The sequence below is a fragment of the Callithrix jacchus genome, chromosome 11 (assembly GCF_049354715.1).
Source record: "Callithrix jacchus isolate 240 chromosome 11, calJac240_pri, whole genome shotgun sequence".
In the NCBI taxonomy this organism is placed as follows: Eukaryota; Metazoa; Chordata; class Mammalia; order Primates; family Cebidae; genus Callithrix; species Callithrix jacchus.
In genome coordinates, this window is record NC_133512.1 from 87141453 (window position 1) to 87429810 (window position 288358).

Sequence of the window (288358 nt, forward strand, 5' to 3'; positions counted from 1 at the left end):
AGATAGATAGACAGATAGATAGGATAGAGATAAAGAGAGAGATGAAGATAGAGATAGAGATGGCCATGGAAATAGAGAGATGGAGCTAGAGATAGATAGATAGATAGATAGATAGATAGATAGATAGATAGATAGATAGATAGATATGAAGATAGAAATATAGGGATAAATAGAGCAGAGATAGAAATAGATAGATGGAGATAGAGATATATAGGGATAGATAGAAATAGATGTATATATAAAGAGATGAGAGAGAGATGGAGATGATGAGAAAGAGAGATAGATGGAGATGATAAAGATATAAATGGAGATGATAGAGATAGATGGAGATAGAGACAGATGGAGATAATAGAGAGAAAGAGAGAGAGAGAGATAGATGGAGACGATAGAGATAGAGAGCAAGAGCTTTATTATTGGGAAGTGGCTCACATGATTATGGAGGGCAACAAGTTCCCCAAATCTGCAGGGTGAGTAAGCAAGCTGGGAACCCAGGAAAGCTGATGATGTAGGTCAGTCCAACATTAGTAGGCTCAAGAACCAGGAAAAGTTGCTATTTTACACCAAGTTCAAAGGCAGGAAAAAGAAAAATCCAATGTTCCAGTTTGAAGGCAGTCAAGCATAAGGAATTCTCTCTTACTTGGTGGTCTGGGTCACAGTCAGCTTATTCTATGCAAACCTTCAACTACTTAGATGAAGCCCACCCACATTAGGGAGGGCAATCTGCCTTACTCTGTCTATCAATTTAAATGTTAATCTTATCCAAAAGCACCCTCAAAGAAACACTCGGAAAAACATGTGACCAAACATATGGACACCCCATGACCCAGTCAAGTTGATACAAAAAGTTAATTATCGCAGCTTCTGATCCAGTTCCATTGTACTCTCCAGATATACAAATCACTACATGGCTTTGGACAACTTTTACTAAATATTGATAATAAATAGCTTTATACATCATACGTTTAGCCTGTAATTCTAGGACTTTGGAAGGCTGAGGCTGAGACTGGAGGATCAAATGAGGCCAAGAGTTCAGACCAGCCTTGACAACAAGAGAGACCATCTTGTAAGGGAATGAAGAGAGGAAAGGGGAGGGGAGGGGAGGGGAGGGGAGGGGACGGGAGGGGAGGGGAAGGGAGGGGAGAGGAAGGAAGAGAGGGAGGGAGGGAGGGAAGGAGGGAGGGAGGGAGGATAAAAACATCTAGTAAATTTAGTTCCTTAAGAATATACATCATCTCGGTGGAGTGGGGCTCAGTTTGACTAGCTGACTCATATCCTCCCTGATGTGGGTGTTAATAGTCAAGTGTTCTGGGTTTTAAATTATAATCCATTTTTTAAATATTGGGCAGAGGGAAGAAGTGAAGAAAGACACCCTTAACATAACACAAAAGGCTGAAATCATAAAATAAAAGATCACGGCAATAAACACATAAAATATCAAACTTCTATATATCAAAAACAGTAGAAACAAATACAACTGATAACAGAAAGCATTTGAGTGCATAGCATTATAATACACTTGAAAATACAGAGAGCTTTCATAAATTAAAAAAAGGTGAAAAGGAGGTAAAGGACCTCTTCCAAGAGAACTACCAACCACTGCTCAAAGAAATAAGAGAAGACAAAGAGATGGAAAAACATTCTATGCTCATGGTTAGGAAGAATCAATATTGTGAAAATGGCCATACTACCCAAAGTAACTTATAGATATAATGCTATCCCCATCAAACTACCAATGATCTTCTTCACAGAACTGGAAAAAACCACTTTAAACTTCATATGGAACCAAAAAAGAGCCTGCATAGCCAAGACAATCCTAAGCAAAAAGAACAAAGCTGGCGGCATCATGCTGCCAGACTTCAAGCTATACTACAAGGCAACAGTAATCAAAACAGCATGGAACTGGTATCAAAACAGAGACATAGACCAATGGAACAGAACAGAGGCCTCTGGAGCAACACCACACATCTACAACCATCTGATCTTTGACAAACCTGACAAAAACAAGTAATGGGGAAAAGATCCCCTGTTTAATAAATGGTGTCAGTAAAATTGGCTAGCAATGTGCAGAAAGCAGAAACTGGACCCCTTCCTGACACCTTCCACTAAAATTAACTCCAGATGGATTAAGGACTTAATTGTAAGACCTAATATGATAAAAACCCTGGAAGAAAACCTAAGCAAAACCATTCAGGACATAGGCATAGGCAAGGACTTCATGACTAAAACACTAAAAGTAATGACAACAAAAGCCAAAATAGACAAATGGGATCTAATTAAACTCCAGAGCTTCTGTACAGCAAAAGAAACAATCATTAGAGTGAACTAACAATCAACAGAATGGGAAAAAATTTTTGCAATCTACCCATCTGACAAAGGGCTAATATCCAGAATCTACAAAGAATGAAACAGATTTACAAGAAAAAAACAAACAAACCTATCCAAAAGTGGGCAAAGGATACGAACAGATACTTTTCAAAAGAAGATATATATGAAGCCAACAAACATGAAAAAATGCTCATCATCACTGATCATTAGAGAAATGCAAATCAAAAACACATTAAGATACCATCTCATGCCAGTTAGAATGGCAATCATTAAAAAATCTGGAGACAACAGATGCTGGAGAGGATGTGGAGAAGTGGGATCACTTTTACACTGTTGATGTGAGAGCAAATTAGTTCAACCATTGTGGAAGACAGTGTAGCACTTCCTCAAGGATCTAGAAATAGAAATTCCATTTGACCAAGCAATCCCACTGCTGGGTATATACCCAAAGGACTATAAATCATACTATTATAAAGACATATGCACACGCATGTTCATCGTGGCACTGTTTACAATAGCAAAGACCTGGACCCAACCCAAATGCCCATCAATGATAAACTGGACAAAGAAAATGTGGCACGTATACACCATGTAATACTATGCAGTCATAAAAAGCTATGAGTTTGTGTCCTTTGTAGGGACATGGATGAACCTGGAAACCATCATTCTCAGCAAACTGACACAGGAACAGAAAATCAAACACCACATGTTTTCACTCATAGCTGGGTATCGAACAATAAGAACACTTGGACACAGAGAGGGGAGCATCACACACTGGGGTCTGTTGGAGGAGGCTATGGGAGGGATAGTGGGAGGAAGGGTGGGAGAGGAATAACGTGGTGAGAAATGTCAGGTATAGGTGATGGGAGATGGTGAGAATGGGCCACCTTGCCATGAATGTACCTATGTGACAATCTTACATGATCTGCACATGTACCCCAGAATCTAAAGTATGATAAATTTAAAAAAAGAAAAAGATGAATATGCTAATAGAGAAATAAGCAAAGAAGATAGTTCACAAAAAGAAGTACACAATGATTATACAAAAAAAAATTATACTCATTAGTAATTAAGTAGTAATAGTTAATGCAATGAGACATCATTTTCACCTAAGTTTGCAGAGATGGAAAACAAAGGTAATGTCCATGCTGGTGAAGATGCAAGTGAATGGGCACATTCATTCATTGCATCTGAGAAGGTAACAGATATAAGCCATTCGGAAGACAATTAAGTGTACCCATGATATATCCCACAATTCCTTTTACTAAACAAAAATAATAGGGGCATATCAATGTTCATCATCATAGATGCTCATTATTTTATTGTCAATAGCATAATACATTGGAAACAACATATATATTAAAAACAACCCAATCGTTTACATAAATTATGGTATATGCATTTAACAGACTTCTATTAGCTTTTAAATATTGTATGAAATAGAATATTTAATGACATGGAAATATGTTCATAGCATGATATTATCTTAAATAGTAAAACTTAAAATTGTGTGTAGGATATGCAGCTACTTTTTGTTTAACATTTTGTTTAAAATTTGGGGGTGAGTATATTTAAAGAATTGTGTCATTTCTGAGCTCCTGTCAGATACTTTACAGACATTATTACAAATTTATATGAGAGTTCAAAATAGCTATTGATGTCCTTACAAATAAGATTTAAAGAATTTTAGAGAGTCACTCATTCACATCACTAAGTATTGGAGCTATTGTCTAATCCAGGAGTTCCAGGTGTGTCTGTCCTCAAAGCTCTGTTCCTTCCACTCATCTATTCCCCTGCTCTGTGCACTTTCTGAGCCCCCCTAAGCCTTTCTCCTCGTTATGAAGCTTGCTGTTGCCACTGGCTAGCAGAATTATTTAATCCATTCTGAAATGTATGCTAAGAAAGTAATGTGAGCAGAACTGGAGTAAATATTAGCAGAAGTTAAGTAATAGTTAAAACTTGTAATCCAACTTCGTATGTTAACTATATCCTTTTAAATGTAGTTTACTTAATCTTTGCAATAACCCCATATGGTATGTATTATTATTATCATCCCAATTTTACAGAGTAAAAAATCAAGGCACAGAAGAGTCAAGTAACTCTCTCCGAGTCACACAGCCAGTAGCTAACAAAGTCAGGATTATGAACCCATGGAGTCTGGCTCCAGAAGCTGGAAGCTAAACTATGGCACCAAATCATATAGCTAGTGGGAATGCCACAAAACAGAAAGCAAGCTGTGTCTCTACTGAGAACAAGTAATGGTAAACAATATGGTTGCCAATTTAAATACAAATTAAAACATTTTGAGTCTAAAATACGAAATTAAAACTGCTCTCACAAAGTTAGCAAAATCTTTGATTTAAGCATTTACATAAAAGTTTTCAAAACATAAAAAATGTTTCATAATAGGGTATGTTCAGTCATATTATAGTTTAGTGACTTCAAGACCGTAAGATGACTAAGTGATAAGTTGATGTACAGACTCCAAGACAGAGATTTTAATGATGAAAAGAAACACACTTTTTGAAATAAAACCTAATATTTATATTATTTGACAAAAATTAAATAATTTCCATGGAATCAGATTGAGTTCTATCAAATAACCAATAGAACCATTTTACCACTAAGATTTAAGCCTATTTTTTCTCTAAAAATCTCCATTCATTTGACTTTCATATTCACTCTCAAATCTGCCAGTTGCTTTAGTAATAATGAGTGTCTCAAGATGTTATTCATTACCCAACTTACCATCAATGCAAACTCTCTCAACTTCCCCCAATGCACACCAATCCTATTGATACTTGCTCTCCTCTTATTTTTCCTTTCTGCTAAAATGGATGATTCCCTAATCTGAGCAAAAGCCATTCCCTTCACATGCACTCTGAATCTCATCCTTTCTTATTTTCACAAGATCTTTCCTCTGATGGTCATCTCGTTTAACTCTTACTATCTATCTCTCCCTGTGTTCTGGATTGTTCTCCTTAGTCTCCAAACATCACATATAACTTTTATCATTAAAAAAAAAAACAAACCACATTCCCTTCCTTAACCTTATAACCTCCTCTAACCATCAATATTTTTTCTGCTTTTACTGTCAAAATTAACAAAAGAATTATCTATATACGTTGTCTGAACACTATTAAATTACCCTACCTATGATTATACTTTTAAGCCCAACAGGTTTCTGGGGTTTGGGGTTCTTGTTTGTTTGTTTTGGGGTTTGGGGTTTTTTTGTGATTTTTTTTGTTTTTTGGGTTTTTTTTTCCTGAAATGAGGGCTTGATAAGTTGCTTAGGCTGGTCTTGAACACGGAGGCTCAAGCAATTTGCTCACCTCAGTCTCCTGAGAAGCTGGGGCTATTGGCACATGCAACAGTGCCCAGCTGAACAGGTTTTTAAAATAATTTTTTATTTCTGGTCAATGCTCAATGGTCAATGTCATCATTGGTTCATCTGGGGCTCTCTTTTAGTTGATTTTATTTATTTTATTATTTAATGATCATTAATCAACATCTATGAATTCATCACCAAATCAAATAACTAGAACTCACAACTACACATTTATTCCTTCTCTTTCCTATCCACCTGTCCCCCTGCATCCAGATGAGGTAACCATTCTCCTAAATTTTGTATTTATTATCTTCTTGCCTATTAAAAAGTTTTAAATACAATCTCCCAGGGAAAGAATATCTATTTAGTTTTAGTTCTTTTTAAAGTCTTTTTAAGGAATGTCATGAAGAATGGACCATTCTGGCATTTGATTTCTTTTTTCACTTAAGATTCATTCATATTGTTGAATATTGCTCTAGGTCAATCCTTTTCAGTGCTATAGATTTGTCTGTTGTGCAAACATACCCAATTTTATCCAGCTGCCTCTTGAGGAGAACATGGTATGCCAAGGGTGCTGCTATAATTATCCCTGTATATGTCCACTGGGAGGGCTTATGAGCATAAATTCCTCTAGGGATCATCATTAGGACTGAATTGTTCAGTTCTGACAAATGATATATTCCCCAGCCTTTCTAGATATGGCCAATTGCTTTTCAAAGTAATAATAGCAATTTACACTGCCACCAGCATTTGGAACTGTTACACTTCTTCAATTTTGCTAATCAAGTGGGTGTGAAATAGTATTTTATTTTAGTCTTGATTTGTATCTTTTTGATTACCAATGAGGTAAAGCATCTCTTCACTGGTTTTTGGTCATGTGGGCATCTTCTGTTAAATGATGTGTCATTCAGAAAGGGTTCTTAAATAATGGCTTTTCTTTCATTATCGAGTCAGGAATTTTTGTAGATTCTTAATATTTATCATTTTATTTTTACATGTGCTTCAAATATTTTTCTCAATTTGTATCATTATTTTCACTTTCACTAAAATGTCTAGTAATGAACACAAGTAATTTGACTTTAGTGTTCAAATTTATCCATTTATTCATGTTGAGTGTTTTTCTATGCCAAGATAAATAAGATATTTATTGTATTTTAACTAGAATTACTGCAGTCTAAGAGATTAAATATCATAGGTTTTTCTGACATAAAGTATTTTGCAATATGTTCAATTACATTAAAGATTTGGTTTTAACTTTTAAGTCCTTAATCCAATTGTGTGGAGTTGATTTGTTTGTATGGCATGATGTAGGAATCCAGTTTCACTTTTTTTATGAACAAGATAACCATTTTTGCTAGTTTAATTAATTGAAAATGTCCTCCTTTCTCCTTTAAACTATACTGCCACCTCTGTTACTTATTGAAGTTCCATTCATACTTGGATTGATTTCTGTACTCTCTAGCCCACTGGTCAATTTGTTTTTTCTGTACTCAAATAACATTTTAAAGTAAGTCTCCAAATCTTGTAAGACAAGTTTTAATTTCCTGTTTTCTTTACTTCTTACTTTCAAGTGCCTTGGTTATTTTTGGCCATTTAATTTTCCATAAAAACTTAAAACTGTCTCATCTATTTCTAATAAAAACTCAGTTGGAATATCAATTGGAATTGAATTGAATCTTTAAATCAAGTTGGAAAATTGACATGTGTATATACCAAGGCTAGCTATAAGCATGGAAGTAAAGTTTCATTTATTTTTTTATAAGCATTTTCAATAAAGTTTCAGAATTTTTCCATGTAGAGTTCTTCACGTTTTATGATTTATTTATTCTAAGTATGGTAATTATTATACCTAGTGACTATTTTAGTACATATTTGCTAATTGTTGACTGTTTGTCTTTAGAAATGCAATTGACTTTTGAATATTGAGGCATAATTAACATTAAAGAGAAATATATCCTAACCATAGTTCAATGACTTTTAACAAATATTATGTTTTTAATTGCCAAATATATAAAATTTCTTAAATTAGTTTTTATTTTAATTTCTAGCTCTATTATGGGAAAAAATATGATGTAAATATACTTGTTCTTGAAATGTATTAAGACATTTTATGGTCAGGTCCATGATAAATTTTTATAAATATTTAACGCATGCTTGAGAAGAATATGCATCCTCTAATTTTTAGATGCAGAATTCAGTATATGTCTATATCAGCCTTATATTTTGTTGTTCATATTTTCTATATTTTAATGACTTTTTTGTCTAGTCCATTTCTTAAATAAGTCTAGAGAATCAGTCCCTTCTAAAGGATTTATAATTGTTTGCTTTATATACATTTCAAGCTATTCATAGTGAATACCTTTATAGAAATATTTTACTGATAAGTTGCTTCTACATATATTTTATGGTCAAGTAGTGAGTCTATAATTATTGTTTTGTCATAAAGTTTATTTTGCTTAAAACTTACATAGTTATACCTGCTTACTTAAGCATTTTCTTGGCTGGGCGCAGTGGCTCACGCCTGTAATCTCAGCACTTTGGGAGACAGAGAGTGGCGGATCATCTGAGGTCAGGAGTTCGAGACCAGCCCAGCCAACATGATGAAACCCCTTCTATACTAAAAATACAAAAATTAGCTGGGCATAGTGGCAGGTGCCTGTAATTGCAGCTACTGGGGAGGCTGAAGCAAGAGAATCCCTTGAACCCAGGAGGCAGAGGTTGCAGTGAGCCGAGATCCCACCAGCCTGGGCGACAGAGCAAAACTACATCTCAAAAAAATTTTTTAAAGATAAGCAATGCCATTTAGAGAGACTGTCATGTGAATGGCATCTTCTAGACTGTGTGTCTGTAAGGTTCCCATGTTCTTATGCTTTATGTGAGTCTTCTATAAACAGGACAGAGTTGGAGTTGGATTTGGTTTTTCATCCAATCTAATAATCTTTTTTTTTTTTTTTTTTTTTTTGATGGAGCCTCGCTCTATCACCAGGCTGGAGTGCAGTGGTGCAAACTCAGCTCACTATGACCTCTGCCTCCCAGGTTCAAGTGATTCTCCTGCCTCAGTCTCCCGAGTGGCTGGGACTATAGTTGTGTGCCACCACGCCTGGATAATATTTTTGTATTTTTAGTAGAGACGGGGTTTCACCATGTTGGTCACGATGGTCTCGATCTCCTGACCTCCCGACTCAGCCTCCCAATGTGCTGGGATTACAGGCACAAGCCAATGTGGCCAGCCAATAGTCTATTCTTTAACTGGCAGATTTGGTCTATTTGTATTCATTGTGATTATTAATACATTTTTTTCTATTATCTTACTTTTTATGGCAAGTATTCTATTTTTTGTTTCTTTTTAATACTTTCTTAAAGTAATGTATATATACAGTCTATTATATATATATGTGTGTGTGTGTGTGTGTGTATATATATCCTTTAACTAGACAAGAATTTTAATGACTTTTGGCCTTCCCCAGCAGGATTGCCAATCATATTGACATAATATAGAGCTTTAATTCTGTAATATTTTGGATATAGTTCTGTTTTGATATATTTTTTAATATTTCCTTCCCTTTTTTGATATATTTTTAAATATTTTCTTCTTTTTTGAGCATTTATGTTAAAATATCTTTTCAATATGAGTTTTTTTATGATAAAGCCTTGTATGCCTGAGAATATTTTTATTGCCATCACGTTTGAATGACAAATGAATTGTAAAATTCTATCTTCAAATTTCTTATTTTAAAAAGTTACTCCATAAATGGCATTCTGCATTTATTGAAAACTCTGATGTCTTTTGTGTCATTTATTATTTTCTCTTTGCATATGATATTCTTAAGTCTCAATATAATGGACCTGTGTGTTGACTTTAAAATATATATTTATTTACTATTTTTAATACATATAAATATTTTAATATATATTTCCCAAGAAATGGTCCTCTAAAGACCATTTCAATCTGTAGCTGTTCTTTCTTTTGAAAATGTCTCTATATTTCTTTAAATATTTTCCTCTCTTCATTTTTATAATTTTTCCTTCAGGCATTCTACGTATCTAAAAACTAGTACCTCTATTATCCCTGGCTATGAACTTCCACATTTTCTACCATTCTAGAAGCAATCTTCCATCTGGTCTTTCAACTACTTCATTCTTTAGCTGTATCACATCACTATCCCACTGATTAGGTTACTTCAGAACTGATATTTTACATGGCTTTTGAGGCGGGTGATTTTTTTTCATATTATATATATATGTATGGTTTTCATGAATAAACCATATACAGCTGCTTTTATTATTTATGCTGAGTTTACACATACACTAATTTTCATTATTGTTAAGTGTTATTTGACATTGAAGTTAACAAGAGAGACTTTTTCATTTTTCTTTTTTTGTTTGTTTGTTTTGTTTGTTGGTTTTTTTATTGCATTTTAGGTTTGGGGGTACATGTGAAGAACATGCAAGATTGTTGCATAGGTACACACATGGCAGTGTGATTTGCTGCCTTCCTTCCCTTCACCTATATCTGGCATTTCTCCCCATGCTTTCTCTCCCCAACTCCTCACCCCCCATTGTCCCTCCCCATTTCCCCCCAACAGATCCCAGTGTGTGATGCTCCCCTCCCTGTGTCCATGTGCTCTCATTGTTCAACACTCGCCTATGAGTGAGAATATGCAATGTTTGATTTTCTGTTCTTGTGTCAGTTTGCTGAGGATGATGGTTTCCAGGTTCATCCATGTCCCTACAAAGGTCACGAACTCATCATTTTTGATGGCTGCATAATATTCCATGGTGTATATGTGCCACATTTCCCCTGTCCAGTTTATCATCAATGGGCATTTGGGTTGGCTCCAGGTCTTTGCTATTGTAAACTGTGCTGCAATGAACATTCGTGTGCATGTGTCCTTATAGTAGAATGATTTATAATCGTTTGGATATATAACCAGCAATGGGGGTTATTTCTTTTCTTGTTTCATGTTGCTAATATATTTCTTTTTCTCAGTTAGGATGTTAAATTAAGAAGTTACAAATTATTGGCCCTTTCACTGTGATATATCTTCTCCCAGGAGTGTCTGTCAACCAGGTTGTTATTCTGCTTTTGAGATGGTTTATTCTTCAGATGTCCTCTACCCAACCCATACATGAAAAACTAGCCCAAGGCTCCACCCTAAGCCTTCTTCTTGTCTCTCTGTTTTTTATTATTTCTCTCCAGACTATCTCATCTGCCCCTGTCTGTCTCATAGATATCTCTATCGTATGCTATTCCAAACTGTATTACTCATGCTTCCTCCACCCTGCCAAATATTCTACATCATTTTTAACTGGTCAGTCATCCACACAGTTACCCAAGTTTGAAACCTAGGAATCCCCATAGACCTTTCATTTTCTCAAGCCCCATAGCCAATTCATTACCAGATTGCATCAGTTCCATCTTCAAAATATATCTTGCTTTTGCACCCCTGCCTCATTTCCGCTGCCACAACCTCAGTGTGAGCAGCCATTGTTTAAAATTATTTAAATCCTGGTCTACTTTAGGCAGTCTATCTGTTTCTACCCTTAACCCCATGCAACTCATATGGCCACTTTGCTTTGTAGCAACAAATATTTTCACAGAGGAACACACACATATACACACACAGAACTTAAAACCCTCTAGTAACTTTTCTCTGCATTCAGTAAAATGTGTTCATAAAATCACATCTCTTTACCAAGGCCTACAAAGTCACATGACTCAGATCCTGCCTATCTCTCTAACCTAATTTATACTACCATCTCTTCATGATCTGTGCTCCAAACACATTGATCTTCTTTTAGTCCCAAGAGCATGCTACAGCCCCTCTCAAAATCAGAGGACTTTGCACAGATGCTCCTTCTGACCAGGTTGCTCTTATATCCTCCTCTCTTCTTTGCTACCTCCTTCTCATTCTTTAGGTCTCAGCCTCAATGTCACCCCTCAGAGAGGTGTCCCACATCTTCCCTAACTGAATTCCTTTTATCTTAGTCTCTACCTTAGGCTGTTGCCTATTTCCTTCACAGCACATATCATATTGAGTAATTATTTTATATGACTGTTCACAACATTTAATTTTTCTCCCCTTTTAGGATTTAAACTCCATGAAGCAGAGATTTTACCCTGATAAGCAATTAGTATTTGTTGGATGAACTGTCAGGTCATCCTGGAGACTAAGAAGGCATGAGGTACCAAATTTCTACAGTGCCACTAATAATGCCATGAAGAAAATCACCTAACCCACTGTGAAATAAATTACAGCATTATTAACAACATGTTTGTCATTTGTCTTTCTTTTCAGACTTTATTTCTCCACAATTTTGTTCTCCCACAAAACATCCTCTAAGGTACTAATGTGAACATTTTATTACATCAAAACATGAGTTTCTCTGATGAAAATTTTAGCAAGGACTACCATGGATGTTTGATATACATACTTGAATAATAGCAACCACATGTTGACACAGCTATTAAGGAAAAAGAGGTTTTTCCAGCAGCTGTTGACTTCATCAATTCCTCTCTGCAATGAGTCACTCAAACTTCCACAGAGCTAGAAAAGTAAAAAAAAAAAAAAAAAAAAAACGTTGCCACTACCAAAGTAGGGATTTTTTTATTGTGATGAGAGAGGAATGGGGAGAGTTAGACATGGAGAAAGTGAATAAAATCAACTAGAAAGAGAGATGTGATGCTATAGAAAGTTGAATAATTTATGTGTCAAAAAGATAAAACTGTACACATGCCTAGTACTTTAACAATACAAGTGAAAAACATGTGAAAACTGGCATAAAGGGTGGGGTATTTGCAACGGAAAAAAGGCAGTTGTTTAAAAAAAAAAAAAAGCAACAGCTGCCAGTCTGAGCCACCCTATGAATGGCCAAGAAAGGAACCTACTCCTCTCCTTCAGTTGTATTAACATAATGTCAACCATTAATGAGACAATAACTATCCCAGGCACCAGTCAATGTCCTTTTGAGAGGATACTTCTTAAATTCCACCATCACATTGCATAACCTCTTGGAAAAGGTGAGATTTAATTACCTGCCAACTCTGAGACAGAAAGTTCTGTTGACTGTACCACACAAGTAAGCAGTCAGTAAAGTACATAGCACAATATGCACATTGATTAATATAAATTGGTTTCAGAGTGACTTTGCATTTTTACAATGATTGTGTTTTTTTACCTCGTTGCCTTTCATATTGCCTGCTAAACAATAGCCTCCATTTATTGAACACATACCACATACCAGGCAATGTGCTAAGCATTTTGCAAATACTACTGACAACAGCCCTAAGTGCTATGTATTATAATCTAGGTCAAGTTGATCCTATTGCTCTGTTTTAGAGATCAAGAAATAGAAGCTTAGAATGGTTAAATAACCAATTCCAGGTCACACAATGAGTTTAATACTTATCACTATTAGCTTCGAAGCTCTTCTTTATAGGGAAACTCACTATGTGCTTGGGAGAAAGTGCCTAAGTGTGACACTATTTGACAGTATTACAATAGCACTGCGTGTCATCAGTGGGAAAAAAAGAAGAGCAAATGATTAAAAGCCATGCAAATAATGTATTCTCTAGTCTAAGTTTCTGTTAACATCCTGTTTACATTATTCCTTCAACAGGCATTTATGGGGCACCTATTTGGTATTGCAGGGATTGAAATGATAAGCAAGACAAAGGTCTTTGTCTTCACAGGAGCTCCATGAAGCACCTATAAAGTCAACTTTAAAAAATTAATATTTTGCCTTTTTCTGTTGAGAAAATAACTTTCTGTAAAATAAAAATTATTGACAATCAATTATACAGTTTAATAAAGTGGCTTTAAAACTGTGCTTTACACTGTTTACAATAGCAAAGACATAGAACAAACCCAAATGCCCATTGGTGATAGACCAGAAAAGGAAAATGTGGCACATATACACCATGGAATACTATGCAGCCATAAAAAAACGATGAGGTCGTGTCCTTTGTAGGAACATGGATGAATCTGGAAACATCATTCTCAGCAGACTGACACAAAAACAGAAAATCAAATACTGCATGTTCTCACTCATAGGTGGGTGTTGAACAATGAGAACACATGGACACAGGGAGGGGAGCATCACACACTGTGGGGAGTTAGGGGACAGACAGCAGGGGGTGAGGATGTTGGGGAGGCATAACATATGGAGAAATGCCAGATATAGGTGACAGGGGAATGGAGGCAGCAAACCACCTTGCCATATATGTACCTGTGCAACAATCCTGCATGATCTGTACATGTAACCCAGAACCTAAAGTACAATTTTTAAAAACTGTGCCTTATAGAATTCAGAGGTATTGACCAGCTCCCCCAAGATTACAGCGGTGGATTAGGGAAAGGGATCAGTGGAATAGTGTCTACCGCTTTCCCTCAAACACACAAGTTCTATTGTAATTTATTTTCATATTAATTTTCAGAATAATATTTTGTTGGACTAAGCAGTTCCATCACAAAGAAAATTTGAAAACCTTTGATTGACTTTGTGGATTGAATACATACTTTATACTGACTTAGATCTTAATTGAAATGTTGGTGTTTGCTTTTATAATTGTCACTAAAATGTGTTCTAATAATAATTTTTGAAAATGCAGGCTTCACAGAGTGGATGACCAAACACAGAAAATACCTATCAGAACCATGAGTAAATACCAATTAAAATATATGACAGCCTTGTAAAATTTCACACTCTTGTTCCAGCAGAAATGAAAAATCACTTGAATGGGATGAGAAAAAAGTAGTAGTATCATTCAAATTCCAGAGGAAGAGATGAATTTAATGGTGAGGTTACTGGCATTGGGATAAATATCAGGGATAATGTCAAATATTACTTAGTCACATTACAAGTAAAATACCAGCCTTCAGTATCTACATTGGATTAGAGCAGTTTCTTTAGATCTTCTTATTTCTCTTTCAAGCTTCAACCTTAAACAATAGGCCATTGAATAGCAGAAAAAAACTTTGAACTTAGAAGTAGAAATCTATAATCAAATCCTCAGCCAACTTAAAAACCAGCTGTGTGACCTTGGATAAGTCCCATAGCTGACTGCATTCTCTAAATCAGCACCTGTAACATTTCCAACCTCATTAGAGTGTGGTGTGAATGAAAATGTAAAGAATGCTTAAAACAGAGCCAGACCTTGTGTGAATTAGAAAGTCTCAGGCAGCCACTCATTCCATCACCCTGTCTTACTCTTTCTCATGCCCCAGGGTTACTTATTTGCTTTTCTTAATACACCTGAGCCTTTCTATTGCATCTCTCTGTAGACCAGAATTATTCTTGTGTTTGGGTCAATATGGATTGAGTCAAAAATTTTCAAGATCTACCTGACCTTTTACTTCAAGGATCCATCATCCTCTGGCTTCCATTTTTTGTATTTCTATATGCATAGATTCAAGGGAGACATCTGACTGACTCAGGCTAGATCCAGATTAACTCCTCCTACATTTGCTGTCTATCCTGGTCCAATCAGTGGCAGCTAAGGGAGCTCAGTCACCTTGTTTGAAGTTTGCCCAGTCAAGGGGCTATGGAAGGAAGAGGAAGTTAATCAGACAGGATTGTGACAGGCAGACCAACAAACATGTCTATTTAGAATCTAAATATTTATAAAACTCCAATCCCCCAAATTCCCCACATATATATGCTCTTGTATTTCCCAGAGATAGGAAGGGAGGTATGCTCATAACCCCATTTTACAGATGGAAAGAATAAAGCGCCAGGGATACTAGTCCCTCCATTCGGATTATTTAATGAGCCTAGGGTCACTTAATAGACACTGGTGGAATAAGAAATAAATCCAGATTGAGAGCTTAGACTTCCTGGTCTCCTTTTAACAATTAAGACTGCAAAAATTTCAAACCATATCACATGAACAATAAATGCCATATCTGAATCAATTGCAGAGACAAAGACAGAGACACAGGGAAAAGATAGATCTATCCAAGGTCACTAAAGTGAGGAAATAAACCAGCTGCTTAAAATAGACTTCTGTCTCAGCAGCATTGTGCTTTCACTCCTGGGCAACTTCCTGCCTGTACAGTAGCATTAATGCCAGCAAGGAAGGAACCTGAGGGTTAAATCCTTGGCCCCAGCCCCAGATAGCAATAGAGAACCCCACCCCCTTAGTTCAGTCAATAAATAGATGTCCTTTTCATCCAAGTTTCGGAAAACACAGTTAATATACAGCCACTGCTCACAAATTAAATGAGTTATCTTACTGTAAAGGGCATAACTATTTCATTATCTTTGCAATTTACGTGAAATATGCTAAATGTAGAAGAGATACAAAACAGCTGCTGCCAGAAGTTTCAATAAAAGACCACTGCTGGGCACCCATATAACTGTGGGGTCATTAGGAGACTTAAATGTCTCCTTCACTTTACCCATGGTGGGGGGGAGGCTGCACTGAGAAACATCACTGGCATGAGGCTGATTGCCTACCCTGTGATTAATGTTGCCAGGTAAATTCAGAAGTTGTCACAGTTCTCACCCTACAGTCCAGGTTCATTTATAAAATAGAGCAAAGGGAGTCCAGTGCATTGAGAATGCCAATGCAAAATTATAATAATTACTTATTACATGATACAGTTATTAAAGTCTTTCCTGTGTTATTCAGATGAGATTAGGCACGTTCAGGGTGGTACGACCATAGACTTTTCTGTGTTATTCAAAAAGCAAGGCATGTACATTGGTAGAGAAGACAGAAGAAATATGTGTAACTGTGTTTTTCTCTTGTAACTTTCCCAGGAAAAATTACTCTGGTCCCTAAGGCCTTAAGGCACTTTTTTCTTGTTTCCCTTGAACTGTAACTACTGGGTTTCAGAGACCAATTTTTAGCTTTCATTGTATCCATAGGATTTAGCATAGTGACTGGCATAAGAAAAATCTGCTAAACTAAAACTAATACCCTATTATAGAATGTACCATGATAGATTCTAAGTTCTATAATAGGCATGCAATAATTGTAAGTTCTCAAAATGGACAGACCAAATCTAGTCCCTTTGTATCCTTGTAACTCTGCAGCTCTGCTATCCAACAGAGCTTTCTGCAATAAGGGAAATACTTTATTTCTGTTCTAAGAAAAGGAAAGTTTTTTTTTGTTTTTTTTGTTTTTTTTGTTTTTTTGAGACGGAGTTTCGCTCTTGTTACCCAGACTGGAGTGCAATGGCGTCATCTCGGCTCACCGCAACCTCCGCCTCCTGGGTTCAGGCAATTCTCCTGCCTCAGCCTCCTGAGTAGCTGGGATTGCAGGCACGCATCACCATGCCCAGCTAATTTTTTGTATTTTAGTAGAGACGGGGTTTCACCATGTTGACCAGGATGGTCTCGATCTGTTGACCTCGTGATCCACCTGCCTCGGCCTCCCAAAGTGCTGGGATTACAGGCTTGAGCCACCATGCCCGGCTGGAAAGTTCTTAAAGAAATGTTCTTCCTTTAAAAATCTATAAGATTTTTATAAATCTTATAAAATGGCCCAATAAAATTAAATGGCCAATGGCCCAATAAGAGCCATTGGCTACTTGTAGCAATTGAATGCCTGAAATATGACTGGTGAGAGTGAAAAAATGCATTTCTTATTCAATTTCAATTAATTTCAATTTAAATCATCCATTGTAGCTCACAGCTACTGTGTTAGACAGAGCAGCACTGGAGGCCAAGTGTGGTCGCTCATGCTCATAATCCCAACATTTGGGAGGCCAAGGCAGGAAGATCACTTGAGCCCAAGATTTCAAGACCAGCCTGGGCAATGTAGAAATATCCAGTTGCTACAAAAAATAAAGATAAATTATCCAAGCATAGTGGCACAAACCTCTGTAGGATCACCTGAGCCTGGGAGGTTGAGACTACAGTGAGCCATGATCACACCACTGCACTCTTGTGTGGGAAAGAGTGACACTCCATCTCAAAAAAAAAAAAAGGAGGGGGGGTAGCACTGGACCCTAGGATGATGCTTGGCATTCAGTAGCTGCTATTTGAATGTTTTTTAATGAATCAATGACTACATATACCCAATCCCACCACAAACCTACGTCCTACCAAACTGCTCTCAGCTCTGCAGCTGAGAGCATGTAATATGTACTTGGCCAAGTCAAGGTTAAACATATAGTCTACAGGAAAAGAGAATTTGGCCATTCATTGGATACTGTGAGGAAAGTCTTTCATGGCTAATTTGAAAGATGTACTTCAAAGTAACCACTTAAGATTAAGTCATCCATGAGCCATATTTTTGCTCCACATCTACTGCTTAGGGCAGAGTGGTCAAGTGGAAAAGTAATGAACTTGGGTACTATTTATACTCAACTGTCTACTAACTGATTAGCTTTGAGGCTCAATTAACATGAGAAGTGCTTGACTTTTCTTAGTGGCAAAAAGGAGAGAGCCTATGTATCATGCCTCCTTCCCAGAATGTTGTCAAGAGCAAATGAGATCACTTGCATGAAAACATCCAATGCTGAGCAAATACCAATTATTATTAAAATATGTTACTCACTTCGAATTACTTTAAATAACTATTATCATAGTAATGGTGCTTGTGTCATTAACAAATAATTGAATATATGTTTCCTTGCACAGTTAAAGACATACATGTGCCCAAGAAAAGGCAAATGATTTTCTTCCACTATAAGAAGATTTCCATTTCTTTTCTCTGTACTTCATATCTCAGAAGGTTACATCTCGCTTACTTGGTAGTTTCAGATGACAGTTCTACAATGATTCCTCTCACCCATCTCATTGAATAATGAGGCTGTCAGCATAAGTAGATTACATTGTAGGGAGTGTGTTTATAGCTAGTATTGGCATGCTATTTTTTCAGCCACCACCCCAAGGAGAAGAGTTCACACTGTGTTTCTAAATTACTTCTTGAAGAGTAACATGGGATTCTTTCAGAAATGGAAGGAAGGAAAAAAGTAAGACCACAGAGTAATTTGGAAAGCACCCAAGATCGGTAAGACACCAAAAGTAGGGGTGCTCTATAGCACTAGGAGCCTGTGTTCTGATCCCTTGCAGCACCCCAAGATATGACAGGACCTCAGCAGGAAACAGCCAGCTCGAGTTCCTAAAGAGGCTGGACCACAAGCGCTGGGCTCCTAAACTTGGCAATGACGCTAGGGCCCCACAATGGCAGCTCCAGCAGAGCCTTCATCCTTAAGGAATAGTACAGCTTTGAACACTGAGCATGTCAGCTATGATCTTAGAGGACCAAATAACAGGGCATTCACTTGGCACCAAGAAGGACATCGTCAAGACAATGCTTGACCTTTCCACCAGTGAGGCTGATTGGAGGCTTGGAGCATATTAAATTTATTTAGAGAAAGGAAAGAAATGTAACATTACTCACATCCTGTGTTTGAAAGAAAAATCATCCTGTCCACTCAATAGCTGTGCAGGGCTGCCTTCCACGCCACATTTTTTACACAGACCATAGGGAGGTCTGTGTGACTTTGTGACTCACCCTTTGTCACAGCCCTCAACCCCATAGAACTGTTAGAGCTGAGTAGGAGACAAGTCTAGTAACACTTACAGGGCTGTCTTCAAAAACCAGCGTTTCTCCTTAACCAACTCTCGGCAATTATCTCAGACCAAGTGAATGCACCTGACTTAAGCAAATTTGGCTGTTCATGAGTTTTAGGTTACTCCGGCAGATATTGATCACCACCAGCAGCTAGGAACATGTGAGAACTGTAATCCTCCTCCCCAACAATCTCATTACTGGGTGATGAGTTATATTGAAAGCACATTTGAAACCAAAAATGCCACATGTTCAAATACTCAAATCAACTAGCTAACCTGACACAATAAGCGTATTGAAATCCCAGGCAACAACATCCACGAAAGGACCACTCAAGGCAGACGTGTCGGTATTCTAGTGAAAGAGCCACTCAAGGCAGATGTGTCAGTATTCCAGTGAAAGGACCACTCAAGGCAGATGTGTCAGTATTCTAGTGAAAGGGCCACTCAAGGCAAACATGTCAGTATTCTAGTGAAAGGGTCACTCAAGGCAAACATGACAGTATTCTAGTGAAAGGGTCACTCAAGGTAGACGTGTCAGTATTCTAGTGAAAGGGCCACTCAAGGCAGATGTATCAGCATTCTGGTGAAAGATTCAGCTAAACTTCTGATCAGAAGTCAAGCCACAGGATTCTCTGTTGAGCTATTGAATGAAGCCCTGGCCAAGAACCGCCCTGTGAAGAGGGTAGGCTGTGGAGCTCTCTCTAGATTCTTACTCCTGTTGTTCATAGAAGGAAGGAATTGCCTCCATAATATTTCCAGCATATTCACATGTCTTAATCACCACTCATCTCACCCATGAAAACTTATTTTAGCATCCCCTATGCTAACCTTTTTGTGTTAAAGCTATAATAGGACTGATGATTAGAGTCATTCAAATGCCACCTGAAGATCTCTGAGTGTGAATTTCCTAGCTGACTTTCAAACATGAACACTCTACCACTAAGGTGTCCTCTAAAACACAAACGCACATTTCTCTCTTAGTGCTAAAGGATATAAAAGAATTTACTTGAAAATATTATAGTACAGTTTTCTCTTCAGAGGAGTTCTCCCTCTAAATGGCTGGCAGGTTTCAGCTCCTGCCTTTGGTCAGATACAGGGCTTAACCTTAGAGTTCAGTGTATGCCTTCACTGTCTTTCATCTAAGTGTGCAAACAAGCCTCTGGTGAACCCACAGAGCCAGCTGCAGATAACTGCACATGTGTGAAATTGTAGTGCACACACCGCTTTTGCATAGCCTGCTTCTGGTCTTCCCAGCCAGCCAAAATACACAGGAGCCATTCTTAAAAGCAAGTGCAAAGCCAGGAGTGCTGTTTCAAACCTTCAAGATTCTCCCATCTTCTAGTTACTTGTTGCCCCATTTGACCCCACAGTGTTTCTACTCCCTGGAATGGGGGCACCTGGAGAAATACACACATGGGGCCTAAACACCCTAGTTCCTGCAATATATTGATTTTTTTCTTTCTTCCAGAAGCAGAGGATGGATATAAATTGTGTTTCTAACAGCAAAAATCACTGCATAGCTATCAGCCCTATGCAGTGATAGCTCTGAAGGACAAATCTCTTCTTTGAACATTCTTTCCTTAAGAATCCTGTTTTGCAGGCCTGTTGCATCTCCTTCATCTACTGTTGCTAAGACTGTGAGTGCTGACCTAGTGTCTTAGTCTGTTTGAACTGCTATAACAAAAATATGATTGGCTTATAAACAGCAGACATTCATTTCTCACAGCTCTGGAGGCTGGGAAGTCCAAGATCAAGGCAGCAGCAGATTCAGTGTCTGGTGATGGGCCTCTTCATAGAGGGTAGTCTCTGCTGTGTCCACATGTGGTGGAAAGGGACACAAGAGAGTTCTCACAGGCCATTAAGGACACTAATCCCATTCAGGAGAGCTCTACCCTCATGACCTAATCTCCTCCCAAAGTCCCCACCTCTTAATATCATCACCTTGGGGGTTAAGAGTTCAACATATGAATCTAAGGAAGATACAAACATTTAGAACATAGCACCTATTCTAGAATTGTAAAATTGGCTTTCTTGTATTAACCAAGATATAACTGAAGAGAATGAAAAAGAAGAAAAGAGAGGAGAGGAGAAATAAACATATAGATCACAGAGAGCAAGAGTAATCAGATGAGTTTAATAAGACATTTCACTAAAGAGTGTGTATAGTGAGTTTCAATGTAAAGTGTGTTTCTTAGTAAAACATAATATTTAAAAATGTATAAATCACTACCACAATTGATTTAAAGATAAATTTTCTTTGGGTCTCAAATAAAGTAAAAGAAAGTTCTAATACAAAATGTCTTTCTTTTTTTTTTTTTTTTTTTTACTTTTAAGTTCAGGGTTACAAGTGCAGGTTTGTTACACTGGTAAACTTCTGTCACGAGGGTGTGTTTTACAGGTTATTTCATGCCCCAGGCATTAAGCCTAGTACCCACTGGTGATTTTTCTGGATCCTCTCCCTCCTCACTCCCCCTGCCCTCCAAAATGCCCCAGTGTGTGTTGTTCTCCTCTATGTGTCCATGTGTTCTCATCATTTAGCTTCTCCTTAAAAGTGAGAAAATGAAGTATTTGGTTTTCTGAAAATTTCCACGTGTCTATCAAGATTAGCTTGGGAGGAAGGTTGAAAGTAAATGTTATCATGATCCCAAAACATCTGCCTGGGGAAACATTATTTTTAAAGTATCAAAATTACTCCCTCATGCAGCCCAGGCTATTTTCTGGGAACGTGGCATCCTAGTTAGTATTGTCGCAGAAACAGACTCTAAGGCAAGCATTTGCACACAAGTAGTTAATTTGAGAAGAAAAGGGAGTATCGTCAGCTGGGAATTAGGAAAGCAATACAGGGAAGGGAAGGGAAGGGAGCCATAAGGTAACTATTAAGTCTGCTACCATGGTCAGCTATGTATGTGGGAAGACTTGGGGAAACAGCACCTACTGCAGAATTATCCCACCCAAGGAGCAAGAGAACAAGTATTTATATCCAAGTGGCAAGTTGGTTGAAGGCTGCCAGGGCAGCAGGTGGAGATGCTGAGTGTTAATACCTGCTCCTGGGCAGAGCAAGGCAGAGAAATTTTCACTGTTCTGGGCAGTGAAGGGAAAGACCTTGGGACCCACCATGCAAATACTGAAAAGAACAAGAGTGATAATCAGAGCACGCAAGGCATCTGCTCAGGTGACCTGATCCTACAGAGACTCCTCCCCTACATCCTCGTCCACTCACACTTACCTTGGAGGGAATTCTTTCCTGGACTAAAGACCCAGGTGTATCTTAGGGTGAAAAGCAGGATAAGTAACGTTGGTACAGTTTCAGTACTAGTATTTGTTGCAAGTGAAGAGTGGATAAAACTTTCTTGGTTGTTCTAAAACTTCCACCACTTGGCAATAAGAACAAAGTCTGCACAGTTCTAAAATGAAAATTCTAATTTTTAGCAGATTTGAAACCCCTCATGCTAGTTTTCCCACCTCTAGGCTACTAGCCACATAATCCAGCTTTGCCTGCTTCTTGTCCCTCCCAGATTTAGCAGTGAGCCTGAAATTCCGCAGGGCCATGAGCACCTGCAGCTTCCCTCTTCTGGCCTCACCTTCCCTAAAGGGAAGGGGACAGCCAACTGCCATTCCCACAGGTTTAGGCCCTTCCTCTCACTCCCGCCCCAGGAAGGGAAACTGAGTTGTATCAGTCCTACTCACTGGGTCCCTGACACCATGATAGGGAAGAAAATTTGCTAATGATCTCTGATTACTTGGATTGACTGAGCTGAAACGGTCAAATCCAGTGCATCTTCACATCCTGTGCTGGGAAATGGCCTACCTAAGGGAGATGTTACTAATAGATGTGGAGAAATTCCAGGGATCTCCTGGGGGACTGGTAGAGCCACACTTCCTTATCAATCATAGAATTACAGATTCACGGCCAGGCACAGTGGCTCACACCTGTAATCCCAGCATTTTGGGAGGCCGAGGTGAGTGGATCACCTGAGGTTGGGAGTTCGAGACCAGCCTGACCAACATGGAGAACCCCGTCTCTACTAAAAACACAAAATTAGCCAGGCATGCTGGTGCATGACTGTAATCCCAGCTCCCCAGGAGGCTGAGGCAGGAGAATCACTTGAACCCAGAAGGTGGAAGTTGTGGTGAGCCAAGGTTGTTTCATTGCACTCCAGCCTGGACAATGAGAGCAAAACTCCATCTCAAAAAACAGATTCACCTGGGGATCACAACTCACAGGTTTCCAAGTTACCTCACCAAGCAAATGTGATAGAGTTACCAAGACCGGTTTAGATGTGTGGTGGAACAGGCCACAAAGTTCCTGAGATCTCTCCAGCTTCTGGCTTAGGCAATCAATCACTATGTCTACTACATTCATGGAAAAAGAAAACGGGTGTGTGTGACTCTGCATTCCTCAACCCCAAATAGATGAAGAAAGTGAAGCCTCAGCTCCAGGTTAGTTCCACCAAGTCTGGCAGAGCACAGAGATTCCTCTCTATCAGGTGGTATGACCTAGAATGTGACTGTACACATCACATCCAGAACATTTGTCCTTGAGCACTTATCCAGAGCCCAGGCTACAGCTTCTCTCTCAGTTGATTGATTAGCTGAGGAATCATGACTGAGTGTCTGCCTTGGAGTTGCTGAGATCTCTCTGGCTTCTCCCTGGTTAGGAACCTGTTTTGGCCCAGATCATTTGACTGTGACCTTCCTATCCTGAAACACTCCTTGGTTCTTCCAAGTAATCCCCAGAAGATTGAACCCTATTCTCCATGTCTTTGCCATTGGCCTCTTCAGACTAAAGGGACTCTTTTAGAAGCAGGTACAGTTCATCATCTGACTTCAAGGCTCCCAATTCCTGGAAGACCAGTGCCTGTGCTTCACCTACCAGGGTCTTGGCATTAATTCCAGCCAAGCTGAGAAGTGGACTTTGGCCACTGAGGCAGAGACTGGCCAGTTTATGCATGAAAATCTTTTACCTTTCCTCCTGGACACACAGCTAGACTACATGTCCCAGCCTTTCTTGCAGTGACCATGTGTCTAAGATCTGATACTAGAATCTGAGCAGAAATTGTGTGCTCTATTTTTAGACTAGGAGCATAAAATTCTCGTGTGTGATTCTACACTCTTGCTCTATATGTTGGCTGGATATCTAGACTAAGGGCATCCATGAAAACCCCATGTTGAAAGGATATCTCTCAGCTTGAGTCCTCAAAAGGCTATACAGAGGCTGAGTGTGGTGGTTCATTCCTATAATCCCAGTTACTCAGTAGGCTGAGGAATGAGAGTCACTTAAACCCAGGAATTGGAGGCTGCTGTGAGCAGAGATCATGCCACTACACTTCAGCCTGGACAGCAGAGCAAGACTGTCTCAAAAAAAAATAATAATAAGACTACACAGAGAAAAGTACCATCCCCCACAGCCTACCCTGCCCTCCAGCACTAATGGGCTTTTGCAAGAGTAAGAAATTTCCACGGTGTGAGCCACTAATATTCAGGGTTTATCTGTTACAGCAGCTGTACTTACATTATTCAACACAGTCACCCATGACCAAGGCTAGGCTCCCAGCCAGGTGAGTGACCCAGCAGCCTGTAGCTTGCTCCCCTGCCTCTCATGGTTGTAGAGGTCCCAGCTCTCCCTACTGCCCAACGAGAGAGTTTGAGATATGTGGGTGAGTAGAAGGGTGGGAGACACGGGAGATGTTTCTCAAGGGAAAAGCTGTGACTCTTCCATGTTTAGTAATCAGGAATTTTCCACGGTCACACAGTGAGTCAGAGGAAAAGCCAGGATTTTCATTTTCCCGCTGCTGGGGCAGCTGTCTTCCTGCATGATGGGGTCTAAGCTCCATTCCTAGGAAGTGGGGGTCAGTAAAGAGAAGGGTCATCAACTCAGGATTCTACCTTCTCATGGAGGCCACTGAGAAGACTAAGCATGCCAGCCGCATGCAAGTGAGGAGATTTTAAATCAGCTGGACAATCCCCTTTTGGTTTAAATATAGTATTGTTTCATTCCCTCTCCCAAGTGATTTTATCCCATCAGTACTTTTAACATCATTAGAACTGCTCATTCCCATTATTTAATCTGTAAACTACATTGCCCAACTTACTGGTACCAAGAAGCAAACTGAAAAGTTCCGCCCTGTCGTGTCACAGGGCTAAGGGCTACCACCCAAATGCATAGCCAATTCCTTAAAGACAGGAAAGAAAAGGAGCTCTAACTAGGCGTCTTGAGGCTCCCAATGCTGTTTTGGTCACCACAACCAGTGAGTTTCCTCCAGAAAAGGGTTCATACAGCTCCCAAGTCTAGCATGTCTTCAGGGAATTTAGGAATGTTTCATCAGCCCTACCCTGAAGGGAAAGATTCCTCAGAGCAATGTAAAAAGCACAGGGCAGAGAAAGAGGAGGAGGCTCCTGACAGGCAGCAAGCCTCCTCTACTGTGAGTGGATGGGCCTGGGAGTGAGTGCCTTGTTGGGACTATATTTAGTTCATCCAGTGACATCTTTGCGCCTCAGCTCCATCTCTCACGTTAGCAAGGGACTGTGAGACTGAACGTTTTTCTCATTGTAGCAGGGTCTGACTCACTAGTTTAAAAAAATCTGAGAACAATGAGGCCCAAGGGGACTACAGAGTTCCAAAAAAAAAAAAACGAAAGAAAGAAAGAAAGAGAGTCAAGCATTCCTGTAGGCAGAAAAAAAAGACAACATTTTGGTCCTGGAAACATTTTCTAGGAGATCTCCAATAAGCAATGTTTTGCTAGCACACAATTTTAAATTGTACCAAATACTGGTTCATAATTTCCATCCAGTTATGAAAAACATAAGCCTATTTTTACAAAGAATGATTGAAAACTGATAACCTCTAAGTGCTAACTGGAGACCAGCATGTGTCTCACTGCTGTTAGCCTTTGAGGAACTGACTCCAAATTGCAGGGGTGCCACATTCAAGCCAACAGCTGGCCTGCTTGAGTTAGGTCTTAACCCCCAAAAAATGTTAGAGACATGTCGCATATTTTTCAACCAATTCTCTTTTGATTCTGTGAATAGCTTACTACAGAGTTTGACAAACTTTTTCTGGGCCAGATAGCAAATATCTTTTAGGCTTTGCAGGTCATATGGTCTTTGTCACAATGAGTGAACATTGCCATTTTGTCATGAAAGCAACCAGAGATAATAGGTGAATGAATGGGCATGGCCATGTTCCAGTAAAACTGTTTTATTGGGGGAAAATAGGCAGTGGGCTGAATTTAGCCTGTGACTGTAATTTACTAACATTTGACTTACTGCTGGCCAGAACCAGTGTTGCTGATATGGGGCTCACAAATACCACCCAGGGCTTCACCCTGTCCTGTGACCAGAGCCCTTCACCCCCATCCCAGCAAGCTGGCTTCTCCTGGCCAACAAAGACCAAGAAAGAAAAAATGAATCTATCCCTGTATTTCTATCAAGAATTATCAAAACAAACTCTAACTTTTTAGGAAACAAAGTGACTGGAAATCCGAAATTGATTGCATCTTCAAACTTCTTTTAAGTTTGACCCCAAAAGAAGAATGAAGTTTCTCTGAAACTCCTGCATCCACTGACAGGAATTGGAGTCTTAGTCAATTTGCCTGAAGTTAGATCTTTGTGACACCTGATTTTCTTAATTATAGATAGGCCATGTTCTGGGAGCACTATACAATATTTGGTTTGCAGGTCCAGAGTTGTGAGAAGAGGTTGTGGCACTAGGGGCCTGGTGGATTCCATTGTTTTGCCTAAAAATCAATGTTAATGGATGGTTGCGTGAACCACGCAAAGTGTGGAGGTTTCTACTTTCTTAGTAGAAGAAAGAGGTTTGTAGAGGTTCTCTGGAGAAATAACAAGAGGAATTACCTACATAAGAATGGTAAACAGGCTTATACATAACTCATGTAGGCATGTATAACTAATACATTTTCCCCAAGGACATGGTAAACTTTTCCCATCTCAAGTAAAACCTCTAAATCTAGGTTCTGGGTCTGGCTCTTTTCGCAGGGTAAAGGCATGGAGTTGGATGAAAAAGGTCTTTTTCTTAAGGCAGGGTAACTTTTATAAGACAAGAATTCCAGAAGGGGCCAGGGCTCAATGTTGATCTAGCCCAGATGCAAAGGACAGGTACAAAGTCGGGCACACCCAGCCTCATGTGCGCAGAGGACATGACAGCTGGAACCGATGTCAAGAGGTAACAGACTGTCCAGGGGCATTCGTCCTGACCATGTATATCTAAACCTCTCTGATTTATTCATGGTCAGTAGCAAAAAGAAGGAAGCAACAGCACACAGTCGTACTCACAGCAACCACCCGGGAACCTTTTCTCACTGCTGCCCACCTTACTTTTAGTTCCTGACTTCCCCAGCTCTGCCTGCCTTCTGAACTTTCACCTTCATGAAAGGTAGAATTCAGGAGCTATTAGAAAGCCAGGTTCATAAACTATGGTGGTTCCAAAACCCCAGGTACACATTAAAATCACCTGGGGATTTTATAAGAATCCCATTGCCCAGGCCATATCCTAAGCCAATTACATTAGGGTTTCTAGGCATAGGACCAGGTATCAGTCTGTTTTCAAGCTCCGAGGGCCACTGAGTTACTATCAGATGGTTTGAGCTCGAAGTCCAGTATAAACAATTACCTCTTCTCTCTCTCTCTATCTCAGTATTCTCATCTGTAAAATGGTGATCATTATAGTGTCTAATTTATACGATTGCAAGGATTGAGTTCATTCACATAAAAATATCAGCACAGTTCTTAAATGCTGGTTCTTAGCACCCAGTTTCCTCTTCTTGACTTTCCAGTTTTGAATTTCAATGCCTTCCAAATTCTTAGCTTTTTCTCGTCCTCCCCGTCCTCCCCTATCAGTTGTTGTAGGTATGCTCTGGGGATAGGCTATAGAGTTGGCACCCTGACCAGGATCGCCCCTGCCACTGAGGGCCACTGGACAGGACTTGAAGGGTTAAACACAAAGGAAACACTGACAGAGGGTGGTAACAGAGAGGGTGCAAACTGTCCTAAACTGCCCCAGGACTGAGGTATTTCCCAGGATACAGGACTTTGAGAGCTGAAACCAGGACAGCCCTGGTAATCCAGAACAGTTGTTAGCTCTAACTGGAACAGACAGTCCAGGAAATCAATGCAGGCAGGAGTTATCTTTAGGAACATCAATGAGCAGGAAGTCAGGGTCTCAAGGTTAGACTCCACCCCAGAGAAGGATAAAGTGAAAGAAGACAAGAAACTGCAAGAGCAAGGCAGGACCCCAGCCCCCACAGCCCCCAGACCCTGCCTCATTCTTTTGTATGGCTGCCTAGTATCCTAGTATTCCATGGTGTGTGGGTATATATATATATACACCATATTTATTCAGTCTGTCATTAATGGGCATTTGGGTTGGTTCCAAGTCTTTGCTATTCTAAATAGTGCTGCAATAAACATAACAAACAATAGTGTGCATGTATACCTATGTTACAAACCTGCACATGTATCCCAGAACTTAAAGTAAACTAAAAAAAGAAAAGGCATTAGAACAACAACAACAATAACAAAAGAAGTTTAATAGGCTTACAGTTCCACATGGCTAAGGAGGCTTCACAATCATGGCGGAAGGTGAAAGGTGCTTACTTCCTACATGACTGCAGCAAGAGTGAGCTCGTGCAGGGAAACTCTCCCTTATAGAACCATTGGATCTCATGAGATTTATTCATTCTCATGAAAACAGCACAGAAAATACCTGCCCCTATGATTCAATTACCTCCCACTGGGCCCCTCCCAACACATGTGGAAATTGTGGGAGTTACAATTCAAGATGAGATTTGGGTAGGGACACAGCCAGACCACATCAACATATATTCTGATACATGCTATGACATAGGTGAACCTTGAGGATCTTGTGCTAAGTGAAATACCTCAGTTCTGGGGCAGTTTAGGACAGTCATTTCATCAGGAGCAGGCTCTCCCCCACCCCCGAACCAGTGGCCTCACTACCTCCTGCAGCCGCGCACTTGCTTATTTCTGGCCTGACAAAAAGCCCAGTGGATGCTCTGAGTGCATCAACTCTTGGAAACAATGATTCTTCCTCTCTGCTCCCCAGTGGAGTAGGATGGGTTATCTTGCCTAAGTTTTTTGAGGCACACAAGAACAACCACAAAGGCAGAGGTTCCCTGGGAACTTCCTCTCCTTTAGGGAAAAACAAAATCAATTCTCTCTCTCTCTTCCTTCCTCCCGAAGCCTCCCCACTGCCCTCCACATTTTTCACGTTGACAAATCAGATTGGAAGCCTGTATGACAGCCACTTTTCAGTATTTAACAAGAACTCTCCCTACAGCATCTACAAGTTACGTCTTCAACACACAAGCACGGTTTCTAGGAGGACAAGCATCGTCTAGGATGTTGCTGCTCATATTAGAAAGGGCAGCATCTGTCCTCAAATCACACCCTCCAGTCTGCCTCTCTCTCACAAATCAAGAAAACCTACAGAAAATTGGCTTATTGCATTTATCATTCCACCGTTTGAGGAAGTTTTAAGTTAATAATTTCCTTTAATTGTGCCAAAATCTTCTTCAAACACAATGAATAAAATAGGCAGATATAGGTTTTATTTCCATTGGTTCTCTGAGGCTAAAAATGAAGAAGCCAGTAACTTAATGCTAACTTTTAATCTCATTGTGTGAGACCTTATCAATGTTTCCAAAATGCATGTTTAAAAAATAGCTGCCCTTAGGGTTTCAGAAGTTGTTCTGTGAATTCTAGTGCATGCACTGCCATCTACTGGACATTTACAATGCAAAGCTAACTAAGATCTGTAGAAATAAGTGCTTTTAATCACTGAAGGCTCTGTAGAATAATTCTCAGCAAACTGACACAAGAACAGAAAATCAAACACCGCATGTTCTCACTCATAGGGGGGTGATGAACAATGAGAACACATGGACATATGGAGGGGAGCATCACACACTGGGGGCTGTTGGGGGGGCCAAGGGAGGGACAGCGGGGTGGCAGGGTCAGGGAGGGATAACATGGGGAGAAATGCCAGATGTAGGTGACAGGGGAATGGAGGAAGCAAACCACATTGCCATGTATGTACCTATGCAACAATCCTGCATGATCTGCACATGTACCCCAAAATCTAAAGTACAATAAAAAGAAAAAGAAGAAAAGAAAGGCACAGTACAAATGACATTAATTTTTAGAAGAAATATAAGTATCTGGATAGATTAGTGGAGTAAATAAGTATAATATGCAGGCACACCAATATTCCTGTCTGGGATTTCTCGTTACTAGAGAGTTTGTATTTCCACCTGCAGAGTAATGTTTATCCCTCTAGTGAATGTAGAATCATGGCATTCATGCTGATAATATCATTTTCAAATTGTAGTTTTTTAATATAATCAGGGAGAAAAGATAACTCATATTGTCCTTCATATGGTGGAATTGAAGTAGGTATATGAGACTCCCCTTAGGAAATTCTGTCTAATCACATATTCTGAAAACAAAAATTATGAGCATACTATTATGTATAGTTACAGAACTTTACCAGTTTTTAAGAAATTTAACTCAATCACATCCACAATGCTGAACTTCTCATAAATAAAATTTAATATTCATTTCAGAAGGCAGTGTGGGATTTTGTAGTGCATTGTGGCCATTTTTTAAAATATCATTTTTTTGTATAATACTATTAAACACCTACTTAGGTAACATTTCTACCTGTTTCTCTTCTGGATACATAAGGGTTATCCCTTAATTGGATGGTAGAAAACCATATGGATTTTGCATTTTAAAATGTACAAAGTAACTAGTTCTGAATATTTGATGTGCATATGGGAGTGATATTCTTTTTCTTGCACAGTAATTTGATAATAAGGCAGAAGTTTGGGGGCAGAGTGGGCTTAGGTGTAAAAAAGATAAAATTATAGATATTACACCCAACCTTTATAAATCACATGTCATTTTACTTATTTTGGGCCAGACCTTCCTTCTACGCATATGCATCTTGCTCAGAGAGATGCTTTCAGCAACAATGTAATAGATTGTTCCCATCACCTTAAGCCTTAAGCCTTAGAGGGGTGTGTGTGTGTGTGTGTGTGTGTGTGTGTGCCCGCGCGCGCGTCAGAGAAGTTGTTTATTAGATACAAGAGATTAAAGTCTCTTCAATGAAGCCAGTAGAAGAAATCACAACAGATTATAAGCTGATGAAAGAGTTAAATGACTGGATTTTACTTTAGCTGCAAGAGCACAAAAGGAAACATAGTGAATGATAAATAATTTGGAATTAGCCAAAGTGGGATGAAGTTTCTATTCAAAATCCTTGAATGGGACAATTATCTTTTTAACAAAGAAAAAAAAGAAACTTTGGATTTTAAAAAAGCTAAATTTTTTATTGATACCTAATGATTGTACATATTTCTGGGATACATGTGAAATTTTGATAAATGCATAAGATGTGTAATGATCAAATCAGGGTTATTGGGATATAGATCACTCAAACATTTATCATTTCTTTGTGCTTGGAATATTCAAAATCTTCCAGCTATTTTGAAATATGCAATAAATTATTGTTAAGTATAGTCACCCTACTCCACTATTGAACACTAGAACTCATCCTTCCTATCTAACTGTATTTTGGTACCCATTAACAAGAAAGCTAAATTATAAGTTAAATAAATTTTTTAAAAGTTGTCTAGTATTTTATCTTTTTTAGACACCATAACAAATAGAAAATATCATATTTTTATATCTCATGACACTCCTAGCTTTTGTTTAAACCTGAACTTTCAAATGCAGAGAATTAGCTTAGAGAAATAACTACAGGGGTTAGGCTTTGAAATTTATCTTGCTAAGCATGACAGCATGTTCTCAATGTTTTTGCATGTTTCAATCTTTGTTTGTGAACTAGAAAAAGCATCCTCACTTAAATTTAATTAAACCAGACCTACAGAGCTGAAACCCTGAGAGAAAACACAATTATGGAATAAATCCCAAAGCACTTGTATGGTGAATTCAGGCAAAAATGGAACTGGTCAGTGTGAAATAACAAGATTAATATAAAGCCAATCAGCAAAAAAAGTAAATTAAGTCTATTGGTGAATACAACACCAAATTCAACAAGAAATTCTCGTTTCCATACACTATAAATCTGTATTATCTAAGCCTGCAGCCACTAGCCACATGTGGTTATTTACATTTAAATAAACCTTTCATTAGAGAAAATTAAAATTTAACTCCTCAATCTTACTAGCTACCTTTCAAGTGCTGAGTAGCCACATGTGGCTCGTGGTTAAGAAGTGGACAGCACAGAACTAGAATATTTTTATCATAACCAAACCTCCATTAGATGATGTAACTATAAATCATCAAAATCTGATCTCAATTCTTTGTTATAAGTTTTGAAGGAATTTCATGTAATGAAAGAATAGCCATACACCTCAAAGTAACAACTGTTTCATTTTCTGGTTTATTGGGTGAACATATTCCCAGCTTCAAAATAGAGCTGGCATACATAACTATTGCTTTAAAAAGATAACTCACAGGGTGCTAGAATTGGAAAAGACCTACAGATAAATCATATATTCCATATGTTCCATCATTCTCATCTTACCACTGAGGGCAGGCCGACTAAAAGAGGAAAGTAACTTATACAAGGTCATAGGAAGAGTTGGCCCACAGCAAGAGGACCCAGCTTCCAGCCTTCAAGTCGCATCAGTAACTAAGCTACATCTATCCTGAGACTATACAGTAACCTGAATACATCTCACAAGTTACATAAAGAAGCTAAAAGCAATAAAAAATGGAGACTTGATATATTATATACTTTATGTGAAATATTTAGCAGTACTCAAAATTAACACTAGGTGTCAGATCATCAGATTTGCAAAGTTCAACCTGATGAACCTGGAGATTTTCTGTTGGATTGGAAATAATCATATCCGTTGCAAATAATCAAATCCATTATTTGATTAGAAATAACCAAATCCATTGAAAATGACATGGCATGATAAAGTAATTTTGCTACACTTGGTCATCCTTGAGAATTTAAGCTATGTAATCAGTTAAGTCCCTGCTTCTGACCTCTTTTGATTTTCTTATAAGAAGAGAATATTTATTGTTCATAAATCTAAATTAATTTTTGTTAATTATTTGGGGACATTTTAAATTGTTCTCTGCATTTGAGAAGAAGCCAAAATGTTCAATTCTTCTTAGCCGTAAAGAGACTTAGAGTGGCATTACACTTAATCTTGGGATTGTGCTTAACATCGCTACCATGACACAGCTCCGGTACAAAGATAAAGAAGTCTTTGTCTTAGATAATTTAAGGTAAAGATGCAAATGGAAGGCAAGAAATAAATATTTAACCCCTGCGTTGTCAAACAACGTAGCAGGTTGAAAAAGAGGGAGACAAGGGGAAGGGCTTAGGTGGAGGAAAGAGTGAATCTGGGGCAGTGCTGATCAGGAGATGGGACTGACTTGAGGGACACATGGCAGAACAGGCTCTGAGCCCAAAGCCAGATCTGTGGCTAAGGGCAGAGTAAAGAGGGAAGCTTGGCAAGAGAAGGGAACAGGAAGGAGTGTGGGCAGAGATAAGAACCACAATCTAGCCAGCCATGACTCTGTCCCTCCCTCTGAAGAAGAGAACTTTATAGAAGGGAAATCAGGGGACAAAGTCAAGGAAAGAGGTGACAGATTTAGAAGACCTTGAAAGAAAAACAATTCCATTGTCATTCTGGGGAAAATGGGAAGGGTAAGATTAAAAAGAAAAGAAATCAGAATTCAGAATACAAGAAAGTATTCTCATGAAAATATTAAACCGAAATATGTGCCCATGAAATCACTTGAAGTTTTTAAAAGAAAAGGAATTCCACAAGCAGTGATAAATGTCGATTTTGCTTGATAAGTTTTGCAGCGATCATGGCATTCATGCTCCTGTTCTCCAGCTTAGGAACACTGGGGGCCCCTGGAAGCATCAGGGTTACCTCAAGCTTTTCACACAAGCTGCCTGGACTTATGTTCAGGCTGTCATCCTCCTATAGCCATTTTCAGGCCCTTGAGCAAACAGGCCATGCAGTGCACAAAAGCAATGGATGAAGCGTCCTCTCTGGTGGCCACTTTTTAATCTCCCCACACACCTTTTTTTAGGAACCTATCCAAAAGTCTGCGGGCCACGTAAACCTTCCTTTTCATACCTACTATCTCTGAACACATTACAGCATTCCACCAAATCTTATTCCCTCAGATCATCACATTTCTAGTCTAACAAAGAAAAAAAAAAGGTAACATGCTAATGGAAAGGTTTGGGTTCCTTATAACACACAAACTTCTGGCTCCACTTAGGGCTGGCCCTGCATCTCAATAAGAGAAAACACAATTGCATCAAGAGCATTTACAAAGTGAGGAAACTCACTGTTTCCTATGACCATTTCTTCTTGTATTTAGAGGAATCAGATTTCCAATGTTCTCAAACTGATCCCTCTGGCATTCTATTGAAAAACAATCTCATAAAACTGAGGGAAACCCTGCTGGTTTATGTCTGTATTCCCAAATCTAGGAAAAGGGAAATACCAGTTAAAAGAATACAGACATGGCCTGAGCTGAAAGGATTATTTTTCCGGAGGTTTTAAATCCCATGGTGTTATAGGGTGCCGCAGAGGTGCCTTAGAGCCTTTTATGGGGCAAGGACACACAGTGGCAAGGGAGGAAGCTAAGCGGGTATGGCTTAGGGCTCATTCTGCCAGCTTCATTCTTCTTCTTTCTGTTTTATATACTGCAGTTTACATGAAAGGATATCTATATTTTAAAATGATTCCACTGGTAAATGTTTAACAACCAGCTCTCCAGAGAGAACAAAAAGCCCTGATCTGTAGTGTTTACCACTAGTTCATAGTGTGTATTCCCTCCCTCTGTGGCTAATTTCCATTATTATTATTATTATTATTATTACTATTACTATTTTGAGACAGAGTCTCAATCTGTCAGCCAGGCCGGAGGACAGTGGCATGATCTCAGCTCATTGCAGCCCTCACCTCCGAGGTTCAAGCGATTCTCCTGCCTCAGCCTCCTGAGTAGCTGGGATTATAGGGGCCCACCACCATGCCTGGCTAATTTTTGTATTTTTAGTAGAGACAGGGTTTCACCGTGTTGGCCAGGCTGGTCTTGAACTCCCGACCTCGTGATCCACCCACCTCAGCCTCCCAAAGTGCTGGGATTACAGGCATGAGCCACTGCACCCAGCCCACTATGGCCAATTTCAAGCTGCCAATGCAAAGTCTCTAAATGCAAAGTTGGGAAGAGATGTGCATAGTCAACCCTCAACTCTCACCTGCTTTTGTAAGGAGTCATTCCTGTACCACTCCTTAGTGGATGGAAAGAACTGGAACTCAAAACCACCACAGTTAAATGCAATTCCATTACCTATTCCAAACTGCTAAATTACCCAGATCTACATTTAAATTTCATATGCAAAAATTTGGCTTTGAGCCTTCCTCATCACAATGATTATGTCTTACCAGTAACAAACAAATATTAAATTAGACATGTAAATGTTAGAAGCAAATATTCAGCGTGTCCAGCTTCAATGGAAGCTTAGAACTCATTAGTCTCACCATGCTTCCTAGGCCTAAATGCCTACTCTAATTGGCTTTTCAGCTTAATTGGTTTTACTGCAGTTCATATAAAAGTATATCTATATTTTAAAATGATTCCACTGGTAAATGTTTAATAAACAGCTCTCCAGAGAGTACAAAAAGTCTTGATATGTAGTGTTTGCCACTGGTTCCTGGTGTAAATACTCCCACTATGGCCAATTTCAAGACAACAAATTTGACAGTGACAGAAAATTGACCACAGCTCAGACCATTCATGACCTTGTTAGGAAACACTCATTCTTAAAATAAACCAGGTGCCTATTGCCCTGAAGCTCTATGCGTTGTTCATCATCATCCATGTGGAGCCAAGCAGAACAAGTCAAATTAAACTTCCACGTTAACAGCCTCTCAGCAGGGACACTAACGTGTGTGAGTCTACCCTTTCCAGCCCAAACTACATCAGTGTCTTTGCCTGTTTTCATGACATGATACCAAGCCCTGTCAACAATCCTAGTCACTCTTTTCTGAGCTGGCTGCAACTTGCCAGTCCCCACGCTTCTCTGAGTTTGTGATGAGCATCACAGGTATCACAGGTATCATATGACCAATTTAGGGTAAATCAGAACCATTCCCTTCTGTTTATTTACTTTCTACACAGCTGCCATGTTATCATCCTTTTGACACAAAAGACTCTCGCACACACCATTGCTGAGACACGTCTTCCCAATTCAATACCCTTAGGAGTGGGTTTTTTGAGCTCAAGTACAGATTTTTACATTTATGACCATCTCCTTTAATCTGATGAGACTTGGCTCATCAGGGCTGTCAGTACCTTTTTAATCCCTGATTCTCTTCTCCAATGTCTCCTTGTTTGTTTTCCTGAGATCCAGACAAAGGACAAAATAGGCAGATACCACCTGAAACTTATCTTTCAGGGGTTGGCAGTCTATTAATCAATATCACCTGAGTATTATTGTTCTCCTTCCCTTTGGAGAGTTAAAAATCATGGAGCCATTTAGTCCTAAGTTACCTTCTGCTGGTCATGATTACTAACACATGGAAATTCCAGAACCACCTGAAGGGGGAACTGACCTCAGAGCATGTGCCCCTTCTGTCAGTGGGATAGCCTTCTTCAATTCATACTGGCAGAAGGAGGAGAAACTGGGGAGAGTGGACAGGTTTCCTCTTGCCTGGTGTATGTCCAAGGGTGCGTGCGTGCACACACACGTGTGTGTGTGTGTGTAAAATTTTTATTTCCTTTATTTGAGCTCTGGCATTATAAGAGGAATCTAGATAATAGTCCCAGATGATAAAATCATCTATTCACTTGCAAGGTAGTTTCTGTCATATCACTGCCATTCTAATATCTTGTGTGCACCACAACTTTTCATTTGAATACCCAGAAGACTCTTCCTTGAGGTCAACAACAAAATAAAAGGCCAAGGAACTGCTTGGAAAAGTCAGAAATTTGTTCTATCTCAGGAAAGTAGCGCTTGGGAAGGAGTTAAAATGAAGGTACCAGGTTGAATTCTCATTAGTATCAATTACATGATTTGAATCGTGATCCAATGGCAGGGTAGCTATGGAAATCCCTACAACTATCCAAGGGTTTCAGATAGAGAATTTGAAAGTCGGAGTGGATTTTTTACCAGTATGGGGCACTGATCCTGGAGTGAAGTTGCTCCTAGTTCAAGGAAAGGCTTGAGTGTTGGGTTTGGGAGCACGTCTGGGGCTAGTCTGAGCCCTTGTGCTTATGTCCTTTCACCACAGGGAGCCCCTCAGCTCCTGGTTACCTAATTAATGCTGAGAACATGAGTGCTCCCTGTGGGATAGCTAATTTTTTTAGTGTCCCTGAAGGTAATATACCTTGGCCATCTAGGTGAAAACCCCAAGTTTAATCCTGTAGTAGCTTATCTAGTTCCTCTCAGATAGAAGTTAAATGATGAACATACAGGCAGAGTGGGCCTCAAATGGATGCTTTCCAAACTTGACAGGAGTTGATTTTATTCCTGGATCAAGGAAGGAAGTGAGTATGGCCTCTTGGGTGTTCAGTCAGGAAGATTTGGGGGAATTCAGCCTAGGAAATGTAGGTGGTCCCAAAGAAGTGCTTGTCAAGGACAGTGCCAATCAGGAAAGGTAGAGGGGAATGTATCTGAAATTCCCCTGGAAACGGGAACTACAAAATGGCCATGGATTTTTGTTGAGTATGTAGAAAAGGAAAGATAATAGAAAGATTTAGAAAAGGGATGGAAATGCGATTTTATTCCATTTTATAGCCTTATTTTAATTTTACTAAACAAATGAAAAATTTTTAAATATTTTTAAAATATTAAATATTTTAAACTATTTTTAAATAGTTTAAATATTTTTAAACTATTTTTAAATAGTTTAAATATTTTTAAACTATTCCATGACTGATACCAGAAGCACATTTCTACAGAGCTATAGTGTTCTTGCTGGTGCCTTGAAAGTGGCAGGCCACTGAACAACCAGAGAGCGGGTGGCTGGAAAAGCTGCTCTTCCATGGCTAGAGGGCATCAGCCCTGTTTTATCCGTGGTTGTATTTCTGCCACCACTATACATGCATCCTCAAGCTCTGTCCGTCAAGGAAGTGCAGAAGATATCTTCTCTCCTCTCCCCTAGCACAAAGTTCAGTCAAAGGGGTTCCAAGCCCAAATATTCCTTATAGCCCTTTCAAGTGGTTCATGTAGAAATTTGGCCAAGGCAAAAACATGCTCCCCAACCAGTTGTCGTGACCAGCCCACTGCTCCTCTCTTTCTACACTCATAAGAAGTCATGTCATTAAGCCTGTCCCTAGGCCTTTCTCAAGGCAACGCTGGTCCACCCTGATAGGTTTTCTAACTTAGAATCAGAGGAAGATCGGAATTTCACAAGGCAGTGAGTACTCTTGGTCCCTTCCCTCCCAGAAGTTTTCTGGGCTCCTTAAGCAAAATTATAAAATTACCTACCCTATTCCCAAATAGCTAATAGTTCATCTTACAGTGGGAGGAAAAGTTTACCTTCTTTCTTGCCAGATTCTTCTGGGAAGCAGAGGAGAAGAAAAGAAAAAATACACCCAAGTTCTTTAATTAGTGGAGAGTTGAGATTCAAACCCATGTCTGATACCACCATGTCCGGTGTCTCAAAGAAAATGATTCTCTGAGATTCAGAATCTAGAATATTCGTTGTCAGGGTGCTCCCTCTGGAAACCCAGCCACCGTGCTGTGAGAAGCCCAAGCACACGGAGAGGCTATGAGGAGGTACTATGGTCCACATCCAGCCTCTCGGTCAGCCTGGCCCAGGGGCCACTTGTGGACTGTCTGCAGGATTCCAGCCACGAATCCAGACATGAGCCTCCCTGACGGTTCTAGTCCTCAAATGTGAATCCTTCAGACAATTCTAGCCCCAGCTGTGGACCTTCCAGATGTTACCAGCACCTAGATGTGGATCCTTAGGATGATTCCAAGTCCCTAGTCCTTCCAGCCACCTTCAGTTTTTTGAGTCTTCCTATCTGAGGTTCCAGAAACTTAAGAAAAGAGAAGCCATCCCTACCTGTGCTCTGTCTGAATTCCTGGCCCACAGAACCAGTGAGCACCATAAGACAGCTGCTGTTTCACTGCTCGTCAGTTTGGTGTGACCTGTCATACAGCAACAGATAACCCGGGGCATTCATCAGGAGAGCCTGGAGACTCAAAACCCTGAAAAGCAAGGATTGCGGTCATTCTCAGCAAACAGCACCAAAATGCTGGGAAATGCATTCTGTCACATATGTCATCCAAGTGCAAGAGTCTCTCACATTATAATTTTTGGCTGAGGACTCAATAGACACATGACTGGGCTGTTGTTAACTGAGTATTGTTCATTCTGGGCTAGGAAACCTTTACTGACAACAGTGGAACATTTGGATGTGGAATTCTCTGCCATGGAAAATATAAAAACATTTCTTTAGTGAAAAACACTGATCATCTGGAAAATGCTTTATCGGTATCTTATGAAGCTTTTCATTTCTTATGAAGCGAAAACAGTTTTCTCTTAGGTCTAGCTTATATTCAGAACTTTTAATAAAGTTCTTTGAATAAAGTTGTCTCTTCATACAGACAACACTGCAGAGACGAGAAACTGTCCAAACAGTGGAAAAGATTAGATTAATCTGTAACATGTAAGCAAAGACCCATGAATACAGTATCAACTTTCTCATCATAAAGATCTATATTTTTAAAATAAAACCAGAAAATTATTGTTTGTTTAACATGTATGTGTATATTATATGTCACCTGTGTGTGTGTGTGTTTATAGTTATGAATGAACTTCTGTTAAATCTCTTGGTTCTGTGCAGTAAAAATGAAATTTTCTGATGGCCCTGTTTTCATCTTTTTTTTTTTTTTTTTTTTTTGAGATGGAGTTTCACTCCTGTTACCCAGGCTGGAGTGCAATGGCGCGATCTCGGCTCACCGCAATCTCCGCCTCCTGGGTTCAGGCAATTCTCCTGCCTCAGCCTCCTGAATAGCTGGGATTACAGGCACGCGCCACAGTGCCCAGCTAAGTTTTTGTATTTTTAGTAGAGACGGGGTTTCACCATGCTGACCAGTATGGTCTCGATCTCTTGACATCCTTTTTTAAATCATAGTAGAAAGCAGTTAAAGTCTGGCAGGAAGTTTAACCTATACAGTTATTTACACACTTTCTACTGTCCATAGTCAAACATTTATTCGTGTACTTATATATGAAGAAAATATATACCGAACCTACTATGTGTGAGGCATGATTCTAGGAACTACAGACAATGGTGATTTACAAAAGAAACAAGATCCTTACTCACATTAAACTTACCTTCTAGCAAAGAGAGTTAAATGATAAATAACTAAATAAGTAACAAGATCTGAAGCCTGGAAAATTCAATGAAGAAATAGTTTAGACACAAGGAACATTTGCAACGTATGGTCATGAAGAAAGGAAGTGGTGTGGACATTTACTTTTAATCTGTCCAGAATTACACCTTCCTTTCCCTGAGCAACCTCGTCTCCTTACGAAGGAAACTTCCTGATGGAGATATTGCCAGTCTCCAACTATGAAAACCAAAGGACCAGAGCCTCCGTCTCCTCACCCGCTGTAGGCAAATGACTGAGATGTGTCCAGCCAGGACTTTGATTCTTGATGGACAGATTTCCCAGAGCGTCAATGATGGCAGACCAACCAGCTCAGGCCTGCAAAGAGGACCTTGCAATGGGTAAGGGTTAATTGTATATGTCAACTTGGCTGGGCCATGGTAACCAGATACTTGGATAAAAATTATTCTAGATGTTTCTGTGAACGTACTTTTCAGATGAGATTAACATTTAAATTAGTAGATTTGAGTAAAGCAGATTGCCCTCCACAATGTGGATAGGCTTCATACAACCCGTTGAAGACCTTAATAGAAAAAAGACTCACCTTCTCCAAGCAGGCTGCCATTAGATTCAAGCTACAACATCAACTCTTCCCAGGGTCTCTAGTCTTCCAGCCTACCTACTCTTCAGCTTTTAGAATTACCAGCCTCCACAGTTGTTTGTCAATTTCTTAATAGGTAGGTAGGTAGGTAGGTAGGTAGGTAGGTAGGTAGGTAGGTAGATAGATAGACAGACATATACAGATATTGTATTGGTTCTATTTCTCAGAACCCTAATACACCATGGATTTTATGAACCTAGACCTCCAAATTCCGGTTTTTTCCTCTTCCATGCTTGCCCCTTTAGTCCTGTGTTATTCTGCAAGTTGATACATCCACCCCTCAAATATTGACCAAATGATAGCCCCAAAGATAAAAGCTACAGACCAACCACACAGACTGACATCATAAAACACAACTTAAATTTCACAACATCCACCCTTCTCAGCCAATGAACTTCCTTCTGTTCATGGTAAACAGAGGTACTTGCAACCGTGTACCTAACAAGCGCTATGCAATGCAGGTTTCTTTGCCTGCTTAGAACATGGCCAAATGAGGCCCCCAAATCAGATCTAGCTCTTAAAAGTACCATGTCCAATTCTTATCTAGAAAGTAGAGTTCATACCTTGGCTGCAGGTATAACACAGAAAAATTATAGCTTTTGAAACTGGTGTTTTCACTAATATTTTTTGTTTAAGATATTTTCCAGTCTCTGCCTGCCTCCAGTAAATCTTGTACCCTACTTAGAACATTTTTGGCATCTTCATGTTAATTCTTGCATGATTTATGTGTTTTGATTAAAGCTTTCCTGTGTCTCCCAGCTAGGTCCTTCAGAGCAGAGATTATGTCTATAGTTCCTCATGCCACCCACAGTGACACTTCCAGTACCCCCGTGCATGTGATGGCTGCTTAGTAATTGTCTCGAGGTAATGGAGGCTTAATGCCACCTTTAGTGGTTGGACCAACTTTCCGTTTCAGAATTATGTTACCTGTAGTAGCAATGACTAATTTGATTTAGAGAGCATCTTTCTCCCAATGAATTCTAAACATTTTGAACACCTTGTTTCATGCTTAGAATTTTTCATCAATTATTTATAAGTAGTAGTCCTATAAGGACAAAACATTGCAGTGATTTTACTGGGAATGAAGTCCGGTAAAGGCAATCTGAGACAAAGGCTACAACTGTCTTTATTTACGGTAAATTGTATCATAGCTTTTTTCTTTTACTGGGACTGTAATTTTGTCAACATTTGAGTGATGATAAAAGAGAAACTGGAATGTCTACTCCATTTTCCCCAAGTGGCAGAGAGAAGATGGAGAGAAGAGAGAGAGTAAGGAAAGTGGGAGGGGCATTTGAAGCTATCTAGGTCTAGAAACTAGAAAGATGCTACCCAGATCATCCCAGGGGTCAGGAGACAGCATCAAAGCAGCCAGAGGAGGCTGTACGTACCAAGATGCTTCCTCCAACTCTAGGTACTACTGTGCATAAAAGAAATCAGGCAAAGTATTGAAGCAAGAGGTAAAGGTTTACAGGCTGAACACAGCTATGGCGTGATATTTAGCACGTGCATAATGAAGATCTTTTCTTTAATTTCTCTTGAGCGGAGTGGTAGTTTTAAAGCATTCCTAATCAGGCAAAAATGTTCCCAAGGCCACTTCCAGTTTTCAACACTTGCAATGAGCTTGAAGTTCAGTTTAATCATAACAAAATAAGAGGTTGCAGATATGGGTCTCTCACTTACTTGTATTTTTCTAATTTTAACAAGCTGGTAAAGAGAAGTAGCAACAAAACAGGAAACAGAGCTAAGGGACTTCAGTTCAAATTCTTTCATTTTCTGAGATGGAGTCTTGCTCTGTCACCCAGGCCAGTGAGTGCAGTGATATGATCTCAGCTCACTGCAACCTCCACCTCCCAGGTTCTAGCAATTCACCCCTCAGCCTCCTGAGTAGATAGGATTACAGGCACCTGCCCCCATGCCCAGCTAATTTTTGTATTAGAGATGGGATTTCACTATGTTGGCCAGGCTGGTCTCCAACTCCTGACCTCAAGTGATCTGCCCACCCCAGCCTTCCAAAGTATTGAGATTACAAGCATGAGCCACTGCATCTGGCACAGTTCAAATTCTCTTTTTTTTGAGATGGAGTCTTGCCCCAGGCCGGAGTGCAATGGTGCAATCTCAGATCACTGCGACCTCTGGCTTCCGGGCTCAAGTGATTCTCCTGCCTCAGCCTCCCGAGTAGCTGGGACTACAGGCATGTACCACCACCCCCAGCTAATTTTTTGTATTTTTTTTTTAGTAGAGATGGGGTTTCAATGTGTTAGCAAGGATGGTCTCGATCTCCTGACCTCATAATCCCCCCACCTTGGACTCGCAAAGTGCTGAGATGACAGGTGTGAGCCACCACACCTGGCCAAGTTCAAATTCTTAAGTGTAAATTGCTAACTGCTATCAGCACCCAACCCACATTTTAATTAATAATTATTTATATAGCCAGAAAGACAAAAGGATCAAGTTGATTTTTTAAATGCTACCGCAAAACCTAAATAATTATGTCATGTCTTAGGTAGACACAAAAAAGGAAAATTCAGCCCCCATTGTTCTAAACTCTCTTTGAATTTATTACAGAGACCGTTAACTGCCAAGCTCCGATGCAAAAAGCAGTGAGACAATAAAAGTAAAATTTAAGGCAACTGAAAGGGAACTTGGCTTCCAGTGTAACTATCCCATTAAATTACTATCACCACAGACTCATTTCCATCACACTCCAAGTTACATTATGCTATGAGACTCTAACAGGCGATGCAGGAAAATTCTTTTTCTATTTCCAAGCTACAGGCACAGTGATCACGCCACTTCAATGCATCATACGCATGGAGAGCAGTCACAAAACCCCATCATGATCATCATCAAGAGGTATTTATTAGATAGCTCCCTGCATGTCATGCCTAACAAGTGCTATGCGAGGTAGGTTTCTTTGCCTGTTTAGAACATGGCCAAATGAGGCCCCCAAATCAAATCTAGCTCTTAAAAGTACCATGTCCAATTCTTATCTAGAAAGTAGAGTTCATACCTTGGCTTCAGGTATGCCAGGGCTGTGGTGGCCTTATGGAAGTCACCTCACATCTCCAAGCTTCAGCCTTCTCCTGTGCAAAATGAAGACAATGGTGATGATACTAATAACGACAAACATAATTATAACAGCCCACACATATAGCAGTCACTATCTGCCAGGCACTGTTCTGAGCAATTCACATGTATAGCTCATTAATACTCAGAAGAACCCTTCGAGGAAGGTACAGGTATCACTTCATCTCCTCACAGTGGCCTTGGGTCTCAGGCCATTTTAACCTTGTTTCCTGTAAATACATGAAACTAACCTCAAGTGGTGCCAGCTAATGGAATAGGCCTTAACAGTTAAGATAGAAAATAACACCAGGACCCTACATCAGAGCGTCTGTCTGTGGTATAATTTTAAAAAATTAAAAACTTTATGTTTGATCTTTGTCCCCAATTTCTGGCATAGAGTTTCTAAAACCTTTGGAATTTCCTAATAGGGGTGTCATTTGTTGCTCATAAGCAGACCCTTTCTACCACACTTGAGTTTATGCTAATGAGATGACTCCTGTTGGGGACCTTAGATAGTTTAGGATGGGAGATGATTTCCAGAATCATCAAGCACTACCAAGCACATAATTAGGTTGGAGCTTCCAGCCCCACTTCTCTACCTGTGGGGAAGGGAAGGAACTTAGACGGAGTTCAGTCAGAGACCAGTGATTTAATCAACCATGCCTACATACTGAGACATTGATAAACTGTTGAACAATGAGATTCAGGGAACAGACCAATGTGTTGACAGGTGGTACCATCAGCAGAGATATACCACCACCAGCATCACCACCCTCCATACCTTGCCCTATTTATCTCTTCCATTTGGCTGTTCTTGAGTTGTACCCTTTAGAATATAACTGTAATTATAAGTATAGTGCTTTCTTGAGTTGTGTGAAGCACCCTAGTGAATTACAGAACCTGAGGGGGCTGGTCATGGGAACATTCAAATTTGTAATGAGTCAGGCAAAAGTGCAGGTAGCCTGGGGTCCCATTTGCAGCTAGTGTGGAGAGTGAGGGATTGAGCGTGGGACTGAGCTCTTAACTTGTGGGGTCTGTACTAACTCCAGGTAGTTAGCCTCAGAATTGCACTGAATTGTAGGACACCTAGTTGCTGTCAGAGAGTTAAAGAATTGGTTGTTGTTGAAAACAAACAAGAAATTATGGCTAATTAACTGGCTAAATCAAAGTCAGAGGCAGAGATGGGAAGCTCTAAGTAGGAGTGGTATAATTTGGCCTGTAACTTGTGAGGTAATCTGTATTTCTAGTAATCAAAAAAAAGAAATACAGACAATTCCTACTGATTATATAATATAGGAGTTTCCCCCAATCATTTGGCCTTCTTTAAATTTTTTATTTATTTTGAGACAGAGTCTTGCTCTGTCGCCCAGGCTGGAGTGCAGTAGTGCAATCTCAGCTCACTGCAACCTCTGCCTCCTGGGTTCAAGCAATTCTCCTGCCTCAGCCTCCCAAGTAGCTTAGATGACAGGTGCATGCTATCATGACTGGCTAATTTTTGTATTTTTAGTGGACATGGGGTTTCACCATGTTAGCCAGGCTGGTCTGGAACTCTTGATCTCCGTGATTTGTCTGCTTCAGCCTTCCAAATGTGCTGAAATTACAGACACGAGCCCCCATGCCCGGCTTTGACCTTATGTGGAATGAGAAAATAAACAGATGATCCTCTGTGGGTTTGCATCTCAATAAACCCACTGTAAACTGAAGATATCATTAAGTCAAAAAGGCATGTAATACACCTAACCTACCTAGCATCATAGCTTAGCATAGCCTACCTTTAACCTTCTCAGAACACACACTAACCTACAGTCAGGCAAAATCATCTAACACAAAACCTATTTTATAATAAAGTATTGAATATCTCATGTAATTGATTTAATACTGTACTGAAGGTGAAAAACAGAATGGTTGCATGGGTACCCAAAGAACAGTTTCCACTGAAGGCATCTGCTTTCCCTCCATTTGTAAAGTCAATCAATTTTAAGTCAAACCATTGTTAAGTCAGGTACCATCTGTACAGTTTACTACAAAGCCGCATTTAGAATTTTCTATGTGGAATCTGCATCTTTTGAAAAAGCTTATTTGAAGACTCTTTTCTCAAGAGACAAGAATTCATATTTATTTGGGGGTCGTTATGAAAGACTTTCTATAAACTTTAAAATATATTATTTACTTTTAAAGTGTCCTGTTTACTGACTTACTATCCTATAACCTCCTGTAATACTTAGCGCTGTAAATGCCTAGTGAAAGCTGAGGAATATTTGGCCTTAAGTCAATATTCTGTAATTTAAAATACTTCAGCAAAACTGGGAAACAACTTAAGGAGGGGAGAAAAGAAGAAGGACTAGAAGAAAGGAAAGAAGGAGGAAGGGAATGAAGGAGAGGAAGGAGAAAGTCAGCCTTCCCCCTACTCTGACCCACATAGCAACGGTGCTTCCCCATTGATCTGCAGTCATTCTTTGTCAGGTATTGTGATCGAATGAAACATCATCCTCTATTTTGATCTGTTACTACTGCAGCACCTGCAATTTATTAGGCACTTGTTTGCATTTCAAAACGCAACGATGCTTTGAAGGATGATTGGCCTCCTCTGGTCAAAACAAATTTCATTAGGTGAAATAGCTTGACTTAGAGCTGGCCTATAAAATAGAATTGGAAAAAATTGTAATGTCTGTATAAAAATACCTGCCAAAGACTTCAATAATGTTTATTTTTCTTCAAAGACACAATGAAGACTAGATAGCTAAATAACTTCTTATCTAACTGAAAAACCTGGTGCTCATAAACCATTCAGAAAATTTTTATATAAACCAATATAAAAATTCTTAGAAACTTCACCATATAAACTGCAAAATCTTACTTAAGATGACTAAAAATGATTTGTAAAAACAAGTAGACAATATGGTTCATTTTTTTAACTAAAATTTGATAGGGTTTCAATATAGCCAATTCCTGGTGATTCAGGAATTGATAATTCAAATCACAGATTTTATTTTTTCTGAAATCTTTTTCCTTTGGCTGCATTTCAGCCATTTTGCTGCTTTTCATCTCTACCACTGAGTTTGGGCAAGTTGTGCAAGGGAAGATCTAGCTCAAATTATTCTGCTGAATCTTCCTTAGTTGTTTGGTTTGAAAAGTCTAAACCATGGACTAACATGGGTTCCAGATTCTCTGTTCTATGTGATTTCACTATTCTATTAGGGTTTGCTGAGGGGGAAAAAATGGAGTCATTTGTAATAACTATACAATAGAAAATCTTAGCTATTTTCCTACTAAGGCAAAATGAAGCAAAGTGAATTTTAAATAACTTAATCAAATAGTCAATCAGGATAAGGTAAAAAAGAAACAAATTCATCAATATAAATGTTATGTCACCTAAAATATTCTAGTGCTTGCATTTTTTTTCTAATTTTGTCTTAATTCTATATTTTCCCTATGTGAATATAACCTTAATTTGTAAAAATGTTTAGTTTTTCTCACTTTTAATAACTTTAGCCATATCTAATGTGAATTATCAATAATTGGGAAAAGTCAGATGACATTTGCATTCAAGTCACTTAACATAATTCTATAAAGGCAAATTTGAGAATTTATAATTGTGCAAACTCATTTAAAGATTTCCTACTGCTCCCTATAATTAAATAATTCAAAATTATAGTCATTAAGAAATCTAAGACCAGAGAAAAAAGAAATTCTGCTCATAGACTGCAGCTTCAGCTCCTGCTTGAGAGCTTTTCAATTTTGTTTTCCTGCCCTACTGATTTCAGACTTGCCTACCAGCCCCTACAATTGCCTTTAGTAAATTCCTTGTGATAAATCTCTTATCATAGAAGTCCTACTGGTTCTGTTTCTCTGGGTGAATCCTGACTGTTATATTACCCAAAACTCTCACCATCTGCTTCCCAGTCCCCTCCCCTCTTTATCTTAGCCAAGCTCCTTTCAACTCTCTGAACGGACTTCCCTTATATCCCATCCTCCAGTCATCCCTGGAGCCATTAGGGAAGACTGACTTTTTCATCACAGAGAAAGAAAAAATCAATTACTCATCAGGAATCATAAACCAGGAGTCATTTTAAACTGTTCTACCTGTCTTCTTCCACCCGATATTTCATTATAAAAATTTTCAAACTACAGAAAATTTGAAAATTGTTATGAGTAAACACCCATGTAACCTAGATTCTGCCATTAGCATTCTCTTTCACTTTATCTGTTCTCTCTTCACCCCTGAATCCTTCTACTTATGTATCAGCCATCTTAGTTTTTGATGCATTTCAAAGTCAACCGTAGACATTAATACCCTCCTCCGTAAGTACTTCAGAATATGCATTACTAATTAAAATTTAATATTCATTTATAGCTCTTTTTGAGGATTATTTTGTACAATGAAATCACTTAATCTTAACTATAATAGTCAATGAGTTTTGATAAATGCATTCATCTGTGTGACCTGAACTTTACCAACAGAACATTTACATTACCCCAGAGTTCTCCCAAGTTCCTTCTCAATCCTTGTCTCATCACCCCCCAAGAAGCAACCACTGATACGATTTCTTCTCCTCCATAGATTAGCTTTGCTTATTCAGTAAGCTCATAAATATGGAATCATACCATATGCACTCTTTTGTGTCTGGCTTCTTTCATCCAGCATAATGTGTTTGAGACTCATCCATGTTGTTGCATACATTGTTTACTCCATTTTGCTATTGAGAAGCATTTCACTGTATGAATGTACTACAGTTTGTTTATACATTCTCTCATTGATGGATATCTAGCTTGTGTTTGGTTATTATTAAAGCTGCTATAAATGTTCTTGTATTAAAAATGAATAGAAAGAAGTCCAAGACCATATTGCAAGTTCTACTCCTCACATGAACACATATGTATTGAACAGCAACAATATACAAAGCACCATTCTAGGCATTGATGTCTAGGAGCCTGAAATCCAATGGTAGGCCAAGATATATGTAAATTACTACTGTAAAATGTAGACGTGCTGGAAGAATGACATGAAATTATGAAGTTTTTGAAGGAAATTTGGAAAGAGTGTCAGGAGATAAGTTTTAAAAAGTGGGTTTGGACAATACTGCAGACTCTATTGCAGAGGGTTTTTAATAGTGGGGGATCGTGTTTTTATTGACTTCAATAGAAAATGTAATATGATGAGCAGAAAGGTGATGATGAGAACTGTGTTTTAGCTAGATTCTTCCAGAGGTTGTGGCAGTTTGGAAAGAGGTCAGGTTAGAATTAAGATGCCAGTTAAGAGGCCATTATTCTCAGGTGAGGATTAATGGAGACCCTGCCTACAGGTGGGCCAGGAAGAAGGAAAGGAGGGAATAGATTCATTACAGACAGACCTATACATACGGCCACAAACTACTTCCTTACAAGTAATCTGGCTATGGTTTGGATATGGTTATTTCGTGCCCACCAAAACTCATGTTCAAATGTGATCCCCAAAGTGGCAGGTTGGGCCTAGTGGGAGGTGTTTGTTTTTGAGAACTGGAAGAGAATCCTTCATAAAGACTCAGTGCTGTTCTTACAGAAGTGAGTTCTTCTGGCAGAAGGAATTAGTTCTTGAGGGAATGGATTAGTTTCCAAGAGAACAGATCCTTATAAAGCAAACTTCTTCCTCCTGTTTGGTCCCTCTTCACACATTCTCACTTCCCCTTTGACCTTCTCCACCATGTTTTGACACAGCAGAAAAGTCCTCACCAGAAGCCCAGCAGATACTGGTGCTATGCTTCTTGTACAGCCTACAGAAACGTGAACCAAATAACCCTCTTTTCTTCGTAAACTACCTAGACTCAGGTATTCTTTTTTAGCAAAACTAAATGGACTAAGGCAAACCTCTAATTACATTATAATTCAACGCATACACATTTGCATACCTTGCTGAAACTTTTCACAAAAACGCTTCCCTTACTATAGTGATGCACACTAATACTTTCTATTTTTTAATTCCCTTTCTTTTTTTACTTAAAAACTGAGGGTACTTTGGGAGGCCGAGGCGGGTGGATCACAAGGTCAAGAGATCGAGACTATCCTGGTTAACATGGTGAAACCCCGTCTCTACAAAAAATACAAAAAATTAGCTGGGCATGGTGGTGTGTGCCTGTAATCCCAGCTACTAAGGAGGCTGAGGCAGGAGAATTGCCTGAACCCAGGAGGCGGAGGTTGCCATGAGCCGAGATCACGCCATTGCACTCCAGCCTGGGTAACAAGAGTGAAACTCTGTCTCAAAAAAAGAAAAAAACTGAGGTTAAACCACTAAACAAATTTCTTCTTCATCTGCTGGGTCATGATCTGTGGCTTAAAAACACGGGATGGGATAATATGATAAAGAAGATGACTCAGTTTTAAATCTGGGCAATTGGGAGAATGGCAGTTTCATGCATTTGGAAACATTTTATTGAGAAGCCTCAACTTGTTGGGACAACAAGCTTAATTTTTTCCAGTAACTGCCTTCAGCTATGCTTCATCGATCTCATCCCCACCTGACTTTGTAACTTTTTTTCTATTTTTTTCCTTCACGGCTTCAAGAGCACAACATTGGATAAAGCAGTATACATGTTTCATTATATATTGGCATCATTCGTAGCCCTCTTTTGATTTATTTTACATTTATTGGTAATAAAATCAATACCCACAAATCAATGACCCAGTCAAATAATTAGAATAGTGACAAAAACTTACATCTATCTATATTTGCCTCTTCATTCTATCTTTGGCCTCCTCTTACCTACCATGACAATTATCCTAAATTATGTTTATCATTCTTTTGCTTTTTAAATAATAATTGATCACAAATATTGGCTTAAGACAAAGTGATCAACTTACATATAAACTTCTAGAGATGGATTTTTTAACTCAATATTATATGATTACTATTTGTCCCCATTTTTGAATATAGTTATGATTCATTCATTTTTACCACTGTATATTTTATTTTGTGATCCACAGCCATTTATTTATTTTCTCCTTTTTGCCATGAACATTTCGGTTATCGTCTTTTGTTTGTTTTTACCCCTACAAACAGTGTTGCTAGACACATTTTTGTATCTGTGGCCTGTGTATGCAATTGTGAGCTTATCTTGACTGCATACCTAGGAGTAGAATTATTGGCTCATAGGCCCTGAATATCTTCAACATTACAAAATAATTCCAAAATGCTTAATCAATTTACTTCCCTCTAGCAAAGTATTGAAGACACTGTTGCTTCATATTCTCTCCCATTTGGCACCTGACTTTCTTCTAATACTCTTTACTCTCGAAACAGTCTCATTCTGTTTCCTTAAATTCAGTCCTGGTAATTTAGAAATCTCGGTATTATGTGAATTTAAAGCTCTCTTTCAAACACCCTTTTCTCATCATCTCATCTTAAGCCTGCAGTTCTAATAGGTTGTAGTAGAGGTTGGGGGGCCCAAACTCTTGCACACACAACACCTACACCTACCCCACCTTTGCCAGCACTTCCCTTCTGGTCTTAAGGTGAGGAGACAGAAATATTAATACTCGATGGTTCCAAATCAAGTTTTGCAATTTACTGTTGCTGCTAAGACAAGGATGGCAAAAAAAAGGTTGGAGAGAGATGGAGGCAAGTGAAAAATTGAGAAGCTGAGAAAGAGCTTGGAACACAGCTGCTTCAACTGAAACAGTCCATCAAACCCTCAGGGAAAATCCCCAACTCCTAACGGTATGCTCCATGCATTTAAAATGTGGGTTATTGACTGGGTGCTGTGACTCATGCCTGTAATCCCAGCACTTTGGGAGCCTGAGGTAGATGGATCACCTGAGGTCAGGAGTTCCAGACCAGACTGGCCAACATGGCAAAACCCCATCTCTAGTAAAAACACAAAAATTAGCTGGGCCTGGTGGCAGGCACCTGTAATCCCAGCTACTCAGGAGGTTAATGCAGGAGAATTGCTTGAACCTGGGAGGCGGAGGTTGCATTCAGCTAAGATTGCTCCGTTGCACTCCAGCCTGGGTGATGGATAAGTGATGATAAGGGTGAAACTCCATCTCAAAAAATAAAAAAATTAAAAAGAATACATATCCTTATTGTGAAAATAAATTGCACAGGCTGCTCCTCATTTTCCTGTCCCATGCTCACTATGCAGCCTCTTAATAGTATAACGTATCTTCCCTACCTTTGCCTCAAAGACAGAATGCATTGCCCAGAGACAGGAATACTACTCAGCTCCCTTGGCTCCTCTATATCTCACTGCCATTGACTGTAATTTAATTCAGTTGAAAGCATCCATTTCTGATAAAATGTTCCGTAAGAATAAAGAATGTATGATCAATTTCTGAAGCTAATGTTAATCAGATTCCTGATCCCACAACGCTTTAGGCAATGATCACTTTACCATGGAAAGGACTTTGATAAACTTCTGTGGCCATCCACCACCTTCCACCTCCTGCCCTTCTCCACTGTGGACTTGTGTGTCAAGCCAGGAAGTACAGCAGATGAGCAAAATGGAAAAAATAACGAAAGAATTACAAAGGAAGACTAAGGAAAGAGCCAAGTGTGTACACAACCACAGGAGTGAGAATATAATGGTTGGATAGGCAGAGGGTAAGTGTCCACAGTGTCAAATGCTACAAAGTTGGTAGAACCTGAGCAAGTAGAAAAGACTTTTCACTATCATCTACTTTCTATATGTAACACATAGTGATGAGCAAAAAAATACATTATGTGTTAAAATTAATGGATAGCAATGGAAGAACTACTACCTGAATGAAGATTTTAAATGGAATTATTTAAATGTACTAGGTAATTTGGGAAATTATTATTTATAATATTTGAAAGAAAGAATAAAAAGATAAAATTAGGTGCTTTGACTTGTTAAAAGTACAGGTTGTTAATTTATTCAATGACACACAGCCTAGTTTTTCCACATTTAGGAACATCAATGTGAAACCAACTCTATAAAATGAAGGGAATCTATTGAGTGTTTATACAGAGAATCTTCCTTTTAAGAGATGATAGTCCTGATAAAACTGCACACATTGATTACAAATGTGAATGGCTAGGGGGAAAGTAATTTTACTTTTTTTTTTTTTTTTTTTTTTTTTTGAGATGGAGTTTTGTTCTTGTTGCCCAGGCTGGACTGCAATGGCACAATCTTGGCTCACCGCAACCTCCACCTCCCAGGTTCAAGAGATTCTCCTGCCTCAGCCTCCCAAGTATCTGGGATTACAGGCATGCACCACCACATCCAGCTAATTTTGTATTTTTTTTTTTAGTAGAGACAGGGTTTCTCCATGTTGGTCAGGCTGGTCTCAAACTCCTGACCTCAGATGGTCTGCCCACTTTAGCCTCCCAAAGTGTTGAAATTACAGGCGTGAACCACTGCACCCAGCATAATTTTACTTTTCAAAGTAACTTCTGATTTGAGTCGCAAAATACAGTATTCCTGAAATACCTGTTTGAAAAAGCAAACAAAGCCCTGCCCTTCTCCTTTGTAGTTTCAAATTTCCCAGAATGCTGGCATCTCAAGTGCAACTAGGTACATAAACTAGAAGACCCAATAAATGGTGATGCATCTGATGAGACAGATGATATCCATCCCTTCTATGTCCAGTGATGGAGTTCATGGTCAAATTTTATGTGAAGTTTAGATGGGGAGAGTTCCGATTATCAAAGATAATCTTTATTTAGAGTAGAGACAGGGACATAAAAAAGGATTACCTACACAGTTCCAATTAAACAAGAAAATTGAATAAAGCCATATTGCACTTGCCTAAACATGTGGCTGAGAGGATCACGTTGCCCTGCTTTGTTTGATAGCCAAGCAGTGCTAGTGAAATCCTTCTTTGCCAGTTAGTAACCGATAAAGTGGGAAAGGTTGTGTCCCTTGTTCCCTATCTAGAGGCTGCAGGCAAACAGGCTGCTCATTAACGGCAACCAGGGAGTAAGCAAGAGGGTATCTGCCGATTCTGATTTTTCCTTTTTGTCCAGACAGGATTCATTTGTCAGGAGTCTCCTCTGTGACCTGAGAGTTGTCTACAGAAAACAACACATTTAAATGATGAAGGTAGGTAGTGTCAAAGATTTTGACAACTTGGAAAGTTTTTTACTGACAACTTGGAAAGATGCTGATTCTGGACCCAGTAAACATACAGATGGTGCATTTAAAGCGGAAAAACCTGCAAAGTCGTGTTTCCTGGTGTCTGCGACCCACACAATAGACAAGTCAAATGATTAGCAATCTCAGTAGTTTCTTTAATTTGATTTGAATCCTGTACTCTCGATATTGACTTCTGAGCTTTATCTTGACTTTGATTGGCACGGCCTTCCCAAGGACCTGGTTGTCTAGGTGATAAATACTGCATATCATAATAAAAAAATACTTTTGAAGTAAACAGTAATTAATGCCCTGGCTTTGGAAGTTTACCTTTCCCCTCATAGGGGAATGGGTATGAGGATGCCTCCCCCTGGAAATTGTCAAAACAGGGTTTGGTGTCAATTCATTCATGTATTTGCTCATCCTTGATGATCTGCAATGAATCTACATTATGAAAATATTTTTAGTAAGCCGAATTTTTTTAAAAAATAAGAAAAGAACACTGCATCATCTCCTGCCAATTGGTATATAGCATGTGTAAATCATTTCTTTACAATTCTTTTCATAACTTTCAAATCACATTCCAAGAATTTCCTGGAAGGATGTATGCAGTTACATTTAGATGGTTATGCCCTTTTCAGTTTCAGCATAGGTTTGAGTCTTGCCCCAACCTGAGACCTGACCTCCTAACCGCCGATTATCAGCAATTCCATCTAGTTCACATAAAGAGTTCTCTCGGTTATTACTCAGTGACAAGCAGTAGCTTGAGAGAGGTGGGAATAGAGAGCAATGTAATAGCTAATCCCTTTGTACCTTTTATGAAAAGCAGTGAAACTGAAGAAAGACAAAAACCATCTTGAGAGAGTGAAAATGATAACAGGACATCCGTGGCTCATTAGGCTAACACAGTGGGCTTCCCCATTTGGAGAAATGGGATTTGAAGTCCCAGGAACAAATGAAAGGTAATTGTTTTGAATGCTCATCCTATTATTTATTTATAAGAATCTACACACACATACCACACGCCCACACACACATTTACACCTACGTGCACACCAAGAGCTTAGCAAATGAGTGTGCTGTGCCCAAGAAAGGAAAGGGTAGAAACAGCAGGAGCAGGTTCGTTGGCAGAGCTATACAGCAAAAGACAAATATACCAGCATACAGTATGTGTGCTTGGCTCAAGTCTGTGCAATTAGTACTTCTATTTACAGCAAACCTCTTGTACCAGCAATTTAAGAGTAAATGACAACTAGTTTGAAATGGTTTGATCAGAATGCAAAATTGAACCAAGGTAGGTTCTAAAGCAGATTAACTAACTCACTTTTTTTCCCCCTCCTGCTAATTGCTGAGTACATGTGCCCATTCCTGGCATTGATTTGCTGGCTTCTAATTCAGAGTATGAGTTTAAAATATTAATCCACAAACTTCTCATTTTCCTTATTGGTTAATACAACTCATGACAAATTGTACTGCATAAATTCTTCATCTTAATGCTTCCACTCTCTTTTTTTTTCCAATTCTTCCATCTATTTCATATATTTGTCCTTATCACCACAGACTCTATTTTTATTTTTTCTTCTGCTAAATTTTTTTAGAGCAACGTTAGTCAGAAAAATGAGAATATGAGTAACAGAGATTAATAGAAACCACTCAGAGGCGAGGGGCTCAGCACAATGAAAGCTCTGTGCTGAAGAATGGAAGCACATTGGAAACAAAAAGACATGGGTGCCCAGAGGTTGATGTGGGCTGAGTCTTTCTTTTCTATAAATGTTTCCAAATACCTTATTTGGCAAGCACTGAGCCTTGCATTAGTCAATCCATTTTCCTTTGGAGTTTGCAACTAATCTAATTTTCCAAAGATGCCAATTTGCCTGTTTGTTGAGGAGAACAATATTGGTGTTATAAAGAGGGTAGTTGACCCAAGTAGACACAAGATGCCTGCTTTCAAAGTCCATTCTTCACAGATAAGCGGGTAAACTACACTCTTCCCTGTAGGATGACTCACCAAGATGATTGTTCCAGCAGCTAGTTCCATGAAAACCTCTGTATTCTAACGTCCCTTTTGAGATGTTATTGTTCCTCAAAGAGGCTACTGTTTTCATTACAGTGCCATTTACATTACAGCAGAAAAAAATAAAATTCACCTTTGTCAAAAGGAGAGGCAAAACATTACAGGAAGTTGTAGTTGCTTATTTCTAAAACAAATATTGCCCATATGGAGAACATGAACCAACCAAAATAAAAATTTCTGGAATATATTTGATGTTAACATGGTAACACAAGTTTGTTGTTGCTGTTGTTTTTATTTCTTGAGAAGGAGTTTTGCTCTCGTCACCCAGGCTGGAGTGCAATGGTGCTATCTCAGCTCGCTGCAACTTCCACCTGCTGAGTTCTAGTAGTTCTCCTGCCTCAGCCTCCCAAGTCACTGGGATTAGAGGCACCCACCACCACGTCTGGCTAATTTTTTAGTAAAGATGGGGTTTCACCATGTTGGGCAGGCTGGTCTGGAACCCTGACCTCAGGCAATCTGCCCACCTTGGCCTCCCAAAGTGCTGGGATTATAGGCGCGAGCCACCATACGCAGCCAACACAAGTATTTTTTAAATGCTACTATTTTTTTCACAACAATTTTCCTAATTATTCATACCACTTACAATTCAGAAAAATTAACTCAGAGGGGTTTTGAGAAATAAAGAGGGTAGGGAACTTGTTTTTTTTAAGATGACCTGTGTGTGAAGTCCTTCACACAGAATATTTCACTAGGTACTCAGAACAATCCTGGAGGGTCCTTCGGATTTTCTAACAGGCAAAATACGGAGGCACAGAAAGACTAAGTAAATCGTCCTGGATCACACGGATAGTCAGGTGTATATTAAGGACTCAAAGCTGGAACATCTTCCCTGAAAAGCCACCATAAACCTTTCTAGCACATTGTATAATACATTATATGCTGAGGTTCTTTTTTCCTTTTCTCTTTTCTTCCAAAGGCAAATGCCTTATAATACAATGACTAGAGAACTCTTCAGGAATATGTCACTTAATTTAGTAAAGGTATTCTTATGTACAAATTGAATTCATTTTTAAGAGAAACAAGGGTATTTTCTTCTGCTATAAAGTCTTTAAGAATAATTTTAATGTTTTGTTTGAATTAAAAGGTGCTCTTATATTTAAGGTGTGTGTTCTAATTTGTATTTTCGTATAACAAATTCAAGCATAGCACATCATAATTATGAGCAATTCCTCATATGTAAACATAAACCACACCAGTGACCTACCAGAAGTAGGTAATATTATTCAAGGTGTTTTTCCAGCAGTGGTGATGGATTTGCACTGATTCATTCTTTCTTCTTTCTTTCCCTGGTTCCCTTGGGGAAAATTGCATGTATTCACATTTGCCAGAAACTCTATCTAAGATTGAGAGCATAAAATGAGTGCCAAGTGAACCAGCCCACAAGGGAATTACACCTATGACCTTGGCCTCATTCATATCATGCTCAAATCAACTGACTTAAGCAGCTGTGTTTTCTTAAGACCAAGAACATATTTATTTGGTAAATATGGGAGTTTCAACCTCTCCAAACCCCTCAGAGACCATTAAGTGGACTTCAGCATTCACTTGTTCTACAGCTTCTAATTGAATACCTAAATGGAGACAGTCTCGTACTTAGTGATTTGAGAGCTCAGTGATTTGCATCAAGCAGTGCAAGATGAGACTCCTGGTCACCACAAATTACAAGTTAGTTGATTAAGAACAACATATACACAAGTACAGTCTTGTGTAATAGTTAAGCCTGGGCATGGACAGAGAAATCTGGCCTTGTATCCTGGCTCTGACACTTACTGGCTACAGAATATCTATCACACAACTGCTTCTTTGAGGTTCTACTTCCCTACATGTAAAACAGAGAGAATCTCAGAGGTAGTCCTGAGACCTGGATGAGAGCCTATTCTTAAGTTCTTCACATCGTGGCTCACATAAATTGAGCACCCAGTATATTGTAGCCGCTGTGTTAAAGACAGGGGAGAGGAGGATCAAAATGTTGTAATCTCCTAAGGTTACTCAATTTGTCCAGAACTAAAACTCTGCCCCACCCCAAACTATTCATATACCCATATTCTTTTCCATCTCTGCTAATTGGCATCATCATCTTTACAGCGATCTGTGTAAAACTAGCATCTGTCCTTCCTCATCTGCTAGATTTCAACATCCCAATACTATTTCTTGTCACTTAATTTTTAGAACACGTTTACCTCCCCTCTGAGCCATTTTCTTAGCTATTCTCCAATTAATGCTTTGGATCCCTGGACTGGGCCAGTCCCATCTCAGTCATCCCCTGACTTGGCATATTTCTTCCCAGTTTCTCATTCATCTAGTCAGTCCTCCATGGAAGTGCCCTCAGCAATCTCAATAGGCACAGTGCTAGTCAAGCCCTGACATAGAGTTCATTGGACTTTCGAGGCATTGGCTATAGAGTACTTGTTAAATTGTCAACAGTTACATAAAAATTCCTTTATTTATACTTCCGCTTCCAGTGGTACTCTGAATATTTGCAATTTGACATATCACACAGAGGCCAAACTTCACAATCTTCCCACCTGTCCTGTACTTTTCCCCCTCAGTGTCTTCAGTTGTTCTATTCTGTGTCTCCTGAAATCTGCCGATCTTGCAAAGCCCTACTTGAATGCAGCCTCCTACCGCAAACCTCTTATGGTGCTCTCTGCCTGAGACAAGCTCTTCCTTCCTCATGTTCCAATTAAACTTCAATTGTAGTTTCATACAGCATTCACTGTGCCATGCCTTGTAATCCAGTTATTTGTACTATATGCCTTTTCTCCAACTCTAAAACAAGCCCCGCAACCCTGAAAATAGCCATAGCACCTTATACCTCACTTCGTCTTACAAAACTCTAGAGCAATAACTTGTTCAACCTGCATGGTCCAATCCCCCTACTCCTTTATTCACTTTTAACACTTGTGCGCCATGTAATAAGGTTCTGTACATGATCTCCCAGCTCCTGAATGGTACTGCAATTTCAGTGCCTAGTTTTATGTGACCTCTTTGCAGCATTTGGCACTATTCATTACTCCTTTCTTTCTTTAAATCTTTCTTCTATTAGCTTCCATAACACCACTTCTTCCCAACTTTACCTCCTAGAACTTTCCTTCTTCTTGATTTCTTTCAGAGGTTTCTTTTTTTATCTACCCTTGAAATATTGGTATTCCCACGTTTCCCTTATCAGTTATGTCCCATTTTCATTCTACATGCCATCTTATGGACTCAAAAATGTGACCCAAATCCATCAAATTCTTCCCCAGATCCCATCACTCAAGCTAAAAACCTGTAAGCCTTTTTTTTTTAGTCCATTTTGGCTGCTATAACAAAATGCCATAAATGAGGTAGCTTAAAAACAACAAAAATGTATTTCTCACAGTTTTGTAGGCTGAGAAGTCTACAATCAGGAGGCCAACAGATTTCATGTCTGGTAAGGGTCTATTTCCTGGTTCATAGATGACTCTTCCTTGCTGTTTTCTCACATGCTGGAAGGAACAGGGAGCTCTCTGGGACCTCTTTTATATGGACTGTGACCTCATTTGTGAGGGATATAATCACCTGCCCAAAAGCTTACTTCCTGATAACATCATTTTGGATGTTAGGATTTCAAAACCTCTGAATTGGGAAGGGACATAAACATTCAGGTCATTGCAGTCACCTCAGAGGTTCCTTCATTAATTAATCTATGCTTCTGAGCTCCAAACCTACCCTTCATTGCCTGCTGATGATCCTGGTGCTAGACCCTAAACATATTTCTTTCCTGCCAGCCAGCCCAAAGTGACTCTTTGTCAGTGAAGATAAGTGGAGGGACTCTGAAGAAGGAATGAACTTCTCTTCTTGGTTCCAATTTTCTTTTCTCTCTTTTTGCTCCTATGGTGCTTGTCCAGTTTAAAGGACATGTAAAGGACACACAGTGGTGCTCAGCCCTAGAGAGTTTCAGCAGCCTCTCCATGGACAGCTATCCAGACAGTGCCACTGGTGCCACAGCCAGCTTCCCAGCCAGATGGGCTAGAAAGTGGCTTCTGGGCAAGTTCAGCAGAACTCCTACCAACAGCCTCCCAACAAATTTCACCAGCACCCAGAGGACCGCTTGATGCAGGTGTGGTCAGCATCCGAGCAGGTGGTTTCCTGCTTGCCAGCCTCAGGCTGTAGTACCTCAGCAAACTTCTTCACCATCCAGTAGATATAGGAACATCCTCTCTATCGAGATCTGAATCTCAGCCTTACAGGTAAGAGCTTTTCCAAATGTGTTCCTTCCTTGAGTGTTCTGTCTCATCCTCAGGGACAGTGGCTCCTTCTCAGGTCTTCTAAGCTTGTATATTTTTAGTTCTCTTTACCTCTTAGTAGTTAATCCTGTGCTACTGGTTAATATGATTGTATATTAAACTTTCCCTGCTTAATCACTGCATGGTTTCTGTCTCCTGACTAGGCCCTGACCAATACCCTTCCCCTTTTGAATTCCACCTCCTGAGCATCTCTCGTGTCCACCAGCTTTGCCCCAGCTCCTTCCTGAGTTTAGACTCTTGTCATTCTCAGTCTGACTTTTGGTATAAGCCTCCTAACCGATTGCCTATTTCCAGTTTAGATGTTTTCTAGTACTTCTTCCTCAACATATCACATAAATGATTCTATGACATGCAATGGGTATACATTTTGATCTATTAACTTGAGGATGGATGAAAAGTCAAATCATTTTTTCTAAAGCCTAATTAAATCTAACTCTGAGCAGAAAATTTTATTCTTTGTTATTATTAAGTTTCTTCTAGTCTCCCTAACTCTCTTTCTCCAGGATTATATGACAGTCCCAAAAGATTTATGTCAATTAAAACACTATCTCTTGAAGGTTGGTGGCACTGTGAGTTCTCTCTAAGCATAGGATCTTTCCTGAGGCTGGGAGATCCAGAAGCATGAGCTCAGCTTAAATGGTGCCAGCTTCCTGGGGCACTGCAATACTCCCCTTATCCATGGTTTTGATTTCTGCAGTTTCAGTTACCTGCAGTCAAGTGTGATCTGAAAATATTACATGAGTACTCTTGCCCATTGAGGACATTATTAAGTAAAATAAGGTTGACTTGAATGCAGGTACTGTGATACCATGACAGTGAATCTATATCCAAGATGGCCACTAAGTGACAAATGGCAATCCAGGCAGGACAGACCAGATGGAGCAAGATTTCATCATTGGTACTCAGAGTGGTGTGCAATATAAAACTTAAGAGTTGTTTGTTTCTGAAATTTTCCATTTATATCACAATGCCTACATCATTCAGCTCACTTCCTCTCAACATGTGAGCACTTTATCACCTCACACAGTCATAAGAAGAAAAACGGTTAAGTATAGTACAAGTTATTTTGAGAGAGACCACATGTACATAATTTTTATTACAGTATATCATTATAATTCTATTTTATTATTAGTTACTGTTGTTAATCTCTTGCTGTACCTAATTTATAAATTAAATTTTATCATAGGTAGGTATGTATAGAAAAAAAAAAACTCATAGTGTAGACAGGGTTTGGTCTATCCATGGTTTCAGACATCCACTGGGGGCCTTGGAACTTATCCCCCACAGATAATGGAGGATGACTGTATAAGGGAATGGAAACTTCCACTCCCTTGCTAGGTTGGAAAATCTCTTGCTTCTCTTCTCTCCCCTTCCCTTAACAATATGAGGGCTCCCTCAGATAGATTTGTTTCTTCTGGCAATTCAGCTTTTAAATATTAAGACCCCAACCCCCTCCCCCAAACCAGGCAAAGAAACAGAAAATACTGACCACCTTCTAGAAATGAAGAAGGGTAGAAAATAGAGCACAAAACAGAAATTCTTGCCTCATACAGAGTCAGAATCTCTTTAGTCTGAAAAAATCTTTAGCCCTTTATGCTCCTGGCTACAACATTTTGAATATTTGCTGTATCCTCTTAAATCCCTTCTTTTATTTTTCCACCAATTTTGGTGGATAAACTTTCCATAAAATGTTTAGATTTCAGAGACACGATCTCTCTGGTTATGGGGACTGTGTTTCTTACTACAACTCTAAGCCAACGAGCACACAGCCTTTGTCATAGGCACACCAGAGTTTTTGCCACTTTCCTCTCTCTTGCCTTGTACTTTTTGCTGTCCCATCTTGGAAATACCTAGATGTGTCTTTCAAACCTCAGTTGAAGAGACAACTCCACCAGGAAACCTTTAGGCATGCTCTCCCATGAAGGAGAGCATATTCCATGCCTGCTGCAGCCATAGCGCCTGCATTGTGTTTTATTACAATTTGGGTTTTATGTTTCTGTTCATCTTTCTTTCCTATCTTCCCTTCTATATTAACAGTCACAATACAATACAGGGACAGTATTTCTCATCTGTACATACCAGAGCTAAGAACTGCAGATTGTTCCTAAGTATCTCCATGTTTATTTAAACCGTTTTGTTACTTCCTTTAAATAGTTACAAATAAATATAATAACAAGAGTGCCTGGAAAGATACATTGTTACCTGAGATGCCAGAAAGGAGTTGTCAGTCTTTCATCTTTCTAAGAACATAGTAAACTCGTCTTTAATTTAGCTACAAAGGACCATTTAATTACTTCATCTCTTAAATGCTACTTATAACATCTGCTGTGATGTACTTTTTGAAATTTTCTAAATGTGGAAAAGCATAGAGTTTCTCATTCTCTACATTTTTGGAAATCAAGTGTATATTTTGGAATATGATACTTTAAAAGGACATGGCTCTCTGATGACCAATAAGTAATGTTCCTGATGACTGGCATTTTTAGGCTTCCAGAATTTGAATTATGGTATTCAGAGGGGGAGATATTATTTTTCCCTTAAAATTTAGATGTTAATATTTTCATATTGTTTGTGGTTTTCTGGCAGCCTCAAGAAATGCCATCTGGATTAACAAAATGAGGTGTGTTCTTAAGGACCAAAAAATAGCTAACAATTCATAAGATGTTAGTGTAGAAAATGTAAGTTACTTAAAAAGAAAAAAATAACAACTACAGCTATTGATTAACTTAGCATGTGCCAAGAATACGGTAAATGGTTCAATCCTCAGTTATCCAAAAGTGAGGTTATCCAAGTGCATTTCATTTTGCACACAGCCAAATTTTCTTTCATTATTATTATGTAAACTGCTTTTTCATTTTTGCAAAGCAACTGTTCTGCTGGTTCAAAACTTGGCTCTGCTACTTTCTAGCTATGCAATCACAGTGAATCACTCAGTTTTCTTATCTGTAAAATGGAGCCAATAATAGTGCCTACATAAGACGGTTGTAGTGACAATTTAATAAATAACTTCACTCAAAAAAATATTTATTGATTTCCTCTGTGTACCAGGCCCAGTTCTAAGTACTTGGGATACAACAGTGAATAAAATGCAAAAGCACTGTCTTCATATGCCTTATACCGCAGTAAAATGCTTAGAACAGTGTCTTGCATATGAAGCACCTAACAAGTAATTATCACTATTATTATTAGTTTTATCAATACTGTGCCCGGAAAATACATGCTGACTGTAAGTATGCATGTACCTTAAGCAATTGCCCAGGAAATCCTGTCACTTCTCCATAGCCTGCCATGGCTGCTAAATCAGAGGTTTGCACACTACCAAAAGGCGAAGTCTAGTCCTGGGGTGAGGGGAGGAGAAGAGCGGTGCCAGGGAGGGTTTCATTCCCATAGAGATGCTAGTATTGGCAATATTGAGTATCAGGGAACACTTTCTTCCCTTTCACAAAAGCCTAAGAAAGGATGGAAACCTAAAAAGCTCAGCTCGGGACACAGAGACTGAAGCAACCCTGAGAGATTCTACTTGTGCTGACAGCACTCCCAGCGACGTTCTAAAGGCAGTGCAAACCATGGTGCGTGAACCTGAAAGGCAGTGTTGGGGAGGGCTGTGGAGGCTTTGGAATGAAACAGATTTGCCCTAATCCTCCATTTCCTCCAGAGCTTGATACCGACGTGAAGACCCTTAGAGTACTTTTTCACAGGAGATGACATAACAGTAGCCTTCAGATTGCTTGTTACTCTCCAAGCTTTCTGGTGATTTTGCCAGTATTTTCTTATTCCCATCACAGCTTTTATCCATCTCTTCCTTCTCCCCAGTGTTTGCTTTACGGACACTCCCCTACACCCCTAATTATTTCTTAATAGATCATCATTTTGGAGAATCTTGAAGTGATTTAGTAAAACTCTCCTAAACCAGTTTAAAGAAAGACACAATAAGAAAAGCATAAGCCATGGTGGTCTTTTCAGATTAAGCTTCACTGCATCAGCAAGGCTAAGACTATCTGACAAACTTTCATTCCCACCCTTCACACTATTGTGGAGGAATCTCAGTGCTCTTGAAGTCCTTATCACATGAGGCCAGATGGATGAGGCCACTAGCCATGCACAGTGCCTACACACAATTCATCCAGTCCTTGGCTGACCCTTTAAAGAAGTGAGTTTCCCAAATGAGGCTCAGTGTCCCACAGAAGAGCAAGTCAATTGATTCTCCAGTGATTTCAGAGGTCTGCATGTCCTTGTGCCTTATATTCCTGCAAACCTTAGTCCCGCTTTAAGACATGAGCCCCTCTAATCATCTGCCACCCCAGCATACTTACCCCAAAATATTATTTGCTGCTTCTCCACTGACCCAACTTTCCACTGCTCTTCTCTCTCCCATGCTTTCTATAGGTGCCTCCTTGGGACACCTCTCAGTGGTTAACAAACTTTACCAACCTACTTACTAAACACTCCTTCTTACTCCTGGTCTGCCCAAAAGAACAGAGCTTTCTAGCCAGGTGCAGTGGTGCACACATATAGTCTCAGCTACTTGGGAGGCTGAGGCAGGAAGACCGCTTGAGCACAGAAGCTCAAGGCTACAGTGAGCAATGATCACACCACTGTACTCCAGCCTGGGCAACAGAATGAGACCCTGTCTTAAAAAAAAAAGAAAAAAAAAATAGAGCTTTCTCCATACACCCTCTCAACCTGAGCTGGGAGGTGCTGTCAGTGTCCTTGGGGACCTCCCTGCTCTTGTGACACTGGTGACATTTTGCTACCTCTTCTGGTTTCTATCATCTACCAAACTCATGTTACTTCTCCCTTTTCACCCAATCTTGGGCCCTCTGTCTCCATCCACACTCAGAATCACAACCTTAGAAAAATTCGGCGCCCATAGAGCAAGCCACCCAACACTTGGATCCAGTCAGCAGCGACGCAGATCCTTTTCCAATTACAAATGTGGTCATAGGTAACCTGTACCTCCCCAGTCATAGCACTTATCACCCATTGGCTCTCTCCCCAGTTAGAGTGTAAGATCCATGAAAATAGGGATTTTTGTCTGACTTATTTACTGCTGTAGTCTTAACCCCTACCCCAGTGTCTGACACAGAGCAAACTTTAAGTATTTGCTAAATGAATAAATGATGGCCTGTGCTTGCCTTAATGAACAAAATGACTTCCCAGATGAAAACACAGTTTAAGAAATTTATGAAATCCACAGGCCTTGAAGTAATTTGCATTCAATAATGTGGCAGAGGTGGGTGCCAAGCCAACCATGTATTATTTGTTCATGTAACAGTTAACCAGTGGCCAAAAAGACCAGAAGAGCATTTATTCACTGAACAGGATAATTGCTGGGCTAATGAAAATCTTATCTCAAAGGGATAAGCTGATGTTTATGGCCATTCTTGATGATGTTTATGGCCATTCATTCTTTTTTGTCTTCATGTAAATTGTTCAGATTGTAGGCTTTTCTTGTGTGCCTAGACAAAACTGATCCTGCTGGAGATATTTTTGCTGAGGACTACCCTGACTGCATGCGGGATGTTCGCTAGACTCAAACCCAGCCACACCACACTTGAAAGACAAGTAAAAGCAGCAAATATTTACCAAAATAGATGAAATTAACAAATATTCTCTGGGTTTCATCTCCTGGGGCATGTGATACTGAGAAAGCTACGTGTAAAAGGATTCCTGGAAAAACTCCAACTGGTCTGCACAGGGGGAGGAGTGCACACTGGGGTGGAGCCACAGAAGTTTGTACTGTTCACAGGGGGAGGAGCGTGTCACCTCTTCTTCCTGGGTGGAAGCTGAGATTTGATCTACGAGGCAGGAAGCATATAGTAGCAGGACTTTCGCTCTGCTGAGAGTTCCTGTTTCCTCTTTTTTATCTTTTTCCCAGTAAATTCCATTTTTCTCACCCTTCCAAGTGTCTGCAAGCCTAGTATTTCATGGCCATGTGACAAGACCCCATCTTTAACTGAACTAGGAGAAAGTCCTACAACAATACCACAAAGATAATGATGATATCATCAAACGCTTTATGCCCCTTGGAAGTAAATTTGTATTTGATTAATGTAGCTTCATTAATGAAACAGTTTTATTAATCAGGATACATTTTTAAAAATTGTTATTTCATTGTGATTTTTTTAAAACTTTGTAACTACAGTCCAGGACATTGATGAGAGGTCAGGAAAATTCAAGGTTTACATAATTTATCTGAGATTCAGGCTTTTTGGGATTCTAGTCCTGACTTCACAATAGTTGGTCAACATTTGGGAAAAGTTTCTCTCGTGTAGAATAAGCATGAGCCTTCTTCTAGACCTTTCTATGTAGCCTTTAGGAGCACCACAGAGATGTCTTAAAATTAATATTGCATAAATACACAGTAACCTGTGCAACCTAAATATACAGTATCACAGCAGCTAAACGTTGGGACCAAAAATAGGTATTCTAATCAAGTAGGTTTTTGAAAATAACCTATTTTTATTATAGAATAGACCCAGTTGAGAATACCTCCACAAAGGACTTATAATAAAGTGATCAGTCAATTCTCTCTTTCATGCTTAGGGTGATATTAATGGCTTCTCTGATTAGGTGTTCAAGAAATTTTCTCAACCATAGGCTTTTAGTCTTATAACCAGGCTTTTGAATTTCAGTGTAAAAATAGTCCCACTAATTTCTATAAAAGTACATAGGGATTTTAATCAAAATAAAGTCAAGCAATAACAGCTACCGTTTAATGAGCATTTATTATGTGTCATGCTCTGTGCTCAGTTCCTTTCATGCATAATCTTCCTCTAATGTGGAAGGCTTCAAAATTTCATGAAAAATGACAGGCATCTAAAAGGGAAAACTTGATTACAAAATATAGGCATTGCATTGGCTCTGAAAAACAGTTGGTATATGGGAGGTATTATTAAGATAATAAGCTTTAGAAACACAATCATAAAAATGTAAATGTACCAGTTAAGTCAATTTTTCCCCTCAGATCAAAACTGCAGTCTCTGTAGACTGGGAGCACAGAACCATTGAGGAGCTCTTGGGAAATGTCAGGGCAGGCTTAACAACTTTATCCACTGACGCGCTCTAACAGATTTCTCTGCAGCATTGGAAGCGTTCCCAACCTGCTTTAGAGCCCTGGCTAAATCTGGAGTGACTTACAAGGCATTATACTATTATTGTTATTATCAAACAGATGTTCAGAAAGTCAAATAAGAAAAAGCAAAAATGAACTATAAATCATAAGTGGTTTATAAATATCCCAGCAGGGAAAAAAAATCAAACTTTTACAAATATTTATTAAGTAAAAATCTCAAAAACTTTAAGATGAAGTAATTCCATGATTATTTATGCACCAAACCAGTGCCACCAACCCATATAATATTAACCATGAAACAACTACAATAATATCTAAAAGGGATAAACAAAGAAATTTACTTTATCACAGCAAAGACTAATTATTATCACAATTAAATACTAATCCATATATTTATGGGTCAATATATGAGGTGAAAAGGGAAAAAGAAACACATTTCACCATTTGGAGTACTGAAAGGAAATATGAGTTATTTTTAAAACTTAAACACACCTAGTAATTATGATTGCTAATTGAAGTGAAAATTATTAATAGTGATTAGAAAAAAAGTCACAGCCCACCAACGAGATCACCTAAGTTCTAGATTTCAGTGATGATCAATATAAAGATTTAATTGATTGTGAATTCGTTCAGGTGCCCGTTAAGCTATTTGTACTGAAGTGACGTGAATCACGCGGACTCGGCTGGCAGCATTTGTTTCTAACTGTGATTTAGCCTGGGCACACATTAACTTATGTAGCACAGTGTGAGCACCGACCCAGTGAATGTCTGTCTGTACAGTCTTGGTTAGGTTTTTTAGAAGAAAGTTGTTATTAAGAATGGAAAAAAAGCATAGAAACTTTTGAAACCTGTTTCATTTTCATGTTTCTCTAAAATTTCTCTGGGAACAAAGGCCGTTTCTTGCCAATAATCAAAAGAGAAAGGCAGTATTCTCTGTTCACCTACAGAGTTTGCCTCTTCAGGGTATTGCACAGAGAAGTCTCTTACTATAGCAATTGGAGCCACATGCCTTAGGACAGAGGTCAACAGACTTTTTCTTTAAAGGGACAGATGGTTAACATTTTAGGCTTTGTGGACCAAGAAGCAAAATCAAGGATAGTACGTAGACACTTACATAAAAAGAGAGAAAATATATTTTCACAAAATTTTTATTGGTAAAATTCAAAATATAGTGGTTATAACAATTGAGTACAATTCTTTTGGAATACAGGTCTACTAATGAAAAGAATGAAATTCACTTAATTGGGAGTTTAAGTTTAAGAGTTCTAACTGGGTCCAATGGTTCACGCCTATAATCCCAGCACTTTGGGAGGCCAAGGAAGATGGATGGCTTGAGCCCAGGAGTTCAAGACCAGCCTGGGAAACATGGCAAAACCTTATCTCTGCTAAAAATAGAAAAATTAGCTGGGTGTGGGAGCACACACCTGTAGTCCCAGCTATTCTGGAGGCTGAGTTGGGAGGATCACCTGAGCCCCAGGATGTCAAGGCTACAGTGAGCCATGATCACACCATTGCACTACAGCCTAGGTTACAGAGTGAAACACTGTCTCAAAAAAAAAAAAATTGGAGTTCCCTGTCATCAAATAAATCGCAAATGTTTATTTGTAAAAATTACTCTTAGCTCATGGGCCATATAAAATCAGATGGCCAGATTTGACTTGAAGACCATAGTTTGATAACTAAGAGACTTCTTAACTATGCCATGAAAGAGTTAAAAAGCAGAAAAAAGCCAAGAGCAGCAACAGTAGAAACTGTAGCTTACATTTGTTTCTGAAATATATTTATGTGCTTCTTTATTGCACATTTCATTTTACTTGACCTTCTCTTTGATTGGCCAAAGGTATCCATTTGCTTTGGGAATAGATTAGAATTCTTAAGCAGAAATGAAAAGGGGGAGAAACAATCAATGTTTAGTGACTGACTACCAAAATGAAAATATTTAATTCCTAGTAAGACATGAGTATTGAAGACAAGCATAGTTGAGAGAGTTAAACTTTTAAAAAGTTATTTAAATTTTGATTTAAATCTCAAGAGCCATTTTGACTTGCTGCTACCTTCAGTTTCACTCATGTAAAGAGCCAGGTTTCAATGACTGCAACCTTCCATTTCACTTAGCAAAAGAAAGAGAGTTCAAGATATGTCTAAAGGGAAGTTCCTGATATGTGTTATATTAGTCAGTGATTGCCACATCAATGCTGAATTACAAACGACCTCAAATCTCAGTGGTGTACATCAGTGAGAATGTCCTCTCATGTTGGAGTCTGTAAATCAGTTATAGTCTGGCTGCTGATCTGACCTGGGCTTAGCTACACGACTGCTTCAGGCTGAGGCCCAGTTGGGCCATGTTCCAGGTTGAACGTTCATTCAAGTTTGTTTGTATCTGCTCACTCTGGGTCCCAGGCTAACAGGGCAGCAGCAAGCCATTGCATGTTCTTCTGATGGTGGGATCACCAGAATACAAGAGGCTGGTCACATTGCACAACTATAGTTAAAGCTTTTGCCCACGTTATGTTTACTAATATTCCATTACCATAGCAAATCACCTAAGTCAAGCCCTATTCGATAGGTAGGGGAATGTGCACCCTGCCCTCAATGGGACAGGAGGAAAGTGACATTTACTGCACTATAATTCAAACTATCTCCACAGGAGAGAATAAAAACTCTGTGCTTCAAGTCCTGTAAAGTATTGGAAGAGGGGATAGGATGAAAGAGAAAGTGAATGGGAACAATCAGGCACACCTGCATGTCTTGACATTGCCACTGTATCACACAAGAAAGCATTTAACCACAGGGGGAACAGTGCCTGAGAGCAGGACATCTGGGAAGAAATGTTCAGTGCTAAATTCTCTTTCCTAAGATTCTAAATTATTGAAATAAGCCATGGCTTCATCCAATTTCCAGAGAAGGGAAAAGGCAGCAGACCTCTAAAATAGTTACTGCAGAGGTGGAGATAACCTTAGTCCCAGTGAGCTGGCCTGGGGCTATATCAGAGAGTCAAATGGGAATGATGGTTTGGGGTTTGTGATGGGATGAAAGCTAGACTTTCCAACCCTGCCCTCTTGGGATCAGATTTGTGCCTTGGAGAAGTAGCTTTTTATATGAATCTATGGGCTGGGAGCTGGGGGCAATGAAAGCAGAGAAAACTGGGGAGCATTGGCAGTAACGCCTGGTATCTGGCCTGGCAGTTCAGCTGCCCTTGCTTTCAAGTGTAGTGTCTTTCATCATTAATGGGAATACCTGTAACTAACCCAAATACAATTATGAAGCCATGGAGCTTCTACAAGTTATTTCATGAGGATATTTTCTCTCTAGGCAATATAGAAACTTGAGGTAGAACTACCTTGTCTTGAAACCCAGCAAACAGAGTAGAGCTTCTTCAATTGGAAGAGAAGAAGGCTTTTAAAGTCAATGTTATTCTCTTTCTCCTCTGATAAAGAGAAGAAAGGAACTCACCATATTTTCTTATTTATATAAATGACAGTATAAATCTCTATTTTGTTTCTGGAGAGTATGAGTTAACAATATTGTAATTATTGTGATTATGTCCAATCTTGGTTCATAGCTCTTAACATCTTCCAGATAATAATGATGAAGAATTGCTTAATGGGTACAGCAGAAGATAGTTTATGAAGGACAAACTTTCTATTAATTGACTTTAATTATATTGCATCTCAGTTTTTTTTGTTTGTTTGTTTGTTTTTGAGACGGAGTTTCGCTCTTGTTACCCAGGCTGGAGTGCAATGGCGCAATCTAGGCTCACTGCAACCTCCACCTCCTGGGTTCAGGCAATTCTCCTGCCTCAGCCTCCCGAGTAGCTGGGATTACAGGCACGTGCCACCATGCCCAGCTAATTTTTTGTATTTTTAGTAGAGACAGGGTTTCACCATGTTGACCAGGATGGTCTTGATCTCTCGACCTCATGATCCACCCGTCTCGGCCTCCCAAAGTGCTGGGATTACAGGCTTGAGCCACCACACCCGGCCTGCATCTCAGTTTTACATTTACTAGAGGAATAACTGAGAATATCCAGGAAAAAAGACTTCCTCTAATCATCTTCTCCAATAAACATGAGAATTTGCTAACCTGAAACAAGAACTTTCTCTATGATGTGCTGTTAAAAAACAAGATGGAAGATAAAGAAGGGGGATTAATTAAAATGGAAAGAAAGAAGAGAAAGGGGAAGGAAAGAAGAGACGAGGAAGAAAGAAACAGACTCCACAGCCTGCCTCAAATACTCTGAAACAAAGAAGGGAAGACCATACAGCAGAAGTTTATTGTCTAGATTCGAACCTCAGATACCCCACCAATTTACTAGCTGTGTGTCACTGGGCATTATGCAAGTCCCCTAAACGTCAGACTCCATATCTGTAAAATGGCAATAATGATTCCTACTTCCTATGGCTATGAGATGATTAAAAGACCTAACGGATATAAAGCACTTTCTACAGTATATGCCAACAGTACTCAGTAAACCTTAAGTGCTATTATTGTAGTAGATAAACAGATCAAATAATTCTTCTTTATGTATTACCTAAAGAATATCCATTACATCTGAGGTAATCCATAAAATGGGTTTTTCCTTAAAGGCATCTACTCTAATCATTCAGAGTCCATTTTCCACGCATTGCTTATGCAAAACTTACTATCCTCTCCCTTCACAAGGTCCTCTTTTACCTGATTCCACACTCACTGCCTCACCACTACCACCTCTCCTAGACTTGAGCTTTCCCAGCCACAAAGGAGGTGGTGTCCACTCTGCTCACTTCTCTATACCCTTGGGCTGGGCACTGCTGCTTCTATTGGCTCTTCCAAGGTTCAGAAGCCAGGACACCAGCAAGTCAGTTGCCAATCAGAGTCAATGGCCCAGCTTCTGTGACGCGACCCTCCCCCTTGGGTAATTTAGCAGTCACAAGACTACAGCATGTGTCCTTGGGGAAAGGAAGGCTCTCTTGAACCAGTGCAAGCCTCTCCCTTTTCCACCTGTCATTTCATGCTTAAAAATGCGTAAAAATGTATTCTCCAGCAAAGAAAAGCTATCCCTTACTTGGAAGAAATTTGCCACCTTAAAGCTCTCCTCCCAGTGAAGATCCAAAACAGACTATAAGCCTATTGATGGTCAGTTTCATAAAATTGTAACATTCTAGAGCTGAACAGGTTAGAAGGTGGTCTAATACAGCCCTTTCATTTCATAAAAAAAGAAACCAAGGCCCAGAGAAGCTCTGGCTTGTCTGAGGGAAACAGCCAGGTGAGACCTGGTTAGTAGAATAGATTCTACTATTTTCTGTTTGATCTGGTGGTAAAAAGACAGGGTTGGATTACATCATACATGTCCTTTTAAATAATACAGTCCAAATAACTGCCATGTTATATGGACTATTGACAAAAGAAAGGAACACCCTCCTCCACTGAGATCTACATATATTTCAATAAGCAAATATCTTACATTTAACTTGATTGTCTGGAAACTGAATTTACATAACTAGGAACACATGCGATATTGTGATGGAACTAATGCACATCAAAAAGGATGACCTTTATTTACAAAATATACTGTTAGTATACTGATAGGGCCAATGCAAAATTCAAGATGTTCAACTCTCATTCATATGGGGTGTATATATATATATATATATATATATATATATATGAATTTTCAATTGGTTAAGTTTCCTGTAAACAAGGAAAGACCTGGCCCTGTTGTGAGTTTGCCCCTTCAAGCTGGAACTCCAGCTGGGACTAAATCCACTGCCGTGCGACTCAGCAGTCGATATTGTTGAAACTGAACACAGATTATTGCATTTATCTAGGCTTTGGTTAAATATAAGGATTATAATAGAAAGAATATATCATGTCAAACTCGGCCAAATTCGTGTAAACTCTGACCTACTCAGGATACATATTCTAAACGGTAAACTATAAACATTATTTGACTGATTAATACTCAATTTCACCACTGATTAAATAACAGAACACAGAGTTACTATGAGGCTTGGGGTAGAAAATCTTTAATTCATTCCCCACATATGTGCTAACATTTGATACAGCTTAGAACTTAAAAAAAATAAAACGTAAAAGAAGGCTATAAAATAAAAGTTACAAAAAAGGGGGAGGAAAAGGAAAAGGAGACAGATGATTTTATCAGAAACTTGGAATGAGGCACTTGTCACAACCGAACACTGAATTTACCCTGGGCTTCCTGACCACATATAATAGTGATGAAACTAAGCTCCTATTTTTATATATTCATAACCACATGCAGCACTTTGTTTATCTCATTTAATCCCCCTGGTTCACACAGTTTGAAACCAAGGGAATCATCTATGTAAAGAATTTTCTGAGTTGCATGGTTGTACACCAAAACTGCCTAAACGAATGTAATGAAATTACATTATGGACAAACTGAAGGCCTACAATCACTTATCCAAAACTACTGGGAACAGAATTCAGAATTATTCAGGATTTTCAAATGTAGTCAATTATGTAGAATTAATGTTGGGTATCATGTGTTCCATATCATCTACAGATAATCTAGGGTAGTACTCTATAATCAGACATATTACTATTTCTAAAATTAAATCTATGAGGGGTCACACTGGCTGGTGTAGATGAAATCTATAAATATCTTCACTTAAGTTCACACTAGATTTGATTTTGCACGACTGGAATTTCACAAATTTATGAAAAATCTTAGTTTTCAGAGCTTTCTGGATGTAGAAACAGTAGAGAAAGAGATTATGCTCATGTGCTCACACACACAGACACTAGCACACACACAACAAATAATTATAAAAAAGCAGTGCAAGTAGTAAAAGCTTGGCTGTTCTCCTTAATATCTGTTTGACCTGGAACAAATCATATGAATCTGGGCCATTTTTGCACGCATTAAAAATAGGAGTACACGTGAAATTAACCAAAGATAAACTGTGACTAAATGTTGCAAACACTCTTTGAAGCACTCTCCATGAATGAGCATAGCCAGAAGGTTAGCAGACATGAGCACCTTCACAGCTCTGCTGTTGACATTCCATGTGACCCCAGAAAAGTCACTTGGTTTCCCTGGTCCTCAGATTTCTGTCCTGTAAAATGAGGCGATTGGAAGTGATGGTCTCTAAGGCGCTTTTCAGTTCCACAAGCCATGCTACTAAAGTTTTTCACTTTATTCATGTCTACAGGTTTAATTTAAAAAAAATAATACCCAATAATAAGGTTTCAAATTATCTCTTGGTCTAATGTGTCTGTTTTTACACAATGTTAATCATCCTTGAGTAATTCAATCACAAGAGTTTTGGGTCAATCATTTCCCTCGCCATTTCTAAATACTGTACCCTGTTTTACACACAAGCAACATGAACAAGGAAGCGTGATGGTAAAAACAGAACGCTCCAGCTCCCTTCAGCTGGACTTTGCAAACCTCTTTGTATCATTTTACATGCCTTGATGTCCTAAAAATAAGAACAGAAAGTGCTGCAAGATTATTTCTCAACTCTGGAAATATTTGTGAGTAATTTTGCCAAAGTATTAGTCAGAAATGCTAATTGAAAACTCCAGATGGCAGCATCACAGTCACCTTGCTTTGCTAATTTTCTTTGAAATCTTGCCCTCCTAAGAAAACACATTGAAAAGAAATCTCTTTGAAACATTATCTTGGACATGGAAATTAGCTTCTCAAGGGTTTTAAAGAGCAAACTCATACTTGCGGCCTCTTTGTTCCATTCTTTTTTGTGAAGTCACTGTTTCAATTTTTAAAAAATGGATTTTGGGAGAACCCAATGGTAAGATATAATTGAGATTTTATTTTTAAAAAGCATTTGTCAGTTTCGAATCTTACTAAATTTTTGGAACTCAGGGGGGCAATTACTGCATTTTCTAATGTCCTCCCAGAGCCAATCCAAGTTCAAAGTTTTCAATGACCTTGAATGGGATTTTGTGTTCATGTCAGCTGTTTGGATATAAAGAATAAAATAAGAATCTAGGTCAGCATTGCTTATGCTGATAGCATAGCTTGTGTATTTCTCCATGAGTTATATTTTTGCTAATGTATACTTTCCCCTTTAAATACAAAATACGTTTCTAATATTGCACATGTGTATGTGCACCCTCAACAGCTTCCCCATCCCGTCCTCAAAACTGGTAACATGTCACAATTACTTAGTTAACTGATCAAACTGCTAAAGAGCCTAAATATCTTCATATATTTTATTTAAGAGTTTAAGACCAGGTCCTCCAAATCCCACCTTGATGTTCTGCCTTCTAATATGTGTACTTCCTGCCCTCCCCTGATTGCCTCCATGAGTTTAGAATGGAAGGTGGAAAGAAAATGTAAGGATCAGGACAGCTTATCTTTTCAGCCCTTTCATCTCTGTCCCAGGCTCCCTCCTACACTCGCATTGTGCCTTGAACGGTGGCCTGAAGTTAATATGTCAGTATTTATGATGGTAGAGACACAGTTTGACATATAGTATATCCAAATACGTACTATTGTGGAAATCTACTTGTAGTTCATCTTTCCCAGCTTAGTAAAAGAACATGTGTTCTTTCACTAATATATATAAGAAATGTTTTTATGGCTCTTTTTATATTTTTGAACATTGCAACCCATTTCCTAATTCAGGAAGCTTTTCTACACTTCTTTTAAATAGCTATTGCTATTTCTACTCATTTGTCTACTTTTCTGAATGATAGTTCTGCTTAATTAATGTATTTTAAAGTTTAGCAAGCAAAGTTATTATGTCATTTCTCTGCCTCTTTTCCACCTAAGAGTAAGGCCTTGGAAAATGTTATATACTTAAGATCACTATAAAATATATGAAGAAACATTTTGATAAGTTCAACAATTTAAATGGGAGCATGGGGCCAGGCACAGTGGTTCATGCTTGTAATCCCAGCACTTAGGGAGGCCAAGATCACTTGAGGCCAGGGGTATAAAACCAGCCTGAACAACATAGAGAAACTCTGTCTCTACTAAAAATACAAAAAGTTAGCCAGGCATGGTAGCCTAAGCCTGTAATCCCAGCTACTTGGGAGGCTGAAGCATAAGAATCACTGGAACCTTGCAAGGCAGAGGTCACAGTGAGCTGAGCTGAAGCCACTGCCCTCCAGCCTGGGCAACAGAGCAAGACTCTGTCTCAAATTAATTAATTAATTAAAAATTAAAAATAAATTGAAATGGGGGTATGGAAAAAAAGCAACCTCTTTTCTTCCCGCTCCACTCTGGCCCTAACATACACAGCCCTTGCCTGGATCACCACCACTGACCTCACAACCCTTGTTGATTTTGCCTACTGATCCACCTGCAGGGGGGAGTAAAGGAGAATCAGGGAAAGCCTGTTAAGGAGAGATGGAAACAGAGCTAAGACATAAAATTAGATAGGTGAGGTGAGTTTGGGTGGTAAGTAAGAGGGTTCTCTGCTCTTGAGACAGGGTCTCACTCTATGGCCCAGGCTGGAGTGCAGTGGTGCAGTTTTGGCTCATGACAACCTCCACCTCCTGGGTTCAAGTAGTTCTCATGCTTCAGCCTCCCAAGTAGCTGGGATAACGGGCATATGACACCATACCTGGGCAATGTTTGTATTTTAGTAGAGTTGGGGTTTTTCCATGTTGACCAGGCTGGTCTCAAACTCCTGGCCTTAAGTGGTCCGCCCACCTCATCCTCCCAAAGTGCTGAGATTACAGGTGTGAGCCACCACACCACTCCTCATGCTTTGATACCAACTGAAAATTAGCACACAGACTTTAAAGCAGACCAAAAGATAGGAGCATTTTTCAGCACCTGTACTCCCTACCCATCAGTCACCTCTCTCTCCCCTCCCAACTTAAATACCTACCCAATTTCTTTGTATAAACCTTAATATAAAAAAGCGACAAATAGGCAATATGGATAAGATCTAACTTTTTGTTTTTGTTAGGCTAATGTATCTGATCATGCTTAACTGAGATTGTAGATTTTTGATGGAAGAAATTGCGTATTGTTAATAATTTATAATCTTTCTTGTGTATAATCAAATATTTAATAATAATAATAGCTAATCCCTGTGGTGTGCTTCTAAGTGCCATGCACTTTCATGTATTCAAAATACTTTACATATATTAAGTTAGCTGAATACCCACAATAGCTATATTAGCATCTCTGATTTACAGACAAGGAAACAGACACACTAAAAGGTTAAATAAAAAAGAGGGCATCCGGCTTATGAATGGCAGTCTCAAGGTCACACACATACAAGAGAAAGTTTTTGCTAACTTGAAAGACCTATGAAAACAGATAATTGTACAACTAAAAAAATGTAACAAAATATTTCATTAAATGAAAGTTGACTTCATATTTAATTAGTCATGTGATATCTCATTAACTTCATTGAAACTTCTGGGAGGAGGGAGTTAGAGTGATCAGAAACTAAGAAACTTCAACCACATAGTAAATTAACGGTCATGGAGCCAAGAATTACCCTCGTGAGTAAAATATTTTATTATTTCCTTAATTAAGACCATATACTAGTTGAATATTCTAATGCTCTGGCAAAAGATGAAATATATGGGAATAAGCTTTATATATGAAACTGAAGCTATATTATGTCCTTTAATGCTGAAAATATCTATTGGGAATGCCATTAATTTTCAGATGCCCCTTGTCAGCAGTATATTAAAATTACAGCCCTTCCTGACTTTATATTGAGAATTTAAACTGCATGTGTTATTTAGCTCTAATCTTACCACCACCTCAGATGTTATGTTTGTAAACTTATACCTCCTGGTTCATTTTATAGGATGCAATTAAATGGACAGTTGGAAATCACTGTGACACAGTAATATATTTTAGCATGGTAGTTTGATTTAAGGCTATTGACACGTTTGTTCAAAAGCCTGAAGATAGAGCATTATACTAGACATGAAAAAAAGGGGGGACCATAAAATCAGATGGTAAAAAGTGCAATGGTGTATCTGCCAAGCACAAATGCTCCACCTTACTGCTATTTTGGAGAGCTAAAATGACTTTACAAAACGTCATGGTATTAATTCTTCCTACAAAGTCAAACAAAATACCTGCTAAACCTCTTCACTGAAACAACCATACTATTTTAAGCACAATATTGGAATTTAAACACCTAAGCAGAAACACTGGAATGAAGATTTAATTAAGAAAACAAAAAAAAATAGAAATACTTTAAAGAATTGGGAAAATAATAATGTAAATTCAATGCAGAGGACAAGCAAATTTCACAAAATACTAAAGGACTGTTAAAGGCATTATTCCTCCTCCCTTTCCAAATTCATTTTGATAGCAAATAATTTGGAAAGATGTGGTTTCCTTACAGGTTTCTTTTCTGTAAATCACCTTAGTAATTTTTATATGTTAATTGTCTATGAAACTCCAAGAGTGAAATATGGCACAAAGCATTTTGTAACGTGTTTGGCTATCAAACCCTCTTTCACAGAACATCTTGAGGACTTGAGTTCCATAGAAATCATTTGGAGATTTTTCAATCAGAAACAAGAGACTCTTGCCACGGATATATGTATTGGCCTCCAATGAAAAGTTGTCCCCAAGTTCTTTAGGCTCTTCTCTCTCATAAGATTTCCACTCTATGCTCAGCTCATTAAAAACAGGACTGTGTCATTCATCATTGATTCCTCTGCCTAACATATTGCTTGAAGCATATTAAGGACTCGATAAAATTTGCTAAACTTCTCTATTCGAGATTTTGCTATTACACTTCTCTCTCATTTTACTTTCTCCTTTTTTTTCTCACTGAATCTACATCCACTGATTGACTGTCTAAGTCTGGACCTTTCCAGTTCCTGTTTCAATGTTCTCAGGGCCAAAATATGATTGGAGCCCCAAACATAACTTCTAAGTGCTCACAATGTTTTTGATAAACAACCAGACCTTCTGACCAGAAACCAGAATTACATAAATAAAAGGACCTCAATTATACTCACCCAATCCCCTTTCAAATTGATACAGCTCAGAGATCTGGTTATCTTCCTTGAGTTTTCTTTCTTTCTTTTTCTATCTTTCTTTTTCTTCCTTCCTTCCTTTTTGCCTTCCTTCCTTCCTTCTTTCTTTTATATAAAATATTTCAAATATACATAAAATTTAAGAGGATTTTTCAAATGTCCTCAATTTATGGCCTAACAGAAATGTTAACATTGTGCCATACTGAATAAAACATTACAAATACACTCAAAGCCCTCTTTACATCCCTCCTGATCCCATTACTATTTCCTCATTCTAAAAGATAAGCAGTATCCTAATGAAGTCAGTGTGAATTCACATGTTAATATCTTTACTATATATTATGCAGCCACCCAGGGTTGTTAAATATCCTTTTGTTGTGTTATGAATATGCACAAATGATAACACTTGTATATGCCATTCCCGTACTTGCTTTTTTCACTCACCATTATGCTTTCAAGATTTATCTATATAACACATGTAGATCTAATTTGTTCATTTAAATTTCTATATAGAATTCTACTGTATGCATATGAATTTTAACATGTTTTTCAACCTAGTCTCCTATTGCTGAGCATTAGGTTTTGTTGTGTTAGGGCTCTTAGGAGTGCCCCACCTAGCTCTCTTTTACCCAGATAGTGTATCCACCAGCAGCCACTCTGAGTGCTGGCTGCTGACAGCTCACAGCTGCCCCTTTATCCAGACATTCCCTTTGGCTGACAGGAGTTTCCTTGCCCTGGTCATGACACCTCACACCCCATGTACACATCCTAGGAAACGTACAACCTGTTGTAACTGACTGGTATGAGATACAAAAAGACTCCTTGCCTCAAGGAAGAAACCCTTGAATGGGATGTATATTCCATTCCTCAGGGATCCATCCAAAACAAGACTTCTTCACCTGAGACCATATTCTCACTTGGCATTTCCCCATCCTAATCCTCTTCCCACTGGAGGATCCTTACAGGTTTCTGTAAGGATCGTCAGTAAGTGGTATACACCAGAATCATCTTGGACTCTATTCTTAAGGATTTCACAAGACAAGGCCACTACTATTAACACTACTATAAAATACTGACCAGCACTGTAGCACACACCTGTAATCCCAACACTTTGGGAGGCTAAGAGAGGAGGATCACTTGAGCCTAGAAGTTTGAGACCAGCATGGGCAACATAGCAAAATTCTGTCGATACAAAAAAATTAAAAATTAGCCAAGCATGATGGTACATGCCTGTGGTCAGCTACTCAGAAGGCCAAAGCAGGAGGATGGCTGGAGCCTAGCAGGTAGATGCTGCAGTGAGCCATGATTGTGCCAATGCATTCCAGCCTGGGTGACAGAGTGAGACTCTTTCTCAAAAATAAAATAAAATGCTGTGCCCCTCCCTGAGCAGATCTGTCAGGAGGTTGCTTGAGTACATACCAAAACTGCTACCTAGTAAAATGGCTTACCATCAATTCAGATAGATGTTACCAAATTGCTTTAGAAAGTAATATCCATTTACACATTTAGAAAGTAATTCCCATTTCATAAGAGTTAACATTTCCCAAACATATCTCCAGCAATTGTCAGATATTTTAAATTTTGCTAATAAGTTGGGAGTGAAATAATGCATCTATACCATCCTTTGTTCTGGGTTGTTGGCCCTTTATTTAAAATATATCAAAATAGGCCAAGCACAGTGGCTAATGCCTGTAATCCCAGCACTTTAGGAGGCTGAGGCAGGATGATCACTTGAAGTCAGGAGTTTGAGACCAGCCTAACCAACATGGTGAAACCTCATCTCTACTAAAAATATAAAAATTTAGCAGGACATGATGACAGGCGCCTGTAATCCCAGATACTCAGGAAGCTGAGGCAGGAGAATCACTTGAACCCGGGAGGAGGAGGTTGCAGTGAGCTGAGATCGTGCCACTGCATTCTCACCTGGGCAACACAGCAAGATTCCATCTCAAAGACAAAATAATAAAATAGGCTGAGCACGATGGCTCACACCTATAATCCCAGCACTTTGGGAGGTCGAGGCAGATGAATTACCTGAGGTCAGGAGTTCAAGACCAGCCTGGCCAACATGGTGAAACCCCACCTCTACTCAAAGTACAAAAATTAGCCAGACATGGTGGCACTCGTCTGTAATCCCAGCTACTCAGAAGGCTGAAGCAGGAGAATTGCTTGAATCTGGGAGGCAGAGGTTGCAGTGAGCTGAGATGACACTATTGTACTCCAGCCTGGGTGACAGAGCAAGACTCCATCTAAATAATAATAATAATAATAAAATACATCAAAACAAAAATATGATATAAAAAATATAAGTTAAACTATATTAAAATAAATTAAAATTAAATTAAATATTTAAATAAAATATGTATAACAAATTATATCTTAATATTACTTAATATTAAGATATAATTTGTTATTTTAAATATAGGAGTTATCATGTGCCTTATAAATGTTCAAGCACTTGACTGATATTAATTTATCTAATCCTCTTAAGGTACACAGGAGGCAGTTACTATTATGATCATACCCATTTTATAGATTAAGATACTAAGTCACAGAGTGATAAGTAACCTGATCAATGTCACACAGATAGAAAATAGCAGAGCTTGTATTTAAATCAAAGCAGTCCAGCTAAGCAATCCATGTGTTTAATCACCATATGAATGCCATCTATTAACTTCATCCTTTAGTAGTTCTTTTAATATTGATCGTACCTAGTAACACCGTTGGAATTTGATTCTCTTTTTTCAAAAAATATTGTTGTTTAAATTAATAAATAAAACTTTACCTACCAATTGTGGTCAGCTGAATAATGTTCCCTTCCCAAGATGTCCACAATCTAATCCCTGGAACCTGTGAATGTTCATTGACATGGCAAAGGGAATGTTGCAGGTACAATTAGGGGTTTTGAGATGAGGAGATTATCCTGGATTATCCAAGTAAGCCTTAAATGTACTCACAAGTGTCCTTATAAGAGAAAGGTAGAGAGACATGGACTTCAGAAGTAGATGTGACAGTGGAAGTGTAAGACTGGAGTGATACAAGAAAGGGTTCAGTCCCAGAGGCTAAAAAAGTCAAAGAAAAAAATTCTTCCCTAGAGCATCCAGAAAAATATAGCCCTACCAGCGCCTTGATTTTCTCCCTATATGACTGATTTCAGACTTCTGGCCTCAAGAATTGTAAGAGAATAAATATGTGTTGTTTCAAGCCACTCAAATGGTGGTTATTTGTTACAGTAGTAATAGGAAACTAATACAATAATCCACACAAAACTCCAGGACTTGAGAAACAGTGATTTCCTCTTATGAACCTGGATCTGTGTGTCGGCAGATCTCCTCCATGTCCAGTTGGGGATGGCTCTGCTCTTCATGTCTCTCATCTTCTTCGTGGGACCTGTGGGGTGACCTGGGCATGTTCTTCCCATGGCCGTGGCATCAGAACAGGAGAGCAAGTGAAAAGTCACCCTCAAGATTTAAGTTTGAAATTGACACACTGTCATTTCCACTTCCTTCTATTGGCCGTGTTAAGTCATGTCACTGAATCCAGAATCAAGAGGTGGAGAAAAACACTCCACCCATTTGGTGGGAGTTATTGCCTGGGACTTTGCAGTTCTCCCATAAAAGGGGTGGAGAATTTGGGGCTAATAATGCAATCTGTCACAACTTTCATTTTATTTTATTATTCATTAATTTATTTATACTTTGAGACAGTGTCTCTGTCATCCAGGCTGCATGCATTGACACAATCACAGCTCATTGCAGAATTGTCAGAGAATAAATGTGTGTTGTTTTAAGTCACTTGATCTCTGGGACTCAGGTGATTCTCCCACCTCAGCCTCCCAAGTAGTACAGGTGTGCAGCACCACACATGCTATTTTTTTTCCATATTTTTAGTAGAGATGGGGTTTTACCATGTTGTCCAGGCAGGTCTTGAACTCCTGGGCTCAACTCCTGGCCTCCCAAAGTACCAAGATTACATGTATGAGCCACCGTACCTGGTCCCAACTTTGTCTATACTATTTTTAATTTTTTTTTACTTTTGTGGGGGGGTGGGCAATGGAGTCTTACTGTGTTGCCCAAGCTGGAGTGCAATGGTGCAATCTTGGCTCACTGCAACCTCTGCCTCCCGGTTCAAGCAATTCTCCTGCCTCAGCCTCCCAGGTAGCTGGGATTACAGATGTGCACCATCATGCCCGGCTAATTTTTGTATTTTTACTAGAGATGGGGTTTCACAATATTGACCAGGCTGGGGTTAAACTCCTGACCTCAAGTGATCCGCCCACCTCGGCCTCCCAAAGTGTTGGGATTACAGGCGTTAGCCACTGTACCCAGACTTTCTAATTTTATTTTTAATTGACAAATAATGGTTGTATATTTTTATGGGTGCAATGTGATGTTTTGATGTATATTTATAATGTGGAATGATTAAGTCACAATAATTAACAAATCCATCCCTTCAGATAATGTATCATTTCTCTGTGGTGAAAACACTTAAAATTTACTCTTTTAGCAAGTTCTATCTATTGAATGATGCTGTTGATAACCTTGTTATCAAATTCTAAATTCATGGTTGTTTTACTACAACATTTAAAAATGCATATTCCATTGTTTCCTGAAATCTAGTTTTTGAGTGAAAAAATTGCTCTCTCATTGTCATTTCCTTTAGGTTATCTTCCATTTCCCTCTGATAGCTTTTAAGATTTTCTGTTTGTTTTGGAGGAGCCGTGGTTTGGATTTGTTTCCATTCATCTCACTCAGATCATAATATGTTCTGTCAAACTACTGAGTCCTGTCTTGCTTTGGGTCTAGGAAGTTTGCAACCATACAACACCTTTCTCATTATCTCAGTTTTATGCTTCTGGAAGTCCGAGGCTGGACCTTCCTGTTCTATCCTCTACCTCTCTTCATCACTTCTTCGTATCTCCTTATCTTTATGTGCTATATTTTGATTGATTTGGTTTTCAGAATTGCTCCCAATTCACTAAGTCTCTTGTTGGCTGGGACTAATCTGCTATTTAGGGTTGTTTGTTGAGTCTTCATTTCACTTACCGTATGTGCTTTATAACTAAGCTTCCCTCCGACCATACTACTGTTTATTTTTTTATTATACTTTTTTTCTTTATCACTTTAAGCTTTTTAAATGTGCCTATTATGTTTCAAATTATCCTATAATCCCCAGTTTCGGGGGTACAAATTCTCCTGGTTGCTGCAGCTGCTCCCTCCCTTGTGGAGTTTTGTTTTCTAATTTTTTTTAATTCCACGGTTCTCTGTGTTTGGAACAATCCTTTCAGTGCTGTTCCACTCTTGTTTCTTCTGGGGCCTATGAGGTTCATAAGTTCCAGTGGAGCATTGGTGTTAATTTCTCAGTGTGGGATTCCTGCACCCCAGGAGTAGTGTAAATTCAGGACTCACACCTGCTCGGTTCCGACTTAGGTTTCCAGTTCCTTGCAATTTCTTTATTCAACCTACCCTGGGCCTCCCCAGAGGGTAGAGTTTCTGTAGTCCCATTTCCTATAAGGCCCACATTTATGTAGCAGACTGTCGCAGCGTCTGCCTCACACAGAACTGAGGCTTCATCTCCTATCTCTGATCTGGACTCCATCCCAACCCTCAAATTAGCCTGGTTGGGAAAGCTCTGTGAGCCTCTATGGCTTTAACTTCCACTTACAGATCTGGTCTTTTGTTCTTTCTTCATTTCTGGTACTAGGAATTTTTACTTTCCTTCTTTCAAGTTTGGCTGCTTGCTATTAAATATGGATATATTTTCCAACATGTCGTTATTGGAGCAAGAGATGGATTAATCCATCATCATCCCCTTTCATCATGTTGAGAGGGAGTCTCTGCTTTGATTTTCTGCTGTGCAGTTCATATCTTGTTCAGGGATCCTATTAATTTTCCAGTCCCTCTTTAGAACTGGGACCCTAGTATAAATTCAGCTAATACCAACAGGCTCTCATATCTCCTTCTAGCCTTCCTTCCCAAGCATCACTATACAAAAGTCTTCCAAAACCAACTGACCACTGTCCACCTGGTTAGATTTCTTGGATATAGCAGTCCTACCATATTTGACCTGCTTCCAGAGTCAAGCCAGAGGTTGTGACCGTGTTGGAATGCTAAACAGATGGCTCTCACTGAAGGTCTACCACTATAGAAAGGCCACTTCTGCCTACCTATTCCCTAGCTATAAGCTACACACTGTTGAGCAAATCACTGCTGGCTGATGGACTAGGCCTCAGCAATCGCTTCTATATTCACTGAAATGTCCTGAAGAATATAGTAAAAGTATACTAAACAAACATCCAACTAGCTAGAGCCCCCATTTCAACCTTTCTGATCCCAAACCATTGCTAAAACTCTATTTTGAGGATAAGAGAAAAGAAACACATCTTGAGAAAGAAAATTTCTATTGAGGATTTATTCAAATAATCAATTCTCTGGTTATGTGCTAATGTCATACACATTCATCCCAGTCTCTGAGTGTACAATGATTATTGACATTCAGACAAATCAATCTCAGACACTAGAAATTCTCATTGGCCAAAGAAAGATTAATAGCCTTTCTGTATGTGCTGTGACAGTAAAGACTCTGAATACATTTTTTAAAGATTTTCAGTAAGAATTGAAAATGAAACATTTATTAAGTTAAAAAGAAAAAATAAACAAAATAGATATTACCCAAATATTACTGGTAATTGAGGCGTTTCTATACAATATTTCTATTAAAATATAGTATCACTTAATACAACTTTTCCATTTCCTAAAATTATTTCCCACAGCTGTTTAAAACTAGATTATAAATTTAATTCACCCTGTGAAAATCTGCGATAAATATTGCCTTTGACATAGTAAAAAAAAATCAATAATGCAATTTTGAAGTTGACTTTTTAAGAATATTATGACCTACATCAAAATGGGTACTGTTGAAAAATCTTTGAAAGCCAGGCATAGAAGCAAATGCCTGTACTCCTGGCTACCCAGGAGAATGAGACTGAAGGATTTCTCGAGGCTGAGTTCAAATCTAGCCTGGGCAACATAATGAGACTCTGTCTCTACATATGTATAATATATACATATCCTTCTATATAGTTTACAGCTTGTTTGTATAATGTTAAATATGTCTATATGCAGTTTCAGTGGCTAGAGATATTATTTCATATATAACATGACTAAACTATGAAGGGGGCACTATGTTACAAATAGAGGTCAATATTCCTCTTAAAGGTATAGAAAAAATATTCTTCTGATACAGGTAATAAATGAGCCAATTATTCATTAATTAAAATTCATTAACTTTATTAAAATTCAGCTGCCTAGCTGTTCTAATCCCCTATCTCTTTAGATTGAAAAGCATCTAATGTATTTATTTCTTACTGTATGATAGACTAAGTACAACATAAACATATTTGTAAACCACCGACATTAATGAAACGGAAAGAATGCTGCAAAATGTATCCAGATAGGCTTTGCTTTAAACTGAGACATTTCTAATAAAGTAGAATTTGATTCACTTAGGAACTCTAAAGGTTGATTTTGTCTTTCCTTCAAGGGCTGTCTAATAGGGTAGCTTCCATTAATTATAGTGCCTGTTTATGATTTAATTTCCAAGAGTTTAAGTTGCTTGCAACAATGGTACCATCCCTCAGACTTTTCAGGACACTGGCTGCCAAAACTTCATGATTTTGCCTTTAAACTGGGCATATAGCTCTCTCATCCTTTTTCCTTTTTTTAAATTATACTTTAAGTTCTGGAGTACAGGTGCAGGTTGTGCAAGATTCTTACACAAGTATAAACTTGCCATAGTGGTTTGCTGCATCCATCCCCCCATCACCTATATTAGGTATTTCTCCTAATTTTATCCCTCCCCTAGCCCCTCCAAAACCCCCAACAGGCCCCAGTGTGTGATGTTCCCCTCCCTGTGTCCATGTGTTCTCATTGCTCAACACCCACTTATGAGTGAGAACATGCAGTCTTTGGTTTTCTATTATTGTGTCAGTTTGCTGAGAATGATGCTTTCCAGCTTTATCCATGTCCCTGCAAAGGACATGAAGTCATCCTTTTTTATGGTCGCATAGTATTCTGTGGTGTACATGTGCCACATTTTCTTTATTCAGTCTGTCATTGATGGGCATTTGGGTTGGTTCCAAGTCTTTGCTATTGTAAACAGTGCCACAATGAACATAAGTGTGCATGTGTCTTTATAACAGGATGATTTATAATCCTTTGGGTATATACCCAGCAATCTCATTACTTGGTATATAATGAAAGGATTATAAATCATTCTATTATAAAGACACATGCACATGTATGTTTACAGCAGCACTGTTTACGATAGGAAAGACCTAGAACCAACCCAAATGTCCATCAATGATAGACTGGAAAAAGAAAAGGTAGCACATATACACCATGGAATACTACGCAGCCATAAAACATGATGAATTTGTGTCCTTTGTAGGGACATGGATGAATCTGGAAACCACTATTCTCAGCAAACTGACACAAGAACAGAAAATCAAACACCACATATTCTCACTCATAGGCGCGTGTTGAACAATGAGAACACATGGACACAGGAGGGGAGTATCACACCCTGGGGTCGGCTATGGGGGTCCAAGGGAGGGACAGCGGGGAGGGTGGAAGGTCAGGGAGAGATAACATGGGGAGAAATGCTAGATGTAGGTGACTGGAGGATGGAGGCAGCAAACCATATTGCCATGTGTATACCTATGTAACAGTCCTGCATGGTCTGCATATGTACCCCAGAACCTAAAGTACAATTTAAAAGAAAAAGTGTCTGTTCATATCCTTTGCCCACTTTTTGATGGGATTGTTGTTTTCTTGTAAACTTGTTTTAGTTCTTTGTAGTTTCTGGATATCAGCCCTTTGTCAGATGGGTAGTTTGCAAAAATTTTTTCCCATTCTGTTAATTGCCGGTTCACTCTAATGTTAGTTTCTTTTACTGTGCAGAGGCTCTTGAGTTTAATTAGATCCATTTGTCTATTTGGCTTTTGTTGCCATTGCTTTTGGTGTTTTGGTCATGAAGTCCTTTCCCATGCCTATGTCCTGAATGGTATTGCCTAGGTTTTCTTCTAGGGTTTTTATGGTGTTAGGTCTTATGTTTAAATCTTTAATCCATCTGGAGTTAATTTGAGTGTAAGGTGTAAGGAAGGGGTCCAATTCCAGCTTTCTGCACATAGCTAGCCAATTTTCCCAACACCATTTATTAAACCGGAAATACTATCCCCATTGCTTATTTTTGTCAAATTTGTCAAAGATCAGATGGTTTTAGAGGTGTGGCAATACTTTTGAGGCCACTGTTCTGTTCCATTGGTCTGTATCTCTGTTTTGGTACAAGTACCATGCTTTTTCGATTACTGTAGCCTTGTAGTATAGTTTGAAGGCAAGTAGCAGGATGTCTCCAGCTTTGTTCTTTTTGCTTAGGATTGTCTTGGCTATGGGGGCTCTTTTCTTATTCCATATAAAATTTAAGGTGGTTTTTTCCAGTTCCATGAAGAAAGTTAATGGTAGCTTAATAGGGATAGCTTTGAATCTATAAATTACTTTGGGCAGTATGGCCATTTTCACAGTATTGATTCATTCTAATGAATATTCCCACAGAATAAAAAGACATTTCCTTAGCTAGACATTGCTTTTCACAATGTAACTTTCTGTTAAACCAAATTCCTTTTTAAGAGACTATGTTTTTCTTCACTAAATGCAATTAATATATGAATCTATGTTACTAAATTCTTTTAAACCATTTCACTGATATTTTCTCATTTTAATTTTTTGATGTTTTCTGAACTTCCAAATCAAGAGCACATTAATTTTAGAGTGGTAATAAAAGGGTGGACTTTCCAAAAAGATAACTTAAAAAAAAAAACAACATAAAAAACAAAAAGGTTTTCTTGTCATCTTGAGTGGACAGTCTGTGACAATAATCAAGGCACTTGATGGTGTGACATAGGTCAGGCTTTGGAGTCAAACAGACCTGTCTTCAAATCTATATTTATTAACTCTACAAGTTGCTTAACTCTCTGAGCCTCATCTTCCCCAACTATCAAATGAAGACAATAATTATTAACTCTTGAAATTAAAGGAAGCAAGATAAGAAAAGCTAAACTGTCATTAGCTCATTTTTTCTATTGAAATCCAAGGATGTCCATATTTTTTGCTTCTGACAAGAAATAATAATTGACATATTATATATGATCAGTTTATCAGCTAAAAGAATAGCATGCTTCTTGTTTATTCTCATGAGTTAATTCACTGGAGTTGTCAGGAGCAGATGGAGACAGTTTGTAACATAAACCAAGAATAATGCAAAGTTTTATCAGTATTACCTTAAATTAGTTGGTGTCAGTTGGGACTGAGCAATTGCTCAAGTCCATATTGTGCCCCACCAAAAGGGGTGTCTGTACCTCAAAGACGGTTGGAAATAAAAACCCAAGGATTCCAAAGAGGAAGCAAAAAAGGCTCAGAAGAACCCTGTCTGCACTGACTCTGATTGTCATCTCCTTGACAGGAATCTAAGTCACTGCAATTTTTCCAGGAAATAAGGAAGTTTTTTTTCTTTAAAATTTTCATTTTGCCTAGTGTAAGGAATTGTTGGCCTTTATCAGTCTTGAAGCCTTGGATCCTGGGCTGCTAATTCCCTGGAAGTGTAGAGAGACCCAGGAACATGTACAAAAGGCTGGCTTTTCTAAAGAAATCGTGCCTCAGTTTCCCAGTGTCCCAGCCTTTGCTGCTGCCATGACTTTGACCAGGTGCATGGGCTCAGCCAATGCATTTGTGTACTCCTCATTTCTAACCCCTGCCTGCCTGCTACACACCTCCTGGACCCTGACTGCTGGTCTCACAGCAGAGCACCTGTCAAGTTCTCACCCAAGTTTCTATGATTTCTTAATTCTGATTATTCCCCTTAGCTGCACTCAGTCTTGTCTTAACTAACCCAACCCAGGCTTCCATTCCTGCCTTTCCAATCTATTGTCATTCCCAACTCCAATATGATAACTCCCCCTCAAACTCCGCTCCCAAAAAAAAAACAGAAATAAAAATGCTGGTCAGGCCCGGTGGGTCATGCCTGTAATCCCAGCACTTTCTGGGGCCAAAGCAGGAGGACTGCTTGAAGTGGGGAGTTCAAGATCAGCCTCAGCAACATCATGAGACTCTATCTCTATTTTTAAAAAAAAAAAACTTTAAAAATTAACTGGCCATGATGGTGCGCACCTGTGGTCCCAGCTACTTGGGAGGTTGAGCAGGGACAATCAATTGAGTGCAAGAGTTCAAGGTTATAGTGAGCAATGATCCCGTCACTTCACTCCAGACTGTGTGATAGACTAAAACCCTGTCTCTAAAAAATGAATAAATAAACAAATAGCAGCTCAGAGATGTCTGCCTTCTCAGGATTTCTACTACAATTCTTAAATATTTCAGCAGTACCTTTCAAATATACATCATCAGCCAATGTTGTTAGACAACTAAGTTATATAAATTATCCAAAGAACGCCAGCTCTAAAGCCTCCCAGGTTCTATAAGACAATCCTTGATGTGGTCTTATGCATCCATATTTCTCAGAGATGGTGTGTGGTGACTGGTGGGTAGGCAATGAGGATTCTCTTCATGGCCTAAGAAAGGACAAATATCTTTCCTTAGTCTCTTACAGAAGAATGACGTACATGTTCATAAATTTTCATTTGTATATGTAACTAAGAATCAGTTTGCAAATCCTACTGTCTGAGCCAGGTTCTCCAGAAAGCAGAGACAAAGGCAAAAGCTTATGTGCTACCACCCTATTACAGCATGCAATCCAGCAAAGCTGGACACCCATGGCAAGAAAATCAGTGAAGCGAGTTTCAGTTCCTGAGTCTAGTGCTGGTTCCATAATAACCAGGGCCATAATCAATATTCACCATCTCCCGTTCCTCCTTCAATGCATTCTAGATTCCCTTATTCTTGGCTAGCACTTTAGCTGATCTGGTTTTCTTGTGTAGTGGGCGACCCAGACCTTTATCTCAGAGGGTTCCAAGCTCCTACATTGCCTGGATCTTGTGATCCATGATTGCCACAATTGCCCATTTACCATGATCACTGGACACAACACCAAGAAATGTCCCTTAAATCCCCTATTTCAACATGCTCCTCCCTGCCCCTATCTCTTAGTAGCACTCTGAGATCCTCATGGTGATCAGGATCGACTATCCTCATCAATACAGATACTCCTTTCTTTGCCCAAAGTAATCAACTGGCAGTTGCAGTTTCAAGTTCAGCTAAACCTTTACTGTGTTGCCTGATAAAAGGATTTTTCTGGGAACCAGGTCTTCTAACCTATCAGAGCCTAAATGTATGGGTTCGGAAAGCATAAATTCTACAAGTATCTGGCTGGAAATGATAGTGAGAGAAGTCAATCCTCCTTGCACTCCTTGGTTCCTGCCTCTGTGTATTCTAGCTGTTAAGGGCCCACACCATAGGCCAACCATTGGTTTGGCACATATGTCACAAGTTGGAGGGCAGTGCTATAATCTTTAGCATGTTGTCCATGGTTAGCCCCTTAGCTGAGCTTTCAATAGGCTCTTCTGCCATTCTGTTAGGCCAGCTGCTTCTAGGTGATGGGGTACGTGGTAATACTAGCGAATCCCTTGCCCTGTACCTGTTATTGCAACTCCCTTGCCATAGATGGTGGGATATAATGTTGTAGTGTGTAACTGTCTTTGTTACCACAGGGCTACTCTAACAAAGTACCACAAATTAGGTGACCTAATACAACAGAAATCTATCGTCTCACAGCTCTGGAGTCTAGAAGTCTGAAATGAAGCTCTCGGTAGGACCATGGATCCCTCTGAAACCTAGAGTGGTTTCCTTCCTTGCCGCTTCCTAGCTTGGGAGGTTTGTTGACCATATTTGGCATTCCTTGGCTTGTAGCTGCACCACTCTAATTTCTGTCTTTGTCGTCACATCATTTTCTCCTTGTGTGTCTCTGTCTCCCTTTTCTTTCTCTCTTTCTTATAAGGACAGCAGTCATATTGGATTAGGGACCTGCCCTGTACCTGTATGACTTTAACTAATTATATCTGCAATGACTCAATTTCCAACTGAGGTAGCAGTCCAAGGTGTCAGGAGTTAGGATTTCAACACATGTTTTGGATGGACACAATTCAACCTATGACCAATAGCATGCCACTAACTCAGCCATCCTTAAAATAAGATCCTGGGATTTATGTTCAGTATATTTTGTCTTGCAGTTACAAAAAATGACAGTATTATAAAGCTACAGACAAGACCTCTGTCTTCAGAGCATGTCTTTAGTTGGCTGTGCTGAGGCTATAAGTTTTTGAGAGGCTTCCAATGCTGTTAACAAAAGCTAGAGATAGAGAAAATGTAGCATGTAGCCATAATAAAGGATGAGTTCATGTCCTTTGTAGGGACATGGATGAAGCTGGAAACCATCATTCTCAGCAAACAAACACAGGACAGAAAACAAACACTGCATGTTCTCACTCATAAGTGGGAGTTGAATAGTGAGAACACATGGACACAGGGAGGAGAACATCATGCACTGGGGCCTGTAAGCGGGTGGAGGACTAGGGAAGGGACAGCATTAGGAGAAATACCTAATGTAGATGATGGGGTGATGGGTGCAGCAAACCACCATGGCACATGTATACCTATGTAACAAACCTGCACGTTCTGCACATGTATCCCAGGACTTAAAGTATAATAATAAAAAAGGGGAAAAAAAGTCAATTGAAGCCCTCATCAGTATGGTCACTGTAGTTGTGGCTGGAGTGAAACGAGTGCCCAAAGACTCTTAGAAATAAGCAACATTGAAAGGATCAAAAATAGCACAAAAGTTGTGGGTGCTTCTAGCAAATAAATGAGTAATAGTTGTTTTTAAAATGTTTCATTCTTAATGTAAAAGTCGCATCTTTACTGAGTTATTCTTTTCTTGGAAGGAATGAGTAGAGTGCGTGATACATTAGGCCTTCTGCTACGGAGTTGGAAGGTCAAAAACACTGCATACTCTTGCCTTAAAAGACCTCTACGTTGCTTATTTACTTTTTAACTTATTTTTATCTTTACTCTTTTTAAAAAAGTTTTAAAATGACATATAACAAAAGGCAGACCAATATGATAGACATATAAAATGACTCAAGCAAGTGCAGGAAAATAGAAATATGCTAATGGTGTGTTTAACATAATTGCAATGAGAGAGCTGTAAATTTGGCTCCCAGTTATATAGTTCAGAAATCATGATAAGTAATATAGCTCTTACTATCAGAGAGGAGAAAGCATGCTTTAGGAGAAGCAAAGTTTTTTCTAGCACTGAAATCTAAAATAACTTTCTGATATGGAGGTTTATAGAGGATAAATTCTGTGATGTAATGGAAAATGTCCTCAACAACATTTTTACAACAAATGCACAAGTTGATTTCATTTAACAATGAAGTGGGGAAATTTATTATCTCAACCTCTGTTGCTAGAATTCCTTTTAGGGAGAAAACAACTTTTGCTGGTAATAAGACTTAGGGTCCAATTGGAACCCTCTAGGTATGTTGCAAAAGCTTGTAAGGAACTGGAAAACAGTTCTCCCTAACAGAGAAAAAGGAATCTGGAGGGCCACTGGGAAATTCAGAAGAGTGAGAGAAGAGGTTGTTTGGGAAGGGAGATGAGGGGAACAGAAGCCACTGAGAAGGTGGAAGGCTCTATGTACTGATCCCTCATCCCCTACCACCACCTGCTGTCTTCAGTAAAGTTTTTGCTAAACTTGGAATTGCTCTAGGTATTTCAATGTGGATATTGAAAGCAAAGAAGTAGCAATCAAGATGGCAGCAAAGTGAGATGGTGACAGACATGAGGAATGCAGAAATAAAGAAGAGAAAGGCAGTCAATTGTCAGCCATCCGGGATGCATGAGAACTGGAGAACTGGAGAGCTGACTGAGGGTGGGTCCACAGACTTTCAATACCATATGAACAATGGTTGAGTTTGACATTTCTTAGAAGGGCCAAGAAACATGACAGCACCAGCATGACAGACCATCCCTCCTTTGAAGGTGGATGAGATACTCATTGTGAAAGAGGCAGCATCCATTTTCCTCTTCTTTTTCAGTGGTAGAACCTTCCCATTTTTAGCTAGGCACTTGGGGTCCGAACTAGAGTCATTTCCTAACAGCGCCATTTCCTAATGGGTAATTGTGGCTTGTTAACAAGTGGCCAATGAGATGTAGGCAAAAAAATGTAGACACGTTCTGGATCACGTTCTTATGGGAGGCTACTTGGTTGTTACTTATTTCCCTATTCCCAAAGTCTAGAATGAGGACATAGTCGTTGTGAGCCAGCTTTGACCATGTAGATAAGGACAACAATCAAGTCTAGGCAATGGCCTAGCAATGACATAGAAGGAACTTGGATTTCCTGGTGAATTACAGCTGCTTAGCTACTGACTCATCCACTCACCTCAAACTCACCCTGGCCACTTCCCAACTCAGACTTTTACATGAGAGCAAAATGAACTCTATTATGTTTAAGCCACTGTTATGTGGTCTCTATTAAAGCAGCCAAATCCATATAATTTACTCAGAATATATGCCCATTAACTGACACAAGTCTACTCCTTGGGTGCAGCTGTTAAAATATTTTTGAAACTTAGTCAAAATTATACTTCATGGATTATAACAATGGTCCATCACTGATACGCTGCAAGCACTTCGTTGGTAAACTACTCTATTTTTCTTTATTTTTGGTATAACCATGTGTAGTACTGTCTGTTAGATGAAATGTTGAGCTAAATGGACCACATTGCCCATTACAGAGCAGGACTCAATATGCTGCAAGTAAAAGGTAAGAAATATATTGTAATATCCTGCTGGCACAAAGAGCACACACTTATTGAACATGCCAAAACATTGCCTCATGAATATAGAAGAGACAGCAGTCAGAGCAATACCAGCTCTATTCTTATAGAAACACAGTGAACAGAGGAGAATCAGCAGATGCTCTTATAGCTACTATAATATATATTTGATCTCTAGCCATGATTATAATTATTGCTATTTTAGAATAGTAATTCAGTTAAAAACTTAATTTGACTTTATGCAGCAGAAACCAAATTGCTGAGTTTAACCACATACATGAAACATGATAATGTTTCAAAAAATCTAGAAAACACAGTGTAAGACTGCTATGATTATTCCACAAGACCATCAAGAACCCAGCCTTCCATCTTCCTCATATTGATTCTGGACACGTTGCTTTCTTCCTTGTGATTACTTGTTAATCACAAGACTGTTGCACCATCGACACCACATTAGAAATCCAGACAAGATGACAGAGGAAGAATGAAGAAGAACAACACACCTGAGTTTGTCCTCCTAAAGTGTTTTCCTAGAATGATTTCTGTTTACAATGAATTGGCCAGAACTGTGTCCCATGGCAATCCTTAGATGCAAAGGAATGCAGGGACGTGAGAATATTTTCCTATTGCTGACATAAATAACTTCAGAGCTCTCTCTGTAAGAAGGAAGCAGAAAGGGAATACTGGATAGGCAACCATTAGTGTCTGATATACACTGTCAAAAAAAAAATCTGTGACTAAACTGGATATCATGAGTCCAAAAAGATGAGAACCACAAAAATAGAAAAATTCACATATTTCTAAAGCAGTCATCAAACCATTCTGTTACTTCTTTTGAGTGGCGTTCTATCACTTAATCGTAGGAAGAGTGACTGTTACTGCTCATTTTCCTAATTACTTTTCTTTCTGTTATTATGTCTTCAATATTAGTTGGAAAGTGTATAATACTGGAGTGGATTAAAGATAGACACAAATTTTTGACAGTGTTCTCATCAAGAGGTGAGTTTTATGTCCTCTTTTCTTGAATCTAGGTGAGGTCTGCCACTGCTTGACAAATAGAACATGGCAGAAATAGTGTTGCACCAGTTATCAGGCTGAGGTCTTAAAAGACGGGCAGCTTCCTGTTTTTGTCTTTTCAAATATGGTTTTGATTTGCATTTCTCTAATAATCAGTGATGATAAGCATTCAGGACATAGGCATAGGCAAGGGTTTCATGACTAAAACAACAAAAGCATTGGCAACAAAAGCCAAAATAGACAAATGGGACCTAATTAAACTCCAGAGCTTCTGTACAGCAAAAGAAACAATTATTAGAGTGAACTAGCAACCAACAGAATGGGAAAAAATTTTTGCAATCTACCCATCTGACAAAGGGCTAATATCCAGAATCTACAAAGAACTAAAACAGATTTACAAGAAAAAAACAAACAAACCCATCCAAAAGTGGGCAAAGGATATGAACAGACTCTTTCCAAAAGAAATTTTTCTTAATCCATTTTTGGATGAGGAGTTACACCCCTAAATCAAAACTTTTTAGTGTACCCAGGACATAAATAAAACTTCCAGTTGATTTTCGATTAGACTTGTTCCATGAGTGAGCAATTTGGTAATAAATCTGAAAGCTGAATTGCTTTTTTTTTCCTGTTGATGGGTGCAAGTTAGGATAGAGTCAGTGGTATATAACCAAGATTCAAAATAATAGTGTTTTGAACACTTTCACAGGTAGGCAATACAGGGCTGGCATGGCAGCTCTGTTCTGTGAGTTGTTTACGGACTCAGCTCCTTTTGTCTCATTGCTCCTCCATCCTCAGGTTGTTTTTCCCACCAATATATTTATCGTGGCTTGTCACCACACCTACCTTCGAAGCAGTAGGATGAAAGAAGGGCACAGTACTGAGTCCGGCTCAGCCGTAGAGATCCCCACCCACGTGGCGCTGAAGGCATGAAGAAGCAGGCACCCAAATAAAACAGCAAAGTGAGACTATCTGGGGACCAACAGCCTTCTAAGCTGAGAGCCTCAGGAGGCTGACAACATTCTGGGCTGAGAGCCCCGAGCAGACTCTGACCCACGTAGTTAGTCTCTCTGAACAGGTGATTATTATTAACAAACAGGTATTTTGTGTTTTCTCATAAAACCAGATAAACTAGGTAGGCAGCTGGTGCCTGCTTACCACTGATCAAAGGCAAACTAGAAAGTATTCTCCACCTGGGAGCCATGGGGGCATAGTCACATATCCCGTGCTTAAAGACTTGTTTTAACCGGTGTATGATATACATCTACTGTTTTGCTACTTTAGAATGCCCCAGGTAGTTTTCCACTTGGGAGAGGGTGGGCAGCTAGGTTTTCCTTGCCGCTGTTCTTAGCAAACAATATATTTTATCAGACACTCAGCATTTCTCAACAGTACAGCCTCCTTTTAGGATGCGACCTAGAAGTTCACAAACCAATTCTGCTTGAATCCTGTTGAATACTGAGAACTTAGTTATCACAGACCACTCTCAGCTGTAAGAAAACTGGACAATGTAGACTTTATTCAGAATGGCCATGTGCGCAGCAAAAAATTAGACATTCTATTGCTATAAGAGGGAAATGGAGATTAGATGTTAGAGAACAACTAGAGTTGTCCACTGCAAGGTGAACTCACTTGGGAGCAACAATGAATCTTCCAACTAATATTTTACTTTGTATAAGACCCTTGATTTGAACATTCTGCCTGAATAAGCACCAGACAAATCCTTTACATAAACCTCTCTGACCAAAATTTCCTGAAGACTTCTGCACTGTGAAAAGAGATGATAACAACTTTAAGTCATCTTTAGGTATTAGCCATAAAGCACTATAATAAATTAAAGAAACCAGAAGTCATTGATTCAGAAATGGCTGATAGGGCACTTTTATCTTTTGCAAGCAACAATTTCTAACGCGCTCTACAAGTTTGCTTTTTATTCAACTTTAACTCATGTAACATCTTTCGACAGAAAATCTCAAGAAGCTTTTATAAACGTTAATTAACTGAATTTCACAACACTCTCAAGAACTGAGTATTAATACATCCATTTACATGGCAGGAAGCCAGATGAACATTACAGAGGAGCAATATGGAGCTTACTTGGTTTCAGCTATGTAAAAACATCGCACAGGCAGTACCAGAAATTCAATGTTATTCTGAAAATCGAGTATTTAGCTGCTTTTAGACTGCTATATTATTATTATCCTATGTTCAATACAAGCAAAGCCATATTACTAAAACAAAAAGAAAAAGAAAGCCTTTATTTTGAAATGCTATTTCAACTTAAAAATGGCTGATGTGTCATCTAGCTATAAATCTAAAGATAATAATAAAATTGGAAAGATTTTCATCAGATAGACTTTTAACACCAAGCTTGATGCAGTTTGTTTCAAGATTAAATTTGAAAAAAGCAGCTGCTAAAAAAAGTTATTCAATCCACGTGTCAGGAAAGGAAAGCACATATCAGATTTCTTTGAAGAAAATAATGAAATTATATGTGAATGTATACTATGTGTATTTTCTGAACGTAGCTTGGTGTTTTTGTGATGAATGAATAATAACAATGATGATAAGATACATGATTGCTGTGAATGAACTATTCAAAGGGCTAACTTTTTTGATATACTATGAAACATATCTTGACAATATTTAAAATCCCAAGGTTTTTTACATTGCTGTTATTAATTGGAGAAATTCATTATATGCATTTCATATGTTTGAAGGAATTTTCCAAATACAAAAGGAAACATGCCCCTTATAGAGGCAGATGAACTCAATTCAGCTGCTAAATGAGAGTTTTAACATTACATTTATTTCTGGTAATCTGATCTATGTCTAAAAAAGACTGAGGTCTAAGCCTTGGTTTAATGGAAGCTGAAAAGTAAAAATAAAGGCAAGAGTGTTATTTTCATAGGAACGGACAAGTGTCCAGTACAAAGTTTACTGATGACAACCAGCATAAGGTCTAATGAAATATGAACCAATGACTTTTAGCTCAGTAATGATGACTTTCATCGGTAATCTTTCCAAAAATCTTCTCAAATAGACTTTTATACCCCTTAAATAGGGACAATCTAATATAGGACAGTATTCTAAAAACTCTTTTAAAACTTCTGGTTTTTTAAATCACAAGAAACTTAAAAAATAACTTAGAAAATTTCTCCTAGAACATTTATCCTGGCAAGGCTCATAAAGAGAGAAACTGTGCCTTCCTTCCACCTGGCTCACCCTTTCTTATGGACTGACATGCTCAAAACATTAGAGAGGATTGTAAGCCAGCTAGCTAATCAAAGCCATTTCAAAGCTAATAGCCTAACCTTCTGCGTTATGTTGTTTGGTTGTAGAGGGTCCAGGGGGAGGACTTTTCCAAAGGAATATCAAATTTAACTTTAATGACTTACCCAAAGAAAATAATTCTGGTCATCAAAATGTGATAGTGACAAGTCTCTTTGCTAATGATACAGTTAAATAGAAAAGATGATAGTCACCTATGATAATATGGGAAATAGCTTCATCCAGTAATGCAAGTCTTTTAAAGAATAATGCATATATGCATTTTCCTATATACGTTAGAAAGGTTTTGTTTGTTTTTTAATAATACTACAGACCTTTGCCTGCAGATTTACTACATGAAATTCATTTTAACAACAGCTACTGGGAATCTTCAAACAGTAGGAGGTATGAAAATGAGCAAGATGTGGTTCCTGCCCTCAAGAAGCTTGCAATGAAAAAAAAAAAAAAGAGATAGGGGTATATTTCCAAGAGAATAAAATAGGTATAGTTTTAAAAGAACAAATAACATGTTATGAGTTTTAAAGCAGAAAAAGATTGAGTTTCTTGGGAGAATCAGAAAAAGTTACATGAGTAAGGAAATATTTGGTATGGATCTTGATGTATGGCTAAGATTTTGACAACCGAAGCCTGGTTACATGGGGGTCGGGGGTGGTGGTGGAAGAATTCCAAGTAACAGACAGAAAAGACAGAGGACACATAAAAGTCTAAAACACACTGAGTAGCATAGGTAGAAAGCAGAGTGCCAAGTAATAGAAAGTTAGGATGGAAAGATAATAGGTCAAGGTAAATGCTATTCTTTGTTTCAGCTTGCAACATCTCCATCCATTGAAAGTGTTGGACACAAACTCCTGCGAGTGAATTTTATTTTATTTCTTCTTTTAACTTTTATTTAAGGTTCAGGTGTACATGTGCAAGTTTGTTATGAAGGTAAACTTGTGTCATAGAGTTTGGTACAGATTATTTCATCACACAGATAATAAGCCTAGTACTCAATAGGTATTTCTTTGATCCTTTCCCTCCTCCCAACCTCCACCCTCAAGTAGGCCCCAATGTTGGTTCTCCTCTTTCTGTCCATGCGTGCTCATTATTTAGTTCCCACTTATAAGTGAGAACATGCAGTATTTGGTTTTCTCTTCCTGTGTTAGTTTGCTAAAGGTAGTAGTCTCCAGCTCCACCCATGTTACTGCTAATGACATGATTTTATTCTTTTTTATTGCTGCATGGTATTCCATGTATTATATATATAAATCATATTTTCTTTATACAATCTACCATTTATGGGCATTTAGGTTGATTGCATGTCTTTGCTATTGTGAGTAGTGCTGCAATGAACATATGTGTGCATGTGTCTTTATGGTAAAACAACTTATTGTCCTTTGGGTTTATAACCAATAATGGGATTGCCAGTTCAAGTGATAATTCTGTTTTAAGTTCTTTGAGGAATCACCACACTGCTTTCTACAATAGCTGAACTAACTTACACTCCTATGAGCAGTATGTAAGTGTTCTCTTTTCTCTGCAACCTCACCAGCATCTGTTTATTATTATTCTTTAATAATAGCCATTCTAACTGTTCTGAGATGGTGTCTTATTGTGGTTTTGATTCGCATTTCTCTAATGATTAGTGGTGCTGAGCAGTTTTTCATATGCTTGTTGGCTGCATGCATGTCTTCTTTTGAAAAGTGTCTGTTCATGTCCTTTACCCACTTTTTAATGGGTTGTTTGTTTTTTGTTTATACATTTGTTTAATTCCTTATAGATTCTAGATATTAGACCTTTGTCAAAAATGTAGTTTGCAAATATTTTCTCTCATTTGATAGGTTGCCTATTTACCCTGTTGATAATTTATTTTGCTATGCAGAAGCTTTTTAGTTTAATTAGATGCCATTTGTCATTTTTTGTTTTTGTAGTAGTTGCTTTTGGTAACTTCGTTACAAAATCTTTGCCAGTTTCTATGTCCAGAATGATATTTCCTAGATTATCTTCCCAGATTTTTATAGTTTTAGGTTTTACATTTAAGTCTAATCCATCTTGAATTAATTTTTACATATAGTTTAAGGAAGGGGTTCAGTTTCAGTCTTCTGCAAATGGCTAGCCAGTTATCCAAGCACCATTTATTGAATAGGGATTCCTTTCCCCATTACTTGTTTTTGTCAGCTTTGTTGAAGATCAAATAACTGTAGATGTGTGACATTATTTCTGGCCTCTCTATTCTGTCCTATTGGTCTGTGTCTGTTTTGGTACCAGTACCATGCGATTTTGGTTATTATAGTCCTGTAGTATAGTTGAAGTTTAATGATTTTTAAGAAGTTGTTCCATATACTCTTTATTGCTAAGAGTGCTCATTCAACTTTTGGTAAGCTGTGCCATGTAATTGTATATTAAATGCTTCAAAAGTTTTATTAATTTTGCACTTGAGATGATCACAGCTATATTAAAACCTCACTTATTTTTGTCAAATGAGAACCACATTGTCTGGGTAAGGTCTGTTATCATTTTCTCTAGGAATATAATAAACATGGAAGAATATTAGAATCTATAGATGAAACCCGGAGGTATGAGTCTTTTCTAACCAACTCTTCTAGAGACGTTGAATGAGCACCAGTATTTACTGATTTAAGTTTGACTTCCTTTCTGTGATCCAAGCCTTTTAATGGACGTACCAATTAGTATTAAGATAACCCAATACAAGATCAGCTTTTAGAGCCAAATATGGTATGAAATATTACATGCACCCAATTTTTTTTAATACCCAAGAAATAAAAGTCCACAGGTTAAGTAACTTGTCTGAACTTACCTAGTAAGTTAACTAGCAAATTATCAGAGCTACAGATAAAATAGGTAACAGTCAGAGCAAGAAAGAAAAATTATTGAATTTACCACAATGTTTTTTTCTATTTCTATTATCAAAGATGATTTACTAAATTAAGAATTCCTGACTTATTTATAATAATTTTGACAAATAATTTGAAGCTGGTTCCTGCACTTATTTTCTTCGTCCATGCTGGCCTCTTTCATAATCCTCAAGATGTCAGGCATGGTCCTGTCTCAAGGCCGTTGCACTTGCTGTTTGCTCTGCCTGAAATGACCGTATGACTTAGCAGCAACCTCAGTATAAACACCCCTCCAGGAAGATTATGTTGTCCTTCAAAAACCAAGTCCTTGCTGTATGTGTTAGAATACTGCCAAAATTAGAGATCCTTCTTAGGTCAGGCTTGTTTAGCTTCTTTTCATTATGAAAAAGTGATTGCAGAATCCCAAGAGGCAATCACAGGCTGATGTGAAGTATTGTCTGTCTGGGAGTCCAGGAGCCCTAGGAGGCATGGCCTACTTGGTCTCAGGGTGGCAAAAGGGATTGTCCCTCCCCTAGAGCCAAAGGTCCTAGGCATGATCAGCAAACCCTCCAAGGGGAGAAGTATACTCCACTCCTGGGTGACATCCAGGCACAGCTCTCCTCCCTCAGACCTGTGAGATAGGTTTACTGGCACCCTCCAATCCCATACTTTACCTCATCTGCGACAGGTATAATGGACATATCCAATCCCAATTTTCTTTCCTCATTTGAGAAATTAAATGGTGAATATCTTTCAAATGTCTAGTAGAAACAGCAAGAGCATGTTATCTGGACAAAAAGAAACTTGTCACAAGAATTTTGTACATTTTGATGACTTTGCTTTTGCGTAAGATATGTAACATATCTTTTGCGAGGAGACACCGATCTCAGTGTGACTTCCTTAAGAGTAACAGACACTGTCACAGTTTGTTAATCCTATTTGTCTCCCAGGAGGAGAAGATTATTAATTACCCAGCGAAGGTCAGGGGATCATCAGGCCTATAACGGGCGTTTAGCTCAGAAAACTAACCAGTGGGAGGTAAGCGGAGCTACAAGCCATGCACATGAAGGCACTCCTTCCCGAGCACAGCCTCCAGCTCCTGATATGCCTGCAGAGCGTCTGCAGAGAACACAGTCCAATTCCTAGACTTGCTTATGAATTTTGAAAACTTTGTATATACATAGATATCAAGGTTTACAGGCAAACTGATTGAAAGGGTGTGATTTCTGGTGTCCTGCCTAACCACGCAAATGCGGAGCTGGGTCAGTTTGCATCTGCAACTCGGCAGTCCCTTCTTAATACACAACACTCCAAAGGAGATGGGAGACCTTCTACTTCCCCCTGCCCTGACTGACGGCATTTCTCATTTTCTTTGCCTTACTGCTTTCTGGTCCACAAAATAGAAGTGAGAAAAAAAACTTCACAAATTAATGTACTATTGGGTTCTGCTGCCACATAAATGGCTAATTGTAATACAGTGTGAGATAGGCTAAATTAGGAATACGAAGTGCCACTGGAAAACAAATGAAGCAACCTGTCAGCCTGCCCAGGAAGAGGACAAGTCATGGAAGCCTTCCAGGGTTAGGCTTGGACCCTGAAGGAGGAATCAGGGTTGGCCATGCAAATATTTAAGAAGAAAGGCCATCTCCATGGAAAGGACTGACAAGGCCAATGTCGTTGCCTTTGCCTGCAAAGCTGCAACACTGCCTCTCTTCTTGGGCTAGGAAACACCCAGCTTCTCCTTCACTGGTTTTGGAAAGCAGACAAAAAGCAAAACAATAACAAGAAAGAACCCCCAGAGCCCACACCTTTCTAGGTCAAATCTCATTTCCCAGTGCCAACAACAAGGTTGATACCTTTTCATTACCAGCCTTGGACTTAAACTCCACCGTCTCTCCAGAGTGGGACTGAACTCAGACAAGCAACCCAGTTGCTTATTCTAGAGCCTGGGCAGTATCCCCCACTCATTTCCATGCTTGATTTAGTTACATGGGGATCCTCATTGAGCCAGTAGCATCAGGACCTCTGTTCCACAGCTGCTGTTTCAGCAAGAGTCTACATACCACACACTCCTCCCCTAGAAGGGCTCCATTTGCGAGCAGGAGGAAACCTCTTTTCCTGCCACCATCTGCCCTGGTCCTCCTTCCCTGTCTCTGAGGCATCTGTGATCTTTCATGCCTGGCTCTCTAGCCTAGATAGTTCTAGAACACTGGAATATATTAAAACATTCATACACAGACACAACTTCTTTCAGCAGCCTAACAACCTAATATTGAATTTCCCTGAGATTTTTTTTTTTTTAGTTCTCCTGATAATTTCTCCTGTGTAGACACATTAAGATCATCATTCTGCACTAGTGATCACTATCAGAAAGTCAGGGGAAAAAATCAGACTCTCAAAATCAAAACAATTTCAAGTAATGAAGGTTTTGAGTATAAAATATGTGTTTAAGGGATTCTGTTTAAAAATACACTTTGGCTGTCACTTTAAAAAGATTCGATCAGGGAAGAAAAACTACTATGCATAATATGGAAGTAGAAATTTATTATAGGAATTGGAACTTGCACAATTGTGGGAAGAGCAGGGAAGGTAAAGATCTGAAAAGCGGAATTAAAACGATAGAGAAAAGCCACGGACAACTCAGAACTTGCAGTGATTCCTGGAAGCCAGCATGTCCTGATCCTGGAGTGGGACCTCAAAGCCTACGGAAAGTTGTTGGTTCTTCAGGTCTTTGGCCTCTGTGAGTTCTCGGCAAAGCATCTGGTAGAAAGCCTGGGGCAAGGTCAACAACAAGAAGGAGAGAGGAGCGAGGACAAACAGGAACCTGCCACACCTCTGTGTCCGTCTCTACCACCAACAGGTGCTGGTAACCTTCAGAACATGGCAGCTGCTTCCCTTCTGCCTCCCAACACTCACAGCTTGCCTTTGGACCAACTCCAATCTGAAATTATGTAGCAAGGAAGAGTTCTGAAAAACATAGTCCCAAACATAACCAAGTAGACAATAGAAAAGTCTGGCACATTGGTATTTTGACATAACCACCAGATCTCCAACAGCTCGGGTATAAGTAAACAGCTCACCTCAAACACAACAAGTCCAAAAGCAATGCATCATTGTGTCCCAGGCTTCCATTAAACAAAAACAAAGAAATAAAACAAACAAAAAGTAACCTCTTATCCCTCAGCTTTATTAATGCATCATTAACAAATAAAAATGGCATGTATTTATGGTGTACATCGTGATGTTTCTATCCATGTGTACAAAAAGCAACCTTCTGAGTACTGCTCGGTTGCCACCACCTCTAAGTGATCCTGTGTATTCCACACCTTAAGTGTCCATCTAATCTTCCTCACTGCCCTGTGTCCCAGCAGTCCCTGCCTTCTATTAAGCTTTCCTCCTTGCTCTCCTGCATTAATGAAGTGCTCATCTCTCTTGCTACCCTGCCTCCAATCTCACCCTGCTCCAAACCTTCCATTAAACCACAGAAATCTTTCTAAAATATAAAATTCTTCTTATTTTACTTAAATTATTTTAGTGACTCCTATCACCTCCCATGTACGTCTTTCTTGGTGTGATATGCAAGACCCCTCATATATATATTCTGACCCCCACCTACTTTTTTAGCCCTCTCTCCTGTCCTAAACCCAAACACATTGTGCCCCAACTATTTTAAATGACTTGTAAAACCCTGAATATAGGATTATGTCAACACAGGAGTCTTTGTACCTCCATCCCCTTGCAAATACAGTTGCCTGACAAACTCCTTCTCATCCCATAGGGTGTGACTCAAACATGACTTCCTTTGCGGTGTCTTCCTTATCTCCTCTCCTTCTCCCAATCCGCAAAGTCAGCCCATAACATTCTCCTAGCAGTGGCTAGCACGTGCCATGCTGTGCCAGGTCTGCTGATTTACATGTCTGTCGTCTGTGCTAGCTGTGAGCGCCTACATGTTAAGGACCACATCTCATTCATCTTTATAGTAGCAGACACTAACACTTCCCTGGCACATGGTAAGGGCTCAGTAAACATTTGGTTAAGAAATTAATTGATAAATTACAAGATCCGACATGTTTAAATATTTTATTCCATATTTATAGCTGCTTCCATACAAATTACAATTCCCATAAAGCATAAGTTTACAGTTACCAAAAAAAAAAAAGAAATTAATTTGGGGGTAATCCAATAAATGTACATGGTCAAATATTGAAATTCAGTTTAAATCTTGAAATGGCCCTAAATCATATGACCTCATTGATCAGATTAACAAGATTATTTCTAAATATCAATTTCACCGGGGATGTTTAAACCTATTTTTGACCAGCCATTGGAATACAGAACAACAAAGGAAACATCTGGTTGTTCTTAAGTTTGGGGTGACAAATCCATTTGTTAACAGTAGCAATGGGAGAGCTGACAGAACCTGATAACAGCTCCAACACGGGAGCTCAGCCCACAACAGATGGACCAGACACTTCAGGGAAAGCTTTAAAAAGATGTCTTTTCTAATTCAGGTTATACACTCCTTGAAAGTTCCTTCAACATAAGCATGAAAGTTTGCAGATGATTTTATCAGATCAGACAGCTTTTTTTCTAGAGGTTAGTTTGCCATTGTCTCTCGGGGTTAGTTTGGTTGAATTTCACTGGATTTTGTTAGTAAAGGCAGGAATGTTTCTAACAGGCCAACAAACTGAAAGTCCTAAGCAGTTTGCACCACTGCCAACTTTCTGAGCGCAACCCTTGACTGGTTACAGTTTGTCTGTATTCTTTTTTTTTTTTTTTTTTTTAAATAATTCTTTGTCAGCTAACCAAGGTTAACCCAGAGTTACTGCCATTTCTTCTATGTGTTTGGACATAGATTAATGGCAATTATGTTTAGGCTCTAAGGTTGTTAAAAAAAAAAACCTCAAACCCTGGCCAGTGCAAAATTGTTGGAAGGCATTTTAATACAACCATCTTAATCATATTTCAAAATATATTAGTCATGTGTAATAGTTATAGTGATTCTAATCAAACTCTAAACATTCTATCCCTTTTTAATGCCACTAAGGCCTATATATTCCTTCTTAAACTGTTAAATTTTGTAGCCATTTTTAATTGTCTAATTTACTTTTGGACTCACCAAATAAAAGATCCCTAAATTGATGATTAAATCATTCCTACTTGAATAGAATAAAGAACTTAATCATATTTGGACAAGGTAGTAGTTAATAAGAACCACACACTGAAGTACTTTCTAATATAATGTCCCCTTACCTATACTACAATAAGTAAATTGTTTGGTATATTGGCTTTAAAGAGACTGGCTTCAGTAAAATTTGGTTGATACTTAATACTTTTAATTTTCATCAGACTTTGGAACTGTTTTCATAGCTGAAGAAACTGATCCACAGGGGTTAAATACCAAAGTACTCATCAAGTTAGCTGTAAAACCTAGAATTGCAGTAATCACACAAACTCACACACTCACTGACATACTTTTTTAAAGTCCATCAATAATGAAATGCTGATCGATGAAAAAAAAAATGCATTTTATTTTCCTTGCACATTATTTTCCAAGATAGGTTGCTTTAGTGCCAGAGTTTAAATTAACGGATGGACTGGATAAAGTAATTTGGAAATGATGCTATACTATGCTGTATAAAAATGAAAATTTTCTTTCCCAAAATTTACCACAAGGTAAAAGACAGAGAAAGAAAAGAAAAATAAATAAACCTGACTTTGGAGATAGAGGCACTGAGAGGTCAAAGAGTTACGGAGGCTGCCTTCCAGGGCTTTTTAGAAGTCTTGGCCTTAATTTCTCATCTTCTAAGAGGACAGAGACTCTCCAAAATACCCTCTCTTAGGACTTCTCACTCCCTGTCATCTGTTGCTTTCTTTCTTTCTCACATTCCCTAAGTTCCCAAAGGAGAACTCAGAAATCGTGAAAACAGAGGCACTAGAGAAAGAACATCCAGTTCCTCCTTGCATCTCACAGGTCTTGGTCCTAGGCACCTACAGTCCACCACTTAGGCCACCCTGATTTCCCAGAACCCTGGTTCCAAGCTGTACAGTGTTCTACAGATGGACAGCATGGCACCTTTGGTCTACACTGTCACATCAGTCCCCAAGGATCAAGCCAGCAGAGAAGTGGCCATTCCTTAAGTTATGGCTGACTTTGTAGACGGAGAAAGAAAATGAAAGGATGCCTTAAATTCTACTTCCCAAAAAATAACTATTGGGTATTAGGCTTAATACCTGGAGGATGAAATAATCTGTACAACAAACCCCTGTGACACCAGTTTACCTATATCACAAACCTGCACATGTACCCCTGAACCTAAAATAAAAGTCTAAAAAAAAAGGTCTCCAACTCCCAGTTAAGTGACTGCACCATTCGTCACAGAACCAGAGACAAGTTTAAAATAATTATAATGGAGGCCAGGCACTGTGGTTCATGCCTATAATCCCAGCATTTTGAAAGGTCAAGACAGGTGGATCACTTCAGGTCAGGAGTTCAAGACCACCCTGGCCAACATGGCGAACCCCCATCTCTACTGAAAACACAAACATTAGCATGGTGGCAGTTGCCTGCTACTCAGGAGGCTGACACAGGAGAATCAATTGAACCTGGGAGGGAGAGGTTGCAGTGAGCGGAGATAGCACCATTGCACTCCAGCCTGGGCCACACAGCAAGACTCTATCTCAATTTAAATAAATAAACAAACTAACAAACAAACAAATAAAATAGGAGTGCAGTCATTCGGGAAAGACACAGACTTAAGCCAGCTGTGTGACTTTGGATAGGTTACATGATCTCTCTGAGCTTCATTTCCCTCAATGTAAACCGAGAAGGAGGATACCTATTCTGGAGCTTTTCTATGAGGATGTAAGCAGAGCTCCAAAATCATGACAAATGCATGGTACACATTTAATACATAAGAGCTAAATACATTATACCTTAGCCTGATTTTAGAAGAGAGGTCACAAGCTGGATGTGAAAATGAACCAAATCGCTAACAAAATTGCAGCACCCTGTTGGAGATGGTAATTTATTTTTAATTTTTCTGCCCACAATATGCTAGGTCTTCTAATTAACATTTTGATACTTTAGCTTATAGCCTAGCAGTCTTGTTCTTGTCCTCCATATTAAGTACACTCGGTCATATTTTTAGATAACTTAACATTGCATATTTATTTTTAGAGAGCCCAGCCACACATAAATGACCAATACAAATCAACATAAAAGCAGTTCATATCCAAAGTGCCCAGTGTTAGCCCTCTGTAGCTGGCAGTTCCATTCTTTAACATGAAGGTTCCTAAACTGTATAATCTATAAAACTAATTTTACAGGAATTTGACACTGAAGATATATTAAGAAAAATAAAAGTATTCCGTGATCCATTTTCTGGTTTGGGGTTCGGTTTTGCTGTTTTGTTCTAACCACATGAATTTTCAAAACCTTCGACAGTTGAATGTACACATCTCTAAAGAGGTAATAAGAATCCTACATTTCCAAATTTTATTTGCCCTCAGAAATGATATGAGGCGCCATCACCTGAGTTATCCTCTTGTCTTTTTGTAGAAACATCTGCCATAGGCACAATAATAGGGGTTATGGGGCAGGGGGAAGGGAAAAGCAGAGTGAGAGAAGGAGTTCCAGAGTAAGTGCTCTTTAAGGCAGGGATCATAGATCCTAATGCTTCCAGGACAGAGTGACGTCAAAATCAGAAGTGGGCTGGATGCAACCCAAGAGAAGGTGGTAGGTCAATGACAAACAGCAGGACATATGGTCTTTCACCAGAACTCACACTTTTAAAAACATTCTGTGCACCCGTATATGTCTGTGGACCCTATTCACCACACATTGCAAGCATGAAGCCCCTATTCTAAGAAGACTGCTTCCATTTTAATTTCAAATACAGCACCAACTTAGAGAGTGCCTTCAAAGATCAAAATTTTAATGTGTTAAAGGGAGAGCAAAAAGATGGGTCACATTAGAGCAGAAGGTAGCTCTTCCTCTGTCTCTTGGTCACAGCTACTACTAGGCCCATTTCAAAGTTAAGAGATGGGATCCTGTTTACAGCTCAACATTATGTTACCCACAAGTGAGTGAACAAATAGTACTCATGCCTTTCGATCATTTGTATTTTAGCAGACACTGTTCCATGTACTCTACTTATAGCTCCTCATCTTATCCTCACAATAACCCTACCATGATCCCATTTCACAGATGAGACACAGAGAGTTTAATCCACCTGCCTGTAGCTACACAGCTGCAAGAGACAGAGCTTGGATTGAAATCCAGATTGTCTGGTTCTAAAACTCTTTAACTATTATGCTCAACATAGTCTTGAAGATATCACTGCCCATTTGAGGGGGTCTATCAGTTTTAATTGCTTTCGACTGCAGGTGACAGAAGTCCCAGCTACCAGTGTCTGGAACAAGTTTTGTTTTTGTTGTTTTTCCGCAAAACAAGAAATCCAGAAGCAGGTATCTAATGGCAGCAGTGCTGTAGCTCAGCTATGTTACCAGCAGCTTCTGCATGCTGGTCATAAGATGTTTAGCTCTCCACTGGACATCATATATGAAATCAGGAAGCAAGAAAAGATAAAGGGTGGCACCAGCTTTAAATCCTTTCCCACAAGCCCTCATCAGACTTCAGCTTATACCTCCTTACCAGAATGATATCACATGGCCATGTCTAGCTGCAAAGGAGTCTGGGAAAGCAAGTATTTCTCTTTTCTAGCCCCAAGAGTGGAAGCAGGAACCAGAAAATTTGGTTGGGAACAGGTGCTGGCCTACCCAGCCAACAGTGTGGGCCACGAGATATTTGGTGTGGTTAAGAAAATACCAACCGAACTTCATCATACAGTGTGTCACCCATCCCATGAACCCAGGGAAAGTTAAACAGCAACAATAAAAAGTTTGGTGCAAAACCAAAATTGAATTTTAGAACTCTTTTAAAATGTTTCCATTGATTTCCAAAAATCTGAAATTATCTGTAAGGCTTTTCCCAATCAAACCTGTCTAGGAGTGTGTAAAAATTACTTGACTTTCACAACCCAGATACTTTTAGTTATGCTATTGTTCGTTATGTAGTTTCATAAAATGTTATCTCCTTATATACAGTTAATAAGTCAAAATAACAATTTTTAATACAGTTTCAAAACTGGATTGGAATCTGTCAGTTATTAGAAACTAGGTAGTGTCAGTGCTAAAAATACATAATAGATTGTTTGTATTTATCATCTATTTTATTTTCCAGTTGGGATTGGCTTTTCTGGGCCTTTCTACAACTTTAATTGTAAATTTTTTCTTTTATATTTTTATCATGGCACTCAAACTCAGAAAACCTGTTAAGGCAACTACATAATGTGATCTAAAAATCCAGTTAACATATTGCTATGGAAACCAGGAAATAGAAACAGCACTCTAATCATTCCTTTAGACAACCATGGCTAAGTGTGTGTGTGTGTGTGTGTGTGTGTGTGTGTGTGTGTGTGTAAATTTTTAAATGCTTTAATTTATCCAACTTTTATTGAAAGCTGTTACTGAACCCAAAATCTGTAACTGATCTGTCCATAAATAGTCCCAGTGTCTCGTAATCAGTAAATTAGTGTTTTTTAATGAGCTATAGTCATTGATAAATTATGCCATGCAGTATCGGGAAATCTCCAGTAGGGCTGCCTTGCTTATGTAGCCTGCCCGGCCCTCTTGATATGGTGTGAAGGACACTGGACTGAGCTGAGAGCTAAGTTCTAGCCTTGCCCCTCTTACTAACCAGCCATGTGACTCTCTCTTAGAAACTCAGTTTCTTCATCTGCAAAATGGTTCAATGCAAGACTTTAGTAATGTAATGGGAAATTTCCTTTTCCATAAAATTGGGGAATCACAAGGTTAATCACTTTTGAGAATTGAAATCACTCGTGGTTTTTTGTTGTTGTTGTTGTTGTTGTTTGCTTGTTTGTTTTTGAGACAGAGTCTCGCTTTGTCGCCCAGGCTGGAGTGCAGTGGCGTGATCTCGGCTCACTGCAACCTCCACCTCCCTGGTTCAAGCAATTCTCCTACCTCAGCCTCCCAAATAGCTGGGATTACAGGCACACACCACCACGCCCGGCTAATTTTTTTGTATTTTTAGTAAAGACGGGATTACACCAAGTTAGCCAGACTGGTCTGGAACTCCTGACCTCAGGCAATCCGCCCGCCTCAGCCTCCCAAATTGCTGGTATTACCAGCGTGAAGCCTGGGATCACTCTTATATAACCTCTGATAATGTCTGGCACATAGTAAGCTCTTGAGAAATGGTATTTACTCTTACTATATTTTTCTATCTTTAATTCTGTAGTGAATAAGACCTGAACCTGCATAGTAACTGTTATTTTCACCCATTACTTTCAATAACGAAGAGATAGATCCACGTCTCATTAACTATTGCCATGATTGAACAAGCCTGCATGAGAGCCAGAACGAACTCAAGTTCTAACTGGCAATGCTCATTCCTTAGATCCTATTACCTTCGAGTGTTCATTTACTCTTGTAGGTCAGTGTCAACTTTTATAACGAAATATAAAATTATCCCAACACAATCCTAATAGAGTTCACCAAGGCCCCAAAAGCTCTTTTTTAAATATCATCATAAGATTTCAACATTCAAGAATTAAACTTTTGTTCTGTTTTGCTTGCTCATCGCTATTTGCTCAGTTATTTAATCAGCCTGCTTCCGGCTAAGAAAAAAAAAGTTGAAGAAATGGAAGTCTCCTCGGGGTGAAACTCCTGTGTTGTTCTTCCTTGCAGAAATCTGAGTTATTATAGTAGAGGATAATCGGTGCATAATGAAATTATTGGGACAATTCGTCCATCCACTCCTACCTCCGCCTCTAACAATGAACTCCTTGTTTCTGCCGTGCCCAAATCTCTCTATACCCGGTGGATGCCGGGCGGTTAGCGGAGACGTGGGAGAGGCCGAGAGCAGAGTTCGCGCCCTTCCCGGGGCCAGCGCGCGGGGTGCCAGGAGGGTGCGCACCCTGCCTCTGCGCGCCGGGTGACACTCGCCGCCCAAGCGCCAGGAGGGGGAGACTCGGTCCCGCTTATCTCTTGCTGAGCTAACTTCAGACCGCCTGAGCTGGGGGAGGAGAGCGCGCAGCCAGGGCGAGAAAAGTTCTCCACCTAGAAAGTTTCACCTTGTCGTGGGCGGGGCAGGGGCGGGGAGGAAACGCGACCCCCGCGGGGCCAGGCGCGGCGCGGACGGCAGGAAGGGCGGGGGCCGATTTCCCTCTGGGTGGTGCCAGTCCGCATCTCAGCGGTCCTTGGAACCCGCGGACTAGGCTGACCGACAGCGCGCGAGGCAGACAGACACGTGCTGGGGCGGGGGGGCGAGCGCCCTGGTCTGGTCGCCTGGAGGTGCCTCCCGCCCCGACGCGCCCGGGCCGCCGCGGGCCGCGCGCGCCGATGCCCGGCTGAGTCACTGGCCGGGCAGCGCGCGTGTGGGAAGGGGCGGAGGGAGAGCGGCCGGCGGGCGGGGCGCTGGGCTCCGCCGGGCCGCAGGTGACCCGAAGGCCCTCGCCTCCCGCGGCGCCCCGAGCGCTTTGTGAGCAAATGCGGAGCCGAGTGAAGGGCGCGAGCCAGATGCGGGGCGACAGCTGACTTGCTGCGAGGAGGCGGGGAGGCGCGGAGCGCGCGGGTGGTCCCTGCGCCGCTGACTTCTCCACGGGTTCCTGGGCACCGCAAGGTAAAACTACAGCCCCTCTTCAGATCCCGCACCCGACTCCTGGTCCCGGCGGTTCTGCTTTCTTTGTTCCCCTAAGAGACCTGACTGCTGTTCCAGGGGGCAAAACCACGGAGGTAGGAGAGAGTTTAGGAGCTTCGGAAACTGAAGAGACATGGCCAGGAGGAGGGCGAAACGAGAATGGGGCTTGTCGTTTTAGAGGGTTGCTTCTGATGGCCACCTGTGTGACTTAGGAGGGAGAGGGGCGCTGGGACAGCGGGTGATGTGTGACTGTTACGGCCCAGCAAGTTTTAAAGCTAGGATCTGACTCAGCCCTTACAAAAGGGATCCGGTCATCCTCGTCCCACCGTGATGCAGTCGGCAAGGTTTGAGCCGAGCTGTTTCCTTGTTCCCAGCCTTGCTTTATCTGTATTATGTTGGGGTCCTTCCAAGGGGCAGGTGTTTCTGTGAAAGTCTGAATTTTTCATTTCTGGCAATCACGCGGGGCTTGTGATCCATCCATTTTCCATGGTACCTTATCTCTTTATGGGGCTTGTGGAGGCCATCTATCTCATTAGGTGAAATAGATTATAACCAGAGGCTGGGCAATGTTGTCAGTCATAGTGCTAACCCGATAATTAAAGCACCAGTGAAGTACTTTCCCTGACTATTGTCAATGCAAAATTTACTCCGAGGTACTGTTTCCCATTCATTTCTTTTATGTTTTAAAAGAACCATTTGCTAATTTGGCAGTTGGAGAGGGCTCCAGTGGCTCATGCGTGAATAGTTGCCCAGTGTATTTTACCTTATCACGGTTTTATGTTCAAAGGAGCCCTCAGGCAGAATGAAATATTGTCAGCTCTCTTAGGCAAAATAATCAAGATACTTTAATTGCTATGTTAAGATGGTCCATGAATGTGAGAGGATTGTAAAAACTGACATTGGAGACAATATAGACTATCTGTACCCTCTCTTGAATTTTAAGAAGACTGTTCACATTCTGTAGCTTTGGGTGGAGGTTTATTCTGTCGCCAGACACATGCACATTGCCATGCAAATGAATTCAGAAAAACATTATATTCCCTTACAGCTAAACTATTATAGCTGACTAATGAATATTTTCTGCATGAAGATGATCTGAAAATGATGTACATCGTGTTCCTCTGTGCTATGGGGGCATAAATTGCATTTTTATGTACACAGTGTAAGTGGTGCTTGGATTATTTACAGGTACATAGCTTTTCTTCCTTGTTCTAAGCTAATTGAGCTTTGTTTTTAACATGTAAACTTCCATAATGGAACAGAAGTGAGGTACTTTGGTTCCTATCATTTGCAAGTCTGTGGTGTAGTCAATGCTGAATAACACAGGGAAAATTTACATCATTCATAAGAAAATTTTGTAGTACCAAAAATGTGTCTGATAGCCTAGAAAATGTACCGGTGTTTTAAAAATTCTATTCAGTTTTCAAACTTAATGGTGCATAAGTTATTAACGTAAAAATATTTTGCTTTTAACGTGATGGAATTTGTGGCATATAGAGGATGGTCTGCCGACTACTGCTTTTTCAAAATTGCTTTGTTCTTGATACATGGCAATAGAGGTTTACATTAGATGTATACTACATGCTTTCAAAATTAGTGGATGGAGTTTATCTTCATGATAAAAATGTACCAGATTAATCATAGCCAGTCAACATGAAAGCTCATAACTAATATTTTCAGTACTTTTAAACCTATAATAGAGAAAAATGACCCTTTTCTAAGAAGAAGAAATATCCATATTTTATAAATTCCTTTTAAGACTATGTAAGTATATGCGTTGCATTAATCTTGAAATCTTAAAAAAAAATTGTCTTAATGAGGGGTAGACTGAGAAATACATTTCAAAAATCAATTTCCTTAGCTGTTGTTAAAATATTGTTCAAAATAGCATTAGTCTAATAATTATCCTTCTGCAAATCTACATAATAGTCTCAAATAAACTTTTTCTCAAATCTGGTCATCCCAAAACAATGCGAATAACTCAGAGGGGTTAACATCCTCTAACTGGCTCATTTTCTCCAAGTGGCTGCACCAAAGACATGATGACACTCCCATGGGGAGCACAGTTCCTCACACATTCAGATTACCTCCCATTTCTCTGTCCTCTTCCTCCTCAACACTTTCCATTGGCTTGATCAGAGCTGTTTCCAAGGTCTTCTGTGCCCCCATTTCTCCAGCCCAGTTTGCTGGTTTCTTCTTTAGGCATTAGGCTTAGTGATCTTCACCAGAGTCATCTATGCTTTCTTTTTCATGGTCTAAATCCCTAAGATTTCCTTGGTCTGCTGTGTTTATTCATGGGATACTCAATTTCCTCTTTGTGCCCTCTTATGGGGAGAAAATGTATGTAGAAACTCAAGTGTCAGGAAGTGAGCCTTCTTTTCTTGGCTGGTGTATGCTGAAACTAGTGTTTTTGACACCAAGCCCTCAGGGCAAGAGTTTCTTCATGGGTTTTCCTCAGTGCAAAATAAATAGTTACATCTCAGGAATAAATGATAGGTACACTGACTAATGTTCGTTCAGGATCATTTTGATGATGTGTTCTCAACTGATGCTGGGTTGCTGCCAGACCCACATTTCCCTGACCAAAAATAACCAGGACCTATATATTGAGTATCATATGTGCCAGGTACTAGAACATTTTGTTTAAAAGAAAGAAATGGAATATGCCCTTGAAGAGTTTACAATCTAGATATACAGACAAATATCACATATAAAATGAACCCAAATCCATAATTTTTAAGGGGACATCACACAAGAAACACTTTCAAAATCATCCTATTTGCTATTAAATAATAGAATTTTTTTTAAATCAAAGATTGGAACTTAAAAACCGTAAAATTTTCAAGCTGCTTCTGCATATATCATCTTTCTGATACCAAAGCGATCTTACAAGATAGGCAAGTCTGATAACATCTTAACATTCTCATGTTATAGACAAGGAAACTGAGTTTGAGACTAGCTCTATGTTATTTCAATAGCACCATACCACCTCTCCCCAGACATCAGCTATTGGAAACGTTTTCCACGGAGGCATAATTAGGGATGCCTGAGATAGTGATAAATGATGAATATAACATATCTGTTCCCTGTAGTTTTTCTCACCTCTCTTTCTCCAGTTCTCGCTCTTTTTTTTTTTTTAATTTATTGTTTTTTCTTTGTAGTAAGACACACCAAGAAAAGGTTTCATTCGTATGTATGGGGTATTCTGCTCCCATTATCAGGATTAAGAGCCATGGATAATTTTGTAATCTAGCCTTCTATCAGAAAGGCCATTCTCAGATATCTTTTCAGCTGTGTTAAACAGTTCCCCTTGGGATTTGTTTCAATAAAAACAGCCAGTAAAATCTGACTACTTTGCTTTTCATGGGACAAAGTGAAGAAAGTGTTTTTATAAGCTGTAAAACTTAATTGAGAGAAAAATCACCTGTGTCATTTGTAGCAGAAGGTGTGAGCCCCGTGAAATAAAAAACAGTTAACTTTGTAATCACATACCCAGGTACACATATTTCTCTCTGTGATTGCATAAATGTGTGCAAGTATGTTTATGCAGGTTACTCACATTGATTTTAATTTCTATAATAAATTATGTAGCTATAGGGCCCATAGGCAATTATATAATGGGCAACTGAATTTGAAAATGTATTTCTCCTAATATAATAAAGGAAAGCAATGATGAAATGTGCTTAGAGAATCACAGGTTATAGTGAAAGCCAGGTTCCTGTACTCCAAGAATGTGAATGAGGATTTAATCATTCATTCAGGATAATTTTTTGACAACTTACCAGGTGTAGCTCTCAAATCTGGTGTTTCCAAAGAGAATAAAACAGACAAAAATCTCTAACCTCATGACTCTCTGTTCAATTGAGTTGGGAAACAATAATGAAATACATAACTAAATGTGTTGTATGTCAGGTGATAACAGCTTCAAGGTAGAATAAAATGGAAAAGAGAATAGGAACTGTCAAGGATAAGAGGAAGTGGGATGGTGACTGAAACACTCAATAGTGAGATCAGAGAAGGCTTGTTTTCAAAGGTGAGCTTGGGGATAGAGCCTGAAGGAGATGAGGTGAGCCAGGTGAATATCAGAGCACTTTTCAGGAGTGCCATTCGCATCTTGTTTTTCCTGAAATTGTGCAGTTCACAGCTTACAAAACTGTCCTTAGAGTCCCTGGTTTTATAGGGCGATACCTTAACAGTGCCCCTGGTTTTGTAGGGAGATACCTGGACAGTGCCTGCCATCTTTAGCTACAGTCTTAAAGATGAAGATACAGGAGTGGCCCACATCTTTTAGTTTATAAGATATGGAAGATGAAGACCCAGAGTGTTTTTTGCACTCACCTGGTCCCATCCCATACCCCATCCTCTTTCAGAGATATTGCTCCATTCGAACAACTTTCCTTCTTATTTTCCACACTGTGAGCCTGGCACAGTGGAATTTGTTGAGAATAATACCCATGGCCTTTTTTGCTGATCCCTTCTGTGGTGTAAATCTAAAGACAGCAAGAGGCAGTTGCTGATGACTTGCAGCCTCTGTCTGCTATGCACTTCTTTCTCTGTCCCTCACGCTCCTTCCTTTTCCCTGTCCAGTAGGAAGTAACTGCATTAGATTTTCTTCCTCTTTTCTTCCTGTTCCCTTATTCCCCTATTTATATCCTGTATCAAGATTTGCAGATACCCATAGCCTTTTTCGCTGATTCCTTCCGTGGTGTAAATCTAAAGACAACAAGAGGCAGTTGCTGATGGTGTGCAGCCTCTGTCTGCTCTGCACTTCTTTCTCTCCCCCTCACGCTCCTTCCTTTTCCCTGTCCAGTAGGAAGTAACTGCAGTGGATTTTCTTCCTCTTTTCTTCCTGTTCCCTTATTTGCCTATTTCTATTCTGTATCAAGATTTTCAAACAGGTAACTTAAATCAGGAAAACTAACCTTTTCATTAGGGATTGACAAACTGCTTAGGAAAAGCCCTAGGTAAGAGGGACAGTCACCACTTGGCATGATTAGAGCTGCCACAAAGCTCTGTGTTATGGCATGGGCCCATGTGGTAGTATCTTTCAGATTTTCAAGAGAAGCTAGAAATCTCCCAATTTTAAAATGTTGACTCAGTACCTTTAAAACACTGTACAGCTTACAGTGGCACAAAGTCTGCAGGCCAGATCGGGCTCCTGATGATCCCAGTTGCAGCAGGATCACGGCCAAGAGCACCAGGACTGCTTCTACCAAGTATTTTATTCTCTGAAGTTCTCAGAAAATTAATTGGAATTCTCTGGAAAATGAACTAAGCAAATTTTTAAAAACCAATATTTTATGTCAGTTTCTATTGGCATGTACTTATTTTTCTATCAGTATCAGCCCATATACTTTACATCAAACTATGTACATTTCTAAACTAAAGGGTAATCTAGTTGTTTCATTCTTAAACTGAAGTAGTCATTTTTTGAAACCTGAATCCATCATGCCTTAATGCATCAATTTCATTTCCAAGTTCTCTGATTCAGGATAAACTCCCCCTTTGGAATCTTCTCTTCCTCTCTCCCTCTCTCTCTCTCTCTCCCCCTCTCTGGAAATGCCTGAACTTCACCCATTGTTATTACCCTGCCATTGAAATTCAAAACATGCACTGCCCTGCTGATTTCCAGTGCCCTTTAAAAGCAATCAGATCAGTGTTAAAATCTATTTTTCCAAAGGAATAAAAGCTCACAGGTTGTGCGCTAACTTGTTTCCTTTAATCCTAAAATCTCAGTGAAATGCCCAAGCTAGCAGCCCTCCGTTAGACCATTGTGTTACAAAGGAAGATTATGTACTATATTTCTTCTCACTATTTTAAATACAAATGTAATAATATACCATGAAACAGTGCACATACAGTGAACATATTAAGATCAGTGGCCTATTCCTACTCCTTGGTAGTTGGAATTCTAAGGCAGCACCCAGACTCTCAGGTCCCATTTGAAATTGTATGTTTTTTAAAAAAAGAATGACTTGGGGAACAACTGTTCAAAAGACCATGGAAATTTTCTAATTTTTAATATTTTATTAAAAATGTAAAGAAAAGCATTGAAAGCTGAGACTTTTGAAATAATGTAGTCTTTGCAAGTCAGAGAAAGAGAGAAGTGGTAAATTTGTTATTAGAGATAGGTTGTCTCCTTTGAGGCCTAATCATGTGGGAAAGGAAAACACAGCCGAGTTTGGGTCCATAAGACAACTCCACCTAGCTTTAAAAGTAAGTCTTGGCTTTCCTTGGGACCAGAGTGTGTTTAGACCAGCATTTTAGCTCTTAAATTTTAAACCTGGGGGCCTTTTAAAGGAAATTTAATCTGTGTGTTTTTGATTCACTAAATCTTAAATCATTACCCACAAACTGTATGTCCCTCTAAGCTCTTTGATGTCCTTTAAAATCATGTCAGGCATTTTTGTTCCAGAAAAATAGGAAGTTGGTTTTTGCTAAGCATCAGAAAGCAGCATCCTCAAAAATCTGATTAGGTCTAAAATCCTGCAACCATGACTGTATGGATGTCTGAATCATGCAATACGAACCTTTTAAGTACTTTTGAAAGTCCTTCTTTACCCGTAATATTCAGTTGTAATCCTTACTAACCTCAAGGAAAATATTTTGACACATTTCCTCTTTGGTTTGAAATATAAATATAAAGCCCAAATATTTATCATTTTATTCTGGCACATAGTAGGTACTCAGCAAATATTTTATGGAGTGTTAAATGAATGACTTTTTCTTTTCCCCAGAAACTTCTAGCTAATATCAGTTCTTCTATTCAATATTGATATCCATCTGTCATACCTTGGAATGAGATCTATTCTGAGTCAGTGACCCCGTTCAACAAATTTTTAAAAGAAGCCGTCTAACTAAATATATGACATTTATTGAAATTCATTTTGCACCATGAAGCCACTGCCTTGCAAAGAGTGCTGAAAATAGGAAGGAATTTCTAGACTAATTTGATTAAATATTCAGTTGTTGCCATATGCTTTCTGAAAATTGATTTCCCCCCCTTTTACTATTCCTGTCATCCTTCCTCCCACCTTGACACTCTTACTGATTGAAAGCTATGCACAGAAAAAGGGCAGGTTGCTTGTATGTATAAGCAAGAGCAGCAAGTCCAAACAGGCTTAGAAAACGTAATGCTATAATCACAAGTTGTCATAATATAGGAGAGGGGAGAGAGGAATACTCAACAATAAGCGTGGTGCTGGGTATTGCTCCAAATTACTTGGATGACACAGCTTCGAAGTCTATTGTGTGGGGGAAAAGCACCTTCTTGCTGTAGTTAGATTTCCTGTTTGTGAATGTGTATTTTCTGGTAACTAGACTTCCTATATGAACTCAGCATAGCTTTAAGTGCAGTTCCAATGACATGATTAGAGAATGGCTGCTTTGGAGACAGCAGCTCCTTCTCTCTTAAAGAAACAAAATCATCATGCTGAAACATAGACATTGAGATCTTTCTTGATAGCATATTGTGAATTTCTAATGGCTCATCACATTTTATCCTCAGAAAACCCTTTCTGATGAAAAGTGTCGTGTTCTAGTATCACATTAGGGGTGATGGAATTGGCACTTTCTCATATGTTAGGGGGCGGGGGAGTAAAAGGAAATGATGTTCATATGGTCTTAAAATAGAGATTCTCTTAGGTTAACCTGAAGATTTACTAAATATATCATCGTTATAACTTGTTTTGACATTTAATTGCAGATAGTATTGTATCAGCGGTGACTTATGTATAGTTTTGTTTAGACTTGCCTAATTTTTATTTCATTGGTAGAACCAAACCATCAGTAATAAATCACATATCAATATTTTTGTACACATTCATATTTGTATGACTTAAAATTTCAATGTAAAGGTCTCACAACTTGAAAAATGAATAAATGTCTGAGTATTTGAACAGTTGGGAAAATGCAGTTCAATTTAAGAAAGTTTTTTTGTGATAATTCTTATGCATATATAGAAAACAGATAATAAAGGAGAAGGCCTGGAGGTTTGGATGGGATATTGGATCAATGAGGCAAAGGAAGGGGAAAGGTGGGCAGGATATGCTGAAGGGTTATGGGCTAGAGTATGCCCTAAGTCATAAAGAGAGTGTTAGAGTGTACCTTTAAGAATCAGGCTTCCTGAATTCTAAGTAGCAAAGAGGCAGGTCAAAATGGGGAACAGGCCAGGTGCAGTGGCTCACTTGTAATCCCAGAACTTCAGGAGGCCAAGGTGGGTGAATTGCTTGAGCTTAGGGATTTGAGATCAGCCTGGGCAACATAGCAAAACTTCCCTCTTAAAAACATACAAAAACTAGCTGGACATGATGGTGCACCCCTGTAGCTCCAGCTACTCAGGAGGCTGAGGTAGGAGGACCACCTGAGCCCGGGAGGCTGATGCTGCAGTGAGCCAAGATCGCACCACTGCACTCCAGCTTGGGTGACAAAGACAGAACCTTTCTCAGAAAAAAAAAAAAAAGGCAGGGGCAGGGGAGGGTGTGGAATAAAGCAAAGCTCACGGGAACATGGTAGGGCTCAGGGTGAGCAAAGTCTAAATTTCTGTCAACTTGTATTACATGTGGTTTGATTCTGGGAAAAAATAGACCATCATCTATCCAGTCCTAAATTGAGCCTTTTAGTCGGTCCTCCCTTCAGCTACCAGAAAGAATAGCAGGAATATGTCATGGAAGCAGCAAAAGCTTTTATTCTCAGTGTCAGAGTCATGTTTTAAGTACTCTATTATCTACTCCCAGACACTCTAAATGAAACATCATTTTCTCTGAGAAAATCAAAATATAAAAAGAAAACTCAGGCAAATTTATAAAGGTTTTACACCATTTTCATGACTGAAATGTTCTAGCATATTAGCTCATTGTAATCTATAAATTCCTGTTGGAACCGAAAGTTATGTTCCTAAAACCTTTATTTGTAATCCTTTTCCACTAGAATGTCGTCTGCTGGGGCTAGAGATTAGATTTCCTTAAGGATATTATCTTAAGACCGTTTTCCTTGGGTCTTGACTATACAAAGCTCATAATAGTGTAAATATAGGAATTATATTTTTCTATTCTAAACACAAATTCAGATGGTGATATAAAGATTTTAGGAAAGCTGCTGTCAAGGCCTGCCTTCACTGCCTGTCGTTTTGCTCCTCTGAGGGTCTTAGATGAGCCTGTCATCTAACTCTGCCCTTACTTCAAGAAGAATCCATTTGGCCCCAGTCAGTGGCTACACTGTCCAAAGTGAGCCTGTGGTCTCACAGCTATCTGGTTAATACAAGGACAGCAAACCAATAGAATCGCTTAGGACCTAGGCAAAACTTTGGGCTTAAAATATTACCTTAGCTATTGTTGTTTTCAAAGAGCATCAAACAGTATGAAATTTTAAATTCTATTGAATTACGTAAAGAAGTAACCAAAGCAGAGATTGTTGACAAAAAAAAAAGCTTCCTCCTAAGAGAAATGAATATGCATTTTGGATTTTTCAAAAACTCCCTTTCTGTCTTGTCAAAATTAAGATATTTCTAAATTTTATTTCAGTATCACTAACACATACTTGGATTATTGTTCATGGAAATCTGTACATCAAAGCCCAGCGATTTTATACATTCTTCTGGTCTTCAAAGAGCTTACCAAAAAAAAAAAAAATTGTTCTTTAAATCACCAGAAAAGTACAGATAAAATCCCAGACAGTTTCATTAATGACAATGAAAGGTGACAGCCGTAGAATCTATGTTGTAAGTTGATTAATTATTTTCCAAATGTTATTAAAGATATTAGACTAATTACTTAGACTGGTATCCAGGATCAAGGTTCCTTCATAATCCCTAAATGGGTTTTAATTTTCAGAGTTAGATGATCATTATATGTGATTCATTTCTTTAACATTATTAGACTGTTGGCTTTATTGAAAAGAGAGCGGGGTATCTGTTTCAATGTGTTTTCTTTTCCCTGAAGTTATTCCTTGCAGAACTCAATAAAACTGGTTTGAAATAAAAATAATCACATGCTGGCATTTTCTCTTAATAAAGACCCATAGACTTGATGAATTATATAAACATTACAAGGAATTTACTACAGAGTTCATAATTATGTAACCATTTCATTCCCAAATCTTCCTATGGACAGTATAGGCATTCAATGAGAATGGGCATTGTGCATTAGCGTAAGGATGACCCAGAGTGAATTTTCATTCTTGTTTTGATTCTTTCCCATTTTGCCCAATTCATAGCACCTGCTTCTCTTAACCAGCAAATCGATTTGCATGTCTCCAGTCCCATTTTTCACCATGCCCATTAAAGTGATTTCAAACTCTCACTACTTGTTAAGCTCTTGCATCTTTTTGGCTCCCTTTATTCTCAGTATAAGATCTTCCCTTATATTTTAGAGAGTAAACACGAAACCAGGTGGTTTCCATGTCCCTCATTATTACCTCTTTCTGTCTCAAAGGATGAAGAGTCTTTTCTGTCTCGAAGGATGAAACAGTCTTTTCTACCTAAGTCTTGACCCCGTTCTTCCCCACACTTTCGAGCACCTTCTCCATGTATCCTACCCACCGTACAACCCTTGCCATCTTACTTTTTTAAAAAATATATATTTTAGGCTCAGTGGTACATGCAAAGATTTGTTACATAGGTAAACGTGTGTCACAGGGTTTATTTCATTACCAGGTATTAAGCCTAGTACCCAATAGTAATCTTTCCTGTTCCTCTCCCTTCTCCCACCCTACCCCCTCAAGTAACCTCCAGTGTCTGTTGTTTCCTTCTTTGTGTTCATAGGTTGTCATCATTTAGCTCCCACTTATAAGTGAGAATGTGCAGTATTTGTTTTTCTGTTCCTGTGTTAGTTTGCTAAGGATAACAGCCTCCAGCTCCATCCATGTTCCTGCAAAAGACAGGATCTCATTTTTATGGCTGCATAGTATTCCATGGCTTCACTATTTTTCATTCAGTTCCTACTCAACTTACTGACTCTTCTAGAAAGAAATAAAATACACATGTCGGACATTTAATAGGATCTTGAATACACAATTTCCTTAAGTATTCAATCCTGTTTTCATCTTATCCTTTAAATAAAGAATTCTTGAAAATAAATGTCTAACTTAGTTTCTCTACTTTCTTCATTCCCAGTAATTCTTAAGTCATTCAACTCAAGCAGTCTGTTCCACATTCCCAAGAAAGTGTCCCCATTCTAATCACCAGTACCCTCCTTATAGCCAGCTCTTATGGGCACTGGTTTTTATCCCTTTTGACCACTCTGTAGAATTTGACACTATACATTTTATTTCTCCCTTCTTGAAAGTTCTCCCTTAACTTACCTCTCCACATTTTCTTTGGTTACGATTTTTCTTTTTACCCTTCAGAACATAAAGGTTAGATTCTAGTCTTCTTTAAGGCTCCATCTGAATTCCTCCTTTCTACTTACAAAACACGTTCACAGGTGATCTCACCTCAGTGACTTCCAGTACACCGATGGACGAGTGGTTCACAAACCGCTCTCTCACTTCCTCTTTTCTCCAGACCGCCGCTTTTACGTTGCTGGCTACCTTATAGACTCCTCCACTTAAATAACCAGCAGCCACCTCAAGAGTTATTAACTCAACTACTTACTTTTGCCCTCAAAGTCTCCTCTGCCTATTTTCCTTACCTTGGCTTATGATACCCAGAGAGACATTTTTTTAGCCGCTCTTGGATTTTCAGTCTCCTCTACAAAATCCATATTGAATTATGCCCATATAATTTTTCTCACTTTAATATCTGTGTACTCTTATCATTCCTTTCTTTCCATAGTGCTAGAAACTTTGTCCAGAACATTCTTTCATATATTAATTGTTCCTGTTGTCCATTCAGTCAACAAATGCTTACCAAGTACCATGTAATGACACTATGCTAAGGGCTAAAGTGGAGCTTACGCTCTGATGGGAGACACAGATAAGTTACTATACAGCATGAGAAAGGCTGGATAAGGGTAAGGTGGGTTTGGTGTTCAAGCAAGTGGGAGAGTTTCTAATTCCTTACTAGAAAGTGAGAGAGGCATCAGAGAAGGTTTCCCAGAACCATTACCTAAGATAAGGCTTGAAGAGAGAGGAAGGCAAGAATATCCATACAGAGGGATCCACATGTGCTGAAACTCAGAGTGGGTGAGCACATGGCTTGCTTCAAGAACTGGAAGAGGGCAGAGTGGCCAGAGCCTAGATTTCTAATAGAGTGATGGTGAGAGGCAAGGCTGGAGAGTGGGGCAGGAGCAAACGATATGTGGCTTGTAAGCTCTGCTAAGGAGTTGACCTTTTGTTTTCAGCAAGTAAGTGACATAGTCACATTGCCAGTTTAGAAAGATCTCTCTGGTATGTTGGGGGGCAGATGATCAGGGTGATAATGGAGAGAGAAGATTAGCGAGGAAGCTGTTGTAGTAATCCAGGTAAGAAGTGATGCTGCCCTGACCATGGGCACGGAAGCCGCTAAGAAGATGGATATGTTTACAATACTCGTAGGTGGGCATCAAGGACATGTTCTGGAAATATGGGGCATGTTAGGCCCTGAGGCAGGATACAAAGAGGGAGAGCAGGTTTTGTGGAAGTAGATGGAGTACCAGGAGGATATCCGACTGCTCCTTCTTGGTCTCTTGTCCCATCTGTCTTTGTCTCCTGGCCTATTAGCTTTGGTGGCCCCAGTGCTCAGTCCTCTTCTCTTCATTCTCTACACTCCTCTCCTCGGGGGTCTCCTCCACTCTCATGGCTTTTCATGCTGTCTACACACTTACAACTTCTTAATTTAAATCTCTAGCCCAGATCTTTCTCCTTAACCCCGGGACTCAAACATCTAGCTGAATGCCCAGCATCTCCATTTAGATCCCTAAAAACCATCTGTCAGGCAGGGTGCAGTGGCTCATGCCTGTAATCCCAGAACTTTGGGAGGCTGAGGTGGGTAGATCATTTGAGGTCAGGAATTTGAAACCAGCCTGGCCAACATGGTGAAACCCTGTCTTTACTGAAAATACATATATTAGCCAGGCGTGGTGTGTGCCTGTAATACCAGCTACTCGGGAGGCTGAGGCAGGAGAATCACTTGAACTCGGGAGGCAGAGGTTACAGTGAGCCAAGATGGCACCACTGCACTCCAGCCTGGTGGACAGAGCAAGACTCCATGTCAAAATAAAAATAAAAAAATAAAATCTCCATCATGGGCAAAACTACACTCCTGGTCTTCTCATATCCCACAAACTTGCTTCACCAACTGACAAAGCCATTATCTCAATTTAAAAAGTCAAAATCCTTGGAATATTCTTGACTCCTTTTTTTCTCACATGCCTCAGATCTGACTCCATCAGTAAATTTGGGTGGAGTTTGATCTGAGGTATGTGACAAAATAGTTTGCTCTGTCTTCAAAACAGAACCAGAATTCAGCCACATCTCCTCACTCTCTCCTTTCTCCCTGGCCCAGGCCACCAGGATCCCTCTCCTGGAATACCACAGGAGGCTCCCAGCTGGCCTCGATGCTCCACCTTTGCCCTGAACTGCCTCCCTGCAGCCACTAGCAGTCTTCTCTCCCACGCAATGGAGGGGATTACATTCCAACATAATCCCCCCCTTGTTCAACACCTTGCAGTGACTCCCCATCTCACTCCAATAAAAACCTGAATCTCCCAGGGACCTGCAAGGCCTTAGATGCTCCGATTCTTTGCCCTCTCTGATCTTAGCTCCCAGTCACCAAAGTCCAGGCTTACTGGCCCCCTTGCTGTGCTTCAAACACACCAGCCATGCTCTTAGTTCTTCATTCTTGCCTCTGCTCTGAAATCTCTTTTCCCGTCTCAGACAGCTGGGTCCACAAAAGCTATCTTCCCAATTTCCAAGCTATAAACCTATCCCTGTACCTCTCTTCCAGGCAGTTCTGATACCCCAACCCTGCTTTTTGTTTTTCCCTCTAATGTACATCAACTTCTAAATCACTACATGATCACCTTGTTATGGGTATTAATCTTTGCCCCCAGCTAAAAAATAAATTCCACAAGAGCAGGGGTGTGGGTTTTTTTTACTGATCTATAGCAAGTATCTGATGCATAGCAGGATCCCAATAAATACTTGTCAAATTTGGTCTTAAATAGCTATTGGATAGGCAAAAGTGATATTTGAGAGATGGATTTCAGGATTCTCTGGAGACCCTTCAACAAAACATACAAAACTTTCTGTGATGTGGTTGCAGCCTAATTTTATACCTTCCTCCACTGTCACCCCAACGCACCTGGCCTCTATGCTAATTGCAGCTTCCTGGACAACCCTGCACCTTCTCCCCAGGTGCCTGTGTGTGAGTCCACTCCACCCAAAATGTCTGGTTGCCTACCTCAGCTGCACCTGAGCAACTCCAACTTATCCTGCAAGACACAGCTCAAGCAGTATCCCCTCTGAAATACTCGTTGGCCCCACTTTCTGTCTGCAGAGTTAGCTCCTCTTCCCTCTGCTGCTCCAGTGACATGCTCACACCTTTACAGCACAGCCTGGGAGTATTGCGGGTGGAAGGTAAAGATTCCCAGTCAAGGGGCAGCAACAGTATGGTTGGAAAAGTTACTTGTTTTAATTTCTCGCCCTCTCTTCTCTCTTCTGTTTCTCTCCTCTCTCATAAACACACATACTGCCTATATACACACAACCTGCCCTGAATTGATTTTCCTTGAATTGATGAGTTACGTAAATGCTACCCTAAGCACAGTTGTTTTCAGGTTCTCCTAACCTTTTGCTTTATTGATTTTTTAAGGATCCAGAGTGTTTACTGAGTTTCAGAAATTGGATTCTGTAATTATTTTTCTGTACTATCCTAGTTTTATGAAAATTCATTTGCTCAGCATTCTGTATCCATTTGAAAGTATTTAAGATTTTTGAAGAACGTTTTGTTTGATTCTTTATTTTCTGGTGATATATTGATCTCAACATAATGCTATTTATATGCTTTTAATTCTTCCAACACTGTTAGAATTGCATTGTGCTCGCTCAGCAAATTCACATCTATACAAAATATGGCCAGGTTTGGCTATTTCTTCACATTCACAGCATTCTCATGACTTCTAACAGTTCTTGTCTACTTTGCCTATAAACCCATAGGAAAATGTCTTATACTGACAATTTTGATCTTGAAAAAGAGAGCTTAGTTCATTCCAGGGTCAGCGTCTACTTGCAAACATTGATTTCCAAGAAAATTTCTCAGGTGTGAGCAAAATAAGCTAATTAAATTCAGAACTAAGAGAAAATAGTGTTACAAGGAACTCCCACCTCATTCAAATGCTCTGCGTTTTGGAACTAGAGGGGGCCTGGCCTTTGGCACCCTCATGCCTCTCCCCTTGTCTCCCTATCCCTGGGTACTGATTTCTCTTTCTTTATGTGACAGCCACTATGAAAAGAATGGGGTTCACTCACCACCTGCATTCCTCCACAACCATTTGATGTCTGCTTTCGATAACACCAGAGGAAACTGATCAGTCATATAAATCCAATCCTGAGCACAGTTCCTCGTTTGGAATTGTACCATGCCTTATGCCGAGGACATTTTCAAACACGGAGGGAATGTCTGATTCATTCGTGAGTAATGTAACAGCTTCCTCTCCAACTTGCCTCCCTTCAGTGGTTCACATTCTGACTGTTCAGTCAGTTTATCCTTTCCCAATCCTGTATTTGAATGCAACTGGCAAAGGTTGCTTGGCTGATTTTTGTTTTAACATATAGACTTGGAAAGATGTTTCTCAAATGTGACTTGTGGATTTATGGTTATTCAGTGTTCCTGGATTAATTGAACAAAAACTGTTAACACTGTTACACAATCAGAATTATGTCCATCCATTTGGCTGAAAAATACGAAAAAAATACTTTTGTAGGTTTTCATGCATTTTAGCACTTTCGTACCATTAGGGAAGTTCAACCTTCACACTTTCAACGGCAATGAAACATTCTTGTCTCACCTACTGTTTATTAATGGGAAGAAAGCCCATCTGTCAATGTATTTCCTGAACAATATTTTTTAGATTATGTACAATGGTTAAAAACAAATGTCCATTTATTCTTCTTTCCCACAAGTTGAGTATTTTCAATCATTCTTAAAAGGACAAAGATGTTTGCTGACAGAATATGAATTTATAAAGGATAATCTTGAGAATATAATGGCATTCTATTCTTTTTATCTTTACTTTTGCCATATCAGAGTTGGACAATGGTCTCAATCATATGTTACAACTAGAAAATGCACAATTGGGTTTTTGTTATGCTAAGAATCACTCATTTTCAACTTTTTAAATGATTATCAGACTAAGAGGGGATGTGAAAGTGGATATGAAACTGAATAAAAGCACTATCTGCCAAAGAAACAACATTTGTGTAATAATTAAGAAACTGTTTAGAGCACCCTCTGGAAACATTAATTATAACACATGCAAATTATTCCTGTATGAAGCTTAACTTGTTTATCTCCTATAGCCACCTGTATTTGAATTTTTTAATAAGCTCATTTATTATAAATAAAGCATGCAAATCAATCTGGGAATACTTTTTCTGTTTCAGAAATTTCATGTAAGTGACAGGCTGCCATGTACAGTACAACTTATAGGGGGAAAAAAGTACCTTTACTCCTTTCACATAGTTATACCTTCATCTGACACTGAAAGCCATCTGTCAGGAACTTTTAAAATATGTTTTACATGCACAGCAGCAAACCCAAAAGAAAAAATGCTATACAGTTTTGCAGTACATGTATGCCACAGAAACGTTAAAAAACGTTCTACCCCAACAGATAAATAGGTTTGGCCTGAATCTCTCTAATCTCAGTTTTGTGGGTAAAAAAGATGATTTTTCCCTTATTTTTCTCCATTTGCTGACAACTAGAATTTCCATATAAAATACATTTATGGGACGTACTTATGCTAAACAAATTATCCACTGTTTATCTGAAATTCAAATTTAATTCAGCATCCTATATCTTTATTTGCTGAAGATAGTTGGGATATGGGCTTACTCTTTTTTTTGAGGCAGAGTCTGACTCTGTCATCCAGGCTGGAGTGCGGTGGTGTGATCATGGTTTGCTGAAGTCTCAGCCTTTCTGGCTCAAGTGATCCTCCCACCTCAGCCTCCCCAGTAGCTGGGACTACCGGCACATATCACCACGACCAGCTAATTTTTTTTTTTATTTTTTTGTAGAGATGAGGTTTGCCCAGGCTGGTCTCAAACTCCTGACCTCAAGAAATCATCTGGCCTTAGCCTCCCAAACTGCTGGGATTGCAGGCGTGAGTCACCGTGCCTGGTCTGGGCTGCCTCTTTTTTAAAGAGTTAAAATACTGGTTCCTATTTGTTTTACTTCTCTAGTATAGAAGGCCCTTACTGCGGCCTCTATCTTGGAGGGCAATTTTTAAAGGACTTCAAGAACTTGAACCAGGATTAGAGGAAAACCACAAGATGGCTAAAGGGTGGGAAAATAAGAAATAACACTATTTAAACTGTAGATAAGAGGACTAAAGTGATGAAACAGTCACCAGGTATTTGGAGTGGTCTCACCCAAGGGACTGTGCCAACTTCCTCTTTTTATGAGGGCAGGCAAAAACTGGCCAAAACACAAGTTACGATAATAAGCATCATAGCTACATTTATCGAATGCTAGGGTGTGCTGCATAACTGAATGACAGTGTTTCTCACAGTTTACCTCCAACTCTCATGGCCAGCCCATGAGATGTGTACCATTATCCCCATGTTTTAAACAAAAGAAACTGACACTCAAGTCAGAAGGCATGTCAGTGGTAAAGGCCAGAGTCACATCCCGTCTAAGTGTCTAACCCTAAAAACCACACTCTCTCCACCTTGACTCTTGGGAAGAATATTATAAAGCATGTGGTCAAACAATCTAGTCTGTAAATATTAAAAATAATTGTCTCCTGTGTGTTCATGCATTTACATGTGATTATACCAAAGAACAGTTGAATGGGCTGAAAAATTCTTATGATTCCTCCTGTCCCTTTGATTCACTGTTAGAAACCATTGTCAAGGTAGTGTCTGGCTACAACAGAAGGGATTTTTGACACGGTGCATTGTTTCATCTTTTTAAAATCAATGTAGGCTCTTTCGATGATCATAACACTAACTGTTCAGTCTTTAGGCATAAGATTCAAACATTCAACTAAGCATGTTTAAAAATTTGCCTTCAGCCCAGTAGATATATCCACTCTTCCACTTGGCTTCCACATTTAGATTTCGGAATTTATCTTGTTATCGTCAAATCCAACAGACTGTACACTCTCTGAGGGAAGAAACACTCAGTATCTCGTCAAGTACACAGCATGCAATGGGTGCTCCCAAATACTTGATTAATATCATATGATATAATGTAATATGGCTCTTCATAAACAGTGTTTATAAATACAGTATTTTAAATGTCTTCAGGAATCTTTCGTTGGAATTTTAACTTTACTGTAATGGGCCTACTTTTAAAGTTAATAGAAATAATGTAAATGTAGACAGGACTAAGATTTTTCCTTAAGATTTCACTCTGGCAATTCTTTCTTGAGATTTAGCCATGGCTGTTTTTATGACTGTAATTTCCTTAATATGGGGCCTCAGCCACATTCCATCATCATAAATCCCTTTTATGTACTTAAAAGCAATGTTGAAATATTTTCCAGTTTTTATATCTTAACTCTTCACTTAAATCCATTATTTTCATTCTGAGATGATCTTATACAAATATTGTAGAAGATTTTGGAATTATATAATAAGAAAAAACTAGTATACTACCTCAGAAATCTTAACTAACTGATATGTTCCCCAATGCAATGTGAAACATCTAAAGTAATTATTCAAGCAAGGAAAGAGACCATCTTTGTCCCAATTACTGGAATATTTTACATAAAGTTGGCTTTATGCACTTGACTTTTTGTTTAAACTCAAGTTTGTAGTATTTTCTACTGGACATTGTTAGCTCAGGACTTTTTCAGGAGCAAAGAATAAAATAATTATTATTGAACTTATTTTAAAGAAGAAATAAGGAAGAAAAGAAGAAATTTCACTGGTTCCCCTTAGCTTAAGACATGGCTGGACACGGATGCTCAAACAATCACATTAGGACCCTGTCCCTCTCCGTATCTGGGCTCTCTGGCCTCTTGGGTCAGTTTCATGCTCAGGTGGGCTTTCTCTGTGTAGTGGCAAAGATGGGCATCAGACATCCCAAGTTAACATCATCTTTAGTGTTCATGCTCTCAAAAGCAAAGAGATCCTCTCCCAGCATCCATATTAAATCCCAAAAGATATTCTATTTGGCCTTGCTTTGGCTACATACTCACCCCTGACCAAGCTGTCTGTCAAGAGATTAGAGTTAATTGAAAGGCCAGCCTGGTTTACACACTCATTCTGTATTGAAAGATGTAGACCGTGTGATTGACAGTCCCAGCAGCTATGAGAAGGAGAGTTTTCAAAAGAGTTTCCAGTGTGGCCAGGCACAGTGGCTCACGCCTGTAATCCCAGCACTTCGGAAGGCTGAGGTGGGTGGATCACCTGAGGTCAAGAGTCGAAGACCAGCCTGGCCAACATGGAGACACCTCGTCTCTAAAAAAAAAAATTTTTTTAAGAATTTAAAAAAACAGTTGCCAGTGTAAGAGACAGTGGATTCTGGGCAAGTAAAAAGAAGTGTTTATTAAAATACTGTGCCTTTGTAATAAAAATCTTTTGCAGGAAATACAAATAATTTAAAACAATTCAATAAGCACCATACATTTTAAAACGATTAGGAATACACTCAGAAGAACTGAATTGCTTATTTAGTAAATTTTAGATAATATTTTCTCCTCTTTGAACCTCAGTTTTGTCACCTGGAAACATGAGAATAATGCTTACCTTACAATCATGATTTGAAGAGATGATGGAACTGATCATAACTTGTGCACTATAAAGTGCTATCTTCATAGTTATAAATTATAACCTCTAAGAAAATTAATTTCTAAAGAAAGCAAAATTATCCATGTCAAGGTTTAGAAAGTCTCTCTCTTAAGAAAAAATTTATTCTATTACCCCTGTTGGGTTTTTTCCTGAGGAATCAGGGTTTGAATACAATATACATAGGTTCTGCAATGTTTTTAGGATGAGGATGGTGATAGTGTTGGCAGGTACTCAATGAATACTTAGAGATTTAAATGTATTGCTATATTTCTGGGAAATGAAAAGACCAATGTAAGCTAGTTGAATGAGAAAACTAAAGGTGGGCAGATGGTGAACAGATCAAGTTGCTGATTTTAAAGGTAGGCTGAGCTGATATTTGTAGCTGTTAATAACATAGCTGTCTTCTTTAAAGGAAGTACTCTTAAATATCAATAGTTTCATGGCCAAGGTGCCATTAAGATGATCACTCCCAGGAAATGTTTTTTCAGTGACATTACCTTAAACTTTCATCTGAAATGAAATAAAGAAATGTTTTATAGGTGATTCACTTTTACCTGATATGTGTACAACATTTTAAGAGAATGAATTAGTCAGTCTGTTTGAATCATCTTTACGTGTTCCTTTTAGTAAGGAACTCCAAGTTGGTTAAATGGCTAGCACTAGAAAGCAAAAATAACAGAAACAGTGAAAAGACAGTCTATATTGAAAGCCTGATCCAGACACATCATGGGGGGATAAATGTATCAAGACAAAAATACACAAAAAGTGAAAGTATTTCTGGAGTATTTCACTACCAATATAAATATTAAAATGCTCACACAGCTATATCTGGCAAGTTATATAGAAGAGGAAGTGAAAGCAATATATGCCAAGTCAATGGCATTGGTGTAAAATATAATCATAGAGGAACAATCTCAGAGTTGAAAATTATTAGAATTGGAAAATACTTTGAAGTTCTTTAGTTCCACCTAGGAGAATGCCATTAAATATCATTTAATAAACATCCCTCTATGGGCTTTAATAACAAGCCCTGATTTGTAGTGTTTGCCAATTTCTACTGTGTCAGCACACCCACCATGGCTGATTTCAGGCTACCAAGATGAGGTTACTGAAACGCAAGTTGGGAAGAGATGCACGTAGTAGGCTGTCCTGAGCCAGCACCAGAGACCTTCAGCACACAGCTGGTTCAGCACCGTCATTTTCAAATAAGAAAGCAGTTGATGCCAAAGGAGTTGGGTGACTTACTTTGGGTCATACAAATAACCAGCTCCACTGCTGCAACTAAAACTAGGTCCTCTCCAATGTTCGACCTCAGAATTGTGAATGCCTTATGAGGAAAGCACCATGATTGATTGATTGGTAAGCCCACGTGGCTTTTTATCCTGGTTAAGTTCCCCCTTAAGGGCCTCTATAGACATTTCCATATTGAGTTTAAACTATAGTCTGCCTATGTCCACTACTCGCCTAAGAGCTCACTGACATTTGGAAAATGTTTTATTTATCTTTGTACCTTCAGCGCTCTGTACAGTATCTGGCGCTAAGATGCTTTTAAGTATTTGTGAGGGACATGTACAAACAATAGAGAACAGGTATTGACCTACTGTGTGCCAGGCAGTGTTCTTAGTGATTTACATGCATTAGCTCATTGAATCCTTAGAATAAGTCTCACAAATGAGGTAGGTACTACAATCATACCCATATTTTAGATGAGAAAATAGAGGCTTAGACTTATTTGACAGTGATTGGATTCAAACCCTACAATCTGGCCCAGTGCCTGTGCACTTGGCCTCTCAGCTGTCACTCATTTAACTAGCAGTAATCGTAGTGCCCAGCTCAGCCAAATACTTTTAAAAGGTCTCTCTCCTTTCCTTAGGAAGGACACAAAACCTTTCCCAGAAAAGATCTGATCTGACCAACACACACCTTTGTTAATAGGGAAGGGCCTTTATTAACAGGAATTATCAAGGAAATGGGGAGTTTTCGGTGATTCCATTTTCTCATTATCTAAGGTTTAAACAGAAACCCATATTTTACTTAAAAATTCTGTTGTCAACAATGAGCTCTAGTCCCATTTTTTTCTTTAATTAAAAAAATGTTAACCTTTCTTTGATTTATTCACTTGAAAAATGGCATCACCATATGGCAACAGATAATGAAAAGAAGGTGTAGGAGACTAAGGTACTAACTCCAACTGTGTTCTGCAAGGGTTTTTCTTTAAATAGAAAATATATTCTTCTTCCCCACTGATTTTCCATCTCATCAAGTGAAATAACAAAAAGCTTATTTCTACATGTGTACATTTTCTTGGATTCTTGTCCATTGAGGTTTAGTACAGTGTGTGACTTATGTGCCAACTTTAAGATATGAACCTTATTTTAAAAACATAATATAATATTTCTAACATATATATTTTTTGAGACTGAGTCTTGCTCTGTCACCAGGCTAGAGTGCAGTGGTATGATCTCTGTTACTGCAACCTTTGACTCCCTGGTTCAAACGATGATTCTCCTGCGTCAGCCTCCCAAGTAGCTGAGATCACAGGCACACATCACCACAACTAGCTAATTTTTGTATTTTTAGTAGAGATGGGGCTTCACCATGTTGGCCAGGATGTCTCAAACTCCTGACCTCATGAATCACCCACCTCAGCCTTCCAAAGTGCTGGGATTACAGATTATTTTGAGGGCTCCTTCAAAGAGCCTAGAAGAAAAAAAGTCTCTCACACTTTGTACTGCATTAATCGACAGCAACTAACATGAAAATTGGTTATAATACTTTTCTCCCTTCTGGCAATAATAATTCCTTTGTTTCCTTTCTTACATTATCATTTCTACAGAAAATACAGCAATAAATTATTTTTTAGCCTCAATTTTATTAGCTACACTGATACCATATTGAAAAGTGCAGTTGATTTTTCACATAATGTTTATTTTTCCCATTATGCTATAGATGGCGTAGATATGTATTTGCAGTTGGTTTACAGTTTGTATTTGCCCACAAGTAGAACAATTTGTTCCTAATCCTTTTCTTCTATTCCTTGTTTTTCTCTCTACCAGCACCAAAAATTTACTAGTACATTACAAAACAATGAGAATTACAGATAAAATAGCAAGCATTTATATATACTCTATATTGATCAAAGCGCTTTTAGAGATGAGATCTCTTTTTGATCCTTAAAATAGTCATGTGAGAATATCAGACCCTGGGACTCAGAGGTGGATGATTGCCTGGAGTCACACAGCTAGAGAGAGAAAGGGCCAACATCAGAGGTCTGATTGTCTGACTTCTGTTCTAATGCATGCTCCCGCCTCACTTGGGAAGCTGCTTTGGTATAGTGAAGCACTTAGCAGCGTGAATGTGTTCTTGTCAGCCAGATGTGGAATTGAATCCTGGTTCTAACTGTGTGATTTTAGCAAGTTTGCTTATCTAGAAGAGGAGGATAATAATACTTCCTTCTTCACAGGGCGTTGATGAAGAGTAAATCAAAGCCTTTAGCAGAATGCCTCTCACATGGTAAGCACTCAATACATGTTCTTGTTATTTTTATTATTACATGGCTTATACCTCTTTCAATGCTTTGCTTTACTGAGGTTTCATCTTTCCCTCTGGTCCAACTGCAGTCCTCTAGCTTTGCTTATGCCTTCATAGTCTGTATCCCCAATCAGATGGCTTCATTTGGACCCTGAAAATTATTGTGTCCTTGACCCTCTGCTCTGGTTTCTTCCATCTTTCATGAATGTGAAGAGGACATCACAGCATGTATTAATGGTATCTTCTCTTAAAGGAACTCACAGAGTTACTAAGTAATCCTTTCATTCATTTCTTGCTGACCTCATTTTGCATACCGGCTGTAGTCATGCTAAACCTCTTCCTTCAGTCTGATACCCCTGGATCTTCCTCTGTGTCCATCACTTTCAGAAGATGACCATGTACTCTAATCTTCATCTGACTTCTCATCCTCTCCTGCTGTCTCAGAAAAAGTGACCTCTAAGCCAAGTATGGTGGCTCACGCCTGTAATCCTAGCACTTTGGGAAAGCAGATTGCCTGAGCTCAGGAATTCAAGACCAGCCTGGCCAATATGGGGAAACTCTGTGTTACTAAAAAGCAAAACATTAGCCTGGTGTTGTGGCATGTGCTGTAATTCCAGCTACTTGGGAGGCCGAGACATGAGAATCACTTGAATCGGGGAGGTAGAGATTGCAGTGAGCCAAGATGATGCCACGACACTCCAGCCTGGGCAACAGAGCAAGATTCTGTCTCCAAAAAGAAAAAAAAAAATGACCACTGTATGTTTCAGGGCTCTCGAGAATGCTCCTTTGGAGTGCTGCTTCAATAATTTTCTCTCTCTCATTTGCCAGTTTGGTTTACCCACTTTCTAAACTCAACTACTAGCAGTTCTCCTGACCATGTCATGTGCTCTCTACTGCCTCCATACCTTTGCATAAACTGCTCTGCCTGCTAGGCATTCTTTTTGAGATGAAATCTCACTCTGTCACCCCAGCTGGACTGCAGTAGCATGATCTTGGCTTACTGCAACCTCTGCTCCCCAAGTTCAAGCAATTCTCCTGCCTCAGCCTCCCAAGTAGCTGGGATTACAGGCCCCCATCACCACGCCCCACTGTTTTTTTTTTTTTTTGTAGTAGAGACAGAGTTTCATCGTGTTGGCCAGGCTGGGTTTGAACTTCTGACCTCAAGTGATCTGCCTGCCTTGGTTTCCGAAAGTGCTAGGATTACAGGCATGAGCCACTGCCCCTGGACAGGAATTTTCATCCTTTGTCCTCCTTTGAGACTCAGCTCTAGCATAATTTCCAGTCGAGTTGGTCTCCCTTCCTCTGCATTCCAATAACTGTTAACCCGCTGCCTCCCTCAAGTGACTTGAGCTTCCCAGGGAAGGTCATTTGCCTTTGTAGACATTGACTAAGTGTTAGCAAAAGAAAGGAGGGTCCTGCCAACAAGTCTATTGTCTTTCCCGCAACTTAAGAATAAACTCCTTTTCACCCTGTTGCTGCTTTCTGCTTGTCTTCCCTTTGACAAACATTCTACTGCTTTATCACCCATTCCCTCCATTTAACATCTGACACTACTAAAGAAACTACTGTCTTGAAGATCAACAAAGAGCTTCCATGTGGACCACGTCCTCCTTCTTGAGACCCTTGCCTGGCTTTTATGACAGTGCAACATTGGCTCTCTTGATGTCTCGCTAAACTTATCCTTTCTTGACTCCTCCACAGATTTCTCCATTGTGGGTATTCCCTAAGATTTAGGTCATTTGCCTTCTCTTCTTTCACCGAGTCCAATGATGAACATACCCACTCTTGGTTTTAACCATCACCTCTATGCGAATAATGTGCAAAGTTTATTTCTAGTCCAAGTGGAGTCTCTGTTACTCTGCCAATCGAGTTCTAATTTTTTATTCCTTCTAGTGCAGCAGTGGCAAATACCTGACACTCATGTATCTCACTTGGGACAGGCACTGTTTCACCTGGGACTGATCATACCACTTTCCCAGTAAAGGCAGGCTTCTTAGAATCCTTCTCATTTCCGCCTCTATTCTTTGGCACTAATTCTGTGTCTGCTCAGTTTTCATTCTTCACTTGTTCAGGCACCTGCTTCCTGGTGAATAATGTAAAACCTACTAGTCATCCCTGTAGGAGAACATGCACTCATTTCCCTGCAGCATGTCCGACTCAACATGGTTAAAACCAATTTATCACTCCCATATATTCAGCCTAACTTCCTAGTGCAGTCTACCCTAGTTTTATAACTTGTTCTACTTTTTCCAGATAACTGCTAATCATCTTTGCTTTCTTTTTTGCGCCGTGTTTGATACATTAGGGTTTCAAATCCTACTTATTCAAATATGCCCCTTATTCATCCCTTCTCTCGTTGGGGCTACCATATTTATTCTGGCCCTTGTTACCTCGTTATGGGACATAATAATAGCCTGCCGACTGGTCTTTCCATTGCCAAGTTCTCTCTGCTCTAGGCCACCCTGCCTCCAGATCAATCTAGAGTAAAGCCTTCATCATAAGACTCTCTAACTCAAAATTCTTTAATGATTATCAATCACCTCTTAAAATCCCCAATTCTTAGACTCTTAGCAGGGTAAAATGATTTTTGATTTGGAGTCAAAAAGTTTTGGATGCAAATTTTGGCACTACACTTAACTGCTATGTAGCTTTGAATTTATGGCTTAATTTTTATTCATCATTTATTCAATGTATACTTGTTTAATACCTCCTACATCTCAGGCACCACTTGGGATAAAATGATGACCCAAATAGACCTTGTCCTTGCTCTCCTGGACCTCACACCATAGTGAACTTGTTTTTGTTTCTCATGATCATAATAATCCAAAGTACAGGCTGTGCCTTTTTTCCTTAACACTTGTAGCTTTTGGTTTGTGCTATGCAGAGTACTGTAATGCCATGTACAATGCCACAATAATCAGCATATATGTGTTATTACCCAGCCACATTGCAACTTCACTGAAGGGCAGGGGCTATGTCCCATTTCCCATCGTGCAAGCACAGAGCCCTGCATATACCAGCTGCTCCATGATTTCTGATGTGGTTTTATAGATCCAGGGTTAGTCTTTGGCACAGTCATAATGCCTAGCATGTTTTTAGAGGCTCCCTCTGCCCTATCAGTATTACGCTATTAAAAAAAGTCATACCTATTTAGTTTCTATTCATTCTAAGGCTTCTCCTTTCCAACCTACTGCCCTGTCTATAATTACTATAAGTAGAACTCACAATGTTTATAACTTACGCACCTTAAGTTTTCAAAACTGAATAACAAGGCCACTCACATTTCCTCATAGAAATACTATCTATATGCATACAATGGAATGTTAAAATAATGTTCTTTTTACTAAATAGCTTTTTGACTTGGTAATGAAAAATATGTTGTTTTTCCTGAGAAGTAGTTCTAGGACTTTAGTTCTGAAGATTATGTTTTATTTTATACATTTTCAAGCAGCTGTTTTTCAGTTCCCAGTGATCTTACATTAAACATTTGTCTGTCTGAAACAATAGGTTAACTATAGCCAAATCATAACCATACCTTTCCTCTCCACACAAAATCCTATAAACAGCATGTGTTCATATTGCTTCTAGAATTTATGATTGTTTTCTTCCAAAAGGAAGCTAAATTTAGCCTAGTGATTCTACATGCTCCCAAGGAAACAATGCCTGCTGTGATTTCTAGAATAAATGAATCTGAACCACAGTTCCTTTACTTGACTAACCGAGAAAGTTTAAATACCAACCTAGTCATTAACTACAGTCATTAAACCACATTAAACAACCAGCAAGGGGTTAAGAAAGTCACTAAGTTTTTTCTTTCATTGCTGAATGAGCCTAACTTAGTTACTGTATCAACCTTAATACAAAACATTGTTTGCATCTCAATGGTTGTCTGAAATTATTCCTTCATGCCTTGAGTCCTAAAATTAAACTATGTGGAGTCATGTCCGATGACTCCACAATGCATCTTTATGTGAAATTGGCTAGAGTTTTTGTTTTCCTTCTATGTAAAAGTCCAGTTGGGAAGCTTTATTTCTGATAGTTTAAATGGTATAGGTCCTTCAGTTTTCTCTTCTTTGTTTCTAACAACTGAACTTCTCTTGCCTTGTACTTGTTTTGACAGATAAACCTCTCACAATGAAGGCCCCCGCTGTGCTTGCACCTGGCATCCTCGTGCTCCTGTTTACCTTGGTGCAGAGGAGCAATGGGGAGTGTAAAGAGGCACTAACGAAGTCTGAGATGAATGTGAATATGAAATATCAGCTTCCCAACTTCACTGCAGAAACACCCATCCAGAATGTCATTCTACATGAGCATCACATTTTCCTTGGTGCCACTAACTACATTTATGTTTTAAATGAGGAAGACCTTCAGAAGGTTGCTGAGTACAGGACGGGGCCTGTGCTAGAACACCCAGATTGTTTCCCATGTCAGGACTGCAGCAGCAAAGCCAATTTATCAGGAGGAGTTTGGAAAGATAACATCAACATGGCTCTGGTTGTCGACACCTACTATGATGACCAACTCATTAGCTGTGGCAGCGTCAACAGAGGAACCTGCCAGCGACACGTCTTTCCCCACAATCATACTGCTGACATTCAGTCGGAGGTTCACTGCATATTCTCCGCGCAGACAGAAGAGCCCAGCCAGTGTCCTGACTGCATGGTGAGCGCCCTGGGAACCAAAGTCCTTTTATCTGTAAAGGACCGGTTCCTCAACTTCTTTGTAGGCAATACCATAAATTCTTCTTACTTCCCAGATCATTCATTGCATTCGATATCAGTGAGAAGGCTAAAGGAAACAAAAGATGGTTTTATGTTTTTGACGGACCAGTCCTACGTTGATGTTTTACCTGAGTTCAGAGATTCTTACCCCATTAAGTACGTCCATGCCTTTGAAAGCAACAATTTTATTTACTTCTTGACGGTCCAAAGGGAAACTCTAAATGCTCAGACTTTTCACACAAGAATAATCAGGTTCTGTTCCATAAACTCTGCATTGCATTCCTACATGGAAATGCCTCTGGAGTGTATTCTCACAGAAAAGCGAAAAAAGAGATCCACAAAAAAGGAAGTGTTTAATATCCTTCAGGCTGCATATGTCAGCAAGCCTGGGGCCCAACTTGCGAGGCAAATAGGAGCCAGCCTGAATGATGACATTCTCTTCGGGGTGTTTGCACAAAGCAAGCCAGATTCTGCCGAACCAATGGATCGATCGGCCGTGTGTGCATTCCCTATCAAATATGTCAATGACTTTTTCAATAAGATCGTCAACAAAAACAATGTGAGATGTCTCCAGCATTTTTACGGACCCAATCATGAGCACTGTTTCAATAGGGTAAGTCATATACGTTCCCCACTTACAAACTGTGAGGTATAAATTAGAATATCAGTCTCAAAAAGAATATCCAGGGCTTCTTTTGTGCTTAGGTAAGTGATATTTATCCAAAATAGCTGCAGATTTTTTCCAAGAAAATTTAGAAATTGAATCTTCATTTACACCTAAAATTATGTCTTTAGAAGGTAATATGGTAACTAAAAGAAAATATATTTTTACAATTCAGATTTGTATGTTTGTGACACATCAGATTATATTAAAGTTACTTCTCATATAAGTTTTTATAGTTTGGATCAAATTTACATGGATTTTATCACAACAGCAATTCCCGTAAAACATAATTATTGACATTTCTATATAATCTCTGCAACCTTTACAATATACTCAAGCTAATTTGTAGATTTTAAAGAATTGTTTCTTATGAGATTATATTCTCTCACTCATAAAGGAACTTAACTTTAAAAAAATCTCTTCTGAAATGCTGATAAATAAAACATTTTTAAATGAGCTAGTATACTTCTCTAAATAACCTGGAAAAGTAGAGAGGAAATGTTTGCTCTCAAATCCTTCCTTCAGAGATTGACTTCAATCATGTACTTCCTTCTGGAAAAGACTTGTATCTACCAAGTTGTATCTTGGCATATTCCTGGTTGGTATTTCACATTTATAAGCATAAATATTTTGGTTCATGATTATTTATACTTATATGAAATGGTATTTTCATAGGAGTGATTGGAGATATTCTTGTGCTGTGATTTAAATATAGTAACAGCTACCAGCTAAACCTGGAGAATTTTTCCTGCTAATCAGTTGATCATCTGGTGCCAGAGGGAGAGCACCAAACTGAGTGTTTATTGTGGCTTTGAGTTTCTTGTCTTGGGCCAGATTTGGAATATGGACCTGACTATGATCATAACCGAATAAACGAATAGTACAGCTTTTATAAAGACAGTTTGACTTTGAAAAGGTATGTCTCACTCGCTTTAGCAGTTTTCAATCTAAGATATAAAGGTTATCATTGCAATCAGAAAGAACCTTAAATACATCCTTGATAGCATGGAGTATATAATTTGCTGAGGGGTAAGGGCATATGAATTCAGAAACATTTGGTTGACTTCTGCTGAAATGTCTGGGATACTTCTCTAGATGGAAACTGTAGTTAACTTTTTTATGATGCTAGGAAAACACTTCCAAGAAAGTCAGTTCATCTTTTGGTGAACTAAAAACAAAGCTTCCTTCCTCTCTTTTCCAAAGTAGTCTATGAATATACATAACATACATGCACATATATTCCAACTAAGACTTATTTCCCCCTGCACACATTTAATATATGTTGCAAAGAAGCAATAGAATTCCTCATGAAGCTGCCCCTTTTCTTTACTAGAAACTACAGAAGAATGAAAGCAAACAAAATGATTTTCAGAAATCTGAGATTAGGAAATAAAAATGTAATATTAATACCATTACGGAGAAGATAGTTTTCTGCATCTAATAAGTTGATTTTGAGACACAAGTTTTAAAAGAGTCTATTAGGAATTCCCCCAGGGCTCCTAGAGCACATAAATTTTCTATTTAAATCTTGTTTCATTAAAAATTAAAAAGAGGGGTAGGGCAAGGAAAGAAGAGAAACTTCATAAAGGTATACTGACATCTTACTTCATTTTTAAAATTTTGTATATTTCAACTCTTAGATGTAAAAGTACTTAACAATTCTAGAAATTCTCAAAACATCTGAATTTTATCCTACCCCTTGGCCTTTTTTAGTGTTCCAAGGGAAACGAGGAGACAGGATTTTCCAGTGAAATTCAGGTCAGTTTTATCTCCCAGGAAAAATGCCCAAAATGCAGTAGCCACACCTGAAACCATTATCACTCCCATCACAAAAATTCTTGTGGGAAACAAGATGGAACTTGCCAACTTCCTTCTTACAAAGGAAGCCAACTTTTACACTGGCCAAATTCCACAGACAAATACCTTCAAACCTCCTCTTTTTATTTGCCTGTTTATCTTCTCTGGTTACAAAGATCAAACTTCTCCTGAGACTGAGACTACACATATTCTCTCTCTTCGTATACCCCATCCACAGCAGACCTCAGATTGTTTTAATAATGAGTATATAATCATTTCCTAGCTTAATGCCAAAATGAAGGCACCTAGAGCCATTCATCACACAAAAAAACAAAATGATTACAAGATCAAAGCCGTTGAGGAGGACTCTCAAGCAATAAGATGACTCCATTTTGTCTTGGCAGATTTACTTGGCCAGAAATCAGGTGACCCTTTTAATAAATTTCTTGGAACTGAGTTTTTACTTTGGCATCAAGTTTGGTGAAAAGACAAACATATCATAGTTTTGTTTTTAACATCTCTAACACATTTATAAAGGGACGCTTGCGTACTCTGTGGACAAGGGTAAGAAAGCTGCAGCAGTAACTTTCCACTCAGGCTTCTGCGCAGCCCTCAGAGTTGACACATTGCCGAAAGAGGGAGTTTTTGGCACCCCTTGAGCTCCCCACCATGTGCAAAAAGGGTTTCTATCACAGGGTCAGATAATGGGAGTGCCAGGGAAGGGCCTTTTACATTTTAGGGGTCTAACAGATGTTCCAGGCCTGACTTGCTTATTGAGGATCACATATTGTGTTGCTTTTCCTAGTCTCACATTTAGTGAAATATGTCTATGCAAACCTTCACATGCATCTTCTCATATTGATGACATCACAAACGCCCTCTTTTGAGTCATCTGATAATTCCCAGTGCTTGTCATCTTCACCCTAAGTCATTTGTGCTTCGGAACTCTTTGTCTCCACATAAGATGCTGTTTCTGGAAACTTATCCCAAGCCACAGGTGCCCATTTGTAGAATACAAATGTTGTTGATTGTATCAGTTGTTCTATAAGAATATATTCTTGATCCTCACAATGTGACTGTTTTTTATGTTGCTTTTGAAAGTGATTCTAAAGAATTTGTTTACAATGGCTTCCAAAACTGGGTACTATGAGATTATACACCCACAATTATAAATCTTTTTAAATATCTTTACCTCCTCCTTTACCTATTCATCAATCAACCTCTATAAGCATCCTAATTAGTATTGATTGAAGTTGTTTTAGGCTAATGCATATTCTTTAAACAGCACATTATTATTCAAAATAATTGAGAAAATTATCCCATAATATGGATGGAGGCTTTGTAAAGACCCATATGTAGGGAGAAAAAACCCTCATCTCTATTTGAGGATAAGCAGTAGCAAAAATTTCACAAACTTGCTTAAAATTAAGTGGAATTTAATTTTAATACTGTGGAAGCTCTAACAGTCTCTTACATATAAGGGATTGATTAATGTGACAATTTCAGGAAAAAAAACGAGGATCAGTACACATTTGCCCAATCTCCTACAAATGAGAATCAATACAGAATAAGAGAATTTTTTTCAGTCCCCAAATCAGCAAAGATCCTGTTCTCTAAGTTATAGAATATTTATTAAAATAAGTAGAATAGTACATTTTAGAAAAAAATCTAATTAAAGTTGAAATTAGAAAAGGGTTCTTGAAATAGCGCTCACCTTTCAGAAAATACAATTAACACATAAAACTGCTTTCCTTGCAGTTCTATTATCAAAGTTTTACTCTATAGGTAAGCATTTGAAAGACTTGTAGCAAATATTTTCACCAATATCTTGATCACCTTAATGATGGACGATGGATCAAGTGAAGGGGAAAAGCATGACGTTTGGTGCCAGGCACACCTGTGGAAGTTCTGGTTTACTGCATGGCAGCCATGTGACTTCTGACATATTACCTAACTTCTTGGAGCCTGAGTCTCATTGGTAACATAGAGATAACAATACCTACTTCACAGAGTTTTGTGAAAATTTGGGATAATGTATATAAAGTATCTGGCACAATAAGATAACTATAAATTTAGCTCTTTGGGAGGCAGTATGGCCTAATGGAAGGAGACTAAAGTCAGAGGTGTGGGTTCAAATCTGAACCCCACTATTTTCTACCGGGATGGCTATGAGAGCATTATTTAAACTGCAAACTCATCATCCTGCATGCAGGATTATTGTATTGACAAGTATATTAATAATGTTTGTAAAAGGTCCCAACTTAGTCCTTGGCACAAAATAAATAGCAGCTATTATGCTAAAGAATACTTGTGTAAAGAAAGGCAAATTCAAAAGATTTGATTATTTTCTGGAAGAGCCACATTCTGGTTCTATTATAAGGGTCTTTCACTTCCCTCTCTAACTGCTGTGAGTTACCTATCTCCATAATGCTTAATTTGTGTTACGTTGTTGTTAAGATTTAATAGTTCCAAAAAAAAAGATGGGGTGAGGGATGATGGTAGTTTGAGGGGGCAGAGGATGGAGAGGAAGACAATTGAATCAAAACTGTACTATATTCAAGTTAGAAGGTATAAGTTGTTCTCCTTCCTCTCACTTTGAATCCTAAGTATCCATGACGTAAGATATTACTCTTATGTACTTTGTCATATCTTGCATTCAAGCATTTGCAGATAATGCAGTTTTAGAAAAAGTCAACCTCGTAGGTTGTTTGTATCAGGCTTCCTTGTTTTTAAATATCGTTTACACTCAAATTCAAAGAGTAGCCAACTTCTTCACAAAATAAAGGAAACTTAAGGTAGTAATTTTCCATCTCCGTTTCACAGAATGCCAAAGTTAAAGGGTCACCACTCAGAGCCATCAAAGGAATAAAGCGAAGTGATTACAACAGTTTTTAAGGAGGACAAAAATCAAAACAAGATGCAAACAAGAAATAATAGGAATAGGCAGAAAAATAAACATACAGTGATGTTTCTTTATTATGATTATAAAGATGATAGATGAGTAAAATCAAGTTACATTTAAGTTGTAATGGAAGAAAATAATTGCAGCCTTCCATCAGGAAACCACAAGGACCATTATTGATCCGTCATCCTCAGGGCATGTCTAGTAATATTTAATAAAATAAACAAAGATTTATAACTTTTCTAGGCCATATATCTATAATCTCCCACACCACTTGAACTGTGAATGTGGAGTCAATCTTACAAATAGCATCTGTGTAATTATACTGGCTTGGCACGCCTTATTTAAACAATCTAGCACTCTCAAGAGAATATTTTGTATTAGGAATGAAAAATGTGAACTCAGAGTATAGAGTTTTTTACCTATTGTGCTCAAAAATGAGAAAATGTTATTCAATATGAAAAATGTTGTTAAGGATTCTTCATTCGTAATATTAGACAGTCTTCCAAACCTAACTACTAAGTATCTTGGCCATATGCCAAATGTAATAGCTACCAAAGCAGAATCTTGCAAGAAAGAAAGTCCTTGAGGTACAAAGATTCAATGTACTTTTTTAAAACTGTAAGTAAAAGGTTATTAATTTTACATTTCATTTCTTTTTCTTCTCTAGACACTACTTCATCCTCTCCCAGGCTCAGGGATTCACCGCTTCCTAACTTCTTTATTTGAATAACTAATTCCATGAAAAGTGGCATACTGCATTACTTTATTAAAATAAATTTAAAATTAATTTCTTTTCAGAATTTTGTAACATCCCATGAGATCATTGGACACACCCTGGGAGTGTTAGAAAACATGTGACAGAATGAACCACTAATTCCTTTTGCCTTTTCCCTTCCTCCTGTGGGCTCATTCACAGGTCTCTCTACCCCAGAAAAGATGAAAAGGCAAAGGCAGGATGTTTTTATAAGCTAATAGCAAGAAAACACAATTAATGCTGAAACTGTCACCAAAACTGTGAGTAGGTTTTACCTGTGGGTTATATTAATTTATGATTTGATTGATAATATCTCTCACTCATGTAGGGAATGAAGCGTTTTAACTATGCCACATGCATTTTAAATTAATTCGATATTCTTCTTAATGTCCTTTCAAGCAGGTGGCATTATGACCTGTGTCTTATTTATGTAGTTGATTTCTACATGGAGATTCATTTGGTAAAACTGGTATCTCAAACAGCAAAAAGTTTGTACAAAATGAAATAAATCTTAAAGTTGATTTTTGTAAAGCCCAAATGTTAATTAAAAACTTTGAATCCACAACTCTGACATGATATTTTCATTGCCATAAACATGATTAGAGATCTCTGGGAAAATGTGGGATGCTGCGTTGATAAAGATATGAACCTCCTTGAGTAATAATGGATTTTTTACTCCAAATACTGTTTCACATTTTGGGTGTTACATTCTTACTTCAGACTTCTGCCTTATCAGTGGCCATCCTACCCTATGTTTGCATCTCCCCAGTCTAATAAGAAAAATGGGGAACTGTCAGAATCTGGATAGAAGACCCTCCAGGAATTTCTGCCACTGCTTATTCATGGATTGGCACAGATACTGATTCAGTGGGCACACGGAGTTCAGAATGACTCAGAGCCCAGATATGTGCCCTAAGTCACATCTCCTGTGCCCAGGGAGGACTGTAAAGTGCTCGTTATCAGGAAAATGAAACCCAGGGCTCAGCTACTCCTGAAGTCATTAAAACTCCTTTCCTTGTTTTTGTTTTTTTTTTTTTAAATAGTGAATGTGGTAACCGAATCTAGGATCCTGGATATATTCCAGTTTGCTAATTACATATTTTTTCTAACTAAAATGTTCCAGGCAGATTCATTTGCATGTGAATTACTTGCTGAGCCATGTAGACTTCCGATTCTAAAAGCCTCACTCTGCCTTGGGAAGTGGTTTACTGCACTTCACCCCAGACCTAGGCAAATGTTGGAGCAGACAAAGTGTAGTTACCCATATATGCTTCAAAAATATTCTTCCGGCTTCCCACAAGAGGAAAGAAAAATGTCTAGCAATTGCATGCTAATTTAGACTAAAGCTTTGTTTTAACCATTCTTGGTGATCACAAGTCGGGGAAAATGATTTATGAACAGTATAACTATAAAACAAAAAAAAATACATTGTGAATTCCGAGTAAAGTCTGACTTTGTTTGTCTTATTTGGGTAAATCACCAAAATGTTCATGAGTCCAAGGACATTAAAATGGTAGATGATACTTCAAATTGTGCCCTGGGTAAAAGAAGTGAATTAAGGTTAGTTTTGATTTGTAAAGCATTCTCCTCTAGGGCTGATTTTATAAAAATTAAGTTTGTTGAGTCATCTTCTCAAAATATGCAGTTCGTCATGATTAGCTAGAATTTGTGACTGTGTATCAGAAAAGTAAATTTGTATGATATTAAATTTTCTAACAATGTTTTAAATTTAAAATGCCTGGTTAACACTTGCATCTAGCAATCAGTCTGCTAACTAAACTATAGGTGAAGTCATGCTCAGGAAATGAGGAAAATGCAAAGATGAAATTGGTCTGTTAGCTCTGAGCGAATCAATAGTAAGCACTAATGCAGTAGCAGTCAATAGTGAAAACGAATATCTCTAAAACATATCTTGACAATAAAAAGTGCAATATTTTCCATTTATCTTAAGCTAATTACATTACCTGCTTGTTCTTTCATCTTATTAGTTTAAGCCAAGTGCTAGAAGCCTAACCATTTTATTTAGTGCATAAAAGGGCAAAAACCTTGTAATCATTGTTTCAGCAGAAGACAGAGGAAAGGATTAATTCATGTAACCAAGATTCAACAAGAAATTCAGCAAACATTTATTTAATCCCTAAACCTGATAGTATTTAATCTCTAAATATTTAATAATATTTAATCTCTAAATCTGCTTCTTGAAGACAGGTTCAGTAGAGCTCATTACAGTGAGCTCATTATGAGCTCTACTGTACCTGTCTTCAAGAAGCAGGTAGACTAGTGAAGATGACAGTAAACATTCAGTCATACCAATGAACGAATACATCACGATAATTTATGAAATATGCTGTGAGGGAAATAAACATCTGTGAATGCAAAAGAGAGTGAATATCTAAATTTGGTAGTCGAGTTACAAGAGGCTGTCCTGAGGAGGTGGGAGCTAACTTTTATATAAACCTTAAAACTTTAGAAAAAGCAATATGTCTTCAGTACATGGGCAAATATATAAACTAATAGTCATTAGCTATTTCGTAAGGTTTACATCTTAACTACAAGCTGCTACATTTAATCAGCTTTCTTAAGTGGGTTGTGGTCATTAGTACATACTATCTTACACTTAGAAAAACATCACAAGAAGTAGTACAATGCTGGAGAATTTAACTTTGTAAAACATTCCCTGTCTTAAAATAAATAGCTGTAAATGTGTTTAAATAATTCTTTTGTTTTCTAAATGAATTAAGTTACTTTTTATGATGTGGTTCTTCTTCATATGAAGAAAATAATATGCAGATTACTAGAAGCTAAGAACATACTTTAGATTGTGCTCACACTCACTGCCCTTCCTGGTCTGTCACCTTAATCAGCTTCATTGAAAAATCAGTGTTTCTTATACAGACCAAGTTGTTTCTTCTTTGTTTCCGTCTTCTTCCTTCTATGACCAACACTTGGGACCCTATTTGTCAGAAGAACATATTCCTCTTGGGGGAGGAGGGGATTGCCCTGTTACCAATACGTTTCATGACCAAGAGAAACATGACAATCTGAGAACACACAAAATAAGCTCTTTTGAAATTATCAAAATTATAAACATTAATAGAATTCATGGGAATGGGATGCTGAAGTGATCCCAAGTCACACTGTCCTTCTGCTTCTGTGCACTGTACTCTGCTCTGCACAATTGCATCCATTTTTAGACTGTTTCCTTCTCATGAGAATCATGTGCATGGAGGGCCAAAGAAGAGACAAGTGCTCACAAGGATATCATGAGCACCTATCAATGCACGAGGGAGTGCTCTCCAGTTAGTGCCATCTTTATATCACTCCGGTTTATAGGCAATGCCTTCATCTTTACCTACAGACACATTTTGCCTTTCTCTGTCATTTTAATTCTGTTGATCTATGTATATTTAATCATGCAAATATCTAAATAAGTTTATGTCTTATAGGGCAGGCACTTTGTCATGCTTCTTTGTACCTAACCATATGCTTTGCAAATCACAGACAATAGTGTTCATTTTATTTGATATAAAAACTTGGCTTCTCAAAAGAAATCTATGTGTTCATACAATAATCAGAGAGGATCTGAATTGCTGAAGTGTGACTGTATCATAAGCAGTATTGTTTTAGTCATCTCTACAGACCAGGAAGATTTGAAATGCAGGTGTAAAAATATGTGTGAGGCATCAAAAGAGATATTCACCTTTCTTTGTGTTCATTTTGTTTATTTTTGCTTGACCAAGAAAGAAGTGGTGTTTTCCAAGGTAATAGGAGGCTTCAGGGCTTATTCCTGTGCCTACAAGTCAGAGAGGTCACTGGCTTGCCCCTTCCTGAAGGCTATAATTACAGGCAGACGACTATTTATTTTCCAGTAAGGCGACCAGAATCTTGAGGGTAAAAAACTGTTTACAAGAGTACACTGTGTATAGGGGTTACAAACAACCTCAGGAAAAATAATAGGAAAGTGAGACTATTTTTACTCATATATGCAATAATATGAGAAGGTCCAAGACTCTGGAAATGTTCTAAAGTACAATAATAGAGGTGAATACGAGGTCAAGTTAGGTGATTCTGGGGCTTAAGGAACTGAATTAAATGAATAAAGAAGAGGAATTTCTAATAGGATATAATCTAACTGATGGTTTGTTAAATTTAAACTTATTTGTGGCTCCAACATCATGATAAACAAGAATGAATAAATGTATTAGTAAGAGTAATTGAGAAGTATTTCTAATGTGAAAAACCGCAATTACATTGGGTTTATCTGGAGCCAGTGTGGAAAACAATGAGCAATGTTTCTTTCTCTCAACTAAATTCACTCTCACTTTCAGAACTGGTACAGGAAAGGCATTGATTCAAGTAGAGTTGGGCACGCAAAGCACCAGGATCAGTTCTGTTACTGGACCGATATTAAGGATATTAGTCGATATTTGCAAAATGATTTGAAATATATAAGTAGTTTAACAAAGTAAGTAAAACTTGCAATTAATTTCAAAAGGTCAGAGCAGAGATTATTGACATATACAAAGAGGACCCACTTTATATATGGCTGCTTTGAAAAGTAATGCCATATTATGGTAAATTTTGAAATTCTGAGCTTTTTCTGTCTAGATTTTTTTTTTAAACCAAATGCTTAAGAAAAAGCATGAGACATGAGTAGCAATTACATTTTTTAGGTGGAGTAGGTAGCATAATTGTCTCATGCCTGTCTCCTGTTTCTGTTTGTTTTTAGTAGATTCTGCAAAAACAAATGGACCTTAGTATTGAAATTTTAGAGTTCACTACTTGTGGCACAGTTACAGATCAGACACAAAAATGTACACCAGGACTTCTCCACACCCCACAAAAGAAAGTTTTCTTATTAAAAATAAAAGCCTCCAAATTCTGGTGAGATCTAGGGTAACCATGGTGTTAACTATATGCTATTTGATGTCTTATAACCCTGGTGATAAGATAACAATCCAATTGAATGCAGATGAACTCATGAAAAACGAGGGATTATGAAATATTTGGAAAGTAAACACCTAAATTTTCATAAGTAAATATTAATTAAGTATTGGATATTTAGATATGAAAGCTTCCCCTGCCTGCACTTGGCTCTAGGAACCAGCTGTTAAAACTCCCAGCACCTTAGTTAATACCGTGTTTGCTGGTGGTTCAAGAACTAGTTAAGAAACAGTCACATTTTCAATTTTCACTGCCAATGTATAATAAAATCTCTGTTCCAGTGAATGGCTGGCCAATTATTTTAATAACAGTGTTGGCATGGCTTCCCTTCACCTTTCTTGCTGTTAGTAAAGCTTTCCTTTTGTATTCTGAAGTACAGATAAATCACAAATCGAACTGTTGTTTGCTTAATGCTGTGTTTACTACTAACCTTATTCTTGTCTATCAACTTGAACCCAGTTCCCCATTGGCTCAGAAAACCCTCAGTTGGGATTAAGTAATAGTTTACACAACCTTGCTCCATCATTAACCCTTGTTGACTTTCTCATTCTTGTGTTCCAGCCTCATTTAAGACTTTCTTAAGCATTCTATCCAGCTTCTGGTTTGAGGGTAACTAACAACAACTACTTAATCAAGAAATTTAATATTTCCAGGCAATCATTTGTTCTATCTCAGACCTCTGTATTAGCATAATCTAATTCAGTCTTGTATTCCTGCTTCAAAATAAAACCTGCTTCATTCATAGTAAATAGGAAGTTTAAAAATCTTTACTTCTTTTCTTCTCTACACACATAAAGCAGAAACAGAGAATTGCATGTTATCATTCCAGACAGGTTTTTTTGTTAGTGTATTGAAAAATGTTGCCAATAAGATGAAACTAGACCTCCCTGGCTCTCCACATCGCCACCCAATCTATTTGTCTCCAAACCACTGCTGGAGTAAGTAATCTTTGTTAAGATCAAACCTATTTGGATGTCTGCATCCCTTAAGATAATCTGAGGGATAATAGTATGATATTTAAAAAGTTTCTGTCCTTGGCCCTGACTATTTCGTGGTCTTCCTTCACACCCAGTGATGTGCTGGTAAATGTTTAACTGCCAATTTCTGTGGTGTAAATATCCCCACCAAGCCAGTTTCAAGGTACCACTGAAACAGCATTAGTTGCTGAAAAACAATGAGAAAGCAATGTGTATACTTAGTTCTGTTAACAGTTATGAGATGGCTCAAACACAGCACTGCCACCCTGTCCTACCCATAGCCTGTCATTCTGATAATTTCCAGAATCTGTCAGCCTCCCTCAAAACCCTGACTTAACACATGTAGCTTGGTCTGCTTCGGATTCCCTTTAACACTCATTTTGTCAAGTTAACACTTTTTCCCTATTCTTTAAAACTTCCACTCAGGCATTTTCTTCTCCAGGAAATTTTCCCTAGCCTGCACCTCATCCCCTGCCCCCCATATTCTGGATTTGTTGCCTTTCCTGAGCACACCAGTAGCACTCATTGCTTATTTCTACCATGTGTCTTACCATACTCCATGGTAATGTGTTCAGCAGTTCCAATGTTAGCCCCTTGAGGAGATGAACTATGGCATTTATCTCCACAGCCCCAGCACCCAGCACAACAGCTTGAACAATATATACATTTATCGGATGAGCAAATAAGTATGACAGAGCCCTATATGTAAAATATATTACTATAAATAGAATGCTGATTCATAAAAATAATTATTTAGATAAAACAGTTTTTCAGCTCTCCCCTAAATCCCTAAAAACTAATTTATAGAGTTGGGGAGTTTTCAAGAGTTAAATTAGCACTGAAGAAAAACTGGGGAGTTTCACTCACTATTACCTATGCCCTTGCCCTGCCCACACACCCTTCTCCGTTCAGCAGTCTGCGATGAATATTGATCAAAGAACAAAGAAGGAGAAAAATGAAAAGAAAAGGAAATATCAAGATAGGGAGGGTGAGTAGATCGAAATTCCAGAGCCTTGTAATAGAAATTTGGAACACAGAATTAAAGTCATTAAGAAGAGAAAGAGAATATGTTCTCTGCTCCTTAAGGTTTCCTCAAGCCTTTCAACAGCACTCACCCTTTGAGCGGATGATACTATCTGTCAGAGAGACTTTACACAATGCTTTAGAGATACCCCCTTGAAGCTTTCGTTTGAAATTCATGGATTTTCACTCTTGGCCACCAATCTATGATCTCATGTTGAAAATGATATATGGGTTACAGAAAAGAAGTTAAGGGCAAAGTTCTTTATCAACACCATCCCTCCTATGGCCACAGAATCCTAATCCCAGTGGCAGCCTTCATAGGCACCAAGTACATGCTTGATACAGACAGAAGCTTTCCTGAGCTTGGCCTTGGTGTAGAGGCTGTGGTAAGGGCTTCTGGCAGGAATCTTGGCCGCTGAGAAGGAGAGCCCACTGATGGAGGTTTCTGATCAACAGGACCTATCAGAAACAAGGGGAGCAGATAAATAAAGCATCTCACTCCACGGTGGCAAGATGGAAAGGAGGGATAAGAGGTCATGACAGTTGGATTAATGACAGGCTAGAATATAGTCATGAGCTTGAACAATGTATTGGGGCACAATTGAAGGACTCTTGTTTCATCCATCTTTCATCTCTCCTGGCCCTCCGTGAATACATTTATCAACCTGTTTCTGTTGAGTGTGACACTGTTAAGCACATAAACAGATCATGGCTCTTATTATCTCCATGAAGAACTACTTCTGTTTTATTTGTTAGCACAGGGTAATTGGTGTTGTGTCTTCTGAAAATCTCTTATACTTCTGTGAGTAAGTGCATTGAAATTTGGTTTCTGTTAACTAAGTAGAGGAAAGCAGAAAACCTCTTTGCACTAAGCATTAAAACCTTCCTAGTTTGGAACAATTTTCTTTATGAATCACTCTGTCACTCCTGGCTATGATTGAAGTGCAGTATGAAGGCTGCTAACCGAAACCACATGGACGCAGTCTGTTTCAGATCTGATTCACCTTAGGAAATGATGATAAAGAAGCAAAAGTTTTAACACTTAGAATTCCAAAGTCCATATCATTGTAGAATTGACTCTTTTGAATTGTGCTGATACCCCAAGAAGAGAGTACTTATTGATTTCATTTATATTTAAATTTATTCATACACATGTATTTATAAACCCAAACACATATATACATAAGATAGATTCTGCTCCAAGTATTTTTCTCTCTTTTCTCTTTACCAATCCAGCTTCCATGAAGAACTGGCTCAATTTCAACCTCTCCTATGAGCCTTCTCCAGCTGTTTAAGCCCACACGGATCTTATTCTTTTCCTACTCTTAGAGGATTTACAGCCAGTACAATGTTTTCAAAATGTAGCTATCAACTGAGTTCTTATACTTTGCATCAGTTAGCGATTGTATGTGTCAATCTTTTATCTCCCCATGTAGATACTGGACCTCAGATAGAAGCATTTGCCAGGATTAACAAACAATAGCCTTATTTTAAATACTCAACAAGTGAAAAATTATTTTCCCATGGTTACACACACACACACACACACACACACATACACACAGACCACGGGGACCTTATGGCCCTCAAAGACTAGCATATTTTCTATCTAGCCCTTTCCCAAAAAACATGTGCCAACCTCTGCATTAGAGAATAATGAAAAATGATAGTGGACAGATAACAAATTTTGGAGACCCATGGATGACCTTACTTATGAACGTCAGTAATTCTATACAATAGGTATGAGTGTTTCCATTTTACAGATGAAGAAATTGAGGCTCATTAATCTAAACAATTGGACTTTGTCTTCATAGGCATTACGAGGACTCACTAGACCAGTAATAGTGATAGTAATAACTGTTTAGTTGCACTAAGCAGGAATTTATGCCTTTTTTATTTGTTGCCATGTCCTTCAGCACCTAGAAGAGTCTACCACATGGTATGATTGTATTCTAGAGCTCCCATAACAACTCACCAGAAATGTACCCTGATGTGGTTCTGTAGACCAGATGTCTGAGATCCAGGCGTCAGCCAGGGCCATGCTCACTCTGGAGGCTCTGGGGAGGACTCCTTCCTTGCTTCTTGCAATTCTGGTGTCCCAGGTACCTTAGGTCGTGGCAGCTTCATTCTCATCTCTGCCCTTCTTTATGTGGCAGTCCACCAAGTGTCTCTCTGTGTCCCTCTTCTTATAAAGGCAACAGTCATTGAACTCAGGGCCCACACTAAATCCAGGATGATTTCATCTCAAGATCCTTAACTAATTACATATCAAAGAGCCTATTTCCAAATAAGGTCACAATCTGATGTTCCAGATGGAATTTTGGGAAGACATTATTCTGCCTACTATAGATCTTCTAAATGAAGTGACCATTTAACATGTTCCTGGCACAGGATTCATTTCATTTAAGCCTCAAAACAAATCTGCTATATTGGTATGTGTTTTCCCACTTTACAAGTGAATAACTGAGGTTTAGAGATCTAGGAATCCTAAAGCTGCACAGCTAGAAAGGGCAGGGCCACTCCTGACCCACCTTCTCTGCTAGGTTAACATGGTTGTCACAGGACATGCTGAGAAGGTGTTTAGGGAGCATTACACTAAAAAGTTGAAGTGAAGATTCTAGAATCAAAGGAATCAGATTGTAGGAGGCCATGTAAGTGATTTCCTTTAATTCAGTAGAAAAGTATATAAAAATCTGCCAGGCATGGTGGCTCATGCCTGTAATCCTAACACTTTGGGAGGTCGAGGCAGAAGGATCACTAGAGCCTGTGAGTTCAAGAGCAGCCTGGGCAACAAGGCAAAGTCCCACCTCTACAAAGAAATACAAAAGTTAGCCAGGTGTGGTAGCTCACGTCTGTAGTCCAAGCTACTCTGGAGGCTGAAGAGGGAGGATCTCTTGACCCGAGGACAAAGGAGGTTGCAGTAAGGCAAGATTGTGTCACTGCACTGCAGCCTAGGTGACAGAACCAGACCCTTTCAAGGAAACAAGGAAGAAAGAAGGAGAGAGAGAGAGAAAGAGAAAGAAAGTGAGGGAGGGAAGAAAGAAGGGGGAGAGAGAGAGGGAGAAACAAAGACAAAAGAAAAGAAAGAAAGAATCATTGATTAAATATGAACAATAAAGGAAAGACTCACAGATGGTTCCAATCTCAAACTTGCAGAGAGGGTAGCTGTTGATGCATTGAGAAATAGGAAGCTGGAAGAGGAAATCAGTTTGAAGAGAAAAGTGATGACTCTGAGTATCATCGATGGCATATTCAAACATAGCCTGAAGGCAGTTGCAGAGACAGAGCTGGTCCTTGGAAGATAGGGACACTGAGTGTGTAGAGTTAGGTCATCACCACGAGGCTGTGAGAGCAGAGCCACAGTAGCTTCCATCACCTTGTGAATCACCAGTGCTCAGCCAGATCCTGCTTATGCTGTGCGCACCGCGGTCTGGCTGCACACTCAACCGCAGAGCATGCCCTCTCTGCCTAGGGCAGAAAGAAATCGAAGCCTCTTTAACACTGCCCCCCAGCTTTGCTCCCCTGCTAGGACTTCCAGGCCATGGCTATTGAAGCTGTAAGGCGGGATTACTTCCTTAAGGGGAGTTAGTGGAGACAGAAGTATTAAGGAAGCCTCTTTCTTTTCATCTGTGCCCTGAGCACATCAGACGGAGTCCTCTTCATAGCACAAGACAACATGGTCAGATTCTTAGGGTTTGAGCACGTCACCCTAACAGTCTGGTTGTGCACTGAGGACTCCAAAGAGAAGGACCTGCTCTGCCAGAGAGCTCTTTTGCATTTTACAGAGAATTCTGGCTTCAGTGTCAACATCTTATGCATCTGAGTACAGACAGTAAAGAGTTAAAATATGTCTATAAGAAATAGAGCCAGACACTGAAATTCAAAGTTCTGTGCCTCTGCATGCAGTCAGTTCCACATCATCCTCTCTCCCGGTTCTACTTAATAAAAGAATCACATGAGTGAAATTTAGGGAAATAAGAATTCCCGAAATTAAAGCAATTAAGTTTTCAGTCAACTGTATGAAAAGCTCTAGACAAAGGGGGACTTTCTATTTTGAAATATGTGTTTCCCAGAAAACCATTACTATATGTAGCTAGAATTTGTACAAAGAATGATTACGAATAAAACGTGTATTCAAATGCTTCTGGAAATTCAGTCATGGTCAAGGAGGAGAGAAAGGTGATGTAACTGGCAAAGATTTGACAAGATAGTACATTTTTAAAAAGTTTTATCTTCAAGACTGATTTAAATTATCTATAGATGAGCTAAATCTGTCCTATAGATCAATTAAATGAATCACTATTTTAAATATATCACATCCTTAATTACACTGAATTAAATATAATTGCATATTCACTGCATACATCATAATGTTAACTAGGGGAAACATTTTGAATCAAATACATTGAGATTAAATAAATAGCACTTCAATTTCTTTTTTATGAAAAAGCTATATGACTGACTCAGGTAAAAAAATATCTGGCAAGTACTCATAGAAAGGTAAAGAAAGACTAGATTCATTGAAGTATCACATCAAGGCTTACAAATTGTAGAGGAATTCCTATTCTTTTAACTCTACAACAGTGTAGAAGACTTTGGGTTAAGGAAACAAGTTTGCAACAAGTTTTCTTAAAAAAATAGAACAGGTTGTTTACCATTGCGTCTCAGAGTCATATAATTATTTTAGAAGTGGATAAGCCTTAAAAAGCTCAATGCTTTTAAAAACTTCCTATAGAATCCAGAGTCTATCTAGATTTTGGGGCAGCCTGTAGTGGTTGGAAGACCATGACTGTTTCCTCATTTGGTCATCTAAACCTCCCAAGCAATGATTTGTTCTGACAACAGACTGATGACAGTTTTTTTGACTCCTTGGAGTCGAAAAAAAAATCAGCAAGGGAAGCTTTGGGAAGCCACCTGTAGAGCTGGAAGAGAATTTTGAAATCAATTCACTCAACCCCTCTCTTTACAGACAGAAAATGTGCAATTAGGTTGGTGGTGAAGACCCTGGGGCCAGATATCTTAGGCTCAGTCATAGCCCTGCACTGAGGATAATGTGAACACTCAGTGCCTCTGTTTCCTCCTAGGCTTCTTGTTCTGAGATTCCATGAATTAATATTTGTAAAATGCTTAGAACTGTATCTAACACATTGTAAACACTAGGAACAAATGCTAAGATCATGCAACTCATCAAAGCCTCCCTGGGGTAGAACCAGCCCTGTCACAGGAGCATCCTTGCTCTTCTTTTAGACCAGGTTCTGAGGCATCCCTCGAGTGTGGGTGGGTCTCAGAAACACTGTAGGAGCCTATACATTAGAAGTATGATGTAGTGTAAGGAATATAGGATTTGAAATCAACAATTAGGATTCGAACTCTAATATTTATAGACTCAAATCTCTGAATCTTACGTCTTCATCTGTAAAATTATGATGATCATAAGAAACCCAAGTCACAGACTTGTTCAGGGGATCAAATGAGATAACGTACTTTGAAAACCATAATCTACTCTGCAAATGTTATGTAACATTACAATTGTGAGCTCAGCAAAGCCGTGAAAATATTTCAAAACTGCTTAAGACATCAAGAAGTTGGGCTGGAGAAAATTCTTAATAAGCTGTCTCCACATCCTCATTTTCCATTTATTTCTTGTTTTAAAATTTATTTTTCTTATGATATACTTTATATATGTGAAAAAATTGTGTACAGTTATGCATTGCTTAACAGTGCTTACGTTCTGAAAAATGTGTGAATAGGCAATTTTGCCATTGTATGAACATCGTAGAGTGTACTTGTACAAACCTAAGTGATACAGCCGACTACACACCTAGGCTGCATGGTATGGCCTTTTGCTCCTAGGCTACAAACCTGTATAGCATGTGACTCTGCTGAATACTGTAGGCAATTGAAGCACAATGGTAACTACTTGTGGATATAAATATATCTTTATAAATATGCAAATATATATTTAGATATACTAGTATATATATTATAGATATAAATATATAAACACATCTACAGATGTACTATATATTTATATACTAGAAAAGGTACAGTAAAAATGTGATATTGTTAGCAGAGTGTGGTAGCTCATGCCTGTAATCCCAGTACTTTGGGAGGCTAAGATGGGAGAATTACTTGAGCCCTGTCATTTGAAGTCACAGTTAGCTATGGTCACACCACTGCACTCCAACATGGGTGCAGAGAGAGAGGGAGATCCTGTCTCTAAAAAAAAAAAAAAAAATTAAAATGTTATGGGACCACCATAGTATATTCAGTCTATCATTGACTAAAATGTCATTATGCAGCACATGACTCTATACATGTGTATATGTATCTATGCACACACAGTATATATATATATGTACACACACATATATGTATGTGTTGTGTGTATATATACATTTTATACATATTTTAATATATTTATATATATACTATTTGTATATTATATATATTTTTTATACATATATAAAATAAAACAAGCACTCATATCTCTACCACCAGGCTCAAAAAGGGAGTATTACCTTTGAAATCTCCTGAATGTCCCATCCTAGCAATATTCCTCTCCCTCCTGGAAAGGTGGATAAACAACAACTGTGAGTCTTGTGTTTGTCTTTCCTTTGCCTATAATTGCATTACACGTGTGTGTGCCCAGAGATTATTCTTTATTGGATGCATGGGGTTTCTCTCTTGACTCAGAGATCTCAAGTTAGATGGTATCTTCCTGCAGCCTTATAGTGTCCACCTTATTCTTTGTCACTATCTCCCTTTCCCCAGCCAATAAAGCACATTACCTCTGTCATTTGAATGAACTCATAAAGAGAGATTTTAGAAAAGAGCGGAGTTCACCTCAGGGTCACCTGAGCAAGGAATAGGTGTCGATGATTGTGGAAAGTGAGCACAGCTGCCAAACCAGTGCAAGGACCCAAGAAATGGGAGGGTTTTAATTCAGGATAACCACTCCGAGATTCACTGGATGTTCCAGATAGTCACCTTGCCTTACACCTTAAGGGAGGAAAGGCTAAAAAGGTAAGTCAAGGCAGATTTGAAAGCTATACGAAGGAATTTGGACTTTTCCTGCAGGCCTTTGGGAAGCAACTAAGGTTTTGAAGAAGGGAATGACAGCTTGAGACTGCTTCAAGGCAGAAGAGGTGGGAGACCAGAAGGCCAGTGGGGAAGCACTAGGCTGCGCCAGGGGTGCAGGTGTGGCTGGAAGGGCTGCCCAGGAGCAGGACTGTGGACAAGGCTGAGCAGGACTTACTGACTGGTTAAATATAGGAATGCCAGAGAAAGAGGAGGTGGTGATGACTGAAATTTCAGAGTTACCTAAATGCAAGCACGGTATGTTCATAACCAAAATAGGTAACAAGGAGAACTAGATTTAAGAGCTAAGCTGATTAGTAAAGAATGCTGGTTTTATCTCTGCTGTTATCTAGAAAATAAAGATTGATTTCAGCCTTAAAATGAGGAAGTTAAATGGGATGATCTGGAAAGTCCTTTCCATTTTTGTAATTGTGCAATTCTCAAAACATTGCCCAGAATAGTAAGCAGAAGCAAAGAAATTCAGGAGTTTGACCATCAGAGAGAGCTGTTTTGTGATGCTTGCTCCAATGGGAACTGGGCACTATGACTGAGCCTTCGTCTCACTGAGTCTCCTCCTCCCTGAAACTGAGTGTGATAAAACCTCACAGGGCTGCTGTGAGTCTTATTGTACATGAAAATGCCTATCTCAGTGCCTGGCACATTCTGGGTGCAGGAAAAAGTTTGATTTCCTCCCTCCCTTCCTTCCTTCCTTTTTCCTCCCTTTGTTACCATAGGACAGAGTTAGGCTGGTTCCCTCCTAGTGCTGGTGTGAAACCTGCTCTTTAGACTCTTCTGCACTTCCCCAAAGCAGCTACTGTCCCAGAGAACTGTGCCAGCGATGCTCAGTTTTACCCTAAGGCACGAGACCTCCTGGCTTTGAGGGAAGCACAGGTAGCAAGGAGACCCCTGGCAGCAAATGTGTAATTGTTCTTCCAGCTAGGCCCCAATCCCACCCTAAATGCCACATCCAGGAACTGTGTGTGAAGTGCTGAGATAAAGCAACCCTATCTTTTCCCCACAAAGGAGCAGCAAACATTTCACTGATTATCTTTGAGGGACGTAGTGAATTGGACTGAGATGCAGTCATATTTGTGCAGTGCTTTATGTCTGAAATACTGAGAGCTTAATCCAAGGCTTCCTTGTTGGTTGAAGTCCCACTGTTAGAGCTCAGAGACTGTGCAGCTCTGGAAGCCAGTCCCTGATGCCTTGATCCCAATCATTGAGTTTATCAGGATTCTCCAAAGGAAGAGACAAGGAGCACCTCTCCTGCAGTGAATGCTGGAGTGTTACTATTTCCTAGGGGCTAGTGCCTCCTTCTGCGGACCTCAGCTATGGAAAAAATGAAAAAGAAAAAGGTTGGAGTCCCCTGGCTTATGAAATTTGAATGCCACTTGAACCTGACATGTTTATTTTTTATCTGTAAATCACACAAGATCGAGAAGTTCTGTAGATCCTATTCCAACATTGTGCAGTGTCTCTATATTTACAAATTTTATTGGGGGGCAATAGAGACATAATTTAATTCTATTAATTCCTGAGGAGGTAGTATTTAGAGATCTCACTAATTCCTGTTCTGAAGGAGAAGCCTTGAAGTGTGGAATATAAATATTTCATTAACTCTAATACAGAATTCTACATTTATGCCTTACATGTGTGCAAATAGGTGCATAGAGGCTAAAGTTCTGGTTGTATTGCTCTCCCTCCACTTATAAAAGATCAGCAAGTTCCTACAAGCTTGCAGATTCTCTGAGAAGATCCTTAATGGCCATCTCCTCTTCATTCCTCTGCTTGCCCCGTTCATCAAAACCAACCACAAACTGGTTTTGTTGAACGGGGTAGGCAAATGTGTTTTATCCCTGGTGACTTTTTGCAGCTGCACTAATTTTTCAGCAGGCTGTCATTCAATGCCTACTGTGTGCTAGGCACAATGCAGGGCCCTGGGGATAAAAGATGATAAGAAAATTCCTGAGCTCTTGTTGATAAAAGGCTGCTAGTTTATGGTCAAAGACTCTCATTCACACCCACCAAATTGTTTCTATATCCCAATGAATCCCTTAGATCTCTGGTAGCAGCATACACCAGGTCAAGTTGGAGTCCTTAAAGTTCCCAGGATGTCACCTAGACTTAGAGATAAAGAAACACTAACAAAAGAAGAAACAAGACAACCACAAAAACCTGACCTTTATAATGTAACACTGCCACCTCTATAATGGAATACTTCAGATAGCCTTAGATTTAAAATTGGTCTTTGCTCCTTTAAGCAGATTCCCTTAGCTCTGGCTATCTCTGCAAAATGGATGATTGATCACCAACAGAAACTTAATTATCAATTAATCAGTTACTATTGAATTGCTGGTACATCTCAGTTATCTGCTACTCCTCAGAGTATTCTATAGTACTTCAGTGAAGAAATGCTTCTAATTAAGCAGGGAAATAGCACTTACTAATATATCAAAGTAAATGCCTACACCTAAAACATTGTATTAATTACAAGAGTCAGTGGGTTTAGCATCTCTAAGATTGTTGGCTAATTTATTGCCACTGAAAATGAAGAAATAGTTGTTGATATATAAATAGAGCATTTTAGGTGGGTTTTAATCATAAAAGTCAATAGACGTAAAAACTCTGCATTGCATGTGATAGACATTTAACACTAAGGAATAAGGTTGCTATACAGAAGGATAACTAAACGTTTTTACTTGTTTGTTCTTAAACAGTAAAAATGGTTTGAAATATATTTTGATCATTTTGTGATTATTATATAGGACAATAATAGAGAATTACTTACTTTCTAATGATTTTCCTGGATTATAGTTACATACGAAGACCTAATGAAATTTGCTCTCCTTTTCTTCCAAGTTGCACATCATTTTCCGTAATACCTTCTCCTGTCCCCATCGTCTACCCCAGATTTACCAATTCCCAGCTATCCCCTCAGGACAGTCAAGAGCCAAACACTCCTATTTGTCCCTTATAAACTCTTTTAACTCTCCAATTTCTGCGGGGAGGGAAAAACGCTTTAATAATATAGTTTTATATCTCCATACTCATCCCCCATCTATCTATAATTGATTCACTTGTTCATTCATTCAATTCATATGTACTAAACATCTACTATGCATGATAGGTAATAAACTACTAGCAATACCATGTTGGATGAGTAGGGTCCCTGATTGCAGAGAGCTGCTTAGGAGAAGTTTCACATTATCTTATAAATCACGCAAGCAAATGTTAAGTTGCAGCTTGTAACTATGTTACAGCTATGCTATGGTGCACAGGTAAAAGGTATCATGAGAATCTATACTAGAAAGAAGCATTAGACCTGGATAGTGGGGTCAAGGCAGGCCTGCTGAGGAAATGGTGACAAGCTAAGATCTGAAGGAGATGTAGGAGTTAACAAGGTGAATGGAGGTGGAAGAAGCAGTTCAAGCAGGGAAATAGCATATACAGCGTTCCTAAATGGGAGAACACATGACATATTTGGAGAGGTGAAAGAAGGCCTGCTCGCTGGAGCACTAAGAACACAGATCTGGAGAAGCTGGGCAGGGGCCAGATGATGGGAAGGGAGCTACACAGGCCATGTGAAAAATGTTGTTCTTTATCCTAAGAGCAATGGGGAAGCATTAAGAGAGGGGATGTGGTCAGATTTGTGTTTGAAAAGCAAATCCTGCTGTAATGTGAGGAACAGATCACCTGGCAAGGGTAACAATGGATGTGGTGGGTCTAGTTAGGAAGCCAGCCATCCAGGAAGGAGTGGGGTGGCTAGGATGAACATTGGGAGGAAGGGCACGAGATGGAGAAGACTGGATGGGTCTAGGAGGTATTTAGAAATGATATTGTGGGAATTGGTGATGGATTATATATGGGGACTGAGGGAGAGGGAGGAATTGGGGATGATAGTTAGATTTCTGACTTGTGCATCTGGAGGAATGGTAGAGCCATTCACTGAGGTGCATAGTATCCTAAGATCAGGCAGGGGGAAGATTGTGGTTTCTGCTATGGGCATGTTGTTGAATCTGAGGTCTCTCAGGTATAAGAATGGAGATACTTAAGTGATGTTATCTACAAGTCCTGGGCTCTTTTTGTTTGTTTTGTTTTTATTGCATAGGAGGTCTTCCAGAAAACCTACTAGACAAATGCTAAAATAAATAGAACACTCATTCTGGGTTCTTTTGTGAGAGCTTTATATAAACTAGCTCATTTAATAGTTACACAAGCTCTATAATGTAAGTAGTATTTTTTTAGTTATCTCTATTTTACAGAGGGAGGGGAATAAAGCACAGACATTACATGATTTTTTGAATACGGAAAGATTGTTACATAAAGCAAGTAAACACTAGGGACCAGGATTTGGTGCAAGCACATGGATCAGTGCTCTGTGGCCGCCCAGTGAGTTATCCGTTAACCACCACTCCCCACCATCTCTCTGCACAAGAATGCACAAATGCACATATTTAAATATATAATGTCAGAGCATGACTCTAACATTTATTATTATCCAGTTGAAATTCATCTCATTGGACTTGCCTGCTAGAAGCATTACCTTTGTGTCAAGGGCTGAGACTTTTAAAAGTTTTGTTTTTCTTATAATGGCAGCATCTAAGTTCCATCTTTAGGCATGCACGTGTTGAACCATGGTGTGAATTGCAATAGTAACGTTTTGGAGTCTATAGATAATGCCTAGTGAAATTGGAGCCATTCAGTCACTAGAAATATTTATGCCTATCTGTGGCTATTTGTCTATTTGCATGATTATCCTTGCCATTCTCCTCCAAGCTCTGAAAAGACACACTAAAAAGTTTTTTACCAGCTTGTTCTCGTCTGGACTCACATTAACTCTATGAACATATTTTATTCCAGACATTTCAGAGAAATTTACTAGGCTGTGAAGCACGCCACGATGAATATCGAACAGAGTTTACCACAGCTTTGCAGCGCATTGACTTATTCGCAGGTCAATTCAACAAAGTCCTCTTAACGTCTATATCCACCTTCATTAAAGGAGACCTCACCATTGCTAATCTTGGGACATCAGAGGGCCGCTTCATCCAGGTAAGGGCTTTCTGAGAGTAGCTGTGTCTGTTCGATCTGGTATTGTGCAATTAATTTGCTTTTGTTTTTGCAGTAAGGTATTTGCAAATACTGTAAGGTTCAAGTCATAGTAGAAAGTGGAGACACGGACTGAAAGCCAAACAATGAAGCCTGATTCACTTTCTGTGAAATGTATGGTCTTTTTTTGTTAAGTTCTTGAAGCTTTCAGTTTGAATGCGGTTGCTTTAATTTTCTTGTCCAGAGTGGTTTGGGGTTTTTTTTCCCCGTTCATAATTTCTGTCACATGATTGGAAAATAAAATGAAACAAGTAAGGCAGTTCCAGACCAATTTTTTTCTATTTCAAGGGAAGCTCCAGATCAAAGGAGAGCTATTGTGTGAACCGTGCATCTCCATGAGAAGACACAATCACATCATTGAGAAATATTGGCAGGAGTTAGGAAGGGACATGATCATCAAAATCCCATTGTAACTCAAGCTCTCCTGATTCTGCAAAATGGTAGGGTCGGAGGCAAATAAGTTCAAATACTAAAAAAAAAAAAAAAAAAAAATTAAGAAATAGTTTTAATGGATAGCAATGGTATTTCCCTACAACAAAGTTTCCATTTTGACTTACTGTGTTTCCTAGATACAAGAACCATAGCACCTGAAGAAATGAAAATGTTCCCTTGTTGAGTTAGTATTATTATTTTGTAGTTATGGGTGCTTTCAATGTTAGTGGATTCTTGAGGAGGGAAGAATGACAATAGCATCTATGGAAATACTGAATTTCTATGAATACTAGAAATTTGTTTTAAAGGGAGATGCTTATTTCATAATCAACTGATACAGTTAATACCCTCATCAGACAAAGCCCTCTAGTAAAACAACTGAGAATGATAAGCTTTTCCTATAACTTGCCCATCTATATATCCTATGTGTATTCTTCTACAAAACCTTTTTTAAAATTACCACTCTCTTTACAGCGGTCTGGATACTGATCATTGCCAAAGTTTAAAACCTGTACGTTATGTTTTTCTTGTTCTAACGGGCATGCTGGAATTTTTTCAAAGTCAAAAACCACATAAATAAAACCTTCCTAGCTCGAAACAAATCGTACAGGTCCTGCTATCTCATTGTTCCAATAGTAACCTACCTTCTATTGCTTCACAGTGATTTAATTCTATCCTTAACTTCTCAAACCTGAAGGAGAGATGCCCTGCCCCTCCCACAGAGACATGCACTCTAATGTATTTGAAATATGGTCATATCTATTATGTGTAAAATGTGTAGTAGTGTTCTGTGTTTATACATGTTTTTAATTTACATTGATGTTATTCTATTGAATTGCAAAAACTACAATGGAGGGCTAGAGAAGCTGGTATCTATTGATTTCCTAATGTTTTCATTATGTTGATTTGCCCCCTTTTATCTTTATTTCTGCTTTCTATTTTTTTCCCCCAGAATTGTTCATTACCTCGCCAGTCCAGTTTGTATGCATAAGCTTTTTACAATCACTTTAGCTCCGATGCTTTTTTAACATCAAAAGTTCCCTGGCCTATTTCCACATTCTAAAGTTGTAATAAAATTCCATATTTAAATAAGTTGCTTTATTAACAGAATAAATTCTGCTGTGTGACAAAGTCCACTGCCCAAGGGATATGCCATGCATCAGTCTCATTAGAGAAAGGCTGTGCAAATGTTTTATTCTTGTCTCCCAGCCTTTATATAAGAGACACTATATTTTGCCAATTAACTGTGCATCCAAAACAAAGGTAAAAATAAATACTTATTTTGTGAAAAGTACGGTATCACTGATTTTCTTAAAGTGGCTTTTAATTTATCAGATAAGTATCAAGAACTACTGAACTTTGCTTTGCTAGGCAAATAAATGAAGCAAAGGAAACAGTGACGCAGAACTTACCTTTAAGAAATTAAAATTTTAGTAGGAAAGATTAAAATATTTACCTGATAATAATAGTACATACAGACAAAGGGCTATTGGAAACCGCAGAGAATCTATTTTTCTGACGCTTGCATAAGAAAATTTAATTCCACTAAATTTTATTTAAAAACCTAAAGTATTTGAAGGAGCAAACAGCATGACTGAAATCCAGATTATTTACAGTAAATAATAGTGGGGGAGGAGTCAGGAGTGGAGCACAGATATGGCGACCTCCCACTTTAATCTGTCAGATCAGTGACTTCCTACAGTTCTGTAAAGGTTTTGACTGCGCCGCAGTGCTAAGTCTGTGGCTAGGCCTAAGTTTCTACAACTCGTGTTTTAGTAAATACGATGAAGTTTCTGTTACAAAATAGAACGGACACGTTTTTCCCCAAAGACAGCTGCCTTACACAAAAAGTAACAGAAAAATGATTTTACTTCCTTCCTACCCTGAAGCCTAATGGCAAAGTTGCTTTGCAGATTTTTTTCTCCCAAGAGTTTGCAGCTGTTTCTGTCTTTCCTATTGTGCTTATGTTCAGCTCTGGCTGGGAACACAAGCTACAGCCCCAGCTGTTGGGTGCAAAGTGAATCAGGTATTTCACAGTGGTTATTTGATTAGAAAGAATTCTGTTGTTTGGCTAATAATATTTTGTGTATGGCAGAGAAGACATTTTTGACATGTTCCTGACATTTAATGATGTGTAACTTATCTCGTACAGGTGCAGCTATGTCTGAAAATATTGATGCGTACATCTATTTAAGTCTCAATCTCCGAACAGCCATGCCAATGTAGATATCAATTTAAAAACAATTTTTATTTCATGATCACTCTCTTGGGATGCTTTGAAGTGAAACAGTAGGGTAAGCAATGTTTGAGATAGTGTAAGTGAACAATGAGAATGTGTCTTCCTACAAACTGGGGAAGATGTAGAACAGAGCCAGATTGGGAACATTAACACAGTGTGCACAGCTACGTGGGAGAGGGAAGAGGGATTCTCATGAAGATCACAGGACTAATCACAGGGATTGTCCACGTCTCCCTTTTGAGCGCCTCGTCTAATCTATATCCAAAACAATGCTTCCTTGATTTTTTTTTTAACAGCACTTGTATAAGGCCTTTAATCTCTCAATGCAAAGCATTGCTATTAAAATATTTGTGCATGACTGTCAGTCGAGGGAGAGCGAGTGGATCAGGGATATGGGAGGGGGTGGGGAGGCCCTTTTAAGATTTGTTTCAAGTTCAGCTCCACAAATATTCACTGGGCAACTATTGTGTGCACTACCCTGTGCCTGCTCCCACTGGCCACTGCCTGGGCACTGTCACCACTGCTACTGGGCTCCGTGGTTCCATCCTTGCTCTTCCCGCATGCTCCTTACCCCTCTTCCAGTTCCTTAGTGCTGTTACGGTCCACTCATCACTCCTGTTCTCCTCTGCCTCTTAACTGGACTAGTTGGATCTTAGTAAGAAACCCAAGCAGGTAGAGGTCACCTAAAAAGATGTCCCACGTTCAAGATCATTACTTATGACCACTATTTAAATCATTGTGTTAGTAATCAATTAACTTAAGAATAATTACAGCCAGGTGTGGTAGCTCATGCCTGTAATCCCACTACTTTGGGAGGCCAAGGTGGGTCGATCATTTGAGGTCAGGAGTTCAAAACTAGCCTGGCCAACATGGTGAAACCCCCTCTCTACTAAAAATACAAAAATTAGCTGGGTGTGGTGGTGGGCGCCTGTAACCCCGCTACTGGGGAGGCTGAGGCAGGAGAATTGCTTGAGCTCGGGAGTTAGTGAGCCAAGTTGGCACCACTGCACTCCAGCCTGGGAGACAGAGTGAGACTCCGTCTCCAAAAAAAAAACAAGGAATAATTACTCACTTCCAGTAAGAAGAATCCATTTATTTATTGACCTCCTGTCTTCAAATTCTTTCAGTTCACATGCCCCCATCACGGCATGTCCGTGCTTTCTGTGAGAAGCCCGTGGTATGCATCATGGTTGGAATTACTGCCATTTTAGAGTATGTAAACACAGATTCTCAATTCGTCAATATTTTAAACACCTGACAGAGACATAACTGAAGGAAGCTTAAACTTGAACAACGATTCTCTTTAGGGATTTCTAACTTAGTCATCTCTTTTATAAAATGATCAGATAAAAATATCTGCCTTTTTTAATGTGTACATCATTAACTTAGTTTTAACCCTAAAGAATGTTAGCTTTGCCATTTTTTTATTTTTTTTTTTTTTTTGAGACAGCTCTGTTGCCCAGGCTGGAGTGCACTGGTGCAATCTTGACTCACTACTACCTCCGTCTTCAGGGTTCAAGTGATCCTTGTGCCTCAGCTTCCCAAGTAGCTGGGATTACGGGCACACACTATTATGCCCAGCCAACTTTTGTACTTTTAGTAGAGATGGGTGTTTGCCATGTTGGCCAGGCTGGTCTTGAAATCCCGGCCTCAAGCAATCTGCTCACCTCATCCTCCCAAAATGCGGGCATTACAGGTATGAGTCACCATGCCCGGAAGCTTTGGTATATTTCTTTAGAGAAAAATACACTCAAGAGTTCTGAAATTTCTTTTGTGTAAGAAATAATCTTTTATAAAACATAATTTCAGTTATGTCCATAACTAAAAATCAAGTCCAGTTTATGTTTAGTCTCCCGAAATGAGTTAACACATGCTCTTGAAAGACATATCTTATACATTGCTACATACATAGAAATTAAAAATATCATAAGTATTTGAAATCATAGGACAATACTAAGCTTTTGTTTTGGCTTTTGGTAGCAAGGAATAACTGAGATTTCTTGCGTGGGTGCTTTTGGAAAGAGCAGAGAGACATTTTAAGTCAGGAAATATACATGTATCAGTAGTTTCTTGAACTTCTATTACTGTTTAATTGGTTAATTGTACAATCAACATATTTGCAATACCAATTTGAAAGAATTCATTATTTTAAAATTTTAATAAATTTCCTAGCTTATCTGGGTTTTAGATGCTCAAAATATTCTTTTACAAATGTCTCAATCATCTGGTATTGACTCATTTTGACTCACTTTTGACTCATCTCAGAAAGCTGAAGCACACACATCAGTATTGTAACAGAGAGGAAAATTGTTTTGCCTTTTGGATGTACCTGGCCTTTAAAATGTCTAGTTGGTATAGAAGCACTTGTACCCATTTACCAAAAAGAACAAAGGAAAGAACAGAGTAAACTTCATTTAATTCACCATTTGCTATCTGGTACTCCGCTTTTGGAGCTATTAGTACCAATCAGCAATTTCTACTTCTTTTTATTTTTTCTTTTTCAAAAAACTAGATATTTACCATAATTGAAACAGATTACTCTTCATATTTTGATTTCTTTCTAAATAAACACCAATTTTTATCACATACTGAAGAAAACAGTAAACCTGAAACAGGAAAGCAGAAAGAGGCATCAGAAATACCTTGAAAATGCAGGTTAAACTCTTGCAGGTTAATCTAGATTCTGAAACAGAAACCCCAAAACCCCATGCCTTCATTAAGGTTTAAATAAGCTTCTTATTTCAGTATTTTTGTATATTAAGGTAGCAAGGAATAGCTGATATATTAAGATATGCCTTGAGGATAAGAGTCTGTATTCTGTATTGGGAACTACAGGGTAAACAAATGTACTCCCTGAACTCGTAGGCCACATCCTGCTATAACCCGATCCATTTATGAATAGGGTCTTCTTCTTCATCCACATCTTTTTCTTTGAGCCTCAATTTTCAATAACTGGCCAGTCATGGTGGCTCACACCCGTAATCCTAGCACTTTGGGAGGTGGAGGCCAGAGGATTGCTTGAGACCAGTAGTTCCAGACCAGCCTGTGCAACATAGCGAGACCCCATCTCTACAAGACATAAAAGACTTAAGCAAGTGTGGTGGTCCATGCCTGTAGTCCTAGCCATCTGGGAAGCTGAGGCGGGAGGATCACCTGAGCCCAAGAGTTCGAGGTTATAGTAAGCTATGATCACATCACTACACTCCAGCCTGAATGAGAGAGTAAGACCCTGTCTCTTAAAATAAAAGAAAATCCAATAATTTGCATCATCTCTCATTAAGAATGAAGCTTTCCTTATTCCTCAACAGAAATCCTCTATTGTTCTTAACTTTTAAATTAGAAATCAATCTAGATGATATCAAAAGCTCCCATTCAGTTTTATTGGCCTTAACACAGAAATTCATGTTTTCTGTTCATAAAAAAGGAAACTTCAGTCTTCAAAAGATTGTACGTAGGTTTTGGGGTTACATTTTCATCTATATTTCTGTAAGACTGAATCATTCACAACAAGGTTTACTGTTGGGGGGGTGCAGTTTATAGAGATGGGGTTTCCCTATGTTGCTTAGGCTGGTCTTGAACTCTTGGGCTCAAGCGATCATCCTGCCTCAGCCTCCCAAAGTGCTGGGATTACAGGTGTGAGTCACCATGCCTGGCCCTACTGCTATTTGATCCCAGGATAACTATGCGAAGAAGGACTGTGTTGCATGTTTTCTAACATGCCTTCCATCCAGTTCAGATGCATTGAAGGCCACCAAGAGTGTCAGCTGTGGAACCCATACCTGTAGAGTTGGTTGTCAGTGCCTTGATGAAAGTAGTACAATTCCAACAAGCATTCCAGTGGTTACTCAGATCTCTCCAAGAATATTAAAGAATATGAAATGTTCTTAGTTCACAACAACTCTCATTAAACCCTATGTCTTGTTCAACCCTGAACTTCCATGGGCCTCTCCTCTCCTTCAAGAGGTCCACTCATACACGCTGTTCCAGCCCCACCATGCACTGCCTCCAACACTTCTGCTTTGCACCCTCCCATAGGATGTGCCACCAACCCTTCACCACCTCTGCCAAGCACAGGTGCCTGGAGAGTGCCTCCCCTCCTGCTCTGACTGCTTTTCCTAAGGAGAGGCCACTTTTGTTTTTTCCACCCCTTCCCGGCCTCCAGCCCCTCCAGGACCCTGTTTCACAGAAGTCCAGTCTGACCATGAGGAAATGTTCTTCAGAACACTGACTGGCATATCAAGCAGGGAATGCCCAAGTATTATCTTGAGCCAGAGGAATGGGAGGAAGGCTGTGAATCCACTTACTTAAATTTAAGAAAACATTTGGCAGAGAACTGTAAACCAAAACCACAGCGAAGTACCACTTCACACCCGGTAGAATGGCTAGAATCAAGAAAATTTTAAAAATAACAAGTATAAGTGAGGATGTCAAGAAATTGGAACCTTCATACACTGCTGGTGGGGATGTAGAATGATACAGCCACCGTAGAAAATGGCTTGGTACTGCCTTAAAGGATCAACTAGAGTTGCCATAAGACCCAGCAATTCCACTTCTAGGTACCCAAGAGAAGTGAAAATATATGTTCACACAGAAAGTTATCAATGTTCACAGCAGCATTATTCACAATAGCCAAAAAGTGGAAAACCCAAACATCCATCTAGTGACTAATAGATAAATAAAAAGTGGCACATCCATATAATGAAATATTATTTGATGATAAAAAGGAGCATGAAGAACCTTGAAAACATTAAATTAAGGCCAGGCACAGTGGCTCACACTTGTATTTCCCAGCACTTTGGAAGACCGAAGTAGGCAGATCACTTGCGGTCAGGAGTTCAAGACCAACCTGGCCAACATGGAGATATCCCGTCCCTACTAAAAATATAAAAATTAGTTGGGCACGGTGGCCCATGTCTGTAATTCTAGCTACTCAAGAGGCTGGGGCCGGAGAATCGCTTGAACACAGGAGACAGAGATTGCAGTGAACTGAGACCTTGCCACTGAACTCCAGCCTGGGTGACAGAGTGAAACTCAGTCTCCAAAATATTTTTTTAAATAAAAAAAAATTTATAAAGAAAAAGAAAACATGGTGTTAAGTGAAATATACCAGACACAAAAAGACCATGTATCATAGGATTCCATTTGTATGGAATATCCAGAATGGGATAATCTATAGAGATAGAAAGTAGATGAGTGGTAGTCAGGGGCTAAGAAGATATGCGGAGACTAGGAATGATGGCTAAGGGATGTGGGGCTTCTTTTTGAGATAATGAAAGCATTCTATAATCCTGTCTCAAAAAAATAAAAAATTTTAAAAACTGTTCAGTTTTCCACTTTGAAAACAATGGGGGAAGTATACAGAAATCACATACAAACATTTTATGTTAAATTGTATTCATCATTCTCAAAGTTTAATTCTATTAATAAAGCAGTTTAATCAAAGATAAAACTGTATATGTGAGGTGAGGAGATAGGGCCTTTACCTTAGGTGAGGAGGTGTTTGTGAATATCCCACACAAAATTACTTTGTTCAGATTTACAGATTTGGGGGCCTAGCTACAACAGTGTTATTTGTACATGTATTTCTTCCCCATGTCCTACCTGGGAGAGGCTATCTGAGATCAAAACCACACCATCCAGTAAATTCGCATTCGGCCCTGCCCCAAATGTGTTAGCCCTGTATTTTCAAGACCATTAACGAAAAAAGATTTTGTGACCTAAATACTAAAGATTAGTTGTTGAACAGTAGAAACTCAAAAGATAATTGCTAGTCTTCTATTTTATGCTGATTCTTCTAAGATTGTTAGGTTGTTTATCATAAGAATTACATTTGGATGTATCATTTTCTCTATGCCATCAAAAACTATTTAGATGCAGAGACTTTCTCCTTAGGCACACTTAACTTGTGCAGCTAAAATTACTGAAACATGGAGTAATTGGCAAGGCAAATATATTGTGAAATTTGTTTTAGTACTTTTACTCACAAGTGGCTCTTGGGAGCTCAGGGTTGAAGCTTTTTTATTGGTATTTACTCTGGCACTCCAACAGTCTAGCAGGTGAGTGTTTAAGAAGAGGTCAAGCACATGGATTCCGGCCTCAGATAAATCTCTGTGGAAATCTGACTCTTGTACCTTCTACATGAAATTCTCTGTCGAATTTTTCTTTAAGGAAAATAATAGTACCTACCTTATAGGATTATTGTGAGGAGTAAATGAAATATCCACTTAAAGCACTTAGCACAATGTGTGGCTCAGTTACCTGTTATGAAAGTACCATATGTTTCGCGCTCTTCCAGACAAAGCTCTTTAACAGGGGATGCACAGATCAATCAATCCAAGTCCAGAGGTGCAAATAGCTTCCGAAAAGAAAGAGAAAGGTTAATTCTTTCTGGGAAAGGACTATCTGGATAGTCCTTTCGGAAAGTCAAAGATGATGACGTTACTACGTATAATAAGCTAAGTAGAGATAGCTTATTATAGATTCAGGAAATGGTAATAAAGAAGCTAGGAGAAAACAAAAGGGCTGTAGGAGGTGATTGTTAATGTAGCCGGTCTAAGGAGAATGGAGGAAACCAGGGAGACAGACACAAAATGCAGATGTCCATTGGAAGGTTCATAGTGATAAAAAATCTTCAGTGAGGTGCAAAGCACAGAATGAGATGGAAAACAAAGTCAGGGTGTTAAGATAGGCTGGTGTTCTGTGTTGTTTTTGACTTGTGTGTGACAGAAGGAATTTTTTTGCTTTTGTTTTTGTTTTTATTTTTTATTTTTTACCTTTGCAGTTTGAAGTGATTTGCAGCAGCCTAAGAAATATGGGGGGGTATTGGGCAGGAGTATAGGAAAAATGAGAAGCAGTGAGCACCAGAAGGGAGTTAAGATTGCAAAATTTGGTAACCAAAATCTGGATAATTTGAGATAGAGGCTTTGGAAGTCTGACATCTGATATTCTGCTGGTAACCAGTACCCAAAGAGAGGTGGGACTGGTAATTGAATTTCTATGCACTTTGCCTGCAGAGGTCAGCAATACCTATTGGACCCCAAATTTAGGAAATAACAATAGTTTCCAACCTTCCCTATCCTGACCAAGTGACCCTTGATCCATCACTTAACTTCTGTGCAAATATAACCACCCTTTTTAATGGAGATGTTTTGAAAGCATTGAGTGCTTAGGGTAGAACAAACATTAGAGCACAAATGTCATGATGTTTGACTTTAAGGACTGTACCTGAGTTTGGTTAGTTTCTCCATCAACAATCCACTCTCTGAGAGCAAATTAGGTACTTTGAGAATCTTCTCAATTTGCTTCAGGCTACTTGGCTCCTTTATTGTGCTGAAGAAAAAATTTGCAAGTGTTCCCCAGGAAATTTATGCATTGTATGTGTCTGTTAGAGTACAAAGCAGGTAATTACTCCTGTAATTTTCATTCTCATTACGCGAATGAGAAAGCTGAAGTAGAGGTAGTGGCTATGTAACTATTTGGAATCTCACAGATGTCCATGTTTTCCTATTATTTTTATACCCACTGCGAGTAAATGCACGTTCAATGCAGTGAAAGTTTATTAGAGATGTTGGGCAATTTCACAAAGTAGATTTCAAGCCTAGAGCTATGCTGAGCCTCCTGCACCTTCTCGTATATGCAACCTCGTGATCTACTTAAGAGTGAAAGTTTCTCCGAGAGCTCCAACCCCATCCTAAAATCTAAGTGTTCATCTAAGATAATCATTAGGATTTTATCCCAATTGCTGTCAATCACACTCTCTGAACTTTATTAATATTTACTAAGTTCTAATGGAAATTAGATAGCTGGGAAACATCCCAAATTTTTAAAACCTGAAGGCAAAAATGACATTGATCATCAACCCTCATTTCCCAGGCATTGTTAAAACCAACAGGCCTTATTTTAAAGCCAGACCAAGAAGTAGAGTTTTATAATCCAAGTAATAACATATCATGGGACAGTGGTTTATAAAAAAAATATAATACATGATTTCAAAGTAGCTGGGGGCCTGTTTTGACTTGAAAAGATCTCTAAATATGGCTTAAGAGTAGCACAGCTGAAACTAGCTCCAGTTTTCCAGACTTGGCATCCACTACTCTTAACCATTACATCAAGGGAAACTGCCTGGAGGGGAGGATTAAGAGGATAGATTAAAAAATAATCCACAATCATTGTAGCATGTGCGATGTCTTCTTTCTGGCAAGAGTTTTGGCTCTTCCATTTCCCAATACAATTGTGGGGATTTCTCTGTATGTGCTGCCAATTGAAAGATCTCCATCCCTTGAAACCATTAAAAGATCATAGGCAAAATCTGTCTTCAGGGTTCAGATAATTTTACTTCAAAGCAAGAGATTAGAAGATGACATATTGATTTACAATGAGAGGAACTGTTGGGTCTTCAGTTCAGACACCCACAAGCCCTGCTAATCTGTTATTACTATTATCATCCACATTTTTCACTTATATTTAAACTGAGCTTGTTGGAATAAGGGTGTTATAACTTTTCTCCTTGTTAGATTGTGGTTTCTCGATCAGTACCATCAAACCCTCATGTGAATTTTCTCCTGGACTCCCACCCCGTGTCTCCAGAAGTGATCGTGGAGCATCCGTTAAACCAGAATGGCTATACACTGGTTGTCACTGGGAAGAAGGTAAGCTGTTCCCAAGGGGAGTTTCCATAGATACGGTTTTTCAAATAGATATTTACAACCAGTGTCATTTGGCCCTTTATAACATCTCTCTTCGTCTCAAATTTACCCCTCCTCCATTAGGTTCTTTGGTGAATATTCCAGAGATCTTCTGAAATTGAGTTAATTTGTTATTCAAGGAAGACTAGACCTAAGGGAGGCCTTTTTCAAAACTCCTTTTGTCCTATATTTCTCAACAAGAAAAACAAACACACAGAATGAGAATTACAGTCCTAATGGCAGAACTCTAGTGCAGGCGGATAAATCCTGGAAATGTACATTGGAATCCGACTCCAGCCAATAATCCCTTTTCTCTGAGAGAACGTGCATCTTGATGCCAGAATAATATGTAACCTTACTTAGAATTTCCAGAGATTCAAGTGTGTTTTCCCACTACTTAAATTATACTTTCTTGTTATTTTAAAATCATCTAAGACAGGGCGCAATGATGACAATGCTAGGCTCACTGGAGAATAATGTTACTTTTTCACATAACTGCTAACAATAGAGGAAAGGAAGGACTCAGATTTTTGAAATTTTAATCACCGTTATTACATGATTTGCACACATAGGTTCTAAGTCTAGTAAATTCCATCAAATGATATTTACATGTACCTTTGTGTACTTACTTTATAATTAATGAACAAACTGGATACCCCTCTGGAAGCTCTTTCCACCCCTTCTCTTCACAGATCACCAAGATCCCATTGAATGGTTTGGGCTGCAGACATTTCCAGTCCTGCAGTCAGTGCCTCTCTGCTCCTTCCTTTGTGCAGTGTGGCTGGTGCCACGATAAATGTGTGCGATCAGAGGAATGCTCCAGCGGGACATGGACTCAAGAGACCTGTCTGCCTACAATCTACAAGGTAGGAACCTCTATTGGCTGGTGTACATGGCTTTGTTTTGTTTTTCTTTTCTTTTTTTTTTTTTTGTTGACACAAATCCCACTAATGTAAACAAATTAAAAAATAAATTAACTCATTTAGCTGTGAGTCATCAGCCAAAGCACCATCTCCCTCCTGGCTTTATCCCTTGGAGGGCACTTGGGCATCCCCCAAGTCCTGCACCTGAAGTGCTTGCTTCACATTTTCTAGGTTCTCTCCCTGGGCAGCCACTCACCCTTAGTGCCATGTGAATAAAAGAATGGTGGCGAATGAGCAACAGTGCTCACCATTTTCTCATACTGGGGCCTGTTCCCTCCTGACTTACCCACTCTCTGATTCCTCACCTCTTCCTGTATCTGCCAAGTGCCCAGACATGAGCGTGCATCACAGAAACGGATCTGCTCATAGCATATCCTGGAACCCTAAGCTGAATCCTGCAAACTGGTGTTCCCTGCCATGCTGGGGCACATGGTCAGTTTTCTTCCTGTCCAATGCATAGATGGTGGCTTTGTCTGTTCACAGATGAGACTGGAGATTATTTCCCAGGGTGATGTGGGAGGCAAGTGGAGGGTCAACACACATGGGTGGCTGTGAGTCCTCCCTCAGTGTTCCCAGAAAAAAAGTAAAGGCTCAACTATGACTATACTAACACCTATACTTCTGTAAGCCATGTCATTCCTTGATTCATTTCGAAAATATTTACTGGATATATACCATTTAGCAGGCTCTCCTCTGGACCCTGGGGAGATATAGTCTAGAATAAGAGAAGCACATCTTTTGCTGATTGAGAACTCAGTTTCTGGCAATAGACATCAGTTCTAATATCATAGCCATGTGACCTCTGTTGCCTTATTTGCTTGAGCATCTATTTGACATTATGAAAATCTCCATGAAATTTTAAAAACTTTTTGGTCCAAAACATCTTGCTTAAAAACACTTCCCTGTTGAGAACGCAGTATGTATTTTTTCTGCCTGCATGTAAAAAATTTGGACTTTAGTAAATCGTTCTTAAGAAAGATTCAAGTTAAAGGTCTCAGTCACCTGGTTCGTGCCCAAGTAAACAAAATGTGCAGGTCAGAACAAGAACCACCCCCAAGTGCATGGCTGTTTTCATTTAGTTATGCTTTGGAGCAAGATTTGTAGTGAGTGACTGGGTTTTAAACCAAGTTATTTTCTGTTAGGTCTAACAGTTATTAAGACTGAGCTTGATCAACCAGAGAATAAACTAAAGACAGTAAGAAAACAAATTTAAATCTATACTATAATGTAGATTTAACTGAATGCTTTTTGTTGTTCAGTATACTTTTGAAACCATGTGCAATTTTATACTTTTATAAACACACAACCTTGGCAATTTGAGACACTAGGAATCTGAACTCTCCTATTCCATGAAAAAGATATGGAGAATATGTGTGTGTGCCCATGCAGTTAAATCACAATTATTTCATTTCAAAAATAGCCAAGCTGACGTTTTAAGTAAAGAAAATGGTTTGATAACCTGTACAAATGAAGCATTTAATTTTTACTTAAGTGCTTCCTTTTACTAAGCATAAAAGCTATATTAAAATGCTTTAAAATAAAGTAAATATTTCAGAATTTTCTGGGACCAGAGAATCTCTTGCAATATTTGAATCTCCCTCCTCTCTCACCCTTCCTGACTCTAGCACTCTGTAGTTGATGATTCTCAAAGGTTGCATGCTACCATACACAAGTTGGCGAGGCTTAAGTTGCAGTTAGGGGGAAGGTAGGGCAGCTGAGTCCATAAATCCCTCTAGGTTCATAGTTGTTAGGAAGATTTCATGCTGCACTAGACCGTGACAGTTAGCATTCTTACTGCAAAAAATAAGAAGATTAGAGTGGCTGGCAAGATGGCCTAGTAGGAACAGCTCTGGTCTGCAGCACAGGGAGATCAACACAGAAGGCTGGTGATTTCTGTATTTCCAACTGAGGTACCTGATTCATCTCATTGGAACTAGTTAGACAGTGGGTGCAGCCCACAGAGGACAAGCTGAAGCAGGGTGGGGTATCGCCTCACCCAGGAAGCTCAAGGGGTCGAGAACTCCCTCTCCTACCCAACGGAAGCACTGAGGAATGATACATTCTGGCCCAGATACAATGCTTTTCCTAAAGTCTTCACAACCCACAAACCAGGAGATTCCCTCTGTTGCCCACACAACCAGTGTCCTGGGTTTCAAGCACAAAACTGAGTGGCTGTTTGGGCAGACACCGAGCTAGCTGCAGGAGTTTTTTTCATACCACATACACCTGGAATGCCAGAGAGAGAACCGTTCACTCCCCTGGAAAGAGGGCTGAAGTTAGGGAGCCAAGTGGTCTAGCTCAGTGGATCCCACTCACATGGAGCCCAGCAAGCTAAGAAATTCTGGCTTGAAATTCTCACTGCAAGCACAGCAGTCTGAAGTCCACTTGGGATGCTGGAGCTTGGTGCGGGGAGGGGCATCCACCATTACTGAGACTACAGTAGGCGATTTTCCCCTTACAGTGTAAACAAAGCCACTGGAAAGTTCAAACTGGGCAGAGCTCACCACAGCTCAGCAAAGCCATTACAGCCAGACTGCCTCTCTAGATTCCTCCTCTTTGGGCAGGGCACTTCTGAAAGAAAGGCAGCAGTCCCAGTCAGGGGCTTATAGATAAGACTCCCATCTCCCTGGGACAGAGCACCTAGGGAAGAGGTGGCTATGGGTGCAGTTTCAGCAGACTTAAATTTTTCTGCCTGCTGTCTCTGAAGAGAGCAGTGGATCTCCCAGCACAGCATTCAAGCTCTGCTAAAAGACAGGTTGCCTCATCAATTGGGTCCCTGATCCTTGTGCCTCCTGACTGGGAGACACTTCCCAGCAGGGGTTGACAGACAGCTCAGACAGGAAAGCTTCAGCTGATATCTGTGATGAAGCTTTCAGAGGAAGGAACTGGCAGCAATCTTTGATGTTCTGCAGCCTCCACTGGTGATACCAAGGCAAACAGGGTCTGGAGTGGACTCCAGCAAACTCAACAAACTCCAGCATACCTGCAGCAGAGGGGCCTGTTAGAAGGAAAACTAACAAACAGAAAGGAATAGCATCAACATCAACAAAAAGGACGTCCACACAAAAACCCTATCCGAAGGTAGGGTTTATCTACCAAAGGTAGATAAATCCATGAAGATGAGGAAAAACCAGCAAAAAAGGCTGAAAATTCCAAAAACCAGAATGCCTCTTCTCCTCCAAAGGATCACAACTCCTCACCAACAAAGGAACAAAACTGGATGGAGAATGAGTTTTACTAATTGACAGAAGTAGGCTTCAGAAGATGGGTAATAACAAACTCCTACAAGCTAAAGGAACATGTTCTAACCCAATGCAAAGAAAGCTAAGAACCTTGAAAAAAAGTTAGAGAAATTGCTAACTAGAAAAACCAGTTTAGAGAAGAACATAAATGACCTGATGGAGCTGAAAAACAGCACAAGAACTTCGTGAAACATACACAAGTATCAATAGCCAAATCGATCAAGAGGAGAAAGGATATCAGAGATTGAAGATCAAATTAATAAAATAAAGCATGAAGAAAAGATTAGAGAAAAAAGAATGAAAAGGAATGAACAAAGCCTCCAAAAAATATGGGACTATGTGAACAGACCAGACCTATGTACGATTGGTGTACCTGAAAGCGATGGGGAGAATGGAACCAAGTTGGAAAACACTCTTCAGGACATTACCCAGGAGAACTTCCCCAACCTAGCAAGACAGGCCAACATTCAAATTCAGGAAATACAGAGAACACCACAAAGATACTCCTCAAAAAGAGCAACCCCAAGACACATCATCGTCAGAGTTACCAAGGTTGAAATGAAGGAAAAAATGTTACGGGTAGCCAGAGAGAAAGGTCAGATTACCCACAAAGGGAAGCCCATCAGATTGACAGCAGATCTCTCTACAGAAACACTACAAGCCAGAAGAAAGGGGGGGCTAATATTCAACACTCTTAAAGAAAAGAATTTTTCTCCAGAATTTCGTATCCAGCCAAACAAACTAAGCTTTATAAGTGAAGGAGAATTAAAATCCTTTACAGACAAGCAAATGATGAGCAATTTGTCACTACCAGGCCTGCCTTACAAGAGCTCCTGAAGGAAGCACTAAATATGAAAAGGAAAAACTGATACCAGCCACTACAAAAACTACCAAATTTTAAAGACCATCAGTACTATAAAGAAACTAATGGACAAAATAACTAGCTAGCATCATAATGACAGGATCAAATTAACAGATAACAATATTAACCTTAAGTAAATGAGCTAAATGCCCCAGTTAAAAGACACAGACTGGCAAATTGAAAAGAGTTAAGACCCATCTGTGTGCTGTATTCAGGAGACCCATCTCAGCAACACTCATAGGCTCAAAATAAAGGACTGGAGGAATATTTACCAAGCTAATGGGAAGCAAAAAAAAAAAAAAAAAAGCAGGGGTTGCAATCCTAATCTCTGATAAAACAGACTTTAAACCAACCATGATCAAAAAAGACAAAGAAGGGCATTATATAATGGTAAAGGGATCAATGCAACAAGGACAGCTGTATGGACCCAATACAGGAGCACCCAAATTCATAAAGCAAGTTCTTAGAGACCTACAAAGAGACTTAGACTCCCACACAACAAGAGTGGAAGACTTAACATTCCACTGTCAATATTAGACAGATCAACAAGACAGAAAATTAACAGAGATATCCAGGACTTGAACTCAGCTCTGGACCAGGCAGATCTAATAGACATCTACAGAACTCTCCACCCCAAATCAACAGAATATACGTTCTTCTCAGCAACACATAACACTTATTCTAAAACTGACCACATGATTGGAAGTAAAACACTCCTCAGCAAATGCAAAAGAATGGAAATGATAACAAACAGTCTCTCAGACCACAGTGCAATCAAATTAGAAGTCAGGATTAAGAAACTCACTCAAAATTGCACAACTACATGGAAACTGAACAACATGCTCCTGAATCACTACTGGGTAAATAACAAAATTAAGGCAGAAATAAATAAGTTCTTTGAAACCAATGAGAATAAAGACACAACATACCAGAATCTCTGGGACACAGCTAAAGCAGTGTTTAGAGGGAAATTTATAGCAGTGTTTAGAGGGAAAATATTTAAAATCGACAACCTAACATCAAAAGTAGAAGAACTAGAGAAGCAAGAGCAAACAAATTCAAAAGCCAGCAGAAGACAAGAAACAGCTAAGATCAGAGCAGAACTGAAAGAGATGGAGACACAAAAAAACTCTTCAAAAAAAGTCAATGAATCTAGCAGCTGGTTTTTTGAAAAGATTAACAAAATAGACTGCTAGCCAGCCTAATAAAAAAGAAAAGTGAGAAGAATCAAATAGACACAATAAGATGATGATAATAATGATATTACCACTGATTCCACAGAAATACAAACTACCATCTGAGAATACTATAAACGCCTATGCAAATAAACTAGAAAATCTAGAAGAAATGGATAAATTCCTGGACACATACACTCTCCCAAGATTAAAACAGGAAGAATTTGAATCCCTGAATAGACCAATAACAAGTTCTGAAATTGTGGCAATAATTAATAACCTAACAGCCAAAACAAGTCCAGGATCACACGGATTCACAGCCAAATTCTACCAGAGGTACAAAGAGGAGCAGGTCCCATTTCTTCTGAAACTATTCCAAACAATAGAAAAAGAAGGACTCCTCCCTAACTCATTTTATGAGGCCAGCATCATCCTGATACCAAAACCTGGCAGAGACAAACAAAAAAAATTTTAGGCCAGTATCCCTGATGAACATCGATACAAAAATCCTCAATAAAGTACTGGCAAACTGAATCCAGCAACATATCAAAAAGTCTATCCACTGCAAGACTGATTCAACATATGCAAATCAATAAATTAAATCCATCACATAAACAAAACCAATGACAAAAATCACATGATTATCTCAACAGATGCAGAAAAGGCCTTTGATAAAATTCGACATCCCTTCATGCTAAAAACTCTCAGTAAACTGGGTATTGATGGAACGTATCTCAAAATAATAAGAACTATTTATGACAAACCCACAGCCAATATCACACTGAATGAGCAAAAACTGGAAACATCAGAGAATACTATCGTGTGACCTTTGAAAACTGGCACAAGACAAGGATGCCCTCTCTCACCACTCCTATTCAACACAGTATTGGAAGTTCTGGCCAGGGCAATCAGGCAAGAAAAAAAAATAAAGGTATTCAAACAGGAAGAGAAGAAGTAAAATTGTCTCTGTTTGGAGATGACATGATTGTATATTTAGAAAACCCCATCCTGTCAGCCCAAAATCTCCATAAACTGATAAGCATCTTCAGCAAAGTCTCAAGATACAAAATCAATGTGCAAAAATCACAAGCATTTATATATACCTGTAATAGACAAACAGAGAGCCAAATCATGACTAAATTCCCATTCATAATTGCTACAAAGAGAATAAAATACCTAGGAATGTAACTTACAAGGGATGTGAAGGACCTCTTCAAGGAGAACTACAAACCTCTGCTCAAGGAAATAGGAGGACACAAACAAATGGAAAAACATTCCATGCCCATGGATAGGAAAAATCAATATCATGAAAATCGTCATACTGCCCAAAGTTATTTATAGATTCAATGCTATCCCCTTCGAGTTACCATTGACTTTCTTAACAGAATTAGAAAAAACTACTTTAAGTTTTATATGGAACCAAAAAAGAGCTCATATAGCCAAGATAATCCTAAGCAAAAAGCACAAAGCTGGGGGCATCATGCTACCTGACTTCAAACTATACTATAAGTCTACAGTAACCAAAACATCATGGTACTGGTACCAAAACAGATATATAAAACAATGGAACAGAACAGAGGCCTCAGAAATAATGCCACAAATCTATAACAATCTGATCTTTGACAAGCCTGACAAAAACAAGCAGTGGGGAAAGGATTCTCTATTTAATAAATGGTGTTGGAAAACTGGCTAGCCATATGCAGAAAACTGAAAGTGGACCCCTTCCTTGCACCTTATACAAAAATTAACCCAAGATGGATTAAATACTTAAATGTAAAACCTAAATACTTAAAAATAAAAACCCGAGAAGAAAACCTAGGCAATGCCATTCAGGACATAAGCGTGGGCAAAGATTTCATGACTAAAACACCAAAAGCAATGGCAATAAAAGCCAAAATTGACAAATGGAATCTAATTAAATTTAATAGCTTCTGCACAGCAAAAGAAACTGTCATCAGAGTAAACAGACAACCTACAGAATGGGAGAAAATTTTTGAAATCTATCAGCCTACAGAATGGGAGAAAATTTTTGAAATCTATCAATCTGACAAAGGGCTAATATCCAGAATCTATAAATAACTTTAACAAATTTACAAGAAAAAACCTCATCAAAAAGTGGGCAAAGGATATGAGCAGACTCTTCTAAAAAGAAAACATTTGTGCAGCCAACCAACATGAAAAAAATCTCATCATCACTGGTCATTAGAGAAATGCAAATCAAAAACCACATTGAGATGCCATTATGGCAGTTAGAATGGTGATCATTAAAAAAATCAGGAAATAACAGATGCTGGAGAAGATGTGGAGAAATAGGAATGCTTTTACACTATTGGTGGGAGTGTAAATTAGTTCAACCACTGTGGAAGACAATGTGGCTATTCCTCAAGGATCTAGAAACAGAAATACCATTTGACCCAGCAATCCCAGTACTGGGTATATACCTAAAGGATTAAAAATCATTCTGCTATAAAGACACATGCGCATCTATGTTTATTGCAGCACTATTCACAATAGCAAAGACTTGGAACCAACCCAAATGTCCATTACTAATAGACTGGATCAAGAAAATGTGGCACATACATACCATGGAATACTATGCAGCCATAAAAAAGGGTGCATTCATGTCCTTTGCAGGGACATGAATGAAGCTGGAAACCATCATTCTCAACAAACTAACACAGGAACAGAAAACCAAACACTACATGTTCTCACTCGTAAGTGGGAGTTGAACAATGAGAACATATGGGCACAAGGAGGGGAACGTCACACACCGCGGCCTGTTGGAGGGTGGGGAGCTAGGGGAGGGATAACATTAAGAGAAATACCTAATGTAGATGGCAGGTTGATGGGTGCAGCAAATCACCATGGCACATGTATGCCTATGTAACAAACCTGCACATGTATCCCAGAACTTAAAGTATAATTTTAAAAAAACAGATTATTCATCTATTTCTTATCTGTCCTAAACTCTGCAGGCACAAAATCCAGCTACTGTATAGAGTTTCACTTCCTAATACATGCAAGTTAAACTGCTTTTCAAGGTACATGATGTTCAGTGGCTGAAATTCTTTGCAGTTCTAGATATGAGAGATTTCAGGATTGAAAGCCCATTATTTTCCATCAAACATGGTATCTGATCTTATACTTAAAGAGCAATGAGAAACGCTTCAGAAAAGAAAGAGCACTTTCCAATATATTCTGAATGTATTAGGATAAAACTATCATATCTTGTAGGCTTGAAAATTCAACCCCACTGAGACAATAAAACTGTTTATTAAATGATCAGAATACTCAGAAAAGCAGTATTATATGAGGGTAGGAGGCTAGGCAAGCGGTATACTGCCACCAGTAAATATATTTGTGACTTTTTCTGCTGAAGAGAAAAGATCTCGTTTGGAATTTTTTTGTTCTGTTTTGGTTTTGTGTTTTAGTTTTTTCAAGTTTTATCCTAATGGATTTTGAAAACATGATCATTTAAAATACTGTTTGAATGGGTCCATCAGTGATGTGATTCACCTGTGAAAGGACAAGGGCAACATTTGTGGCTGTATCTCCCCTATCCAAGTAGGTAGGAGATCCAGCCTCTGGCTTTATGCCGGACGCTCATTTCCTGCCCATAGTGTTTCTCTGCCTTTCAGGATAACTTGGAGTTTGCCAGCCATTGTTGGGTCTATCCAAGGGTGTGTAGTTCACAACTGCTTCCTTCCTTTTTCCCTGGAAGGGTAAAGGTTACCCCATCAGCTGAGGGGAAAATGCCCAGCCCAGAGAGAAAAGCTAAGCAGAGCCAGCCTTTCAGATCTGGAGAGGCTAGCAGAGGGCTTATAATATGTCTTCCTATTGCCACTGCCCCAGTTGCACAGCTCTCCGAGTCTTTTCTCAAATCATCACCCAGTCCCTTTGTAGAAAGTGATGGTGATGATGTGTGTAGAGTGACAGATTTCAGTTTTTACGTAGAAAGGCAGGATGTAGGCAGTGGGATCAGGCCAACATCAGTCTTGGGCAGCTGTTTTTGATGGGGAAGCCTCATTAGAAGAGCCCTCAGCAGCTGTGTGACTGCCTCGGGCTGAAGAGGGTCCTGGGAGGGTTGGATGTCTGGTTCTCTCCTACTGGATTTCCACCATAATATTAATAATAATAAACAGAATTTTTTCTAGCAGTTCTCATTTGACTAGACATGGATGAGGTAAATTTTCAGGAAAGGCCAACAGTGTAATGGATTTTTATGGGTAAAATGGCTATCATAAAAACTTTAAGCTAAAACTTTAAAGGGGTTTGATAACAAGGGTGAGTTAAAACTTTGGTTTGCAATTATTTACTTAGGAAGGATGGAAATATTTGCAAATCTGAATTTAGCTAAAAGCCCTTCTTAATTGTGAAAGAATGACTTTTAGACTTTCACAAACTGAGCTTTAGCAAATACCTTTACTGATAATCTTGAGTTGCCTCTATCTTGGTTTTCCCACCATTGTACTTTATAGCACAATTTATAACATGTCCCTGCCCCCAAAAGAGCATTTCCTTTCTCAATTGTCACAAAGCTGCTGAGAATAAGCTTATTTTTAACTTGGAAATGTGTTTTGTTTTAATAGTTTTAGCCTGAGAGCAGTTATCTTACACACTTCATAGGTACCTAATGCTGTCTTAAATAATGACTGATCAAGTTTTATCAATAAATTCATTGATAACACGCCAAAAGTGAGTCTGCAATAATAAAATTAACTTGTTATTTACTTAACATCACCCATCGGGGGGAAAATTTAATCCCATAAATGAGATGTAAAATAATGCCAATGAAGATAACTAGGAAAAATTGTTACAATACTGATTTTGGACCCTCTCTGGTGCTGTTTTTATCTATTTCTAATAGAAACAACATATCATATGTATTAAATATTACATAAATTTTAAAAGGCTGAGTGTGTCAACTAACCAGCCTGCTATACATCAAATAGTGACCACATTTAAAGAAAAAGGAAAAAATCTTCAGTCATTAATAAATGTGAATTCATAGATATAAAGAAGCAGATTCACTTATTAATTTGTTGGTTCCTGGCACACAGGAGGTGCTTTATTAATAAATAATGAATGAAATCTGGACAACATAACAAGAGCCCATCTCTACAGAAAATTGAAAAATTAGCTCAGAAAGGTAGCACGAACCTGTAGCCATATCCACTCGAGAGGCTAAGGCAGGAGGATTGCTTGAGCCCGGGAGTTTTAGGGTGCAGTGAGCTAGGATTGTGCCACTGCACTCCAGATTGGGTAAGAGTGAGACCCCCATCTCTAAAAAATAAAATAAATAAATAAAGAATGAATGAATGAACGAATGGCAGATATGTATTCAAAACCATTTCTGTGTTTTATATTATGGTAGCTGCTGAATGCAACTGGCAAACACTGGATACCAAAAAAGGTATTTTTACTGTGCAACTTTTGTTTCTGGGTGGGGAATACCATAGCAACCAGAATGTAGTGCACACAGCCAGTGCACAGAGCAAGGCATAATGGCTGGACGTTGGCTTATAGGGCACATGAAGAAGTTTGATCTGAGCTCAGTCTGAAGGCTGATGAAGAGTTACAGTCAGAGTTATGAGCAAGTAAAAGTCTGGGCCCAACGTGTTTCTACTTCTGCCTGAAAGATCCCTAGAAGATGAATTCACTTCAGAATGGCCCAGAAAGGGCCAGGTGCACCGGCTCATGCTTGTAATCCTAGCACTTTGGGAGGTCAAGGAAAGAAGATCACTTGAGCCCAGGAGTTTGAAACCAGCCTGGGCAACATAATGAGACCTTGTCTCTACAAAAAAAGAAAAAAAATTAGCCTAGCATGGTGGCCCACACCTGTGGTCCCAGCTACTCAGGAGGTTAATGTGAGAGGATTGCTTGAGCTCAGGAGGTTGAGGCTGCAGTGAGCCATGATCATGCTACTGCACTCCAACCTGAGCAACAGAGCCAGACTCTATCTTGAAAGAAAGAGAGAAAGAGGCCGGGCGTGGTGGCTCACGCCTATAATCCCAGCACTTTGGGAGGCCGAGGTGGCTGGATCACGAGGTCAAGAGATCGAGACCATCCTGGTCAACAAGGTGAAACCCCGTCTCTACTAAAAATACAAAAAATTAGCTGGGCATGGTGGTGCGCGCCTGTAGTCCCAGCTACTCGGGAAGTTGAGGCAGGAGAATTGCTTGAACCCAGAAGGCGGAGGTTGCGGTGAGCCGAGATCATGCCATTGCACTCCAGTCTGGGTAACAAGAGCGAAACTCCGTCTCAAAAAAAAAAAAAAGAGAGAAAGAGAGAGAGGGAAGAAAGAAATAAAAGAAACAAAGAGAAAGAGAGAGGGAGGTAGGGAGGGAGGGAGTGAAAGAGGGAGGGAGAGGGGAGGGAGGGAGGAAGGGAAAAAAGAAAGAAAGGAAAGGAGAGAGAGAAAGAGGGAGGGAGGGAAGGAAGGAAGAAAATAGAAAAAGGGAAAGAAAGAAAGAAAGAGAGAGAGGGAAAGAAAGAAAGAAAATACAGAGACTCAAAAAGGCCTTTATTCCTACCAGGCTGCATCTGCTCTTTGTCTCATCTCTGGACCTCCTGAAAACAACTTGTTTCATTAGCATGTCAGGTAGTTTTAATTGTTTGTTCCAGATGCTCTCAAATTTGTGACCCTTTTTCGATTAGTGAACACTCAATTTTTACTAAATTGTGGGAAAATGGAAGAATTTCAGACTATTTAATGATACACGTTTTGTTTGTTCATTTTCCACACGTATGAAAAATTATAATATATTGGATTTTTTTTTAAGTTCTATGTTGTCCTTGTAGGTTTTCCCAACTAGTGCACCCCTTGAAGGAGGGACAAGGCTGACCATATGTGGCTGGGACTTTGGATTTCGGAGGAATAATAAATTCGATTTAAAGAAAACTAGAGTTCTCCTTGGAAATGAGAGCTGCACCTTGACCTTAAGTGAGAGCACAATGAATACGTAAGGATCTTAAAATGCTTTGCTGGGGTGTGCTTGGAAGATAGGTTTTTGTTTTTAAATTAATATTTGTTTTTAAATTGCTCAAAATACTCATCTCTTGAATTAAAAAGGGTCTTGGCCTGTCACATGCCTTGTGGGTCTGCTCTGTTCTTTACTTGGAATCCTATTTATTCATTGGGTTTGAAGAGAGAGAAAGGTGACATGGCCTAGGTGAAGGGAAGCAGCCAGCATTGGAAGTTTCTCAACCATTTATGTGACAAGTCTTCAGATGCTGTCTGAATAGATTGCAAGAATAGCACTAGTTAGGATCACTCTATCCTTAGAGTCTTCAAATGTAGAGTCTCCAAAGGCTTTTTCTACAGAAATTGGTAAAGAGCTCAGCATGGTTCTACTCTTTTAAATTCACTTTCTAAGCCTCAGAAATGTAATGAGACAGCTGAATCACATGTTTAGGACTTTTTTAGATGAGTTAAAATTTATATTCAGTTTATATTTACTGGCCCTGCAATAAATGGGCTGCATCTCACTTAACCACCCCCACAATCCTGGGAGGCAGCAGTATTATTCCTATAACACAAAGGAGTTACCTGAAGTTCAGAGAGGTGAAGTGTGGTTTAGCAGAGGTAATCCAGAGAGTACGAGCTGAACAAACCTTCAGACTCAGCTCTGATCAGCTTCGGATCCAAGACCCGTGCTTGTTTTACTGTATTCTACATGTACCCTTCTACAAGCTTTTAATTCCATAATCATCAGAGAATCCAGAAATTATTCATTATCACACAGTAACAACAACCAAACATTTAAAGTTTTATGATTGAACCTATTCTATCAGGTGATTGTTTTATATCTAATATAATTCATTTCAGGGTTACACAAAGGTCCAAATCTATCCATTTTACTGAGACCAAAACACTAATGAAGGTAACATTTGTTAGCTGAATGATGAAACAAATTTTTTTTCTAGAAATCTTTCTTGTAAATTCTCCAAAACTCTTAATCATGGCATTATAAATCAGGACCTGTAAAACTAAAGCATAATTCATTCTCTTCTTTAAAAAGTTATTTAATAAATCAAATTAGATTTAAATTTTTTCAGAACTATATGATTATTTATTAAGAAATAATTCTATGGAATGCCCATCACAATTTCATTATTCTTTAAGTAATTTAAATAAACATGTGACAAGTATAACCACAGAAATGTACCTGTTGACATACTTTAATGAAGAAATTGGCCTATTTGTAATTAGCCTGTTGTTTCATACACTACTGAAATACCATCTATCTTAAGTAAACCAAACATTATCCCCAAATATTAATATTATCTCAACTTAGATTATTATGCACTGTTCAATTGGCAAGGTCTGCATTGGTAAGGTTTAATATTTCCTGTTTGTCTGTATAAATACTATAGTGCAGTTAATGTAAAGTATAGTATAAGCAGGGTGCAGTGGCTCATGCCTGTAATCCCAGCACTTTAGCAGGCCAAAGCAGGAGGATCACCTGAGCCCAGGAATTCAAGACCAGCCTGAGCAACATAGTGAGACTCCATCTCTACAAAAAAAGATTTTTTTTAATTAACCAGATGCCATGGCATGCACCTCTAGTTTCGACTCCTGAGGTCAGAGGATCCCATGAGCTCAGGAGTTCAAGGCTGCAGTGAGCTATGACCATGCCATTGCCCTCCAGCCTGGGTGACAGAGCAAGATTCTGTCTCTTATTTAAAAAATATAAAAATAAAGTTTATCATAGTATAGAAACAGAATTTTACAACTTTTGGCCTTAATGCTTATTTTGAAACTCTGCTTGCTATTCAAAGCAGTCAGTTCACCATTTAGAGTTAATGTCACTTTCTATAAAACAGCCTAACCAGAAAATGCCTTGGATTTGTCAAGTATTAAACTTTGGGTTTTTGTTTTTTTTCTTTTTTTCCAGATTGAAATGCACAGTTGGTCCTGCCATGAATGAGCGTTTCAATATGTCCATAATTATTTCAAACGCCCACGGGACAACACAATACAGTACATTTTCCTATGTGGTAAGGAACATCCTACCCATCATGTTTGATTTTTACTTAATCCATTTAAAATTATAAGATGAGTAAGTTACTTTGTTTTGTTTTTATCTCCCATCCAGGACCCTATAATAACAAGTATTTCCCCGAGATACGGTCCTATGTCTGGTGGCACTTTACTTACTTTAACCGGAAATTACCTAAACAGTGGGAATTCTAGACACATTTCAATTGGTGGAAAAACATGTACTTTAAAAAGGTGTTGTAAATTTATTTTTTGTTGCATACATCAAATTGAATTAGTATCTGTACCTAAAAAATTAAGCAGATTTGTGTGTGTGTGTGTGTGTGTGTGTGTAGAAAAAGTCAAGATGTTTGTTTACTCTCCTGCTGACAAAACTTCCTCCTTCCCAAATTCATCTACTCCTTTTGCTGATTTTTCTTCCCTTCTCCTGTTTTCTAGAAATCCTACTTTTCAGTTTTGTCTTCCCATCCACCCTCTTAATTGTTACAGCTTAGGGTCTAAGCTATACTATGGGCTGTGAGAGTCTGGTAATTGACAGTAAAGTAAACATTTTCATCAAGATTTGTAATTAGACTGAGTCACTCTGGGGAAGGAAGAAATGGGGAAGACTGGGTTTGGAAGGCAGTTGTTTCTCAGAGTTGGAAGAGCTCAGTTTAATCAAGTACCAAAAGTACTTTAAAGGTTTCTTAAAATCCCAAATGTTTTCCAGTCAAGGATAGCTTGTCTACAACAAAGCTAAGTTTGGGATCGAGTCAGATTAAACAGCCGACACTAGAAAAGGCTTTTATCTAGACCCCTCGGGAAATTCCCACTTAGGAGCCATTGAGTTATACCCTTTGATTCATGGATATAATTCTAAAATATGTGTATCTCTAATATCTAAGACTCATTTTCTTAATTTTTTTTTTGGTTCAGTGTGTCAAACAGTATTCTTGAATGTTATACCCCAGCCCAAAGCATTTCAACTGAGTTTCCTGTTAAATTGAAAATTGACTTAGCCAACCGAGAGACAAGCATCTTCAGTTACCGGGAAGACCCTATTGTCTATGAAATTTATCCAACCAAATCTTTTGTTAGGTAAGTAGAAGCTTCTGATGGGGTTAAAAAATAATAATAAATACAAGGATAATTTTGCTGTAGAATAGTCAAGAGGAATCGCAGTTTTTGTTTTGTTTTGTTTTTGAGATGGAATCTTGCTCTGGCTAGAGTATAGTGGTGCGATCTTGGCTCACTGCAACCTCTGCCTCCCAGATGCAAGTGATTCTCTTGCCTCAGCCTCCTGAGTGGCTGGGACTACAGGTGCGCACCACCACTCCCAGCTTATTTTTGTATTTTTAGTAGAGACGGGGTTTCATCATGTTGGCCAGGATGGTCTCAATCTCTTGACCTCGTGATCTATCTGCCTTAGCCTGCCAAAGTGCTAGGATTAAAGACATGAGCAACAGCACCTGGCCAGAATTGGAGTTTTATCTCTGGCTTTGATGCTGTTGTGTTGCTTTTGAAGGCTGCCTTTCCAATTCAGGAGAGAAAACTACATTCGGGTTCTGAGTACAATTTGACTTATCAACGCTGGTTCATGCCAAGAAGTATTTTATCCTATTCTATTACATTTAAATAGATTATAGCAAAATAGTTTAATGTGGCATTGTATTATACATGCACTTACATTATGTACATATCAATTCTATACTAACCTTAGTGCCCAGAAGTGAAATCACAATTTTTCTTCCATTCTTTAGAGTACTTTTTTGTCCTGCCTGCTTTACACACAGCTTTTCCTTATATCAGACTCTCTTTGAATGGGAATCTCATTGGACCCAGTTCAATCTGCCCTGTTTCTGTAAATTCTATCAGTCTAGCAACAATAGTTAAGTTCAGGGTTTCTTTGTATTTTTTTCAGAAAGGTGAAGTATTTATTTTATGTAATTCAGTGAATAAAACACAAATGTATTTCTTAAGCTTATGAAATATGAATTTTAAAAAATATTTTCAAGTTAAATAAGTTTTTTCCAAAGAACAGTTACCCTTGAACTTCCATCTGATGTTGGCTCTGACTCCAACCTGTAATCACGGCATATGATTAAATTGAACCCCTATCTTATAGTACTTGGTGGAAAAAACCTCTCAATATTGTCAATTTTTCTATTTCGATTTGCCAGTGGTGGGAGCACAATAACAGGTATTGGGAAAAACCTGAATTCAGTTAGTGTTCCGAGGATGGTCATAAATCTGCATGAAGCAAAAAGGAACTTTACTGTGGTAAGTACAAGAACCATTGAGTAATGGTTCTACTTAAAGCTCTGCATCTCCGCCTCTACAACGTGGCTTTCACGGCCACTGGGACATCTCAGTTTTGCCTTTAATGTTTGCTAATTATCTTCCTTGCAATGTAGCCAAATAGTATTTTTTATTCAACAACTGAAATTATCTAGAACCTTGGGCTGACCACGTGGAAAAAATACATACACATACGTACATACATATGTTATGTTTAGACAAACATGAAGATTACCAATTTGAGACTTTTTTTTATGTGTGTTTGTTGCATGTTTGGTTGGTTTGGGGGGTTTTTTTTTGAGACAATATCTCACCCTGTCACCCAGACTGGAGTGCAATGTCATGATCTCAGCTCACTGCAACTTCCCCTTCCCAGGTTCAAGCCATTCTCCACCTCAGCCTCCCAAGTAGCTGGGACTATAGGGAGAAGCCGTCATGCCTGGCTAATTTTTGTATTTTTTGATAGAGATAAGGTTTCACCATGTTGGCCAGACTGCTCTGGAACACCTGACCTCAAATGATCTTCCCACCTCAGCCTCCCAAAGAGCTGGGATTATAGGTGTGAGCCACTGCGCCTGGCCTGAGGCAGTGTTTTTACAGACAGTCAGTACAAATGGAAATCATAGCATTTCCCTAGTCCCTTTATAATGCATCATGGAACATGGATCCTTTGGTCTAATAAAATCCTTGGAAAAAGCTGCTGATCTTGCGGCAGTATTCTTGTCTTTCTAAGCAGCAGACAAAGGCTTTCTTACAGCCCCCTGTTCTCCTTACCATTCTTCTTGTTCCTTTGTTAGCATGTTATCAAGTAACAAGAAAGAGCTTTAGAATATTTATGTTATGTCCTAAAGTGTGAATGTTGTTTGGTGTTTCTCCACCTATCCTTATTTCATATAGGTCACATTAAAGTGGTACTTTTAGTTTAGACCTTAGGAAGGTTGGAGTTATTTCCAAAGATTTCATACATTTTGTTGATGTTTTTCTCTAATATAAAATACCATAATGTAGTTGGACTTGTGCACTCAACTCAGAATGAAAGTTCTAAGTGCCCTTGCTCAAGTAAGGTCTTGATTGGTCAGGTGATAGATTGAATTACAGCACTTCCTTTTAGATTTCCCATCCAATATTTCTTGAAGTCTAAAACCACAATGTTCTTTAATTACAAAAGCCAATTTGGGGCTAAAAATGTCAAGCTAAATCACCAAATAATAAGGTCATCTCAAATAAGATTTTTCTTGGCCTTCTCAATCAGCTACATTGCATCACCTCTAAAGAGTATTATTAGATTTTTATCATATTCCTGAGAGATTGTACTCCAGGGAGTCACCATATGAAGCAAAGGGTTTTGAAACCAATCCCCACACATGGCCACAAACAAAGTTAGATTACCACTGCTATTAATTTAAAAGACGTCAGTTCTCCACAACTAAGCATAACAATTTTTCATTAACCAAATAAGGATAAGAGTAACCCTCCTTGGTTTTGATATGAGACTTTTTAAAGTAGAAATATGAGAAATCATTAGTTTATCTAATTAATGCTTAGCCTACATCATTAAAATAATGACTGAATTTCCTTTCTTCTCCCTCACTAGCATTAAGGTGACATACAGAATGCCTCTTAGCTTTAGTCATTCATTTGTAATCAAATATTTATTAAAAACTTTTTAGGTGTCACAAGTAACAGTTACATATCCCATGGAAGATTCAAACAATGGTAGAAGATAAACATCTTATTTGTTTATAGATCTGGAAATAGAAACTTCTGTTGTTCAACCACGAACTTGTTAGTACAGTGAAACTATGCATTAGGATTGGACAAGAGTGAAAAATTCAGTGGATCCATTTTACTATTTACTATTTATTTTACTGTTGTTTGTGAAAACTACTTTATAAAGAAACGTGTATTCCTTCCATGTTCTCTGCCCCTTATAGAATTTAAAGCCGACTATGATGAAATGAACCCATTTATTATTTAACAAATAAAAACCCTTGATCAGGTCTGATTTAGATACGTATGTCCAGCCACAATAACTTTAAGTCCAATAAACTTGAATCCTTTCAAAACAGAAATAATCATCTTCATAACAAAATGTATATTAATTTGTTAACATGTACATTATGTCCCAGAAGCCTGTAGTTCATTGCATAGTTCTCAAATTTCTTGTTAGGTAAAATTGTTCATGTCCATTTTTAATACAATAGGAATAAATAGCTTTTAGCATTATCACATTAATTTTATATAAAACTAATATAATTTAATTTTATACATATTATACTGCTATCAGTTTTATCTGCTTCCAATATACATTTTTAATGTAAGATCATTTTTTAAATTATTTTTTAAAACATAGCAAATAACAAATTGTTTGTCCTTTTTATGTATATCCTGAGTCCTTTTTCTATTGTGGGCATAAGTAATTGTTTTATCTCCAACTATACTTGCCAAAGAAAAGGAAATCTAAGGGATGTTGTTGCTTGTTTGTCTTTTCCTTGGGGGGAAAAAACGTAGCCATTAACCTTAAATGTACCACTATGTGCTGCTGGTTTAGTCTAAGTACAATCAAGAGGAAGCTACATTTTCCAGCATTCCATAAATCAGAATTCCAGAGAGGAAGATTTGAAATGAGAGACAAAAGGGCATGAAATAATAATAGCAGAGGCTTGTGAAATAGAAAGCATAGGAAAAGGTTCTAATATAAAATATGTCATGAACAAAAAGATAGCATGGGAGCGAAGGCCGTGAATTTTGGAGTTAATGGCCTAGGATTTATATTCGCTATTCTGCCACTCCAAGCTGTGAGACTCGGTCTAATGACATAAATTTGCAAAGCTCAGTTTCTTCATTTGTAAACTGTGGATAATCATAATGCCTACCTATAGGATATTATGAGAATTAAATGAAACCAATCTTGTACAGAACCTGGTATTCAATAATTAATAGCTTAAAACACAGTAATAAGATTACCTAACTCCGTAGTTAATTATCATTTTCACCATATGGTGCTTGGCACTTTACAAAGTACTTTACCATGTGGTATTCCACATAGTAAATAGCATTTCCATCTTAATTCCTAAATGAGGAAACTGAGTTACTCAATGTGGGCCCTGCCTCAGTTCCCATAACTTGGGTTAAAGCTAGGAGATGAGCTGAGGGCTTCTAACCCCACAAAGCCCAGCTCCCACTCTGCCTGCCTGCCTCACACAAGGGACAGTTCCTGCAGGTGACTGTCCTGTCTTCCTAAGGAAAATGAAATGAGATCTCGGCCAGCTTCAGATAGATCAGCATAGCTTATGCTGGGCAAGTGGAGCTCAGTGTTTCTTTATAGGTTGGGTTGTTTGGATAATTTTGCATGTATCGTGTTTCCAGAAACGTATAGTCTAGTATTAGGAAGTTAAATATAGATTTTTTTTCAAAAATTATATATTTTCTATTGATTGGAGTGGTGAATTATAAAGTTGCTGTGGATATTGCCAAGCTGTATTCTGTTTACAGTGGGTAATTGTGTCTTTTCTCTAGGCATGTCAGCATCGCTCTAATTCAGAGATAATCTGCTGTACCACTCCTTCCCTGCAACAGCTGAATCTGCAACTCCCCCTGAAAACCAAAGCCTTTTTCATGTTAGATGGGATCCTTTCCAAATACTTTGATCTCATTTATGTACATAATCCTGTGTTTAAGCCTTTTGAAAAGCCAGTGATGATCTCAATAGGCAATGAAAATGTACTGGAAATTAAGGTAAGAAATGCTTTAAACACTGTCTTAAATCATCAGCTCAAACTTAATTGACTTCATTGCTATATGAATAGAATTGTTGTACTTGGCCAATGTATCTTATACAACACTAGCAAATATCTAAGCTCTGAAAAACAAATCTTTTTGGCATAAAACTAAAGGATAAGTATAACCGTGGGCTGCATTTTAATGAAGCATTTAAAAACCCTTTTTTGTGTATGTACTAAAATGTAGCAAATGTGGGACACAAATCCATTAAAGAGAATCCTTGAGATGCATTATCTTGCTGATGTTATACATTTCCCTGGACATTTCACCCAAATGTGCTCATTATAAGATGAAACATAAGCGCTGTGAAAGTAAATGCATCAATTGTACCTCTGTACTTCCTTGTAATACTTGCATTTTGTATCTGGGTGTGGTCATCTCTAAGCTAATTTGTAAATGGAACTAGGTTTCTGCCACCCTAGACATATATTAGCTTCTGAATATAATTTAATAGAGAATAACAGATCATCTTTTCTAAAGCAAGCCTATTGCAAACAAGAACACTGGCCCAGCAAGGTTAAGTGATTGACAAGTGACAAAATAGTGACAGAATAATGAAGACTAGAGTGCAGCTTTCCTGTGTCCCTTCCGTTATTTCTACTTCAAATAATAACACAGGCAAAATGCTCAAGACTTGAATTATTCATAACTCCAGTCACTAGAAACAGCAAAATATTTATCCTTCAACATGTTGTTAAAACATTTAGATTTTTTTTTCCTGAAAGATGATCTGAATGCAAATACGAACAAGCATAAAGCAATAGGATAGTCTTTATTCAAATGTAATATAGGTTTCCATGTGTCATCTCCATCTAAGTAATAATATGTTTCTATTGAAATTTTTCTGACTTTTTCAACAAGTTTAACTACAGCCCAGTCTGTGCATATGTTCAAGCTCATACAAGTTTACTAATCTCATTATTGTGTTTTCTACAATAATTAAGCAAGCCCAGCATGAAATTGAATGGAAGCCCGCTTCAATGAACAGTGTGTTTACAACAGCAAAGTTCTTTCATCTGCTTCTTTAATTAGTTTTAGAAAGGGAGAAATAGCTTTTATCACTTCTTTTTTTTTTTCAATAAAACTAATCTAGTGTGACCTTTTGCTTTCAACAATTACTGTGTTTGCCATTTGAAAGATTCCATTCGGTTTTCTTGATGATAACAAAGGTTTACGTGCAAATAGTTTTACACCCAGAGAAACTCCATTTTTCTGCCCCTGTATCTATGATGAAGGGATTAGAGATAAACGGTTCTTTATCTACCCTTCCAAGCACAGTCTTTATGGAAGAGAAAACTTCTTTTCCCGTAAATTAAATAACCATTATTCAACATCTTACAAAATTGTTGGACCGAGAAAAACATAATTTGGCATCATCCTCGGTCTGTCAATGTTATTCTCAACATGGTGAAAGGGTCTTCTAGAGACTGGTACAAAACACTTTATTTTCTTGCCTATATATAGAATAACTATTTCTCTAACAAGTGTATGGCACCTGCTTTGTGACAGAATAGTAATCTAGTGGGAGCAGTGGCAGTTCAGGAAGATTATTTTAGTATCAAGATTCAATATTTTTTCTTACTTCATTTTTCTTATGTATGAGAAGAAAACTAAAGCATAAGAGAATATTTGCTGTGTCAGCAATCTGACTCTTTAGCAATACATTAAGTTGATCACGTTAAAACTTGTACCTCTCAGCCAGGCAAGGGGGACTCATGCATGTAATCCCAGTACTTTGGGAGGCCAAGTTGGGTGGATCTCTGGAGATCAGGAGTTCGAGACCAGCCTGGCCAATATGGCAAAACCCTACCTCCACTAAAAATACAAAAATTAGCTGGGCCTGGTGGTGGGCACCTATACTCAGGGGACTGAAGGAAGACGATGGCCTGAATCCGGAAGGCAGAGGTTGCAGTGAGCCAAGATGGCGCCACAGCACCACAGCCTGGGAGACAGAGCTAGACTCTGCCTCAGAAAAAAAAAACTGCTACTTCTATTAGGGCAGAAACAAAGCATGAAAAAAGGAAAGAGAAGTCTTCTTCTAGACAAGCAGTTGACTGTTTTTATCCAAAGAAAGGTGGCCATTTTATTTCATGTCATACTATTTCAATTACCATTCAAAACATGAGGGTGTAATATTTTTGTACTTCATCAATTAAAGTGCTCTGGAGAGATTCATGTGTTTACAGGGAGATATGCTTTTTATTGCCAGGAAGAGTTCATGCTCCTCCCTCATGCAGCCATGCATGCAAGAGTTCCCTGGCTGAAAAGAGCTTGTGGTCATTTCCTGCCCTAGTTGTGAGAATTGCCTCAATTCATAGTAGGCCCAGTGACTACCTCATGGGTGAAAGGGTGAGCCAAGTTTGGATGAGAGAACATAATAGGGGTCAAGCATAAGTCACCCCTCAGAATGAAACTGAAGCCCCATAGATGAATAAAGTAGTTTATGGCCACGGCTTCAAGTCCTCCAAGACCAGTTGTGGACGGTGGTCATAAAAAGCAGACACCTCTTTGGGGATACACATGACTCCCAAAATGCCTCTGTCGATAACAGCTCATGTTTGTATGGAATTTTACAGTTGATACTATGCTTCGACATACTTTACTTCATTTGAGTCTCATGTGGACCCATGAGGTTGGGAGGTCAGTGATGATTATCCCCATTTATAGATAAGTAAACAAAGGCTTAGAAAGATTAGCTGATTTGTCTTGGGTCATCCAGGGAGCAAACGGCAGAAGTAGGGCCCACACTCAGGATTCTTGATTACACATTTGGTCCTTTGCCACTGCATACACTAAACTACAGTATTTCTTATATTAACTCTCATTTAATGTATACTAAAATACCTTTCAACATAGAGACATTTTCCTATCATATGATATTTATATTATCTATACAATTCTTTAAGTGGAATAGCTCTAAGCTTTTTATAAATATCTAAACACTGACTCTGTTTAAAGAAACGCTGTATTTCTGCCTAATTATCTTATTTCTGATTTTTTATGCATGAGGATATCTTATGAAAAATAGAGAAGTATTCTGTTTCATGCTGGAACGAGGACTGTCTGACATTGCCTTCGGGGTTTATCTTATTCTGCAGCATATAGGAATATGCGGGAATAAATATGCTTCAAACGTTCAATCTGGAGAAGTCAGGTCTAACAGGAAAAAGAATGGCAGGAAGATAAGCCAGGACAGGGAGCAGGGACTTGGTCTAGGACACTGTCATCACAAGAACAAATGCTGAGAGCTCAGGTGGAGGTGAAGCATCAGTGTGTGGGCATTGGAAGAATCCAGAAGGAAGCATGGTTCTAAACCATCCCAATCCACGTGCTGCCCAGGACCAGCCAGAGGTTGTCCTTCTCCCTTTGAATAATTTATCTGCAACTTTAGCCTCAATCCCAGTCAAAACCACCATGAACTCAGTTCTGAGTCAAGATAGGGTGAAAGTGAATGATTCTTTCCTCAGAGGTCATTTGGCCCAGTGTCAAGACCCATTCTTATTAATGGTGCTCATAGCTTAATCTCAGACTAGTATTTCTTTGTGCTGCCCAGGTTAATGAGCATCCTGCAAAAAAAAAAAAATATTCCAGGGCTCAAAGACAGTACTTGTGGGTTCATAGTACCAAATAATAAGGTCTCCAACTAGCCAGCAAAGCCACCCATTTAATTTTGGTTTGCCCAGCTTTTACCAAAAAGCCAGCAAAGTTTTTCCCAAAATGCCTATTAACATCTGGAGGAACTCAGTTCTGACGCTGTCTGTGAAGGTTTGTTGCTTGGTTCCTAAGTTGAGGGACTTGTGTCCTTTAGGTGAAGTGTGAATCTCACCCCCTCACCACCACCTCACTAATTTCCTACTGCTGATCTCCCTGGACTTTGGATTCTCACCTGGCTGGGTCCTGCTACCAAACTGTACCGACTTGCCAGATCCAGCACTGTGGCCATCTGGATGTATGAAAACTTGAAGGACCCCTCCTCTCATAATGCTATTTTTCAGATCCTACCCACTTCCACTCCCATCTGCTTGGTTCTGTAGCCATCTCAGACATGAGTCCCGAGGCCTGAATCCTGGATAGAAACGTGTCACACCCTGCCATAGTTGGCGAGGAAAGGGACATGGTACATCCTGATGTAGCACATTGGAAGTAATTAGTTTTCATTTTTGAAATGGATCCATTGTAGCATTACAGTGAAAGGAAGAAATCCTTAGTCATTGTTATATTCTAAGTGACTAGCACTGTGTCTAACACACAATAGATGATAAGTAGATATTGTGTCAAATGAAATTTGATTTGCTTTATGACCTAGCCCCTTTCTGGACATTAGTTCTCAATATGTAAAGCAGAAATGACAACAATACATACCTCAGGGGAGTGTCTTTGCAGGATAATATGAGATGATTATAACTAAATTGCTCTATGTCCTTTGGAGATTAAAGATCAGAAAGTTCTCTCTCTTTTGTTGCTTTATTTTTAAATCCACGTTACCATTTTAGGGACTGAAATCACCCTGAAACAGGTGATTACATACATACATACATACATACATACATTTGCCAAACATACATATATTTTACCATAGCATACATAGTATGTGAATTACATATTTTTATTTGTAATGACTTTTATTTAATAATGGTTAATGACTTTTATTTAATAATAGTTAATATTCAATAATAAATATTAATAAAATTAATAGTAAAAGTTCTAAACATATGCTTTTTAACATCTCAATAAAGCTATGTTGGTTTTATTTTAAATGACAAATATTAGCCTATGCCTTTTTAAATTTTTCCTTATCTGGGCCCCATTGTTATATAGAAGTGAGCTACCAGTATCACTTGTGTAATATCTGGGATTTTGGGCTTCTAAAACAATTACATATATATATATACATATATATAACTGGTAGTAGTTGCTTATATAAGTCACTGCTTAACCGTGTGTCCTTTGATACACATATAAAATGAGAATCGGTGAATGTGTGGTCTGTTTTTGTTTTAGAGAAGTCTTTATGCAGCATTCAAGGAGATTCAGTCTGAAACAATAAGTATTGGAAATGCAAAGGTCGTATGTTCATCCCTTCCCCCATCCTTAGTCATGATCTAAGCAAGCAAGACACATTTAGACCGTTTCTCATAAATCAAACCCTCCAGCTCTTTAATCTCTTATTTTCTTTGTCATTCCTTAAATTTTCTCCAATATGTGGATAAGAGCTTTGTCCCCCTTCAGACCTAACTAACGAGTTGTTGTTTGAAGCCCTAAAGTGATCTCTTAGATTGATGTGCTTCTGGGTTGTGTTGTCCTGTGTGGCTGGCCTGGTTCAATGGACTACACATACTGCTTCTAGAAGTATCATAAGGATAGGGTTTGTCTGTATCCATTTTTTCTGAAACTACAACATCAGGTTATAAAGAAGTGTTTTCTTTCAGCTTCATTTCCCAGAATAATAACTGCCTGACTAATCAATCTATTGAGATCCACGTGAGACAATATATGTGAATGGAGTTTGCCAAGTGTTAAAGATTATATAAAACAAATAGCAGCATTGTAGCTATTACTTGCTGCTCTTTGTCCATAAGAAAAATAGTCATATGTTTTGATATACATCACCTCAAAATAATAGCTTGCTCAATAAATAACTGTACTCATGAAGTCTTGATATGAGAAATTATACCTACGTTTGCACTTCTTTTGCAAGACTAATTATTGGTTTCTCAAATGAAACGTCAATGTTTTAAGAATGCCTGATGGTAACTTCAGTTAACTAAATATGTCAAATTGACTAATTTTAAAAAAATGTTTGTATAACTATGTAATTGTTCAAAACAATATAATTGTGCTCTCAAATTATAATGGAGGTCATATAACATCTCACATGAATTTCTTTAAAAATGAATTCACTTATGTATAGGATTCAAGTGTGCAAGAAGGATGAAAGTAAACTACCCAACTCAAACAAAAAAGAGATGTATTAATATTAATGTAACATAATGCAGTATTAATATATTAACAATGATTTAACATCAGCTCTCTGGAGATGAGACCCAGGCATCAGTATTTTTTAAAGTTCTCACTGTGATTCCAAAAGCAAAGTCAAGGTTGAGAATCTGTGCATTCGTCAATGTTAGGTGGTACAACAACTGGATCTCTAAATTGTGTCTTTTTTGCCAAACATCAATAACCCCTGAAGGCAATAGTGAGGTGATGATAGGTAAGACATCATTCTGCATTTAAGGATGTGAAGCAAGAACCTTTTTTCTTTTCTCTAAGGTCCAATTTGATGCAAAAGCTATATGCTGTAATTCCTAAAATATATCCTGAAATGGTCACGCTCTCCGTTAGCCATCCCAATTTCCCTTGAAAATTAGTATCATAGAATCATGAGCCTTGGCAAACAACATGGCCTGTATTTGCAGTATATTTATATTCCTTTGCCATTGTTAGCATTCCTGCAAAACTGTGAAGTGTTAACAACCTTTTTTTTTTCCTTCCAGGGAAATGATATTGACCCCGAAGCAGTTAAAGGTGAAGTGTTAAAAGTTGGAAATAAGAGCTGTGAGAATATACACTTACATTCCGAAGCCGTTTTATGCACAGTCCCCGGTGACCTGCTGAAATTGAACAGCGAGCTAAATATAGAGGTGGGATTCCTGCATTCCTTTCATGATGTAAATAAGGAAGCCAGTGTAATTATGTCATTCTCAGGCTTAAAATAAATCATTAAAGCTCATTTTTGTGTGGGTTTTGGCTCATCAACTCAGCCTCCATTTCTGGTTGTTATTTTAGAAATAGTTCACATTGTCTCCTTCCCTAAGCTTGGGAGGTAGATCTCAAAAGTTTCTTCTACCCACACTGCTTCTCCATCATGCCACACTCTTCCCAAAATTGCTGTAATTCTCAGAAGAAATAAGCATGCATCCAAGAGTGTCCTTCTACTGCCGCCCACCACCCCAGGAAGCCAGAGCCAGTGTTCCACTGCCGACCACAGTGATCACTAATGCATAGATTCCCATAAATAAAGGAAGATGCACGTACCAAACAAAGTAAAATGAGGATTAAACTACTTTACAGCAACTTTTTCTGTGTAGATAGCTGAATCAAATAACCTAGAACCAAAGTTAGTGATCTTTTCTCATTCTTTTTTTAATAGTTTCATTGTGATGTAATTCACATACTATGTAATTCACCCATTGAAAGTGTACGGTTCAATGGGTTTTGGTATATTATATTGTTAATTTCTTTGACTTATGGTGAAATATATGTAATGTAATTTTTGCCATTTTAATCATTTTTGAATGTAAAATTCAGTTGCATTGATTTCATTCAGTGTTGTGTAATCATCAGCATTATCTAATTCCAAAGCTTTTTCATCACCCCAAACAGACACTCTAGAACCAATAAGCAGCAATTCCACATACCCTTCTCTTCTCCAGCTCCTGGTAACTTCTAATCTACTCTCTATCTCTAGAATTTGCCTATTCTAGATATTTCATGTGAGTGGAATCATACAATATTTGTCTTTTCATGTGTGGCTTATTTTACTTAGTATTTTCAAGGTTCATCCACGTTGTAGCATGTGTCGGTACTTCATTCCTTCTTGTGGATGAATGATATTCCGTGTGTACATATCCCACATTTATCCAAGAATAAGTGATTTTTAAAGGGTTCCTGAAGTCTTCTGAAAAGTTATGAGATGGAAAAACATACAAAAATTAGAAAATCTAATGCTGAATCGTAAGATCAGAGTTGGAATTTCAGAAGGACCATTAATCCTAAAAATCATAAAATGTTAGAGCTATAAAATGTTAGTTCAGAGATTTCTGCTGCATATTAAAACTGAAGGAAAAGTATTTTGAGACTTTATTGTTCCATCATAACAGTACTATTATTTCCCTCTTATGGGAAGTCTTCTCTGCCCTTCACCACACCGTCCAGGACAGAATTAATGTCCCATTGTCTCTGCTGATTACTATTTAGTCATACTTCTGTGGTACATACCACACTTTTCTGTAATCATTTATTTATATGTCTGTCTCCCTTTCTACACTTCAGTTCCTGCTTTTTGTAGATCTTTTTATCCCTAATACCTAGTTACAAATACAAACAGCTAAGTACCATGTAAGTACTTCAGGAATCAGTGTCCCCTAATTATCTGAACACGAGCAAAATTGAGGAATCTCTTACTATCCTGAAGGCAGTTATGCCATTTGTTGAATGGCAATAACCAGGTGGTATTTTGGGCCCAGAGAGATTGTGCTACAACCTGTGTGGTACAAATATCTATCATGGCTAAATGATGACTTTTCTTTATTTGTCATTTTTAGTGGAAGCAAGCAATTTCTTCAACCGTTCTTGGAAAAGTAATAGTTCAACCAGATCAGAATTTCACAGGATTGGTTGCTGGTGTTGTCTCAATCTCAATAGCACTCTTATTACTACTTGGGCTTTTCCTGTGGCTGAAAAAGAAAAAGCAAATTAAAGGTGCATTTTTGTTACTGTTCATTTTTAGAAGTTACCTTAAGAATACAGTCATTACAGTTTAAGATTGTCATAGATTCGTGTGTGCTGTCTTACATGTAGTCCATAAAACCCATCAGTTCTGGCCACTGGGTCAAGGTCTCCTGGGACCCATGATAGCCATCTTTAACAAGCTCTTTCTTTCTCTCTGTTTTAAGATCTGGGCAGTGAATTAGTTCGCTATGATGCAAGAGTACACACTCCTCATTTGGATAGGCTTGTAAGTGCCCGAAGTGTAAGCCCAACTACAGAAATGGTTTCAAATGAATCTGTAGACTACCGAGCTACTTTTCCAGAAGGTATATTTCAGTTTATTGTTCTGAGAAATACCTATACATATACCTCAGTGGATTGTGACGTTATTTTTGATTTTGCATTTATATTTTTATAAAGACATTGAAGAAGTATTTACCTCTACCAAATAAGTATTTGACACAGAATTACATGGCTCTTATTTTTAAATGAACCCATGTATGTATTACATTATGATTTTAGAGTCCATAAGCTCTATTCTCACAAAAAGGGTAATTTTGAAATATTTTGAGTAAATGATTTCAATTTATCATCTAAGTGCAATGGTAAGAAATTGTAAAGGTCTCTTTTATAATCTAGGAAGAGTTAAGTTACAAAACATATACTTATTTAAATGTAAGTTGGAACTGCTACATTTTTTACCTGTTGAAGCCCAGACATTGAAATTGTACTGTTAGTAATTCTTTGAAGTATTCTCAATGAACTGTTAGTACACAGCCTTTTTCTCACCGTATTCTAGGACTTGAATGTATTTTGAGACTTAGCCAAGGAAAACCTTCAATTATGCCATGAAAAAAGGGAGGGGTCAATATCACCAGCTTTGTAAAACACTAGGCCTAGTAATGTTCAGGTTAACCAGAGCTTTTCTTGTTGTTTTATTTAAATCTCCTGGTAAAAGCAAAATGTCTGTATTGTATCAGCCCCATTATCTTTAAGAGTTACAGGATGTGAGTCAAGTACAAGCATTTCCTTGGTTGAATATTTACCATTGGACAAATAAAATGAGTCACAGATCATGGAGGATACTGGAAAAGTTAGAAGTTGCTCATCCAAACAAGTTCAAGAGCAATGAAGCACTAAATATTTTGACATGTTCAACACTTACTACCTCTTATGTTTTGGAGTTTATGTTATTTCTACGGAGATACACATAGTAAACATTGTCTTTGCCCACCTGATTCCATTCACCTTTAAAAATCCATTCCATTAACCATGTGGAGAAACCAAACCTAGTTTATTGTGTTGAAATTTAGATATATTTAGTATTGTGTATGCACATTTTATAGCTCTAATCTGAGATATTAAAATGTACAGATTTTCTTTGAAAAAAAACTTACCTAATCTTCTTTGAACCTCCTTACTCACGCTCCGTCATCATTGCTAAGAAGGTTGAGTTTCACACTCTTTTCCCCATTAAGCCTCCTCCTTACAGACATGAAAAGATGAAATAGGTAAAAGAGGGTCATCTAGAGAGAGTGAGAAAATAGGTGCACAGACAAAATCTAGTTAAGAGGCAACTACAGAGCTTTCCTCTCTACATCTGGTGGGGACAGCATTCTCATCAGTCTTTTTCATGGAGACCTAGGGTTCTATGTGGTGTGACACCAGGGTTGCACATTGATGGTTTCTATTGGTTTCTGCACATGTTTGAATTTGGCTGAAGAGTCAAGAGAATTTTCATGCCTCAGGACTTTTATCCACATCTCACCAAGGATTTTCCTCAATCTCTGCACCTTAAGCATTTAGAGCCCTGATCTCCAGATGCAAAGGCTTGGGAAGTGAGGTTGAAAGAACTGAGTTTAGAGAGGCTCATTGGCATTTCCAGTCCCCTGGGGAAGGTTTGGAGACCCTGACTCCTTGTAATTAAAGGAGCAAGTACCCAGCTAGGCTCCTTCCTTCCTCACCTACCCAACATTTCAGGTACTTCCCTGATGTTCCACATCCTTCTTTGAAGGTTGCACCTATCTTGTTTCTGGCTAGTATCTACTATAACTGTCATTGATGCCCAAAGCTTTTCTCGTACCACTTTTGGCCAAGTTCATTTATATTTAATCAACCTGTCCGCTGTGGAAAATACTAAAAATGTTTAAGTTGGGTTAGGAATAGTCAAGGTACTAACAGCATTCTTTTTATGCCCTTCTCTCAGATTCTGATCCTGAATCAGACAAACTATATCTTTTGGTGCCAATAGAGAACCCCCCACATAACCCTCTCCCTATGTTACATACTAATACATTTCAATACTATGCCTAGTTCATCTTCATGTCATTTGCTGTGGCTATGATGCCCTCTCCTTGATAGGTATGAATTTTCAATGGAAAGAGAAAGGAAAAGTGGAAAAGATGGCTTCTTTGCCCTATTTGGCATTAAGAAATTGACTGTCAGCACAATTTCTTCCCCCTGAAATGAAAAATGTTTCTCCTTGCAAAAGGGAACTTTGTCTGAGATTCTTACAGAGCTTTGGTTATAAAGATCAACGTATAAGGAATGCTTCCCCCTTTCATAGTGCCCTTAACTAAACAATGAGGATGGTCCACTAAACGAGAGCTAACCTGCCTTCTCTAAACAGCAGTGACACTAAATCCAGTGCCATCACTGCACAGTGGAGAATTTTCCACTAATATGAAAAGCTTTCAGTTCTGGGAATATAGCCATTATTTATTTCTAATCCTATGTGTATTTTTCCCTTCACCAGGAATCCATAAGTTTTGCACAATAGTAATTAATTCCATTAATAAACAGTAGTCTCTCAAAAGGCATTTTTTTCATTTTCTTATATTTGAGCTGGATTTTTGTGAGACCAGGCAATTGCTCAACTACCTCTGCTGCTTTCCATTCTTAAGGACATAGTATATTCAAAAATAAACCATAAGCATGGCTTTTTGCTATTGATAAAAATAGAAATGTCTAAGGAAATGAGGATAGGAAGCTTTCAAAGTTAATACTTAGTCTACTTAAATGAAAATCTGCAAACATTTTATGAAATGCTTGTGTATATAATGCAGTATCTTTTCCCAATTTATTTTCATTTTTATCAAACTAATTCTATTATAAAGGCTATTCCTGTTGCAGTCTCCATTAAATGAGGTTTTACTGTTGTTCTTTAATCATTTTACTTCATTTTACAGATCAGTTTCCTAACTCATCTCAGAATGGATCATGCCGACAAGTGCAGTATCCTCTGACAGACATGTCCCCTATCCTGACTAGTGGGGACTCTGATATATCCAGTCCATTACTGCAAAATACTGTCCACATTGACCTCAGTGCTCTAAATCCAGAGCTGGTCCAGGCAGTGCAGCATGTAGTGATTGGGCCCAGTAGCCTGATTGTGCATTTCAATGAAGTCATAGGAAGAGGTAAGTATTTCCACTCAGCTTTTTGTTAAATACGATTTTCCAGTAAGCATTTTATCTTCGGCCTTTGCAGATTAGGAACATAGACAATGGTGAAAGCAACTGACAGAGCAATGATAACGAATGTACTTGATTTCTGTTCTATAGAAATACAGCCTTGTAAATCATATCCATGGGAATTTGCCCCTGTGCATGGAAGCAATTGTATAATCCCCCAAACATATTAGAACTAAATTACAATTCATCCTCATCCTGTGCATACTAGCAACTATAGTTTCTTGGAAGGTGCCATTTCCTTTCTTTCAAAAATCAGGGTCAGGTGCAGAGGCTCATGCCTGTAATCCCAGCACTTTGGGAGGCCGAGGCTGGCGAATCACCTGAGGTCAATTCAGGACCAGCATGGCCAACATGCCGAAACACCGTCTCTCTTAAAAAATACAAAAATTAGTCAGGCGTGGTGGTGGGTGCCTTTAATCTCAGCTACTAGGGAGGCTGAGGCAAGAAGAATTGCTTTGAACCTGGGAGGCAGAGGTTACAGTGAGATTAGATTGTGCCACAGCTCTCTAGCCTGAGCCACAGAGCGCGACTCTGTGTCAAAAAACTAACTAAATAAAACATAAAAAATCATTCTTTTAATTTTAAGTATTTTTATTCAATCTCTCTCCAGTCTTTCTTTACCCTGAGAACAGTGACAAACTCTGCGAAGCCTGGTTTATAGCAGTTTGTACACTGCTGGACAGCATCAGAAGACAGACAATTTATAGCATTCCCCCAATCTAAAGCAACATATATCATCTCTACAATGCACTCCAATTTCTTTATACAAAGATAAGTGAATGTTTGTAATAAGCCAGCCAGAGCAGCAATAACAGCTAGCATAAACAGTATTTGTGGAAATATTTAGCAGAAAAAGAAACCAATCAGAAACCAGGAAATGAACTCTACTCTTCTTGTTTTTTTTTTTTTTTTTCTAAAAAGCTTTTACCCTTAATACTAAATGGCCTCTGATCCCTTTTCTTCTATATGTGCTGCAAGAGGCTGTATAGGCATCTGCCAATGTGACACAAGAGAAGCTGATGGCGTGATTTGCCATATATGAACATGAGGCCTTCTCACCTCCCTGTGGTAGCATCCACATCTTCTTCCCTCGAACACCTCAGAGCATAATTCTTCGTGTGCTCCTTCTTCCCCAAGAGTGGCTTCACTGTTAACAAACATGTTTCCATTTCTCATCAGAGTAATACAGAGTTCTGTCACAGGCCTATAAATCCCAGTAATTGCACCAATTTTAGAGTGTGTGAACTCACTGATTGTGTTCTAACTTCTAATTCTACACATTGGAAAACCAGATTTTTTTTATCATGAAAGGTGTTACAATGGCAATTATTTCTTTTTTGAAGTTATAATCATTAACGGCTCTATAAATATTAGCTACTATGTATTTATATGGTTTTCTCCAGGAGAATAGGAGTACTCAAGAGCACAGGCTTTATTTTATTCTCTTTTGCATTACTAGAGGGTAGTTTCATGCCTAACACTCACATGCTAGGCACTCATGGTGTCTTGGCCAGCTGGATGAATTAATTAGCAAATGACAACACAGCTATCAGACATTTGGCACCTCTGGGGAAAATTACTGCCACTGGATGAAAGGCTACCATTGGGAAAATGACGTGGCTAAAGCCAAAGAGAATGGATGAAGTGAGTCAGGGTGAATTTGCTTCATTTGCGCAACTGCCTTTCAGTTTCTGCCAACCTGGATTGCTTATTAACCGGTGACTAATGGGGAAATCCTTATTCTATACTAATCTTATTTTTAATGGTAGCATTTTTATTTCTTTTCAGTTTATTAGAATATAGGGGACTTATTTAATTATAGTTCTTCGTGTAGGTAAACTTTATTTTCATATTTTAAAATACCATGTAATCCTTAAAAGTAATAAATTTATTTGATGAGGCAGATATTACTCACCTTTTCAGTGGTTCCACTATGGTTGGATCTTTTATTAGATTAGCCTTTAATATGAGTCATATCACCTACAACTTATTCATGAATTAAACCATCACATTGCTTATATCCTTGGGTGAAATGTGTTGCATCTACGTATATATTTACAAACACACATACACACCTACAGTGGTATTGTTAATCAAAAGGTTTTTTTAATGTAATCTTTTGCTGTATTGAAAGAAGAAGAAGAAAACGAAGCTCGTGAAGGATTTGATAAGCAATTATTCCATAATTAAATGTTGGGCAGTACTAAGCAAGTTCCTTCTTTTGTGCAGGGCATTTTGGTTGTGTGTATCATGGGACTTTGCTGGACAATGATGGCAAGAAAATTCACTGTGCTGTGAAATCCTTGAACAGTAAGTGGCTTTTTATTTAACCGTGGAGTATGCTTTTGTGGTTTGCAACCTAATAAATTGCTTATAACAAAATGTTGATTTACACTTTCCCCTTGTGGAAAAATCAGCTACCACTGAAATTATGGGCCTATTTCTGAAAATTTGTTTTGTTCTAAACTTTCATTGAACTATTTCCTCTGAAATGATCCCTCAGAGCCCTCATAAGCAAGCGGGTAGAAGAAATGAGGTTTTTGGATGAACTGAGTATCATTTAACTATAACTATGTTTGGCTTATAATATTTGTTTTGCAAGTGACAGTTAAGGAAACTATTGGAAGCATGTTGGCGCATACAGTAGTAATGACTCATTTTACCCAGAGGCATTACTATAATTAATTTTTAACTACAACTTCCATTAAAAAGATAAAAAATGAAATAAGACAAACAGGAGAAAGCTACACTGGCAGAAAATCGAAAAATCATAAGTATGGTAATACCTCATTTATCCACATTTTTGGAGAATGAGGCATTCCACATATATGAACTTCCTAAGTAAGTGAAACTTACCCTTTTTTAATGCTGAAACATTACTTAAAATTTTAGCTGTTACTGAGAAAATCCTTTTAAGATGAAATGCATACTCTGTTTAAGGGAATACTTCCAAATACAAACTAAGCCTTTACTAGTGACCCCAAGCCCTAATTATAGCCATAAATGACTATGCTGCACAAACAGTGTACTCCACAGACATAGCGTTCCTGGCTCTGCCTTTGTTGACAGGTCTCACATGCTTGCATTTTCTACTCCCATTTCTCATTTTCTGCTTGCAAATTGCAGCAGCCTGAAAAATGTTAACCAGCTCTACTACAAACTTATATGGGAATTAATAAGCTGTAAGTGCACAAATGAAAGGTTTTCCTGCAAGATACTTTATTGCCACAACTACTTCAGTCTTTTTAAAATATAAATCGACATGCTAAGCATTGTTCTACATGGTTAATTTTGTTGGAAGTCTGACCACCAGAGAAATCAAGGGACAGTCTTTATGAAACCTAAGAACAAACTTTGTACTAAGTTTATAGGAGAGAACCTGGTGGCTGGCTGGACTCTATCTTGCAAAAGTGGGTGTAAGTGGTGACTGGAAGGCATAGTGCAGGATGGCATCATTCGCTCAGATGTGTTGTAAAAAGAACACTCTGCAGTTGAAGCCTCAGGACAAGATGTTAACTCTATATTTTTCCCCTTTCATTGTGCTTCCTATCTAAATTTGACAAAGTATTTACTGCTCCATAATGAAGTTAATGTCTCCACCACTGGATTTCTTAGGAATCACGGACATTGGAGAAGTTTCCCAGTTTCTGACCGAGGGAATCATCATGAAAGATTTTAGTCATCCCAATGTCCTTTCGCTCCTGGGAATCTGCCTGCGAAGTGAAGGGTCTCCACTGGTGGTCCTACCATACATGAAACATGGAGATCTTCGAAATTTCATTCGAAATGAGACTCATGTAAGTTTACTGCCAAGCTAACTAACTGGCAAACTGGCTGTAAGCCAGGTATCCCTTCAAAATAGGCCTGCTCTGAGTCTTTAAAAAGCTAGTAGCCAAAGATGCACATTTAAAATGTTGGCACCATTCAAATGTACCTCGAAATCTTCTATCCTGGTGGGAAAGAGTGACACCTGGAAGGGTTTCCGGAAATGATGATTCTAACTTGCTCTGGAAGCCACCTTGCTCTACCTTCCCCCGACAGGGACATTTAGTCATCTTTGAGTGTCTACTATGTGCCAGAAACTGTGCACAACACAGGAGAAGTAGAAGCAGAGCAAGCCTCGGCCCATATGGAATGTTAACTCTAGAAGGCATTGAAGAATTAGCTGCAGATGCATCCCTTGTTGTTCCTCCTCCTTGCCATCTACTCTCATACCTCAGGACCTTCGCACTTGCACTCCCTCTGCCTAGAACACTCTTCCCCCAAATAGCCACATATCTCACTTCATCATCTTCTTCAGCTCTTGGCCATAATGTCGTCTTCAGTATAAGGCTTCCTTGAACTATTTAAAATTGCAACTGACCACCCATCTTCATGGCTTCAGATTCCTCTTCCCTGCTCCATTTTCTCCCATCACACTTATCATCATCAGAGACACAAGGCCTGAGCTGTCCAATACTATGGCCATGAGCCACATGTAAAAGGAGGCTACTTCGAACTGAAATGTGCTGTATGGTGTAGAATACATCCCAGATTCCCAGTATTTAGTATAAAAAAAGAAGGTGAAATATCTCACTAGTAGTTGTTTCTATTGATTACGTGCTGAAACATTTTGGATGTTTGGATTGAAAAATATATTGTGAAAATTAATTTCACCTGTTTCTTTTTACTTTTTAATATGGCTTCCAGAAAATTTTTAATTACATGTGTGACTTGCTTTCAGTTTCTATTGAATAACACTGTAGTAGACAATAAACAAAAATAATAACTATGTAGATGTGTATGTGTGCATATATATGTATATACACCCTCATTTCATTAGAATGGAAGCTCATGAGGGTAGGATTTTTGTGTATTTTGTTCACTGCTGTGGCTCCAACACCTAAAACAGTGTTTAGTGCATAGACTCTGAGTAAATAATTTTTGAATGAATCAGCTAAGGGTTACAAAAAGTTTCTTAGGCCTTTGCAACTGGTAGGTTCTTTTTGTGACATTTATGCCAGGACCTAAAAGTCTCCAGGCCAGAACTGGGGAGGATGAGAGGAAGAATCTCAAGACTGAATTCATAGATGGCCTCAGGCTCCGTCTTGGCTCTGGCTGTACAGGTATCTGTGGGAGTTAATGAAGTAGCTTTACCTTGATCAAAAACAGCTTTATAAATACGGGGTCAAATTCTCAGAGAAAATAAGCTCTAGGAGAGTAAAGATATTATTCAGCCCAAAGAACAAAGCATTCCTTGGCAGTGAATTTTTTCACATAAGGTGAATTGACCTTACAAAGTGCACAGCTGCCCTGACAGACCCCACTTCCCAGCTTCAACTTTTGTTATTACCCTGATGAATTAATGTGGCTGGAGATGCTACCTTCTCTAGGGTAGTATTACCCCAGGGCTAAAGCATGATAGCGACCTCTTGTTATCCGGAACAGAGTAGTGCCGGATTGGATTTTTTTAACTCAAGGAGTTGATGCTGAGGACAACCGCAAACCCAGATGCATCTTAAAGAGGAACCTAAAGCCAGGAACTGGCTTTTCTCCGTGCTGTGTGCATTGAGGGGCCAAAGCCCTTCTTGTAGGGACCCCACTGACTACATCTTGCACTGCCAAACTCCTCAGGGAATGCTGAGGAGGGAATACCCCATTCCTGATTGCCAGCCAGTGACATCACCAGACTTAACATCTGCGTGGTTTGGGGTGATTCCTTTCTGAGCCTCGTCTATTCACAGTGTGTTTCTAATGTTCTGACATCTCGTGCCGTGCTGACCCTGGAAAGACTGTCCCTCCCAAGGCTAGCTTATTCCTACAAATAGTAAACAACTTGCCTTCAAAACATACCTGTCATGTGCAATCCAGAGCCCTTACTTAACCTCCTTTATCAAGCTCTTACACTTTGGGCCACTATCCACCCTCCCTAATCACCCTAAGGGCCCAGTTCCAGACAACTGGGAATATCCCTGGAGCCTGCTGAAATACTCCAAATTGGCTAGTTCCAAACCTGCTTACCCTGCCTTACCAGTTCCTTCCAAGGGAAACTGCAATGCAGCCTCTCCTCATGTTTTTCCCCTCACTCCCTCTGCCTCCAGACCCCAGGGCTTCCCCACGTGACCCTGCATAACAGTTTGTGCCCCCTCCTCTTGCAAACTGTGAGGAGCAAACTATCTTTTCAATGGCAATTGTTTCCTGTTCTGTGGGCTTCATCAGACCTGAAAAATAATAAAACTACATTTTAAAATGCCTCTATTTCCCCATCTGGAAAATGGAGCCTGTAACACCTGCCTGACAGAAGTGTAGAAGTAGCCATAATTTATAAAAATAACTAGCCTGGTGTTTTGCATACAATAAATACTTAACAAATGGTTGATCTATCAATGGGGCACACTTTTGTTGTTGTTTTTGGAGACAAGGTCTCTGTCACCCAGGCTGGAGTGCACTGGCGCAGTCACAGTGCACTTGCAGTATCCAACTCCTGGGCTCAAGTGATCCTCCCTCCTCAGACTACTAAGCAACTGGGACTATAAGTGCACACCACCACACCAAGCTAGTTTTTTGTTGGCAGTGGATAGGAGTAAAAAGACAGGCTCTCACTGTATTGCCCAGGCTGATCTCAAACTCCTGGCCTCAAGCCATCCTATCGCCTTGGCCTCCCAAAGTTCTGGGATTATAGGCTTGAGCCACCAAGCCCAAACTAATTTTTGAGACAAGATAATTTTTTATAAATAAATATTTCAGAATTTTAAGATCAAAATCAGAAGAGTAGATGCTCAGTTTATGCTTTTCCAACTTTCTTTGATTGCAGAATCCAACTGTAAAAGATCTTATTGGCTTTGGTCTTCAAGTAGCCAAAGGCATGAAATATCTTGCAAGCAAAAAGTTTGTCCACAGAGACTTGGCTGCAAGAAACTGTATGTAAGTATTAGAATCTACCGCAGTCCAAATTAAGTGACAAGGAGGAATCTGTTTCCCACTGTTCAATGCTAGTTAGGCTGTTTTCTCTTCTTATGCAAAAGTTCTTTATTTCTGTTACAATTTTAAATGGATGTGTAAGCCCCCAGGGATGTGGGTGGGACTTTCAGACTTTATTTAACAGAGAATTTAAAAGGATTCTCCATAGGGGGTCTTACACAGCTGTTGTGTACTTTTGCTTTTCTCAGTCCTTCCCTCCAGTAGCTCTCAATGTTGTGGTTTCACACTGCATTAGTGTTGGGGAGGCAGAATTTGATCTTCAGCATTTGACAGTGAAAAAAGGAGAGGGCTGGGAACACAAATACCAACATATTGCAACTTCCCAAGAGTGGATTTGAAGCCAGCCTGCAGAAGCCCTACCAAAAATGGTATTTGGGAATGAATATACAAAGAACTTTATTTGTGTCTGGCTGCCTGGCTGTATAACACAACAGTCAACAGTTTGCAATTGAGTTCATGCTTTCCCTTGCATAGCAGTGATTCCTTACTTGTGGTATGTGTGAATGAAAGAGCTGTGCTATTAATTTCCTACCTTGGTTTTGGTCAATGTAACATCATAAAAGCCAGCTTAAACAGAGGATGCGTAGCCCCAGATAGCGGAAATTGATTTTGGTTGAATTTTGCTGTTTTTCTTAGATCCCTTCCTGTGTATCTTAGTTCTCTATTACCTCAGCGGTGAGATATATGAGATTTGTGTGCTAACCTACCTTATTTAAGAATGAAAAAGTAAAGTATCAGTCCCCTGTCATGCTCTTTTATAAAACTGAGTATTGCTCATAAGTTGACAAGTGAAGATCGGTGATTTCTTGGGGAGTCAAATGGCATACTCTAGCAACGAAAGAAAACCCCTAGGAGAGGCAGCCTTACTACTGCAGATCTATGTTAAAGCAAAAAGGACTTTCTTACGCCATACAATTCATGATCTCTTTCCTCAGCCTGCTGAATTGGCAATGTCAATGTCAAGCATTTTTATTCCAGAATTCTGTTGTTAATTTAGCGTTAGTGAATAGATGCTAGATGAAGTACTTCCTTCAGAAGTTATGGATTTCAAATACTGAAGCCACTTGTTTAAGCCGCAAATATTCAGCATCATTGTAAATTATTCTGTTTCAGCCACTGGTAATAATTTTTGTCCTTTCAATAGGCTGGATGAAAAATTCACTGTCAAGGTTGCTGATTTTGGCCTTGCCAGAGATATGTATGATAAAGAATACTATAGTGTACACAACAAAACAGGTGCAAAGCTGCCGGTGAAGTGGATGGCTCTGGAAAGTCTACAAACTCAAAAGTTTACCACCAAGTCAGACGTGGTAATGTATTGATCATCTCTGACTTTCTTCTCTTTTACTTTAATATCCAACTTTGTTTGAAGTTTTGTGGCTACTTACTTTAAAAAAAAAAACTCAACACCACCAATTCCAGTTTTCTTCACATGTAAAAATGGACTTGTCTGATATGTATACATTGTATATTTTCATAAATTCACTCATCTATTCAAAGCTATTTGTTGAGTGGCACAACATACTGACTCCTTAAAAAGCCCAGAGCCAAACCAGGCATGAACCCTGTTGGCCAAGAGCTTTGGCTCAGAAGGGAAGAGATGAGATGGTCAACAATGACTGTGACACAGGTGGACTGGAATGAGCCCTGATTCTCATAGCCCCAGGTGAACAAGAATTCATCATCAAGAAATCTGGAAGCTGTAACCAAGGCAGTCTAGCAGTGAGGGCCTGTTCCCTGGGTCTATCTAGACAAGTGCCTTCCCTTATCTGCAAAGGCCATCCTTCTTGCACAAAACACAAAAGGCACACACCTGAGTGCTGAGGCTAGGAGAAATACTCACCTGGGCAGCCAGATTCACCACGTTCCCCTTCCACCCTAAGGAGAAGTGTCATTTGAATTGAGTTAAAGGATAGCAGGTTTGGAGTTGGGTAGCTGGGCAATGGAAATACCAATCCAGGTGAGGCAGAGGAGCAGGAAAGTTAAAACAAAACAGTACTTAGTTGATTATTTAGCAAGAACAGAATACACAGAGGGAAGTTATGAGAATAAACTGAGAAAAATATATTTATACTAGGTCATAGAGTTCCTTGAAAACCAAACTAGAGAGTATGGAATTTATTCTCTGGTCATGTGAAAGCAAAAATGTAATCAGATTAGACTTCAATCCTTCATCACTGTATTAGTCTGTTCTCACACTGCTGTAAAGAAATACTGAGCCTGGGTAATTATAAAAAGAGATTTAATTGGCTCACAGTTCTATACACTCTACAGGAAGCATGGCTGGGGAGGCCTCAGGGAACTTTCGCCCATAGCAGAAGGCAAAATAGAAGCAGGCATTTTACATGGCAGGAGCAGGACCAAGTAGGCTGGGGAGGTGCCACACACTTTTAAACAGCCAGATCTCGTGAGAACTCCATCACAAGAACAGCACCAAAGGAAAAAAATCTGCCCCCGTGGTCCAATCGCTTCCAACCAGGTCCCTTTCCCAACATGGGGAATTACAGTTTAACATGAGAGTTGGGTGAGAACACAGAGTCAAATCATATCATTCCACACTGGTCCCTCCCAAATCTCATGTTCTTCTCACATTTCAAAACTCAATCATGCCTTCCCAACAGTCCCTCGAAGTCTGAACTCATTCCAACATCAACTCAAAAGTCCAAGTCCGAAGTCTCATCTGAGACAAGGCAAGTCCCTTCTGCCTATGAGCCTGTAAAATCAAAAACAAGTTAGTTGCTTCCAAGATACAATGGGGGTGCAGGCATTGGGTGAATGCTCCCATTCCAATTGGAATAGCCCTTTGGCTAAAACAAAGGGGTTCCAGGCCCCATGCAAGTCCAAAACACAGCAAGGCAGTTATTAAATCTTAAAGTTCCAAAATAATTTTTTTTATTCCATGTCTCACATTCAGGGCACGCTGATGCAAAGGGTGGGCCTCCAAGGCCTTGGGCAACTCCACCCCTGTGGCTCTTTTGAGTGCCTGCAGCTTTTTCAGGCACATGGTACAAGCTGTAGATGGATCTGGGTTCTGGAGGATGGTGGCCCTCTTCTCACAGCTCCACCAGGCAATGCCCCAGCACTGAGGGGAGGTCTCCTGGAGCTTTTTACCCATGGCAGAAGGCAAAGCAGGAGCAGGACCAAGGTGGGGACAAGCTCTCACCAAGGAGAGAGGTGCCACACACTTTTAAACAACCAGATCTCCTTGGAACTCTATCATAAGAACACCACCAAAGGGAGAAATCTGCCCCCATGATGCAATTGCCTCCCGACAAGCCTCAACACCAACACTGGGGATTATAATTCAACATGAGGTTTGAACAGGGACACAAATCCAAATCATATCATTTGCTAAAATGACTTGAAAGGAGTAGAAGCAGGAAGATGAAGTGAGAGGTGGAACTTGAAATAAGACAGAAACTGAGAATGGAAAGGTAGAGATGGAAGGAGGAGCATCTCAGAGGTAGAATCAAAAGTATTTACCAAGGAATTGATAAAAAGTCAAAGGTGAGCAAAAGTAGCTGCTGGTACAATAACACATATGTGACGCACAGAAGCAAAAGCTGGACTCAGAAGAAAAATGACAAGTTGAGCCTTGAATGCACTGAGTTTGCCTTGGGAGTAGAATGTTCAGGCAGAGAAATCCATCAGGCAATTGAAAGTGTGGATCTGCAGCTTGTAAAAAATGTGTTATTCAGCTTGGGCTGCCATAAAATAGACCATAAACTGGTTGGTTTAAACAATAAAAATTTAGTTCTAATCGTTCTGAAGTCTAGAAGTCCAAGATGAAGGTGCCAGCATAGTTTGGCTCTGTTGAGGGCTCTCTTCCTGGCTTATAGATGGCCACCTTCTTGCTGTGTCCTCACATGGCTGAAAGAATGAGAGCCACAGTTCTGCAGTGTCTCTTCTTAGAAGGGCACTAATCCCAGCAGGAAGGCTCACCCTCATGCCTTATACTTTCCTGCTCTTCTGCCTCACCTGGATTAATATTTCCTTATCCAGCTGCCCAACTCCAAACCTGTTATCCTTTAACCTAATTCAAATGCCACTTTTCCTTAGGGTGGAAGGGGAATGCGGTGAATCTGGCTGCCCGGGTGAGTATTTCTCCTAGCCTCAGCACTCAGATGGGTGCCTTTCATGTTTTGTGCAAGAAGGATGGCCTTTGCAGATAAGGGAAGGCACTTGTCTAGATAGACCCAGGGATCATGCCTTCACTGCTAGACTGCCTTGGTTACAGCTTTCAGATTTCTTGATGTGGAATTCTTGCTCGCCTGGGGCTATGCGAATCAGGGCTCATTCCAATCCACCTGTGTCACAGTCATTGTTGACCATCTCATCTCTTCCCTTCAGAGGTAAATTGAATGACCTCTAAAAGGCCCCATCGTTAAACACTGTCACATTGGGGCTTAGCGCTTCAACATAAGAATTTCCAGGGAACACAGTTCAGTCCATAACAGGGGCCAAGGCTGGGAATATGCTTTCGAGAGTCCAAAAGCAATTATTCAATAGAACCTATGTGTATAAAGTGAAAAAGAAAAGCAGTGAGGTAAGAGACCCAGGAGAAGAGACCACCATGAACATGCGAGGAAGAGAAAGTTTCAAGGAGAAACTGGATGCTCAACAGAGTCCACTCTACTCAGTACACCGGAAGGGTCTTGGAAGCTGAGTAACTTGAGTGATTTGGAGGTCTAGCGTGTGCTGAGGAGCCCACGTGTTGAACGGAATGGAAAGTATACTTATTCTATGCACATGTTGTAAGTGAGAGGACTGTGATGTCTGGAGGTGGAGAAACACTTGATGTTTCAGTCCTTCAGGATAACAACTAAAAAAGGAAACTGTGCAAACAAGGTAGTCAGAAAATAATGTTCACAGAGGGCATACACTTGAAGAGAAAGGATTGGTAGCTTTTGAGAGATGATGGCACAGAGATCTGAGTGTGATGCGGGAAGCAAGAAGTCATCTTATCCACCCCTCTGTGAATCGGCAAGAGGGAGAGGTGTGGCCCCTATCGGCAAGAGTTTCAAAGAAATTGTGACTTCAAGTGAAAGCTGAGTTTTTGTTCCTGTGAGGAAGTAGGGGAACTATTAGGGAATAAGTTGAGGTGACTGGGAGTTTGTTTTCAATAAGTAAGTATGTCATAGGTCATGATGGAGGACGAGGACTTCAGCATGCATGAGACTGATAAGAGAAAGGGATAGTGCATTGTAGAGCTTAATGCCTGGGATTTTGATCCCGAAAGATTCTGAAAGAGGTGAAAGAAGTGAGTGCTAGAGAGGAAGACTGGGGACATGTTAGTGACAGTGGCAGGTAAAGACAAAAGGTAGGGAGAATTAACCCATCCTCCAGAAACATACTGTTCATTGAGACTCGAGTGTTAGTCTGCCATTAAGAGCCAGAGCCAACTTTTACAACTCAATAATAAGACTGTCGTCATCTGTTTTGTGCTGCTATAACACAATACCACAAATTGGGTGATTTATAAGGAACAGAAATGTATTTGGCTCACAGTTCTGGAGGCCGGGAAGTCCAGGAGTCTGGGAAGTCCACATCTGCCGAGGGTCTTCTTGCTGTGTCATCACATGGTGGAAGGCATCACATGCATGTGAGAGAGTGCAAGAGAGAGCAAGAAGTAACCAGACTCTTATGAAAAACCCACTTCCACAATAATGAACTAACTCCCAAGATAATGACATTAATCCACTCATGAGAGTAGAGCCCTCATGACCTAAACACCTCTTAAAGGTCCCCCCTCTGAACACTGTTGCATTGGAAGGGGATTAAGTGAACACATGAACTTTGAGGGACATATTCAGACCATAGCAAAGGCAAAATTATTCAATTTTTTAAAGAAGGCAAAAGACTTGAATAGACATTTTACCAAAGAGACGTATGAATAGCTAGCTAATGAGCACATGAAATGAAAACGTATGCCCACATGAATTTGTACATGAATGATCACAGTAGTATTATTCATAAGTAGTAAATTCATAAGTATTATTCGAAAACCAGAAGCAATCTTAACGTCCATCAACTGGTGAATAGATAAACAAAATGTGGTGGGTCCATACAGTGGACTAAACCATTCATCAACATAAAGGAATTACTGATGCCTACGACTGCATGGATAAACCTCAGAAACATTATGTTAAGTGAAAAAAGGCAGGCTTTAAACATTACATGTTGAATTGTTCCATTTATATGAAATTTCTAGAAAGAGACGGAACTATCGAATCAGAAAACAAATCAGTGGTTGCCTGGGGCAGAGAGAAGGAGTGAGGATAAACCACAAGTCGGTGTGAGGGAACCTTCTGGAATGTTGAAATGATCTAAAACTGGACTGTGATGATATAGCTGCATGTCTATATAAATTTACTAAACATCATTGACTATACACTTAACAATTGATGAGTTTTATCATCTATAAATTTTACCTCAAGGAAGCTGATTTATAAAAAAGAGTCTGTTGAAATGTTGGATGTTTAAGGCAAGTGTTGGGATTCTAAGCTTCTTGACAGCCACATACTCGCAACAATACCACCACCTCCCCAAGAAACACACAGACAGCACAGAGGCCAAGTTTCCTCCCATAGCCACAGTCACTCAGATACCTGACTGGAAATTTACATAAGTTTCTACAAATAGGATGGTGCTATTTCTCACTCCCTCTCATTGAAAGACACTATGCTCTGCTACATAAAGGGTGAACCTGAATAATCTGTACTTAATGCTGCTTTGGGAAATAGTTACTGATTGCATGGATAAACTTGCACAATGTTTTACTTTCTAGGACAACACAATCTTAAATGTTGACATGGAATATTTCCAAAAGCATGTAATGAGCTGTGTGTATGTTGAAACCTATGAACAAAAACTTGCCTGCTTGTAGATTGAGTTTTCTTTCTAGAAAATGCCCGTATGGAGTTTGGCTAAAGTCTGAATACTCTTTAAATCCATTCAAACAAAATCAGAGTGTCACTACACTCAAAATCACTCACACCCTCCTCTGAACCCCATTGCGATGGGTGTTGCTATTGTATTATACACTGTTTCACACTTAATACAAGTTCTTCCGCTAAAGTCTATTGACTTCCTTGTTCTCAGCCCTTATCTGCCTCATCTTTCTGAAGCATTTAACATTGTTGTAATGCTCATTTTTCTTGAAATTTCCTCTTCGTTTGGTTTCTGGGACACTGAACTTCTGCTCTAGGTTGTTTTATTTATCCTCAGTGGCTTCTCTTCCTTCTCTCACTTCTTAGATGTAGCCGTCTCCCAGGATTTTTTCCTTAGGGGGGTCATTCTCCAATGACAATTGGAATCATTTCCATCAATAACCACCTTTAATTCTCTCCACCTGTTTGTCATCATCAATGTCACAAATTTACCACGTCCAAAATCAAATTCTTTCCTGCCAAACCTGAAGTTTCTCACCTCCTGGCTTCTATTAATGGCATCATCACCATCGTGTAATGTACCCACTCCTCATTCTTTTTAGTGTTCAGTTCTTCAGGTTTTGACAAATGCATGCAGTTGTATAACCACCACCCCACAATCAGGACATAGAACAGTTCCATCATCCCAGAAAATTTCCTTATGCCCCTGTGTAGTCAGTCTCTACCCTATCCCTCGGACCTGGAAATCAGAATATCAGATTTATTTTCTGTCTCTAGAGTTTTGCTTTTTCTAAAATGTCATATAAATGGAATCATGCAGTCAGTAGTCTTATGAGTCTGTCTCCTTTTACGTCACATGTTATATTTCAGAGCTATCCATGTTGTTGTGTCAGTAGTATCAATATATCAGTAAGTTATTCCTTTCTTATTGTGGCAAAAAAATACATAAAATTTACTATCTGAACCATTTTTTTTTTAAGTTCCTGGGCACATGTGCAGGATGTGCAGGTTTGTTACATAGGTAAACACGTGCCACGGTGGTTTGCTGCACCGATTAACCCATCACCCGGGTATGAAGCTTGGCATGCATTAGCTGTTTATCCTGATGCTCTCCCTCTCCCTCCCCCTCCCGCCAATAGGCTCCAGTGTGTGTTGTTCCCCTCCCTTTGTCCATGTGCTCTCATTGTTCAGCTCCCACTTAGTGAGAACATGCAGTGTTTGGTTTTCTGTTCCTGCAGTAGTTTGCTAGGGATAATGGCTTCCAGCTTCTTTCATGTCCCTGCAAAGGACAGATCTTGTTCCTTTTTATGGCTGCAAATAACCATTTTTTTAATCTACAGTACAGTATTGTTAACTATATAAACATTGTTGTGCAACAGATCTCTAGAACTTTTTTCATCTTGGCAAAACTGAAACTCTATATCCATTAAACAACAACTCTCCTCTCCCACCCAGAGCCCCTGCCAACCACCATTCTACTTTGTCTAAGAGTTTGACTACTTAGATACCGCATATAAGTGGAATCATGCAGTATTTGTCTTTTTGACTGATTTATTTCATTTAGCAAAATGTTCTCAAGGTTCATCCATGTTGTACTATATGACAAGATTTCCTTCTTTTTAGAGGCAGAATACCCTATTGTACATATAGGCTACATTTTCTTTATCCATTCATCTGTCAATGGACATTTAGGTTTCTTACCTCTTGGCTATTGTGAATAGCACAGCAGTGGACATGAATGTAAAACTTATCTTTGAGATCCTTTTTTCAGTTCTTGTGGATACACACTCAGAGATAGGATTGCTGGATCATATGGTAATTTTATTTTAAATTTGTTTAGGGACCTCTCTACTGTTTTCCACAGCATAGCAGTTCATTCTTTTGTATTTTTAAGTAGTATTCCATTATACAGATGTACAACATTTTATTTATCCATTCACCAGTTAAAGAACATTTGGGTTCAGGCAAGGTGGCTCATGCCTGTAATCCCAACATTTTGGGAGGCTGAGGCAGGCGAATCACTTGAGGTCAGGAGTTTGAGACCAGCCTGGCCAACATGGTGAAACCCCATCTCCACTAAAACTACAAAAAAAATAAGCCAGCAGTGGTGGCACACACCTGTAATCCCAGCTACACAGGAGGCTGAGGCAGGACAGTCTCTTGAACCCCAGAGGCGTAGGTTGCAATGAGCTAAGATCATGCCACTGCACTCCAGCTTGGGAGACAGAGTGAGACTCTCTCTCAAAAAAAATAATAATAATAAAGAACATTTGGGTTATTTCCAGTTTCAGGCAATTACTTATACATAATTGTAATGGTTGTAACATTTGCTTGAAGGATTTTCTGTGAAAATAATTTTTATTTCTCTTGGGCAAATATCTAGGAGTAAGAGTGAGTAACTGGGTTGTAAGATAAGTGTCCATTTGGATCATTTTATGAGAAACTGCCAACAATTTTCCAAAGTGGCTGTATCATTTTATGTCCCTACCAGCAATCCATAAGAGTTCCAGTTATTCAGCATACTCTCCCACACTTGACACTGTCAGTTTTCTGATTGTTAGCCATCTAGTTGGTTGTAACGGTGTCTCATTTTCTTTTTAATCTTTATTTCCCTAATGACAGTTATGTTGAGCCTCTTTTCATAAGCTTATTTGCCATCCTTATATCACCTTTAGTAAAGTATCTACTCAAATCTTTTGTCTATTTTTTTAAGTATTTATTTTCTGGGGCTATTTTATTGGCTTGTTTTTGTTTAATATTATTAAATTGTTAGAGTTCTCTGTATATTCTGGATACAAGTATATGTTATCCGATATTTTTTTGCAAATGCATTTTTTTTTTCTTTTGAGATGAAGTGTCACTCTGTCACCCAGCCTGGAATGCAGTGGTGCAATCTCGGCTCACTGCAACCTCCACCTCTTGGGTTCAAGCAATTCTTGTGCCTCAGCCTTCCTAGTAGCTGAGATTGCAGGCATGAGCCACCACACCTGGCTAATTTTTGTATTTTTAGTAGAGACAGGGTTTTACCATATTGGCCAGGCTCCTAACCTCAAGTGATTCTCCCGCCTCCACCTCCCAAAGTGCTGGGATTACAGGCGTAAGCCACTGCCCCACAAATGCATTTTTCTAGTCTGTGGATTACCTTTTCATTTTTGTACTGGTATCTTTCAAAAAGCAGATGTTTTTGATTTTGTTGAAAATTTTATCAGTTTACCAATTGATAAAACTTAATCAATTTATCCTTTTTTATTATCTTATCAATCCAGGTATTGATACTGTATTTCCATGCATGTACTCTTGAATGCTCAAATTTGCCTATCATCATTCCTTGCTTACCTCAGCAGCAATCCTATCACTTTTCATAGCTTGCAACCACCTTTCACATTTAAACATTGCTTTTCAGTAAAGTTAGGCCAGAAATTCATCAGATGAGCTCATTGCTGGTGCTCAGATGTCCAAAATGGCTTGACCAATGCTATACAGTAAGCATGGATGATAGAGCTCTCATGCCTTGAAACTAAAACTGACTTGCTTCCTAATGCACATGAATTATACACCTCCCTCGCCTCAACACACACACACACACACACACACACACACACACACATAGAGCTTCTCTTTTCTTGGTCATCTTCCTAGTCAGCATCGCCCTCCTCCTTCACCGTGCCTCCCTTCACCCTGCTGTCAGCCCCACGATGCTTCCAGGGGAGTGTGGAGTGTAGACAATACGGTGCTCTTCCTGGAAACTGCCTTCCTCTCACCTCCCTGTCTCATGAGTCCTCCAACTCTCTTCCAATAGCCACTTGTTGCCCACATCCTTTAATTCCTTGGAAAATTACCCAATTCCGTCCCCCTTTTTTGTGAATTTGTTTCCGGAAAAACCTATATTAGCCCAGGCTGTCGGACAGGGAGACCTGATCACAGAACTTTGGCTTCCTCATCCTAAAATAGAACCAATTACACTACAGGGTTGTAACCAAGTACAATCCATTACAAGGATTAAATAAGATGTTTTGTAAATGATATAATGCCTGTTCATGAAGCATTATATGACAGCTATGCTCTTTCACCACCCTAATTCCAGAGTAAAGCCTCAGGAGCTTCCGTGTTGTAGGTATGCTGTGGCGTTCCTTACCTATTCTTATTCAGAAATCTCCTAACTGGCCTCCATGTTGTGAATCAGGTTCTTGTTTCTGTTATAAGCATGGTGCTTAACAGATGCCATCTCCCTGAGCACAACTCAGCCATGTCCTAACTCACTTTCTTTTTTTTCTTTTTTCTTTTTTTTTTTTTGAGACAGAGACTTACTCTGTCACCCAGGCTGGAGTGCAGTGGCAGGATCTTGGCTCCATCTCCTAGGTTCAAGTGATTTTCCTGCTTCACCCTCCCAAGTAGCTGGGATTACAGGTGCACACCATTACTCCTGGCTAATTTTTGTATTTTTAGTAGAGACCGGATTTCACCACGTTGGCCAGACTGGTCTCGAACTCCTGACCTCAAGTGATCCACTCACCTTGGGCTCCCAAAGTGCTGGGATTACAGGCATCAGCCACCTTGTCCCACCCTGTCTAACCCACTTTCACAGCACAGACTCATTTCAATATTATCTGTCCCTAATCTCTTCCCCTACTCCAACATGTCAAGCAACATGAACTATTATACTTACGGTTTAGAATACATGTGTGGCCAGGCAAGTTGGCTCACGCCTGTAATCCTAGCACTTTGGGAGGACAAGGAGGGTGGATCACCTGAGGTCAGGAGTTCAAGACCAGCCTAGTCAACATGGCGAAACCCTGTCTCTACTAGATACAAAAATTAGCTGGGCATGGTGGACGCCTATAATCCCAGCTACTCAGGAGGCTGAGGCAGGAAAATCACTTGAACCTGGGGGGTGGAGGTTGCAGTGAGCTGAGATTATGTCACTTCACTCCAACCTGAGCAAAAGAGTGAAACTCCGTCTCAAAAAAAGAGAGAGAGAGAGAAAGAAAGAAAAGAAAAATAGAGAACACGTGAACTTGTGATCTCTTACCCCTGGCCCAACCCCTCCACCCAAAACTCTCTCTGCCCTCATATTACCTGTACCTGTAAAACAAAGTCTCCTTGTTCCTCCAGACCCGCCTGACTGTTGCTTTCTCCCTGTAGCCTTTCTCAGTATCCCACTATTACCTCTTTGACTTTTGGCAACCTTTGTACCTCTTTGATATTACTGCTCTATATTACAGCCATTATCTTATTGTCCTGTGTGACAGTTACCTGTGCAATTCTCTTAACCCTGTTCATTCAGTGCTGGAACCTATCTAGTAACTTGAACAGTAGCCTGCTTGTATGTGATCAAGGGTCACTTGATACTTTTTAAATTGATTTTAAATTTTAATGCATATTCTGAGACTTGAAAGTTAACACAATGATGTTGTCAGAAGTGATGGTTAAAATTTTCAGGCTTTGAAAACTTCTACTCTGCAAAGCTGAATTAGACAGCAAAGGTCTGTAGCTCCCTCCTGGCAAGGGGTTTGAGTTTTCTGTTGGGATCAAGGCAGTCAGCAGCCTTCAAGGGTTCTTGCACTTGAGCAAAGGAGTCATTAATGGAAATTTGTATTGGCAATTACAGCATCTACCTCATTTCTTTCAGTCACAGTGTTCAAAGGCAGGCTTTATTCTCCTTCTTGCTGGGTATTACAAGCTACACTTGACTCTCAGTTTTATGTCTTCATACTCCAGCTGTCTGGTGTGGATTTTCCTTCTGCTCCAAGCTTCTTTCATTTCTTCCTCCTTATGCTTCCTACTGTTAGAATGGCCTGGAAGTGTTGCTGGGCACTGGGTCCTCTCCACAGGAGTGGCCTGCCCGTGCTGACTCTCCTTGTCTCATTCTTGCATGGACACATGTCCAAGGGGAGATAATATGTATGACCTGGTCTATTATGAGTGCAGTGTTTTAAATCAAGAAATTGCATGGTTAGTGAAGTTCGGTAGACCAAACAAGACCTAAAGGTCAGGAACACTTAAATGTTTATCCCAGTGTGGATTCAGATGTCTTGGGGAATTTTAGCAAGTCACTTAACATCTCTGTGTCCCTGTGATCTTCCTATATGGTACTGATACAGCTATTTTATAAGAATCTAGCACTTTAACATTTTCATGTTACAGTTTTATTGAAATTAATTTTCAATAGAAAGATTTGTTGGCTTATGGTTTATATGAATTTTTACTTATGCTGATTTAAATCTTCCTTTTTGGGGGGCGGGGGACAGAATCTTACTGTGTCTCCCAGGCTGGAGCACAGTAGCACAATCTCAGCTCACTGCAACCTCCGCCTTCCGGTTTCAAGCGTTTCTCCTGCCTCAGCCTCCCGAATACCTGGGATTACAGCGCCTGCTACTACGCCCAACTAATTTTTGTATTTTTAGTAGAAACAGGGTCTCACCATGTTGACCAGGCTGGTCTCAAACTCCTGACCTCAGATGATCTGCCCATCTCGGCCTCCCAAAGTGCTGGGATTACAGGCGTGAGCCACCGTCCCCAGCCAGGTCTTCCCCTTTACCATTAACCTTTTAATGTGGTTACATTTCTTAAAGAGTATTTACATTCATTTCATAACCACACAAATTTAAATTTTGGGAGGCTTTCTTTCTTGTACAAGTAATGTAAAATTGTAGTGAAGCTATTGGAAAAGAAAAGGTTAGAAACATATTAGTGTTTTGACACTGCAGGAGAGAATTTGAAAGATGTACTCTACTAACAACAGATGGAATCTTCATCATCATGTAGACTTCAGATCCTCTTTTTGAAAACTTTACACTTACTTATAATCTACACCTTACCTGGTTTAAACAAATCATGAAATGTATAACATAATGATGGCCTTTAAGGAAATTGTTGCCCAAAACAGAAACCGTATTGAGAATGTTAAGCCAAGTTTAGTTATCAAGACCTACTGATTTCCTTTCATATTTGTGTGGTCACATCTCTCACCTGGACTGTCCTTTTTCTTGTTTTACTAGTGGTCCTTTGGCGTACTCCTCTGGGAGCTGATGACAAGAGGAGCCCCACCTTATCCTGATGTGAACACTTTCGATATAACTGTTTACCTGTTGCAAGGGAGAAGGCTCCTGCAACCCGAATACTGCCCAGACCCCTTGTAAGTAGTTCTTTCTGTACCTCTTATGTTCTTTACTTTTACAGAAATGCCTGCCTTCAAAGGATCTCTTACAGCATTTCCTTCTTTTGGAAACAGATATGAAGTCATGCTAAAATGCTGGCACCCTAAAGCTGAAATGCGCCCATCCTTTTCCGAACTCGTGTCCCGGATATCAGCGATCTTCTCTACTTTCATCGGGGAGCACTATGTCCATGTGAACGCTACTTATGTGAACGTAAAATGTGTCGCTCCATATCCTTCTCTGTTGTCATCACAAGATAACACTGATGGCGAGGTGGACACATGACCGGCCTCTTTCTGGGAGACATCATAGTACCAGTACTATGTCAAAGCACCAATCCACACTTTGTCCAATGGTTTTTTCACTGCCTGACCTTCTAAAGACCATCAATATTCTTTGCTCTTGCCAAAATTGCACTATTTTAGGACTTGTATTGTTATTTAAATACTGGATTCTAAGGAATTTCTTATCTGACAGCATCAGAACCAGAGGCTTGGGCTTGGTCTCACAGGCCACTGCAGCCGTGACAACACTCCTGTCATATTGGAGTCCAAAACTTGAATTCTGGGTTGAATTTTTTAAAAAATCAGGTGACACTTGATTTCATATGGGAAACTGAAGCAGTGAATGTTGAGGGCTTATCATAGAAAACTCAGAAGAGATAGTAACGTTCAGGACAGACGCGGCAGCCCCAGGACAGGCTGCTTATTTAGAATTCTAGTTTTTCAAAAAACTTTGTGTGTTGTATGGTCAATAACATTTTTCATTACTGGTGGTGTCATTCACCCATTAGGTAAACATTCCCTTTAAATTTTTGTTTGTTTGTTTTTTGAGACAGGGTCTTTCTCTGTTGCCCAGGCTGGAGTGGCATGATCATAGCTCACTGCAACCTCCACCTTCCAGGCTCAAGCCTCCTGAATAGCTGGGACTACAGGTGTGCATCACCATGCCTGGGTAATTTTTGAATTTTTTTTTTTGCAGAGACGGGGTTTTGCCATGCTGCCCAGGCTGGTTTCGAACTCCTGGACTCAAGCAATCCACCCACCCCAGCCTCCCAAAGTGCTAGGATTGCAGGCATGAGCCACTGCACCCAGCCATTCTAAATTTTTGTATAGACATTCCTTTGATTGGAGGAATATTTATAGGCAATACCGTAAAAGTTTCAAAATGGCATCACACAAAATGTGTTTATAAATGAACACGATGTATTGTACATAGATAACATTAAGAGATTTGTATGAAATAATTTAGTCATCATAAAATATTTAGTTGTCATATAAAAATCCACTGTTTGAGAATGACGCTACTCTGATCTAATGAATGTGAACATGTGGATGTTTTGTCTGTATTTTTTAAAATGACAACTCAAGACATGTAATCGGTGATGATAAGTATTTTTAAAGGTAACTCAGCATGTTTATAAAGCAGGATACATTTTACTAAAAGGTTCATTGGTTCCGGTCACAGCTCATAGTAGAGCAAAGAAAGGGTGGACGGATTGAAAAGATTAGCCTCTGTCTCGGTGGCAGCATCCCACCTCACAAACAATTAGAGACAAAACTTTTGGGGAGTTTTATTTTGCATTAGGGTGTGTTTTGTGTTAAGCAAAACATACTTTAGAAACAAACAAATGAAAAAGGCAATTGAAAATCCCAGCTATTTCAGCTGAATGGAATAGCCACCCAGAGCAGGACTTGGTGATGTTTTGCTCTGTGGAATTCCGTGCTTACTACTGTCTAGTGCATGTGGCGTAGGCTACTCTAACTGGTTTTGTCGATGTAAACATTTAGAGTGTTATATTTTTATAAAAATGTTTATTTTTAATGATATGAGAAAAATTTTGTTAGGCCACAAAAACACTGCACTGTGAACATTTTAAAAAAGGTATGTCAGACTGGGATTAATGATCTCATGATTTTCAATGAGTGTAAATTGTGATAAGGAAATGTACTGATTGCCAATACACCCCACCCTCATTACATCACCAGGATTTGAAGCCAAGGGTTAACCCAGCAAGCTACAAAGCGGGTGTGTCACACCGAAACTCAATAGTTGAGTTTGGCTGTTGTTTCAGGAAAATGATTATAACCAAAAGCTCTTTGATAGTGGGGAGACTTACCAGAAGACCCAAGGAATTGTACTGAAGAGCTATTATAATTCGAATATTGCTGTTTCATAAATGTAACAAGTAATACTAATTCACAGAGTATTGTAAATAGTGGATGACAAAAGAAAATCTGCTCTGTGGAAAGAAAGAACTATCTCTACTGGGATCAAGCGAACAAATTCCTCAAGAATAGAAAGAACTCGGGGAAAGCGCCCATCAACAGGACTGCACACTTGTATATACATTCTTGAGAACACTGCAATGTGAAAATCAGATTTGCTATTTATAAACTTGTCCTTAGATTAATGTGTCTGGACAGATTGTGGGAGTAAGTGATTATTCTAAGAATTAGATACTTGTCACTGCCTATACCTGCAGCTGAACTGAATGGTACTTTGTATGTTAATAGTTGTTGTTCTGATAAATCATGCAATTAAAATGAAGTGATGCAACATCTTGTATACTGATAGTTGGTTATTGCCAGTCATGCTTGATTACCTACATTTGCATAATGATAGAGGAAGCCTAAGATTGATTTCACCTGGCTGCATAGAGCTCATCCATATAGGAGAGCCTTAGTCAAGTTAATGCTAAGGAAGTAGTAAAACAACATGCATCCCTGAATCTCACGAAGACTCTGTCTTTCCAAGGGTTGGGTCTAAGTTACTGATTACCTGGATTTTTCTGACAGTCTTCCAACTGCTAGCACAGCTGTTTTAACATGGTTCTGGTCTCCAGTAAGGTGTGTCTTTAGACTAGAAGACACAAAAATGGAGCAGCAGCCCCATAGTTGGAATACAGATACCTAGGTGTGGGTTGGAGAGAGAGGCCTTCTTCCTCCCTCAGAAAGACTCTTTATCTACACAGGTGTCTTCCCTTTTACCCCCAGTTACCAGAGAAATTACCTTCAGGTTATCTCCATGTATATTCTTGTAACGGTAAGGGAATTCAAAGGTGATCATTCCCACCATCTAAGAATTCTGTGATACTGGGAAAATCAAAAACCCAATTTAAAATAATGCCTATAAAATACAGTGGAGACTGATTGTTTACTGGGAAATAATTCAGTCCCCGCTTATGGCCAAACTGTCTCCCAGTCAAACGATGCATTTCCACAGGAAGTTTAATCCACCTCTCTCCCATGAGGGCGAGAACTTGTCATCTTTACCTCCCTAGAATCTGGCACTTAGTAGATTCACAAATAATTGCTGAACCAAAACAGCATTTTCTTATTCCCCATCACTTTATTCATTTATTGATTGATTTTTATTTTTTGAGACAGGGTCTCGCTCTGTTGCCCAGGTGGGAGTGCAGTGGCATGATCTTGGCTTGCAGCAACCTCCACCTCCTGGGTTCAAGCAATTTCCCTGTCTCAGCCTCCTCAGTAACTGGAATTTCAGGCATGTGCCACCACGCCCAGCTGATTTTTGTGTTTTTAGTAAAGATGGGGTCTCACCATGTTGGCCAGGCTGATCTCAAACTCCTGGCCTCAAGCGATCCACTCGCCTCAGCCCCCCAAAGTGCTGGGATTACAGGCATGAGCCACACTGCGCCCAGCCTACTTTAAACCACCATGGGTAGAGTTATTGCCTATGTAGCTTCCATGATGTTTGGTGAGCACTGATATGGAGAGGGTAGACATTTGGGGAGAAAGAGAAATAGAAAGATAGACCTTTATGAAGTTTGACATAGTGCTATGCATTTTTAATTACCACAGGGTTTGTGCGTCACAATGTAAGCATCAATTATATTTTTGCTCTTTGAACTACAAACAGTGGATTCCATCCTTAAAGAAATAGGATGAATTGGACTTTTAAATGTTTGCTTCTCAACACTCATTTAAATACATAGAAAGAAAAAAAAAGAAATAGGGAGAAGGGATATATAACAAGTAAAAATACATCAAGTGTGTAAATACTGACATCTGGCATTATTAATCTACCCCATTTAGTTCAGGAAAAGAGTTAGCATTGTATAAAACAAATTGAATAGCATTTTATTTAGCTCAACAAATATCAAGCACCTGTGTATATCAAACACTGTGCTAAGTAAGGGGGAAATAAAAATAAACAGTCCCTCTCACCCCAAGGAATTTGATGAAACAGACAAAATTACATAATTAATGAGTATTAGAATTATGTATTTCTTAGATTTGTAAATGTCTTAAAGAGGCATCACAGGTTAAACATACACAAAGTGCAGGCTCCTGGGCAGCAGACCAAGCCCTGACTCAGGTTGGACAACATGTTGAACCTTTCTAAACCTGTGCCCTCATCTGTCAAATACATTAATCCTGGTTATCCCCACAAAGTTGTTTGAATACTTTTTTTAAAAGTGTATAAAGGCACTTGGCACACCGTAGTTGCTCAATAATCATAACATCATTATATATCTTTAGTGTTAGACAATAAAAGCCCATGTGTAGCCTTAGTTGGCTAAAGGAAAATTAAGCCTGGAGTGGCATTACAGATGCTTAAATCCAAATTCTTACCCCATTCTTTTCTTTTTTTTTTTTTTTTTTTGAGACAGTCTCTCGCTCTGTCACCCAGGCTGGAGTGCAATGGCACAATCTTTGCTCCTGCAAGCCCCACCTCCTGGGTTCAAGCAATTCTCCTGCCTCAACCTCCTAAGTAGCTAGGATTACAGATGTCTGCCACTATGCTAGCTATTTTTTGTATATTTAGTAGAGATGGGGTTTCACCATGTTGGCCAGGCTGGTCTTGAACTCCTGAGCTCAGGTGATCTGCCCACCTCAGCCTCCCAAAGTGCTGGGATTCCAGGCATGAGCCACTGCACCCAGCCAAATTCTTACCCCATTCTTCACTTCACATCTGCTTTATATAGAGTAGAAACAGCTGTTGATTCTGCCTCATCCTAAGCCTTGATACAACAGTGAGGGTGAGAGAGGAGAAAGGTGACAAGACAGTTGCACTGGCAGGAGAACTCCCTCACTTCTTTCTCTGAACTCTCCACTATCACTTTAATCACTTCTCCTATGATGGGTTTCTTTTTTCTGTTTTAGCCTTTACACCTGAAATACATAACAGACATGGAAGAGAACATTCTCTCCAAATGACAGGCATGTTGCCTGAAAGTGCAAGAATAAGAGTCATTGTCTTCAGTTTGGTATCTAGAAATTATTATTGTTCCTTATTTTTGTTGAAATATTAATAGATGATTAATGATCATTCAGATTGAAGAAAAAGTAAACTAAGTACAGCGTTTAGTTATGTGCTATGCATTTGGAAGACAAGGAATACATGACTAGACACACAGAGGGGTTACATAGGCACATATGACTCACTGTTGTAGCCCTTTAGACAGTTTCAAGACAGAGAGAGAGATGCAGACATTATACCCGAAAGGAAGAAATGCTTACTGCTGTTTTTCATATTTGAGGGGTTCTTTCAGGACTATCTCAATTCCTTATCTATCAAAGAATTGGAAAGAACTTCAGTCATAAACCTATGAAATATTTCAGTTGGTGAATTGAAGGTAATAAAACAGATGCTTGCCCAAACTGTCCTTTGCTGTAAATTATTCCAGAGATCTAGATTACGTCAGCCAAAGATATTGATCACAATGCTGAGAGGTTTATAACTGCTATTGACTTACCATGTGACCCTGGGGCAGAAATCTAGGAAAATTGCAAAAGCATATCTACAATAATGAAAAGCCCATCATTAATAGGACTTACTATCTTGTCATCCAACCAATACTATATTGGCTTCAAGGCAAATATTTAACAAACATTTGAAGCAGCACTTCTTCTGTCTTCTCCCTTTTATCTTCCATTGATGTTCCCGAGTAGTTCTGATGAATATGTTTTTGTTCTTATCAATAAAACACGTAGGTTAAAATAAGAAAATATATTGATAATTATTAGTCTATATAAATTAGCATGCAAATATTTAAATCACCCCCACTCCTTTACTATTACCATTATCATTTTAATAAAGAGTTAGCTCCTCGTGTAGACCAGTTTAGAATAGGGCTCAGCTTCAATTCTCCTGGGTAGTTAAACCTACCGGGTCAAGCATTCTGAAAACTAGGTACTCTTTTTGTTTGTTTGTTTTTTGAGACAGAGTCTCTCTCTGTCTCCCAGGCCTGAGTGCAGTGGCACAGTCTCGGCTCACTGCAACCTCCACTTCCTGTGTTCAAGCGATTCTTATGCCTCAACCTCCCAATAGCTGAGATTATAGGCATGCATTACCACACCAGCCTAATTTTTGTATTTTCAGGAGAGATGGGGTTTTGCTGTGTTTCCCAGGCTCATCTCCAGTTCCTGGCCTCAAGTAATCTGCCCACCTCAGCCTCCCAAAGTGCTGGGATTACAGGCGTGAGCCACCATACCTGGTGGAAAACTAGGTATTCTTAGAGAAGCAATTCTGAGATGAAAATGGCTATATTTAGAATGCATAAACAGAAATCTCTGATTTAAATTAACTACTAATTTAACATTACTTTGAAACACTGGGCCCAGATTACAAAGGGAATTAATTCATATTCCTTTCTTGAAAAGAAGTCCTTTGTCTTTGTGCATTCAATTTTTCACTGTCACATGAGTACATTCTTTCAGCACATGAGTTCCAGGCTGGCAGAAACATCCACTAATCCTTAGACCTCTTGGCTGGAACGACAAAAATGCATAAAATCTTACCAGGCCAAAAGAGATCAACTTTAAAAATCCTTGGCATCCAAAAATGTCAGAACTGTTTTTTGCTGGTTCTCCAAACCGTTTGTGTTCCTCATATGTGGTCCATGTAATGTCAGTTCCTACTTTTATTGGGCAGCCTTAAATTTTTAAGCACCATATTTCATTTACCTTTCTTAGTTGTTTATAATTTTCACCGCCCTTTTTACGAGTTTTCTTCTGCATGTCGCTAAGCCTAGTGTGGAGATGTAATAGCCCGTTCTTTGCCAATCAAAGCCCTTACTTTGACGTTGGCCACTTTGCTCCTGTGACATCTGCTCTTTCCATTATGGGGAAAGTGGGGCTTTCCTTCTGCAGAACTGTGACTAAACAACCACCATATTCATCAGTGGCAACAATTCTTGTAAACAAGAAATGCTGAATTCCGAGGCTTTGTGAAATCCTGCCCCCAAGAGGCCACGTGTTTAAAGTCAGTCACGTGGTCCTCAGGAATGATTTTAGAAGTCACAGTAAAATTACAGAGATACCCAAATATCCTAGTGTGATGCTGTTGCAAACTGTTTCTAATTTTGGGATTACGCTATGAGGAAGGACCTATGGAAACACATGGATAAAGAAGCAGCAAGTCACTGTCCCAAAGACACTAAAGCATATTTGAGAAAGGAAATATCTAGCATTAAAACAACATAGATGCATTTTCTGAAAACAAATTTAATTGAGAAAAATAATAATGATAACAATAATGATCTAATCCCAGGATATGTCACAGGAATTAATGACTGCCTAAAAGCTAATGGTCCAAGGTAATGCTCTCAGGAATTAGTCTTGCTTAATGAACTGCTATTGGTTTAGTAAACGAATGCTTAAAGTGACAGAAAGTAAAAAATCAGGGCTGCCATTATGGAGCCTGGTGATTCAAAGCGGGGCGGCGGGGAGAAGCTAATGCAAAAAAACAAATGCGTCATTTGCTGTAGTTACTCATTTTCTTAAATTAATTTGTCATTCACAAATTATAGAGCCTTTATCATATTTTTCTTTCATATATCTGTCTTGTACTTTTACTCTAAGAATATGTTTACTTAGGCATTGTTTTATTGACAGAGAAGTAATCTGATATGTCAGATTACTCTAGGGCAGGCATATCAAAGATCTAACATTATGTTAGCCTCCAATTGTCTTATTTTAAATACAGTGATCTGAAGAAAATGTGGGTCCTCCATGTGGGCTTTAGAATACGGCCTCAAAATTATACTTCACTTAGAACTTACCACGCAACATCTTATTTCAAGATTATTCTAACGGCTGCCTCTCCACATTGCCTCTTCCTTATAACCCCAAAACAGCTGCCAAAATTATATATCTGATCACTTCACTTTCCTGCTTAAAAACCTATGTCCATTCCTAGATGTTCCCAGCACAGATCTTTTGTTGTTTTGTTTCGTTTATATTTTTTTTTTAGAAAAAAAAATTTAAACTGAATAAAAAGATATAAAGTGAACAGGAAATATCATCTGACGACTTTCTGTCACCTTCCATCCTCACTGCTCATGAGTAGCCAATATGAACACGCTCTTCCAGAAATGTTCCACTCTGCATCGGGGGAACTAAACCAGACACTTTAGTACATCCTTCAATAGCCTTTGTCTTATTGACCAAACTGTGACTCAGCACACCCTTCCCCAGTCAAGAAGATTGTTATTCTACCTCTGTGACTTTGAACTCTCAACAGAAATATCCCCCTTTGGGATAAAAGCCATATAAACAGGGCTACCCCAAGCTAGCCCCCTCCCCCACGGACTTATAATTTGGTGTTCCTTCAAACCAGTATCCTTTACATCTGTTTTGCTCAACTTTTATTCAAATGGAGAGGAGATTAAAATGATTTTCTCTTAAAAGAAAAAAAAAATTTTTAATGATTTTCTTTTAAAGAAACAGATTCACTGGTTTCTATTTGCCAAAGCAGGGTAAATATATTTTTTAATCAACAGAATAGTATGCTTTTCTAAAATTCTCATTCTCTTTTTCAATGGAAATTTGCAATGAAAGTTTCCAGATGCTTGGAAGTTGTAAAAAGTTTTAAACTTAGGTAATAAAAACAAATCACCCATTTCTGATAAGCAGCACTCTGTGAGAGATTATTTCAGAATCTAGGCTGACTGACAACTTTTAGGAGGCTGAACTGTACTTAAGTGTGGCAAACACACATCACAGAGATGGGTTGTTTACTGTAGCAAGTTACTTGCCTTCGGTCCAACTGTCCTTTTGGCAGAAGCACACCAATCTAATTTTGCCTGTTACATAAAGAGCCACATGTGGAAACCTGAATCGCCTGACATCATATTACTGACTTAATCCAGTCATAATTCAGCACCCAGAGAACGCCTGGCAGGCCCACCCACCCCCCACTCTCACTCTGGATATATTCATGATAGCACAGAGGTTAGCTGGACTAGGGCAGACTCATTTCCACCACTTATCAGTAATGTGGTTTTAGACCAATTGCTTAACCCTTCTAAGCTTCTGTTTCTGAATAAAGTAAAAATACTAACAGTGGTTCCCTCATTAGATTGTGTAAAGATTGAATGAAACAATGCATGCATAGCTCTCAAAGTATGGCAGTCATTATTGCTGGAGACCTTGACTTTCCTTTTTTAATTTTTATTCAAGACTCTGAGTAAAATTACCTCCAAAGAAGTCCAAAGTTTGGCACAGTTCAGAAAAGTCTGAAGGTAAAAGTCATGAAAATAGACATTGATTTTCTTTGTCCTTTTTGGTAGTATCAACCTGATATAGACTGGAGCAGGATCCTGATCCAGTCTGACTTTACCACCTGTGTGACCTTCACATCACTTAATCTTTTTAAGTTGTGCTTTCCTTGTCTAGAAAAAATTAAGATTACACCTCACAGCATTGATTATCAATATTAAATTGTGTAAGATTTTATACAAGTACAAGGTGTTATTATGGTTCATCAGAATGTATTTTTTTTTACTTTAAAAGTCTCCATAGAACTCATCTGATTCATAAAATTCCCTCTAACCAACCCCAGCACTTCATTTGCTCCCACATAATTGCTGGAGTTGTTTACACAAATTCGTACTCAGAATCAAAGAGCTCAAGGTTGGAGAAGGCAGTGAATCCGGCCGCAGGCCTCTGCTTAACATTGTGGATGCTGGTTGCTAGCTGACCCTTAAGCAATTCTACCTCCTCTTTGGAGTTCAAAGTTTGGGAGTAAAATCACTACCCCTTCTCAAAGATAAACACAAAGGGAGCTCCGAGGTGGTGTCCGGTGCTAACGTGAGACAGGTTGAGTGTGAATCTCATCAGAGCAGTGTTTTTCCAACATAATAAACTGCTCTTTGTTCAAATCAGAAACTGATTTCACTCGATTTTCCCAAATCGGCCCTGCCAGGTTTCCTTGATTTAATTGTATATTTTTTCTCTGTTGACAATGGAAAGCAGAAGAAAATAGTCTCACTGAGGAAATGAAATATTACCAAGAAAAACAGGCATTCTCACACTATATGAGGTGGTTTTTTTTTTTCTTCACATTCAATTTTTATAAGAAAAAAGGTCTCTACCCTTTGAAACAACAGCATTATTGCAGTGACTATTAGGTCATATCTACATGGCCCAAAAGAAAATGTTGGAAAGAAAATTAACTAGTTCATAAGGGTACAGGCAACATTATTTTTAAAAGGAAATGGTTCTTCATACATAGAAAGAATAATAAATGGGAGCAAAAGAAATGTGAGTTAGGCAATTATTTAAATAATTCTAATTTTAAAACTCTGTGGAGTTCAGGTAAAATCATTTAGAGGGAACACAATTAACCAAATCATTATGGAAATTCTTCACTTTTTTTAGCTAAAATTGCTCTTTCTTGCTTTAATACCAGAGAAGACCTGAATCCTGGTTGACTGGCAGTGAGGAGTTGTATTTAAAGAACAAAGGTTTGAGGCAAGTTAGGACCAGGTTCCTGCCTCAACTCTGTCATCTACTCATCATTTGCCCATCAGCAAATTTCCTTTTTCATTTATTTGATTTAAAAATACTGTTGGGAGCCTTCTACAAGATAGGTGCTATTGTAAAGAAAGAAGATACAGTAGGCAATATACTAACCAAGACTGTTGCTCCCCAGGGGCATTTATTCCAAAGCAGGGAAAAAGAAAGACAGACAAAAGGCAGGGAGAGGGAAGAAAAAAGGGAGAAAAGGAGAAAGGGAAAAAAAGCAGAAAAAAGAGAAAGATGACAGATAAACAATAAAACTATCAACATTTGGTGGTATGAAGCCATGGAACCTGGAGGCTATCTAGGGATAGATGCCAGAAAGAGCCAAGGATACAGCCTTAGGGCACTACAGTGTGTAGAAGTCAGAAAGGTGAGACTGAAGAGCCCATAAAATGCTAGGTTATCACTCTGTCCCCCAGGCTGGAATGCAATGGCTCCATCATGGCTCACTGCAGCCTCCACCTCTTGCGTTCAAGCAGTTCTCCTGCCTCAGCCTCCCAAGTAGCTGGGATTACAGGTACACACCACCACGCCCAGCTAAATTTTTTTTTTTTTTTTGGAGATTGAGTCATACTCTATTGCCCAGACTAGGCTCACTGCAACCTCCGCCTCTCTGGTTCAAGCGATTCTTGTGCCTCAGCCACCTGAGTGGCTGGGATTACAGATGCGTGCTACCACCCCCAGCTAATTTTTGTATTTTTACTAGAGATCGTGTTTTGCCATGTTGGCCAGGTTGGTCTTGAACTCCTGGCTTCAAGTGATCTTCCCACCTTAACCTTCCAAAGTGCTAGGATTACAGGCGTGAGCCACTGCACCTGACTGATTTTTCTAAAATTATGTACATTTTGCTTCTAGCCTATTAAAGATACCAACAAATGTTTTTTTCTTCATTTTTTAAAAAATTATCTCCCTCCTCACCAACTCCCACGATGTAAATATAATTAATCTCTGGTTCTAAAAAAAAGACAACTGAGCCACTGTATACCAAAGGAATAAAAAACTAACACTTCCTTTGCTCAATTTATCTAGGCCCGCTCTGAATGTATTGAGTGAGCAAAGATCATACAATATCAAATCATTATAGATCACAACTAGCAATCCCAAATGACAAGTCCTCTGTTCTTCGGAATTTCATTTCATTCAAATTGTTCTAAAGTTTGCATCCTAAATTATACAAATTTTATCCACTACTGTCTTCTATTTTAAAGAGGGAAAATTTTGCAATCTTTATTTACCTGTCCCCTTTAAACATCCAGTGCTAACACTTGGACGAAAGCATTTATCATTATCATAATTAGAGACAGTCCCTAAAAGCAAAAAAAGCAATAACCCACAATTAATCTAGAGTGTGTATATCAGAATTAGGTTCAGAAAATCCCAAAACAACTGTACCTTACAGGAGATGAGATTTTTTCTCTTACACAAAACAGGTTGGAGGATGGGCAGTTGGGGGCTGGTATAGAGGCTGCAAGATGTTGGCAGGGACCCAGGCTCCCATCCTTCTACTCCACCATGCCAAGGCATGCCTTCTATCCTCAAGGTCACCTTGTGGTCCAGATGGCTTCCTGCCCCTCAAGAAGGAGGGGGAAAGCCTGAGTCAACACACTTTATGAACCTTCCTTATAATAGAAGGGGTTGAGGAAGGTTGTGTGGTGAAAGAAGATGCTTCTGAATTGGGCCCAGAGAGATAGGTAAGAAAAGGACATTCTCCACAGAGTGGATCATATTGGCAAAGAAGTCAGAAAAGTACAAGCATGGTTAAGGAACAAGATATATTAATTTGAATATAATAATATTTCGGAAAAATAGTAATGTGTCTGTTGATGAAGAGCCTTGGTGTACAATTGACTATAAGCCTCCCCACTCCCCACCTATAAGAGAATGATTCTCTTATTTCCTCATGATCTGGGGAAGCAGGTTTGGAAATTCAGGGATAGGGTCGAGTAATAGGAAAATATAATCAGAATAAAAGAAGATGAGTTTTTTGTTATTTTGGGCTGCCAGCCCCTGAGCTCTGGCGGCGCCAACACACCCCTTTCCGGGAGCAAGTCCACCCAGAACACTTCATGCCCATGGACGTGCTGCAATACTGTGCATTTAGTTCTCTCTCCTGGAGGAACACAGCCCACGGGCTGGCGCACAGTAAGCACTACAGAGATATTGCGGATCGAGACTATAAAAACTAGGGTGCAAGCTCCGGGAGTGTAGAGAGCACCCGAATCAAGACGCCCCTTTAATAACACTCTAAGGTGTTAGGAAATGGGGAAAAAGGAGAGGCTTTCAAAACAGAGGGGCAACAAAATCAGAACTATTATTTGGAATAATAACTCTAACAGCAATAATTGGAAGAGGAAATATCTTAAAAGGTCAACTAGGAGACTATTTCAATCACACAGGAGCGTCTAGATAACTAAAACAGAAACAACAGTTGTATTGAAGGAGATTGGCAAGAGGTCAGCATCCCATAATCACGTTGCACTATTGCTTTGTTTGATTGTATTTGATGGCATGATTGTTTACAACCCTCAACTTTCTTCCCAGCTTTATCATCAGTGTTACTTTAGAATAATGAAGCCTGTTCTATCCATTAACTCCACTAACATTTGATCTCCCTATAGGTTGAGGTTAAAAATTAATTACTCTTCCAACATATTGATTACATGACTATAAATACAAAAACAGAACTACAAAGCAACTAAGGGACCTTTTGTTTAAATAGCATGTTTGCTCTTTTTAAAGGAGGTAATTGATGGCAAAGGACTTTGGAACGGGAGGAACATGCTAGAAAAGCAACCCTTGAGTGCCATCTAGTGTTGACAACACATTTAAATGTAGTGTATCAAAGAAGGGTCTGGTTTCTTACACTGCAGTGACTTATTGTTGAAAGTAGGCAATGTTTGAATAGTAAAAACTAAACTTACACTGCTTTTGTTGTTTGCCACCCGGGTATTAACATGAATCTTCATTTTTGAACTACAGTGGGAGGAAGGCTTCATTTCAGCTTCTAGATCAAGGTGCGTTCACAGAATTGGAGGGCATTGAGTTCAGCTTTGCCTCATCCTTCATACAACTCTTTCTTTTTGTCATCCCAGGAAAAGGTTAGCCCTAAGGAAAAGCTAGCTTGTAACTCGTCCTTTTCCTCCCTTTTAATGGTTAGTTTCAGATTATTTCACCTAATTAAATATGAACTCATAATATTTCATGAATTAAAAGATGGAGAACATGGAAGAGGTTAAGAACTGGTGTTGAAATCTCCTGCCATGGAAATTCATTGTTACTGAGGTGGCTCATATATCAGAGCACTGCCTTCTGCGGACATTAAAATTCACTTTGTTTCGTGTCCCTAATACCGCCCAGCCCTTGGTAAGCACGAAACTGACATTATATTAGGCGATTCACGCTGACCTAGTAACTCAAAGCAATAATCACTGGTAACTTAAAGTGACTACACTCCAAAAGAAATAGAGCCTAAGGTCACAGTTATAAATCTTACAACAGGAAGGCCAAAGATTATAATCTTTATGCCAAGTGCTGCAGATTCCTTTCTGCTGAGGAGAGTCATATTTCAAAGACTTTACTAATCTGAAACCTATAGGTGGTTGTGACAATAGCAGATATTGCTTATGTGACATCAAACCCTCATTTAAAGGAACACTGGGTTAAATCAGTAGAAAGGGGCAATTACATTTATTATATCTGCAGCCAAGACTGTATACTTTTACCTTCACACTATACTGAAATGCAATATTATAACTGTTAGTGAACTAAAAGGCTAACATAGCAGAAAAGTATAGTTAACTAAGGAAGTGTGTGATCCTGTAACCGTGTGTATTTGCATAATTTGCAAGCAGTCTCTGAGTTTGCTATGATGATGGGTAAACAGAGGTTATTTGTTCAGTTGGAACTTTGTACTGTTGAGACCAAAGTCAAAGGTTTGGTCCCTAATCAGGACAGACAGCTTCACTGTTAGGTGCCTGAAAGCACTTTATCATTTTGCTTCCTCAATATCGAGGGGCTTTAGGAAGAGTGAACATTGGCCACTGCTAAAGAAAAACATTTTTAAAATGTTATTTGACTTTTTTTTAACATAAGGAATGTGTGCCTTCTATGTGCAAAATAAGATGTGATTTTTTTAAAGCTAACATTCTTGCAGACTCTCGCAATCTCCTCCCGTACCCCCTCTATTGCCATAGATTCTCTCACCTCCATATTTACATGGCTCTCATACTTATGGAAAGATATACACATATGTGATTTTAGAGTTTTAAATAAAAATATAGAATCATGCTATACACATAATTTGCAACAGTTTATTTTGACTTTGCAGCATATCACAAGTATTCCTCCAGTTTATAATTCAGTCTTTCTCATTGCTACCTGACAATCTGTAGAACAGAAGTTACAATCCATTCAGGTTGTTTCCATTTCTGTTTGCTTGTTTTGTTCACTATTACAAACAATGCTACAAAAAATATATTTTGCATATAATCTAATAGACTGGCCTTTTATTCTAGGATACAGTCCCAAAAGTGGGATCACTAAGTCAAACACTGTATATTATTAGATATTAGACAAGTTATTTTCCCCAAAGAGTGCACCTTTTCACACTCCAAAAAATATTTGAAAATCCCCGTATCCCTATTTTGTGCCAGTGTGAGATATCATCACTCTTTTTCATTACTGCCAATTAAGTAAAAAATGGTTTCTCGCTATTGTCATAATTTGCTTTTCTGTGGTTAACAGTGAAGTTGGCTTCCTGTGCTTACATGTTTTGTAGCCATCTGCATTTCTTGAATTGCCTTTCTACAGTCTTTGCCCCATTTTATTCTTTCCTCAATTTTTTATTCAATTGTTTGTCTCTTCTTAGCAGGTGGCAAAATCTTCTTGTAGATTAGATATATTAACCCTTTGGCTGGGTGTGGTGGCTCACGCTTGTAATCCCAGCACTTTGGGAGGCTGAGACACACAGATCACTTGAGGTCAGGAGTTCCAGACCAGCCTGACCAACAAGGTGAAACCCTGTCACTACTAAAAATACAAAAATTAGCTGGGTGTGGTGACTCACGCCTGTAATCCCAGCTACTCAGAAGGCTGAGGCAGGAGAATTGCTTGAATCCAGGAGATGGAGGTTGCCGTGAGCCAAGATCACACCATTGCACTCCAGCCTGGGTAGCAGAGTGAGACTCTGTCTCAAAAAAAAAAAGAAAGAAAAGAAAAAAATAAATAAATGTTAACTCTTTGTCTTTACTACAAATTGTTTTCCCAGCCAGTCATCATCCTTTGACTATGTTTATGTCTTTTGCTATATAAAAATTATACATTTTCATTTAGTCCAATTTATCTATCTTTTCTAGCATTACGTTCTCCACCCTTTAAAGGTCTTAGAGAGTCTTCCTGGCCCCAATATTGTAGAAAAACAATTTCAAGTACACACCTTAATGATGGTGGACTTTCAACTCCAGGGATCTCAAATAAACCCCCACACAAGTCTGGCAGGTCATGGAAAGTTACAACACCCAACTAATAAGAAAGGATATATTGGGGGCTCTGATAAAATAGAGTATATACACCCCATCTAAAGGAAACAGTCAGCACTGTCAGCCTAAAATAACCGAAAGGACCAGAGTCTAATTTAAAGAGAGTTTATTCAAGTGCAAAGTTTGAGTAACGGCCCACAGGGAAACACAAACTCCAAGGAATGGAATCAGGGTTTCAAAATAGGGAAGTTAAGGTTTCAGTTATTCATACAGAAATAGAGAGTGTTTAGCAAGTTTATGACACTTTTTATACAAGGTTGGTGCATAGTTACAACAATTTAGTATGTTACAGGCAGCATTTCTTTAGGGAAGGGTACGTTGAACATTTTTTACAGAGAGTGTAAGAGTCATGAGATTTTTGTCACGTGGTCTAAGCAAAGCAGGACAACAAAGGGGAAGTTAATCTGTAATAAGGACCTTTAAGAAAGCAGGAAGTTTTGATTTGCAGTAGCTTTAAAAAAAAGAGAGAGGAAAAAAAAGCAGGAAGTTTTTGTTCCTGACATCACTTAATTCTCTCTAGTCACTGTACAGAACAGGAAAAATAAAATAGCAAGTTAATCTATAATCTGAGAAACAGAAGTTGCAACTATATGTGACTCAGATCACAATCACATCTCTCTCAAGACTTAAAGTGTTTGAGGGATTCCAGCACCTTTTTTTTTTTTTTTTTGAGATGGAGTTTCGCTCTTGTTGCCCAAGCTAGAGTGCAATGGTGGGAACTTGGCTTACTACAACTTCTGCCACATGGGTTCAAGCGATTCTCTTGCCTCAGTCTCCCGAGTAGCTGAGATGACAGGCGCCTGCCATCACACCCAGCTAATTTTTTATATCTTTAATAGAGACAGGGTCTTACCATGTTGGCCAAGTTGGTCTTGAACTCCTGACCTCAGGTGATCTGCCCGCCTTGGTTTCCCAAAGTGCTGGAATTACAGTCGTGAGCCACTGCGCCTGGCACCCAACAGCTTTTAAGTTAATATTTAATTCTCACAGTACTAAACTCCAGTGGAGATTGGCCCTTGAGTAATTCAGGCTAAATGTTACCACATCTTTTTTATCTCTCTAAGAAAAGCCAGCTAACCAGATTTTTATATAAAATTTCCCAACTTTATAATATATGTTAGCCCTTTTTATTATTTATTTATTTGAAACAGGGTCACTCTGTCACCCAGGCTGGAATGCAGTGGCACAATCATGGCTCACTGCAGCATTGACTTACCAGGCTCAAGTGACCCTCCTACCTCAGCCTCCTGAGTATGTAGAACCACAGATGCATGCCACCATACTCAGCTCAGTTTTTGTTTTTGTAAAGATGGAGTTTCACTATATTGCCCAGGCTAGTCTCCAACTCCTGGGCTCAAGGGATCCTCCTGCGGTGACCTCCCAAAGTGCTAGGTTCACAGGCATGAGCCACTGTGCCTGGCCTTAACCCATTCCCCGCTGCCCTCTCTGCAGACCATCTTGCTCTGTCACCCAGGCTGGAGTGCAGTGGCATGATCTAGGCTCACAGCAACCTCCACCTTCCAGGTTCAAGCAATTCTCCTGCCTCAGCCTCCTGAGTAGCTGAGTTTACAGGTGTGCACCACCATACCCCGCTACTTTTTGTGTTTTTAGTAGAGACAGGGTTTCGTCATGTTGGCCAGGCTGATCTTGAACTCCTGACCTCATGATCTGCCTGCCTCGCTTCCCAAAGTGCTAAGATTTTGGGCGTTAGCCACCATGCCCAGCTAACCCATTTTTTTAAAAAATTAAATTTCTCAGGCCAGACCAAATGTGTCTCTGAGCCCCTGATATAAAGCTTAGTTCCTCATGGCACTTGCACTATGAGAGAAAAAAAAAAAAAAAGCCAAGGATTTACAATGAATCAGGCACTGAAATTCATATATATCATTTTTTAATCCTCAAAATAGCTTACCACTTAGGTGTTAGTATGATCATTTCACAGATAAGAAAACTGAAATTAAGGATGGATTAAAAATTTATCCACACTAATCAGCTAGTAACAGAGTCAAGATTTCAACCCAGTTTTTCTAGCTCCAAAGAGTAGCTCTTTCCACCCCCCACCCGGCTCCCCCGCCACCCCCGCCAATGGAGTTTCACTCTTGTTGCCCAGACCAGAGCACAATGGTGCGATCTCAGCTCACCATAACCTCCACCTCCCAGGTTCAAGCAATTCTCCTGCCTCAGCCTCCCAAGTAGCTGGGATTGATTACAGGCATGTGCCACCAAGCCCAGCTAATTTTGTATTTTTAGTAGAGACAGGGTTTTTCCCTGTTGGTCATGCTGGTCTCAAACTCCTGACCTCAGGGATCCCAAAGTGCTGGGATTACAGGCATGAGCCACCACGCCTGGCCAATAGTAGCTCTTTCAACCTTATCATGCTATAACTGTCACCAAATTCCAAAGTAGAAAGTGATCCTTATTTTCCCACTTTTTAGAAAGTGAACCATAAAGATCTTAAAGGACATCTCCATGTGAACTATGGAACTTTGCTGGGCACAGTGGCTCACACCTATAATCCTAGCACTTTGAGAGGCTGAGGTGGGCAGATCACTTGAGGTCAAGAGTTCCAGATCAACCTGGCCAATATAGTGAAACTCCATATCTACTAAAAAGACAAAAATTAGCTGGGCATGGTGGCAGGCATCTGGGACTCCAGCTATTCGGAAGACTGAGGTAGGAGAATCGTTTGTACTGGGGAGACAGAGGTTGCAGTAAACCAAGATGACCCCACTGTACTCCAGACTGGCAACAGAGCAAAACTATCTCAAAACAAAAACAAAAAAAATAAAAATAAAAACAGAAATATGAAACTAGATGAGACTTTCCACATGTCAGAGATGAAGATTTCTACCCAATCCAGTATTCACCTCAAAATAAAAATTGTCACTGTACATCAATGTCCCATCCAATGTGAAGTATGAGAATGGCATGGAGTTCTCTTGAGATAAGAAGGTGGCAGTGGCAGAAAACTCAAAATTAACCAGCGCCAACCTCAAGATCTGCCCTTCAGCTTCATGCTCTTATAGGAGATCCTTAGAAAGACGTGTGGCCAGATAAGCTACAAAGACTGCAAATTAAAAAAAAAAAAGAAGAGAGTAATGATCATGGCAATTCTGTTTCAAGTTGTTTGAGGAATCACCACACTGCTTTCCACAATGGCTGAACTAATTTACATTCCCACCAGCAATGTATAAGTGTCCCCTTTTCTTCACAGCAACACCAGCATGTTATTTTTTGACTTTTTAATAACAGCCATTCCGACGATGTGAGATGGTATCTTATTGTGGTTTTGATTTGCATTTCTCTAATGATTAGTAATGTGGAGAATTTTTACATGTGTTTGTTGGCCTCATGTATGTGTCTTCTTTTGAAAAGTGATTGTTCATGTCCTTTGCCCACTTTTTAAGGGAGTTGTTTGTTTTTTGCTTGTAAATTTGCTTAAGTTTCTTATAGATTCTAGATATTCGATCTTTGCTGGATGCATAGTTTGCAAATATTTTCTCTCCTTCTGTAGGTTGTCTGTTTACTCTGTTGATAGTTTGTTTTGGTTTGTAGAAGTTCTTTAGTTTAATTAGATTCAATTTGCCAATTTTTATTTTGGTTGCAATTGCTTTTGTCATCTTCATTATGAAATCTTTGCCAAGTCCTATGTACAGATGGTATTTCCTAGGTTATCTTCTAGGCTTTTTTAAAATTTATTTATTTATTTTTTATCATACTGTAAGTTCTGGTATACATATGCGGAATGTGCTGGTTACATAGGTATACATATGCCATGGTGGTTTGCTGCACCCATCAATCTGTCATCTACATTAGGTATTTTTTCTAATGCTATCCCTCCCCTTGCCCCCATCCCCCAACAGATCCAGTGTGTGATGTTCCCCTCCCTGTGCCCATATGTTCTCGTTGTTCAGCTGACACTTATGAGTGAGAACATGTGGTGTTAGGTTTTCTGTTCCCATGTTAGTTTGCTGAGAATGATGGTTTCCAGATTCATGTCCAGTTCATGTCCTGCAAAGGACATGAACTCATTTTTTATGGCTGCATAGTGTTCCATGGTGTATATTTGCCATATTTTCTTCATCCAGTCTATAACTGATGGGCATTTGGGTTGGTTCCAAGTCTTTGCTATTGTGAATAGTGCTGCAGTAAACATATGTGTGCATGTGTCTTTATAGTAGAATGATTAATAATTCTTTGGGTATATACCCAGTAATGGAATTGCTGGGACAAATGGTATTTCTGATTCTAGATCCTTAAGGAATTGCCACACTGTCTACGACAGTGGTTGAACTAATTTACACTCCCACCAACAGTGTAAAAGTGTTCCTATTTCTCCACATCCTCTCCAGAATCTGTTGTTTCCTGACTTTTTAATGATCACCATTCTAACTGGCATGAGATGGTATCTCATTGTGGTTTGATTTGCATTTCTCTAATGACCAGAGATGATGGGCTTTTTTTTCATGTTTGTTGGCCACATAAATGTCTTCTTTTGAGAAGTGTCTGTTCATATCCTTTGACCGCTTTTTGATGGAGTTTTTTGGTTTTTTTCTCGTAAATTTGTTTAAGTTCCTTTTATATTCTGGATATCTGACAAAGGGCTTCTAGGTTTTTATAGTTTTATGTTTTACATTTAAATCTTTAATCCATCATGTGTTGATTTTTGTATGTGGTGTAAGGTAGTGGTTGGCCTACTGGCTAGTCATATGCAGACGGTTTTGTATGTGGTCTAAGGTAGAGGTTGACTTATTCCTAGAACCCCTTTTTTTCCATCCTCCTTTCTTCCATAGGTTGGTCTCTACCTTACACCCCATACAAAACCTTCTCCATATGGGCCAGTTAGTTATCCTGCACCATTTACTGAATGGGGAATCAAGCCTGTTTTTTGTCAGCTTTGTCAAAAATTAGATGGTTGGGCTGGGCACAGTGGCTCAGGCTTGTAATCCCAGCACTTTGGGAGGCTTAGGCGGGCAGATCACTAGGTCAGGAGTTCAAGATCAGCCTGGCTGACATAGTGAAACCCAGTCTCTACTAAAAATACAAAAAATGAGCCAGGCATAGTGGCAAGTGCCTGTAATCCTAGCTTCTTGGGAGGCTAAGGCAGAATAATCACTTGAACGTGGGAGATGGAGGTTGCAGCAACTGAGACTGTGCCACTGCACACCAGCCTGGGTGACAGTGCAAGACTCCATCTCAAAAAAAAATTAGATGTTTGTATGTGCCATTATTTCTGGGCTCTCTATTCTGTTTCATTGATCTATGCGTCTGTTTTTGTACCAGTAACATGCTGTTTTGGTTAGTGTAGCCTTGTAGTATTATTTGAAGTCAAATAACGTGATACCTCCAGCTTTGGTCCTTTTGTTTGGGATTGCCTTAGCTATATGGGTCATTTTTTTGTTGGATTCACATGAATTTTAAAATAGTTTTTCCATTTCTGTGAAGAATGTCATTGGTAGTTTAGGATAGAAATGGTACTGAATCTGTAAATCCCTTTGGGCAGTACAGCCATTTGAATTATATTGATTCTTCCTATCCATGAGCATGGAATGTGTTTTCACTTGTTTGTCATTTCTGATTTCTTTGGGTAGTGTTTTGTAATTGCCATTGTACAGATATTTCACCTCCCTGGTTAGCTGTATTCCTATGTATTTTATTCTCTTTGTGGGATTGCATTTATTATTTGGCTGTCAGGAATGCTACTGATTTTTGTACATTGACTTTGTATGCTGAAAATTTGCTGAAGTTGTTTCTCAGATCAAGGAGTTTTGAGGCAGAAACGATGGAGTTTTCTAGATATAGAATCATGTCATTTGGAAACAAGGATAGTTTGACTTCCTCTCTTACTATTTAGATGCTTTTTATTTATTTCTCTTGCCTGATTTCTCTGGCCAGGAATTCCAATACTATGTTGAATAGTATTGGTGAGAGAGGCAATCTTTGTCTTGTGCTGGTTTTCAAGGAGAATGCTTCCAGCTTTTGCCCATTCAGTATGATTTAAGCTGTGGGTTTGTCACAGATGGCACTTATTGTTTTGAAGTATGTTCCCTCTATGCCTAGTTTATTGAGAATTTTCAATGGTTGAATATTATCAAAAGCCTTCTCTGCACCTATTGAGATAATCATGCAGTTTTTGTTTTTAGTTCTGCTTATGTGGTGATCACATTTATTGATTCATATATGTTTAAGCAATTTTGCATCCTGGAGATAAAGCCTACTTGATTATGGTGGATTCGCTTTTTGATGTGCTGTCAGATCCAGTTTGCTAGTATTTTGTTGAGGACTTTTTCATCAATGTTCATCAACGATACTGGCATGGAGTTTTCTTTTTTTGTTACCTCTGCCAGGTTTCAGTATCAGGATGATGCTGGCTGGCCTCACAGAACATGTTAGGAAGGAGTTCCTCCTCCTTCCCAATTTTCTGAGACAGTCTCAGCTCTTCTTTATACATCTAGTAGAATTTGGCTGTGAATCCATTTGTCCTGGACTTTTTTTCATTGGCAAGATTTTTTTTTACTTATTCAATTTCATTAATGGTCTGTTCAGGGGTTCAATTTCTTCATGGTTCAATCTTGGGAGGTTATACATGTCCAGAAACATACCAGTTTCTTCTAGATTTTCTAGTTTGTGTGCACAGAGATGTACATAGTAGTCTCTAATGAATTTTTGTATCTCTGTGGGGTCAGTGGTAACATCATCTTTGTCATTTCTAATTGTGTTTATTTAGATCTTCTCTCTTTTCTTATTAGTCTAGCTAGCAGTCTATCTTATTTTTTTTCAAATAATCAACTCCTGTATTTATTGATTTTATGTGTGTGTGGTTTTTCACATCTCAGTCTCTTTCAGTTCAGCTGTGATTTTGGTTATTTCTGGTCATCTGCTAGCTTTGGGGTTGGCACACTCTTGCTTCTCTATTTCTTCTAGTTGTGATGTTAGGTTGTTAATTTGAAATCTTTCTAACTTTTTGATGTGGGTGTTTAGTGCTATAAACCTCCCTCTTAACACTGCCTTAGCTGCATCCCAGAGATTCTTCATGCTGTATCTTTGTTCTCGTTAGTTTCAAAGAACTTTCTGGTTTCTGCCTTACTTTCATTATTTACCCAAAAGTCATTCAGGAACAGGTTCGGTAATTTCCATGTATGGTTTTGAGTGATTTTTAGTCTTCATTTCTATTTTTATTACACTGTGGTCTGAGAGTGGGGTTGGTATGATTTGGGGCTTTTTTGCATTTGCTGAGGATTGTTTTATGTCCAGTTGTGTGGTCGACTTTAGTGTATGTGCAATGTGTTGATGAGAAAAATGTATATTCTGGCATTTTGGGGTGAAGAGTTCTGTAGATGTATAATCCATTTGGTCAAGTGCTGAGTTCACATCCTGAATATCATTGTTAATTTTCTGCCTCAGTGATCTGTCTAATACTATCATTGGGGTGTTGAATTATTATGTGGGAAGCTTAGTCTCTTCATAGTTCTCTAAGAACTTGCTTTATGAATCTGGGTACTCCTGTGTTGGGTCCATGTATATTTAGGATAGTTAGGTCTTCTTGTTGAATAGAGTCCTTTACCATTATATAATGGCCTTCTTTATCTTTTTTTTTTTTTTTTTTTTGGTTTAAAGTCTGTCTTATCTGAAATTAGCATAGCAGCTCCTGCTGTTTTCTGTTTTTCAATTGCTTGGTAGATTTTTCTCCAACCCTTTATTTTGAGCCTATGGATGTCACTGTATGTGAGATGGGTCTCTCAAAGACAGCATACACTTGGGTCTTGCTTCTTCATCCAGCTTGCCACTCTGCACCTTTTAATTGAAGCCTTTAGCCCACTTACATTCAAGGTTAGTATTGATATGTATGGATTTGATCCTATCATCATGTTGTTAGCTGGTTTTTATGCAGACTTGTTTGTGTGGTTGCTTTATAGTGTCACTGGCCCATGTACTTAAATGTGTTGTTGTATGTGTTCTTCCTTTTCTTGTATTTCCTTTCCATATCTAGTGCTCCTTTCCATTTTAGTGCTCCTTTCAGGATCTCTTGCAAGGCAGGTCTGCTGTTAGACTGATAGAATTCCCCTTGTAGGTGATCTGTCCCTTCTTGCTAGTTGCCTTTAGTATTTTTTCTTTCATTTTGACCTTAGATAATCTGATAATTATTTATCTTAGGAATGGTCTTCTTGTGTAATATGTGCAATATCTTGCAGGGTTCTCTGCATTTCCTGAATTTGAATGTTGGCCTCTCTAGTGAAGTTGGGAAGTTTTCATGGGCAATATCCTAAAATATATTTTCCAAATTGTTCGCTTTACCCCATCTATTTCAGGGTTGCTGATGAGTTGTAGATTTAGTCTCTTTACATAATTCCATATTTCTTGGAGGTTTTGTTCATTATTGTTTATTCTTTTTTGTCTATTTCAGAGAGTTCTGGATTCTTTACTTAATTTGATCTATTCTTCTGCTAATACTTGTGATTACAGTATGCAATTCTTGTAGTCTGTTTTTCAGCTCTATTAGGTCCATTTGTTTCTTTTTTATAATGGCTATTTTGCTTATGCACTCCTATATCATTTTATTGTAAGTCTTAGCTTCCCTGGATTGGATTTTGACCTTCTCTTGGATCTTAATGAACTTTATTTCTCTCCATAATCTGAATTCTATTTCTGTCATTTCAGCCATTTCAGACCAGTTAATGAGAAACTAGTTTGGTCATTTGGAGGAAAGAAGACACTCTGGCTTTTTGAGGTGCCAGAGTTCTTGCTCTGGTTCTTTCTCGTCTGTGTGGGCTGATGGCCTTTAACTGTGGTATTAATTGTATAATAGGTCCATTTGGTCAAATGTGGTATAAACTGAATACAGTCAGTAGACTTATTTCCTGGATGTTTTCAGAGGACCGAGAATTTGTATAGAGTCTTTATTTGTAGCTGAATTCTTGTCCTTGGTTTCACAGAGGGGTATATGAGAAAAGTATTAGCAACATAATGTGAGCGTATCCCAAGACTCAACTAGTTATTAAAATTCTTGTCCTTGGTTTCACAGAGGGGTATATTAGCAAAGTATTTTTGTTGTTGAAGTTTTGGGCTGTGATTCAATAGGTGGCACTTAAGCATATTGGACAGTAGGTAGGCTCCTGCTCAGTCACATGGCTCCTCTGTATTTTCTTGTAGTGCTCTGAAAGTGTGGGTTCCTCTCCCACTTGATTTTTGGCTACAGATCTCAGCTTGGCACTCTCAGGCTGCACACTGTAGCTGCTGGGCAAAATCGGGCTTTATGTTCCCTCTCCAGCTTGGAGGCAACAGGGGAGGAAACTTTAGTAGTGGTTGTGGCCAAGGATCTTTCACTTGTCTCTTGGGGCTCCACCCTAGAAAGATGCAGAGTAGCTACCAATCAGTATGATCAGCCCAGGATGGGCTGGCTATGCTGTGGGCCCAAGCCAGTCAGACCCTGCCTGGTGATAAGCAGTGAGATAGATGACACCTGGGGAAGACAGACTGACCTCTCCTTAGGGCAACTGCAGTTGTTGGAGGTGTGGCTGAAGCACTCAGGGTGTTTTGGTCCTTCCCTGGTCAAAGAGCAGCAAGGGCAGTACCACAGCAGTGACAGCACCCACATTTTAAGTGTTTCCCAAGCCTCAACTAGTTATTAGAATTCTGTATCTTTTTTTCTTTTTGACATGGGGTCTTACCTTATCACCCAGGCTGGAGTAGTGGAACAATCATGGCTCCTTGCAGGCTCAATCTCCCAGGTTCAAGCTATGCTTCCACCTCAGCCTCCTGAAAAGCTGGAACCACAGATGCATACCACCACACTTGGCTAAATTTAGTAGTAGTAGCAGTAGTAGAAGACACGGGCTCTCCCTATGTTTCCCAGGCTGGTCTCAAAATCCTGGGCTCAAATGATCTTCCCACCTTACCCTCTCAAAGCACTGGGATTCTAAGTATGAGTCACCACGCCCTGCCTAAAATTCTGTCACTTAAATATCTCTTATTTCTTTATCTTCTTTTGCCCATTTCTACTGCCTTACCTTAGGCTCTCATATCTTTTACCTTAACCTCTTAAATGGTCTCCTAACTGGTCTTTCTCCCTCCAGTTTCACCATTTCTAAATTCAATATCCAATTTTCTAATACATACATTTTCAGTTAACCTCCAAAGTTTCCACCTTTTGTACACAGTCTTAAGTAAAGTTTGAAAAGGACCTCTGTGATTAGGCCCCTGTCTCCACGAGCACCGCAGTTCACAGCTCTTCCATATTCACCTACACTCCAGTCATTCCAAACGACTTTCACATATCCTCCTGTTTTCCTGTCTTTGCTTTCATACGGACTGTTCCTTTATCTGGACATGTCTTTCCATCAGCTCCCATGCCTCATCTGTATGGGGGATGTTAAACTCACACTCTTCCTTCAATATTCAACTAAAGGTATCCTCTTCTGCAAAATCTTCTCCAATCTACCAAATTCTAAACTGGCCCTGTTTTTTCTGTGCTGCCACTTCCCCTAATACATACGTTTGTAATTTTACTTTTCAAGCTATATGACAATTATTCATTAACTTGATGCCATATTGTGACCATTTTATCCTTGGATCTCTATCACTCAGCCTAGAAAATAATAATATGTTACTAATAAACACTTGTTGATGGAGAAAATAGAGACACTAAATAAAGATAAATACATATAGTCACTCATCAAACATGCATTATAAAGAAGTTGTGATTCCAAATTATCATTTTAGAAGTATCCATAAAAGACTAGTCATACATCATTACTTTTTAGTATTTATCATTTTTAAAGTGATTAAGAATATAAATCATATATTATGGAACCTCTATTTAATAATTTAGGTTAAATCTCAGAGACTTTGAAATCTCATAGTAGAGAACTGATGGTCATCACCTCCTCTCTCCTCTGTTTGCCACTTTGAAAATGACCAGTTAACAACATTCTTTACTTTACATGCATCTTATACTTACTTTCTTTTAAAAAAAAATAGGCCAGTAATCTATTTTTTTGTGGTTTTTTTTTTTTCCTTGAGACAGAGACTCAATCTGTCACTCTATTGCCCAGGCCGGAGTACAGTGGCATGATCTCAGCACCACAACCTCTGCCTCCCAAGTTCAAGCAATTCTCCTGCTTCAGCCTCCCAAGTAGCTGGGTGGGACTATAGATGTGTGCCACCAAACTCAGCTAATTTCTGTTTGTTTGTTTTTTTTTTAATACAGACAGGATCTCACCATGATGACCAGGCTTGTCTTGAACTCCTAATTGAGGTGATCCACCCACCTTGTCCTTCCAAAGTCCTGGAATTATAGGCATGAGCCACCACGCCCAGCCCAGAAGTCTGTTTATTATGACAGTTCCAGGTTATTTTGGAATTCCTGGACCAAATATACAAATTCGTTTTTTAAATAGTCCTTGGAAGAACATAGCATTTGAGCAGATGCCAAAAGGAAGGGAGATGCTTGGTGTTCTTTCGATGGGTCCTGAAAACCCCGGGAACATTAATAAGTGCGAGAACTGTTGAATAGCAGAGTCATTGCTAATAGTAGAAATGCACTATAAATACAAGCCTCTTTTTTGCAGGGAGTGGAGAGGCTTTTATTCTCTAAAAATATCTGAAAACTAAAGCAGGATATACATCTCAACCATAGCATAAGGGCTCTTCAGCCCCAAACAATCTTCCGTACCTCTTAAGATCTGTTCATCCTACCATTAAAATTAACATATTGTCTTTATAAAATCCCTGCTAAAAAGCACATAGAAGGTTTCTCCCATGCAAAAAAATAATTCTCATTACTGTGCTGGCTGGATAGTTTGTCAGATTTTTAAAGTGAGAGCAACACCCAAGAGATAAGAGTGGTAAGAAACAAGAAGTTGGAGATAGAAAAGGAAGTTTGAAAAGGGAAGGATAAGACTTGAGGCAAAATTCTATCTGCTTTTGACTAAGGCAGGCCTTGGTTTTTACAAAAACGTGGTGATTTTTAAAACTGCATGTCAAGAAACCGAAGCTATTCAACCTCAAGAGTCTCTGGGTGCCAGATGATTCTCAGTTCTCTTCATCTCCAAAGAAATGCAACCTTTGTTTTGTGCTTACTTACTTCAGCAACAAAGTAAGGACTCCTGAGTTAATGGTCTGCAAAAGCATTGAAGATTAACAGCAATAGACAGAGTTTATTGTCTAGCTAGCAGAGACTTCACTCTTAGTGTCTTCAAAGAGACCTGACTGAATGAAACCAGTCTACAATTTCATTTTTAATGAAAGTGTGAGAAAGTCTGAGAAAACCAAGAACTCCATCTAAAATGTCAGAACTAGGAGGAAAATCCACAGTACCTTTTATAAAATGAAAGTTTAAGTAAGTGATTGTATTTGATAACAATATTAGAATCCATCCTGCTTCTGGCAAAGAGAAATTTACTTACTATAACAACTTTGGCTGGTCTGCTTCTTAATTTTTCCATTTCCTGCTTCCTACATTGCCACTTGTTTCTACCTCAAAGGTGATCAGTGTCCAATAGTCTGTTCTAATGTACCTACCGTTTTGAGCTTGTAATATTTCCCATTGATTTCATGCTGTTCTTTCTGGAATCTGTTGGCTGTGGGGATCTGTTCTGCTATGGTATAGTATGTCCAGGCAGTTCTGTGTTTGTCTTGTTTCTTGCTTTGCCACAAGAAAAGTATTTTACTACTGTGAGTCTTGTTTTGTTTTGAGACAGAGTTTTCCTCTTGTCACTCAAGCTGGAGTGCAATGGTGCAGTCTCAGCTCACTGCAACCTCTACCTCCCCGGTTCAAGTAATTCTCCTGCCTCAGCCTCCCAAGTAGCTGGGATTATAGGCACCCACCACCACACCCAGCTAATTTTTGTATTTTTTTAGTAGAGACAGTGTTTTGCTATGTTGACCAGGCTGGTCTCCAACTCCTAACCTCAGGTGATCCACCTACCTCAGCCTCCCAAAATGCTGGGATTACAGTTGTGAGCTGCCATGCCCAGACTACTGTGGGTTTTTGTAGGTGATTAACTCATGCAGTTGGGGCTGGGGCAGGAAATAAATGAGATAGTCCTTGAAAATACATAGTACTTGGGCAAATCCCTAAAAAAAGAAAGATGCTTGATGTTATTTTGATAGATCCTGAAAATACCCACCAAACAAGATGATCCTGGAGTATTTTCTAGTGCTAGAAAAGTAAGAAATTCTAAAATAAAGATACATGTTTTACATCATGTCAAGATACACGATGATGGGGACATAAAACCTAATTGAAAGAGTTCCCATAGCCAAAGCTGAGCAATTTGAGCAACAATGTAAAGAAATTTCATATTATAACCTGAAGTATAAAATAAATATTCATAAATAAGTAGCAATATAAATGATTGAATAAATAAATGGAGAAGGGACAAATCTCCCAGGCAGAATTCTAAATAATTTACATAGCCTCTCCTCCCTCAAAAAGTGAAGCAGACCAGGTGCAGTGGCTCATGCCTGTAATCCCAGCACTTTGGGAGGCTGAGGAGGGAAGATCACCTGAGTTCAGGAGTTTGAGACCAGCCTGACCAACACAGAAACCCTGTCACCACTAAAAGTACAAAACTAGCCAGGCATGGTGGCACATACCTGTAATCCCATCTACTAGGGAGGCTGAGGCAGGAGAATCACTTGAACCTGGGAGATGAAGTTTACAATGAGCCAAGATTGAGCCATTGCACTTCAGCCTGGGCAACAAGAGCAAAACTCTGTCTCAAAAAAAAACACGTGAAGCATGATCCCCCATTCCCTAAGTGGAATCTGAGCATAGTGACTTCCTTCCTAAGAGTACAATTTTGGAAAGGGGGAGAGAATGAGAACTTAACAGTAGAGAAACCTGGAAGACACTACCTCAGCAAGGTGATCAAGGTCAGCATCAACAGTGCTAAGTCATGTTGTTTGTAGGCAACCTTAATATGATATGGTGAAAACAGCACTTTACCTCTGTGATCTTCCTCCTGAAAACACACAACCCCAGTCTAATCATGGGGAAAATGTCAGACAAATTCTGAATGAGGGACAGTCTACAAAATATCTAACCATGCTCCTCAAAACTATCAAGATCATCAAGAACAAGGAAACTCTGAAAAACTGTCACAGCTAAGCGGACCTAAGGAGATGTGAGGAATAACTATAATGTGATGTCCTAGATGAGATCTTAGAACAGAAAAAGAACATGATGGCATGGCATGGTGGCTCATGCCTATACCCCTAGCATTGAGACTGGGGTAATCAGATAAATTTTATATAAATGAAACTATGCTAACATATTTACATTTATTTTCTCCAGTTTATATTTATTTTCCAATAAATATTTCACAAATGACCCTAAGTAATATAATGGTCAGGAAGTTCAGCAGGGAAAAAATATAGGTAGATATATTTTGTTTTTAAATATAAGCTTTTAATTTTACAACAATTTTAGATATACAGAAAAATGTAGCCAGGTACAATGGCTCAGGCCTGTAATCCCAGCACTTTGGGTGGCCAAGGAAGGCAGACCACTTGAGCCCAGGAGTTTGAGACCAGCCTGAGCAACATAGCAAGATCCCCATCTCTACAAATAATTTTTTAAATTAGCCAGGCATGGTGGTGTGTACCTGTGGTCCCAGCTGCTCAGGAGGCTGTGAGGTAGGAGGACCATCTGAGCCTAGGAGGTCAAGGCTGCAGTGAGCCATGATTGTGCTACTACACTCTAGCCTGAGTGATAGAGTGAAACCCTGTTTCAAAAAGAAAAAAAAAGAACATCACCGAAAAACTGAGGAAATCTGAATAAACTAGGGGTTTTGTAGGAGATTGGTCAGAATGGTGGGAAAAAATTTTAGAAAACAGAAACCTTCTTGGAAGACCAGAAGGTTTCGCAAAACCCTTGAGAAAAGGTTTATGGCTGAAGGTAGCCTAATCCTTTTACCTTCACTAATAGCATAGAGCAGACAACAAGGGAATATAGGGGAGTTTATCTAAATAGCTTGTTTATTCATGTGATCCTAAAACCGATCTTTGATATTCCATGGGCACATGACTACTCTCTACTCGTGGGGCTGGCAACGTTAGTTACTTGCTAATGGTGTTTACTTGAGACCTTTGTCATTTAACCTGTACTAAATAAATGCAAACATCACTGGATTATGAGGGCTGCTGCTGACTCTAGCAGAGGTCTCCTGGCTGCACTGACTGGCAAGCCTGTGTCGGTGTACGTTTTTCATCTGTCGCTCGGGTGAGTCTACCAGTTGGACTTGACAGTTGGTGCCCCCTGTGTGAGGATGCTGCAATGGATCACAGATCTCATTGGAACCCTCGAAAACAAAGGTGAAAACACGGCACAGTCTGTAAGTCCGTAAGTCAGTAAGTAAGTCGTTGGTGCCTGCTTGGGATTTCCAAATTTGAGGGAATTGTTCAACCTAGGGTTTCATCATGGGACAACAGTTATCAGCTCTACAGATAAAAATATTAAAACAGCTGCTTAAAGCTAGTGGAGCCTCAGTTTCACAGGTTCAATTAAGGGACCTAATGCAAACTGTCATTTCCCAAAGCCCATGGTTCCTGGTAGAAGGCATGCTAGAGATAGAGCTCTGGGAACAAGTGGGGAGAACTCTTAAACAGCATCGTGCACAAGGGCAACAGGTCCCAGTAACATCTCTAATGTTATCAGATTTAGTTAAGGCTGCTATGGTCCTGCTCTACAAAGAAGAGCCCAAAAAGGGAAAAGAAGAGGAACCATCACCTACCTTACCACCTCCCTCAGCCCAAGCAATTACCAGGTAAAAATACCAAAGAGGAAATGAAGATTTTGCCTTAGCCCCCTCCACCAACATATTAGAAAAAGGACAGGGGAGACACTACAGCTATGAAACCCTGTCTTGGGCAAGCAGCATTAGATCTTGGCCTGTCCAGTAATGCAAGATCAACAAGGCCATCAGGTGTATGCTTACAAAGGGATAAGAAAAGGCATTATAGAAAATGGAGCCACTAGCCCATTTATGAAAGGATTAATTGAAGCCATAGCAAACAACGTCTATATGGGCCCATAGGACTGGTCAATGTTAGCTAAAACAACTTTAGACGCCAGTCAGTACCTCCTCTGGAGGGCAGAATTTGATGAATTATGTGAACATAAGACCTCTTTCTAATAATGGCCACTGTTATTTCTCCCCTACCCCTGACATGGCTCTCTCAAAATCCTATTTGGGCAGAACAGTAGCCTTTGAAGGGAGAGAAATTACAAAGAGCCCATGAATTAGTTGAGAAGCAATTAAAAGCTGGCCATCTGGAACCATCTACCAGCCATTGGAATTTGCCCATTTTCATCATTCCCAAAAAGTCTGGCAAATGGAGACTTTTGCATGACTTACAGGTTATCAATGTTAATTTAGAAACTATGGGGCTCCTTTCCTCCACGGCAATCCTCATAATTGGCCTATTATCATTATTGACTTAAAAGACTGCTTTTATACCATTCCCCTTGCAGAACAGGACAGATAAAAATTTGTATTTACATTACCAGCTATCAAGAATGGAAGGCCAGCTTGCCCATTTCATTGAAAAGTTCTTCCTCAAGGAATGCTGAACAATCCTACCATGTGTCAGTATCATGTAAATCAGGCTTTGCTCCTTGAATTTCCTAGTTGCAATATTATTCATTTTATGGATGATATTTTACTGGCAGCCCCAACAAAGCCAGTACTTTTAAGTTCATATGCCTGTGTCAAAAGGAATACACAGTTAAGAGGTTTAATCATAGCACCTGAAAAATTACAAATGTCCTCTCCTTGGAAATGTCTTGGATACATACTAACTTCCCAGTCAGTAAGACCTCAAAAGTTAAAATTAAATACTAGCAACTTACCTACTTTAAATGGTTATCAAAAATTACTGGGCAATATTAACTGGCTTCATCCCACCTTGGGCATAACAACTGATATGTTTCAAAACCTGTTTTCTATCTTAAAAGTCAATACTGCCCTGGATTCTCCGAAGTATTTAACCCCTGCAGCAAAAAGGGAAATTGAGGAAATAAAGCTAATTATCTGTCAAAGGCAGTAAATCCAGAATATTCAATTCAATTGTTTATCTTTCCCACTAATCATTCCCCAACAAGATTAATAGGACAAATGACCCAAGGACTGTACTTTCTAGAATGGGTTTTTTGCTCACGTACCAGGATTAAAACACTATCTCCCTATATTCAGCTAGTTAGCAAAGTCATCTGTACAGGTTGCAGATGATGCAATCAGTTGCTAGGTCATAAGAATGTCATATGAATTCCTTTGAGTAAAAAGCAATTTGAAGCAGTATTGCCCCTCTCTTCAATCTTCAGATAGCACTCTCTGATTATGTAATCCATTAAGCACACACCTTTCCTGCTGACAAACTGCTTCAGTTCTTATCTCATACTCCTGTAATTGTGCCTACAAAAATAGTTCACTCCCCCATATCTAATGCTTTAATGCTGTTTACTGATGGTTCTGGTAAGAATGGAAAAGCAGTAGTCTGGTGGAGGCTGCATAATTCCCTCATTCAATCCAGATTTACTAGCACTCAGAAAGCTGAAGTTGGAGCTCTAATATTGGCCCTGGAGAAATTTTCTGCTCAGCCCATCGATATTGTTAGCGACTCTGCTTACTCTGTTTATTTATTAAAGAACCTTGAGACAGCCTTAATTAAGTCTGCTCTAGAGCCCACACTGTCTGGATTTTTTCTTCAATGTCAGCAATTGCTGGATCAATGTACACATACTATTTTTATCACACATATTCGAGCCCACAGCTCACTGCCTGTCCCACTGGCTTATGGCAATAATCAAGCAGATCTTTAATTTACAACATCACTGCTTGACCAAGCCATCCAATTATATCAATTTTCCACCAAAATTGGAGAGACTTAACTAAACAATTTCAACTTACCCAAAGACGAGGCAAACAAATCATCATGCAATGTCCAGATTGCCAGCTCACAGGCATGTCCACTCCTTCTACAGGCATTAACCCTAGAGGACTAGAACCTAATCAGTTATGGCAAGCACATGTTACATACATGCCTGAGTTTGGAAAACTAAGATATGTACATGTATCCATTGACACCAACATTCATCTAATTAGTGCACACACTCTTCCTGGAGAGTCCACCCAATATGTCATTAAACATCTTCTTTTAACTTTTGCATTTATGGGGTGGCCCACAAAAGTTAAAGGTGATAATGGTCTGGATAATGCCAGCTCACGATTTCAATAATTTTGTCACACATGGAATACCCAACATTCCCCAGGCAACTGTATAACCCCCAGGGACAGCCATAGTAGAACGTGCCCACTCCCCCCTTAAAAATATGCTCAGAGGGCCGGGCACAGTGGCTCACGCTTGTAATCCCAGCACTCTGGGAGGCCGAGGCGGGTGGATCACGAGGTCAAGAGATCGAGACCATTTTGGTCAACATGGTGAAACCCCGTCTCTACTAAAAATACAGAAAATTAGCTGGGCATGGTGGCGCATGCCTGTAGTCCCAGCTACTCGGGAGGCTGAGGAAGGAGAATTGCCTGAACCCAGGAGGCGGAGGTTGCGATGAGCCAAGATTGTGCCATTGCACTCCAGCCTGGGTAACAAGAGCGAAACTCCGTCTCAAAAAAAAAAAAAATGCTCAGAAAACAAAAAAGGGGGAGTATAAGAACCCTGCAACACTACTAGTGTAAACCTTATTTATCTTTAGTTTCTTTAATTTAGATGACAAATGTCAATCAGCTATAGAAAAGCACTTTGCTAAAGCTTCTCAAAACATAAAACCTGCAGTCTAACTGAAGGATATAAATAGTAATAAGTGGTATGGTCCAAATGATTTGCTAACATGGGGAAGAAGTTATGCTTGTGTTCACACCCCCTCAGGTCCTCTTTGGATTCCAGCACAATGCATCAAACCATACTATGGCATGGCTAGGACCTAACCCAGTACCAGAGATGAAGAAAATGTCCCTGCAGGATGCGCAGCCCTGGATGATATTACTTAGGATGGCACAAGTCCTAGACATTACCTGGGGGATGCTGAAGAAGGCAACTTAGGAGGCTGAGCAAATCCTGCTCCAAACACAAACACCATTCACTCCAGTTAATTTGTTCCTTTTTTATTCTCTCACTTTGCCTGCAACCTGTACCTGCTCCTTTCTATTAAGACTATCTTCTAAATCTGCCTTTTTTCTGCCTGTTACATAGGCAGACACTCCCTTCCTAGCCTCTAACAATGTGACTGCTTGGCTAGAAAGGATTAACATATCCCCAGTGGGGTCCCTCAGTAATGGCATACAGTGAACTGAGGTGCCAAGTAACACTACAGGTCACTCCTTGATTGGAAAAGAATGTTGCTGATTATACTCATGTTTGTCTTATGTTATTTACTAATTCTAGGATGCAAAGTCAGAGCATGACTTATGACTTCTGCACTTGACAAACTGCTGCTGCACACATCTGTACTCTTCAATTAACAAAACCTGATGCAAAAAACAGAAAAGGGGGAGATGTAGGAGATCAGTCAGTATGGTGAAAGAAATTTTAAAAAACAAAAACCTTCTTGGAATACGAGAAGGTTTTGCAAATGCCTTGGGAAAATTTTTATGGCTGAAGGCAGCCTAATCCTTTTACCTTGACTAATAGCATAGAGCAGATAACAAGAGAATGTAGTTTATCTAAATAGCTTATTTATTCATGTGGTCCTAAGACTGATCTTTGATCTTCTGAGGGTGCATGACTGCTCTCTACTCAGGGGTCAGCAATGTCAATTACCCTCTAATAGTATTTACCTGAGACCTTTGTCATTTAACCTGTACTAAGTAAATGCGAACATGGCCAGCTTCTGAGGACCACTGCTGACTCTGACAGAGGTCCCCCTGGCCTCACTAACTGACAAGCTTATGGCAGTGTACATTTTTCATCTGTTGCTGAGGCAAGTCTGCCAGTCAGACTCGAGAGGGCTTCAATTAATAATAAGATCAGTTTTGGTTTAACAATTGTGACAAATGTAGCGTACTAATGTCATATGTTAACAATATGGGAAGCTGGGTGTAGCATATGGGGGAACACTGTACTATCTTCACATTTTTCTGTACATCTATTTTTTTCTTTCTTTCTTTTTTCTATTTTTGTTTTGTTTTGTTTTCTTTTTGTTTTTGAGACAGACTCTTGCTCTGTCACCCAAGCTGGAATGCAGTGGCACAATCTTGGCTCACTGCAACCTCTGCCTCCCAGGTTTGAGCAATTCTCCTGCCTCAGCCTCCTGAGTAGCTGGAATTACAGGTACCCATCACCACACCCAGCTAATTTTTAAAATTATTTAGAGAGATGGGGATCTTGCTATGTTACTCAGGCTGGTCTCAAACCCCGGGGCTCAAGTGATATGCCCTCTTTGGCTTCCCAAAGTGCTAGGATTGTAGTTGTGAGCCATTGCTCCCAGCCATTTCTCTGTATATCTAAAACTGTTCTAAAATTAAAAGCTTATTTTTAAAAACAAAATGTATGTATTTATGTTTTTATCTTGCTGACCTGTCCTAACCATTGTATCACTCAGAATCATTTGTGAAATATTTATTGAAAAATAAATGTAAACTGGAGACAGTAACACTTTACCATAGTTTCATTTATATAAAATTTCTCTTGTCTGATTACCCCAAGTCTCAGTTTGTCGTTTGTAGATCACTCAGAAGGCTCTAAGTAATGGTAAGGGCTTCCCAATTTATATGCCTGTGTTTCTCACCCAGGTGCATTTAACCCTTGGTTCAGTGGCAATACACCAGCAAATGAGTGAAGCCACATGGCAATTTTATTGGAAGATTGGTTCAGAACATGGGGAGGGGGAGTTGGTTGTTAGGTTTAAAAATACATCATAGAATACAAATTTCAAAGGAAAGTACACTTTCAGACTCCTGGTTACACTTGTTTTACCATTGAAAATACTCCAGCATAAGAGTTTGAGAAGTACTGCCATGAACAACCCAAGTATTATTCATAGATTGAATACCTGACATAATGTGAATACAGATGTACATTTATACATATTACTGTTTTTCAAGGGAGTATGGATGCTACTGTGATTAATGAAACACACTCCCATCAATCAGAAGAGGAAGGCTCAGTGAGGGAACATTCCAGCAAGTCCTTGCCTCGCATCCCTTCACTCCACCCTCAGCACTTTGCCTGGGGTCTCCTGGTTCTGGCCTCCAGCTACTCTAGCACCTGAGTTCCTAGCTGGGCACAAATTGGCCCTTTACCACCTGTTAGCTCCTGTTGCCGAACATCTGCCTGATGGACACTTTCTGCTCCTGCAGCTCAGAATCAACAACTTCAGTGGCATCTGTCCCTTAACACTCCCCCCAGCCTATCTCTGGTGTTAGAATCCTTCTGTTTTTAGTGTCTGCTGCCTTTCTTATTTTTTTCCTCAGAAATTGAAAAGCTGAATCAGTACTTGATTTTCCCAGCTTTAACAAAGATTTACTTTGAAGAGCTGTCCAGCATTTTTAGACTGCTTCCTTTGACAGAAGCTCAGACATCAAACCATGTGTACCCTACCATGTCTGCTTCTCTCTCATGGTCAGGCCCATAGAACATGCAGACAGAGGGAGGCAGAGAAGATGAGAGAGTATATTAATTTCCTGGGACTGCCATAACAAAGCATCACAAACAGACCAGGCAAGTTGGCTCATGCCTATAATCCCAGCACTTTGGGAGGATAAGGTGGGTGGATCACCTGAGGTCAGGAGTTAGAGACCAGCCTGGCCAACATGGTGAAACCCTGTCCTACTAAAAATATGAAAATTAGCCAGCAGTGGTGGTACACAACTGTAATCCCAGATACTCAGGAGACTGAGGCAGGAGAATTACTGGAACTCAGGAGGTGGGGGTTGCAGTGAGCAAAGATCATGCCATTGCATTCCAACCTGGACAACAGAGTGAGATTCTGTCTCCAAACAAACAAACAAAAAAATCAAAGTACCACAAACGAGCTGGCTTATATGAAAAAAATGGATTCTCCCATAGTTCTAGAGGCCAGAAGTCTGAGATCAAAGTATCAATAGGGTTAGTCCCTGTAGAGGGCTATGAGGAAGAATCTGTAATTATGAAAAGAAAAATGTTAATAAATAGTAATGGAGCATCCTTTGTGCAAGCTTCCATGCTAATCTCAAAAACATAATATTGAAGAAAAGGACTGAAACATATAATATTCGTTTCAGTAATGTATATATATAAACATATATGTTTCAAAGGTGTGTACGTGTGTGTGTGTGTGTGTGTGTGTCATTGTTTTGCTTTTCTTTATATTATTATCCCAAATAAATACTTACCTCTTGGGATAAAAATTTTGGGACATTTGTCCTATTATTTGGGAAAATAATATAAAGAAAAACGAAACAATGATTAACACAAACTTCAGGATAGTAGTTACCTGGGGTGAAGGTGGAGGCAGGAAGGGATGTGATGGGGGAAGGGAGACATAGTGGCTTCAAAGTACTGGTAAAATATTCTTATGTATTATTATGGATGGAGGGTGCATGAATGTTCATTATACTTTAAACAACATAGATGCTTTATGCACCTATCAAAAGTTGGGATCATAGGAAACAGCCTCTGAGATGGAGATTATCATCTAAGAGATTTATCTGGGTGTGTTCTTGAAATCAACAACTGTGGGAGAAAATGAAGGAAGCAGGATCCAGTAAGAGAAGTTGATCAGCAAAGTAGTCTCAATGGAGGTCTTGGCCAATCACATAGAGAGTTTTGAACCTTGGATGGCCCTTCAGAGTTGTCCTGATTTGGTGATTGGAGACAGGTATTTATATACCATGTTAATCAGTCACTGCATGCAGCCCACCTGGGAGAAGATCTTGACCCTGGGCAAAGCAGCTCTCATCAGCTGAGGCCATCCGCAGAGGGTGCTGACTACTAAAGGCTTTTTGCCGGCAACGTTCCCAGCAGCTGAGAGAGTCCTTCATTCTTGAAAGGAATTGAGCAGTACCTCACACTGTCTACCACAACACAGGTTTATATATTTATATATTGTTCACAATAACAGTTGTTATTTAAAAAAAGAAAATGGTTAAGGCAGGAAGGCCAAGCTGTAAAAAGAGTATCCTTTAGGAGTGGTACAAAATCTTAGACAAATGAAGTCAAGAGCATACCTGGAGGAATACTGATGTGGAAGAAACTGAGCATAGGGTTGGGAGTGTCTGCCCATGGAGTTATGCCCAGGTTTTCTGCCGGTGGAGGTGAAACTAGTGAATCAGATGTGATTCAGTAACATAACCCAGACTGTGACTAACAGACATTGTGGAGTCAGCTTCACTGGGGTGAGTTAGTTTGACAACTCCCAGAAAATTAATGTTGCTAACTGGCCTCTGCTTGGTCCCCACCAAACTGTAAGGGGCATAAGTAGATGGAGACTTTTGTTTGTTTGTTTGTTTATTTGTGATGAAGCCTCACTCTTGTCACCCAGGCTGGAGTGCAATAGCATGATCTCAGCTCACTGCAACTTCCACCTCCAGGGTTCAAGTGATTCTCTTGTCTCAGCCTCCCGAGTAGCTAGAATTACAGGTGTGTGCCACCATGCTCAGCTAAATTTTTTGTATTTTTAGTAGAGACAGGGTTTCATCTTGTTGTCCAGGCTGGTCTCAAACTCCTGGACTCAAGTGATCCACCTGCCTTAGCTTCCCAAAATGCTGGCATTACAGGTGTGAGCCACTGCACCCAGCCTATGGATGGAGACTTTTATCCTCAGGCTGAGAGATGTGTGTTTCTTTCATTGTACAGTGGAAGAGGGTCCACTCGGGTACTGAAAGATACCTCGAGAATTCTAGTGTTAAAATATATTCAAATCATCATAGGAGGCCACTTCATCTTCTTTCTTATTACCAACCATCTCATAGGAATAAATGCTACTATTCATAAATTCTTTAAGTAAGGCCCTGTTCTTAAAGTCAGGTACCTGTGTGCCATTATTATTAACAATCCCTACTTCTTTTCAGTTAGAGGGACATCATGGCTCACCTTGACAATTCGATTCCAGCTTTTCTTTTATTTTTTTCTCCAGGAAATCAGGGTGTGGTTCAGGGATCAAAATCATTCAGAGTGACAGAATAGTGAGTCGTCATTCTGTCTAGAAGGCAGGCCAGTATCTACATTAATAAGCAAGTACGCCTGAAAACACATCAAACTTTATGATTTAAAAATAGAAGAAGTCAGACATGGTGGTGCTCACCTATTGTCCCAGGCTACTCAGGAGGCTGAGGTAGGTGTGAGGATCACTTGAGTCCAGGAGTTCAAGGTTACAATGAGCTATGATGGTGCTATTGCACTCTAGCCTGAACAACAAAGCAACACTTTGTCTTTAAAAAAGCAAAAAAAAAAAACAAAAAAAAAAAACAGATAATAGAAATTAAAAATGGAAGACATAATCCCACTCTCTGGCCCTCTGATTCCTTATGTGTAAAGTGTGGTAGGGGTAGTGGATTCCACTGGGGGCTCACAAATTGGGTCCTACAGAGCCCTGGTATTCCCCAGAGGTGTACTGGCCTCCCAGAAGGTATGGAGGGGAAGCTGTGCAGGCAGGACCCCAGCCCCCGCTTCAACCAGAGCAGTTCCACTTGCATCTGTTTTCTACATTATTGTAACTGTAAGAATAAAATACCTGTAGATGGAAATGGAGCAGGCCCCTGATGAAAAATGTAATCACGCTCTTCCTGAAGAAGAGTCTCAAAGCTCCTCTTTTTGTAATTAAGAACACAGCCATTAAAATATTATACCCTTTTCTTTTATTCATGGCAAATCCAAATGAGCACATTTTGGAAAGCAGCAGGGAGGGGAATGAACAAATTGAATTAATTTCTATGCTGAATATTAATATTGTGCCTCAAAAATGGAGATGCTTTGCAAATTTAAGGCAGTTAAGAAAATATTTTTATCCTTCTTAGTAATTTAGACAGCACTGCTTCAGAAGAGTGCTTTTCTCCTGGCACTTGTGTACATTTGGTCCAGCAGGCAGGCTCTCTATAGCTGATTTCTCCATTAGGCACAGTGCCTAGGGCCCATGACACTTTTAGGGGCCCACAAAAATGTTGTAGCTTTCATTTCTATCAAAATCCAAATATATACATATGTAATTACATATAATAATGAATTCAGCCTGGATTACACTCCTCTTTGTCCCATGTAGTCATAAAATACAATCTTTAATATTTTTATGAGGATGAGGTTTATGAAAGCAAAGTGCCCACAGCCCTCTGAAGTCATAAATCTGTCCTGATGACTGCAACTCACTGCACTGAAAGGGTCACAACAGGGACCTGCTGTGCAAATCCCAAGCCCCATTTTAAATACCAAGTCCCTACAATGTGTTTTGGACTTAGTTGTGTCCACAGCCTCCCATTTTCCCTAATTATCCCTCACCTATGAATGTGACAAGAACCTTCCTATTCAAACCGTGGTGGCAGACAGACAGGATGGGCATCATCTGGGGACTTGGTAGAAATGCATCATCTCAAGCCCCACCTAAGACCTACTGAATCAAAATCTGCATTGTACCACATTCTCTTCCCGTATCTATGCCCAGATTGAGGATATCACATCCCACCAGGGCCTGTGCACAGGGCTTCAAGGAGGTGACCAGCAGCATAGTGACTGAGGTAAACAGTGAAGTCAGAATCAATGCAGAAGATTGAGAGACACTTAACTGCAGCTTCCAGGTAACCATCTTAGTGGGGAGGAAAGACAGAAACTGCTTTCTCCCTATGTCCTAGATAAAAGGGAGACAGACACTAGTCCTTAGGTTACATTAGGTTTTCTTCTTAAAGTGGTGTTTGCATTGTTTTGGAATGTTTGAAAACTCTCTAAATTGAATGAACTGGTAAGTTCCTTCCTGCTATAAGTGGCCTATTTCAGCCCTAATCCTCCTGGCCTGGGGAAGTTTGGAGGCACCAATCACTTCTTTTCTCCAACTTCTAACCAGCTGGAGAAACGTGCACAAGGAGCCTGAAGATGATAAAAGGACAGTGCCAGCTTTATTACCAGTAAAGCTGAATGCGGAAGAAAATAAATCCTACCCCTTTGAAAGGTCTAGTTGTCCTATAGCCATATCAATAACTCAAAACCAGTTTGGAACCTGGTCAAGCCAGCAACAGCAATTTGCTTTGGTGAACAGCTTTTACAAGCTGCATACAATCAGCATTAGCTGCTTACTTCTAAAAGCCAGCCAATCACAGACTCACCTCAATAAATACACTATAGTGACAATCAGTTAGCAACAACCTTATCTGTGTACCCATTACCTCTACAGATGATGTTGAAGCTCTTAAGCCTCTGCAACTTTTCCAATCCCTAAACTTCACGCTTCTGTGAGACCCTATATCAAGTAGCAATCTGCTCCAAGAGACTATACTCCCTTTATTATGCTTAACAATTTATTCAGTTTTGTCTTTTTTATTTTTAGTATGGGATGATAGTCTCATCATACTTTAATGCCCTGAACCTCGGAATCTGCATGAATATAACCTCCCAAACCAAATGCAGGTAGAAAAGTTTAATTGACTAACTAAACTTCATAGATTAACTACACAGAAGCAGAGGCCAAGAGAGCCCTGGCATCCTCTTAGTGACATGTGCTGCAGGTAGGGGAAGAGAGAATGAGAGGAATCCTGGTTTTCACTGTCCATGGAGTGTGAGGCCAACTGGACTCTCTCTCTCATCTTACCAGCATGTTAGTTACTTCTCAGAGGAGGGAGGATGGGAAAGAAGAAAGATGAGGGGATGGAGAGAGGAGGTGGAAATATATTTCAAAATGGTTTACTATGGTGTGAATGTTTGTGTTTCCCCAAAATTTGTATGCTAAAATCCTAACCCAAAAGATATGTTAGCAAGAGGTAGGGACAGAGAGGAAAGTAGATCATGAGGATGGAGCCCTTGTGATTGGGATTAGTGTCCTTATAGAAGAGACCCCCCCACCCAGAGAGCTATATAGCCCCTTAAACAACATAAGAATACAAGAAAAAGATACCGTCTGTGAAGCAGAAAGCTTTTGCCAAACACCCAAATCTGCAAGTGTCTTGATCTTGGACTTCTTAGCCTCCAGTTGTGTGATAAACAAATTTCTGTTGTTTATAAGATACCCAGTTCATGGTACTTTGTTATAGCAGTTCAAATGGACGAAGACACTGTTCCTTCCAGATATTGGAGCCAAATCTCCCCAGTGAAACAGGAAAAAGAGAAATAAAGGCTTTCCCTAAACATTCTTTATCCTAACAGTTTTGTAAATTGGTTGGAGAGAGAAGGTGTAAATACTTAAAGCAATTGATATGGTTTGGCTCTGTGTTCCCACCCAAATCTCATCTCGAATTGTAATCCCCACTTGTTGAAGGTGGGGCCTGGTGGGAAGTGATGAGATCATGGGAGTGGTGTCTAATGGTTTATTACCATCTCCCTAGTGTTGTCTCATGAGTGAGTTCTCCCGAGATCTGATGGTTTAAAAGTGTGTGGCACCTCCTCCTTCGCACTCTGTCTCTCCTGCCACCATGTAAGATGTGTCTTGCTTCCCCTTTGTCTCTGCCATGATTGTAAGTTTCTTGAGGCCTCCCCAGCCATATGGAACTGTGAGTCAATTAGATCTCTTTATAAGTTATGCAGTCTCAGGTAGTTCTTTATAGCAGTGTTAAAATGGACTAAAACAGCAATCGAGAAACATTTATAGGGCAAAATATTCTGAGAATAAGACTATTAACAACGTGAAGAAGGATTTATAGAAAAGATGGAATTTGAGATGATCTTGGAAAGATGAATTAAATTCATCAAATATCACCAGGTGATTATGAAGCACCACTGTGTCCAGCAGTGAGTCCTGAGATCTATAAACAAAGAAGTCACCATCTCTACCCTCAAGAAGCTCACAGTCTGAGTCTTCTGGTTCTTAAATCTAGTTATACTTTAAAATCACCTGAGCAGCCTTTTCAAAAAAAATGCCCATAATCCTGATTTAATTGGTCTGAGTGAGTCCTCGCATCACTCTTTTAAAGCCCCAGGTGTAGGAAAAGAGTTCTTAAAGAGACAAAACAAAAGATAATCATAAAAAAACACTTTAACTTAATTAAAATTAAGGCTATTGATTTTAATTAAGTTTAAGTTATTTTTTTCTTTTATGGTCCAGTGGACCAACAGGAAAGTGAAAAGATGAGCCACAGACTGATTGAAGAGATTAACAATGCATATATCCAACAACTGGAAACAACATAAATGTCCCTCAATAGGAGAATGGATAAATTATAGTACATTGATACAAGGGGTTACTAGACAATAATAAAAAATATGAACTACTGACCCATGGAACAAGATAGATGATTTGTTGAGAGAAAGAAGACAAAAGAGTATATACTGAGTAACTCAATTGTTAAAATTTTAAGAAAATATGCTAAACTAATTTATGGCAATTGAGAGTCACCTTTTAGTGACTTAACTGGGAAGGACACAGCAGAATGTTCTAAAGAACTGCAGGTTTTGTTTTTAAATCTCAACCTGGAGGGCATGATACAGGAGGTATATACAAGGATAATCCTTAGAGAAGATGGCTGGAGCCATCAGCAACCAACACACCCAGCCACTGAGGGAAATGAGCACCTTAGTCCTGGGAGGGAGATCCTGGCAGAGTCTTCAGCATCCACTACAGCCTACACCAGGTGATCCTCACGTGGAACTTGGGGCTGAGAAGTACTGGTCTAAATCAGTGTTTCTCAAAGGGTGATCCCTGACTAGCAGCATCAGCACCATCTGAGAACTTGTTAGAAATGCAAATTATTTACCCTCTACTGAATTGGAAACTCTGGGTTGAGCCTAGCAATCAGCTTTTGCAAGCCCTTCAGGTGATTCCAATATGCGCTAACATTTGAGAACAACTGGTCTAACCGGGTTTCACTTGAGATTGAAAGGGGATTTATTTTTTGTAGTTTTTGAGAAATGGAAGGAATCCTGGCAATGTCGCAAAGCATGTCAAGTATAATGTGAACAGAGTGCAGTTTGGAGAAAAATGAAGGAGAAACCTGTTTAGTAAATGGGACTAATTACCAGATCTTATTTAAAAACAATTTTTTTCTCTTAATTCAGTAGACCATAAGGAAATCATGTAGATTCTTAAACAGCCTGGCAGAGGAACAAGATAAAACAGAGGGAAGAGTTTTACAGTAAAAAATTCTAATAGAAGACATTTGAAATCATCTATGTGAAAAGTAAGGAGGAGTGTTAACAGTAAAAATGGGAAGGAAAAAATGACTCAGAGACTCCACCATGATTGGCAACAGAATTTGAATCTCCAGTGGGGTGAGGAAGCAAAGGTTACTATAAAGCATTTTTGTTTTTATGTTAAAAATAGAGGCAGAGTCTTGTTATGTTGCCCAGGATGGTCTCAAATTCCTAGGCTCAAGTGATCCTCCCACCTTTGCCTCTCAAAGTGCTGGGATTACAGGAACAAGCTACCATGCCTGGCCACTACAAAGTTTTGAGATTTTCATCACTAGGACAATAGGATTTGCCAACACAAATGGGGAAGTCAAAAAGAGAATCCACACTGAAAAGAACATGAATTTTGTTTTCTGTTTTGGAAAGTAAGCCTGTTACATCCAGGTGGAGCTGTTTTACAAACAACTAGACATGTGGGACAGGTCAACTGCAGTGGTTTACACCTGTAATCCCAACATCCTCAAGGCAAGGCAGGAGGATGTCTTGAGCCCAGGAGTTCAAGACCATCCTGGGCAATGCATGAAAAAATGTCTTACATGTCGACAGAAATTATTTGGTAGAAGTCAAGAAAATGAGGCATAAGAAAGTATCATTGAATGATGATAAAGATGAGGTCACAAGTGATCTTACTGCATGTTTTGGTCCATCTAAACGGAATCCTACACATTTCTCCATGTAACACACCTTTCTACTTATACAGTAAGCTATTCAGGAGTGACTTGGAACTGTTAGAGTGGAATACAGTATGTGACCCATTTCTTCCCTTTGCATTTCCTTCCCTCTTCCTGCCCCCTATCCCCAACACTTGTCTGGCTCATTTCATCCATCAGGCTTCAGCTCAACTGGTACTCCTCAGAAGGACTTTCTGTGGCTACCCTCAGTGGTCCCCTCTAGTTGCCATCTTATTCTCCTGGTTATTTCTCTATAGTATTTTTAGAGCAAACCCTTCTTAAAAATAAACTCTAAAATATAACTGAGGATTCTTTTCTCAGATGCTTGACCATCATGCTACTCATCATCTTCCTTCCAATGTTCCATCACCCCTCACTCTACATCTTGGATTTGGGTACAGACACCTTTCTCAGGGCTTGGGCGTGGCTCTCTAAGGTTTCTAAGATTGATGTTGATCAACCTAGGATTAAAACTCCTTCAGGTAGCCAGGTGCAGTGGCTCACACCTGTAATCACAGCACTTTGGGAGGTCTAGGTGGGTGGATAATTAAGATCAGGAGTTCGAGACCAGGCTGCCCAACATGGCAAAACTCCATCTCTACTAAAAATGCAAAAAAAAAAAAAGTCCCTTTCAGGCTGCTGGCACTTCTGCTTGTGCTGCTATGAGGGCCTGTCTAACCACTAAAACGCTGGTTCTCCTGCAGTTGCACTCACTGGGTCCAGTTTCCCTTTTCTGTAAGCCACAGAGGGTGGCGAAAAGAAGTCTGCCTTTTCCTGTTTCTTTCACTCTTCTGTCTCCTCTACTCCCTCAGTTTGCCACACCCCAGGCTCCTAGCCTCCACCAACCCAGCCAAAGGAAGCCTCAGAAGACCTTTCTCATCTCCCAGTAGGCTCTGGACACTCACAAAAACAATCCTGAACTAGCAGTCAAAAATATGCATATAAATTTTGTTTACATAGAACGTCAACTCCCTCAAAATTTTGTTTACCTCACAACTGAATTTTACATGTATCAACAAGCACAGCAAAATGCAAGATAATTTTTATGAAATATAACCCTCTCTGTGACTTGTAAGGGGAGAATCATAGAATTTTGTTCCCATCTAAGATCTGCCAGAGTTTCCTAATTAGTTTGAATACAAATTTGAGTAACAATAAATTTTCCTGAACCATTCCAGGCTAACCACCATTCCGGTTTCCAGATCAGTCCCCATTGTACATCGAAACTGCAAGAAACTTCACCTCAGTGGAGCCATTGCCTTGATTTGCAATGTTTAATCTGGCACCAATACAGGTTTCATGGCTTCTTAATGTACTCTTTCTTATTTTTGCACTGAAATTAAGAAAAATGAATTTAGTATATTGCTTACGTAGGAAATTGAAACATTCCAAGGGTTATATATCTTAAATTATATAACTATGCAAGTATTTTTTTTCTGCATTCTTTCATACTCATTACCACCTCTACAGGAGAAGTAAAAGTGAAACCCAAGAATCCTCTAGCTGTAGGAAAGGAATGGCAAGAGAAAATTAAACTTGACTAAAATGTGCCATATAATTTCTTATATTTCATTAGGCTATCCTTTCCTCCCATGAGCACTAGATTTGTTTATTTAGGAGGAGGCTCATCATCTTATAAGTTACTTTAATACAATTGTGCCAGAAAACAAAAGAATTATTAGACTTATGTTTTTAAAAACAAGCCTCAAACTCAGCAATAAGAACCCAAATACCACAACAATTAAAATATGAACCAAAGGCCAGATGCAGTAGCTCATGCCTGTAATCCCAGCCTTTGAGAGGGAGAACTGCTTGAGACCAGGAGTTTGAGATCAGCCTGGGCAACACAGCAAGACCCCATCTCTTTAAAAAATAAAAAAATGAGTCCAATGCGGTAGCATATGCCTGTAGTCCTAGCTACTCAGGAGGCTTAGGCAGGAGGATCATTTGAGCTCAGGAGTTTAAGGCTGCAGTGAGCTATGATTGTGCCACTGCACTCTAGCCTGAGTGACAAGAGTGAGACCTCACCTCTAAAAAAATAAAGAACTAAAGACCTTAAAAAACACATCGCTACAGAAGATATACAGATGGCAAATAAGCAAATGAAAAGATGCCCAACATCATATGAGAAATGCAAATAAAAACAACAATGAGATACCACCACTTACCTGTTACAATGGCCAAAATCCAGAACACTGGACACACAAAATACTGGTGAGGATGTAGAGCAACAGGAACTCTTACTCATTGCTGGTAGGAATGCAAATTGGTACAGCCACTTTGGAAGACAGTTTGTCAGTTTCTTATGAAATTTACATACTGTTACGATATGATCCAGTAATCACACTCCTTGGTATTTACCCAAAAAGCTGAAAACTTATGCCTACACAAATACCGGCACACATATGTTTATAGCAGTTTTACTCATAATTCCCAAAACTTGGAAGCAATCGAGTTATCCCCCTGTAAGTAAATGGATAAGTAAACTGTGGTACATCCAGACAATGGAATATGATTCAGTGCTAAAAAGGAATGAGATATGAAGCCATGAAAAGACATAGAGGAAACTTACATAAATGTGACTAAGTAAAAGAAGGCAGTCTGAAAAGGCTACACACTATATAATTTCAACTACGTGTCATTCTGGTGAAGGTGAAACTATGAAGACAGCAAAAAAAAAATCAGTGCTTGCAAGAGATAAGTGGGAAGAAGGGATAGGTAGAACACATAAGGTTTTTAGGGTTCCTGTTGCTCTACTCTGTATGATACTATAGTGGTAGATAAATATTATTATACATTTATCCATTTGTAACAATGGGTGAACCCTCACATAAACTAAGGATTCTGGTGATAATGATGTGTCCATATAGGTTCATCATTTGTGACAAATGTACCACTCTAGTGGGGATATTGATAATGGAAGAGTCTGTGTATGTGTAGGGATAGAAGTTATGTGGAAAATATATCATCTATTCAACTTTTCTGTGAACCTAAAACTACTCTAAAATATAGTCTATTTTTTTTTAATAAACTTCTGTGTTTTAAAAACAAGGACTGGGCTGGGCATGGTGGCTCATGCCTGTAATCTCAGCACTTTGGGAGGCTGAGGTGGGTGGATCACAAGGTCAAAGAACAGAGACAATCCTGGCCAACATGGTGAAACCCTGTCTCTACTAAAAATACAAAACTTAGCTGGGCATGGTGATGTGCACCTATAGTCCCAGCTACTCAGGAGGCTGAGGCAAGAGAATCGTTTGAACCTGGGAAGCAGAGTTTGCAGTGAGCAAAGATCATGTCACTGCACTCCAGCCTGGTGACAGAACGAGACTCTGTCTCAAAAAAACAAAAACAAAAACAAGGACTGTAGAATTATTAATGTTTTCCAAGATGAAAATCACTGTTATCACTTATCAATGAAGAGAAAATTTTATATATTATCAATTAGATTCTAATAAACAATATAATTTCTTTGAAGAAGCACAGAATTGATTTACCTCCAGAGATCAGTTTAGCATTCAAATCGTCAGAGATATGGATTACCAACAATGAAATAATATGCTATAGCACAGTACTTTCCAACCTTTTAAAGAAATATTTTTAATATCGAAAATATTTTCAGAATGTCACTTCATAATAAATACCATTTATTTTTATTTTTATCTATTTATTTATATTTATATATATATATATTTTGAGATGGAGTTTTACTCTTGTTGCCCAGACTGGAGTGCAATGGCACAATCTCGGCTCACTGCAACCTCTGCCTCCCAGGTTCAAGCGATTCTCCTGCCTCAGCCTCCCAAGTAGCTGGAATCACAGGTATGCGCCACCATTCCCAGCAAATATAAGTATCATTTATTAATCATTTATTTTTTTAAATGGCACCTAAGAGTATACTATGAGGCTATATGGAATGAGATCTCTGCCCAGCAGAGGTGACAGGTACTAATTCTACCAATCAGATTCTTCTTATTGCAAGTTTGAAATGGATTCATAGAAAGCCATGAACAAGCAGGGAACCTGAGGGAGCAAAACCCTTGAGTAACCAAGAAGCCTCTTGAATGCACAGGAGACCAGTTGAGTGGTACTTACCTCCCTCCAATCACATTTCATCTGGTTTATCTTTTTTATTTATTTTTGCTTTTCCAGACAATTGAGAAGGGCCTGAGTAGAGGGGAGTGGAAGTAAGGTAATTAATTTATAGCTTTGGAAGGGGCAGCAGCAAGGGCAGGAAGGAGTTGAGTCACATTAATGGCTCAGCACAGAGTAGGGACTGCTGGGTGAACAGATAACCTAGAGCTGCCTTGAGCCTGTCTGGAATGATCTCGCAAGTCCAGAAGGAGTCTGCTCTCCAGGAAGCTCAGCCACAATTAGCTTCCTATGTTTCTGCTCAGAGCTGGAGGAGTTTCTGTTCTTAACATCTCATCACCAGACTGAGACCCCCAACTTCCTTAATTCCCCCATTTCCTTGTAATAAATAGCTCAGAATCAAGGTAACTTAAGTTCATCTTTGTTCTTTATAACTAAAAATTATAGGTAGCACAGAAATTAAATTTATTTTGTCATAGTAAATATTTATCAACCTTGAAAACAACAAAAATATACTTAGCATTGTACATCATTCCTCATCCTATATCATTCTTCTTGCTCCCCCTACTTTTTATCTTTTTAAAAGGAAGTCACTCTTTCAGGTGATAAGCAAATGTATGTAAAATAAAGAAAACCTACCTTCTGTTCTAATCACTGGTACAGTAAATGTATTCTTTTTTTCTAATGGGATATAGTTACCTATAAATGAGGCTCTTTTAGGAGTCTAGAATACCTTCCCTTAAAGTTCCAAATGTTTGTAGTGCAAATAACCAGTTCCACTAATGTTTAGAAGGGAAGGTAGAGAGGAATGTTATGATTCACAGGCATCATAAATTGTTCTCTTCAAAAGTTCATTTGGATAACAATTTGGCCTAATTTGTAGGTACTGATTACAGTTCCTGACTACAGAGCCTATTTTTATATATCATGTTTCAAATTTGTTACTTTTGTTAATGTGTGATAATCATGGGTGTGTGTGGAGGGGCTGGGGCTGTGGGGGTGTGAATCGTTTCAAGGTTTATCATTCTATTAAAGTTAGTGTTATACAATATGGCAGAATTATAATATTAATAGTATAATGTGATTTATCTAGAATTCAATGACTATCTTGTAGAGGGTACCTACCAGAATTTTTTTATACAAGACAAATGAATGTTTACTTTCATGTTCAAAAATTGAATAATTTTAGGATCTATAATTTCAGGATATCTAATCCATCAAGGACACTATAACAATTGCAGTGTGGTTATCTTAAATATTTATCACTGAAGAGAATCAAACTAATCATCCCAAATTGTGTTTCCACTTATATAAGCCTCCAACATTTCTACCTTCTGTTTTTATTTTTCAGAATATCCAAGTGTAATAGGTCTAAGTATCAAAGTGTTTAGAGGATATATCTTCACATTCTGATATTACTGTTTTACTATATTGCTTTTTTGAAGAATTTTTTGCTTATCGTTGCTGTACTGTCCACAAAAGTCTGGATCCTAAATAAAGAACCAGGAAGCTCAGCCCAATATAATGGGTCTATGATTCTGTCCAATGTTTTGATTTCATTGCAAAACATTGTGTTGTTTTTTATTTTGTTTGTTTTCTAAGGTTAGTTTTGTTTTTTGCTTTCATTTAAAAACTCAAATAATGAAAATGTTTATTGCTACCTGAAAAGCATCAAGTACTTTAACTTGACTTTATATCATCCAGTGATCAAGGGGCTAACAAAGAAGCAAAAGAAGTCAGCGTGATAGAGCCAAGAGAACGAGGAAATGTAGTAAAGGATGAGCTGGTGACACCAAAACCTGCAGGGCAGAGGCGAATGATTTAGTACCCAAAGGCCTGGGGAGATAATGTGTAAAATGACCATATATTGAACAAAAGGGAGCTGCAAAACCTATGGTAAAATGGAGAGTACAATCCTTGCCTACAGACACTCAAATTCAATTTGACTCTGAAACAAACAACACTGTGCTGGAAAAATATATATATATATATAACCATAAATTTGTGCCCCCATGTGGTTTTGGAACTCATACTTAGGAATTTTATCTTTATCTAAAAGCATCAGCAAAGAAATAGCTGAAATAGAAGTGGGGTAGAGAGAGCGACACTATCAGATTTGTATTTTGAAAATTAGTGTTTTAGAAAAAAGAACCAAACCCCAAAACTTCTGAATAATATTCTCACTGTGATAGTGTATCATGCATCCATGAAACCAAAACAGGATGTTCTTTCCAGCTGCAGTATAGTAAGTGAATAGGAGGTGGTAGGTAGAGTTGGTGAACAGAACGTGTCTTTTTTTCCTCAGGAAACCTCCTAGCAATAATTTTTTGGCCAGGCATAGTGGCTCACATCTGTAATCCCAGCACTTTGAGGCTAAGGTCTGCGGATTACTTGAAGTCAGGAGTTTGAGACCAGCCTGGCCAACATGACAAAACATCATCTTTACTAAAAATACGAAACTTAGCCAGGCATGGTGGCACACACCTATAATCCCAGTTACTAGGGAGGTTGAAGCAGGAGAATCACTTGACCCAGTAGGTGGAGGTTGCAGTGAGCCGAGATAATGCCATTGCATTCCAGCCTGGGAGACTCCATCTGAAAAAAGTTTGTTTTTGTTGTTGTTATTGTTGTTTTTAAGTTAACAAACACACACAAAAAGTGGAAAAAGGGAAGGAGACAAGAGCACCTGAAATGTTAAGGCCAGAAAGCAGATGGAGGGTTGTAGCCAACTTGGAGACCTCAAAAAGCCAAACCCTAAACTGGTGACTGAAAGCCAAGAACTAGCCTGATTTGTAACCACAGAATCCGCAAGTGTCCATGACAGGAAAACACCAAGCACCTCTGGAAATAGGGGTGAAGTGGGGACCCAAATCAAGAGGACCTGCTTGAAGGCTGTTGAGAAGCCAGTAGTTTCCCAGGTCTCCCTCATCTCCTCTGTGCTGCTGAGCAACTTGTCCCTTCCCCACCTGCACTGGAGTCTGGAAGCAACTTGTCCTCTTCCCCACTTGGGCTGGGGTGAAATAAAGGTAAAATAAAGGGATTCTGGACTGTTGGATACCAAACATAGTTGAGGATTAAAAATCTTATACTGAAAACAGGACTTAAGGGAACATGTGCATAGTGGATGCTGAGACAACTTTCCCTCTTTCTCTCCTTGGCTTCTAAAATATTCCTAGCCAGGCCTTTCAGATCAGGAGAGTCATCTATGCTATGCGAATTCTGAACAAAACAAGGTGAGAATCATAAAATGGCCTATTCAGATCATCGTAAAGTAAAACTCAACTATTTACTCAAACACTCATAAGCACGAGTCAATAACAAATAACAGGAAACACTCAGTAGTAGCGTTAGTCAGAACCATTACTCAAAAAGTAGGACCAAAAAAAAAAGATACATTAAACATAAGAATGAAAAACTGTTTTTTATTTAGAGCACCAATCTGGGAGAAAGAATATTCAAACAACTGGAGTTGCAGGGTAGAAAAATAAAACAGGAAAAGAGGAAGAATGCAAGGAAATTTTTTCAGAACAGAAAAAATTGATTTTCCAAAATGGAAAGACCCACATGTCTGATATTGTGATGTATGGTAATAAAAAATACATATTCTGTCTTCATCCCCAGTTCCTGGCACATGGAGGTGCTGAAAAGATGATATGCCCAGAGAGAGCACAGAAGCCCTATACCCCTCCCCACATGCCTTCCCTGTACATCTCTTCCATTTGGCTTTTCCTGACAGGAACTTACCCAAAATATTCTAGAGGCAATGAAGCAGCCTTCAAAATTCTGAATGAAAGGTAATTCCAATCTAGAATTTGATGCCCATCCAAACTATCAACAAAACATAAGGGTCAAATAAAGATGTTTTCAGATGTGTGCAGTTACAAATATTGACCTCCTGGATATTTTTTCTCAGGAAGCTCTGGACAGTATATTCTACAAGCATGAATGGACCAAAAGAGAAGAAGACATTGGATGCTGAACATAAATAGATCTCAAGCAGATTTAACACAGGATACTAAAGGAATTTCCATGAGAATGAGAGAGGGAGACACCAGGATGACACGCCTATGCACCTAGCAAAGAAGGGAACATATCTAGAAGAAATAGTTGGCTGGGTGTGTGGCTCACACCTGCATTCCCAGCACTTTAGGAGACTGAAGTGGGAGGATGATTAGAGGCTAGCAGTTCAAGACTAGGCTGGGCAACACAGAGGGACCCTATTTCTACAAGAAAAGTTTAAAAATTAGTCAGGCATGGTGGTGCATGCCTGAAGGTCCTAGGTATTTGGGAGTTTGAGCGGGGAGGATCACTTGAGTGATCCAGCAATTCAAGGCTATAGTGAGCTATAATCATGCTACTGTACTCTAGCCTGGGCAACAGAGCAAGACCATGTCTCCAAAGGGGAAACAAAATGAATTGGAGGGAGGCTAAATTAGAGGCCTCTTCCTAAAACTGATCCCCTTTTATAAAGGGTCTATGATTCTGTCCTACTTTCAAGCCAACAAGTTAGCTTGCTATAGTTTCATGGATGCTGGCAGAAAACATGAGACCCCAGATTCAAAGACAATGGATTTTATTACTCATCATGGCACATCAAGCTTCAAGAGCATCAGCGTATTTGCATTG

General features: G+C 39.0%; 1 protein-coding gene, 1 long non-coding RNA gene and 1 pseudogene across 5 annotated transcripts; 1 reads left to right on the forward strand and 2 right to left on the reverse strand.

Annotated features, from left to right (window-relative positions):
* Positions 1-3619: 3619 nt before the first annotated feature.
* LOC128928430 (uncharacterized) lies at positions 3620-129918 on the reverse strand. The gene is made up of 4 exons (XR_013524090.1): positions 129833-129918; positions 105375-105664; positions 12089-12201; positions 3620-4209 (listed from the first exon to the last, which is right to left on the reverse strand). It is a non-coding gene; the product is annotated as an uncharacterized LOC128928430 (long non-coding RNA).
* MET (MET proto-oncogene, receptor tyrosine kinase) lies at positions 114025-235972 on the forward strand. Of its 4 annotated transcripts, XM_002751769.7 has the most exons (22): positions 114216-114430; positions 137784-137833; positions 141972-143185; positions 167577-167768; positions 179010-179144; positions 179873-180046; positions 192184-192344; positions 194280-194382; positions 194481-194617; positions 195299-195460; positions 196543-196642; positions 200180-200398; positions 206938-207084; positions 208768-208924; positions 209119-209259; positions 212122-212352; positions 214636-214716; positions 216022-216203; positions 219200-219309; positions 220511-220676; positions 233255-233391; positions 233488-235972. In XM_002751769.7, the coding sequence occupies exons 2-22, from the start codon at positions 137791-137793 to the stop codon at positions 233696-233698; spliced, it is 4203 nt and encodes a 1400-aa protein (XP_002751815.5). In that variant the 5' UTR covers positions 114216-114430; positions 137784-137790; the 3' UTR covers positions 233699-235972. The 4 variants fall into 4 exon arrangements, with proteins under 4 accessions (XP_078199376.1, XP_002751815.5, XP_078199377.1 ...); XM_078343250.1 differs by lacking the exon at positions 137784-137833 and having other exon boundaries at positions 114025-114430; XM_078343251.1 differs by lacking the exon at positions 137784-137833 and having other exon boundaries at positions 114290-114543.
* On the reverse strand, positions 166824-166875 carry LOC118143973 (U7 small nuclear RNA; annotated as a pseudogene).
* Positions 235973-288358: the final 52386 nt, after the last annotated feature.

Coding starts and splice junctions, on each gene's coding strand:
- MET (XM_002751769.7), top strand. CDS start 137,791: ATGAAGAGTAAATCAAAGCCTTTAGCAGAATGCCTCTCACATG. Junction 180,047..192,183: donor GTCTGCCTACAATCTACAAG/GTAGGAACCTCT, acceptor TTGTCCTTGTAG/GTTTTCCCAACTAGTGCACC. Junction 216,204..219,199: donor TCATTCGAAATGAGACTCAT/GTAAGTTTACTG, acceptor CTTTGATTGCAG/AATCCAACTGTAAAAGATCT.